We start from the raw sequence: 282412 nt of genomic DNA on the forward strand, positions 1-282412 counted from the left end.
CCACCATATAAGGCAGCAAGAGCTCCTTTGAGTGACCTTCAGGTTTGGCCAGCTACAGGGCCCCTTATCTACTATTTGGGCAGCAATCATAAATCTTAGTCTGCCATGATGAGGCCCCTGGCCCTCACATCCACACCAGGGTCTACCTCCTAGCCCCTTCTAGCCCCTCCTAGACCTCTTAGGTTATATAGGTCACCTCAGAAAATAGCTGGCACTTCTTCTCACTTCTCCCTTGTGAGAGGGAGTCTTGCCGACTCCTTTCCTGGCAATAAACCTTTTCTTCGTTCTTTGTGCCTGGATGTCTGTGTGGTTTTCTGGCAAAGTCTGAAATACTGTATCAGGTACTCTACAATATGAGTCACACCTTCAGCCCCACTCCACTATATCTATTAATAAAAGATGAATATTCTTTCGTTACCAGACTCACTTGCTGTATTCTACCCTGCCACATTCCTGCTCTTGCTGACTGACCACTTTGCCTAAGGTCTGTCCATCCTGTGAGGCTTAGCTAAGGTGCTCATAGCTCTGTCACCTTGCACTTTAGGGCATTTCTGGCTGCTCTTGAGCTCCCCCCAGTGGTCTGGAGGTCTATATAATCATCTGCAGATTATCTGCACGCCCTATGACTGTTTTCCTTTTAAATAAAAAAGTTCTATATATTATTCAAGATAACATTATCTCTGCTGGGTGATGCTAAGGAGATAAGGATTTGAATTATTCATTTATACCTTTTGCTTTTGCCTAAATCTGGTTATGTCAGTTTCTTGCTTACAAAGCAAAGCATAGTTCGAATGACTTCTCAGGGACTTTTTTTTTCTTTTTCTTTTTGTGATAGCTTAGTCTAACCCAGAATTTAGTCTAACCTCTCAATCCTCCTGCCTCAGTCTTCTGTGTGTTTGGGATTAAAGGCACACAGTACCATGCTCAGCCCTCATAAATTGTTCATTTATTTGCCAGTCAGTTCGGAGGTTTGAACTCAGGCCTAAGAGCTGTCCCTGAGTTTTTGCTCTAGGTTAGTGATCGAGGATTGTGCTCTACCACTTGAGCCATAGTTCCACTTCTGGCTTTTTAAAAATAGCTTATTGGAGAGAAGAGTCTCATGGACTTTAATGCCCAGGCTGGCTTTGAACCAGCCTCCTGAGTAACTAGTATTACAAGTATGAGCCACTGTACCTGACCCTCATAAGAGTTTTATGTTAGTTAGCTTTCCATTGTTGTAACAAAATAGCTGAGAAAATTAAATCTAATGGAAAAGGTCCACTAAGATGATCACTCTGGGGGTTATTGTCCAAGATTGAGTGGACCTATTGCTTTGGGCATCTGGCTAGACGTGAAAGATGGCAGTGGCTGTGAAGACATGGTAGAAACAACTGCACCTCATTCCAGGAAGCAAAAGAGGCAACCTGCATGTGCCGAGGTCCCACGATCTACACAATGACCCAAGGGCCTTCCATAAAACCCTGCTTCCTCTAGGTCCTACCACCTACCTTTCTATAGTGTTGTGCTGAGGCCCAAACTTTGAACACATGGGCCTTTTGGGGAGCTGAGGCAGTCTTTCGGGAATCTGTTCCCAACCTACTATCATTGCCCAGCTGTCTCTGCCCATCGTATACCACTGAATCCTTCCCATGGTTGAATAAAACCCACAGCACTTGTTTCTTTCCATTAGGACCTAAGCTTAGGCAGGCTCCTCTTCCCAGAATGCCTTGGCCTGTCTTGCTTGTTTAGAACCATCCCTAAATGAACACTGCTGAGTGCTGACTTCGTTTCAACACTTAGTCCTGTGTTTCAGATGGTTCCTGCCATGCATCTGATCCTGAGCTTGACCAGAGGTAAATGATGCTTTGCCAGCTCAAGGTCCAGATGGGTAGCATGCTGATGGGTAAATAGAGTCACAATACAGTGTAATAAATAATTGGATGCAAGAGGTCTGTGGAAGCCAGCAGCCAAGTCTGAGGACTCAGGAAGGTGTTCCTAGATGAGTGACATCCAGCCTGAATGGTACAGGATGTCCAGGAGCTAGCTCTCCTTACTGTCTTGAATGAATGTGAAGGGTACTGCCTCTACTTTGTAGAGGGGCAGAGAAATCCATGATTCTATAATTACACACCCACACAAGCCCCTATACCAGAGGCACCAGAAACCAAACAGTGGGCCCCACACAAAGTGGGATGCCACTGGAGGCTCTGATGAGGGGCACAGGATGGGCTGGTTACCACAGTCCTTGGATTATAGGAGCTGAAGGAATGTCAAAACTGGAAAATCCCAGCAAGCACTATTTTTAGAGACTTGGGAAGCATTTTTTTTCTGCCTGAAGGAACAAGTTATTGCAGAAGCAGCAGTTGATGCTAACCCTGCAACCAGTCCAGCCTGGAATTTGCCCTACCCTGGCACTGCCCCTAGGCACGTGGGAATAGTGCTGGAGGAGTCTAACACTGGCACAGAACCCAGAGACATGGACATTGGCTCCTTTCAAACAGAAAGGAAGGGGTTGTTTATGCTTACATCTCTGAGTTTAATCTGTCAGACACAAGGATGTTACACTCGTACCATTCTTTAAAAAGAAGTCTTCTGGAAGCAGACTCATTTCCAGCCAACTTGTTAATCTTGAAATGTTAAATATCAATTTCCCTGCGTGTCTGGTTCATGCTTTATGTTGATGACTGTTCATGACAAACTTAATCAGTCTTCCTATTATGTACTGTATGCTTGAAACCTCTTGTCACCACTGTATTTTTTTGTTGTTGTTGGAGACAGAAGTCTCTCAGGGTCCTTGCTCATTACTGAGTTTATTTATTTTGGCAGCAGTGGTACATGAACTCTGGGCCTTGAGCATGGTAGGAGGCACTTTACCACTTCAGCCACACTTCAGTCCATTTTTTGGCTTTAGGTTATTTTCAAATAGAGTCTCAAATTTCTCGTCCAGGTTGGACCATAATCTTTCTCTCTCACACCTGGCTTGTTTGTTGATATAGGGTTTGCTCTTTGCTTGGATTGGCTTTGAACTTCAATTCTCCCAATCTTTGCCTCCCATGAAGTTGGTATTACAATACAAAAGGGTGCCACTCTAGTTTGTTTATTACTAAGTCTCAATGTATTTTTCAGTTCTGATGTTCCATTATTATTATTATTATTTGCATGTGTACATGCTTGCACGCATATGTGTGTGTGTGTGTGTGTGTGTGTGTGTGTGTGCATGCTGGTACTAGGGCTTGAACTCCAGGACTGGGCACTGTCCTTTAGCTTTTTCTGCTCAAGGTTGGTGCTCTACCATTTGAACCACAGCCCTACTTTGAGCTTTTCATGGTTAATTGGAAATAAGAGTCTTACACTTTCCTGCCCCAGCTATGTCTGAACTACAATTCTCAAATCTTAGTCTCTGAGAAAGACAGGGGTCCTGAGAGTGATCCTGGTGGGCAAGCCTGTCTGCAGGCTCCAAATATCCTTCCACACCATCTGACTGAGCTGAACAACACATTCATCCAGTATATGTCCAGGGTTCCAGATAAGATGGTTCCTTCTAGCCATCTCTCCTTTGGCCATGGTGAATCAAGTTGCATCTGGCTTTTACATCAGTATGCTAGGAGTCAGTCCTGGACATGAGGACCAGATCCTGGAATGGGGCCTGTCTAAGCACTGCCTTCTTCTCTATCACTTATTGGCTTTGCTTTGTTTTTAGCATTCAGACACCTGGAGGTACAGTTATCATCAGAGATGTATTACAATTCAATGCCAAGGAAGGGACCATGATGCCAGGTTTTGTCTATTTAAGGATCTATGTGGGATCCCCAACAACACTTTTTGGAAGTCTGTGAACTTCCGTTAAAATGCAGAAGAGAAAAATTTGAGTCTGTCTCTGGACCTAAAAATAAATGTAGGCAAGTGGCCAGGAAGAGAGAGAACAGTTAATAAGTACTAGAGGGGAGCTTCCAATCTGGCTTCTGCTCCATCCATCGCCTGCACAGAAGCCAGGGGGAGCGGCTCACAAGGCAGGCCTCCCGGGGCTGATCTAGTGCTAAACCCTCTTCCGTTTGGAACTCACAACCCAAGAGTCAGCCCAACATGGCCCGGGCTGACTTTCAGCCCAGAATTCTGCACTTGAGTCTCTTCAGTGGGTTTTGCTGTGTTTGCCTTTGGGCTTCTGCACATCATTCCCTCTGTCCAGAATATATGTCCAACATTCCACAACTCTCACCATCCTGCCATTCATATTTCAGATCTCATCTGGAATTCTTATCCATAGATTCAATTAAATCTTTTAGTGGCAATTCATATATCATCACGAACATCCTCCTTCATCCAGCAGCATTCAGTACCTTCTCTGCACTCATTGCTAAAGCAGTTTCAAGGAGTTTCCATACTTGCTTTCTGTGCTGTCTCTGCTGACAGAGATTGTGTCTGCCTTGCTTACCACTGACTCCTGAGATTCTGTGTGTGTGTATGTGAGAGAGAGAGAGACAGAGACAGACAGAGAGACAGAGACATAGAGAGAGACAGAGACAGAAAGAGACAGACAGAGACAGAGCGAGAGAGCGCGAGCGAGAGAAAGAGAGAGAGAGAGAGAGAGAGCGCACAGGTGCTTGCCAGTTCCCAGTCTTGAACTTAGGTCTTAAACTTTTTTTGGGGGGGTCCTGCCCAGGCCCAGAGTTCAGGCTCCACGACTGGACCCTCCCCCCTCAAAAAAAAACAAAACTTTGGGCTGGGAAAGTGGCTCAGTGGTAGAGTGCTTGCCTTGCATGCATGAGGCCCTGGGTTCGATTCCTAGCACCACATAAGCAAAAAGAAAAAAGCCGGAAGTGGTGCTGTGGCTCAAGTGGTAGAGCGCTAGCCTTGAGTTGAAGAGCTGAGGGACAGCGTCCAGACCCAGAGTTCAGGCCCCACAACCGGACCAAAAAAAAAAAAGAAAAGAAAAGAAAAAAAAAAAAAAAGAAAAAAAAACTTTTTGTACTGGTGCTGAGGCTTGAACTCAGGGCCTGGGCTCTGTCACTTTGTTTTCTCCCCTCAAGGCTAGCACTCTTCCACCTGAGCCACAGCTCCACTTCTGGCTTTTTGCTGGGTAATTGTAAATAAGAGTCTCATGGACTATTTCCTGCGTGGGCTGGCTTCCAACTGTGATCCTCCGGGTCTCAAGCCTCCTGAGTATTAGGATTACAGGCATGAGCCACTAGTACCATGGGGTGCCACCCATTTCTTTCTTTCTTTCTTCCTTTTCCTCCCTCCCCCCTCCCTCCCTCCCTCTCTCTTCCCCCCCCTCTGTCTCTCTCTCTCTCTTTCTCTCTTTCTTTTTTCTTTCTTTTTGCCAGTCTGGGGCTTGAACTCAGAGCCTTGGCACTATCCTTGAGCTTCTTTTGCTCAGGGTTAGCACTCTGCCACTTGAGCCGCAGCACCACTTCTGGCATTTTTTGTTTATATGGTACTGGGGAATTGAACCCAGGGATTCATGCATGTTAAGCAAGCACTCTACCACTAAGCCACATTCCCCACCCATCTGTCACCCATTTCTGAGCCTTTTGTTCTGAGATACAAACAGAGTACATTTCAGCCTTTTTCATTGCCAGTTTAAGGTTTAGCTTTCTTGGATATATTACATGAATTACCCAGTGCTTCCCAGCTTCTAATATTTTGTTGTGATTGTCTCCTTTCCCATTCTTTGTCTCTGTTGTTTTATATCTTAAAAAAAAAAATCCCTAAAGGGAGTGGAGCTGTAGCTCAAAATGGAGCACTAGCCTTGAGCAAAAGAGCACAGGGACAGTGCCCAGATCCTGAGTTCAAGCCCCACAACCACCCCACCCCCCAATCCCTATAGCTGTCATTTCACTGGAATTTTTGGAGAAAACAGAAATCAGAGCTTATGTCCAACCATTCAACCTGTCACCTTAAAGTGACATTCTTCAATTCTTAGCATATTTCCTGACTTATGGTAGAAGCCCAATAAATATGTAGTTGATCAAATAAAGTCACTGCTCTTCCATCTTTGAAAAATAGTTTGTGTGTGTGTGTGTGTGTGTGTGTGTGTGTGTGTCTGGACAAGCCACTTTCCTGTGGGGGCTGTAGGGTCCTCTCATGCAAAACAGCAGCAATAATGCCCCGCTGTCAGAGCGGGGTACCATAGAGAATGAGGTTGTCTATATTTCTGGTGTGGAACAGTTTGAAATCAAAGCAACAATTCTTAGAAAGTTAGTGTTTTATTTAAGCTTAAAATTAGCCTTCACACTTGAATTGCAAATTTGTCCCTAATTAATGCCTTCAGGGCAAAATCCAAGTTTCACCGGGCTTGATGCTTAGGCAGAGGCAGAGGTACTAAAACCCTTTGCAACAGGGAGCAGACACTGGCTTTAGTCTGAGCTCGAATCCCTGCTTGAACAGGCCAAGGGGTCCAGAGCTTCCCCAGATACTTGTGTGGATCCTGCAGACTGGGAGCCTGGGCTTCTCTGCTGGCCGCTGCTCTCTGGGCCGCAGAACCAACTTACCGCAGAAGAGGAGTCACACACGCCCAGGCTGGGCTCTGCACGGGGGTGGCCCAGGCGACCTGGATCCACCCCATCCTACCAAAGAGAAACTGAGGCAGAGCCATCGGGGAGGGGGAGAGCAACGCCATGCCTCCCCAGACCCCTTCAACATTTCCTCAAGCCTCTGTCTTCGGGTCTGAAGGTGTTCAGACTTTCCGGACCTTGCCTTTTCCAGCCCGGACCGCTGACGCCCACCAGTAGCGCAGCCAGGCGCAGGTGAAGGCGAGTAGAGGGCGGGACTTAAGCAAGGGCGGGGCGGGGCGCGGCGCGCGTAACCACGCCCAGACCACGCCCCTCCCCTCGCGGGGCCGCGGAGCGCCGCCGAGCGGCCGGCTGGCGGTTCTCGCTCCGCCCCCTCCGGGCCGGCGCGCGGCTCCCGCCTCCTTCCCTCGGCGCCCGCTCCCGCCCCCCTTCCTTTCCGCTGCCGAGGCGGCGGGAGCCGAGCCCGGGCGGACCGAGCCGGGGCCGCTGTGCAGAGGGCGCTGAGGCAGCGGCGGGGCGGGCCGCGGCGGGCAGTCAGGCGGCGGCGGCGATGCGGCGGCCCCGCTGAGCCCGCCCGCTCCTGGCGCCGGGGGGGCCGGGCGTGAGCGCGCGAGGCGGCCCGGGCCGGGCGGCAGCATGCGGAGCGGCGAGGAGCTGGACGGCTTCGAGGGCGAGGCCTCGAGCACCTCCATGATCTCGGGCGCCAGCAGCCCGTACCAGCCCACCACCGAGCCGGTGAACCAGCGCCGAGGGCTGGCCGGCCTGCGCTGCGACCCCGACTACCTGCGCGGCGCGCTCGGCCGCCTCAAGGTCGCCCAAGTGGTAGGTGCCGGAAGGGGGGGCCCAGGTGCGGGCGGGCGGGCGGCCTAGCCCGCGCCCTCCCGCCGCGCACCCGCGCCCTCTCGCCCCGGGGCGCGGGCCCCGCCGGCCTCCGCATCCCTCCCCCCCCCCCCCCCCGTGCCCGTCCCCCTCTCCTCCCGGGTCTCCGGCCTTTCTCGCGTCTCTGGGGACCCCACCCTTTCCCGCTCTGCCGCCTCAGGTGTGCCCCCGACCTGCACACCTGCCCCCGGGCCTACCTGCCCTCTCCCGCGTTCTTCACCTGGCTTGGCGGGCGTGCGCAGCGGACACAGGCAGGGCTCGGACACAGGCAGGGGTCGTGCTGTTTCCGGGGCCGCTCCTGGGCTCAGCAACTTGTGGCTGCTTCACTGGAGCCCGCTCCACCCCGCAGATGGCCCTTGTCTGTCTTTGCAGAGGCTGGGGGGGCTGTGGCTTGGTTTCCCTCCCTGGAAGCTTAGCAGGGTGCCCGGGCATATGGTGGACTTTGAATAAGTATGCGTTGGATGGAGGCGTGTAACTCAGATGCTCTGGGAGAATCCAGATTGCCCACAAAGGGTCCAGCTTATTCTGCCGAGTCCACCAGCATCCCAAAGTCCTTCACCCCAGCGCGGTGGCTGGCTGGCACTGCCCGATTGGTACTCAGAGTTAAGTCACTCCGGGAGGGTGGCCAGTTTTGGAGGTACCAGAAATAGGAAACCCTCTGTGGGGCTTGTCTATAATAAAGCTCAGTTCTCAGAGGAGTTTTTGGCCTCAGGGATGTTGAAGGCCGGAGTCCTATCAGTCCTTATTTCCTCTTGGAGCCGTAGCTTAGCACTGTTGTGGACAAGGCATGCCCCAGGTCAGAAAAACCTGAGTGTTTCCAACATTTCCAATTGCAGGTAGGCCTTTCTCCCAGGCCCAGCCTGAAAACTTTATAGACTTCTTCAGCAGCCAGGGAAGCCATTTGCAGGGACCTGCAATCAGATATGTGCATTCTATCTCGTGAAGCGTTCTCCCATTGTGCTTATTTGAGTGCCTATATAACCATTTTCTTGGGAATAATACTGTGCATGGCCACCCTTTAAATAAAGGTCCCAATGTTTGTACATCGTGGAAGCACTGTGTTTTTATCTTTTGGATGGAAAGCTTGTTCTGCTGGTTGGTGGAGGGTATTTTTTGAAGGGCTTTAAGTAATGATAAATGGAACAGGTTACCTGTCTTTAGAATCTTGAACTGACCATAATCCAGTAAAATGGAACGTTCTCAAAGATGTGTTAGTTCTTTGGTTAGGCATTGCTGTTAGCAAGAATGGAGGAGGTGTGTATGGGAAATGGAGTTTGTAATCACATTTTAAGGGAGATAGCTAGGCAGTATACAGATAATCAGAAATGAATAAGGGCAGGACTGAACTTGGACCTAAGTGGAGTGTAAGGACTTGTCAGACACATGTCTTGCTTTACTCTGTGGGCTTTGGAAAGGGAATAGAACTGCTGGTGAACTCAGACTTGCCATTCAAAAGATCAGGTAAAAGAATTGAAATCCAAAGCATAGGCTAATTCAAAAAGTAAAATAAAAAATGAAAAAATTGAAATCTGGTAATTTGTACAAAATGTTGTCAGCTCATTGCTAGAACTTTTTTTCACCAGTGTGTGGTCAGGGCTGGAGGCAGTGGTATTATTTACCTTTTGCAAAGCTACTACTATGTTTAGAGCTTCACTTTTCATGTGGGAGAAAAGGCCAGTCTATAAAATCTCTCCTAACTGCTTTTGAGGCCAGCCTATTAAATCTTTCTTACCTGCTATTTATCTAATCTCTAGATTAATATTGAGAGATTATACACCCTTGGGCAAGTGAGGTAAAGGACTCAACTGAAGGGTGTGGCAACCTTGATTTAAAAAAAAAAATCAAGGTTTTCAGGAGGAATGCTCTCTACCTCCAAATATAAAAATTTGAAGAAAGTGGACTCTAAACTTAAACTGGGAAATATGTCATCAAGAAGATAGTTCTAGGGGGTTACAAAGCTCAAAAACACATCAAACAACTTATTTTTCCATTAAAGTTGACTTTTGAAAGGTTAATCTTGGACTGGATGTGTGGCTTAGTGATAGAGTGCTTGCCTAGCATGCAGGAAGCCCTGGGTTCTATTCCTCAGTACCACATAAACAGAAAAAGACAGAAGTGACACTGTGGTTCAGGCGGTAGAGTGCCAACCTTGAGCAAAAGAATCTAGGGACAGTGCCTAGATTCTGAGTTCAGGCTCCAGGACTGGCCAAAAAAAAAAAGGTTCTGTCTGTCTGTCTGTCTTTCTCCAGCTCTAGGGCTTGAACTCAGCTCCAGAATGCTGTCCCTGAGCCTCTTCGTGCTCAAGGCTAGGGCTCTACCACTTGAGCCATAGAACTACTTCTGACTTTTTCTGAGTAGCTTATTGGAGATGAGATCTAATGGACTTTTCTTCCTGGGCTGGCTTCAAACTGTGATTCTCAGATCTCAGCTTCCTGAGTAGCTAGGATTACAGACATGAGCCACACCAATGCTTGGCTATATTTTTTGGTGGTATTGCATTTGAAGTCAGGGCCTTGAACTTGTTTGGAGCTCTTCTGCTTGAGTGACACACCCAGCCATTTTTGCTTTATTTTTCAGATAGGGTCTTACTTTTTACTGGAGTTGGGCTGGACTTTGATTGTCCTATTTATACTTTCAGTATAGCTGAGGTGACAGGTGCATACAACTACACCTAGTTGTTTTTTTTTAATTGTTTGAAATGGGGCCTTTTTGCTGAGGCTGCCCTTGAATCCTGATTCTCCTAAGTAGCCAAGTGTCCCAAGGTTTAGTTTTATAGACATTTGTTTTGGTAGTGTGTGGCCTATTGCAACCTGTACATGTTTGTTGTCCCTGCTGCATCCAATATACCAGCAGCTATTGCCCTGTCTGAGAGAGCTTCAGTGGCTTCAGTCCAGGATCTTTGGGACATAATTTGGATTTTAACAAGATTCTCCAGATGATCCACATGCATAGTAAAATTTAAGACTTATCTGTCTATATTGTTTTAGTGTTTAAAAAAAAAACAAATCCACACTGGTGCTAACAATAAATCATCTATCTGAACCATTCATAATAGTCAACCTCAAAGCTGAGAATTTTCTCTGAAAGGATCTATTTTTCCCTTCCTTCCTTCCTTCCTTCCTTCCTTCCTTCCTTCCTTCCTTCCTTCCTTCCTTTCTTTCTTTCTTTCTTTCTTTCTTTCTTTCTTTCTTGTCTTCGTGGGCCTTGAACTCTGGGCTTGGTCACTGTCCCTGGGCTCTTCAGCTCAAGGCAAGTGCTCTACTGCTTGAGCCACAGCACCAGTTCTGGTTTTCTGAGTGGTTTATTGGAAATAAGAGTCTCATGGACTTTCCTGCCGGGGCTGGCTTTAAACCAAGATCCTCAGATCTCAGCCTGCATAGTAGCTAGGATTATAGGCATGAGCACCAGCTCCAGGCTGAAAGGATCTATTATCTCCCTCAAAAGATTGAGAATATGATAATTATAAATAGTAGCACCTCAGTCTTTGAGCACTGCCTAACCACTGTCTCTAATCTGTAATCCTAGCTATTCTGGAGGCTGAGATCTGAGATCCCAGTTTAAATCCTGCAGCCAAGTCTTATCTACAATTAACTACCAAAAAAACAGAAGTAGATCTGTGGCTCAAATGTTAGAGTAGCCTGCCTTGAGGGAAAAAGCTAAGATACAGCACTTAGACCCTCAGTTCACGCTCTGGTACTGGCTAAAAAATAAAAAAAATTTAAAAAAATGTTAGCTCTCATAATTGCTGATTAACAGAAGTATAGTAGAACTGTCACCTCAAACTATAATTACATATATATGAGTTACATATAGTTTACATTTTAGAATGGATTGTTTTTTAGTAGTAAAACTGATCTGAAATATTATAACAAATTGTTAAGTGATATTGCATAGTTTATGTCTTTACCAAATGATACCTAGACCTATCTCTTAGTTGGGGAGAATGTCCACAATTGTTTATATCAAACAATAAATGTGTGTGTACTTTTTGTGGAAAAAGAGTTGCTTTTGACAACTGATTTAAGTAACCTTTCTTCTTATGACTATGAATCCTGTGAGAGCATTTGGTTTTTAAGTTCTTAGACACCATTGGCCTTTTGCTTATTGTTATTATATATGTGTATAATCAACTTGATTGAAGCAGTTTGCTCTTGGTGAGTGGGCAAACTATCCTGTACACCATGATTTGGAAGCATGCTTTGGATGGACAAGAGTCTTTAAAACAGTAGCCACAGTAGCATCATGTAGTAAGTGGCTGTTCTGCTCTTGTCATCCCAGTTGTGGATGATGAGACTTAGGCATGAAGATTGTTGAGGTGTTCAGGACCTGAACCCTGGCTGCTGGAGTTGGGACTTGCTTTCAGTTGTTCTTTCCTGCCTCCTGACACCTAGATTTGAGTACAGACATGCTGACCAGAGGCAGCTTGGTTTCTTATGGGTAAATACTTAGAAGGAAGAGTTTTTGCTTCTGTGTAGGCAGTGTGCTTGTTCCTAGGCCTGTGGTACTGCCACTTCACCTGGTGGGCCCGCTCCCCTTCTCAAAGGCATTCCAGTCCCTAGAAGACCTCTCATGAAGCTCTGGTTGCTTCACCTCTTTTTACTGAGCCTCTCCCATGCCCAGCTGACCTTCTAACAAGGCCTTTGTTTAGTACCTTTTATGACATGAGTAATAGGAGATGCTTCAATTAAAATTTTAGCTGTACGAACTTTGATATCTCTTTAACCCCTTAAGTTCTAGCATCCTCAGTAGTGAAATGTGGCACTGGTGGCTCACACTTATAATCTTACTATGTATGCAGGAGGCTGAGGTCTGAGGACTGAGGTTTGAAGCTATCCTGCGTAGAAAGGTCTATGAGACTCTTATCTTTAAATAACCACCCAAAAGCCAGAAATGGAGTTATAGCTCAAATGGTAGTATGCCAGCCTTGAGCAGAAAAGCTCAGAGACAGTGTACCCAGATCTCGAGTTCAAAGCCCTAGCATTGGCATGCATGCGCATGCCACACAGTCTAATGTGGGTGGTAGTGACTAAATGATCATTTTAGGAATTGTAAGAATTAAGGTGTTAAAGTAACCTGAGGTAACATGACAAATTTGAGTGTATGTATGTGTGTGTGTGTGTGTGTGTCTGTCTGTCTGTCTGTCTGTCTGTCTGTGTCTGTGTCTGTCTGTCTGTCTGTCTGTCTGTGTTTTCAGTTTTGGAGTTTAAACCTCAGAGCCTTGCGCTACCTTGGCTAGCTTGCTCAGTTGGCACTTTACCACTTGAGCCATATTCCCAACCCTGCTTCTTTTTGGTTATTTTGGAGATGTAATCTTTTAGACTTTTCTGTCCATGCTGGCTTTCAACCAAGATCCTCCAGATCTTAACCTCCTAGGTATCTAGGAGCTACCAGCATTCAGCTGAGTATTTCCATTTTTAGAGGTGGATAGTGGGTTTCTGTTCTTTCATGGAACCTTGTCAGTTTTATATCTCAAATCAGCCCACACAATCCCTGACCATTTTATTGCCCTCTGGAGGATGTGCTGGGAGATGACAGTAAAAAACAAAAATAAAAGCAAAAACACCCCACTTGAATTTTGCTAAAGTCTAGTGTGAGCTTAAAATTAAAAAAAAATGATATACCACATAAAAATAGCCATATTTCCAAAGTAACAGCTTTGATAAATGAGTAGCAGGAGACAGAGCTGGAGGCTTATCAGTCCCATAGCCTCTCAACTGTGCTGAGGAGGGGCTGGGGCAGCGCAGGTTCACTTGAGTCAGACTTGACTTCCTGCTTCTGAAGCACCGGTGAAAAAACTAGGCACACCTTTGTCCCAGGCAAACAGAATGACTCCGTTAAAGCATGGGGTGTTTGTGTTGAAGATTCCCTTGTATTCCTGGCTCTGCCTGTCCCTGGTGTTCAGGACACATGGTGGGAGGGAAGCAGAGGGCTGCACTGCATTGGCTTCTCTGGTCTGCCGACAGTGTGGCTTCTTCTAAAGCTAGAAGATTGTGGACTTCTGAATCAAGGCTTGGAATTGAATGATTTCTAGCTGGAAAGCAAAGTTAGAACTACTTCTGAATTTTTTTTTTTTTTTTTTTGGAGGGTCCGGTTGTGGGGCCTGAACTCTGGGCCTGGGCGCTGTCCCTCAGCTCTTCAGCTCAAGGCTAGCACTCTACCACTTGAGCCACAGCGCCACTTCCGGCTTTTTTCTTTTTTCTTATGTGGTGCTGAGGAATTGAACCCAGGGCCTCATGCATGCAAGGCAAGTGCTCTACAACTGAGCCACCTTCCCAGCCCCTAAAATCTTTTTTTTTTTTTTTTGGTTGGTCGGTTGTGGGGCTTGAACTCGGTTTGGGTGCTGTCCCTGCGGCTCTTCAGCTCAAAGCGAGCACTCTATCGCTTGAGCCACAGCACCACTTCCTACTTCTGAATTTTTTTTTTTAATTTTTTATTGTAAAGATACTATACAGAGGGTTACAGTTACATGAGTAAGGTAATGAGTACACTTCCTATTGAGCATTGTTACCCCTTCCATTGTTTTCCCCCTACCATCCCTTCCCTCCCTACCTTCCCCGAGGTTCTTTTACTTCTGAATTTTTATGGTAATTAAAAATAATAAGATTAAACCAGGTGCTGGTAGCTCATGCCTATACTCCTAGCTTCTTAGGAGGTTGATCAGAGGATTGCTATATGAAGCCAGCTTGGGCAGGGAAATCTGTGACACTCTACCTCCAATTAACCCCAGCCCCCAAGCCCCCACAAAACACAAAAACCCGAAGTTGAGCTGTGAGTCAAGTGTTAGAGCACTAGTCTTCTGCAAAAAAATGCTCAGGGACAGTGTCTAGTCCCTGAGTTTAAACCCTAGGTCTGGCACCAAAAAAAAAAAAAGTTGTTATCCAAGATTTTAGGATGAGTGTAGATTACATGTCTGTCTTACAAGACCTAGTAAAGACTGGTCAAGAAAACATAATAGACTGTATAGTTTTCTTCCTGAACACAGACACCGAAATCCTCAGCAAAATAATAGTAAACCAAACCCAGCAGTTGTATAATGAGAATATCCCAGGAACAAAAAACTCATGGTATTTAAAAAAATCAATAGATGTACTCCACTTTATTAACTGATGGAAGGAGAGAAAATGTGATTGATATAGGGAGACATGCTGGACAGGATTTACTCATTGCTGTTCACAGACTTGGAAGGGAAGAGACCTTATTTAACTTGGAAAAATACCATTACCAAATCCTACAGCTCTCATTCTCCTGGTTGGGAAAGAATGAATGGGAATGGTGGTGATAGTGATGGTCACCACTGACCACCAAAATCAACATCATAGCTGGCACTGGTGGCTCACGCCTGTAATACTAGCTACTCAGAGGCTGGGATCTGAGAGTCACAGTTTATAGCCAGCCCGGGCAGGAAAGTACATGAGACTCTTATCCCCAGAAAATGGAAGTGGTGCTCTCTCAAGTGGTAGAGCACTAGCCTTAAGCAAAAAGAAACTCAGGGACAGTGCCCAGGCTGAGTTCAAGCCCCAGGACCAGGGGAAAAGATCAACATCATACTGAAAGCTCTAGCTGGTACAAGAAAAAAAGTAGAAGTGTACATACCTGAAAGGAAGAGACCGAACTGTTCTTATTTGGAAGTTGCATGGGTATCTGTATACATAATCCCATGGTAATCTTTAAGAAGCTAGAATTAATAAGCATTGGTGTCTCACACCTAATCCTAGCTACTCAAGAGGCTGAGATCTGAGGGTTGAGGTATCAAGCTAGCACAGGGAAGTCCATGAAGCTCTTATCTCTAATGAATCAGGAAAAAGCGGGAAGTAGAGTTGTGGCTCAAGTGTTAGAACACCAGCCTTGAGTAAAAAAGCTAAAGAACAGCACCCAGGACCTGTACAAAAAAAAGTTAGAGCTAATAAATGACTTAGCACAGTTGTATTATATAAGATCAACACAGAAAGGCAGCCATATTTCTAGGTGGCTCAGTGGTAGAGTGCTTGCCTTGCATGCATGAGGCCCTGGGTTTGATTCCTCAGCACCACATAAGCAGAAAAAGTTGGAAGTGGCGCTGTGGCTTAAGTGGTAGAATGCTAGCCTTGAGCTGAAATGCTGAGGGATAGCACCCCAGGCCCAGAATTCAGGCCCCATAACTGACCCCCCCCAAAAAAAAATCTGTATTCTACCAGAAGACCACTGGGAGCATTAAAAAACAATGTTGATTTTGGTACTGGGGATTTAACTCAGAACCTTATGGCTTACTAGCAAATGCTATACCACTTGAACCATGCCCTAGTCTAAAACAATTGAAATAACCCAATAAGAGCTGGAATAGCTCTGAAAATAATGAAATACATATACATTGTGTTCATGGATAGGACAGCTCAGTGTAGTTAAATCATCAATTCTCTACATAGGATATATAGTTAACACAATCCCCAAATCTTGACCAGATTAAAGTTAAGAATGGTCCTCCAGGCAGAGGCAGCAACATGACTGCCTATAGGTGTGTGTGTGTGTGTGTGTGTGTGTGTGTGTGTGTGTGTGTGTGTGTGTGTGTGTGTGTATTTTGGGTGGGGTAGTAGAGGTAGCAACATGACTGCCTATAGAGGGGTGTGTGTGTGTGTGTGTGTGTGTGTGTGTGTGTGTGTGTGTGTGTGTGTATTTTGGGTGGGGTAGTGGGAGGTGTTTCCAGAGAAAGTGGACTTTGTGTCTCTTATCAGCCATGAGATTGGCAGGTCATTTATTCACCTGAGGCCACCCTAGATCTCCTTCAATTTGTGCCAGTGAGCCTCCTACAAAGTCCTCAGCTCAGAGTCACTCACATTCCACATCATCAAAACAGTTTTTGTTCTTGCTGTGATCTGGATGCTGTTCTCTCAATTTATAAACTAGAATCTAATAATAGTTAGTGAAATAATGTAAGAGGTGGGAGTCCCAGCCAACATGGTGGCACACAATGGTAGTCCAGCACTTGGGAAGTGAAAGCAGGAAGATTTCAAATGTGAGGCTATCCATACGAGACCTGGGCTACACAAGAACTGTCTCCAAAAAAAAAAAAAACAAGGCATGGTGGTTCTTGCCTATAATTCCAACTACTTGGGAGGCAGAGATAAGAGGATCATGATTAAAGACCATTCTGGGCAAAGCTGGGTGTAGTGAGGAATACTTGAGCAGTAGAAATAGAAGGACTGCATCCTGAGGCTGGTGGATAAAAGCAAGAAACCCTATCTGAAAAAACAACTAGAAAAGGATGAGGGCATTTCATTTAATACCCTGAGTTAACTCCAGTATTGCTGAATAAAAACAGTAAGAAACAAAAAGAAGTGAAACATTTTGTAAAATATATAACATTAAATTGAATAGAAGTGCCTTCTATTTAAAAGTTCCTAAAACATGCTGGGCGCCGATGGCTCACGCCTGTAATCCTAGCTACTCAGGAGGTTGAGATCTGAGGATCATGGTTCAAAGCCAGCCCTGGCAGGAAAGTCCATGATACTTATCTCCAATAAACCACTAGTAAACTGGAAGTGGCACTGTTGCTCAAGCGGTAGAGCACTTGCCTTGAGCTGAAGAGCGCAGTGATAGCACCCAAGCCTAGAGTTCAAGCCCCACGACTGACCAAAAAATATATATAAATAAATAAAAAATAAAAGTTCCTAAAACATTACCTGTTACTAGTTCTACCTTAGTGTGGATTAGTCTTGAAGCAGATATACTAACCATAATCTTTAATTCACCTTTTGCTATGTTCCATACTTATATTTTGCTATGTTCCTTCTTTATATTTTGGAGCATGATTTAGATAATACAGACCACTTAGCAAACCTGAAGCTTAAGCTTCCTTTCAGAACATTTTCCTGTAATAAATCAGCATCCAGCATAGTAGCTGGTATTTCGTAAGTGTGGATGCCAGTGGGAAACACCTTCTATTTCAAGGGGTTTTTAATTTATTAATTAAAAACTTTTGAGTGCTGTCTTTGCAGTGGCTGTCAGAGTTGCCCTGGTGGCAGGACCCCACATCCAGGCTCCAGGATCTGCTGTTAGCAAGGCTTCAGTGGTGAAGTCCTCCTGAACAGAACTTGGAGTAGCGCTGGATACGCCTGGGCTGCACCACACCTTGGCCTCCCCATTGGGACAAGGCAATCTCAGGGTGTAATGGGGTTGAGTGTTTTCCACTTCCCGCTTTCTGTTGGCTAATTGGAGATAAGAGTCTCAGGGACTTTGCTGCCTGGGATGAGGCAATTTAATGGCAGCTGGGACTGAGTGTTTTTCATTTCTGGCTTTTTGCTGGTTAATTGGATATGAGAATCCCACTTATATAACTGCCCAGTTGGCTTCAAACTGTGATCCTCAGATCTCAGCTTCCCGAGTAGAGTAGCAAGATTAAGGCATGAGCCATCCGAGCCTGAAATATTTACCATTTTAGGGTTAGGAAACTATCTTGCTTTTAGGCAGTTTAACTTCTTGCTGGGAGATTGTTGTGTGAGGACTTTGTCTTCTGAAGGGGTTAGCCTTCATCCCAGAGCCCCCTTGTATGTGGCCTTGTCTCCTGACCTGCAATGTAGTCGGTCACATGTTCAGAGTGGAGTCCCCTCGTTTCCTATATTTCAGCAAGGATGTGATGGGGAACTGAGAGTTGGAATGAGAGATTGAGTACTAATTATATTTCAAAAGGTCTAATATAAATCATGTTAGGTAGAACAAAGCAAATTTCCTTCCTTTGGGATTTTCTAGTATTATTTCATGTTCATTAGAAGCCTTGTTTAACTTTTTTGGAGGGGATGGGGATTCTGGGGATCAAACCCAGGGCCTCATACATGGTAGTCAAGCACAGTATTATTTGAATCACACTTCATTTTTTTTTTTAATGCTGACTGCTTATATTGGTGAAATTTTATCTCACAATTAAAAATCACTACCAGCCTATAAAACATATCTATCTAGTCGCTGTTAGTGAGATATTTCACCCAGTATTTTCTCACTGAAAGAATGTTTGAGCTGGTCGCCAGTGGCTCATGCCAGTAATCCTAGCTACTAAGGAGGCAGAGATATAGGGATTGTGGTTCAAAGCCAGCCTGGGGTAGAGAAGGTCTGTGAGACTCTTATCTCCAATTAACCATCAGAAAACCAGAAGTGGCGCTGTGGCTCAAGTGGTAGAGTGCTTGACTTGAGCTGAAGAGCTCAGAGACAGCACCCAGGCTCAGAGTTCAAGCCCCACAACAACCAAAAAAAAAAAAAAAGAATGTCCAAATGTGAGCTGCTGTCGTCAGCTTCTTGATAACACTGTTACGTGAATCTTTCTGTGTTTCCATGGTATAATTAAAGAGTTTTGGACATATGCTCTCTGTTTGCATATTTAATGAAGTATCTGAGAAAGCTACTGAGTTCTACTGAGTTCTTACATCTTTTCTGTCTGGAGGTTTGTATTGAGGCTGAGACAGCAAGGTTGTTTTTTGTTTTTTTGGTTTTGTTTTTTGGTGCCAGTCCTGGGGATTGAAGTCAGGGCCTGGACTCTGTCCCTGAGCTTTTTAACTCAAAGCTAGCACTCTACCACTTAAGAATCACAGCTCTGCTTCTGGCTTTTTGGTAGTTAATTGGAAATAAGAGACTCATGGACTTTCTTGCCTGCACTGGCTTTGAACTGCAATCTGAAGATCTCAGTCTCCTGAGTAGCTAGGATTACAGGCTTGAGCCATTGGTACCTGGCTGAGACATTGTTTTGCTGCTCTTATACATTCTGTTTCTGAATATGTTTCTGTGAAAAAGCTAAAAACAGTATCCCAATTCAAGTATTTTCCTCATTTGGAATCTGAATGTCTAACCACTGAACTCTTTTAGTATCCTAGATCAGGCATTCACATTTCTCTATTTTTGCCCTTTGTTCCAGAGTTCTATCATGTTCTAGATGCTGGCAACAAATGAACAGGTGGTTCAGGATTTCAGAGCACATATCCTTCTGTCTTCCTGCTTCCAGTTCAAATACAGATTCTCCTCTATCCTTTTGCTTTTACTTTCTTTTTTCGGATACTGTCTCCTGTGGTTTTACCTGGACCAGCTTTGGTTAAATTGTTATCTTCCCACATTCATTTTGGGAAGGTCTTGTTAACTTTTGCTCTAGCTGGCCTTGAATCACAGTCTTCTTGTCTCTGCTTCCCAATTGGTTGAGAGTATAGATATATTTGTTATGTGCCACCACACCTGGCCCCTTGGTTAACATTGTCCTAATGAATATATATTCTTATCTCATTTGTGGCCCTGGGGTTATTCTTGCATCCGGTACTTCCATCCTAGTGATGACCATTTGGCTCTGCAGTTCAGATCTATGCTTGAGGCCTTCTCTGACAACCATGTCTGGTAGAATATGCCTCAAACTCTATTTTTCCCACACTGCTTTATTATCTTTTTGGTCAAGCAGAGATTGTACTGAATCTCTTTGCTATATACTGATTCTCTTTGTTATGTCCACAGTGTCTAAAACAGTGTCTGGCACATTACAAGGCTCTGAGGAACCTGCAGAATAAACATAGTTACGTGAGAAAGAGAAATCATGGGTTATCAGCATAGTTTGTAAGGCCCAGTGATTTGCAAACAGGGGAATCAGAGAAAATAATACTCCTAAATAAACTACTGGTCTCAGTTTTAAGTGGAAAATGTTGGGGAGAAAGTATGGAGATGAAATGCCATTGTGATGACTTTTTCTTTTTAAACTTTTTACAAAAGTGTGTGTTGCTACTGGGAAACAGAAGCTTTTGCTTAGGAGACAGATTTTTGCAAAAGTGGGGAAAACCATAAGGAGTTTTGCCAAGCATTTTGCTTCGAAAAGTGTAAAATGAAAACCAGGGATCCTGTAATTATTATCGAGGTTGTCTGTTTTCTGATGAACATGTTCAGGGAGGGCTTGCTTCTGTCTTCCAAGCAGGAATCTTTTGAGACTCCCCTCAGAGTAATCATGTACATGGGAAGACAAACTCCAGCTGGCACTGGGGCTGAGGGTCCCAGAGCCCACTGACTACAAGAACGGGAGCTGCGTTCCATGGGGCCTGGTAAGGGGGCAGCTTCCATCTTCAGTGAGGGTTGCAGAGGGACTACATCAGGAATACTGTGGTCCAAAATCTAGTCTCTTGGGGTTGAGGCGTAGCTCTGTGGTAGAGCACGTACCTGGCATGCGCAAGGCCTAGAGTTCACAGATTTTCAAATGAGTGGTTTTGAGAATTGAATGAGTTATCCAACACTTAAATGTTGCAAGTTTAATGGAATCTGGATAGTTGGCTGATTTCTTGATTGCCCTGCAATTTGATGACGGTGCCCGGAAGCCTTCATTTTTGTGGTTTGCCATTTATTCCAGCACAGCTATGAAAAACAGCTTGAGCCTCAAAGATTTTTTGTGCCAGCATAAAAAAGAAAAAGAATACAACACCTCAGGAACAATGGCTGACCAGAGCTGGTGCTCCTTTAGCCTCTCCTTTGTTTTATAGGAAAGGACTCTGACCCCTGGAGAAGTTGTGACTTTCCAGTATGAGGCTAGTTGGTTGGTGGCCCTGAGGCCTGAGCCTTGGGGGCTGGTGTTCCTTCCCTTAGTTTGGGGTAAAGGTTTGATCCTTTCTGTAAAGCTGAATAAGGGACAGTTGTACGAGTTTTGATAATTGTTTGTGTGTTTTTGGTGCTTGGGATGGAAGCCAGAGCCCTGTGCTAGCTGGCCACATGCTCTACCCCTGAGCCACAACACCTGGCGTTTTAATCCTTCTTATCCATTGTAGAGTTATGGGGAGACCATCACATATGAAGAAACTGAGGCATTTTTAGGATAGCAGCTCAGGAGATACCGTGCGGGCTGAGTGGGCAGGATAATTCCCCATCTCACTTATCAATAGTCCTAGTAGAATATGGTTTGGGGGCCGAGAGTGGGAAAACAGCCCTCTCTGGTACTGGTGAGCCGCTGCATGTCTGTGTGTAGTCCTGAAGTGTGGTGATGGTAGGGTGGCACCTGGGATGTGGTTGGCACCAGACAGAGGCTGCACACCCATGCCTCCTCCTTGCCACCTCTGCTAGATGTTTGGGAAACTGCAGCTGCTGGAGATTCAGGGTTGCCATGCTCTTTACAAGCTAAGTCCCCCAGGAATGACTGGTTGCCAGGTTGAAGGAAGCCCAGGGGAGGCCCAACTGTGCTTGTGGAATAGATCCTTTGTGTCCGCCTCCGTGGAGTTCTGTAGGTGATTTGTGATTATCATTAAAAATAAATAAACTATAAATAGATTGATGTTTCTTTGTCCAGATCAGGATAAGTGAAAACAAAGTTTAAAAAATTCTGTTTACAACAGGAAAATGTTTTAATACCTAACATACAGATCAAGACCTACCAAATAGAGAAAATTGCCACATTGCTTCTGAATTATTGTCAGAGAAAGTCCCCAATGTCCTTTTTTTTCCCCCCCAACGTCCTTTTATATGTCACTCCTACCAAGGCCACTTTGTAGAATTGGGAAGGTTGTGCACTGTGCACTTGGTTCATTTGAGAGGATGAGGTCCAGCTTGCATGGAGAGGTTGCCTGTTTGCAATTCATCAGCCTAGAGGGGATGTTTTTTTTTAAGATGGGTTTCACTATGTTTATAGCCCAGGCTGGCTTCACACTCAGTCCTCCTGCCTTAACCTCCAGAATGTTGAGATTATAGGTATGTGCCACCATGTTCAGGATCTATTTCTAATTGACACAAGGTGCTGGATTGGAATTTTACATATGTGTTACATATATATATATATATATATATATATATAAATATGTATATGTGTGTTTCCGTCTACTCCCTCCCTTGCACCCACCCTCCTTCCCTCCTTCCTTCTTTCCCTCCCTCCCTCCCCTTCCTTCCTTCCTTCCTTCCTTCCTTCTTTTCCTTCTTCCCTTCCCATTTCCCTTCCCCCTTCCCCCTCCCTTTCTCCCACCCTTTCCCTCTTTCCCTCCCCTCTCCTTCCCCTTCCCCTTCCTTCTCTCCTCTTCTCTCCCCTCCCCTCCCCTCTCCTTCATTTTTGGGTCTTTCATTATGTTGCCCAGCCTGGCCTTGAACCCCTGAGTTGAATTGATCTCCCCATCCCAGCCTCCCAAGCATCATCACTATGTCTGCAAATTTGTGAACAGTGAGGCTGCTTCAAGGCTAGCCTGATGCTGTCCAGCTCTGTGTCACCAAGCGCAGACAGGTCTGGGGGTTCCTTTTTACTGCAGAGCCTGCAGATAGTTCAGCCTTTTAGGGAACCCTGGAAGGGTCCAGCAAGTGAGCCTCTAAGAGCTTGGTGTTGAGTCAGTGCTTTACTCAGCAGGACACAATTTTTCTTTCTGGTGCCTGGTTAAGGGCCACATGTGTTTGAGCCCCCAAAGGGCATGTGCGCCCTCTTCACAGAGCAGACCGTGACCTGACTGTGTCCAAAAGATTTTCTCCTTTCTGACCCAGCTGTAGTCCGAAGTCAGCCAAGTGCCTCATCCTTTGTGGGTCTGGCCAGCTCATGGAGGGCATCCACCCAGTAGGCTAGCCAGGCAGGGGCTCCTGAGCATTAGCTGCCTTGATCTGAGAACTTGAGAGCAATGACTGGCAGGTAGGGGCAGGGCCCCCAGCTGCATGGAGGGCAGATAGTATGGTCTCAGGTAGTTGTTGACTGGCCTCATCGGCTACAAGAATCTTAGGAGTGTCAAAGAGGGAGGGCTGGTGCAGAACACTGCCAAAGCAGGCAGTATTCTCAGTGGATCTTGTATGGTTGCTGCCACACTGAGAGAATGGACTGGCTGGGAGAATCTGTGTCTGAGAGTGAGCAGTCTGCAGGAGTGTGTATAGCCAAGAAGCCTATAGAACAAGCTACTGTGCAGTTAGATAGCTGTACACAAGTGCTGTGTCGTGATCAGAGTTGAGGGTTGTGCACTGCCCTCTAATTTATAATAACATGACCCAGAAAACTCTGAAATAGAGTTTTAAAGAATGTTTTAAGTATAATTGTGAATATGCCCTCCCCCCAGCTTTTTGGTCAGTACTTGGCTTGAACTTAGGAACTTGGACTTAGTCTGGAGCTCTACCACTCTACCATGCCTCCAGCCTTGAGTTTTGCTGGTTATTTTTGAGATAGGGTCCCACTTCCCACTCAGGAATGTTCCTGAGCTGTGATCCATTGACTTTTAGCTTCCTGTAACTGCTGGGATCACAGGCTGTGCCACTCTGTCAAGCTTCCCTTGGTGGAGACAGTTCCATATACTTTTCTGTCCAGGCTGACCTAGAACCTTGATCTACCCAGTCTCAGCCTGCCAGGTCTCACCTAGCTAGGCTTATAGGCATGAGCTACTGGCTCTGGCTTCATACTTTTTATTTTTCTGAACTATATGAATATCTGTTGTTTTCCATGTGAGGATTGAACCCAGTACATGCTAAGCAAATGCTATACCACTTAGCCACATCCCTAACTGATATAATCTATACTGGTAGTCATGTTTTTCCCTAACCCACTTGCCTGCTCTGATGTTGACTTAATCAGTGGTTAAATCTCAGCACTCATGTGCTGTCTCTGTTTGAGTGGTGCTTTCTCAGGCCAAGATCAGAGTCCTGGCCATCTTTGGGATGATGCTCTTGGGTCTGGTACCTGCCTCCTTTGCATGTCGGAGAATGACATCCTGTGCAAAGAGCAGCCTGAGTCACTGGTGTGAGCATGGTAGGCTTCCTGGAATCAGCTGTCCCTTTCTCCCTCTAAGCTTTGTTTCTGCTCTGCTCCCTCCTGCACCCTCTTCCAGATTTCCTCTCGCTCTCCCCCTCCCAGCCATTGTCTCCTCCCAGACTAATCTGCCTCTTCCCCATTACTCAGAGTTCCTTTTTCTTCCATTCATGCTGCTTGTCTGATCCTTCCCCTTTTCATTCTGAGACTCCCCACCTTACCCCTGCTCCCAAGAAGCCACCCCTGTTTCTGCTCTGCCTGCTCCAGCCACACATCTGGCAAAGTTCCTTTGGGGAATCCAGTGCTGGACGAGGCTTACAAAGCCCCTTTATTTCAGGGAGCTCATGGTTCCAGTCACACACACATTTGTCTATATTATGAATAGCACATTTTTAACTTGAATGTGATTTTTCCAGAATGGGGGGAGAAAAAGCCTGTTTTCTGATTACAGAATTTGTTTTCTGATGATAAAACCATTTATGCCTATTTTTTTTTAAAAAGAAGCAGACTACTATAGAAAGATGAAGAAGAAAGTGAAAAATTCATCAGCCAGAGGACAGTCACCGCTATCAGTTAGGTTTATGTGGTTCTAGCCTTGTGTCTACATGTACAGACTTGCAGCGATGGGATATTGTAAATTCTATTTTATAACCCACCTTTGGAAGTATGACCCAGATTGGCTTATGGAGTTATAAATATAGATTTACATTATTGCTTTCAGGAACTTTTTTTTTTTTTTTTTTTTTGCCAGTCCTGGGCTCGAACTCAGAGCCTCGGCTCTGTCCTTGAGCCTCTCTGAGTTCTACCACTTGACCCCACAGCACCACTTCTGGCTTTTTCTGAGCAGTTTAATGGAGATAAGAGTATCACAAACTTTCCTGTCCTGGCTGGTTTTTAACTATGATCTTAAGATCTCAGCCTCCTGAGTAGCTAGGAATACAGGTGTGAGCCACCAGCACTTGTCTTGTTTTCAGGAATGTTTAATGGGCATATTAAACACATTCAGGAGAGAACACAAGTCATGAATATCTAACAAACTTCTGAATGGTATGTGTTAGCCTCTCTGCTTGGCCAAGCCGACTAGACTCTGCCTTGTTTTTGCTTTGGTTGCTGTTTTGGAAATTGGCCTTTCTTTCACGATGGAGTGGTAAAGTTGGAGTTTTGTTCTCTCTTGAGTCTAGGATAACTAAAGATATTTAGCATTTGTCACATCACAATTTGGAATTAAGAAAATCAAATTGGGGCATACGTGCCATTTACTTTCTGAGAGCATAAAAAGCCTGGCAGAAATGTTCACTTTGGAGGTTTGAGTTTGTGCCAGTGATGTTGGTGGTCTCCATTGTTCTGTTTTTTTTTTTTATTTTTAATTAATATATAGTAAATTGACTTTTTGGTATACACTTTTATAAGTTTATGTACATATCCATGCACACATGTGTGCACGTATAAACATTCAATTAGCCACTACCACAGTTGGGCTACAGAAAAGTTTCAGCAGACCACAACTCTCCCTCCTTCTCCTTTCTAGTCTTTCTTAACATTTGGCAGCTGCTCCTGTTTTGTGTTACTATGGTGGTCTTTTCCAGAATGTCATAGAAATGGAATCATAGGGCATGTGCTTTTGAGACTTTCACTGGTATAATGCAATTAAAATCCATTCATGTTGCTGCATTGTATCAATAGTTCGTTTTTTATTAGCATATAATAATTATAACAGGATGATTTCACTGTGACATTTCCATACATGTTTATAGTATGTCTCAGTCAGTCTCATCCCTCTATCATTCTTCCTTCCTCCTTCTTAAAACAATTTAAACAGGTTTAATTGTTCTGTTTTCTTTTCTTTCTTTTTTTTTTTGGGGGGGGGGGTCTGGTCCTGGGGCCTGAACTCTGGGCCTGGGCACTGTCCCTCAGCTCTTCAGCTCAAGGCTAGTCCTCTACCACTTGAGCCACAGTGCCACTTCTGGCTTTTTTCTTTTTGCTTATGTGGTGCTGAGGAATCGAACCCAGGGCCTCAGGCATCCAAGGCAAGCACTCTACCACTGAGCCACCTTCCCAGCCCCAAATTGTTCTGTTTTCATACATGCAGACAATCTACTTTTACCCTGTTCATCCTCTTTCACCCAATAGTTCACTTTTATTGCTGAATAGTTTTAGTATTCCATAGCCTTCTGAGTAGCTGGGACTATAGGCCCCCAGGTATAGCTTAGTTTCTTTATTCATTCACCTGTTTGTGGGCATGTGCACAATGATTGAGAGACCTCCTGGTAGGCATCTCTTACAGATGCTACCACTTTCCAATAGTGCCACCTGGGAACTGAGTCTCATAGTACATGGACTTTTGCGGGGGGTGGGGGGGGTGGTATTCAAGATAAAAACTATAGCAATATGTTTTGATTTATGTCTACCATAGTAGTATTTGTTTCCTGTTCATTCCCTCTATTCGGTACCTGTTTTCCCTTCCTCTCTTTCTCTCTTTGGATTCTTTAGTATATAATAATATATAATATTTACTATTATATTGCAACTCATCTGTTGAATTTGGCATGGTAGCACACATCTGTAATCCCATTACTTGGGAGGCTAAGACAGAGGATCATCAGTTTGGATGAGGCCAAGGTGTGCTGGCTATATAAGTGAGACCCTGTCTCAAACTAAAAACCACAAAACCAACAAAAAAAATCCTTGGGCTGGGAATGTGGCTTGGTGGTAGAGTGCTTGCCTAGCATGCATGAAGCCCTGGGTTCCTCAGTATCACATACATAGAAAAAGCCAGAAGTGGTGCTGTGGCTCAAGTGGTAGAGTGCTAGCCTTGAGCAAAAAGAAGCTCAGGGACAGTCCTGAGTTCAGTCCCAGGACTGGCAAAAAATAAATAAAAAAGAAAGAAAGAAAGAAAGGAAAGAAAGAACCTCATCAGTGTTAGAACTTAGGAGAAAAGGGGTCTGAAGCCCCTCTTTGGTATCATTTCTATTCCATGTGAAGAGCTATGGCATTTCTTGTAGATCAGGTTTGCTGGCTTTGAGTTCTCTTGGGTCGTTTTTATCTGAGGATATCATTATTTCACCTTTGTTCCTAAAGGATGCTCTAACTGGATATAGAATTCGGGGCTGCCAGTTTATTCCTCAGGACTCTAAACATTAGCTCACTTCTTTCTGGCACCTGTCACTCCTAGTGGATGACAGATCTACATCATTGTTCAAATCATTCAAACCATTGTTTCCTGATGTGAAAACATCTTTCTCCTCTGTCTGCTTTCAGGACTTTTTCTTTCTTAGTTTCCTGTGTTTGATTATGATGTATCTGGACATAGGTTTGACTTTTTTCTATTTAGGGTTTGCTAGGTACTTGATGTCTTCTGCAAATCTAGCAAAGTTGCTGGTCATTGTTATTTCAATTCCTTCTTTTGTTTGTCTCACACTCTAGTCTGTGAGCTCCACTTACACAAAATAGTAGGCTTTTTGATACTGTCCTTATGCTGTAAGAGGCTTTCTTATACAGAATGTTGAGTGCTATCGCTGAGCTTCTTTGTGCTCAAGGCTAGTGCTCTACCACTTGAGCCACATCGCCACTTCTAGCCTTTTTGGTGCTTAATTGGAGACTTTCCTGCCTGGGCTGGTTTCAAACTGTGATCCTCAGATCTCAGCCTCCTGAATTGCTAGGATTACAAGCATGAGCTACTGGCATTGGGCTCAGAATGTTGAGTTTTGTTAACATCCTTGTAGGGTTCAGGTGTCACGTTCTGCCCAGCAGCCTTCATTTATATTGCCAACGCTTTGCAGGGCTGTACTGTTCTTTCCTTCCTATGGGGCACCCAGTGACCTGTCCAGCACCTGGTGGTTACCTATCCGATTGTAGTTAAATTCCAAAAATCTAGTTAGAGTCAGATCCATACATGAACAACCTGGGGTGAGCTCAGAGTTTATAAATTAACTTTATGGGTTGACTTTTCCCTTAATGCTTCTCCTGAGTATTTTCTAGTTCCTTTTAGGCCTATGTGCCCAAAGCTGGCCCTTTAGTCCCCCTGCTCTGTTGTAAATGCCCCACCACTTTGTTCATCCACATTCTGGGTCATGTAGTAGAAGACAGAGAAATAAAAAGCAATGCGAGCTCACCTACCCTTATTGTCCTAGTTCTCTGGCCATGTAGAGGAGGCCTGTCTTCAGATCTGTAGGTATCCCAGCTACCTTTGCCATTCCAGGATTGCCTGGGGTTTGAAATTAAGAGAGGATGGAGAAAAAGGTTTAGGGCTCCCCCACCTCCAAGACCTAAGATCTCCTCATGTCTACAAGTGTTAGAAATCCCCTTGCCCATGTCCTCAATTAGAGGGATTGGCCTGGACTCTGTGTTTAATTTGCTTTCCTATGTTAGAGGCTGCCTTCGGTCCATGCCGGGGATATGGATTGCTGACCTGAGGTTCCTGATTTTCATTGTCTTCTTCAAGCTGCTTACTACAATTTATTTTTTAGTCGTGCTCTGAAAACCTACCCCAGGCTTGTTTCCAGGGATAGTAGTAGCAGTCAGTGGGAAAGAAGCAGACTTGGAACTACTTCATTAACTGAACTGGAATTCTAAAATTGTAATATTTACAAGCTCTCTAATTTGTTTTTATTGTCAGTAGCCAATAGGCTATTGGCTTGCAGACTAGTTTGCTTACTAAAGACAAATCACAGTGCTGTAATGTTTTGATTTGTTTGTTGTACTTTGTTTTTGTAGTGAGGGAATGTTTTAAATATCACGCTAGGATATTCTTGGCATGTGGTAGAAATCAAAGAAAAGTATTCATTTGAGTAAGATTTGGACTTCATGTTAATGATTTTTCATATTAATGAACAGACTTGCTGTCTGTGTAAAAATGGAACATTCTAGAAAAGATTAATGACCCTTAGTCAACCCTTTACCCCCTCCTGCGCCCCCCACCCTCCAATGAAGTATGAAGAGTTTTTTGCTCCATTCTTAATTGGCAGACATTCAGCTCCACATGACCAGTTTCACCTAAGGCACCAGTCTGTTTCCATTGACCGCTCTGTCCCTCTGTCTGTCCCTTTGTAGATCCTGTCACTGCATCTTTGAACATGAGTGCACAAAGCTAGTCCTTTAATTCCCCTGCTCTGTTGTACACAGGCTAGGGTCCCTGCAGCACCAGGCTGCCTGATGTTGGGGTAGCTTAGAAGCTTGTCCTGAATAACAGTCTCAAGCTTTTCATCTACAAATAGGGCAGGTGATAAGCTACTTTTGTAATGTTTTCTACTAGTTTCTAGAAACCCATGTAGCCCTTCACTTGAGCCTGTTCTAGGCTATCTACCACAGGACATTAATATCACCCTTTTGATGTGTCCAGTCACCTGTGGACATTTTATGTTGTTGTTGGTCGTGATTTTTGTTTTTGTTGTCTTGGTCATGGGGTTTGAACTCAGGGCTGGGTGCTGTCCCTGAGCTCTTTTGCTCAGGGCTAGCACCCTACCACTTTGAGACACAGCTCTATTTTTATGATCCTCAGATCTCAGCCTCTTGAGTAGCTAGGATTGCAGCTGTGAGCCGGCACTCCGCTGTTTTTGCTTGTTTGTTTGTTTGTTTTGGTCAAACTTGGGAACTTGTGCTTATTAGGTAGATGTTGTGTCACATAAGCCATGACCTATCCCTAGGACACAGGTATGGTTGTCTAGTAGATACCATTCCCAGTTGCTGGGTCAGTCATTGTCCAGTCATGTTATGGCACATTCCGGGGGGGGGGGGGGGGGATCAAGCAGGGACCAGCTGGACATGATTGCTGAGATAAACACACCTTGCACTAAACCAGTGGGAACAGTGTGCCTCATTCAGCATAGGGAGCATGTGCTGAGTGCTTCGAGGGGATACAGAGAGAGTTGGGAAGGAGTCAAAAGGCTTTCCAAAGGAGCTTTTCCTCACGATCTTATCTGCTTGTTCTTAAGTTACTTTTTAGGGAAATCACACAATACAATTTAAGGAAAAATAATCAGAAACCACCAGTAAGCTAAAAGAAGAAAATGATTTCTGGAGTCTTACTAATCAGAGACTGTTCACATTGTGTGTAACACTTGTGTGTGTGTGTGTGTGTGTGTGTGTGTGTGCGTGCGTGCGTGCGTGCGTGCGCGCGTGCCTGCATTTTACCACAGCTACATCCCCAGCCCTTGCCCTCTACTCCACCCTTGGAAACCAGTGATCTTGGTTCCATCCCTACAGTTTTCCTTTAACCAGATTGTCACATAAATAGAGTCATAGTATATGGAATTTTGTTTTTGTTCATTTAACATAGTTCCTTTGAGATTCATCCTTGCTATGGGTGCCAGTAATCCAGTTGCCGTCGTCGTCACCATCTTCTTCCTCCTCCTCCTCCTCCTCTTCCTCTTCTTCTTCCTCCTCCTCCTCCTCTTTCTCCTCTTCCCCCTCCTCCTCCTCCCCCTTCTTCTTCTTCTTCTTCCTCCTCCTTCTTCCTGCTGCTGCTTCTTCTTGTTCTTCTTGTTCTTCTTGTTCTTCTTGTTCTTGTTGTTCTTGTTGTTCTTGTTGTTGTTCTTCTTGTTGTTGTTCTTGTTGTTGTTCTTCTTCCTCTTCCTCCTCCTCCTCCTCCCCTTCCTCCTCCTCCTCTTTTTCTTCTTCTTCTTCTTCTGTATAGTATTCCATTTAGAGAGACTGGTAGGTATCTGATCTCCATTTATTTAAAATTCCTCAATCCTTTACCTAAGGCCATGAAAAATCATGGCCCAGCCAAATTTCTTAGGGATGAGAGGAGATTGAGCATCTCATCTGCAGAGGATGTTTGGCATGTTTGGCTGTTACCTCTAGGGTTGAGGATGGGTACTGACACCTTGTGGATAGAGGCCAGTGATACTGCTAGGCATTTTGTGGTACACAGGGCAGCTCTTTTGGCAAAGAATGACTCTGTCAAAATGTCAGTAGGACTAAGTTTGAGATACTTCTGGAGTATAGTATACTCTGAGTACTAGTATTTTTTAAAAGATCTGATGGCCAAGTATATGGCATACTTTTTGTGTGCGTGTGTGCCAGTCCTGGGACCTGAACTTTGGGCCTAGGCTTTTTTGTCTCCTAGCTTTTTTGCTCAAGGTTAATGCTCTACCACTTGAGTCACAGCTCTACTTCTGGCTTGTTTTGGTTGATTAATTGGAGATAAAGAGTCCCAAGGACTTTTCCTATCCACACTGGCTTTAAACTGCAATCCTCAAATCTCAGCTTCTTGAGTAGCTAGTACTACAGGTGTGAGCCACTAGTGCGTGGCTTATGACACACTTTTATAGAGCATAGGCTACAGGGAATCAGAGAAAACTGGTTTGGCTGAAGACAGAGCCAGAGAACCCTTTAGTGGGGGAGGGATCATTTGAATGGGGTTAGGAGGACAACCCTGGTAAGTGAACAGACACAAAAGAATAGATATAATTAGAGATCTAGAGCTATCTATCTGTCTAGCGGTCTGTCTGTCTGTGTCTGTCTGTCTGTCTGTCTGTCTGTCTGCCTATCTATCTGAGGCCAGCAAAGTTAATGTCTTCTAGTTTTCGTATGGATTGAGAGACATGGGCTTAGATTCTTCCTGGGTTCATCAAAAGTTCTATAAGGAATATTTCTCATCCAGTTGATTTGATTATCCTAAAACAAGCTTTGTACAGGAAGGGAAAGGTAGATGTGTCACTATTTTCCTTTATTTTTCAGTTTTTCTAATAACAAGCTAATACTCTTAGTAACTTTTTACTAAAAGGCTGAAAATGAATTTTAAGAAGTAATGAGGTATTCCCTTTTATAATGTCATATCTATACAAACCTGTAGAATTTTATGCACTTAATATATTTTAATATTTAGTGGTCACCTAATACTATCTAAATGTGGTGCTGTAACTCAGATATGGGACTTAAGATTTTTTAATTTTGAAAAAAATTATGAATTAAGGTAGTAAAAGTAGTAGAAAATAAAATCTAGATTTTCCATGTTATTCTATCACTGTATGTATGTCTATATGTGCACATGTATATGGATGTTTGAATCATGTTTTAAATCTCTTGGGCAGTTTATGGCAGACCCAATATCTCTTTATCTTTCTTCTTTCTTTTTTCTTGTTCTTGAGACAGGGTCTCACAATATAGTCTAGACTGGTCTTGAACTCAAGATCTTGCTGTCTCAGCCCCAAGTGCTGAGTTGTTTTTTTTTTAATCTCTGAAACTTCAGTCTTCTGAAAACAAAACTACTTTCTTTTATAACTATGTATAATAATATACCTAGATCAGGAAATTAACGATTGAGTAGCATTAGCAAATCTATAACTCTCATTGCTATACATATTTTCCCCCTTCTCAAAATTGTTTTTTAAATCTTATTTATTTATTTATGGTAATGCACTTATTTTGGCACTTGTTCAGGTTGCTTGCTCCCAAGTTTTCATATTCCCAGCCCTGGTTTTTGCTGGTTATTTTGGAGATGGAGTCTCACAGACTTCTTTACTAGGCTGCTTTGAATCTAGATCCTCTAGGTTTCAGTCTCCTGAGTAGCTGGTTACAAGAGTAAGCCATTGGTGCTCCTTCCTTCCTTCCTTCCTTCCTTCCTTCCTTCCTTCCTTCCTTCCTTCCTTCCTTCATCCCTTCCTTCCTTCCTTCATCCCTCCCTTCCCCTCCCCTCCCCTCCCCTCCCCTCCCCTCCCCTCCCCTCCCCTCCCCTCCCCTCCCTCCCTTCCCCTTCCCTCCCCTCCCTCCCTCCCTGGCTCTCTTTCTCTCTCTTTCTTTCTTTCTTTTTCTTTTCTTTTTTTTCTTTTTCTTTTCTTTCCCATGTTGTGGGTCCTGTGTTACATTTAGTCACCATGCCTGTTGAATCTCCTTGAGTCCAGAATAGCTCTTCGGCTCTGTGTTTCATGGCATTGACATTTTGAAAGGACACAGGCCAGTTGTTTTGTAGAATGTCCTTCAATTTGGGTTTGTCTGACGTTTTCTGCTGTTTAGATTCTGGTTGCTGTGGTATTGTTGGGAATACTGTAAAAATGATGATGCATTCCTTTCAGTGCATAACACAGGGCAAATGATGTGAATTTGGTCCATTACTGGCCATCTTAAGCTGGTTAAAGTGATGCCTGCCAAGCTTCTCCACCATCAAGTTACTGTTCTTATGTGATTAAAATGTATTCCTCCTCTCCACCTCCTCCTCCTTTCCTCTTTCTCCTCCTCCTCTCCCTCTTCTCTCCTCCTTTCACTTCCTCCTCTGATAGTGGGGCCTCATGTTCCTTACAAGTAAGATGGGGTTTAAGACTATACTTCTAGGGTGGGAATGTAGCCCAGTGGTAGAGTTCTTGCCTAGGATGTTCAAGGCTCTGGGTCTGATTCCATGCACTGCAAAAAAGAAATAAAAACAATAACAAAACAACAAAAATCCCATGTTCCTCTTGGAGTGACAAAAATGTTTTGATGCTGTAGCTGCACAGCTGTGTGTGTGTGTGTGTGTGTGTGTGTGTGTGTGTGTGTGTGTGTGTGTGTGCATGCCAGTACTGGATCTTGAAATTAGGACCTGTGCATTTTCCCTTAGTTTTTTTATTTTTGCTCAAGGCTGGCACTCTTACCACTTGAGCCACAGCTACATATCTGGCTTTTTGGTGGTTAATTGGACATAAAAGTCTTACAGACTTCTGGGCTGGCCTTGAACTTCAATCCTCAGATCTCCTCTTGAGTAGCTAGAATTCAGGCGTGAGCTGTGGATAGGCAACTTTCAATATGCTAAAAGCCATTAAGCTGAATTATATTTTAATGGAAAAACAACCAACCCATCCAGGATGGGGGAAAAATTAAACTAGAGGATGCTAATGGCTTTACCCCTTCCTGCACAGCTTTTGATGCACAGTAGGAGGCCTCAACAGAGGAGTCTTTTTTTACGAAGACTCCATGAGCCACTGTTGTCATTACTTCTGGGACTAGGGTCATCATTTGTAAATACTATGCTGGTCAGTAACCTGGAATCTGTGGTGTGTGCACAGAGGCTCTTGGGGTCATGGCTTTGGGTGCTTAGGGAGGCTACCTTCTACTAGCTGCTACCTTCTCCACAGAGGCCAGGCTGGACCCTCCTCAGAGGGATGGTACAGAAGTAGGTATGTGTCAGTGAGCTGGGTTTTTCTGGCCTCAGAATATGCAGTTCACCCTCATGTCCTAAGTCAGTGTTTAGCAAAACCTGCTACAGCCTGCTGGTTTCTCAATCAATGAGAAAAGCAGTGTTCTGTTTTCATTCCATTAAGGGACCTTGTCATGTTGGCATGGGGAGGTTCCTGAGAAAGCAGGAAGAAGAGGGAAAGGAGACCACTTTGTTTTTAATCATGTGAGGTTGTATATGCTGCCTTTGGGGGTCTCAGGGAGACAGGAAAGAAAATCCTAATGCCAGCAGCAGCGTTAAATGTCTTCAGATGCATATGGTTTGCAGGCAGTTGCTTCCCATGTTCTCATCATGTGCATTGTTTTTGCTCCATTACTAATCTAAATGGTCTGGAAATAGAGCTTTTTGGGTAGGATGGCATTTGCTGTAAAATTCTGTGGAGATTCTCTTGGCAAGAAAGATGCTGACCGTCCTGTGGTTTTCTGCAACCATGTGCAGTTGTATCATCAAGCCACATAAGATTTTCTAGACTTTTTAAAAAATAGGAAATTGTTTTATACTTCAATGGACAACATTGAATAGTTGGATATCCAAAAATAAATCTGCTGTAATTCTCCTGAGACTGTGCTATCCTGTGGCTAGCTCTCACTGACAGGTCACCTGTGGGTTTAATGTGTGCCCTGATGCCCACTCATGCTATAAGAACTGAAAAAAAATGAGTGTTGTGCCCCAAAACAGAACTGGAATGCATGCTCTAAAGTTCAGCTCTTATTTATGGCTTTAGGATTCCAAAACAGAAAAATTATTTACAAGGTAGAACTCAGCTTGGAAAATTTGTCAGTACTGGCTTGAGAAAGTGTTTGTGACCATGGCCAACCTCAGACTAAACTAATTGACAGCTTCCCCGGACATTAATAGCCTGGGCCCTTCTGTCTTGGGTGGAAACAAAGCCTTTGGGATGCAGGCAGCTCTGCTTGGAGTATGGCTGCCTGCCACCTGTGCACACCTTGTAGCACTCTGATAGACCCTGGCTGCCTGCCCTCCTCACTTTCTTCTGACCACCCTAAGCCCTTGGCATCCTTTCCCTTTGCTCCTCATTTCTTCCATAGCAATAAGGAACATATTTATCTCTACCTCTTAACTCTTTTGTTCAACTAATTGCTACTGATTAATTATTAGTTCTCCCTGCCTCTGTGTGTGTGTGTGTGTGTGTGTGTGTGTGTGTGTGTGTGTGTGTGTGTGTGTGTGTGTGTGTGTGTGTGTGTGTGTGTGTGTATGCATACATACATGGGTTGGGGTCTGTGGTCTCCGCCCTTGGTGGTTTGGTTTATACCCTTTGTAACTGTTAAATACGTAGCTTGGCAACTGTCCATTTAGATGGAGAAAAACAATGAAACCAAAGATCACATCAGATGGTGGTTGCAAGTTAAATAGTTTACACCTATAATTAGCACCTTTGTCAGGACTAAAAAATATTTACTCATTTCCCTATTGTATCAAAGGGGGAAGAGGGTATTAAATTCATTTTCCTCATGGGATGGCATCTCTAGAAGAGGGCCCCATGGATGATTCTTTTTTTTTTTTTTTTTGGTCGGTTGTAGGCTTTGAACTTTGGGCCTGGACATTGTCTCTGAGCTCCTTTCGCTTAAGGCTAGTGCTCTGTGACTTGAGCCACAGCACCACTTCCTGCTTTTTCTGTGATTAATTGGAGATAAGAGTCTCATGGACTTTCCTGCCCAGACTGGCTTCAAACCGTGATTCTCAGATCTTAGCCTCCTGAGTAGCCAGGATTACATGTATGAGCCACTGGTGACTGGCAGATAATTTTTCTTAGAAAACTAAAGATGCTCCTATAGTAAGATCCCTTTGAGTATGAGTAATCACGTTGGTGGGTTTCAGGGACCTTCTTGGCATTGGTCACCCAGCTTTCATGCTGTGTTCCTAAAAGAAAAGCTATACACTGATCGGTTTCCTTTGGTCAAAGTGTGGGAAGACTCCAGCTAAGTCATATGTTGGGCATCTTGTAAAAGATTGTGGCATGAGGAGGTAGCACCCTTGGAGCCCTGGACAAACTGAGCCTTACAATGGTGGTATGCTCCACTTCTTGAATGGGTGTGGGATCGAAGACAAGGTTTGTCCTAGGATCTAATGGCCCTATATGTTTAGGAAGCATCTACCTTATGGATAGTCCTAATATGCAAGCCATTGTTACACTTAGGTTCCAAGCACAACTATTTCAGTCCCTTGGCACACATGTGACATAGCTTCTGGTTTAGAAACTTAAGTTTGAAGATGATCTGCCATTTAACAAGCCTATACAGATACAGTGCATCTTTGAAGCCTTGAGCTCAGGACTTGAAGAAATGGAAAGGCCTCCTCAGTCCTCTAGCTCCAGGATCCCATGTTAACATGCCCTACGAGTGCTGGGCACAGAGATGAGTTCTGAAGAGGAATTGCTGTGTGGACTTCCTCCCCCTCCCTGCCTTCTCTGTCCAGCATGTCCCAAGGGCTTCTAGCAGGAGTTGGATGGTAAAGACTTTCCCTTGTGGTGTGGCTGAATACAAGCCATGTGTTTATTTCTCCTCAAATATGTTTTCAGTGTTGGTGGGAAGAGATGTTTTCATTTTGAATGTGCTAGAGCTGGTCAGAGTATGGCCTGATATGGGATGCTGCTCTGTGGTGCGTGGTGACCACTCAGTTCACCGGGGCCTATTGCTGAGGGAACCTACTGGGTCACTGGGTTTCTATGTTCTTACTCTGTGAATTATGCATGACCTGACCAAGTTGAGAATGGATTGTCTGTTTCCCAAACTGGTTTTGCTCCAAACATTTCTGTGCAAACTTTAAGGTTGTAATAGCTGTGCAAGGACAGGGGGAATTCTGTGTTCTTGTAGCATAATTCAGGAATCAAATAAAGGCAATTGGGTTTAACTGCACTTTTCAGGGATGTGCCATACATACGGATGTCCCATGCTGATGTGCCATGAGCACCCTGAGACCAGAGATGTAGTGAAGGCAGAAATGACATGGGGCTTAGCATAAGAAACCCCAAAGCTATGTGGTGTGGTAGTATGGACATGCGCAGCTATGTGAATATAGGGCTCCTATTCCATAACCCAGAGGGTCTGGTGGCATTGGTACTTGAGAGACAACAGTAATGGTCCCTCACATATAGACTGGTTTCAAATAGTAGTCATTTTAGCATGTGACAGTTTTTAAGGCTTCTCATATAGATCAGGGTATTAAAAAATTGTTATAAATGCTATATTTTGTAGGTATATTTTAATCTGTGCCTCATTAGATCCTTCGATAAGCTGATAATCAAGGAAGATTTGGAATCTGATGACCTTTAAAGATGTCTTGGAAGGCATGCAGGCAGTGTTCCTTCCTGGGGCCTTTGCTGTTAGGTTTAGAGTGGGTGACACTAGCCTTAGACAGTGGCTCAGATAGAGTAGAGGAGATTGGCTGGCTTGCTGCCACTAGGCAGCTCTGCTGAGGATGAACTCGTGATAAAGCAATGGAATGAACATAAACTTGTAGACTCTGCTTGCATTTCCGATTCAAGCTTTTAATTTCATTTTAAAATAGTCATGAATGATTTCAAAGCAGATTTGTTCTTAGAGGTCACTAACATTTAACTCAAGAAAACCTTGATTTAGGGGCTGGGAAGGTGGCTCAGTGGTAGAGTGTTTGCCTTGCATGCATGAGGCCCTGGGTTCAATTCCTCAGCACCACATAAGCAAAAAGAAAAAAGCCGGAAGTGGCACTGTGGCTCAAGTGGTAGAGCTCTAGCCTTGAGCTGAAGAGCTGAGCGACAGCGCCCAGGCCCAGAGTTCAGGCCCCACAACCGGACCCCCCCCCACCAAAAAAAAAAAAAAAAAGAAAACCTGGATTAAAAAAAAATTCAATGCATGAAACTTAAAAAAAAATAACTAAAACTCAAATGAGGAGGCAACAATGCTTGACAAGAAATGTACTCATTATCTTGCCCATGTAATTGTAACCCCCTCTGTACAGTATTTTCACAATAAAAAAAAACAACTAAAACCATGTATGCTTATTGTAGACATTTTGGAAAATAACAGATACCTAAAACAACACCACTGCATGTCTGCCATGTAGATGGATTCACTGTTAATATTTTGCTGTAGGTTCTTCCTGAACTTGTATAAATATGATATATTTATATTTATGCATAGTTGTATATATACATTTATGTTTCTAACATATACATATATTGTGTAATATATGCATGCATTTAAATATATACTCATGAATTCTGAAGATACATCATATTTAGATATTTACACTCTACAAGAGTATTTAAAACCAAAAAGAACAATCTCCTCTATTCCATGGTACTCTAGTTAGTTCTAAGCATACAGCTTTCCCTTTGTTAATTGTTTAATATAAGTATTTCAATACATGTAGTATGTTTGTGAACACAAATGGCCTTTTTTTTGTGCCTCACCCCAAATTAGATCACTTTATGCCTTACATCTTTGCTTTGTTCTTTTTTATTTTGCGCCAGTTCTGGGACTTGAACTCAGAGTCTGAGTGCTTTCCCTGTGTTTTTTTGCACAAGGCTAGCTTTCTATCACTTGAGCCACAGCTCCACTTTCTTTTTGTTTTTGTTTGTTTTTTGTAGATAGAATGTCACAGACTTACCTGCCTTGGCTGGCTTTGAGCTGCAGTTCTCAGATCTGGTCCTCCTGAATAGCTAGGGTTACAATTGTGAGCCACCAGTGCCTGGCTGTTTTTTGTTTTTGTTTTTATTTTTGGTCTCAGCAAGACAAAATTCACTTCTGTGTTGAAGGGTGCTCCACTGGCAACCAAGCAAGCATCTCAGTTCTTCTAAGCAACACCTAGCCATCCTTCCCCATCAGTACATATATTCTGCCCATTACTTGGCCTTTGGTTCCTTACTGTATATAGATGTGTAGTAGTATGTTTAACCATGGCTCTTCTGCTAGGTGCTAACAGTTATGACAAGGATTGTGCAGGGGCTGTCAGTAATCTCACCATCAGCATGGGGGTGCCTATATACAGGATAGCACTGTAATTGTTAAGAATCTGGTAAGTTGTCTAGGTACTGGTGGGTCAGGTCTGTAATTCTAGCTACTCAGAAGGCTGAGGTCTGAGGATCATAGTTTGGCACCAGCTGAAGGAGGAAAGTCTCTGAGACTTTTAATTCCAATTAACCATCAAAAAAAAATCAGAAGTGGAACTGGGGCTCAAGTAATAGAGCACTAGCCTTGAGCAAAACAGCTCACAGATAGCTCTTAGGCCCTGAGTTCAAAACTCAGGACTGGTACACCAAATAAATGAATAAGTAACTAAATAAAGCCTGTTAGGTGAAAATGATTTTGCTTTTTCTTAGTGGAAGTCCAGTGGGTATGTTTATGTGTTTATTTGTCATGCATCCCCATTCCCCACGCCCAATCTGGAGCTTTGCTGGCTGTTGCGGCTGGGGCAAGAACATGGTGAGATTGCTTGTAGTCCCTAAAGACTGCTGCCACAGTATCGGGCACTTCACCTGCTCACATTTCATTGCCCAAACCCAGAGGCATGTCAGGTTTGGGGGGGGGGGGGGGTGGTCTTGAGACTCACAAGATTTTGGAGGCCTACTTTAGGAATAAAATATATATAATTAAGAATAAAGGGCTGGTAAAGATTGACCTCCCTTATGACCCAGTCATACCACTTCTAGGCATCTACCTGAACAACAGGAACCAATATACAAGGACACGTGCACCTCCATGTTTATTGCAGCACTGTTCACAATAGCTAGGATATGGAAACAACCCAGATGTCCCACCACAGATGAATGGATCCAAAAATTGTGGTATCTATACACAATGGAATATTATGCAGCCATTAGAAATGACAAAATAATGGCATTTGCAGGGAAATGGACGGAGCTAGAAGGAATCATGTTGAGCGAGGTAAGCCAAGAGCAAAGAGACAAACGGTACATGGTCTCCCTGATAAGTGGATGCTAAATCCAAAATGTTAGGTGATACGACAAAATTAACAGGACTTAAGAAACAAAGAACTTCCACTCATCTGGTCGAACCACTACTAAATATCCCCATGCTGCTGATCACATGTATGGTGTATATGTGTACACTGTTATATGTTATAGACCATGATAGACAATTTGCTCCAGGAAAGTTAGAATGAACTTGTGACTTTAAATGAGGATCATTATTCCACAATACTGTGAAATTTGGGAAATTATGTAATTACTTAATCACAATTAAAAAAAACAAACAAACCTCGGGGAAGGTAGGGAGGGAAGGGATAGTAGGAGGAAAACAATGGAGGGGGTAACAATGCTCAATAGGAAGTGTACTCATTACCTTACTCATGTAACTGTAACCCTCTGTATAGTATCTTTACAATAAAAAATTTAAAAAAAAAGAATAAAAGGCTGGGAATGTGGCTTAGCAGTAGAGTGCTTGCCTAGTATGTATGAAGCCCTGGGTTAGATTCCTCGGTATCACATAAGCAGAGAAAACCGGAAGTGGTGCTGTAGCTCAAGTGGTAGAGCGCTAGCCTTGAGCACAGAGAGACTCTAGGACAGTGCCCAGGACTTGAGGTCAAGCCCCAGGACCAGCAAAAAAACAAAAAACAAAAAGCCCGAACCTCTTCCATAGTGAATGATTATTTAAAATGAGAAGCACCTAGATTATGGGCTTAAAACTTATTTTCTTTCTGTTTTTTGTTTTGGGCTCCACTAAAAACTTGTTGTTTTTCAACTTCATTGTGATCAATAATTCTGAAAAAGTATACAAAATTTAAGTTTATTACATAAGATTTTTAGATTGCTACTACATTATGTCAAGAGCTTTGCTATATATAATATCCATATGCTCTTCTAAGAGCTAGGGTATAGATCAGTGGCAAGGCACTTGGCCTAGCATGAACAAAGTCCTGAGCTTGACTAGCTCTGTATGCGTGCGTGTGTGCATGCGTGAGTGCGTGCGTGCCTGCGTGCGTGCGTGCGTGTGTGTGTGTGTGTGGTGGAGAGGGGCTCTTCTACTAGGTACAGGTTTATTGGTAAGTCTGTGTAGGAGTCTGTCACTGGAATGCTTTTTCAGACTGTTCCAGTAAGTTGGAAGCAGGTTTTGGTGCCTTTTTATCTGGGATTATCAATCTTTTTTCAAAATCTAACAAGAATACCAAAGTGTGATCTAAAACACTTTGAAACACAAAACTGCAGCCTCCTATATAGGACTTGCTATTTGTAGTACTGCTATTGTGTTGTGCCTTACAAACCCTAGAGTGAGTTCTTTTCACATGATTCCCACCAAGAAGGAGGAAGTGTAGAGTGATTCATAGTTCCACATGCTGCATTAGACAGAGTGTCCATTTGGGTGTTGATGACAGCGTGATCTCCGCTGCCACTTGTGCACCTGCCAGGCTGAAGAATGACCCAGTCAAGGTCTGGCTTCACATACTTCACTCCCTATTTCTCCTTCACTACCTATATACTTCTAGTTGAATTTAGGGCCCTATCCCTCTATCATAATATCAGCTCAGTCATTGCAGTGTGTGTTGGAACATTTCCCACACTGAGAAAGCTACAGGAACTTGACCATATGTGGAAGTGACAACTGACCCCAAATTTAAGGTGCCCCTCCCTCAACTTCCAATTAGCCAATGCCCCATTTTGTCTTTGCTGCTCCATCATCACCTGGCACAGGGATCTGTGACAAAGTTGGAGTGGGAAGAGGTGGTGGTCTTAACTGATTGCAGTTATAACAGCTTGCTTTTGAAGTTTTACAAAAAACATGAAATATGATCATCTTGCTATCTAGAGGCCCTTCTAGGTAGGGTCTTGCAAGGAGCAGATGTAAGACAGGGCTCTGAAGCATTAGCTTCATCCTCTAGAATAAATCCACCTCTGGATAATCTCACAATAAGTTTCCAGCCCCATCCTCTGCCTGTTCAGAGGAGAACTGGGAATCTAGGTGAATGGTACTGTTCTCCAGAAAGCTCTTAACAGTTTATACTCGGGTCAGTGGTAACATAGGGATTTATGAACATTTAACCAGTGTTATAATAGCCAGCCTGTTCTCTTTTTTCTCTCCCTTCCTCCTTTTTGATGTTGCCAATCATAATTAGCCACAGTTCTGGAATTTCCACAGTTTGTGGAAATCTGACAACCTCATAATATCAATTTACTTGTCAACTATGAAAAATGCCTATTCTAGGTCAGCTGGTAGGTATTACATGGAAAGGGCTCTCCAAGGGTACTCATGCCCTCCTGATTAGCACCCCCATAGCTTTTCCTTACTTACATCTTCTCAGACATCTCTGCAATTTTTCACATGTGGCCCTTGCCCTCAGCAAAGGTGCTGTAAGTTCAGTTACTTTTAACTCCTTGGTTGCCTCAAAGTTGTCAGTTGTTCAGTGTAATTTTTTTTTGTTCTTATTTTTTATTTTCTTGTAAGTAAGTGTGCTACAGCAGTGATCATTAGATTTCACTTTACTAGGAATCTTGTGTCTGTCCCTTGATACCTGTTGATATCATCTCTTTCCTTATGTAAAATAGAGTTATATTGGGGGATTGTATAGTAAAGAATGAGAAATGCCTTGTGTTTTTTTTCTGTGTGCCGGTTCTGGGGCTTGATCACAGGACCTGGGTGCTCTCCCTAATTTTTTCTGCTTAAGGCTAGTGCTTGACTTCTTGAGCCACATACAGCTCCACTTCTATCTGTATAGTGCTTGATTTGTCCCCAGGTAATGACTAGTAGGTACTTATTACTATTAGTAACTATATGAACAAAGCTCCCTAACATCTTATCTATTGCTGCATAATTACTCCCAGTGGCTTGAAATAATAATCTATATTATTATTATTATTATCTTTTGTGCCAGTCTGAGAGCTTAAACTCAGGGCTTCGGCGCTGTCCCTGAGCCTTTTTGCCTAAAGCTAGCACTCTACCACTTGAGCCCCAGCTATACTCTTAGTTTTCTTGTGGTCAGTTGGAGATAAGAGTCTCACAGACTTTCCTTCTGGGGCTGGCTTTGAGCTAAGATCCTCAGCTTTCAGCCTCCTCAGTAGCTAGGATTATAGGTGTGAGACATTAGGGCCTGGCTATTATTATTATTATTATTATTATTGTGTACCAGTACTAGGGATTGAACTCATGCCCTTGTGTATTATTCACTTGGATTTTTTGCTTAAGTCTGATAGTCTACCACTTGAATCACAGCTCTACTTCCAGCTTTTTGCTAGTTAATTGGAAATAGAGCCTCACATATACTTCTTCCAGGGCTGGCTTCAAAGAATGATCCTCAGACTTCATCTTTCTGAATAGCAACGTTTACAGGTTTGGGCCACTAGCTAGCTCCAAGCTAAAATCCTTCATTATTATTTTGCTTTTAGGGTTTTGAAATTCTAGGGTGGCTTTGCTCTAGCCCTCATGTGGTCACGGTAAGGGTGTCAGCTGGGGCAGTGTCAACTGAAGGCAGGTTGACCTGCTCCTGAGAAGGCTCACTCACTTGGCTGTTGGTAGGAGGCTTTACTTCTTTGGCACTTGGTCTCTGCACAGGCCTATTGAATGTCTTTGAGACTGAAAAATGCCTTTTCCCCAAAGTAAGTGATCCCACAGAGGCAAAGAGCAAAGCAGAAATCACATAGACTTTCCTGACCTAGCAAGTTAAATCAGGTAATAATAGGTGAGCCATATCTATTGTGTCACAGGATGCAAATACCAGGGAGGCCCACATGGGTAAGGCCATCCTAGAAGCTGACACACCCACTTGGTAGCTGAAAATGTGATTGATTAAGAAGGGTCTTCCTGTATAGCTCAGGCTGGCCTTGAACTCTCCATCCTTCTACTTCATCCTTAGCCATGTTCTAAACTGAGAATCTGAGATCCTCTCTCCTGCAAACCAGATCCCCTGCAGGCTTCCTTATCTCAAGATGGCAATACCATTCTTCCCATTGCTTGGCAGGGAAGACCTAGACTTGCACTTACTTCTCTTCCTCTCACATCTAGTTATCTGGCAGCAAGAGCTATGGGCTCTTCAACATAGGCCAAGAGTTTAACCCTGTCGTCATCTGTACTGCACCCACCTAGTCCATGTTCCATTCACCCCTCTTCAGGGTTTTGTAGAAGCCTGCAACAGACCAGTCTCCTGTGGTCCTTCTCTCTGCAATAGCTGGTGGCTATTTATTTATTTACTTAAGTAATATATAATTGTACAATGTGGTTACAAGACTCAAATCTCTTTGTACCTCTCTCTAAGTGCTTCCTTAATGCTTCCTTTGATTCCAGACCTGTCTGGCCTTGAGCATATGTATTTAGCCTCCCTTCCTGAAAGCCTCCTTCCAGAAAGCCCCTGCTCAGGCCCTAGCTGAGTGATCTCCTGCCTTTCACCTGCCCTTCCTCCTGAGAGCTTCCTCTGCTTCCCACAGCACTATTCCAGCCTGTTCTAGGGCTTCTGCATCCTGCCTGCTTCTGCTTCATTCGTCTGCCCTGCCTTTAGTCTTCCTCCTTAGTCCCCTATTCTAGCCTTTATTTAATTAAAACAAACAAAAATCTATGAGCTAGCAAACAGGGTTTTAAAAACCTTGTTAAGGGCTGTAAGTGGACTTTCATATTAGTATATTCTTGAAGCTGTTTTCATTTTAACTTTTAAAAATGTAGGTGTTACCTTTCCTCACAAATATGGTTGAAGTTAACATACCAGAAACATTTGTAACTCATCAGTATAGTGTGTTATTTCTTGCCCAAGATTAGTAGATCCGATTACAGGGATGAAAAAAGAAAAAGTAGTTTAGGAGTTTCCCTTATATGAACTGTTTCTTTTGTGAATAGATTGCAAGTTAGGCATGTAATTTAGAGAGTGAATTAAGGTCTAAGGTCCTATGGAGAATTATAAGGAGAGTCATTAGGAAAAGTACAAACTATGTATTCAGAGACTATGTCTTTTATTTTCTAATGGACAGATAAAAGCTGTATATGTTTACTGGGTGCTACGTGATGTTTTAAAATATGTATATATTGTGGAATGGCTCCAGCTTGCACATTACCTCATTTATTTTTTGTTTTAGTAAAAAGAATTAAGCTCTGCTTCTTACCCATTTTTAAAATCTGATACACTGTTACAAAAATTATAGCCATCATATTGCACAATAGAGCTCTTGAACTAATTCTTCTTGCCTAATTGAAACTTTGCATCCTTTGACCAACCTGAATTGTATATTATATGTTGACTTAAGAATGAAAAGGTGAGCATACCAGGGATGGTTAGGAAAGATGTGTTGCCTACAACTATGGACAGTGGGAAAGCAGACCCACCCCTCTGTTGGCAGACAATTTGACAAATTTGTCAAGAATGGTAGATGTGGGGGCTGTAGTAGCCCACTTGAGCCCAGTTTGCCAACTCTATGCATGATATTGTGCATTATGTCTTAGGAGTCAAGGGAGCTGGCCTGACCCTGCTCTCACATGCCCAGGAGGCAGAGAGATGGACTGTGAAAGCAGAGGGAGGACAGGGCCCTGGGGGAGGGTGGAATAGAATGACTGCCCCTTGAGGTGGTGCATTGAGAGGAACAGTGAAAGTGTTAGTGGGATTTCAGGAGGGAGGTGGAGGAAGGAAGGAGGGGAGGGCCCCAGGGCAGCCTGTGCCTTGGCTGCTTCTCCACATTAGTCATCTGGGGCCTTGTTCAGAAAGCAGATTCCAGATCTGCTGGGCAAGCTGGAGGCAAAGCTGCTTCTGCATTTCACACCCCACATCCCCTGTGTGGGGCTCCCTGCCTCTGCTTCCTTAACCTGTGGGGTTAGGGCCACTCCCTGAGTGGCTCATGGAAGGGAGCCAAGCAGAGGCCAGGAAACCAAGGGACCAATGGCTCCAAACCACTTGACCTTCCCTTGGTCCTAGGTCTGTTACCACAGCCTTGGGCTGTCTCCTTCCTCTACAAGTTTCCTTGGTAACTTCTGCTTAGAATGTTACTTTTGTCTTTCAGAAAGGAATTGATTCTATCATTGGTTGATTTTTAATTTTTTTAAATAAATTGCCAGTCTGTCTTCCTGTGATGAAATCCAGTGATACACTTTGAAAAGCATATGGGGGAAGAAGGGGTTGTCAGTCATTCTTTTTTTTTTTTTGGGGTCCAGTTGTGGGGCCTGAACTCTGGGCCTGGGTGCTGTCCCTCAGCTCTTCAGCTCAAGGCTAGCGCTCTACCACTTGAGCCACAGCGCTACTTCCGGCTTTTTTCTTTTTGCTTATGTGGTGCTGGGGAATTGAACCCAGGGCCTCAGGCATGCAAGGCAAGCGCTCTACCACTGAGCCACCTTCCCAGCCCTGTGTCAGTCATTCTTTTCAAGCCATTGTGATCCCATTTAGCTGGGGTCAGCCTAGCATGAACCTCCCAGCTAGCATTAGATAGCACAGGATTCCCCCCTTTTGGCGTGTGGCAGAACTGGGCTAGAGATGATTAACAGGGATAGGCAGCTTAGAAAGTATGGTGGCAAAAGAAAAACCTGAACATCACAGAAGTGTTTTTCTTCTTCTCCCTAAGGGCCAGCTGTTCCCTCCCAGGGCTACCCCATACTAGGCTGATTTCAATACAGTGGTGGGGCCTTCCATGTTTACATTAGGAATTTGATCCTTTTGGCTGTGTGTGTGTGTGTGTGTGTGTGTGTGTGTGTGTGTGTGTGTGTGTGTGCATACATGCATGTGTGCTGGGTACTAGCACTTAACTCAGGGCTTTGTATTCTCATTTGACTTTCTTACCCAGGGCTAGCATTCTTTCACTTGAGACACACCTCCAATCCAGCATTTTGTTGATTAATTGGAGATGGAATCTCACAGATATTCTGCCTGGGCTGGCTTTGAACTGCTATCCTTCAGTTCTCAGCCTTCTGAGTAGCTAGGATTACAGATGAGCCACTGGCGCCTAGCTAAGGAATTTGATCCTTTTATTTAGGCCTCTCTCTACCTTTCCTACCTAAGAATTGAAACAGGTCATATTTCTTAGTTACATTGTAATCCCTAGAGAACTCTATGGCTGTTGTTGTTTTGCTTTAACACGATAGGCATGTATGTCCACAAATATGTACTAAATATACACATGCATGTACGTTTCCAATTTTCTTCCTAGATTTTGTCCCTAATTGCGTTCATCTGCATTGAAACCATCATGGAATGCTCCCCGTGCGAAGGCCTCTACTTTTTCGAGTTTGTAAGCTGCAGTGCATTTGTGGTGACTGGAGTCTTGCTGGTTCTGTTCAGTTTCAACCTCCACATGAGGATTCCCCAGATCAACTGGAACCTGACAGTGAGTATAGGCCATACGACTACCTGAGGATTGGGGCTGCTTGGAGACTTGGAACCTCTCTAGTCAAGGGAGACTTGGAACCTCTCTAGATCATGTTTGGTTCTAGTTTATTTTAACATTTAAATATCTCATCATAGTTGATCTGTGAAATTTTAAAATTTCTTTACCTATTTGTCTAAAACTACAATATGAATTAAATCTTAACCCATCATAGGAACACCATAGCAAAATTGTCTAGGCTCTTTTAAAGATGTCATTTTTACTTGATGATCATCTGAGAAGATTCATTGTGTTGGTATTCTCAAAATATGGGAAAGTGGCATTAATACATTTGCATATTTTTTAGACTAGACACAAAAGCTAGTTACAAAAATATTGATTTTGGAGGAATTGAAAGTATGAATATAAATGTTCATGGCTTGTGAAGTTTAGAAGTAATTATTAATCTGGAGCATCTGGGAAAGGCTTGAGTGCTTTGCTCAAAACATCTTTGATAGAAACGTATGCTTGGGGCTGGGAAGGTGATCAGTGGTAGAGTGCTTGCCTTGCATGCATGAGGCCCTGGGTTTGATTCCTCAGCACCACATAAGCAGAAAAAAGCCAGAAGTGGCACTGTGACTTAAGTGGTAGAGCCTTAGCCTTGAGCTGAAGAGTTAAGGGACAGCACCCAGGCCCAGAGTTCAGGCCCCCGACTGCAGAGAAAAAGAAAAGAAAGGTATGCTTTCTGCTGGGACAGGTGGCTCCCACCTTTAATCCTAGCAACTCAGAAGGATGAGCTCTGAGGATCGCAGTTCAAAGCCAGCCTAGACAGAAAAGTCCACGAGACTCCTAGCTCCATTTAACTACCAGAAAACTGGAAGTAGCAATGTGACTAAAAGTGATAGAGCACAGGGACAGTACCCAGGCCTGAGTTCAAGCACCATGACTAACCAAAAAAAAAAAAAAAAGGCATGCTTCTTTTTCTCTGTGGTTTGAGTTCTTAGCCCGGTTTGGACATGTGGTCAGTTGCCATGGGAAGCTCAGAGTCAGTCAGTCTCAGGCCCCTTTCCTGCAGAGTTACATTCACTCTTCAACTCCTCAGCCCAGTACTTTCCTCGGCTAGTGTTTATTGAGAGGGCCTTAGTAACTTCAGGCAACTGGGATACCAGTGAATAAGACGACCTCGGCCTTGCTCCCAGAATGTTTATTATTTTCCTGAGTACTTGGGATTGAACCTAGGGCCTCATACTTGCTAGACAAGAACGCTATTATTTGAGTTCTGCCCTTAGATTGTTTGAGCTATACTTGAGATTTATTTATATTCATCTTATTTTAATTTTTGCCAGTACTGGAGTTTGAACTCAGGACCTTATGCTTGTAAGGCAAGCAGGCAGGTACTATACTGCTCAACCAGTGCTTCCAGCTCTCAGAGATTCTAATGTTAACAAATCTCCATTTGAGGGATTTATTCTGTGGTGTTTTTCTCTGTATACTAGGAGCTCACACACTTATGTTCCACCCTTTTTATCTCCATTAGTGTCCAGGCTACGTGCTCATCCCGTTCCTCCCTTCTTCCAGCATTTGCTCACCTGGCCCATCTGCTTGTGGATGTCTGACCCACTACCCCAAACCTGTCAGTGGCTTCTATCTTCTTAGTTGCCACCAGAGCCAAGGCCTGCGCATCCAAACTTCCCTAAAGAGATTTGAACCTGCCTGCCTTCACTACTTCCATATAGCCTGGTTGCTTTTCTAATTATTAACTGTTAAGAAAATCCTGGCAGTTCATGTATATTATAATGAAGAATTACAGTGATTATGTAGCTACCACCTAAGGCAAGAATTTGGATATTCTCCTCTGTGTTATTTCCAAAGACAAGTTCCCCTTCTCCAACTCACCATCCTAACCTGGCCAATCTGGCTTCTGTCCCCACACCACCATTAAAAGCCCTCATATTCTGGATCCTCCATCTGCTCAGGGCCTCACCCCACTGGTAGTGACTTCTTTGGGATTCTCCATCCCTCTGGCCATGCTTTCTGTGCTTTCCCATATGTCACCTGTTCCTGGCTTCCTTCTTCCTTGGCTGTTCCTGCTTAATGGCCACTAGTTCTGGCTCTTTGCCCAGATTCTTCCTATCTATGAACCTAGACTAGTGTCATGGTGGATTCAGAAAGGTTTAGAGTCATTCAGAGCGGCTGTTTTGGAGCCCTGAGCCCTTAATCATGACTCGTCCTCCCCTTCATACACATCAAGTATCTATGCCATGCTAAGCAATCCTTAACTCTTCAACAGCAATTAGGTGTTCAGTACTTCATTCATCTTTGATACCAGCTCCCACAGTTAGCACAGACAGATCCACAGGTTCATGGCTCAGCTCTAGATTGTCTTGCTTCAGATAACAGTTTCAGCTGGAGTGTGCAGCTACTTCGGCCTGGCTCACTACAGATTTGGGTTTCCACAAGCCCTTCTCAGGCTCCATAATTTTCTACCATGGCTCACAAAACTCAGGAAAATAATTTCCTTGCAATTCTGGTTTGTTAAAAGCATAAAGCTTGTGGGCAGCCAAATGAAAGAGATGCACAGGATGAGGTTTGTAAGGGCCAAGTGTGCAGGAGCTTTTGTCCCTGTGTGGTCCCAGTATTTGAGTGTACCTGCCAATGAAGGAGCTCCTGGGCCCCACAGTTTGGGGTATTTTTGAAAGTGAGATTTCCTTAGGGAGGCATGATTATTGGTCAAATCATTGGTCACTGGGTAATTGAACTCAGCGTTCAGGGCAAGAACTAAAAGTTTTTACCCTTTATTCCTGCAGTTACTTTTTCTGGCTACCACCCTGGCCCCCACCCCCACCCTGTGCTGAAATTATCACCTCTTCCCTACCAAGAGTGACTTCATTAGCTTGAACTGAAGCCTAATTAGCCAGCCATAGTAACATACATATATTGGTAATTCTAGCTACTTGAGAGATGATGGTAGAAGGATTTCTTGAGGTCAGGAGTTTGAGACCAATCTGGGCAACTTAAGCCCTGTCTCAAAAAAAAGAGCAAACTTCAAAGCTTTCTGTAAATAAGCAAAAATGCTTTTTGACTCAAGAAATTTCAATAATTTGATCAAATCTATAGCTCTGTGTGTATGTGTGTGTGTGTGCGCGTGCGTGTGCACATGCACACACACGTGTGTGTGCTGGTATCAGGGCTTGAACTCAATACTTCACACATTCTCACTTGGCTTTCTTGCTTGTGGCTAGTTCTCTATCATCTGAATGAGGCCTACAGACTGGTATTTGAGCCACTAATGTGCATCGGTCTGTGATGACTTAGGGTGGATCCAGTGCATAAGAGTCTCATTCCAGATCATTTAGAAAACATTGACACCTGCTTCATGCCAGGTTTTGGGACTAGAAGTAGAGTTCAGGCTGCAAACTGCTCTTCAGTGAGATGAGTGCTCACCAGGATCTGGTGGTATGTGAGGTTAGGACCACTGGTGAGCAGGTGAGTGTCTCAGTAGCAGATATGGGCTGGGCAGGACACTCAGAGGAAATGCCAGGCTCCAAATGGGCCTCAAGGTATAAGAAGTGATTTCTTGGAGCTGGGAATGTGGCTTAGTGGTAGAGTGCTTGCCTAGTATGCATGAAGCCTTGGGTTCAATTCCTCAGTACCACATAAATAGAAAAAAAAAAAAAAGTGATTTCTTGGCACAGAGTATGGAACGGGGTCAGGACTCACCAGGGATGGGCATATGGCACAAACAGGTAAGAAAGGAGATGGAGGGCTAGGAGTCTGGGACAGAGAGGGTGGTCCCCTGCTTAGTGCTAGCTGATTTGTGATGCTTTATAGAACTGCTAGTACAATTTTTCAAGAATAGTTAGTGTTGTCCAGGCCAGATGGTATTGATCTTTTATTGGGTTGCCTAGGTATACACCTGTGCTTACAGGGGTATGTTATTGAAAGCAAGAGCAAAAGCATTTGTTTACATATGGCATTCTTCCTCATCTCTTAGCATAAGGAGGGGCAGTAACCTTTCAGGAACCAGACAGATGACATAAAGTGGTTGTGTGAGACCGCAGGGAGTGGGGAGGACTGTGGCAAACCAAAGAGAACCTGTCTCATCAAAGGCATTAAAACATTTAGACACCTATTTTGACGTTTAATCCCATCTTCCTTTGATGACACACCGAGGGATGCCCTTAATATAAAGGACAAGTCAACAGCTTGATTCTGTCACACAGCACAGGAACTCACATTAATTGAGCGTGCTAAATAACTTTGATAATATCCCAGTCTTGAGCCTTTTATTAATTGAGCAAGTAATAAATGTTTGTTGTAGAAAAATTAGAGGATAAGTATTTTTAAAAATCTGTGATGAAACTGGGTGCCAGTGGCTCATGCCTGTAATCTGAGCTACTCAGGAGGCTGAGATCTGAGGATCACAGATCAAAGCCAGCCCAGGCGGGACTCTTATCTCCAATAAACCACCAGAAAACCAGAAGTGGTGCTGTGGCTCAAGCAGTAGAGTGCTCGCCTTGAGCTGAAGAGCCCAAGGACAGAGTTCAAGCCCCACAACCGACCAAAAAAAAAAAAACTTTGATGACTCAAGAGAAAGGCAAGCATTAATTCAAATAAAATCTTATAAGCTCATAACTATTCATAATAAACAAAAAGTAGGATAATTCTTAGAATCATTATGCTAAACAGAATAAGCCATGTACAGACCACATATAGTATGTCAGTCTGTTTCTATGAGATATACAAATATAGGCAAATTAGAGACCCGAGTACAGGTTAATGATTGCCTAGGATTGGGATATGAATGAGGAATGACTGCTAGTGAGTGTGATATGTATGTGTGTGTGTGTGCTGAAAATGTTGTGCTTCTGATTGCAAACCTGTAGTACTAGCTATTTGGAGGCAGAGATAAGGACTTGAGGTACAAGGTCAGCCAGGGCATAAAAGTTTATGAGACTCTGTCTCAACCAATGGCTTGATAAGGTGATGTGCACCTTTTATCTCAGCTATGGGGGGAAGCACAATGGCTGGGTGCACTGGTGCGAGCCTGTCATCCCAGTGACACAGGGAAGCACAAGTAGAATGATTGCAGCCCGAGCACAAAGTGAGACTCAGCCTGAGACCAGTGTATCAAAAGAGAAGGCTGGCTGGGTGCTAGGTAGCTCACACCTATCACACCTAGCTACTGAGGAGACTGAGATCTGAGGATCATGGTTCAGAGCCAGCTGGGACAGACAAGTCCAAGAGATTCTTAACTCTAATTTACCAGTAAAAAGCTGGAACTTGAGGTATTTCTTAAATGTAGAGTGTCAGCCATGAGTGAAAAACCCAAGGGAGAATGTGAGGTCCTGAGTTTGAGCCTCAGTACCTCAGTACCTAGAAAAACAAAAAGTATCTGTGAATGTGTAAAATACCCCAACTGGGCCAGGTGCTGTGTGGGGCTTGTTACCTATGTGGTTCTATTTAATCCCCAGAGCAACTCTGGGAGGAAGGGGTTTGAAAACAGAAAAAGTATGTTCTTGGAAAATAGTATATACTGTAAGTGTCCCGCATGATGGTGAGGAAGGCAGAGGGACTCCCCTGTTTTGGTTCATTTGGATTCGTGGAGAGCTTGTTCCACATCCGGATGTCAGTGTTGTCTCCTCCTTTGGTTTTTGGTGGTGTTGGGCTTTGAACCTCTGGCTTTGTGTTTGTAGGAGGTATTCCACCATTTGATCCACACCTCCAGTTCTTTGCTTTATTATTTTATTTTATTGTGTTTTTCTGCACAGGGTCTTAGGTTTTTGGCAAGGATGGGCCTTGAACCAAGATTCTCCTACCTATAGCTTCCTGCATAGCCAGGATTCCTGTCATACACCACTACCCTCATATTGATGAAGATACAATGTCAATAACTTTTTGTCTGGGATGTCCTTCTGATCTCTGGTTTGCTTCCTGAGGAGTTAGGATTACAGGAGTGAGCTTCTGTGCCTGGCTTATTTTCTTTGTTAAATTTTGAGTATCTAGGGGCTGGGAAGGTGGCTCAGTGGTAGAGCACTTGCCTTGCATGCATGAGGCCCTGGGTTCGATTCCTCAGCACCACATAAGCAAAAAAGAAAAAAGCCGGAAGTGACCCTGTGGCTCAAGTGGTAGAGCGCTAGCCTTGAGCTGAAGAGCTGAGGGACGGCGCCCAGGCCCAGAGTTCAGGCCCCACGACCGGACCCAAAAAAAGAAAAAAAAATTTTTGAGTATCTATTTGAAATGATGAAACTAGAGGCTTGGGGGTACAGCTTAGCAGTAGAGTGCTGGCCTAGCATGCATGAAGCCCTGGGATTCATCACCAGCACTGTAACTAACAAACTAAGTAAATAAATCAGAACTCTATAAATGGTAACAACTTTAAACGTTAATTAATGTTACTAGGTTTGGTGGTCATTTAGGTCAATGACTGGAGATGTAGTAGGGGGGAAATATGGATTTGGCTGTGGCAGTTTGCCCAGCAACGGCATAAACTGTTACTTTGTGTGACTAAAGTCTGTGTGATGTGGAGACCGAGGTTCAGAACTATCTGAAGTTAGTTGTGGACCTTTGTGTGGAAGTTCTTTGGTTGCTTTTAGGCAGACTTTTTTCAAGTGGTTTTATTTGATCTTTTTCCTTAGGATTTGGTCAACACTGGACTCAGCACTTTCTTTTTCTTTATTGCCTCCATCGTACTGGCTGCTTTAAACCACAAGACCGGAGCAGAGATTGCCGCTGTGGTAAGCAACTGGAAGGGTTAAAGGGCAAGCTAATTTCACACTTCTGGGCTCTTTGTTCCCGTGCTCTTGCCTGTCCCCTGACATGTGTCTGGCCATGGAGTTAAGATGTGGGAGCTTGCGACCAGATAGAAGGCACTCATACCTTGTGCTCTATGTTTTTATATACTTTCCACTTGTAAGGGTCATGTATTCCTCCGTCTCTAGTGGGAGGATTTAAAGGTTTTTAAAACTCATTTATCTGACTGTTCTATAAATACCACTTAGTAGCTTATTTAAGCCTGCCTGGATAATGCAAGCCCTACTGCTTGTCACCTGGAGCTGCTGACTGGGGTGGCCCAGATGAGTAGGCAGCAGGTGGTTGGGGGGGCTGCGAGCTGTCAGCCTTTTAGCTTGATGTGAGACTCTGAAATTCTTTTTTTTTTTTTTGTCAGTCATGGGGCTTGAACTCTGGGCATGGCCACTCTCCCTGAGCTCTTCAGCTCAAGGATATTACTCTACTACTTGAGCCACAGTGCTACTTCCAGTTTTCTGGTGGTTTATTGGAGATAAGAGTCTCACAGGGGCTGGGAAGGTGGCTCAGTGGTAGAGCGCTTGCCTTGCATGCCTGAGGCCCTGGGTTGGATTCCTCAAAACCACATAAGCAAAAAGAAAAAAGCCGGAAGTGGTGCTTTGGCTCAAGTGGTAGAGTGTAGGCTTGAGCTGAAGAGCTGAGGGACAGCGCCCAGGCCCAGAGTTCAGGCCCCACGACTGGACCCAAAAAAAAAAAAAAAAAGAGTCTCACGGACTTTCCTGCCTCAGCTGGCTTTGAACTGTAATCTTCAGATCTCAGCCTCCTGAATAGTTAGGATTATAGGTGTGAGCCACCAGCTCCTGGCTAAAATTCTTTCTATATCATATTTCATATACCTTTTCACATTTGGAGCTGAGCCTATGAATTACATGCGATAAAAGATGTACTTTAGTGATTTTTTATTTTGAAGGTCCAAAGTGTATCAAAAACTCCTTAGGCTCTTCAGGTCAGTAGCATTATCTGTGGGTCACATGACTAGAGACTCAAGACAACTGTAATAACTATTCATTGAGCAGAGCAGAGGATGGGAACAGCTGGATGGAGTTCATGCAGATCAGGTCCCCATGAAGCCATCAGGTCCAAGGCTAATGGTGTCTGTGTACTTTAGATATTTGGCTTCTTGGCAACAGCAGCTTATGCAGCGAGCACTTTCCTGGCTGTGCAGAAATGGAGAGTCAGCATCCGCCAGCAGAGCGCCAATGACTACATTCGAGCCCGCACCGAGTCTAGAGATGTGGACAGTCGCCCGGAGATCCAGCGTCTGGACACGTGAGGACCCCCAGAGTCCTGCTTCTACCACATGCCCACCTGTCCTTCAATCAAGTTTTCTTTCTCTGAGCACATTAGATCATCATGTGATTCCATTGAATTGTGTCCCCTTTGGTAAAAATTCACTTTGGGAAAGGCTTTCTAAAGTGGCCCAGTGGTCAGCTTTGTGTGGCTGGAGAGGCCTGTATCCTCTGGCCCTGGGTGGCTGTGGGGGCAGCACCCCTGCTGACCACCCATGTCCACTCTAGGTCTCAGCTGTCCCAGAGCATTGGCTCTCATCCCAGAGCCACTTTGTCATATGTATTTCTGATGAGTCAGAACTTGGGGTTAAATGGGGCTGCTAAGTGTCAGGACACGAAGGTCTAGGGTTGCAACAGTCAGCCTTGATTTCTGGGCAGCCCCTGTAGTGGGCTCTTGGTGGATGTTAAGTCTGTCTGCCAGGATCCACCCTCCTCATCGTCTTCCATACCTGGGGTGCCCGAAGGCCACGTGGGATTCTGAGGATCTTGGTGATGGATGTGTTGGTGGATCTCTTTGCTGTGTCTGTGTGTTGCAGGGACAGGAAAAGCTGGTGTTCTGTGGGGACAGCTCCATGGGACACTGACTTATGGGAAGGTCACCATTTTTCTCCCACCTTGCTGAGAAATCATTTGATTCTTCCTCAAAAGGACCACCTTCCTAAGTCCCAGACTCATCCAGTGATATGGGGACCATGTTGTTTGCCAGTTTCCTGCCTACCCTAAATACCTGGAGGCTGAATTGCAGAGTTCCTGCAGTTTCATCTTCTTAGGTAAAAGCCACGAAGATAACATAGCCCATTCCACCAGCCAAAGCACTTGCCAGCCTGCTGGCCTCCTGGACAACATATGGGAAGTTTTTGTGTGTGTGTGTTTGTGTATGTGTGTGCACTCACACATGTACACACACACACACACACCTCTGTTTTATGGATATGAACTAACTTTCTAAATACCTGAGAAGAGTTCTAAAGTCATTCTGGGTAGACTTGTTTAGGATTCAAGCATACTTGAATTTTTACCAGGGCATGTCCTTCCACGGATGTTCCAAGGCACTAATTGTTGCTTTGGATGTTATCATTATGAACATCATTCTTGGAAGCTGTTGGGGGAAAAATTCTAGTTTTTTGATTGGTTCTTGATAAAGTGAGGATTATTTTTGTGGTGAATGAGTTAAATAAGCCCCTAGGATGCTGTAGTTTTTGTGTTGTTAGAGAGTAATTTTATCTTTTATGGAAAAACTATCTTAATTTGTCAGGTTTTTCACTCTAAACCATTGTAATGTTTACAGACCTCACTCTAGCTCTAGTATTTTGGAATTAGCCCTACTGAGGAAAAGACATTGTTGGCAGGAAGGTCTTGCAGTAGTGTGGAGAGCCCCCAGGATCTTGTACCAAGGATGGCTCATAGCCCCACAGTGTGCTAAGAACTAAACAGCCGAGAAGGGGGTGGTACACATGTTTAGCTTGGGGAGGAGAACACGTGATACGTCTCTCTAAGCCTGTGTGGCACTGCAGTCTTCAGGAAAGAACAGTATCTGAGTTAACAGTGAAGAGGGCCTGCTGGTCAGTAGATGGCAGTCTGGTGGTCAGGGCCCAAGGTCCGCTCCTTAAACCCAGTGTCCATCACAGTCCACTTCTGCTGTGGTTCCTGTCTGGGGCATGGCCCAGGTCGCATGGCCCAGGTCACATGGCCAAGCTTGTGTCTGGTTTCAGGGGCTGACCCAGCTAGTCTTAGTGGTAACTCCTACCCCTCCCTGCGTCTCCCACAGAGGGTAGGCTGGGTCTGGCCCCATGCCTGGTGAGTCCGGTGGAGCCTACTTCACATGTCTGTCTGAGTCAGATCACCTCATGCTTCCCCAGCTTTGAATTTATTAGATGGGGTGATATGGGGGGATGATGGCATCTGGATTTTATCTGTTCATTTTACATGTTTATTTGAGTGTGTCTGCATGATCAAAAATGGGCTTATCTTCCTCTGAGAATTCCATTCAAAATCAGTTCACAAAGACCCAGCCATGCATCAGCTGGGGCCCACTTGGAAGGACCACCCTGAGCTTTATCAGGAATCTGCCAGGAGTCATATTACTTGGCCTTGGTAGAAGGCCACTTTTGAAGTGAGTTTGAAAAAAAACAATTTAGGCGGGATTGTTGCCTGAGTTTCCCCTGGTCAGCTCAGTAAAAACAGTTTCTCATCTGGTGAAAAGGTACAATGCCTGGCCTCCTGAGGATGTACTTTCAGCTGAAAGGAAGAGGTCTGAGGCCCAAGAAGACAGTAAGTACCCAGGGAGGCTAGGAAGCCATGCTGTCTTGTGCCCAGACAGGCTTGGGAGTTAATTTGCATCTTAGAGATAGAAATCTTTGGCATTATTTATGTCTCAGTAACTATTTAATTCCTTTGTGATATGAGGCTTCCCAAGGGTTTTGTAAATGTATTTCCTTGTTCTATTTAATTAGTTCTCATCAAATCAGAAGTGGCCTGTATACGTTCTGAGTGAGCAGAGTGCACTGAGTGTACTGAGGGTGTGGCCTGAGGAACAGTAAAGAAGGATGATGGTCATCTGCAGTGCTGTCAAGACACCTGTATTTTTCTTAGTTGTCTCTAAGTTTTGGGGTCTTAAATTGATCTCTGCAAATTGAAGGAAACATGTTGTGTGTGTGTGTGTGTGTGTGTGTTGTGTGTGTGTGTTGTGTGTGTGTGTATGGGCATGTGCACATGCACACACACCAGTCCTGGGACTTGAACTAGGGCCTGGACACTGTCCCTGAGCTTTTTTTGCTCAAGACTAGCACTCTGCCACTTGAACTACAGATCCACTTCTGGCTTTTTGGTAGTTAATTGACTTTCCTGCCCTAGCTGGTTTTGAACCATGATTTTTAGATCTCAGTCTCCTGAATAGCTAGGATTGTAGCACCCAGTGTTTTTACACTTAAGTCATTCCAGTATGGACTGGTGCCACTTAAGTTTGGGGTATTTCAAGGCTGAGGTAAGCTTAGTTTTCTCCATTTTCTGGTGGAATAAATTGACTTGGAGGGTCCAGAGTGTTTCTGCAGATGAAGGGATGAAGTCCTCTAGCACTGGTAGACCCTCTAATGGTTTGGATGGGTACAAACACTGTCATGTTCAGAGGAAGTTTGTTTTGGCACTAGTTTGGTCTATTGGATGTTTTCTTTCTGATTCTACTTCACAAAGCCAAGGCATGGGGAGGGAGAAGTACCTTTTCCTGTTCGTAGAGAGCGGCTATAGTCATTAAGATCTCCTCAGAGAAGCTCAATTTAAAGCAAACAACTATCCAAAGAAAATTGCTTTTGTCTACAAAGAAAGCAAGAATACAGCAGTGCTCACATCTTCCTTAGGAACATGAACAGATTGGGCAGAGTGCAGCCACTGTGCAATCCCCAGGAAATCAGTGAGGACCAGTAAGTAAGGCTCTGAGGTCTTGGTCCTGGAGCCCCTTTTGTTACCGTGCCATGTCTGGTATGCTTGGTCTCTACCTCATCCTGGGTGCTGCTGGCAAGAGCTTTATGGCTCGTGGCTTGGTTGGAAATATTCTTGTTCTTTTCAAGTTGTCAGTGTCCTTGGCCCTCTCTGAAGCTTTCCTGGCCATGCAGGCCTGGGTTAAACACAGGCAGTTATGATGAAGGCTTCTCATCCGTGGATATATGTAAGTCTTGCTTGGATAATCCTTTGTGAGGCCCAAGCTCACCCCTTCTATAAAGAAACCCCTGACCTCTTCACATGATCTCAAAGGTGGGTCAAGGTTTCATCCCTTTCCACACCGGATTTTCTGTGGGTTGATGACTTGTTACTCTTAGTGCCAACAGAGAGTGGAGTGTGTTCTCGTGGCCAGGTTTTGATAATGTAGGTGGTTCCTGCTCTGTGTTCAAAGCAAAGCAGTCCTGTAGTCACTGTGCCATTGCTGGCTGCTGTTTTCTCCTAGATCTAGTCCACAGAGCAGTAGTCACATTGATGAGGTAGCAGGAAGGAGAACACACTGTAGACCAAGAGCTCTAGTCAGTTCTTGTGAGTAAGAGAAGGCTGCTTCTGACTCTGAGTGCTGCTGCTGTCTCTGAAGGTCTCCAGAGGCCTTTCTAACCCCTAATGATGTTGTAGGATTCAGAGTTTCTCTCTTTGCTATCTGGCTATCTGACCAAGGCCAGCTAGGCAAGGGCTGAGTGCCCAGTTAATGTCTGCCCAAGGACAGAAGGGGAGAGAGGAAGAAGAAAAAGAGGAGGAGAGACTGCTGCTGGTAGCACTAGACTTGTTTACAATCCCAGACTGCCCTGGAAATGTGTACCTGGCTAACTACTTTCCTGTGCCTTTGTCTTGTTTTCATGAATGAGCTGGAGGGAGAGTTGACATGGGGACCACTCTTCCCTGGTGCTGAGGGGCCTCTTGGTATGGAGTCTGGGTACAAGCAGGTGACTGATCCGGCTTAAGTGCACCCCAGGCAGGACACAGACCTAACAGGACCACCACCTTCTTGCTTTGTAAATTTTCTTCACTCTATAAAATGTATTTTTTTCCTCTTCCCAAAGACATCTTCAAAATCATAATATCATTCTGGGCTCAGAAAGCAATTTGAAATATTTGACCTTTTGTGTTTCCTTTATTTAGAAATTGTCTCTGAAAGAAAATGCCTTTGGTGTGTTAGAGCTAGAAGAATTTTCTTCTGAGAAGGGAGTGTTCTGTGGGGCAACTTCATGCCAGTAAATAGCACTTGCACACTTCAGCCTGAAACACTATTGTCTTTGCAGGAATATGTTCTTTTCCATTTGGGCATAATTTCTCAGCCTTTAGGATATTTTTCTTTCTAGTTTTTCTTACTCCATAAACAACAGTAAAGAAAAGGCAAGGAAAAAAAGATGATCTATAAGCCTACTGAGCTTGAAGCCCTAGCAACTTAGGTCCTGGACTAGCATGGCTGTGTTGTCAGGTTAGTTTATCATCTACTTTCTTTTTATGCTGAGATTCTGGTTCAGAGTTAATTGCTTGTTAATATTGTGCCTGGTGGGAAACAAGATTCTTAGCATTATTCGTGTCAGATTCTGTGATAGTCAGAAGCTACCAACCCTGAGTTGTCTTTGGACACTGCTGCTGGCACCCATTGGGAAGTGCCCCCTCCCCCCTTTAAAAATCAGGAATGGCCAGGAGTTGAGGGCAGTGAACCGGGTGCCCAGAAGGCGGGGCCAGACCTGATAGCCACAGCCGCTCTTCAAGCCCTGCTTTGCATCCCTGACTATCAGAATTTTGCCTTAGCAAGTTTAAAGACTTTCCTTCCCTCTGGAAGTGAAGAAGACCAGTGTTCAGGGATGAAGGGAGAATCTAAGGTTCAGCAGCTGGGGAGGAATGAGGGCAAGGGCAGGAGGTCTGGGGTGGCCCCTACCTTGGCTTACACCCAGAGGGTCCACTAATGTCTGACTTTCACTCTAACTCATTTCAGAAAGGTTTCAAGTCATGATGAAATTAACCTAGTTGCCTAAAAACAGTGCTTTTTATAACCTGGTTTTGTCTGACATAGCCCCCTCTAGGAGAATGCTAGGGACTGAAGATATTTGTATATGTTGAGTTTGTAGGGGTTCTAGAACCCATGGCAGAAACACTACACTATTTATTACAGGTATGACTGTATTTTTTTTTCAAAGTAGGCAATTCTGTCTTTGTATATTTTAAGACAAACAATCACTTCACCTTTGGTGCCTTCATGTGTCACGTAAGCACTCCTGTCAACCATGGAATTGGAAAAAAAGATGTACATTTAGTTTAAAAAAGATAACACTATTTTTGTAGCATGATTCAGATTGTGTCCTTTTAATGTTGCTTTCAACAGGCTGGTCTTGAGGGTTGGATTGTTTTCCTTTTAAACTTCATATGTATTTAAAAAACAACAACAAATGAACAAAAGCCCCTGGCCACTCGTGCATTCTCTCCACTGCATTTGTGTTTCTGCTTACTTAAGGTATCTTAGGGTCAGAGTATATTTCTGTGAAATTATCACAAGTCAGCCAGCATAACTGCATTTGGCATTGTTCAACCATTTGCTCAGTTTGAAGAGCCCAACAGTAAAAGGAAGGTGGTTTCTTAGTAAAAAGAAAAGGACAGAAGGGTGGAAAAAAGAAAGGAAGGAACGAAGGAGGGAAGGAACCATTATCTGACTTTCCCTCTGGGTCTGAAGTAGTGGGCAAGCCTGTATCTTGCTCCTTGCCCTGTTACCCTGGTGACCCCCAGGGTCACCACTCCTTTGGTATCTTCCAAGGTTAGCTCCAGGTAGCCTACTTCTTAGGAACCCCCTAATCTGCTCCAGGCCTCATCTTCCTCCATTTCAGACTGGGTTGTAGACGCCCCAGTGGGCTCATGGCCAGCTCTGGATCGTGGGCCTGAACATGGTAAGGTGCTTGCTATGAGGAGCTGAATGAAACCAAGGTACAGGCACTCTTGCAGCTCCTTCCTTCCCAGTCCTGCAGCACGAGTTGTGTTTGCTCCAGGAAAATCCTAAGTAACTGAGCCATTGCTGCATGAAGGTACAGACTTACCAAAACATGAAACTGTAGCTGTTTATTTTTGTCCTGAAGTCAGAAGTGTAATTCAGTGACATCGGAGGAATCCAGCTAAGTGATAACTCTCCACTAAGATCACTCATTGATACTTGCCCACGGGGCACTTTTGGGTGGCAAACTATCACTTTGGTCTAGAAAGTCTTAGGGGCGTTTTGAGGTGCTAACCATTGGGAAAATTGATTTCTGTGGTTGGCAGGGCAGGGTTCCACTTCTGGCCTCTTAACTTCTGTGGATGCCATGGGGTGAGGGTCTCCCAGCTCCAGCCTGGTTCTTGGGTCTGACCCTATACTTAGGAGTGATTGGGGGGGGTGGCAGGGGACAACGTGTTCGTTTCTATTGAGTACTGCTGTCTTCCCTGACAGCACACAAGGCTGCATACTGCCCTCAATCTTCCTCTTTTCTTTTGAAGGACCAACTTTTCATGGTACTTGTCTTGACTTCATAGTGTTCAAATCTGTATTTTTGTATGTAGAGGGAAATAATTTTCTCAACACTAATCGCTAATAAATATTGTATTAAATTGTCATGAAGGAGTTCTTGTTTAATAAATGGACATGTGAAAATGCCCTTGTGTCTTCTGTCTGTCTGTCCTCCCCCCACACAAGGGCTGTGGCCCCAGCTCCCGTGGCCTCCTCCATTGAGAGTGCCATGGACTCAAGGCACACAGTATCACGCCACCAGGCTCCACTGCCGTGCGGGCATGGAACACGAGTTAAACACTGCGGGCTTCTCTCAGCCTCTGCACATCCCACTTTCATACATTTTCAGGCTGTGCTGTGTTATGATTGAAGGTTAATGCCCCAGCTTGACCACAGTACTCACCAGGGTCCTCCCTGTTAAACCAGTTAACAAACCAAGAGAGCCCTCACTTCTGGCTGACATGGATATGTCCTGGTGTGCAAGTGAGGGAGCTGGTCACTTAGCTATTGTATGTTCTTGGCTGTAGGGTAGCTCATGCTGGTGAGATGCTGGCTACAGCACCTGTACTGCTCTAGGTGACAGAAGGGTTTTCAGACACACACACATTTCATGCACGTAGTCAGTCTGCTTTAATCTATTATGGCATTTCCCCCCACCCTGGTCAAGGCATTCACATGCAAGATAATAGTAAGGCCACAGATGCCCAAAACTTGGACCTAGTCTCTGGCTCATTCACAAGGCCTTGGGAGTCACAGAAAACACCACTCATTAAAAGCTCATTTTGTATAAAAATATAAAAAAGGTACAAAATCCCATGAAGATACATACACAGTGTAAGTTCCTTATTGAACACAGGAGGACGGATTGTCTCATCTTTTCTGAGGGGGTCAGTGGACCTGCCCCGGGGTCCAGAGGAAGCACACTGTCCTCAGGGTTCCAAGGGCTCTTGTCCCCAGGAAGAGGGCTTTGCTGGGCCTGCCTAGCCGCCCATGCCAGTCACTGCCCTGTTCTGGTTGGCTCCCTCCGCTGACTCTGGCAGGGGAGTCTATATAAGCTGGTTTCTGAGCTGGTCTTAGACCCAGAATGGAAGACATGGTTTCCAGGGGTGAGCTGTCAAGATGAGACAAGACCCTCTCCTAGACAGGGAGGCCAAGGTCCTTTTCTCCCTCCATGATGAGGAAGGAACTTGTGCTCCTTGAATAAGGATTCCTGGAGGGGTTGTTCTCAAGTGCCAGCATGAGCAGGGGTACCCCATGAACAGGCCACCAGGGCCTACCGAGTGGGCCCCGCCGTGCGGTCTCAGTCTGTTCCCATTAGTGAAACACAGCCTCCACCCTACAGCACATGCTATGACCTGAGATGGCCATGTCTGCTGTATCACCTGCCTCTTTTGGCAGCGAGATGAATGGGTGGAAGAACTGTGGGACAGGAGTGGGAAGTGGGGTATTTATGGTGCCCAAGCATAGTGGTTCAACGTTGAATCCGAGAGGCACATGTCCATGGGGCTCCTGAGTGTAACCTGGAGCCTGGGGGGGAGGCCTGTGGAGCCAGCCTCCCTCCCACACCAGCGGCCCCTGGGCACACTCAGCAGCCCCGGTAGGAAGGCAGAGGTGTGAGGCACGAGCTGGCCTTCAGTCGGAGTCCGAATCTGAATTAGAATTGTCTTCTGGAAGGAAAGCAGAGAAGGTTGGCTGAAGGCCTGCTCTCCCAGGCTTGCAACTGGTAACGTATGCTAGCTCCAGTGGGGGCAGGTGGTGCAAGTGTGTGTGTAGAGGGGAGTCTCCACCCAGGCCAAGGTTGCATCCCAACCTTGCTGGGACTCCCAATTCAGCAGGACAGGGTAAGGACAGCTACTGCTTGTCCCCAAACTAAATATACTCACACATCAGCAACACGGTTGGTTTTGTCAGTTGTGGAGCTTGAGCTCTGGGCCTGGGCGCTGTCCCTCAGCTCTTCCAGCTCAAGGCTAGCGCTCTACCACTTGAGCCACAGTGCCACTTCTGCTTTTCTGAGCGGTTTATTGGAGATAAGAGTCTCATGGACTTTCCTGCCTGAGCTGGCTTTGAACTGTGATCCTCAGATCTCAGCTTCCTGAGTAGCTAGGATTACAGGCGTGAGCCACCAGTGCCCAGCTTAGCAACCCTGTTAAAAAAAAAATCTGCTTTCATTGTTTCAGTCCCTCACTCATCCTGTTTTCTACTACTGCGATGATCACTAAAAACTGTATGATGTTCAGAGCCTGTTGGTGAGGTGTGACCCGCAGGCTCCTTCAAATCTTGCTACTAAGGAAGTGGTGCTGTGGCTCAAGTGGTAGAGCTCTAGCCTTGAGCTGAAGAGCTCAGGGGCAGCGCCCAGGCCTGGCGTTCAAGCCCCACGACCAACAATGAAAAACAAAAACAAAAATCTCGCTACTAAGGTTATTCTGTAGAGCCTTCAGGAGACCTCCTATACCACGAAGAAAAAAGTACCCCTGTCCTACCTCAGTCCCCTAGCTGCTTTGGTGTCTCTCTTGACACCCTCTCTTCTTCCTCTTTCCCTCTCTTCTGCGATAGTAGAATTTGAACTCTGGACCCCAAGCTTGCTTGGCTTGCTTGCTCATTCATCTCTAGAACTTCCCATCCTTATCTTTTGCTGCTGCTTTTGATGATGAAGTCTGGTGGATTTTTCTACTTTGAAATAGGATCCTCCCAATCTCAGCCTCGTGAGTAAGTAGGATTATATATGTGAGCCACCTATGCTCAGCTGGTTGCTATGTATCAATAACCCCCTTCTGGCCAGCCTGACTCTTAGAGCCCTAGGTGTCTTTAGGCTCATAGACAGGCTAGGGACAGGGCCAGTGGGGCAGCTGAGGCTGTGTGAGAACCTCCTTAATCCCCAACTCTTCCCCCAACTCCCATGCTCAAGATCTCAGTAAGATCTGGTGGATTTTGTTATGTTCATGTCTAACATATAAGCATCTAGCATGTACTTTACTGTAAAAACGTATGTGTAACTTGGGGCTCTGTCCCCTGCAAAGTTCTCCAAATAGGAGTGTTCCCTGGATGACAGATGCTGCAGCTGGCAGTTGTCAGGGGACATGGTCTGGGTTTTGCTTGTTGCAGTATGGGGGAAGGGCCTGGGCATGAGTCACTTTAGCACAGTGGCAATGTCTGGGGTTCACTCCTTCCTTGGGCCCTAGAAGCAGAACTGTTGCACCTGCCTAAACTGAACCAACTGAGTCCCGCCTCAGATTCTAGGTGCTTGGTGGGAAGGGCTGAGGCCATGCCTGAGGGCCCCACAGCTCCATGGTCCACCTGCCCAGCCACAGTTCAGGTGGCTGACTTCAGAGACATGTCTGGCATGGATGGAAGCCCCTGCTCATAGACTCTTACCTTCTTCCTCCACCTGCTCCCTTTATTCTTGTCTGCACATGCCTACCCACACAGCTAGGGTCACCTCTAGGACTCTTCAGCCTCGCTAGCACACAGGGGCCACCCTCAAGCTGCTTTATATTCATACATGCTAAGTCCTTATTTTGTTTTAAGGTTGTCCCATCCAGAGCGTTCCCTGATATCTACTGTTCCTGTCCCCTGGTACAGTACCCACCCTATTGCGTCTGATGCCAGTCTACTTTGGGAACTAATTCCTGCTCCCCTGGGGCAGGTCTGGGTCTCCTGCACTTTCCAGGGCCCGGCATGTGGTAGCCTCAGTGGGGTGACACAAAGGCCTGAGAAAAGTCTGGAGGGCAGACAACACCTCCAGACCAGCTATAGTGTCTGACAAACCTCTGCCACAGGCCCTGCCCTGCACAGGCAACACAGCCCCAAAGATGAGACATCTGATAGGCTGTGTTGTCACAGACAGGAAAACCAGCTTCCTTCTACCTTTCAGTCTTTTTTTTTTTTTTTAAATCAGTTAACATGGGAGCCAGCCTGTCTGGGCTGGCATGAAGGCTTCAGGGGTTATAATGCCTGTTGTATTTCCTTGTAAATGACACCAAGCCGAGCCTGAGCTTGCCTGGGTGTGCCTGGGGGCTGTGGATGAGGATAAGCGCTCTGGGTACTGACTTACTGGCAGGCAAGAGAGGAGAGGAAACCGATCCAGATTGGCAGCCACTCTGGATCGCAGGTAAACAGGTGTCTAGACACCATCTACCCTAGAGCCTGGCACAAGGAAGGGTCCTTGTGGAGGGACAGAGGTACGGGAAAGCCTGTCCCTTCCGGATAGCCTGAGGCCTAGGGAGGGCTGGCTTTGACACCAGGTTATAAACATACTTCCTGTTTCCTCACCACAGCCTTAAACCAGTCAGGGGACAGGATAGCTCAGGGACCCTGCAGCTAACCTAGGGCTGACCAGCTAGGTTCCTCAGTGGAATCCTCCAGAATGGCCACTCACCTTCTGTCCTGTGGGCTGTGGTATCATCTGTAGAGTCTCCTTGCTTCAGGAATTTGGCCACATCATTAAAGATCAAGTAGAAGTCAATGGCAAACACGATGGTGGCAAGGAAGCCAAAAACCTATGGGTCATGAACATGTGGCAGAGAACACTAAGCAGGGTCATAGGATAGTCACCAGAAGCCTGGGGTCCCTAGGAGGGAGGGGGACAGGGACATGGGGAGGCAGCCAGAAGATCCACCCCTCTCAGGACCAACTGGCAGAACGATGGGAACTAGGGAGATGAACTGTGAACCCAGCTAGACAACTAGCTTTTTAACACTCAGAGCAGAATGAATTTCTGGAAAGAGGCCTCTGGAAGAGTTGAGATCTGCATGGGAGCCCAAGGGATCCAATCTGGGAGAGGAGGTCCCCAGGTCCAAGCCTAAATGGGTGCCCAGACAAGTGTCTCAGGCTTCAGGAAAGGACATTGCCGATCACCTTCTCCTAGGGTAAGAGAGCTGCTCACCCCGGCAGCTTTGTAAGCCCCATCTGGGTATTTCGCAACAGCTGTGATGGAGATGACGAAGTAGATGAGGGCAGCAGTGACGCAACGCAGAAAGTCCTGGGGAGAGAGGGACATGGCCAACATTGCCTGAGCTCCTGGAGACAGCAGCCTGGTCACACACTTGCCCGAGGCCCAGCTCCTGGGAGACCTGCCCATCTCCCTGCCCCACCTTGGCCCTGGCCCCAGTGCCCATGTTCCTCCTTTTGTCCTGCAAGCTGCCACTGGCTAACACTGGCCTGTCCCTGCTCCAACTATCCTCAGCCTTAAGGGCAACAAATAGGGTGTGGATCGGCCTGCAGCTCACTCAGTGGCTTAGCCCATTTGGGAGCAGTGGGAGTTTTGGAAACTTGTCTCCTGGCTACCCAACAGACAGACCTGGCCCTGGGCCTTGCTTTGCCACACACTTGTGGCTAGTCCATTTATGGATCATAGTCTCTGCTTACTCATCCCCAAAATGGGCAGATGCAAGGATGTTAGAGATAAAAGCCAGGCCATGGGGTTCAGAGCCCATCCCTTACTGCCTCTTCTCTGTGGTGTATTTAGGTCAGTAAAGGCCATTGGCTGGGTCTGGGGCCCCCATGTGATCCAAGAGGACCAGGGTTGCCAGGTGTCTGTGGTCTGAGTAAGCTTGCAGGTCCTGAGTTAAGTTGCCCTGATCCTGGAAATGGTTTGAATTCCTGTGGCTGACCAGTGTCTCTTCAATGCCCCTTGAGAGCGACAGCGCCACCTGGTGGTCAGAGGTGTTTTGGGCTCCCTGTTTCATAGACCTCATCTCAAGTCCCTCTAACCTGCTCCAGGTCCCACTCCTGGCTAGATAGAATAATCTGACATCTGCCAGGTGCTATTTGCTCTTTGTAGCTTTGAAGGCAGGGTAGGACCCCAGAATAGGACCTCAGATTCCTCATCCAGTCTCTGTGTGAATATCTTATAGTCAGCCCCGTGCTCTTGATCCCCTGGGACTCACCATCATGGGCCAACACAAGCCCTGCCACTTGTCATTCAGCTGCATGGCATCAGCAAAGAGGAAGTAGAGGGCCAGGAGGAACTCCAGCAGAGGCACTGTGAGGAAGGCTGATGCTGAGGACACCACATAGCAGATGAAGGTGATGAATGAGAGACCCTGCAGGGAAAACAGCAGAGTCTGGCCTTATTCCTTTGCCCTGGGCCAAGGTCTAGTGGAGGCTCCAAGCAGGAAGGCCACCTGCTCAGTCTTGCAGCTGGAAAGTGGCAGAACCAGGATTAAAAGCTGTCATGAGGCACCAGGTGGGTGTGGTGGCTCACACTTGTAATCCTATTTGGGAGGTGGAAATCAGGAAGATGGCAAAGATGAGGCCAGTCTTGGCTGTGAGACCCTCGAGTATGAAGCATAAACAGAAGTCCAGGCTGGCTCGGGCATAAACGTAAGACTCTATTAAAAAACAAACAACAAAAACTAAACCAGCCAGGCATCAGCTGCTTATGACTGTAATCCTAGCTACTTAAGAGGTTGAGATCCAAGGATTATGGTTCAAAGCCAGCCTGATCAGGAAAGTCCATGAGACTCTTTTTTTTTTTTTTGGTGGGGGAGGTCCAGTCGTGGGGCCTGAACTCTGGGCCTGGGCGCTGTCCCTCAGCTCTTCAGCTCAAGGCTAGCACTCTACCACTTGGGCCACAGCGCCACTTCTGGCTTTTTTCATGTGGTGCTGAGGAATTGAACCCAGGGCCTCAGGCATATAAGGCAAGCGCTCTACCACTGAGCCACCTTCCCAGCCCCTCCATGAGACTCTTCACTCCAATTAACCACAGAAAAAGCCAGAAGTGGTGGTGTGGCTCATATGGTAGAGTGCTAGATTTGGGCAAAAGGAGCTCAGGGGCAGTACAAGTCCAGAGTTCAAGTCCTAGGATGAGCAAACAAAACAAAAATCAAAAAGGCCTAGGGTCATGACTCAAGTAGTAGAGTCTGCCTGGCAAGCATTAGACCCTGAGTTCAAACCCCAGTACCACCAAAAACCAACAACAACAATGTAAGGCCCAGCCCCATATCCATGCTTTTCCCAATCCTCCTGGGCCCAGCTCAGAGTCCTGACCCCATGCTAACTCCCTGCCACACCCCATCTTGAAGGCCCAACATTCTTATAATGTGTCCCCCCCCAACCAGGTGCCCACATCCTGAAGCCGTTCTACCTTCCCCTTCCTGTTCTATGACAGAGTCCCTTCAACTCCAACACTACCCACCAAATGCAAACCAGTTAAACCACAGCCAAGCCTCAAGAAAGTAGTATGTACATCTAAGATCTGTGCTTTTCACTGGATGTAATTTTACCAAAATGTTGGATTTCAGTTAATGATATACATGTTGAAATATGGCCAGGCTGGAAATGTAGTTCAAGTATCACAGCTCTTGTCTAGCTAAACACAAAGCCCTGAGTGCAAGCCCTACTACTGCTTTTCTTTTTTTTTTTTTTTTTGGTCGGTCGTGGGGTTTGACCTCTGGGCCTGGGCACTGTCCCTCAGCTCTTCAGCTGTAGACTAGTGCTCTACCCCTCAGTCCCACTTCCTGCTTTTTCTGCTTATATGGTGCTAAGGAACTGAACGAGGGCCTCATGCATACAAGGCAAGCACTCTACCACTGAGCACCTTCCCAGCCCCTGCATTTTTTTTTAAATCACTTGGTTGTCTAGAGTTGAAATGTATTAATATGTACTAAATAGTACTAAAATGTGCTGATAATGGTATTTGTGTTCACAAATGTTCGTAAGAAGCAAAAACTAGAAGACATAGGCAATGGAGCCCTGGGGCCCTGCTGGAATCAAAATGCTGTAGGATGTGGGCAATACTGAGGCTAGAGGCTAGAAGACTTTGTGCAACATTGGGACAATCAAAAGGAGAAGACTCTTGGATGGGTCAGGGGTTCCTCTAAGCCCAGCATCCACTGAGGGTTCTGGGTATTCTAAAATGAATAGACTCTGTTGTATGGCCACTAAGGAAGGGTACCAGCATTAACCCAGGGTTGGCTGGCCTGTAAGCACTGGAGACTTTCATCTTCCTCCCTTGACTTCTGTCACTGTGGCTGGCTTTGACTACATTCATGGCTGAGTAGTTTGAAGTGGGGCTCAGGGGTTGGCTATAGGGGACCCAAGGGGCCACTCAGATGTCCCACAGGAAGCACTGTGGCTTCTTCAAAGGGGCTACAGAGTCCCCAGGGCACTGCTGTCTTGAACACAGCCGTAGGGGTAGCTGAGCCCCTTTTGGACAGACAGGCAGCAAAGACATAAGCCTTCCAGGAGATGGCTGCCAGATTATGATCATCCGGGTCCACAGAGTTCAGTTCCTCTGTCCAAGGCTGTCCCTCCCCTCCCTGTCCCTATCACCTCCTACCCCCAAAGCTTGACTCTGGGAATCCCCCCGCTTCCTCCTGCTGGGGTCCTGCTTTCCCATTTGTCAGTTCTTGGGAGCCAACTTCCTCCTCTTTCCTGCTCATGTCAGCCTCCCCACTTCCCAGAGCCTGGGGCGGGAGGAAGGCCAGGGGCAGGAGTGACGGCCCGCCCCCTTTCCTTCCTCATCCTCCTCGGCCTGGAATCCTGGCACCCAGCTAGGCAATGCCTCCTCTGAGTTCTGGCTGGCATTCGGTCCCCTGCCCTGAGTGTGTGTGTGTGGGGGGCTGGAGCCTCCTCTGTGAGCGGTGGAGTCAAGGTGTCTCCCCAAAAGTGGCTCCCAGGGGTGGCCAAGCCTGGAGGCCGTCCCTGGAAGTGTGGACTCCAGGTGCCTGTAGCTGCCAAGCCCGACCTGACCATAAAGCAAGAGAGGCTGTGGGATGCCCCTGCCACCGGCCCTGGAGGGACAAGAGTGGGGACAGGAATCTTCCTCTCGCAGCCCTTCTACCCTCCCACTGGGTCCCTCCAACGAGCCAGCTGCCCTAGACATCTCTTCTGGAACGTTCTCCCAATTGCCACCTCTAAGCAGGACCAGGACAGGTAGGGTCAAGCTGCTGAGGATCTAAGCACCAAGTGGCTGAGGAGGCTCCCTCCTCCGGCTCCGGCCTGGCCCCTGGCTCCCCACCCCGGGCGGCCCCACACCACAGTCCCCGCCCCACACGCGACAGTGCGGGAGGGAGGGAGTGTCGGGAGGACAAAGGAGCCCTGCGCTGGGGTGGGGAAGGAGGAAGGCGCCCAGAGGGGGCGGGCAGAGGGAATGAAGTCACCCCGGGCCTCCGGGCCCACGCCCCTGTTGTACCGAGGGCCGCCTGCACCCCCACTGCGTGGCCGGGCCTCACCCACTCCCGGGGGACCCCAGCCCCGCGCCCCTCTCCCCACCAGCACCCCAGCTCCCGCCTCCGCTCTTGGATCCTCCGGGGCGCAGCGCGATGGAGGCCAGAAAAAGCGGAGGCACAGCCGTCCCGCGGGCCCAGAGAGGGTGGACGCGCCAAGGTCACACAGCGCCCGGGGGGGGGGGGGGAAGGAGGGCGTGTGACCCTCACCAGCGCCCCCTCATCCCGCGTCCTACGCCCCCCAACTTGGACCCCCGAGGGTTGGAGATTCGCGCTCGGGCGTTGTGCAGCTTTGCAACACTTGGGGCGTCGGGCCGATTCCGCGGGGTTCGTCCGCCCGCGGAGGCCGAGATGCGGGTCGGAGCGCAGCACCCCCCTCCCTTCCCCGACGCCGGGGTCGCGGGCCTCGAACCCGCGGCCCCGCACTCACCGACTCGGCCAGCAGGAGGCGGCCTTTGGTGGAGCAGAGGAAGGCGCGCGCCGGCAGCAGCGCGCGGAGCCCGGGGGCCGCCGCGCCGGCCCGGGAGCCGCCCGGGGACTCGGGGTCCGCCTCGGAGTCCGGTCCTGGGGGCCACATGGCGGAGGCGCAGGGCTGAGGCTCGGCCTCCGGGCCTCTCAGCCCGCGCCCGGGAGGGAAGCGGAAACCCGGACGGTGCGGAAGGAGGAAAAGGCGAGACCCCGCGGCGCGGGGCGCATCCCGCCGCCCCGCCCCCGGCCCGCCCGCCGCCCCGCCCCGCCAGCCCCCTCCCTGTCGGCCGGCGGCGGACTCGCTGCCCGGCCGTCCCGACGGGCCTCCCGCGCCCCCCGCACCGGCGCGGCGCCCGGGCGGCTTCCCCGGCCCCCCGGGCCTCTCCATCGCGGCTCTTTGTTGGCTGTCCCCGGCCGGGGTCCTGCGATCCCCCCCCCCGCCACTGCAGGACCCCCGGGTGCGCGCGGACCCCGCGCCCCCCGCGGCTGGCTGTGTGCCCGCCCGGGCCTCCCCCCACCCCCGCGAGGCTTCCCGGGGGTCGAGGTCTGCAGGCCGCCGTCCTGGTGCTCCCTGACCCCCGAGACCTGAGGGTCACCAAAGCCCGCTTCTCACCGACCTCGAACCCACGCCGGGGCGGTTGTGCGAGGTCTTTAGCTTCCCCCTTCATCCTCAGGAGGAATGAATGCTTACTCACCCGTCAGGGGCTCTTCCACGGGAGCTTCCCGTCCAGCTCCAGGGTGCAAGGCCTTACCATCTTCTCCTTCCTTGTCCCTCCCAACCTTCCTACAGCTTCTTGAACCATGCTCCCTTCTGCCAGAGGACTTTTGTACAGGCTGACTCTTTCCCCAGGAGTGGCCTCTGCTGCTTTTCTTTTTTTTGGGGGGGGGGGCGGTCATGGGACTTGACCTTTGGGCCTAGATGCAGGGCCTGAGCTCAAGGTTAGCCACAGCACCACTTCTGGTCCCCCCCCCCCCCAACAGCAGATAAGAATCTCACAGATTCTTGTCCAGCCTGGCTTTGAACCCTGATCCTCAGATCTCAGCCTCTTGAGTAGCTAGGATTACAGGCGTGAGCCACCAGTGACTGGCTCTCATCAGCTTTCTTATCTGACGAAGTCCACCGTCCAGCTGTTCAACAGCAACATTAGAAAGCCAGATTTCCCCGAGTCCCCAGCTGCGTTAGGGGGCCAGAGCACTGAAGATGATCATCCCTGGCTGGCTCGGAGGACAGCCCGATAAGTTGTATCAAAGGACAGGGAAGGGGGGAGGATGGATCTGAGGGAGGAGAGGTCCAGACCTGGGCTTTGGAACTTACTCAAATCCCAAGGAGGAGGTCAGGCGGGGGTTCTAAGAGAAGAGGACTCAGTTTATTAAAAACATGGCTCTAAACTGTATTTCCCTTTCTGAGAATGACTGCTTATATCTCTGTATATAATTTTTTATTAGTTGGTTGTTATAAAGATGCATAAAAACACGTTGGGGAAAATCCTTTTTCCTGAATGGGAATAATGAATATTTTCTCCTGGCTTGTCACTTTTCTTTTTTCCTTTTTGCCATACAGATTTGTGTTTTAGAACCTGCTGTTTTTCTTCTTGGATCTGTAAATTTAGTTGTATTAATTGGCTGTCAGCATAATGAAATGTTATGGTAAGGAAATAAGTAGTTGTTGAGACAGCTAATATAAAAAGTTTAGTTTTGGCACATAGTTTGGCGGGTCCATCCGCGATGAGGCAGATACTGCTTTGGGCTTCTGGTGATGATGCCAGAGATGAATGAAAGGAAGTATGTAGGAGTGTAAACCCACTTTTATCATGAACTCAGGAGTAAACTAGAGGAAACATGAGAGGAGCTATAGCCCCACAATCCCTTTTGAGAAAGCAGTAGCAATTCCTATTCTCAGTTCCTGGATGTTCTGGTAGTTGCTTGCTCTGCTCCAAGGCAAGTGCTGATGATGCAGCCAGTGCCAGTGGGTCTAACAGCTGTCATGAACCAGTTGAACGACTCCTTTCTGACAGTTTTGGCTATTTATTTCCGTCATGGGGCTTGAACTCAGAACCTAGACACTGACCCTGAGCTTTTGTGCTCAAGGCTAGTGCACTATCACTCTGACTCACAGCTCCACTTCTAGATTTTGGGTGGATAATTGTAGTGTCTCATGGACTTTCCTGCCTGGGCTGGCTTTGAACCGAGATCCTCAGATCTCTGCCTCCTGAGCAGCTAGAATTATAGGCATGGGGCACTAGCGCCTGACTAGCTTTGGTAGTTTAAAGTGTGATGGGGAATTAAACAGTGCTTGCAACAAAGATCTAAAATTAGCATTCTTTTTCCAGCAAACTTGATCTAACAAAGCTTGACTTCAGCCACCCTTAGGGTTGGGATCCTCCTTAGTCTGGAGTATGCCCCCAAAAGTCTACATGTTAAAGTCTTGGGTTCCGTTTGGTGCTATCGGGTGGTGGTAGAAACTTGGAGAATGGGGCCCAGCTGGAAGTCTTCAGGTTATTGGGGGAATGCCTTTGAAGAGGATTGTGGGACTCTGGCCCCTTCTGTCATTTCTTGTTTATAAAATAAACAGCAACAAAGACAAATAGACTTATGTAAAACAAGATATGAATTTTCAATTGTGTGTGTGTGTGTGTGTGTGTGCGCGCGCGCGTGCGTGCCTTTCTGGGGGATGCATCAGGCTGTGGGAATTATGTGCTTCCGGTCTTGGTGGGAGAGTTCTGACCCACTCAACAGTCAATACATGGAGCCAGCAACAGGTCCTAGACAGCATTTTCCAGCCTCCGGCTCAACGCTTCATTTGCTTCCGTGGCCTCAGGTGATGAGTGTCTCCTGGCCTGGGAAAGTGACGCCACTGATACCATGTCCAAGCCTTCAGCTTCCCAGCTGCCTCTAAGGGCATTTGAATCATAGTTGTTTTCCTGTATGGATGACTACAGTGACTTCCAGGAGCAGCTGACATACCTAGGCCTCTGCTGCATGACTTGCCAGGGAGTCCTAAGCCTCTTTCACTACCAGGTGTCTTTTGCAGCTGCCTCTGGTGTCTCAGCTGCTTCTAATGGCACCTCTGCCAGGTAATTTGAGCTGCAGCTGCATACCTCCACAGACTGCAGCAACCATACCACCGATACTTCTGCCGTGTGCTTGGCAGGGAATCCTAAGCCTCCATTTCTAGGACTGCCAGGCACCCCAGGCAGCCTTCTATAGCTTCATACTGGGCCTGGGCACTGTCCCTCAGCTCTTTAGCATAAGGCTAGCACTCTACCACTTGAGCCACAGCACCACTTCCAGCCTTTTCTGCTTATGTAGTGCTGAGGAATCAAACCCAGGGCCTCATGCATGCAGAGCAAGCACTCTACCAGTGAGCCACCTTCCCAGCCCCCTGACTTTCTCTTATGATCAACTTATACAAAATTTACAGGTCCAAGGAGTCCTGAGACTCCTTGTGCTATGATTTATTTCTTATTACCAGGTTCCCAGAATAGGAGACCATCTCAAGATGGTGTCTCCATGTCACCCTCTAAGGGGAATCACCGAATACTTTTCTTCACCCAGGCTAGCCTTCCATACTAAAGCAACAGTGGTGTCACAAATCCCGGTACTGTGGGCCTTTCCTACAGCTAGAGTTGGCAATCTGTTGCTAAGATTGTGTGCTTTATCTTGTAATGGCATCTTCTACTTCCCTCCCCCAATCAGGGTGTTGGGAATGGGCTCAGAACTCCTCACTGCTTTTCTTCTGCTGGGTTCTCTGCTACTTTCTGCCTCCCTACCACCTCTTTATGGTCTCTGCATCTCTTTTTCTGTTCAGAATCCATCTCTTCTGTATCAACACATTCTTCTCATTCATGGAGTGAAAATGGTAAATGCCTCTAATCTCCCTGCCTTATTGGTTCTTTCCATAACTTTTTTGTGTGTGGCAGTACTAGGGTTTAAGCTCAGGGCCTTGTGCTTTAGCATTTGACCTCTTTTTTCCAGTTATTTAACTGACAGTTTTAGCTAACATTTAATCATGTGAAAATGCATAGGCCTTCTAGTTGAATGTGTAACCAGCTATTCCAATGAAGATAGGAAATATTTCTAGTTCCCCATCATGTCCCCATCTTCCACTCCTCAGGCAATGGAAGCTACTCTTTCCATTTCTTTCACTCTATATTTGACAGTCCTTGAACCTCTTAGAAACAGAAATGTATGCCCTTTTCCTCCTGGCTTCTTTTGCTCAATGTGATAGGATCATCCACGTTTTTGTGTTAGCAGTTTATTTTTTATACTGCTGAGCAATATATTCCATTTTGTGAATATAGCACAGTTCACCTCCTTTTGAATGCTTGATTCTTTCTATGTTTTTGGTTATTGTAGTTTACCAGTCCTTTTGGTAAAATACCTGGAATTCTGAGATCAACTCCCTCTAGTTGCTCTTACACTCTTCCTGGCCTGCAGGGGTGGTGTGGAGCACAGAGAGGGCAGTAGATCTGCAAGGTGGAGAGCTCAACTAGACCTCCCTAGGTCCAGATCTTCACAGTCCACGTTGCCCTGGTTACCAGATACTCCTCCTGCCGCCCTCCCCGCCCCCCATCACAAGTAATGGCCTCTTTCCAATTCATACCTTTTGCAGTAACAGTCAAGTGTGTGGTCTTCTGGGAAGGGGAGGGGAAGGAGGGAAAGGAGAAAACAAACTCTCCTAATTCCTCACCTTCTAGGATTCCCACACCACTTAGGATAAAGGCTCACGTCACTATTGTGGCCCCCAAGTCCCAGCCTACTCTCCCTGCTCTGCTCCCATGTTATTCCTGGCTAGAAGCAGGGCTCGAGGCTTTCTCCTAAAGATCTCCTCATGCTTCCGTTGGTGGCCTCCTGTGCCCCTTGTGAGGTTCATCCATGTTCCTTGGAGGGAGACATCTGAGTTCCAGAGGGTCAGCTGGACAGCTCTGAGAAGCCAACCTCAGGGTCCTCTGCGTCCAGCCTGACTTCTCACTGAGGCCTGAGGTTATGCTATCCCATCCTGGCCTTCTCTCAGTGAATGTTGAGTGAGCATCACTACAAAATACAAACGAGAAAAGCAAGCCTAACAGCTTGGATACTTAAAAAAATTCATAGCCAGGTACCAGTGGCTCACACCTGTAATCAATCCTAGCTACTGAGAAGGCTGAGCTCTAAGGATCACGGTTCAAAACCAGCACAAGCAGAAAAGCCTGTGGGACTTTTATCTCCAATTAACTACCCAAATGCCAGAAATGGAGCTGAAGCTCAAGGGGTAGAGCATTAGCCTTGAGAAAAAAGCCAAGTGAGGATGCAAAGCTCTGAGTTCAAACCCCAGTACTGGGTCACATGTGTGTATACATGTGCATGTGTGCACGCACGCACACACACACACACAATCTATGTAAACAAAACATCCTCTTTTTGATTTTCAGTTTCTCATTTTCCTGTGCCCTCTTTGGTTAGTCAGCGTTGACAACCACATGTCACCTGTATTTCTGCTCCCCCAAATTGTCTGTGCCTTGAGTACTTAGAGAACCCTGTGTCCTAGGCCCAGCTCTGGACTGGCCCTTTGCAACCACACCTGTCCAGTAGTTTCTGTAGAATGGGCCAAATAATGTTGACATCAACTTTACGTGGTAAATTCCCTTAAAAGGGAATTGTCTTTTCCAAGAAAGGTGGTTAGTAACGTGGAAAAAGAAACCATTCTGGAAAGGGGACAAGAAAGACAGTGGGAATATCTTCCTATGAAAGCTGCTGCCCTTGTTCATCCTGAGAGCCGCTCTCAAAAGTTATTTCTTTCTCTTCCCTTTGTCCTTCCTTTCGTCCCCTGGCTTTTAAGCTTTGCCTTTTTTCGCCTCTTTTGCTTTCTTGGGAGCCTTAGGTTTTTTGGGTTTCTCCTCTTGGCCTGGGAAGCTTCTTCTCTGAAGACACATATCAACAAAAGCGAAAAATGCAGCCAGACCCATAAGGACCTAGAAAACAGAAGGGTTCTTATTACTTTGCCCTTTCATTCCCAAAGGGGCACATTTCCTTCCGGCTCTATGATTAGTCAGTAGATGCTGTGAAAAGCATCCCCTCAAACTGGCAGGCTCCAGGGCCTCTTTCATTCCCCGCCCTCCTCATCTCCACATCCTCCATTCCCCCTCCTCCAGCATCATGAGTCTCTTTAAGGCTCAAGCCTCAAGTTATGAGAAGGAAGCCGTTAACCTGGGGTGGGCTCCCTGGAGACGTGCTTTTATTTTTGGTCGGTTGTGGGGCTTGAACTCTGGGCCTGGGTGCTGTTCATCAGCTCTTCAGCTCAAAGCTAGCACTCTATCACTTGAGCCATAGTGCCACGTTCAGTTTTCTGAATGGTTTATTGGAGATAAGAGTTTCACAGACTTTCCTGTCCAGGCTGGCTTTGAACCTCGATCCTTAGATCTCAGCCTCCTGAGTAGCTAGGATTATAGGCATGAGCCACTGGCACCTGGTCTAACCTGCTTTTTTTTAAGTGGCATCTCTACAGAGAACATTTACCAACTTCACTTTTTTTTCAGTTTTGCTTGGAGTTCAAGATTTTTGTAAAAAGTGGCACTTGGATTAAACAGAAGAAGAAACATCCCTACCCCCCCCCCCCCAAAAAAAACTGCAAAAACAAAAAACAAACAAACAAAAAAAACCAGAGCTCTTAGTTCTTCCAAAGAGGTGAATTCAGAAGGAACCATAGTCTGGAATAGTCTTACCATAGCAATAAAGTAGTTTACTGGCATGGTGGTGCGACTTTCCAAAGCAAAGTATACGCCTCCCACAAGGAACAAACAACAGAACAGGTCATTGAGGAAGTCCTGAGAAATGAAAGCAAGGATGAGCTAGTCCTAGCTAGAGTGCTCCATCAGCCCCTCAAACAGCCATTTTGTCCAGAGAAACCATCATACATACATACATACACACGTCTGTAAATATTCATTGGCCCACATGGGCATGCTAGTGGTCCTCACTAGGAGATCTTCTTTGAAGATCCAAAGCTCTCCAGGCTGGAGCCTGAAAGAGCCAAGATGTCATTCCTAACATTCACACATCTGTTCATTTAAATAAATACACAACCATTCAACCTTTTTTTTTTTTTTTTTGGGTCATTTGTGGGGCTTGAACTCTGGGTTTGGGCACTGTCCCTGAACTCTTTGACTCAAGGCTAGCGCCTCTACCATTTTAAGCCACAGCACCACTGCTGGTTTTCTGGTGGTTCAGTGGAAGTAAGAGTCTCACAGACTTTCCTTGTCTGGGCTGGCTTTGAACTGTGATCCTTGCACCTAAGCCTAAAGAATAGCTAGGGTTGCCGGGCGCTGGTGACTCACGCCTGTAATCCTAGCTACTCAGGAGGCTGAGATCTGAGGATCGCGGTTCAAAGCCAGCCCGGGCAGGAGAGACCATGAGACTCCTATTTCCAATAAACCACCAGAAAACCGGAAGTGGCGCTGTAGCTCAAGTGGTAGAGCGCTCGCCTTGAGCTGAAGAGCTGAGGGACAGTGCCCAAGGCCCAGAGTTCAAGCCCCACGACCGACAAAAAAAAAAAGAATAGCTAGGGTTACAAGCATGAGCCACCATTGCCCGGCTCATGATGTCCCTTTTGAGTACCTTCCCACATCTACTTTCTGCTCTCAGAGCTCAGCTCCTGTCTGGAGTCCTGGAGGTGGCATTGCTGGCAGGAGGTAATCTTTGGGTCTGTAGCAGGTCCCTGTTTACCCCAGCTCTTGCCTTATTTCCTGGACCCCCTACCTTCTTTGCAAGGCAGTGTTTTTCAACTTTTTTTCTCCAGTCCTTAGGACTTCATGCTTGTCTTTTCCCACTACTTCTTTCCCTGGCAGCACTGGGAAAATGAACAGCCAGACTTCTCAGAGTTGGCCAAATAATGGCCACGACAAGCCAGCTTCCTCTGCTCTTATTTAACGAGCACAGCATGGGACACATTCCCTCTTCAGAAAGATGGCCAGCGTTGGCCTACAGTGTTTGGTCACCCCGTTCCCCCCTTGGTTCCCATGATGCCATTTTTCTCTGAGTTGTCCTTTCAGGGGCCTAGTCTTTTTTCTCTTGCTTTCTGAGTTTGGATATGCTTCAAACTTGCCAAAAATGATAGAATAGCATCCCTCTCCAGGTTTCCAACCACTGAAATTTAACAGATGTTCAGGACTTCGGATCTCAAGTGAAACTTTCTGGAATGAACTCGTCTTACCTCGCTATCCCTTTTCCTGTCCCTCTGTCTCAGTCTCCTTTTCTGGCCTTCCCACAGGCCACATGGTAGAAGTTGAGATATACTTTTCCCAAGTGTGTAATTTTCTACATTTTATATGTGTATATAATATGTAGAAATGTATACTTCTCTAGGTTTCAAAAATTTAAATGCAAAACAGCATACCTTCTAACACTCGCTTTATGGGGGGGGGTCCCGATTGTGGAACTTGAACTCAAGAGTCTCACACTCACACTTAACCTTTACACCCCTGGCTGGTACTCTACCACTTGGATCATGCTTAATCATTCCAGCTTTTTGCTACTTAATTGGAGATAAAACTCTTGGAATGGTTAGCGTGGTTCACTTTGGAACTTAATTTTCGGACTTCTAAAGAACTAGCATCAGAGGTGTAAGCCACCAGTGCACTGCCTATGGACTTATTTAATTTTGTTTTTTTTAATGTGTCCTTTTGTAAAGTTCTAATTTTAATCCCTCTGTTTCTGTCTCTGGTCCCTTGTCCCATTCTACCCATCCCTAACATTTTTACGAACCCCTTCCATCCAGTTATAATACTATCTGTAATATACCAAGTTGCTGGATGACTGTAGGTCTGAGTTCTTTTTTTTTTTTTTTCTATTTCTGGAGGCTACATGTTGATAAATAAGGTACCAGCACATTAGCTTTCTAGTGAGAGTTTTCTCCCTGGCTGGAGACAGCTACCTTTCAGTCTTTATATGGCCTTTCTTTGGTGTGTGTGTGTGTGTGTGTGTGTGTGTGTGTGTGTGTGTGTGTGTGTGTGAGAGAGAGAGAGAGAGAGAGAGAGAGAGAGAATGTAATTTTAAAATGCAAGCCCTATTAGTACAATTTATTGTAGGGCCATTAAAAAAAAAGAGAGTGGAGCTGTGGCTCAAGTGTATAGTGCCAGTCTTGAGCACACACACACACACACACACACACACAAACCCAACGCCCCACAAAAAGAAACAACCCCCCTCAAAAAAAAAAACCCTTAAGGGACAGAGCCCAGGCCCTGAGTTCGAGCTGTAATACCAGCATGAAAAAAGAAAAAGAAGGAAAGAAAGACAGAATGAAAACCAGGTGCCATGGCTCATGTCTGCAATCCTAACTACTTAGGAGGCTGAGATCTGAGGATCATGGTTTGAAGCCAGCTTGGGCAGCTAAGTCAGTGAAACTCTTGTCTCAAATTAATCATGAGGAAAGTGAAGTGGAGCTGTGGTTCAAAGTGGTGGAGTGCTAACCTTGAGCAAAAAAGCTCAGGGTCAGCGCCGAAGCCCTGAGTTCAAGCAAGCAAGCAAGCAAGAAAAAGAAAATTAAGGCAGATGTGGTGGCTCACCTCTCTAATTCTGTTTGCCTGGAAGGTCTTCGAAATTGGGAGGATCTTAGTTTGAGGCTAGCTAGAGCCAGAAAAGGTTCTGAGTTCCCATCTCAACCAATAAAAGCTAGGCTTGGTGATACACACCTGTCATCCCAGCTAAGGGACAACAGTAATACAACCGTAATCCAAATCTGCCAGATATAAACTGAAGACTCTGCACAAAACTATAAGGGACATGGAGCTGGGTGCTGGTGGCAATTTTCTTCTTTGAATTCTGGAATGAGCTCCCCAAATCCATGTGTGACTGGCAGATGGAGAAGAGCAATCCTTACGTCTTTGTTCTCTGAGAGCAAGGTCCCAGGCCCTCTTCCTTCCAGTAAGAGTTTCCACTCTAACACAAGACACACTCAACTAAGTGTGGAGAGCATTTTCTGCTTAGCTGTCCCCGTCCCCACCCCGCTCCCCACAGCAGATCCTGAGCACAAGCTTTAGAGGTGAGTTTCTGTCTGTTGGTTTTCTAAGTGCCAAGCCATGTTCGTGGTGAGCAGCCCAGAGCTCCCTTCCCGACCCCTCCCTCACTTACAGAAATAGGCCAAATGATGAAGGACAGGTATCTGTTAATGGCACAGATGTAGAGGATGAGAAAGAAGACAGCGATGAACAGTTCCATATAGAGGATCAGCGTCAAAATGGGGTGTGCGGTGGTCGTGGCGAATATCTTTATACTAGCTATCAGGCAGATCTGCACGGAAACATGCTCCTGAGTCCCTGGAACCCTCTCCCCACCCCCCAACCTGATCTTAGAACACCCGTTCAGGGAGAGAGCTCTAACTTACCAAACCCAGGAGCTTGACTATGCCATGCCCGTTGATCCAGAATGGTTTATTGCTTTCTTTGACTTCGTTCTGGTGGTACTCAACTCCCTTCTTTGTTTGATCCCAAACCTCCTTTGCGCGGGCGCCAAAAGTCTTGGGTTGCTGCGACTTAGCATCCATGGCTGGTTGGAATTTTCAGCTTTGTACAGCCTGGCTGACCTTGAGACTGGGCTTATGATTTCGGTCTCTTCTGTTGTCCCTGGACAGGCCCCGCCCAGGAACAAAGCCTAGTGTCTACCGATCGGCTCAGGGGCCACGCTCAGATAACTGCCAGGCTCAGCGCATGCCAACGCCTGTCCCCGCTCCGCGCGCCCGCCTCGCCTCCAGAATGCGCTCGGGACGGGTTTGCCCACAGCGACCAGATCCGAAGCCTCCTTCGCGCCCCGCCTCCGGGCAGAGGTTTCCTGCTGGTTCTAGCCGGGTCTAGCCAGGTGGCTTCGGGTTGAATCTGCCACGGGCTGGCTAGGCAGCATCCTGGGTTGGGGTCCCCCCCCACCATAGTTGGTGCGCGCAGCCCCGCCGAGAAGCCCAGTGCGACTTGTGGAGAGCAGGCAACACGCGGAAGCAGAAGTGTTCCCAACTAAGCAGCCCTGATTTTATATGGTCACACGGGAGGCCGGAATGGGTGACAGGGAGAGCTCAGTGGTGCGTGGGTTACAAGCGCTGGGGGGGCCGTGGGGGGCCGGGGAGACCCGCCCTGCTTCAGTTCGTCTTGAGCAAGGTCTCCGAGCTTGCCTTTGTCTGAGGCTCTTTCATCTGCCTCATCCTCCTGATGACCCCCAACGCATCCAAGCAACACAGGATGGCCGCTATGAGACACAGGTTCTGTCAGACGCAGGGGCATGCGCGGGAAAGAAAGGCTGGGTTATGTCAGGCGGGGTCTGGGCCTGCGCACACAATGTCTCCTGTGCAGCTCTGAACTTCCATTACCATCCTGGGTGCTGCAGGCCTGTTCCGCCTTTTCCAGAGAAAGGAATTTGGGAAATGGGGTGGTTGGGGCTGGGGGAGGTTTTGGAGACTCCTGGCAGTGGTGGTGGTGGTGGTGGTGGAGAAGGGCTCTTGGGCTGTATTAGAAAGAGGAGGATGGGAGGCCCAAAGGATGCTGGAAACGTCAGCCTCCATCTTTCTCTCTTTATGAACGCTTAATTCCTATCTTTTCCTAAGTAGTTCTTGCCTCAGCTAATTTGTGAGCTCTCCAAGCTGGAAGGGGCTCTGTGCCCAAATACTGAGCGTAGCTTGGCATAGTCCAGGAGAACTGACAAATATTCACCCATGATAGGATTAATTCCAAAAACTTCAACTCTGCCGCGTGCTGGTGGCTCATGCCTGTAATCCTAGCTACTCGGGAGGCTGAGATCTGAAGATTGTGATTCAAAGCCAGCCTGGACAGGAAAGTCTGTGACTCTTTATCTCCAATTAACTGCCAAAAAAATGCTGAAAATGGAACTGTGGCTCAAGTGGTAGGGCACTGGCATTGAGCAAAAAGCTCAATGAGAGCACCCAGGCCCTGAGTTCTAGCTCCGGGCTGACACAAAAAGAAGCAAAACTCTTCATTTTTTTTTTCCTGATGAATTTCTGTCAGCATTATTTAACTTTTGGAACCAAAGTTCCATCTTTCCACTCCTCTCATCTTCCAAGCACTCAATCTTCCTGTTATTCCGTTCTTCCATGTGAGATGGGGTTGAATCTCAGCCCATGATTCAGGACAGGTATTAAACCTCAGTTTCTACATCAGTAAAACCAGAGATAGTGCACTCTGTTTTCTCTCTCCTGGAGTCTAAACTCAGGGGCTTCTGGTTGTTAGTCAGGTGCTTTACTTTAGACATGTCTCCAACCCTTTTATGAATTTTAGTTAGTTTTCAGGTAATGTCTCACATTTTGTCTGGGTTAACCTCAGGTTGTAATCTTCTACCTACAGCCTCTTAATAGTTGGTAATCACAGGCTTGTATTACCACATCTGGCTTATTGAGATATGGGTGCTATGGGTTTTCCTTAAACTTTTGTCCTAGCTAGCCTCAATTCTTCCAATCTCCACCTCCCAAATAGTGGGTATTACAGGCATGAGCCACCATGCCCAGCCCTTCACTGTCTTTAAAATACCACCTTTTAGTCCAGAAATGTCAAAGTCCCATTTGTAGGCATAAAATAGCTTGCTGCAATATTTTTTTTTGGTTGGTTGTGGGACTTGAACTCTGGGCCTGGGCACTGTCCCTCAGCTCTTCAGCTCAAGGCTAGTGCACTACCACTTGAGCCACAGTGCCACTTCTGGTTTCCTAGTGGTTAATTGGAGATAAGAGTCTCACAGACTTTGCTGCCCAGGCTGGCTTTGAACTGTGATCCTCAGATCTCAGCTTCCTGGTTAGCTAGAATTAAATGTGTGAGCCACTGGTGCCTGGTTTTGCCGCAATATTTTAAATATAGCGTATACCATTCTCAAAAGAGGTTACACAGACTCCTGTTTGTTTGCCTTTTTTTTTTGTACTTCAGAGAATACGTATTAGGGTTGTGACTTTTCATGAGCTTAAAGTCTTTGTGGCTTCACATCATTTGACATCGCTACAAAAACAAGGGGAGAGGGGAGTGGGGATTTTGTTTATTTAGTTTTGTTAGTGATGTAATGATGGTCTGCAGTTTCCTTTGTTAGAGTCTTGATCTGAGATGGTGTTACTAAGGTCTATACTTACCCCTCCAACATAGAACAAATGCCTCCTTCCCTTTTCTTGGATTGTCATCATGGCAACCACTAAAAGGAATACAGTTGAAATGAAACTGTTCATAACATCCTGTAACACAAGAGTTGAAAATGGTAAGGTTTGCATGGAAATGTAATATTCGTATCATATTTTAATTTCCCAGGTTATTAAGGATGGATACCTTTTAAACACTTTCCTTCTTAGCATGGGAGGGGCACAGTTTCTACATTTTTCCAGAGATATGAGTTTTTTGATTTTAAGGTCTTGGAATGTATTGTCTATAAAAATAGCCTTACTTTCATTTTAAAAAATTTGACTTTTCCTCTGCTTTTTTTTTTTTAAATAAAAGGGCACAAGAAGAAATTGAATGGTCTAAAGGTTTTATTTTTCTATGTGGTACTGGGGTTTGAATTAAAGGCTTCACACCTGCTAGGCAGGTGTTTCTCTATGTGAACCAAACCTCGAACACCTTTTTGCATTTGTGTGTGTTTTGTGGGTGAGTGGGTATGTGTGCCTGTACAGGAGCTTGAACTCAATGCCTTCTTGCTCTCCCTTAGCTTTTTTGTTTTGTTTTATTTTGTTTTGTTTTATTTTGTTTTGTTTTCTGTTTTGGCCAGTCCTGGGGCTTGAACTCAGGGCCTGGGCACTGTCCCTGAGCCACTCTACCACTTGAGCCACAGCACTATTTCTGACTTCATCTGTGTATGTGGGTCTGAGGATTTGAACCCAGGGCTTTGTGCATGCTGGGCAAGCACTCTATCACTGAGCCACATTCCCAGCCCCAGCCCTTAGTTTTTTTGCACAAGGTCGGCACTTTACCACTTCCATTTCTGGTTTTTTGGTAGTTAACTGAAGATGAGAGTCTTCTGGACTTTCCTGTCTGGGTTGTCTTTGAACTGTGATCCTTAGATCCAGCCTCCTGAGTTGCTAGGATTGCTGGTGTGAGCCACTGAGGCCCAGTTCACATTTGTTTTAATGTAAAACTTCCTTCGAGGGAAGGAAGTAAAATTTTAGATTGGCACCTTACAGATTTAATTCTATTCTTATATTCTGAGTTCACATCCCCCAAGAAACACACATCCATCTGAAAAGCAGGCCTGATTTTTCAAGAGTGGATTTTTTTTCTGTGGTTAACTTTTGATGTTTTCTGAGACAACCAGAATTGGGTCTGCCCTACTATCTGCAGGTGTTCCTCCTGTTTAGGTCAGCAAGTGAGGAGTCCTAGTATGGAGTGTGACATGCCTCTTGAAAAGGCTGTAATGTCTTATGTTTTGGTACATGGTAGAAAATACTAGCATGGGCACGTGGAGCAGGGTTGGTGCGGATCAGAGTTGAGCTCTGCAGGCTCAGAGAGAGGTATGCTTATAGCAGCTTTGTGAGAAACTTCAGACCTTAGGATTATGTAAAACAAGATACTCAGATGTGAATGAAGTCAGGGGACAGGGGCCACTTGAACCACAGCTCCACTTCTGGTTTTGGGGGGTTATTTGGAAATAAGAGCGGACTTTTCTGTCCAGAATTGACTTCAAACTAGGATCCTCAGATCTCAGCCTCCTGAGTAATTAGGATTATAGGTGTGAGCCATTCTTGAATACACACAAAAGGGAAGATACTTGCAATCGATTAGGGTTCTCCCAAAAGATTTCCTACAACTCTATTATGTCAATGTTTGCATTTGGGAAGATGTCTGTCATTGTCAGAGTGCTATTTGAAAAGTAAAAAGCCTGAACTGTTTGATGACCACTAGCTGAGAAAATGTGTTCACTCATTGAGTATGAGGATTCAAATTTTTACCAGAAGATGTTAAAAAGTAGCCTGTGATTAATGACACAATGAGTTGGGCTTCATATTGAGCCCAGAACAGGTGTGTGTGTGTGTGTGTGTGTGTGTGTCTGTGTCTGTGTGTCTGTGCATGTATGTTGGCTTTGCTGTAGACAGAGAGGTTCAAGTGACCTTTCCCAGATACTGGGTTCTCCCCTAGAACTGGGGCAGCTCTCCATCGTAGCTCTGTTGTGTCCTTATCTAGAGAGAAACTCTGGTGAATTATAAAAATGAACACTTACAAGTAAAGGCCAGTTTAAACAGATGAGCAAGTGTTGAAGAGTTACCAGATATACTAAAATAAAGAAAATGACGATGCACACTTCCTGAACTGTGATTGCTATGAATGCTTGGTGGGCCTGGCCGATGATGAAGCAAACAACCGCTCCCACCACAAGTACCTGCAACAGAAGAAACAGGGTTTAATGCACAGGGATACTCGAAAAATAAATGCTGGATGCTGATGGCTTATCCTTGTAATCCTGGCTACTTACAAGGTTGAGATTTTGACTTGAGATCGGTCTAGGTTTAAAAAAAATGTTTGAGAGAACTCTCCTCAACCCATAGCTGGATGATACCTGTTATCCTAGCTATGTGGGAGTCTAAGATTGAGAGTACCAAGATTCCAAGCCAGCCTGGGCAGAAAAGCCCACAAGACTCCATCTCAATGGAAGAGGCTGGTCGGTTGGTACACACCTGCCATTTCAGCTCTAATGGGAATTCTAAAGTAGGAAGACCATAGTCCAGGTACATACCAGTCCAAATACATGCCTGGACAAGAAGATAGACTCATCTCAAAACTAAACAGCATGCAAAAGGGCAAGAGGTGGGGCTCAGTGGAAGAGAGCCTGCTGAGCAAACATGAGGCCGTGAGTTCAAACCCAGTATTGCCAAAACATAAGAAAATGAGTAAATAAATAAGTTGTCAAGCCAGGCACTGGTGACTCATGCCTGTAATCCTAGCTATTCAGGAAGCTGAGACTTGGGGATTGTGGTTTGAAGTCAGACAGGGCAGAAAAGTCTAAGACTCTTAAGTCCAATTAATTACCAAAAAGCTAAGGAAACAGCACCTATGCCTTGAGTTCAAGCCCCAAAATTGATACCAAAAAGAAACAGTCAAAATGTAAATTTGCTTATATAATGTAATTGCCCATTTTATTTTGCACCTAGAGTTTAATTTTAAAATTTATGATTTTAAGCAAGTAAATAATGTATGCAAGTGATAAAATGTTACACAATATAGAAATGTTAAAAAATTCTGTGTTTTTCTTTTCCCCTAGTTTGTCTCCTGGGAGGAAATTGCTATCAACAGTTTCTTTTTCTTTTTCTTTTTGTTGGTCATGGGGCTTGAACTCTGGGCCTGGGTTCTGTCCCTGAGCTCTTCAGCTCGAAGTGAGTACTCTACCACTTGAGCCACAGCACCACTTCCATTTTTCTGGTGGTTAATTGGAGTTAAGAGTCTCACAGATTTTCCTTCCTGGGCTGGCTTTGAACTGTGATCCTCCAATCTCAGTCTCTTGAGTAGCTAAGATTACAGGTGTGAGCCACCAGTGCCCAGCTAACAGTTTATTTTTCTCGAAAGAAGTCTATACACATACACAGCACAGCACAGCACAGCCTTGTAACTGAAATTCAGCCACTATTTATACTACATTCTTTGATGTATTTGGAGAGATGATTCTTTCTTATTGAGTTGTCAGTTCCTTCTCTAGTGCTTTTATTTTTGTGCCTGGGGCTTGAACTCCGGGCCTAGGCACTGTCCCTTAGCTTTCTTGCTCAATCTGGTGCCATAACTCCACTTCCAGCTTTTTGCTGTTGAACTGAAGATAGGAATCACATAGAATTTCCTACCTAGGCTGGCTTTGAAGTTCTATAGGAAATCGTTTCATTTATTTATGAACTCAGTAGTTTAAATTGTCTGCTTCCTAGTTGTTTACCTTCGATATTTTTGATTTATAATCACATCAGTTGAAAGAAATGATACATTTTTACATTTTTTAATTTTATTTATTTTGAGGTAGACTCTTCCTATTTTGCATAGGCTGGCCTTGAATTCAAGATCTTCCTACCTCAGCCTCTTGACTGCTGGGATTACAGGTACATGCTACTTAGCCTGGCTTCTATTTCCTAGTTGTGATGATTTGGGATTCCACAAAAGCTACTGAATAATAAGTTTTGTGGGCATCTTTCTTCTCCCTCATTTTCATGGGAATACTTCTGATGTTTATTTAAAGATGATAAGGACTTTTAGTTTGAGAGGTTAATTTCTCTCTTTTTTCCTTTGGTGGTTGGAGGGTGGTTCTGGAGCTTGAACTTTGGTCCTAGGTGCTGTCCCTGAGCTCAGCTTTTGTGCCCAAGGCTAGCTCTCTACCACTTGAGCCACAGCTCCATTTCTGGTTTTCTGATGGCTAATTGGAGATAAGAGTCTCATAGGCTTTCCTGCCTGGCCTGGCTTTGAACCTCAATCCTCAGATCTCAGCCTCCTGAGTAGCTAGGATTAAGGGCCAGAGCCACTGGCCTGTATATAAATGAAATATCTATATATTCCCCTTTTCTTCCTCTTTCTTTTTGATATGAACTATATGCTGAATTTTATCACTTTTTTAAACTCCATTAGATCTTACCTCATAATTTTCCTCCTTTTATAATATGGTCATTATTTTAATAGAGTCCTAATGCTAACTCATTCTTATTTCCTCCTGGTGATATTTTTAAAAAACATATTGGTAAAATTTTCTGATGTTAATTTTTTTCCATACTAGGGATCTGACTTAGGATCTCAGCCATGCTAAGCACCTGCTCTACCACTGAACTCTGAGCTCCATTTCTAGTAAGTGTGTTTGGTACAAGTAAGATATAGATTTGGCCAGGCATCAGTGGCTCAAGCCTGTAATTCTAGCTACTCAGGAGGCTGAGATCTGAGGATCTCGATTCAAAGCCAGCCTGGGCATGAGTGTGTGACTCTTCTTTCCAATAAACCACCAGAACACCAGAAGTGGTGCTGTGGCTCAAGTGGTAGAGTGCTTGCTTAAGCTGAAGAGCTGAGGGACAGTGCCCAGGTCCAGAGTTCAAACCCCACCACCACCTGCTTTTTTTTTTTTTGGTTTGTGTGTGTGTGTGTGTGTGTGTGCATGTGCATGTTTTGGTTTTGAGGCTTGAACTCAGGGCCTGAGTACTGTCCCTGCATGCTTTTTTTGCTCAAGGCTAGTACTCTACCATTTGAGCCACAGCTTCACTTTTGGCTTTTTCTTTTTTTTTTGGGGGGGGGGGGTGAGTTAATTTGAGCGCTCTACCACTTGAGCCACCACTTGGGGGTGAGTTAATTTGAGATAAGACTCATGGACTTTTCTGCCTGGACATGTTTTGAACTCTGATCCTCACATCTCAGTCTCCTGAGATTATGGGTGTGAGCCACTGGCACCTGGCATGATCAGATTTTGATACCAGCGTTTGACTGACTTTATAAAAAACAAATTCAAAAATGTTTTTCCTTATGTTCTCTGAAAAAAAAATTGAGTAGTGTCAGGTTTGAATAGTAGTATCATGAAGGTTTGAATTTTTAAGCTGTGAGAAACTCTGGGCCAGATTCACTTTTGAAAAATACTCCATGCCTAATGTTCATCTTTTTTTCTATGCTTATATATTGATATGTTCAGATCTGTTGCTATTCTAAGATCAGTTTTGGTCATGTATATTTCCCTAGAGAGTCGGCTGTTATTCAGACTGAGATCTTTGCCTTGTTGCCTGTGTCTGTCATTATATCCCATTCTGTTTTTTAACTTCAAACATGTCCTCTCTCCCCTTTTCCCCTGTATTATATTGGCCAGTAATGTATCAATTCAAGAGCAGAAGAGCCTGACAGGCAATCAGGGGAAAGGCCCCCTCCCAGAGGATATGCATCCCTCACCATGGCCTCGAGCAGTCAAGTATGCAGGCCTCTAGACACCAATTACCATTGCCTTGCATCAATCATCACGGCCCATTGCCCCTGGAACACTTGCATGTGCCCCAGAGGTGTGCAGGGGAGCAGGCATCCTGTCAGAGGCTAAAGAATGCATGGAGAGCTCTTGCAGGCTGCCCAGAGCCTCTGAGTTGATCTGGAGATGGATAGGCAGGCTGTCCAATGATTGTCATATAGTTCTCTCCTAGAGACATCTTATTAACCCTTGTACCCCAGAAGGTGCCACCCTTGGGATCTCTGGTCTAGCAGGAGTTCTGCTTATCTTTTTCTTCAGTAAGTCTCTGCCATTTTACTTCTCCCCTCTGTGTCCATGGACCCGTTATTTGAGATGATAAAGATGAGAGCTCTCATCTAGGGGCTATAGTTTTTCAGTTTCAATTAGGCTTTTCAACTTTATTTTCCTGTATGGCATTACTTGGTCCTCAACTCAGAGCCTCATGCTTGCTAGGCAGATGCTCTGCCACTTGAGTCATACCTCCAAGCCCCCTTAATAAATGTCTTTGAAATGGCAGCTCTTGTATTGAACAAGCCCACCCTTTGTTTTTAAATTTACACATTTCTGCTACAAGCGTCATTGATTCCCTAATTTCCTAGAAGAGGAAAACTTGAGAAATATAAGAGACAGATATTTGCCAATCACCAGTGGCTCATGCCTGTAATCCTAGCTACTCAGGTGGCTGAGATCTGAGGATCATAGTTAAAAGCCAGCCGGGGCAGAAAAGTTCATGAGACTCTTGTCTCCAACTCCCAGCAAAAAGCCAGGAGTGGAATTGTGGCTCTTAAGTGGTAGAGCGCTAGTGTGAGCCAGAGGCTCTGAGTTCAAGTCCCAGTACTGTCATGCACATGCGCACACACACGCACACACACACGCATGCGCACACACACACACACAAAGACCTGGGAAAAAGGGAGGGCAAGTAATGGAGGCTGAAGAACCGTGAGTGAGTCATAGAATTATTTCCTGAGCTAGGCCTCTGGACCAAAGTGGTTGAGGCCAGGCGACCCTCCACCGCCCAGCCACCATCCTCACCATCCTCAAAATCTTCAGGATTCCATGGAGAGAGAATAAAAACGCCTTGCAGCTGTCAGTGTATTTTTCCGGAACCTTGGTGCGATGCTTAGCCCGATTCATGGCGGCTTCCTCCTCTGCTGTTTCCTGGGACTCCCTAAATTCTTCATGCTCTGGCTTCAAAGAATGAATGGACTGCGGGGAGTGCCGGGAGGGCGCCTCGGGCCGGCTGTGCAGCGAGGGCGCACTGTGGATGGTGCTCCCCGAGCGCTGAGAGTCCGCAGGAGCCGATGTGGCTGGGAACGCAGGGGGCTCCAATGGGTCCAAGTATCCGGAAGGGACCCTTTCCGGATTCATGGTGGGGCCGGGGGTCCGGGGGGGCCTGGCGTGGGCAGGCTGGCTCTGTGACTTCCAGCTGGCGCCCAGGCGGTGGCTCTCGCCTGGGAAGGGGAACTAGCGCCGCGCCCCAACGGCTGCTGGCCACCCATCCCGCGTGCGCCCTGGTTCTGGACGAGGGCCCCCCCCCCCAGGACAAGACCACGTTCCCCGCCCCCCCTTGTCCCCCCTCCCCTGCTCGCCCCCTCCACCAGGGGAGCTCAAAATCCCTGCATCCCCACCACTCGGGCTGAGGAAGCAGTTCTGAGTCACTGAGGGCCGTCTTGGGCGCTTCTACCCTGCCACAGGCTCGGGGAGCAGATACCCGACCCCCCTTTTCCCCACCCGCCCCCCCTTTTCCCCCCTCCGTCCCCCATTCCCAAGCTCCAAGGAAGTTTGTGCCCAGGGTTCACAGAGCTCTGCCTCCAGCTCCCACACTGAGATTCAAATGAGAATGGCAGAAAATGTAGAGAAGAATAAAGAAATTATATTTAATCCTTAGCACCAACTAAAAAGGAATATAAAAAAAAAATCACAAAGCCTTGTTTTGGTCAAGTGTTCATGTCTTTTTCTGATAAGGACCACCGGGATTAAATAGAAGTTTCCGGTAAATGAGGGCACTGTCGGCCAGACAGCACACCACCGTCAGCAGACCAAACACCTAGAAAGGAAGACACACTGGTCACCGGCTTCTGTCATTCATGCAGTTTAAAGTGGTCTACCCACCCGATTGCTACCTGCTGGGGTCCTGCCACCCTACGTTAAAAGGGGAAGAGACTTTGCAGGTCCTGGCCACTTTTCCCCAAAGCTGCCTACACAAAAGGAAAGGCAGGAAAAACACTGAAGTGGTATGGGCTCTGAAATACTTTGTCTGTCTCTCATTGGCTTGAACTTTGGGCTTCAGCACTCTAGCATTTGAGCCACAGCCTTTTGGTAGTTAGCTGGAGATCAGAGTCTTGTAGACTTTCTTGCTCAGGCTGGCTTTGAACTGTAATCCTCAGATCTCAGCTTCCTGAACAGCAAGGATTACAGGCTTGAGTTGTGAATATATTCTGAATATATTCTTTTACGGCCCACTGACCACATTTGGTTATCAACATTTCTCTTCCTAGTGTTTAAATGTTTGATTTCCCTATTGCCAATCAGGTGAAAGGGCCAAAGCTAATGTCAGCTGGGTGTGATGGTACACGCTTTGTGCTGTAATGTCTGGGTATTGCAAAACAAAACAAAACAGGGCCAACAGCAGCTCCAGATGAAATCATGGAGACTACAGCTGTGGTCAAAGCTCTGGAGAACAGGAGTGACAAAATGATCCAAAGCAAACTTCAAAGGTCTTAGGACAATAAAACTGGGGTAAGAGGAACAAGCTATATTTATGTTCAGGGCCTTTAGGAATTCTGATGGTTGAGCGCTGATAGGAGCTAGGTTGGAGAAGGGCATTCCTGGCATGCCATTCAGTTTGACAGGGTACCACTACACAGTGCTGGACGCTGTGGGCAGCTCTGTTGGCCTGCGCTGTGCAGTCAGAGCAGCCATCAATCTACAAGGCCATGTGTGTTGGAGGCAGCAAGTGGGGGAGATGGACTCCTATTGTTCCAGCTTCAGTGAGTTTTCAACATTTCTGGCTTCCTGGCTCCCACATCCGCCCTTTCCACCCACTCTCAAGCCATCTCCTCCTGGGTTCTGACTGATCCTTCTAGGTCTTTGGCATTTCTGCCCATTGCTAATTCTGTTTCTGGGAGCTTTGCCCCTCCTCCCCCTTGTGTTGTCGGCTGTGGGCCAACTCTGGGCCTGGGCGCTGTCCCTTAGCTCTTTAGCTCAAGGCTAGCACTCTACCACTTGAGCTACAGTGCCACTTCTGGTTTTCTGGTGGTTTATTGGCGATAAGAGTCTCATAGACTTTCCTGCTGGGCTAGCTTTGAACTGCGATCCTCAGATCCTCCTGAGGAGCTAGGATTATAGGTGTGAGCCCTTGGTACCCAGCAGCTTTCCTCTTTTCTTCTTGTTTTTGGCAACATATTAATTCCACTGACAGAGAAAGGTAGTGGGACAAAGACAGTTCTGCAAAGGGCAGAATTGTCAGTTACGCATCTATAACTCCTGTTAGGCTCTAAGCAACTTGAGGACAGACAGGGCTCATGACTCCTCTCAGGATTGTCTGAAATGAATATGGGAGTCACCAGTGTGAGCCAAGTGATGGAAGACTTTCCAAGAGTCATATGAAAAAAAAGAGCAAAATTGATTTTATTAATCCATCTTAGTAGCTCAATATATCCAAAATATTGTCGCTTAGTATGTCATTTAGGATAATAAAGTTAATAATGAAGTGGTTTTACGTTCTTTTGTGGGGAAAGGGAGACAGCAAATTTTTGGGATTCAATGTGTATTTTATACTGAAAGCTTATTTCAATTTAGACTAACCACACCTTACATTTCAAATACTCAGTAGCCACATATGACTGGTGTTTATTCCTATCAGATAGCATAACTCTACTTTCCCAGGACTTAATTTGAACAAAAAGTTCTATGGCCCTTCTTTCTTCATAGCAGACAAGAATAAGATTTTTAAAAACAAGTGGAACAAAAAAGGAAAAAGAAAAACAACAGCTGGGTGCTAGTGGCTCATGCCTGTAATCCTAGTTACTCAGGAGCATGAGATCTCAGGATCACAGTTTTAAGACAGCCTGGGCAGGAAGGTCTGTGAGACTATTATTGCTAATTAATCAGCAAAAAGCTGGAAGTGGAGCTGTGGGGCTCAAGTGGTACAGGGCCAGCCTTGAGTTTTCTGAAAAACTAAAGGACAGTGAGTATAGGAATACAACAACAAAAAGTCCAAAACAACAACAACAACAACAACAGAAACAGAAACAAATAAAACAAAACAAAAATTAAAAAAAAACAAAAACAAAAACAGGAGGTTGCCAGGTGCCGGTGGCTCACCTCTGTAATCCTAGCTATGATCTGAGGATCACCGTTCAAAGCTAGCCTGGGCAGGACAGTCTGGGAGACTCTTATTTCCAATAAACTGGAAGTGGCACTGTGGCTTAAGTGGTAGAGAGCTTGCCTTGAGCTGAAGAGCACAGGGACAGTGCTCAAGCCCAGAGTTCAAGCCCCATAACCGACAAAAACAAAACAGTAGGAGGTGATAGGAAATGTTTTATTTCAATCCTTCACATCAGAACCTTAAAAAGGCAAACAATTCTGAATTGCAGAAGAATCAGGTCTGAGGAAGTTGATGTGCTTCTTTTCTAGAACTCTCCTGAACAATCCTCTAGTTACCACGCTTCCTATTACACTTCCTTACCGTAAGGACATCTCTTAGATTCCACCTGAAGAACTACTAGGTGGTTTGTCTCACCTGAATAAGGAATCCTCAAGTTCTAGTATGAAATCATGTCCTTTCCTGTTAATTAGGGCATGAATTCATTCAAACAAAACATTCAGCTGAGCCGGGCGCCAGTGGCTAAGCCTGTAATCCTAGCTACTCAGGAGGCTGAGATCTGAGGATCGAGGTTCAAAGCCAGCCTGGGCAGGAAAGTCCATGAAACTCTTAACTCCAATAAACCACTTGAAAACCAGAAGTGGCGCTGTGGCTCAAGTGGTAGAGTGCTTGCCTTGAGCTGAAGAGCTGAGGGACAGCACTCAGGCCCAGAGTTCAAGCCTCACGACCGACCAAAAAAAAAAAATCAGCTGGTCAGTACTTTATTCTGATACCCCTCCCAGTCCCCCCTCCCTATCACCCCCCGCCGCCCAGTGAAGAATAGAGGAAGTTTTTCTGCACTTGTATCTGTGTTTCAAATAAGTTGCATTCTGAGCAAACCCAAAGAAAGAAACTAGGAAGATTTTGACTTACTCCTCCAAGGATGGTCAAGGTTGTAGTTTCTGGCAGCAGAGCCAACACAGATATGATGACCATGAACAAAGTTGTTACCAATGAGTTGATAATATCCTAGAAACACAGAAGAGGAAGGTCAGCTTTACACAAAGGCTGCCCGCTTTCCAAGGGCTGGGCATGGAGCTCAGTGATACAGCGCTATCACAGTGTGTGCAAGACTTTGTTTTTTTTTTTTTTTTTGGGTCTGGTTGTGGGGCCTGAACTCTGGGCCTGGGCGCTGTCCCTCAGTTCTTCAGCTCAAGGCTAGTGCTCTACCACTTGAGCCACAGCACCACTTCCGGCTTTTTTCTTTTTGCTTATGTGATGCTGAGGAATCGAACCCAGGGCTTCAGGCATGCAAGGCAAGTGCTCCACCACTGAGCCACCTTCCCAGCCCCTGTGCAAGACTTTTGATTTCTAGCAAGAAGAAGAAGGAGACAGAGATGGATGGGAAGAAGGAAGGAGGAGAAGGGGAGGACGTGGAGGAAATAAGATGAACAAGCCAACAGGCCATGTTTAAAAAACCCCAAAATTAAGTGTTAGTTTTCTTAAGACTTTGAAAGTTCTATTTTCTTTTTCTTTTCTTTTTTTTTTTGTTTTCAGTCCTGGGTCTTGAACTCTGGGCCTGCATTGTCTCTGAGCTCTTCAGCTCAAGGCTAGTGCTCTTCCATTTGAGCCACAGCACCACTTCTGGTTTTCTGGTGGTTAACTGGAGATCAGAGTCTCATGGACTTTCCTGCCTGGGCTGGCTTTGAACCGAGATTCTCAGATCTTAGCCTCCTGAGCAGCTAGGATTACAGGCATGAGCCACGGGTGCTCGGCTGTAGCTAGAGGGAGAAACTCATGTGCTTAGGAAAAAAGGTTTAGGGTACAATGGGTACTCTGGGAAGTCAGAATGCTTTTTAGTAATGTAACAGAAAATATGAGGTAGTCTGCATTGCATGTCAAACAACTTTAAAGTGCAATTAATAAAACAAAATACTATACCCTTAAAAGGAAAAAAATAGTAATTTCAGGATAAACCTCTGCCAGTTATGTTATTTTTTATTAATGAATTATTATTTTGGTGGTATTGGAGTTTGAATGTAGGGCTTTGCGTTTGATACCCAGGTGCTCTACTGCAAGCCACACTTTGACTTTAGTCTCCTTTCTGCACTGGCTGAGGTAAGGCCTAGCTTCCTGCCTGGGTGTGTACCTGAACTACAATCCTCCTATTTTACACTTCTTGCCATAGCTGGGATGACAGGTGCACATGACCATGCCCAGCTTCTTTATTGAGGTGGGTTCTCAAAAGATTTCTCTGCCTGGGTTGTCCTGCAATAATGACCCTCCTTATCTCACTCTCCCATGTGGCTAGAATGACAAGCAAAAGCCACTACTCCCAGCTATTGGTTGAGAAGGCAGCTCACAAGCTTTTTTTAAAATTCCAGACTGGCCTCAAACCACAATCTACCTTCTCTCAGTCTCCCAAGTAGTTAGGATTACAGGCATAAGCCACTGGTGTCCCATCTCAGCCCGATTATTTCTAATTATCTAGCTCATTCATTTAATATTTTCTCCAAATGAAGCAATTTTTCACTCTGAACTGTGGTTTTATGAGGTGCAATTGACATTTTTATTTCATGTCATATATGTTTGCAGATAAATAGGCAAAAAGGAATTAAAGCTAGAAGACTAAACTTCTAACTTCTGAAATGTTAGAAAAGCAGTTATTAAAAAGGAAGTAGAGGGCTAGGAAGGTGGCTCAGTGGTAGAGTGCTTGCCTTCCATGCATGAGGCCCTGGGTTTGATTTCTCAGCACCACATAAGCAGAAAAAGAAGTGGGACTATGGCTCAAGTGGTAGAGCGAAAGAGCTGAGGGATAGTGCTCAGGCCCAGACTTCAGGCCCCATGACTGACACACACAAAATAAACAGCAAGTAGAGTGGGGCACTGGTGTTTCATGCCCATAATCCCAGCTACTCAGGAAGCTGAGATCTGAGGATCACAGTTTGAAGCCAGCCTGGGCAGAAAAGTCAGTGAGAATCTTATTTCCATTTAACCACCAAAAAGCTAGACGTGGAACTATGGTTCAACTGGTAGAATGTGCTAGCCTTGAACCAAAAAGTCAAGGACAGTGCCCAGGTCCTGAGTTCAAGCCCTGGGACTGGCAGCAAAAAACCAAAACAGGGCATATTAGTAGTGAGTACAGTTTGTAAGCCAATCAGAGACCACCTAAAAGGTTTAAGGAAACCAAAAAATAGAGTTTATTACAATGACTCAGCAGGAAAAAGTAATTTAATCTTAAGGATGAAACAGAATACTTACAAGCAAAGGCCAGAATAACCAATTCATCAACCGATCAAGTCTGAATACATATAAAATTATGAAAAAGGAAACAACAGTGACTTCAAATCCAGTGACCACGATATATGGTTCAGGGGCCTTTGCGATGATAAAGAAAGCCATCGATGTCACAGTTACTCCCTGGGGGGAAGGAAAAATGTGATTTATTCAATGACTACTAAATACAAGCTTAAGTGTGTCAATGATCATTATTTATTTGTCTAGTTATTTATTTTGTGGCATTGGAGATTGAATCCAGGGCCTTGTGCATGCTAAGTAAGTATTGTACTGAGCAACACAATGCCCAGACAAAAACAATCACTCCTAAAGCAACTAAATTGGTGTCCCATCTGCATACACATATAAGAAAACATGATTAATCAGATGGATCCTGACTTCTCTTTAGAGAACAAGGTATGTGTTTTAAGTGACACTATTCCCATGTCTGGTCTCTTTCTTTTTTTTTGGGGTCCGGTTGTGGGGCCTGAACTCTGGGCCTGGGCACTGTCCCTCAGTTCTTCAGCTCAAGGCTAGCACTCTACCACTTGAGCCACAGCGCCACTTCCGACTTTTTTTTTCTTTTTGCTTACGTGGTGCTGAGGAATAGAACCCAGGGCCTCATGCATGCAATGCAAGCACTCTACCACTGAGCCACCTTCCCAGCCCCCCATGTCTGGTCTCTTGACCCCTCTCCCCCCACCCTTTTCTTTTGCCAGTACTGGGGCTTGAACTCAGGGACTTCATATCTTGCTTGGCTTTTTTTGTTTAAGGCTAGTTTTTGTTTAAGGCTCTACCACTTAAGCCATATTTTCACTTCAAGCTCTTTGCTGGTTAACTGGAGATAAGAACCTCATAGAATTTCCTGCCAATGCTGGCTTTGAAACCCTTAGATCTCAGCCTCCTGAATAGTAGGATTACAGATGTGAACCACTAGCATCTGGCAGGAGTCATCTTGACTCTTCTTGTCTGCTTCATCAGTAAATCTTGTTAGTGTTCCTTCCAAATTACAAGTTGAATATCGCTCTACTATGAAATTCTGGAATGTTCCAAAAATCTAAAGTGTTTTTTTTTTTTTTTTGGAACTCCGGGCCTGGGCACTGTTCCTGAGCTTCTTTTGTTCAGGTCTCTACCACTTGAGCCACAGTGCCACTTCTGGATTTTTCTGATAAGAGTCTCACATTTTTTCTTCCCTGGGCTGACTTTGAACCATGATTCTCAGATCTCAGCCTCCTGAGGAGGCTAGGATTATAGGCATTAGCGACCAGCACCTGGACAAAATCTAAAGTTTTCTAAATGCTGAAATGACACTATAAAACTCCACACCTGACCTCGATTTGAGCACAAACTGTGTCATGCACGCACAGAATTATTAAGAACACTATTACTTTTTAGCTATATGTTCAATGCTATAAAGGAATTTTGTGTTTAGATTTGGGTCTTATAACTGAGAAATCTCATTAGTTATATGCAAATGTTATAAAAATCTAAAATACTTACCTCAAGCTTTTTGGATAAGGGGTTTTCAACCCATATATCCCAAATGTAACCACTTGCTATGCTACTAGTAGCCACTAGGTGGCTGTTCCCAGTCACAATCATCTCTTGCTAAGAGTCCTGCTAAAGCTCTAACTGGATTGAGTCTAACTTTGTTCTAATCTCCTGTCCCTCAGCAGTGATCTACTTACTGATAACATAACTTCAGGTATACATTTTTCTTCTTCTTCAGGTGAGTCAGATTATAAAATCCTACACTGCTTTATCTCCACTTGCCTCTTGCTCCTCTTTCCTAGTTCTGCTTTGACGCTTGTAGGCTTATTCATTCCCACCTCACTACATTACTGTTTTCCTCTGCTGTAAACACACTTCCTCCAGATTCTCATTGCTAACCCCACATCCCACTCAGCCCTCTGTTCAGTTCAGATACTACCTTCACAAGACCCAGCCTGATCACCTATTCCTGCCACAGGCAGTCTTCCCCTCCAGCTCTCTCCTCCTTTATCCTCTCTTACCTGGCCTTCTGGAATACTTCATATTTATTGTTTCTCCCCTTCCCTCCCCTCCCAATACACAAACTCCACCAGGGAACTGCTGCATTGTTCATTGGTATCTCTCTTGAGCCTGGAATAGACCTAAGAATTGACAGGCACTTACGAAATATTTCTGAATAAATGAAACTGTCCAATTTTTTTTGCCATTCACTGTAGAAATGGGCTGGCATTTGCCTCCAGGCCTTTTGTTCAGGAAAATTTAAAACTCATTTTTTTTCTCCAACTTTGTTCCTAACTCTTCTTTATGTTACTTGGACATATTTCCTTGTAACATTATCTACTTCAACTTCCTCTTTCACAAGTCAACTCTTCAAAACACAAAACAAACTTATTTTTTCCTTCCTTTTGAGTTTTCTTCAGTTATTTTAAACTATGCTAGTTTCTACCTCTCTAACAAGACTAGCTTTTGTCTCCCTCCCCTCCCCCACCAATAATGGCACACTTTCTCCTAACCTCTGTTCAGAACTGACTGCACTGATGCTGGTGAGTGTGAACCCTTAAAAATAGGCAGTTCTCCTTTTTTGTGTGCTTGTTCTGGGCTGTACCCGCCTTGAACTCTGTCATACCAAACGTTCGACTTAAAAGTTTTCTTTGTTGCTTTGTTTGTCCCTCCCTCATGGTATAACCCCTGTTTTCACTGTATTTGATGTTGGTATAATTTGTGGAGGAGAAGGGGAAAAAACAAATCGTTTAAATAGGAGGACCCATTGCAACAATGAGATGTACAAGACGCTATGTCGAAAAACAAACTTTACAACTTTGGGGGGATGGAAGGGCGGGAATGGGAAGGGGAAACAAAGGAGGAGACAACAATGCTTGATAAGAAATGCACCCATTACCTTGCTCATGTAATTGTAACCCCTCTGTACAGTATTTTCACAATAAAAAAATTAAGAAAAAAAGAAAGTATGGGACCACAGCATCATCACAGCTCCTGGGAGCTTTCTTTCTTATCTAGTTGGCTTCTGATGGCCCGAGGGCAGCTTGCCTTCCTTGCCTGGGAGATACCTGGACACTGGATTTGTGGGTCCCAGAGAAAGCCCTTCAGAGTGCGTTTGATGAGTAGTACCCCGCAAACTCTCTGAAGGGGGGACGGTGCCCAATGGCTTATCTTCATTCTCCCATCCCTGGGGTGGGGGTGGGGGGCAGGTGGGACCCCTCGGAAGACGTGGATAAAAAACCCAGGTTGACAGCACTAGAGATCTTGGGCTCTGCCCGGCCCTGGGTCCCAGCCCTGGGTCTTACCAGCCGCAGCAACTTTACGTGGCCTTTCACGCTGCAGCAGAAGGGGCGGTACCTTCCTTTCACCCGGCTGGTCTCCGTTGTGCCCATCATCAGCCGTACTCCTCCACACTAGGCTGCGGGTTCGAGACTCGTGCGGAGATCGCAACCGTCAGAGCCACGCCCAGCAGCTGCTCTGAGTTTCAGGGTCTAAGACGCGCGCGCTGGGGGGCGCATGCGCTGCCGGGCGCTCCGTGTGCTCCACTCCCGCGCACGCGCCCCGCCGTCTCTGGCAGGCAGGGCGGGGCCCGTTGCAAGTTCGGCTGCGGTGGAGCGCCCCAGCCGCACGCAGCCTTCGGTATTAGTGATTGCTCAGCTCTGCGGTTGGGAAATGGTGGCAGGTTTGGGGGAGGGGATGGCGATAGGTTAGGGAGGGAGGTGCAGGGAAAGTTGGCCCACACCTTGAATATCTCTTACCTGCTTAGTTAGGATTTCCCTGGGTCTCCCGTCCGCTGTGCAGGAGTGGCAGGCGCCCCCGGGCACCCTCTGTCACAGTGTCCAGGGTGGCAACAGCTGGGTTTTTATGTCCCGGGTGGTTGAATTTAGACTACTTATCTACTCCAACCCTGGCTGGATTTTTTTTTTTTTCAATTCGGCTCTTATTTTAATTAGAACACAATGAAATCAAGATACAGATCTAATTTGGTATCTAGTCAATAAAGAAGGGACAGTGGGACCACATCGAGGAAGGGAAGGTGCAGCAATGATCAACAAGTAATGTACTCATTTCTTTACTCAACTGTCACCCCTCTGTACAGCATCTTTACAATAAAATTTAAAAAATAATTTATTCACTAATGTGTAGTATAATTTTACATGAATTAGTTCATGTGAATGGCAAAAACTCAATTAAAAGCTTCGCGGATACTTTTTAGATACTTCACTGGCTAAATGGTATTTATTTTCATAATACTGTCCCTTAAATTTTGGTCTTCTGTTTCAACTAGACATCCAAAGAATTGCGAAATCTCCCCAGCTCTGGGAATTTCCTGGGTGGATTTTTTTTCCCTCCCTGATTATAGGTGTGACTTACAAGCGTCCCCTCATTTTTTTTGGGGGGGGGGAGTCGGTCGTGGGGCTTGAACTCTGGGCCTGGGCGCTGTCCCTCAGCTCTTCAGCTCAAGTCAAGCTCTCTCTACCACTTGATCCTCAGCGCCACTTCCGGTTTTCTGGTGGTTTATTGGAGATCAGAGTCTCACGGATTTTCCTGCCCGGGCTGGCTTTGAACCGTGATCCTCAGATCTCAGCCTCCCTAGTAGCTAGGATTACAGGCGTGAGCCACGGGCGATCGGCTTCCAAGAGAATCTTGTTTCCGATTAACCACCAGAAACACGGCATCGGCTCAAAGTGGTAGAGCACTAGCCTTTAGCGAAGAAGCTCAGGGACAGTGCTCAGGCCCTGAGTTCGAGCCCCACGACTGGACTGACAAAAAAAAAATGGCTTTAACTCCAGGTGACCCCGGCCGCCCCCCCCCCCCCCCCCCCCCCCCCCCCCCCCCCGTCGCAGTGACCAGCTCAGGGAAAAGGAGTGAAGACAGAGAGCCACTTTCAGGGTTGTTGAGACGCGACTAGGCACGTGCCAGCCAGGAGACGGAAGGAGTCTGAGATCACTCAAATGATCCGCAGAGTCGCCTATCAGTCCCAGAAACTAGCCATCCTCATTCCCAGTGTTCTCAACTCACAGCCGGGGGCGCCTCGCTCCGCCCTGCCCGGGATCCCTTCTATCCCAGCGAGTGGGAGAAATGCGCCGAGGTCCCTTTAAGGCGGCGGCGGGGGGCGTGGCGATGGGCGTGTCGGGGGCGGTGCCTGGGAGGGGGTGGGAGCGGGGCGGGCTCCGCCCCGGCACCGGAAGGAAGCGCGGGTTGCGGTCCGCGCCCGGCCATGCTGCTGCTGCGGTCGCTACGGGGCTGGGCCGCCGGGGCGCTGCGGGGCAGCCGGCCGAGGACCTCCGGGAGCCCCGCCTCGGGCTCCGGGCCTCGGTACCGCGCTTGGCTTCCGGGTAACTCGTGCCTGGCGCCCACCGCGCTGGCGTCGCGCTGTCTCCCTGCGCCCCAACCCCTGGATTGGCGCCAGGGCCAGCTGGTCTCCCGCCCGCTGCCGGGGGCGGGGGGGGGGCGTGGGATGGGGTGCGGCTAGATTCCGGGTGCCTCGCTGGCGGTGGGACCCTTCCCTGCAGAAAGGAGACTCACTGCCCTCCTGGCCTCAGGGTGGCCTTCGCTGTGCTGAGGCTGCTGAGAGGTGTCCCACACCACCTTCCAGGTTCATGGGGAGCCATGCCCACCCTGGGTGGCCCTAATGGGCAGCCAGGGGCCCAGCCCTAAACTATCCTGGGCACTGGCTGTCCACCCTAATCGCTGACTGCAGGCCCCCGGCCGCCCTCCATCCCAGCCAGAAAGGCGTGGGGAATTGGAAAGGTTTAATATGCCCAGTGAAAGAATTGAGCACCCGGGACAACGTGCCCACAGCACCCAGGCCCGCTACACAGAGTCCCAGGGAGGTAGTCAGTGTCAAGCTCTCTTGCTCCACCACCAGCCCCTACACTCACACTGAGGGTCTCAGGGATGGAAAACATCTTTAGGTATGGGAGTGACTTATAACTATTATTGTTTAATGTGACAGTTTAGCAAATGAAGGCCTAGAAGAATGAGTTATTTAAAACAAACATTGATTTGCCTTTTCTGTTTTGTAGATAGAGAAAATGAAAAAGAGAAAAAGTCAGTGGTAAGTTCCGCTTGTGTGCACTCTCCACTGTAGGCTGAGTTTTTATTTCATTTCTTTGCGAGGAGGGGAGTGAAGGAGTATGCCCTTATAGTAAAAAACAGAACCACAATGGGGGGGGGGGGGGAGCTGGGAAGGTGGCTCAGTGGTAGAGCGCTTGCCTTGCATGCATGAGGCCCTGGGTTCGATTCCTCAGCACCACATAAGCAAAAAGAAAAAAGCCAGAAGTGGCACTGTGACTCAAGTGGTAGAGCGCTAGCCTTGAGCTGAAGAGCTAAGGGACGGTGCCCAGGCCCAGAGTTCAGGCCCCATGACCAGACCCCCCCCCCAAAAAAAAAAAAAACCACAAGAGGATCTCCAGGGTTATGAAAATCGATTACCATCCCCCAGCCTCAGACTCCCACCCCCAGTATGTCTGCACACATGTGTTCCTGTTCTCTAGATAGAGGGTGACTGCTGAAGCTGGATAGGGTGACTAGGAAAACACTGGAAAATTCTTGCCCTGAGTAGGAAATGCTGCTTTCATTGGGTTGGGTTGTCTACTTGTGAGGGAAGGTCAGGGAACCACCATCTCCTACCACACAGTGCTGAGGCTGATGGATGGGAAAGGGATCAGAGAGAATCTATGAGGGTCTCCAGGTGTACGTTCATCATGAAGTGTTTTGGAGATGCTGGCTTTTAGGCCCTCTGGGTTGTTGGGCCTTCAACTGGAGACACCGTCACTTCCCTGGGTTTTCAATTTGGATGTGGACCGAGCCATCGGGTCTCCAGCATCAGATGACCTGTCATGGGATGGGCAACCTTTATAATCACATGAGTGTATTTCCCTAGTTAATTCTCTCTCATGTATTAAGCTCAGAGGCCGTTGACATTGGATTTGAATACAAGGATGCTCTAGCTGACTAGAACTGAGGCAATACTTTGGTCATCATTCCAGAAGCTCAGTTCCTCAAGGGAACTGGAAATGAGTAGCTCCACTGGCTGGGGATGGGGTAGCATGAGCAAAGGTTTCCTGAGGAGGAGAGTTTGATTTACCTGTCCAAGTCTTGCACTGAGTCATTCTGCTGTTCACCTGAGCCCTTCCCTGTGCTGTGTTCCCCATGCTGCACTTGAAGCTCTAATGTGTATTTGTATCTTGCTAGATTTGTGTTGAGGGCAATATTGCAAGTGGAAAGACAACATGCCTGGAGTTCTTCTCCAACACGACAGACATTGAGGTATGGAGTTTGAGCTACTGGGTTTGAGAGAATCAGAAGAAGCTTGATGAAATAATTTATTCAGGGCATAGACCACTCCTGTCCAATAGAAGACTGTTGGGACCCGCCAGTGCAAGCCACATATGTGACTGAACGCTTCTTGAAAAAAAACAAAACATTTAATACACGACATCCCAAATGTGATATCACATTAACATATTGTCAACATGAAAATCATCAGTGAACTATTTTTTTTTTTTTACAATATGTCTTTGGGATCTGGTGTCATCTTGACTAGATTAAGGAATATGGTAATTCTTTCTAATCTGTGTTTGCATATGAGGTCAATCATGGTGACCTCATTATTTAACATTTAATCATGCTAAGTAAAAAATCCCAGAGTAAACAATTCCTATGGCTTAAATTTGTCCACTGTAGCAGGATGTACTTGATGAAAGTTCATTCCATCCCACACTTTCTCACTCAAGACATGAATCATCGCTTTGCCCACTTTACCTGTATCGTTTGTGCTACCCTCCTGTAAGTTACACAGTAGTTATGTATCGTCAGATCAGCTACAGTGGTTCCAAAGCTCAAGAATAGCATTGCTGGCAATTTTATTACAGTATGTTGTTACTATTGTTCTGTTTTGATTGTTCCTTGTGAATCCATTTGTGTCTAATATATAAAGTAAGCTTAATTATAGTATGTGTGCATAGGACAAAACAGTAAATAGTGTTTGGTAAAATCTTTCATTCTGGGAAACATCTGCTTTGAATATGGAGAGACTTCTGTACCTAGAGAACTGGTCACGTGTGTTTCTATGTGTCTGAATGGTATTTCCAGAGGAGATTGGGATGTGAGTCAGGTGACTGAGTGGGGAAGATCCACCATCAGTGGGGTGAGGAGGAGAGGGAAGACAACATTTCAATTGGCTAGAGACCTGGATAGAACAAAACGGAGAGAAGTTCTCCCTATCCTAGCATTAGAACTCTTTCTCCTGTTCTTAGAGGTTGGAACTCTAGACTCTCTGGTCTTGGGATGTCAGAACTTGGGTCTGAGGCCCCTGGGTTCCTGGGCCTTCAGCTGGAGACCTAGTTGCTTCCCTGGCTTTCAGATTTGGACGTGGACTGAGCCATGCTTCCAGCATCCTCAGGTCCCCAGCTTCACATGACCTGTCATTGTACCGAGTTCTCAGCCTCTGTAACTTCTTATTTCCCTTTCATGGATCTATCTCTGCAGTCATATTGTGGATTCTGTTTCATATTGCCCCCTGACTAATATTCATGGCTAGTGTGTTCTGGGGCCAGATCCTAGTTCCGGTGCCTGGTTCCAGGGGCCTTGTTGTATTCTGTGGTGTGAAAACCTCCGTTAGCTTTGGTCGGACACGGAGCCTTTAGACCTGGCCAAGGTTCAGTGGTTCTCAGGCTCTTTCAGGAGGTTGCACAGGGAGGCCCCATCTAGATGGAGTTGTGGCCTCACAGAGAGGTTGCTTGGCTGTTTGGCCCACTCTGAGCACCTGAACTTTGACACGCACACGAACACAGAGGTCAGAGCATGCAGCTCTCAGCAGCTCTCTCACCTTTTCTTCCTTTCCAGGTGTTGATGGAGCCTGTGCCCAAGTGGAGAAATGTCCGTGGCCACAATCCTCTGGTGAGTGGTTGTTTCCTGCCCAAAGCCTTCAATACCTAGGAGTGGTGGTACTAGAACCTGAGCAAATCCTGCCTGGGCATTGTCCTCACTGTTTCCTGAGATATGTAGTTAGACAACAGGAGGGACAATCAAAAAATGGTGGATGGTAGTGTTCTGAAACCAAGGATCTCTGCAGCCTGTGTGGGTATATACAGAACTGAGGTACTTCATTTTGTCTGTCTCAGCCTATCTCAAGTGGCTATCAGAACCTGTCTTTGGGCCTACTCTCCAGGAGTTAGTCTGGAGCAGAGTAGCCAGATTCCTGTGAACTCGTGCTTTGGATGTGTGCTTAGCAATACCCAGGGACCAGTGCTGCCTCTGCCCACCCTGAAGCCACTTGTCTGCTTTCCCACGATGCACTTAGAAAGTAGAGTTCATAGTGTGCATGTGACCCTTCTTCATTTAGAATACTCTGCTTGGCTTGCTTGAAAGAGCTAGATAGGGCTGAGCTGGTGAGGCATGCCTGTAAGCCTAGCTATGTGGGAGGCAAAGATAGAAAGATCACGGTCTGATGCTAGCTGCACAAAAAGCACAAGACCCTATCTAGACAAAAAGGTGACGTATGAGTAGAGACCCAAACATGAGGAAGGGAGACTTCTGAGGAAGAATGTTCTGGTAGGTGTGGCAAGTTGCAAAGGCCCTGAGGAGGGTTCTGATCACTGTGGATATGCTGTTGGAAGCTAGGTCAGCAAGAGGAGAGAGGATTTTAGTAATTCTCTAGCGTCCTGTGGGCCATACTGAGGATCTGGATTTCCTTCTGAATGCAATGCAAAGCCCCTAGAAGGCTCAGAGAAAGGAGTGACAGGAACGGATTTAGGCTTAACAGGGTCACTGGGTGCAAAATAGCTGTCAGAAACTCAAAGAACATTTACTGAATGACTGAGTGCTTCTTCTCCAGGAGACACCTCTTGCTTGCTCGACCTGCCACTTGGCATCCTGTAACCACCTTGCTGTCTGTGTCTGTCTGCCCTATTCAGAGGGCCCCGTGGCTGTGCTAGGCCCGTCCTTCTGGGCCCGCCCTGTGTCATGTAGGTTCTTGAAGTAGTTTTTTCAGTGACTAGCGTCCTGAGGTGCCACTTGAGTGCCAGGTGCTGCGTTCTCCTTCTGCAGAGTCTGATGTACGGTGACGCCCGCCGATGGGGCCTTACGCTGCAGACGTACGTGCAGCTCACCATGCTGGACCAGCACACTCGTCCGCAGGTATGCGATGCCCCATTTCAACCTTCCCAAATGAGATTTCTTTCAAATTAGGGGGATGAGTGCCAGGGAGGGAGGTCTGACAGGAAGCCCAGCTAGGCCTGCAGTGCTGTGCAGCCTTCTCTGTCTATGGCAGGCTCCCTGAGGACCCACCTCCAGCGTCCCCCATCCACCCATCTCAGCCACCCAGGGGGTCACCCTGAGCTCACGTCTCCAGGACCTAGGAACTTGTTGGAAATGCACAGCCCTTACCACCCCCCCCAGCTCCCTGCTGCCTGACCTACTGAGTTAGAAATTTCAGCCCAGCATCTCTGCTCTATCCAGCTGTCCAGACACCACCCATGCTGTTGTGTCGAGTATCTCCATGCTCCAGAACCACTGATGTCTGGTTTTGAATTCATATTCTTAAAAGAAAGCATCTGATTGGTTCAGCTTGAGTCACATGGCTGGCTCTGGTTCCATGTGGTGCTGGTGTAGAGACATAGGGTACCTGGTCACTGTGGATGGAAGAGACCGGGAACATACTGTGTCTGGCTGCAAAGACTCCAATTGGTACCTGTAGGAAGAAGCTACAAGCACATCTGAGAGACCAGTGAGAGAGCTTCTTCTCCACACAGGGAGAAGCATTTAAGATAACTATGTTACTTGATAAGATCTGGCCAGTGTTAATCTGCAAACACCTACGTAATCTGTTAATGCTGGCACAGCCATGGGGCCGAGCAGTTTGATTCAAGTGTGTGTGGGCACCTACCTGTAGCTCTCCTATCCTTCTATTGACATAGTCTGTAGCTTTTAAAATCAGAAGATGGGAGTGGAGTCTGAATTTCTCTCCCCCAATATTTCCCTATAATTGGTATCGATCAGAACATCTGCAGTTAGCCCGTTTCCCCTGTCTGGCCCCGTATTTCCCCAGTGGACACGCAGTTGGAAACCTAAATTGTATCTAGTGATATCTGAGTAGAGTAGGACTTGGGTGGAAATCTATTGCTAAGAAGGAAAACAGCAAGGGAGCTGGGCTGAAGAAGAAGCAGAAGGAGGTGACTGGATTGGGAGTCAGGGAAAGATGGGCTCCGGAGCCCATGTAGCACAGTGATTTCCACTGGGTGTGGAGGACATGTCCCCCTCCTGCTTCTCCAAGGGACACTAGACAAGAGAAAGTTCTGTGGAGGGCCTGAGCACCTGGCAGAGAGGGGTGATGTTCAGTCATCTTCCTTTGGGGTGCAGTCCTTCTGGTTTTCACAGGCAGAGCCCCCCCCCCCCAGAAGGTAGCCCTGACCCCAGCTGGCTCTGGTGAGCCCCTTGTAAGCACATTCATCCTGTTCAGGGCTGACCTCTCTGCACCGGGTCTTCAGTGCATGGCATGTGGCAGTTTCTAGGCTTCCCACATTCCAGGTGAGCCTAGAAGATAGGGCAGCTGCTGGCATCCCTCAACCTTGTGTGTTCCTGTGCTATCTTCTCTGTTCAGAGTGGGGACAGGTCAGGGTGGTGGGTGGAGCAGAGTAGAGCCTTAGGGAAGACTGGGCTCTTCCTTGGGTCCTGATCCTGGGTCCTGTGGACTCTGGCCTCTCTGTATTCTGCAGAATGTGGGCACAAGCCTGATAGGGCCAGATGTATTTTTCAGGGTATCCTGACTCCTCTTTTTCACTGAATTGCTAGATCACTTTTTTATTTTCCTTTAGATGTCACCTGTTCGGTTGATGGAGAGGTCGATTCACAGTGCAAGATACATTTTTGTAGAGAACCTGTATAGAAGGTACATTAGTTTGCATGGTTGATAATTTATTGAATCACTCTTTGTTTATTTGTTTTTGTCGGTTGTGAAACTTGAACTCTGGCTGTGGGAGCTGTCTCTGAGCTCTTTTGCTCAAGGCTAGTGCTTTTTCACTTTGAGCCACAGCACCACTTCCCATTATCTGGTGGTTAATTGGAGATAAGACTTTCCTGCCTGGGCTGGCTTTGAACCTAGAGTTTCAGATCTCAGCCTCCTGAGTAATTAAGATTACAGCCTGAAGCACTGGTGTCTTTTAAAAAAAAATACTAGAATTTGAACGTAGTCTTGTGCTTACTAGAGAAGAGCTATAAGGCTCCTTGAGCGATGCCCTCAGCCCAAATGAATGCTTTCCTTTTTTTTTTTTTTTTTTGCCAGTCGTGGGGCCTGAACTCTGGGCCTGGGCACTGTCCCTCAGATGTTCAGCTCAAGGCTAGTGCTCTACCACTTGAGCCACAGTGCCACTTCTGGCTCTTTTTCTGCTTATGTGGTGCTGAGGAATTGAACCCAGGGCCTCATGCATGCAAAGCAAGCACTCTACCACTGAGCCGCCTTCCCAGCCCCCAAAAGGAATGAATTTTTGAAATGACATTGTTCATTCATTCAATTATGGAGTGCTGACTGTTGGGTCAGTTATTTGTTGCCTTAGCAATGCTGTGTAACAAGCAATCACAGGTCAGTGAGGGTGGTTGTCTAGAGCTAGTGAGATGGCTGGGGGTGGGCTGAGCTAGGACTTGGCTAAGGCTGACCAGGGCAGCTCATCTCTCTTCTTGCTTGCCATCCTTTTGGGACCAGAAGGAAGCCTGGGTGTTCACATCTTCTGGGGATGCCAGGATCTCCTGGTAGACAAAATACTATGACCAAGATGGCTGTACTCATGTCAAGCTGGATCCCCGTGGTGGTTTTGGGTCTGCATCACATGGAGCATAGAACTGCATTTGGCTAGATCATTCGCCCTTACCTGGAATGGGTACAAGAGCTCAGCTAGGTTATGGCTGAGGTACCAGCCCTGCCCCAGACTTGTGTTTCTAGGAAATACAAGGGACATTTCCTAGGGGAGTCAGTTGTGATCCCTTCAGGCCTGTACTTGGTATTTTTCTCAGGAGCCCTAGCAGCTTTGGATAGGGACCTGTGTGGACCTGGAGGAAGGGGGCATGGCAGACACAGCCTTGCTGTCGGCAGTTGCAGGCTTGGGTTCCCAGAATAATCTGGAATTCTGCATCTCAATAAAAGCAAAATTTCTCTAAGGGTATCCTTGCGCTTGTGAAGAAATCACCTGGGGGAGAGCCCCAAGTTTTCTACCTGCCCCATTCCTCAGCCAGGTTAGGGAGGGTAGAAGGAGGCAATTATGTCCTTGTGAGGGGGTTGTGTTAATTGCTGAAGAGGAAGATCTGGTTACAGGGTGTCTTGAAAGATGGGAACTTGGGAGGTGTGGGCACCAGGCAATGGAAAGCCGCAGGTGGTGAACAAGCGTCAAGAGGCCACACAGGCCATTGTGTTGCCAACCCTGTGGGCTGAATAATTGCATGCGGAGGTTTTACAGGGTTGCTGCCTGGGTCTCCTTTCCTCAGAACAGAAGTGAAGGAATTGAGTGGGGCCCAGCTGGGGACAGGGCCGTGGCTGACTCACCTGGCATGTTGGGACAATGAGTAAGTCCTCCCACCTCCCCTGCTGGCCCTGTGGTGTGGACCCTCCTCTGCTCTGGTCCCCACCAAGGACTCAGGGCCTGTCTCACTGGCCTGAGACTGCAGCTTTCAGTTTGCAGACCCGATGGGTTTTGGGGCCAAGCAGGGCTTGCCCAGACAGCATTGGGCCTAACTTTCCTTAGCCTCAGTTTTCCTCCTCTCTGAGTTGGAACTAAACCTGGCCTTATAAAGAAGAAATAATTTATACAAACTAGTGTTTGACTAGGAGATTATTTTCTTGCTTGTTTGCTTGGGGTGGAGGAGACACAAAATCTTACTACCTGGTGCAGGCTGGCTGACCAAGAAGTAGTGATCTTGATGTAACTGGATTCAGGTCCCTAGGTTTTGTGGCCAGAAAGTCCTTGATCTCATTGAAGAAAAATTCATGGAGCTACTCAGAGGAGGCTTTAAGTGGGCTTATGAAGGCAAAGCAGAGTGAAAAAGCCAAAATATCCCCTCCAGATAGGCAGGTAATCATGCTAAAGAGGGAGCACTGGGGGGTCCCAAGACCTCAAAGTTTGTATTGGGGTTTGTTGTCATGGGGGCGGTCCATCCTGGAACACTGGGTTAATGTATCACCAACTTCCAAAGACTGGATGGTCTAACCATGACTGACACTTTCTACAGGCTGTGATATCAACAGTCAAGCCAGTCTTCTCAGCCCCCTTTCCTAATGCACGGTCTAACTCCTGTATCACTCCTGCGTCAGCCTCCAGAGCTGGGATCACAGGCTTGACCCACCACACCTGGCCTTAATGTGGTTTCTTAAACATCACATCCTCTTGGCTGAACTAACTGGAACCTGACAAAGTCGCCAGAACCATGAGGCGCTCCCTGGCTCAGTTAATGGACTAGTTAATTTGGTGCCTCTGGCTCCATTTTCCTGTTCCATGTCTTGTTCCTGACCTTGGTATGATTCCTTTGTGGTGACAGGATCGTTGTGGCATAGCATGCTTCTGATTGGCTGACAGGAAAGAGCAGGTGTCATGCCAGCTGTGTGCCCCTCAGCCCTTTAGCCCATGCTCCCCCTTCACTGGTCCAGTTTGTGCTCCACACTTCCCAAAGCTTGAGGTGGGACTGGGTCTCTGGCAGCAAGGCCATGTCCTGAAGAGGAAATGGGTGAGAAGACAGGTGGGCAGGGAGGCAGCCTCCGGTCCTTGCCTTGGTGGTGCCTGCATGTCATCGTGCTTGAGCCCCCTCTGCACTTCCTCCCACTCCTGCTCCCCTCCCCTCCATGGTTTCTACTTCTTCTGCTCCTAACCAGGTCATTGCGGATCATATTAATTGCTTTCCCATCAGGCTCAGTTCTGCCCTGCAGAGAGCATCTGATGGCCCCAGAGTCCAGAGAGAATGTCCTTCTCCAGTGTGTACCAGACCTTGTATTTGGATCCCATTGGAAGGCTGCTTGTGTCCTTGGTCTCCCAGAACACCTCCCTCCCACCTTTTCATCTTCTCACGTATTCCCATCTCCCACCCCTCCCAATGGGGCTGGAGTTGGTCCACACAAGGGCAAAGACTAGTCACTTCTCCCACCCATCAGAAGCCCTGGCTTGTTTGCTCTCCCCATGTCTAGCCTGGCCACAACCAGAGCCGAAAGGATTTCCCACAGGGAGGATTCCTCTCCAGGCCCTGTGGTGGCTCCTCCTGCTTCTGAGCCTGTGCCCTGTGGCTACTGCCATCCCTGTCTTTCCCTGTCCAGTCCATGTCCTCTCAGGGCAGAGGATGCTCAGGATGCCAGGACTAGTCCTCTTCCTTTCTTACTAAGCTAACATTTAAAACATGTAATAATGCCCCTCCCTTCCCACTCTTGACTTGAGAAGGAACATGTTATTAAAATGTAGAAAATACAAAAAGATACAAAGAAAAAAAAAAACCCACCAAGTGTCTTATAGTTCTTGAGTGCAGAGAAAAGCTGTTAATGCTCTGGCGTTTGGCTTTCTAGCTGTTTCAAATCAAGTGGATGAATATTTTTGAAACTCTGGCCGGGGTCATACTGTGTACACAGTTTTATGTCCTGCTGTGTTCACTGAGCATTGGATTTGGAGCATTTCCCATGTTATTAAGTATTGCTCACCATCTTCCCCCAGTTGCTGCATGGTTTTTCTGGTATATAGATAGATCAAGATTTTCTTTGTCATTTATTTTAATTGTGCTCTAGTGAACACCCATGATTCTTTCCACAAAAGAAGTTTCAATGAGGGAAATTGATTTGCTGCTCTATCTCCCAACTTGAATGCTGTCTCCATTCTCAGGGGACAAACTTCCAAGTGCCCTTCTGTGCTTGGAGTTCAGATTCCAGGTGCATTCTTCAGTGCCATGGCTCTCGCTGGCATTGTGCTGCACACCATCCCCTGCAGTGAAGATCAGAATCGCCCAGGGTCCTGGCTTACCACACATCCAGCATTGTGCCAGGTGCACTTGGTGATGCCCTTCTACAAAAGGCACCCCGTGGCTGTTTTTTAGAGTCTGGCACAGCCCAGAAACTTCCTCACAGGTACTAAAGCCCTTACAATTCTCACTGCAGTGGGAAGATGGCGGAAGTGGATTATGTGGTTCTCTCAGAATGGTTTGACTGGATCGTGAGGAACATAAACGTGTCTGTGGATCTGATCGGTAAGACGGTCATCCCCTGCCCCTGCCTGCCAGCGCCCCTGGACGCTCAGGATCCGGCCCTGCAGGGGTGTGATGAATCCCACCTTCTCCCTACGGGCAGACAGAAGTCAGGGGTTTCTGCCCATCCCACAGAAGGGCTTTGGCCTTGACCCCTAAGCTGCCCTCTCCTGGTCCCACTCCTCCCAGGCTGGGTTTTCTGGATTGTGGAGGTAGAGGACAGAAACTGGACATGTATACTGAGGGCTCTGCCCCGTCCACGGGTGGAATTGCTTTCATTCTCACAGTGATCCTGTGGAGCTGGAATATCAGATGGGAATGGAAATGTGGGGATGAGGCCAGTGGCAGTCAGGAGCCGGCCCCCTGGGCTGAGGCCCCAGCTCAGCCACTTGGCTCCTCTCCATGCTGAGCCCATGCGCCTTCCTTGGCTTTTACGCAAGTCATGTGTAGAGTAACAAAAGCCTTTTTTTTTTTAAACCTCAGTTTATCTCCGGACCACTCCTGAGATCTGTTACCAGAGATTAAAGATGAGGTGCAGGGAAGAGGAGAAGGTCATTCCCCTGGTAAGAGGTCAGAGACAACCGGAAACCACCTCCAACCCCACCAGCTTCCCCTCCCCCTACTATGACGTCACCATGCTGCTGACCCAGGAAGGGTTGCGGGAGGGCAAACTCGGACTTCCTCTATGGTTGGCAGGGCTTGCCTGGGTAGTGCCAGGCCCTGGAGACTGCCAGGCCTGTGTGCTCCTCTGGATCCTTACTAGAGTGTGAGTTCTGGGAGGGTAGAACCCAGCCTCTCACTCCCTGCTGTGGTTTGTGTTTAGTTAGCAAAGTGCCGCATGTGCAAGGTGCTCAGTCCTGTTACTTTGAACCCAGAGCAGGGCAGCCTTGCCTGTTGGGTAGGGTTCTGGCTTAAGGTCACATCGAGTCTCACTGAGGCTTGGTTCTGTTCCCCCTGCCATGGTCCCTCAGTCTCCAAATCTCCCTCCGAAATCCAGCCTCCAGCAACAGGTGTAATCCCAGTGCAGAATGACACTCAGGTAATTGCCCAGCTCAGGACCCTCAGGGCCTCACACTCTCTACAAGTCCATGTAGCAGGACCCCGTATGACCTGTCCCAGCTGTCTGTGGCATTGTCTCTCAGCTCCCTTGCCTTCCATGCTGTGGCCATAAGGAACCAGTTGTGGGTCATACACACAGGTGACACCATGGAATTATGAAAATGTGCTTTTGTGCAATGCTTTCCTCCGCCTTCAAAGACCAGCTCAGATGTCACTTCCTCCAGGAAGTCTTCCCTGACCTTTTCTCCTCCGTTGTGTCTCCCTGCCCCTTGGGCTTGCTTAGGACTGTGTACTGATGGTGTTGGTTTATGTCTTTGCTCCTCAACCCTCGTTAAGTCCTGAGTTTTTACAGAGCTGATCTCACTCTGTGTCCTCAGTATGTGAGCTGGTACTTGGTAGCTGCTCAGTTAATACTGAACTGAATGTGACCCTGGGCTCAGGATAAGCTGGACTGAAAGGCCTGCTTCACCCTGAGTCCCTGCCCAGCCAGGTTTTACCCTGGACCAGTGAGATACATTCTGGCCACGAAGACTTCAATCTGGGCAGCTCCTTTGAAGTCCCAGAGACAGGAGTGATGGGGAACGGTGTGTCATGGGCTAGGCTCTCATGTGGGCACCACAGCATGTGATGACCCGGATGTTCCCAAGAAGTTCCACATGAGGAGTCCTTAACGATTCTGACAAGGTCTGTGTACAGACGTGGTCAAGGGAAAGCTTGGTGATAGGCTGCTGCAGGCTGGGGGCTGGGGGTGGGGGTTGTTCCCCTTGTTACTCCTGACAGCCTTAGAGCCTTCATTTCCCTGGCAGGAGTACCTGGAAGCCATTCACCGGCTGTATGAGGAGTGGCTCATCACTGGAAGTCTCTTCCCCATAGAGGCCCCTGTCCTGGTAAGTCAGGACTTCCCCAGGGAGGGCGAAGGGGTGTCAGCTATCCTGTAGATGGGGGTGGTCCTTAGAGGAGGGAGGAAAGGACTTCTTAGTCCCCATTTTTCTTTAGCTGAGTCTCAGAGTGACTCCGACGCACCTGAGGGAAGGCCACCTGTCCCAGTCCATGACACCTGCTGCTTTAGCAGTCTGTCACCCAGTGTCAGCTGCAAACGGAGCCTCTGTGCCTGGGTTTGGACCTTTGGGGGTGGTGGTCCCTCTGCTGTGACCTTCCTTCTTCAGTGAATGACACAGCCTCAGTTTACCTTTGTTGGTGACTCTAGGTCATCAGAAGGCATATCAGTGGCTATGCTGGGCTGTGGCATGGTGGTGCCCTTGGGAGGTGCCGAAGTGTGCAGGGATGTTTGCCTGACCTTTGCTGCCTTTCAGTTCCGGTGCTGGCCTTCCTTTCCTCCGTGGCCTTGCTTTCTCTTTGCAGCCATGCATTATTATTTCTAAGGGCACGGGCGCATCTGCCTCATCATTTCCTGCTGCCTATCCCCTACGCTCTGGCTTGCTCTACCCTATTTTTTTCAGGCGAGCTGTCAGAATCTGAGGCTGTTTCATGAAAAATAGGAGGATCAAGAACTTTTTGTGCATGGCCTTGGAATGTACACTCTTTTGGATGTTACAGTCTTGGTGCTGTTGGCAAGGGACATATGGGGGGAGGGGAGGATTTTAAAAGCCTTTTATTAGAAAAAAAATAAAGGTTGTAAAATGATGAGAGAGGCTGGGATGTAGCTCAGTGGTAGAGTGCTGGCCTAGCCTATGGGAGGCTCTTCACTCCATCCCCAAGATCGTAGGGAAACAAATTATCAAAAAATACCAGAGGAGAAACAGCATTCACGAGCCCCCTGCAAGGAAAGCCTAGTTCAGGGCAGACCGCCTTAGAGCTGGGGCCATTTCACTTCAGCCTTCCCTGCCTTTCTGCCTGCATCCTTGGTTTCTGTACCTTTCCTGCCTCCCCCGGGAAGACGGTGTGGAGGTCCATACAGCTTGTGACCTGTGTTGTTTGATTTCCAGGTGATGGAGGCCGACCACGACATGGAGAAAATGTTAGAGCTCTTTGAACAAAACCGGGCCCGGATATTCGCTCCGGAGAACTGGAAGCATGGCCCATAGGGTGGGAAAGATCTGTAGGATCATGGCAGGAAGTTGCCTGCAGCTGCCAAGGTAGCTGTTAGGAACAATTAGAAAAAAAAAAAAAAATCTCTTAGGATAGCCTCTTACCTGGCCAGATTTATTTTCCTAACGGCCTTTTCTCTTTGGCCAATGTCTTTATCGTGGGACCAATGGACTTATCTGTCATGCCCTTTGGGATTTGCAGCTGCTCATCCATAACCTCTCATGGCTTCCCACTGCCTGGTCCCGTCTCTGAAGCCCTTAGGCAGAACACCTGTTGTAAACCAGTGTCATACTGTTTTCAGACTACCCAGCCGGGTGAGGAAGCAATCTTACATATCCTAGGTACGGATTTGCAGTTTAGAGAGGTCCAGGGACTCCCCTAAGCCACACAGCCAGTGCACAAAAAAGCCAGCACCATTGGTCTGGGCTGCCTCATCTTGAGCTCTGTTCCCTACCATCTTGCCGCTGCCTGCTGTAACCTCTCACATCTTTGTGGGGGAGAGCTGACAGTACATGGAGCTGATCTCACCCTCCCAATTTTGACCAGCTCTCAAGGACACAATCAGAATTTCTAGACCTTCATAAAACTGTGCTGTTTGGTTCTGGCCCAGTGATGCGTGATTTCTTGGCTCAGAGTTGCTGTAGCCTCAACCCCCTGCTCATCTGGAAGTGGACAGCCACGGAACAGGCAAGAAAATAGTCAGGGCCTGGCTGTTCAGCCCACTGCCAAGTTGGGGTCAGCCCAGCTTGTGGCGCTCCCTTATTTTCTTATGTTCCAGGGGCTTTGTTCTTGGAATTACTGTCAAGTCTTTTGAAATGTTTTTCCATCCCAGGGGACATCTCAGGGCATAGAGCATGATGCCATCTTTACTGGACCAGAAGATAGTTTAGTTTTACTCAGCTGTAGCAGCACTGAGGGCTCAGCTATATCTTGAAATGGATGGGAAGCAAGAGGAAGGAAGAACATCTCCTTTGGGAGGTAGTTAACAGGAAAAGGATCTTGAAGTGTTGCTGCTCCTGGCTTTCTGGAACAGGGTGGAGAGCCCCCTAAGACAGCACAGCACTGGGAACGGTTACTGTGTGGCTAGTTGCAAATGAGGATTCCCTCCAACCCTCCCCCCAAATGTGGACATCTTCCCAAAGGGTACCAAGGCACACCTTGTGGTCCAGCCCCAGAGAATGCTAATAGGTCAAGGATTCTAGTTCTGGGTCCTGTCTGGACCAGTTCTTGAATCTCATCAACAGAAACTCAAATGCTGCTAATTAGCTAGAAAAGGGAGGAAGGCAGGAACCTTAGTACCAGAAACCCTCACATATTGGGACCATCTTTGGGAGTTGACAAACAGTCCAGTACATTTCCCCCTTGGCTCAATTTGAGCATTTGTTTTGGGAGAAATGTGATTTTCTTCTTGCTTATGGTAGCCAATAAATCCATCACCTAAACCCTGATGTTCATTTTTGAGCACTTCCTAAGCCAGGGACTTCAGCTCCCTTTGCCATTCTTATTTTTAAAAACCATGTTTCTTATTTATCTCTTTTTTTGGTGTGTGTGTGTGTGTGTGTGTGTGTTTGGGGTGTATGTTGCTGGGAATTGATCCTGGTGTGTGTGTGTGTGTGTGTGTGTGTTTGGGGTGTATGTTGCTGGGAATTGATCCTGGTGTGTGTGTGTGTGTGTGTTTGGGGTGTATGTTGCTGGGAATTGATCCTGGTGTGTGTGTGTGTGTGTGTTTGGGGTGTATGTTGCTGGGAATTGATCCTGGTGTGTGTGTGTGTGTGTGTGTGTGTGTGTGGCTGGGAATTGATCCTGGGCCCTCATCTGTGCTAGGCAAGCACTCTACTGCTGAGCTATATCTGCAACCTTCCCATGCCTTGACACCTGTGCTTGTCACCATGTGGTCACTGTCTGCCTCTGGCCTTGGAGTTGATAGGTAGTACCTGTACCTATTAGGGAACATGGCAGAGCCTGCTGTTCTGTGAGTGGCCAGTTCTCCTAGCTTCCTCCTATTGTCAATGTTTGGCTCCTTCTCTCCAGAGTGAGCATGTGGCTCAGGTCCACCCAATCAGCTACAGCCAATCAGAGACTCTCCAGGAAGTCATTCTGTGACCCCAGTCACAGCCAAGGATACTATTCTCCGTCACAGGCATTCAGAGACTATCCCTTGCTGAGTTGTGGGCCTGTGGGCCTGGCGCGACCACCAGAGCAGCAGAGATGAGGCAGTCCCAGCCCCTTAGAAGGCGGTCAGTTGTGCGACAGAGGCTGTGACAATGGCCTGAACAACACAGCCCTAGGGTTCCTTGCAGACCAGTTGGGTGGGCGCAACTGTGTTGCACCCCTGAGGTAGACACACCCAGGCCCTAAATTCACACATACCAGCCAGCCTGGGCAGGTCCTGGGCTTGTGAGGATCAATGTGAGGCCCAGCAGAGCACAGCTGGGGACTGAAGATTCATCACCGGTGGCAATGGGGGCAATGGGGGCAGGTGTGGGTAGGAAATGGGAACAGCTGAGCGGGAGCACGGGCGATTGCATGCATGTGGGGCACTGGGTGATGACGTCACGCGGGAGGGTATCCTGGGGTCTCGAGGAGGCTGGGAGGCAGGTTATACCTGAAAATGGAATGCTTCCAATGGATTCAACCTCACAGAACACCCAAGGGTAGAAGACAAGCCCAGGATGAAAATGACAAGTTTGGTCCACAGCTAGGAGTATCCATGGGCAGGGGATTTCTTTTTTCTTTTTTTAAATTTTATTTTCCTGGGTCAGGTTGTGGGGCCTGAACGCTGTCCCTCAGCTCTTCAGCCCAAGGATAACACTCTACCACTTGAGCAGCAGCACCACTTCAGGCTTTTTTCTTTATGTGGTGCGGAGGAATCAAACCCAGGGCCTCATGCATACAAGGCAAGCGCTCTACCACTGAGCCATCTTCCCAGCCCCCTGAGCAGAAGATTTCAAAGTGGGCAAGTTTCCTTACTCTTAATAGTAGCCTTGTTTTACCCGAGCAGTGGCAACAAGCAGCCAGCAGGTGGCAGTGCTAGCTCAGAGTATGAGTAGTGGGTTGGGACCTCTTGCTTCCATTCCCCAGAAGTCTACTCTTTAGGACTGAACCCCAGTGTCAGGCACTTGAGGGTCTAGGGCATAAGATGGAGTGGGAAGGACGTCTGATAGAGGATGGGAACCAGTGATCAATGGCCAGAGCCACGGTTTTATTTATTTTTGGTACATCAGAGTCTGGCCTTGAGGGTTTATGCTCAAGGCTAGTACTCTACTACTTTGAACCACAGCTCCACTTTCAGCCTTTTGTGGTTAATTGGAGATAAAGGTCTTTCCTACCCAGGTTGGCTTTGAACCACGATCCACAGATCTCAGCTTCCTGAGTAGCTAGGATTGTACGTGTGAGCACCCATCTCAGGGACATGGTTTTTAAAGAAAGCACAGAAAGGAAGGAGAATGAGGGGGAAAAGCCAAGTGAGAATGTTGAGTCCCTGACTTCAAGCCCCACTACTAGCACCAAAACAACAGCAGCAGCAACGCCACCACCAAAGCAACAACAAAGCAAAAGAAACAAGAATTCCTGTGACTTTCCCTGTACAGGAGCACTGAGCTTAGCAGGCGAAAGGCGGGAGGAGGGCTTCAGTGTCTCAGACCTGTCAGATCACAGGAAGCTTTCCTGCTGGGAGACAGATTTACAGATCACTGCTGCTTAGGGGATTCTTTCCCTTTCAATCTGTTTTGGACATATGACCCTTCATTGCTCTTTTCAAGCAGTTACATCTTGCTACATTTTAGATAGGATATATTTATTTTAGACACAGAAAAGATACATCATTGCTTATTCAGCTTCCAGTAGTCCAGGAACAAGAAAAGCTGTTGGGTTCTGACACTGATGTAGACAGGGAGTCCTCAAAACAGGCTGTTTCTTAAGAGTCTCATTTGAAAGGCTATCTACTACAGTGTAACAGACGGGTATTTTTGCCTGGAAAGCAGTAGACCATAAAGGTGGGCAGAGCTGCTTGTAAACAAGGTCCAGGATGCTTCACACAGGATGCTACAGAACCTCTGGGTTCAGCTCTGTACTGGAAGAAGGGCTATTTCTTCAGAAAAGAATACTGAAGCTCTCCTTCCTCACCACCCCTTTTCTTAAGAAAGGGATTACAGAATTAATTATCTTAGCCCTTCATTAGAGGAATTGTAGTGAGGGAGGAAGATGGATGGGGCCGGGGCATCTACTGCTTAAGAAGGGGTGGAGGGAAGCCAGACACCCTGCTCCCTGCTGGGGGCAGATGCTGGCTGGGGGCGTTCTAAAGATGCTCAGCCACCACCATCGGCAGGCAGGCCAGGTCCTCAGGGATCACCCCTGATCCCTATGTGGTTTTGGATGTTGATTGCTGGAGTTCAGAGGTCAAATCTGAACCTTTCCAGAACCAGGCTGGCCTTGTAAATCCTCTAGCGAGACCCGGCAGCAAGGTTGAGACACTGGTCCTCTGGTGGTGCCAAGGTGGTTTTTTGTTTTTGTTGGGCCTGGGGCTTGAACTCAGAGCCTGGACACTGTCACAGTGCTCAAGGCTAGCGCTTTACCACTTTGAGCCACAGCACCACTTCTGGTTTTCTGTTGGTTAACTGGAGATAAGAGTCTCATAGACTTCCCTGCCCAGGCTGGCTTTGAACCGTGATCCTCAGATCTCAGCCTCCTGAGTAGCTAGGATGACAGGCACCCGGGTGGCTATTAAGATGGTTTTGATGAAGCTGTTGACCCCTGTATTTCGACTGAGTTCACATCAATGAGCTGCTACCCAGCCATTCGTGCTCAGGCCCTCTGGCTTGGGGAGGCGTTGATGGAGTGACAGGCCCTTATTTGGCATGGGCACTCCTGGGCAGCACTGTGGCCAGGCTACCCAGACAGAGATGGTGGTTTTACCTTCTTTGAAGCCATCAGTCCTGGGGCAATGGTTGAATGAATAGAGAACCATATACCTCCACCCCTGTACACCCAGGGCCTGCTCCAGCCTCTCTAGCTCGGGGTGGGTTGCTGAGATCATCCCCTAGCACCTCCACACTGAGGGTGTTGAGTTGGGGTGGGTTGTGAGGGACCTCCACATCATGCCTGAGCCCCCAGATCTGTGCCCTGCCCCCCCCCCCCCCCTGGAAGTGGCAGAGTGGAGTGGCGAAGAGTGTCTCTTCTGCCCTAGAGGTGAGAAATAGGCACGGCACACGGCAGAGGACAAAGTCTGGGGTAAGGCCGGGAACAGGCAGCTGGCCAGGGCTGGCCAAGAAGTGTCTGGAGGAGAAAGAGAACTGGGGTGCAGTCCACCTAGTGAAGCCTGCAAAACGAAGAAAAAGCTGGGTTTTCAGCTTCGATGCGCCCCTTCTTCTCCCATGGATGGAGTCACAGCCACCAGGCTGGGAACAGGAGGTGGGGACTGCTTCATCTGAATGCATTTGAACCCTTGGCAGGTAGTTTTGTGGGTGGGTGGCCTACGTGCACACACAACCACACGTGTGGGGCTGGTCAGGGTGTGCCCGTGTAGCATCGTGTGTCTGTGTGTGCTGGAGGAGGTGGCTCATTCACACAGCCCTCTCTGGGCTGGAAGCTGGGGTCCAGCGTGGGGTGGGCCACCCCGGTGAGTTCCTTGGCCCTGGTTCTGATCCTGGCAGCGGCAGCAGGTCCGATGGGGAGCGGGTTCCACACACAACCTCATAAGGTGGCAGTGTGTCCATGGAGACAGCGTAGAGGCCGGCCTGGCCCCGGGTCCTCTGCTCCTGCTGGTGTTGGCTGTGGCTGTGGCCGCTGCCTGAGTCGGGGGCACCATTGAGTGTAGGGCAGGAGTCGGTCAGCGAGTAGGGTGGGGGTGCATCCGTGGGAACATAGAGCTGAGTGGCCCCCGGCCCCACACACTCCTCGTAGCTACAAAAGAAGAGGAGTCCACGCTCTTAGTGGTGGGAATGTCGCTCCCCTAGCCACAGGGATGTGCTGCCCACCCGCCATAGGCCTCCTGAGAGCTCCAGGGAGACCCCACTCCCTGGAGGAGGGTACTTGGAGGGTATCTGGGCTCTAGGTTCTGGGCCTGACTCTGCTCCTTGGGGCCCTAAGCAGATCTCTACACCTGTCTGGGAGGTTATCATGTAAGGCGATGCCCAGCTGTGGGTGGGAGTCATGGGTACAGCTGTTGCTGAGATTCAGGAAGGGGTCTCAGGGCCTCAGGCCCCACTGAGCCCATGGGTATGGGTTAAGAAGCGCCGCGGCCTCTTCTGCAGCTGCCCCTGGTGGGGGAGGGGGAGGACAGGGAGGGGGAGGGGGAGACACTTGTCCAGGTGAAGAAGTGGTGATGGGCAGTATACCTGGGAGTGATGGGAGCAGAGGGCTCACGGGCTCCCTGAGAAAAGTCCCTCACTCTTGAACAGGGCCTAATGGCCCCAAGTGCAAGCTGGACACAGTGACTTCTGTCCCAAAGGTGGTGGTTTGAGATTCTTCCAGACTAAGGAGCTGGGACTTGGGTGCTCCACCCCCAGAGCAAGGACCTAGTTTCCAGAAAGCCTCCTGTCCATCCTCCCTTCCCCCTGCCCCATCCACAGGAGCAGTTCACGTAGCTCCTCCTTCAGGTTCAGGACCCACTTCCTTGGCTGGAAACTTGGGGTGATTTCCTCTCCCGGGCACTGGATTTCTTGGGAAGAAGGTATTGATGATATGGGGGTGTGGCTCAGAGCAAAGCCTGGAGGATCTGAGCACCCTCTGTCTCCGAGGGAGCTCAGCTACCTTGGCCTGTGTGTGTGTGTGTGTGTGTGTGTGTGTGTGTGTGTGTGTGTGTGTGTGTGTGTGTGTGTGTGTGTGTGTGTGTGTAGGACCAGCTAGGAGGCAGGGACCAGGAACCGGGCCTCACAGAGCCCCCTAAGCCCTGTAAAACTCTATTCCAGGACAGGGCCCACAGGAGCTGCTTCCATCAAAAGTTAAGGTGGGTAGGAAGTGGGGCTGGCTGGAGGGTGGGGAGGATGGAGTTCTGGCTGAGAACTTGGTTCATCTCAAATAGAGGGCCAGGCTGGGGGGTTTCATCTTGCTTTGGGCTAACTGGAGACACATCACCTCCTTCACTGCCACCATGAGGCCTGCCAGGCCATAGGGGCTTGTGACACCTGCAGCTCTGAGGTGGCCTGGCCTTGGGGACGGAGACGGGCTCCTGATGTTGCACACACAAGCATGGCAGACTTTTCTCCTGAAGCAGGCATTGAACTGTTCTACCCCTTACCCCCTACCCCAGAGGCCCACGAAGCTGCCGTGGGATCACCCTCCAAACTGCAAGGCTTTCTGATCCTTCTCCAACAGCCTGAAGGAGCTCGGCTTGCCTCTGTTGGTGGGTTCTGGTGACACCCACTAAATCTCATCCAGTTTCAGGAGGACCTGCTTTGTCAGGAGGGCTGAGTTGATGGCCATGCTCACTGAGGCCTTTTAATTTTTGCAGGGACGGAGGGGGGGAGGGGGAGAGTGTTGGAGGGGTAGGGACTGTTGCTATTCCCAAGAGGTGCTTTGGTGTCCAGAGCCCCGCCCCTCACAGCCCCGCCCCTCACAGCCCCCTTACCCTGGAGGAGAGTCTGGGTACAGCTCTCTGAGCACCGTGGCATCCACATCCCCATCTGAGCTGATGTCCAAGGGTGGGGGCCAGTCTTCGGCAGGGCTGCAGGTATAGTGCATCCTTCGGCTGGAGCGGCTGTGCGTGTGTCCAGTATGTCCGTCTGACACTGCAGGGAACAGAGCAGCAGCCACAGGGCCTCAGTCCGGGGCTGAATGTCTCTCCTCCTGGGTCTATCTGAGACCACCAGGACTCTGATGTCCCCAGCTGGCCATCCCCTTTGCATGCACAGCTGTCTATGTCCCTAGCCAAGTCCCCAGAGTTGGAGCACCTTTGTTGTGCTGGGGGTAGGGTGTGGGTGATAGGGAGGAAGCAGGGATGGCTCTGGCTTGGGGGCTCCCCTGGTGGAGGGCAGTCTGTTCGGGGGCAGCCCTGTACTGAGTGGTGGAGCTGGGGTCTGGGGAGAAGAGACAGGCTTGAAGAAAGGGCAGGCTTCCTGGAGGAGGTGCTGCTGGAGTTGAGTCCATGGAGGATTAGCTGGGGAAGAAGGGAAGGAGGGAACAGGACACTGGAGTCAGAGAAGGAGAGGAGAAAGAAAAAAAAATGAAGATGTGGGAGAACCTAAGGAGCCTTAAGCTGTGCCATTAGCTCTGGAAGTGAAAGTCAGGGAGATGCTGCTTAGGGCAGAGCCTCTGGAGTCTCTAGGATCAAGTTTCCCCATTGCTGTTCCAACCACACACCATTCCCATTGGGTATACTGGGGGCAGGTGGCTGCTGGTGACTCCATGTACTACTCTTTCTTATGTTGTTGGTGAGTACACACACACACACACACACACACACACACACACACACGTACACCAGCATACATCAGCAGACTAACGCTCTGAAAAGTTCACTAAGAAATATAGGGAACTGCCAGGTGCTGCTGGCTCATGCCTGTAATCCTAGCAACTCAGAAGGCTGAGATCTGAGGATCACGGTTCAAAGCCAGCTTGAGCAACAATGTCTGTGAGACTCCAATAAACTACCAGAAAATCAGAAGTGGCACTGTGGCTCAGGCAGTAAGAGTGCTAGACTTGAGCTGAAGAGTTGAGGGACAGCAACACCCAGGCCCAGAGTTCAAGCCCCACAACTGACCAAAAAGAAAAAAAAAAACATAGGGAACTGTGCTTATCCAGCATCTGACCACACAATATTATTTTTCTTTCTCTCTTTCTTTTCTTCCTGGTGCTTGAATTCAGGGCTTTGTGCTCTTGATTCTGCTCTACTACTTGAGCCACACCTCTATTTCTGGCTTTTAGATGGTTCATTGGTACCCAGGCTAGCTTTTGAACCACTACCCTGAGATCTCAAACTCTTGTATAGCTGAAATTACAGGTATAACCTCCGCTGCCTGGTCTTCTAAGCAACTCTACCTCCCGGTTTATGATAGGTATTCCTGAGGGTTGCGAAGATGGCTGAGGCCTGAGACCTCCCCAACTCCTCAATAGTTCAGATGTGACTCCTCCCCTTTGGGGTGGAGCTTGGCATTGAGCCCATTCTATAGGCTAAGAAGCTAGGGCTCAATGTCACATGCCAAGTAAAGTGTCGAGGTGGAATTCCTGCAGCCTGTACAACTCCAGAGACTTCCTGTCTCCTTAGTCTCCTTTTCTCCCCCTCTTGGGAATGGAAAAATCCAAACAGGAAGCCTCATCTGCAGATCTAATTCTAGTGTTATATATGGTGACATGGAGAAAACTCTCAAAGGAAAGTATTCCAAACATGCACGTTATTTGTGAGTGGCTCTGCTTGGACAGCATGGCTCATGCCCCTTATTTACTCCTTTATATTGTCTGTACGTTCAAGGTTCCCCACAATGCATTCAGATCACTTGTCTAACAGGATAAACGAACCCTATCACATATGCTGTGTGGAAGGAGTGGACGTGAGGGTTCTTTTTTGTAGATGTGCCGGCCGAACCATGGACTTTTTGGAAGGACTTTGAGAAGAACCCTGGAAAGCAGCACAAAACAGTGGGGTCAGGGCTGAGTCGGAGGCTTCTGGGCTCCTGTGCCGATCCTGGGCGCTGCTAGCACAGCTGGATCATGGTGGTACCTAGTCTCCAGGAGGAAGGTGTGAATGTTCCGGGCGAGAGACCTGCCTCAAACTCAGGCCAAAGCAGGACAGGAAGCCTGGTCCAGGCAAGGCTCTCGGCTTCTGGGGAGCTCTAGGTGTGTGTGTAGGGGGACTATGCTGGCTGAGCTGCTCACATGTGTTCCATCCACACACACTGACCTTTCTTATTACCTTTCCTTTTAATTTTATTTTCTTTTGCAGTAGAGGGGTTTGAACTCAGGATCTAGTGCTTGCTAGGCACATGCTTTCCCATCTGAGCCACTTGGCCAGCCTTTTTTTTGCTCGTTATACCTGGGACTCCTATTTGTGTTTCCCCATGTAGCTGGAAAGATAGTCATGCACCACCACATCCAGCCATTGGTTGAGAAAGGGTCTTTTGAACTTTTTGCCTGGGTTGGCTTCAAAGTGTGATATTTCCAATCTTTGCCTCTCAACTAGTTAGGATTACAGGTTTGAGCCACCATATCTGGTTTCCCTCCCTCCCTCCCTCTCTTCCTTCCTTCCTTTCTTCCTTCCTTCCTTCCTTCTTTCCTTTCTCCTCTCTCCCTCTCCCTTTTGAGACAGGGTTTGACTAGCTTCAAATGCCTGATTCTCTTGCCTTACCCTCCCAAGTGCTGGGATTACAGATGTGCACTACATGCTTTTCTTTCTAATCCTCATCATTAATGAACAGGACAGATCATTAATTGCCATTCTCCCATCGTAGCTATGTGTCCCAGTGATTTGAGATGTCTACTAGGTCCTGCCCTGTGTCCAAGGAGCCCACTAGCCTCTTCCCCAGTGCCAGCCCCCTCAAGGCTGAGCCCTCGCAGCCCCTCAGTCAGTACTGCACAGTGTTCAGCTTGAGGTATTCAGTGGGGCTACCAGGGCTCACACGTTTCCCACCCACCACCTGTAAGCTGGAGTGGCACTCATTAGGAGCCACCCTAGGAGGCCCACAATGAGGACTTCCTACAATGAGATGATACACAAGAGGTCCAGGAGCCAGTGAACACCTCACCATCTGCATCACCGCCAGGCCTCTGATTGTCCACTAGCTCCAATGGCCGAAAGATGGCTCCTGCCTAACCACTGAGCTCCATGGAAGCAGAGAGCCTTTCTCAGGCCTGCTGATCATCAGGGTTCTCTAGGGGAGGGAAAGGAGGCCTACTGGTGGTCAGGTCAATCTATTTAAGTGACCCTTGACTCCTTCCTTTCCCCAGCCTCCTCCTGCACTGGAGGGCTCCCTGGGGCTCCTTTCATCTGCAGCATGCACCCTCCTCGGGCTGACTCTCAGCGGCGCTTTCTTCTCCATATCTGGAAGATGGCTGGGCTTCTGGACCCCAGCACCCCCAGTGAAGGCTGTGTGGGGAGGGGCCTGGTTTCCTCCAGCTTGTGAAATTGTCTGACTTCCTTCCTGCTGCTTTTAGACAATGGGTCTCTGCTGGGAATGAGACAGAATTGGGAGGCCAGATACTGCTAAAAAATGCATTTGGGGGACATGTAAACATGCCTGGGACTGATCCCCAGATGACTTTGACTCGCTTAATGATGTCTCAAAACCAAGAGACTCTGACGTCAGTCATGTTACACGTAGCAGGCTCTCAGGGGTGGATTTATTCACTGCGCATTCATGCCATCGTTCATGTACTCACTCATCTGGGTTCTTACCCGTTTGTTCCTCTCACTGGACCTCTAACTTCCTGTCTGTCCCTCTTTCTGTTCTCCACCCACCCCAGTAATCCTACCCACTTAACCATCCATCCATCCATCCATCCATCCATCCATCCATCCATCCATCCATCCATCCAAAAATCCATCTATCCCTCTGTCCATCCACCCATCTATCCATCTGTCTGCCATCCATCCACTTAATCATCCATCCATCCCTCTATCCATCCATCCAACTATTATCCACCCAGCCATCCATTTGACTGTTCATCCATCCCTCTGTCCATCATCCATTCATCCATCCATTCATTCCTCCAACTATCCATCCATCCTTCTGTCTCTCATCCATCCCTTCCCTCCCTCCCTCCCTCCCTTCCTCCCTCCCTCCCTCTCTCCCTCCACGTACCAGTTGGGACAGCATTGGTGCAGCCTGGACCAATAGCTTGGGTGTACAACTCAGGAGTAAGCTACACTCTTCCTCTGGCCTTAGCCTCTTTCTGTGTCCCTCTCTTGGCGGACCACAGGAACTGCATCGCCTTGAAGGACATTGTGGTGGGCACCTGTGAGCTCTTCCAGAACCATAGACCTCTAGGACGTCTTTCCTCACACATCCTTCCCTTCCCGCTCTACCTACATCCGGGGCTGCCGCCTCCTTGATGCCACCTGGGTCTAGAGAGTGTATGGTGGGAGTCTGGGGCTCAGCTCACCGTAGCCGGGCTCGTATTCCTGGTGTCGACGCCGGCGGTGGCGGTGATGGTGGTGGCGGCGCCGATGGTGGTGGTGGTGGTGGTGCTGGAGCCGGGCCTGCCTGTCCCTACGGATGCTGCCCACGATGATGGTGATGCAGGAGAGCGTAATGACCACACCGATGACAGCACTCGCCACGAGCACCGGGGACACGAGCAGATGGCTGTGCTCCGAGCTGTCTGAGAACGTGGGGTAGAAATAGCTGGTGTGGTTGTATCGTGCTACTGTGAACAGAGAGAGGGAGAGAGACAGGACACTGAGCTGGGCCTGCCTCGTTTCTTCCTCCTCCCCTCCCTCCCCTCACTGATCTGTGAATACATGGAGGATGGCCTGGAGCCTGGCCCATGGGTTCTATCCTGGCTGTACCTGCAGGGTCCAGGAGAACAGGCCCCTGCTCCCTGCATCGGGTGCTTTTGGAAGTGCGAGCGGACTGGCCTTCCTCTCCCCTGAAGCCTCTGCCCGAGGGGCCCAGCTGCCTCCCAGACAGGAGGAGGGAGAACAGAGAAGATCACGGGGTTGGCCAAGGTCACACAACACATTAATGGCAGAGCTGTAGCCTGAAGACTCTTCACATTAGACAAGGACTCAACTTCACCAAGACATCAGGTTGAAAGGTCAACATGATTTTACCAAGGTGTTGGGAAGGGGCAAAAGGTTCACAGAAGGGCAAGTGTATAAGGACCAATCCTGTTGGCTACACAAATGACCGAGATATGTTAGAGGGTTAGGACCCCATCTTAACAAACCAGCCTGGCTGAATGCTCTCTGTCTGTGTTCCCAGCTACATGGGAGGCATAGGGAAGAAGATCATGATCTGAGGGTGGCTAGGCAAAGACACAAAGTCCATTTGAACAGCAACCTGAAGGAACAAGGAACTGTGGTACAAGCAGTAGAGCACTTGCCTACTAAGTGCAAGGCTCTGAGTTCAAACCCCTGTACCGCTGAAAAACAAACACAGCAAAGTTAATAGTCTCAGGCATCTCACCATAGTAATGCAAAGCTAATGGAGAGAAGTGGTCCTTGTTGATCTTACGCCATTATACATCGTGGCAAACCATGTGCTTTCTTCAAACGGCATCTCTTACCATTTCTGAACATCTGCCTCTTTACTTGTGCATTGTGTCATATTATTATTATTTTTTGCAAGGCTCTCTGTCCACCTCACTAGATTTTTAGCTCTTTGCAAACAGGTGTCTTACCTGCCCTGACTTGCTCACCTCTGGGCAAGTGCTAGGCTAAATAATAAGTATTTATTAAATGTGTGTTGCATGACTGGATTTCAGTGGACTGGGTTGGCTCTGTGGTTGTTTTACTGTTAGGCAGGAATACGGTATCTGGTTTCTCTCTCTCTCTCTCTCTCTCTCTCTCTCTCTCTCTCTGGCTATGACAGCTTGAGTTTTGTTTTGTTTTATTTTGGGTCCGGTCGTGGGCCTGCACTCTGAGCCTGGGCGCTGTCCCTCAGCTCTTCAGCTCAAGGCTAGCGCTCTACCACTTGAGCCACAGTGCCATTTCTGGCTTTTTTTTTTTTTTTGCTTATGGGTGCTAAGGAATTGAACCCAGGACCTCAAGCATGCAAGGCAAGCGCTTTAGCACTGAGCCACCTTCCCAGCCCTGACAGCTTGAGTTTTGGATGAAGTACCAGCTTCTCATTTTTATTTCATTGGCTGTTAGCTACTGTAAGCAAGAGTGTTTTCCATTTTTAAGATTCAGATGAAAGGTAAGCTTCCCCTCCATCTCTTTGTTCTAGGGGAGAGAATCAGCTTTGTTTGACCTCAATTTAGGGACAATCTAGTTCTTGGCTAGTGAATCTATAGTGTATCTCCCACCATTTCCTATCTGTGCTAGCAGCAGACATTACTAATCAACCATGATCCTCTTTCCTGTTTGGCCCAGAAGGCAGCTTTAACATCCTTTCTAACAGGGCAGTGACTTTACCTGCTTGAAGCTGGCCCTGAAATGGAGCCTTTGGCCACATTCATCCAGTGTGACACAATCTACCATGCTGTCACTACTGAGACATGCTCAGAGCCAAGGGCAAGAATCAGAGTGTGTGTGGCCCATGCTACTGAGAGACAATGGGCCAGGTCCAGATACTGTGCTGTCACTGGGGCTCCAGACTGCCTTTCTTATGGCCCCAGATGCTGAAGTGTTTTATGGATATACTGGCCACTCACATCCTGGTCAAAAGATTTGTGCTACTGGAGATCCATTATCAGTAGATGATGACTGCAAACCTAGGTGTGTGTGTGTGTGTGTGTGTGTGTGTGTGTGTGTGTGTGTTGTATGTCTGCTCTTCGTAGCATGCCAGCCTGCGGGGTCACCTTGAGCATGAGGTGGGAGATGAGAGCCTTGCTCTTCCAGCCTAGATTGCAGCTTCATTGCTTCTTGGTAAGAAGTGGCATCGGTGCCTGTAGTTGCAGACAGGTGGTGGTGGCCTTCACCCGCATTGCTCCTAGGAAGTTAACCTTCCCATCACCACAATGGGTAGAAGGAGGTACTGGTTTAAATGGGGAGGGAAACACTTCCAGTTTCCAAATTCAGGCTCCATTTTCTCAGCAAGATAAATATGACTGCTGAGAAATAACTTGATGAAAGTCCCCTTTTCCTACTGCCAAGACAGAGGAGATTTGTCCTTATACAGGACTTCCCTGCTATGAGCTTCTCCAAAGCCACCCCTGGTTCAGTGGAAACTTCACCATGTCTGCTCTCCTCTGATAAGTTGCACCCAACAGCATATGGTAGCAAGAGGTCCAGTCTCCAGAGTCCTGTGCTTGGCACAGATGCACTTATTCTATGTCATTTAATCCTTGGATTGCCTGGGATGGGATCCCCAGGTAACAGGTAAGGAAGGAGCCTCATGGAAGCACTTGGTGTGCTCAGCTCGCCCCATGTCTGCACTCAGATGCTAGCTGTGGATGCTAGACAGTGGGCTCAAGGTGTTTGGATCCGTGCAAGTACACCTCCAGACCACACTTTGCATCCTTTTGTAGGCAGTTAGAGCTAGCCATGACCTGGGGGCTTATTCAAGATGGACGAGCTGACCATTGCTGGGGAGCTGGAATACCATGCTTGAGATTGTCCTCCTAGCTTATGGCAGATCTTGGATTTGAACTCAAGGCTCATCTGAGAATTCCTGCGGCTGCACAGCACAGTGTGTGGTGAAGTTCTGGTTTGGACAAGATTTATATGCTAGAAGCCTGAATCCCAATGTAACAGTATTAAGAAGTGATGGATCTTTTATGAGGTGAGCTCTAATGGAAGGTAACTGGGTCCTGGAAACACTAATTACCTGGAAGGGATTAGTGCAGGACTCAGAGTGAATTAGGTCTCATGGGGATGGATTGGTTCCTAAAGAGTTGGTTGCTACAGAAGAGCAAATATAGCCCCTCCCCAGACTCTTAATCCCTCCTTTGCCATGTAACTCCCCCAAGATGCTTTCGCTATGCAATGCCATCCGCCAAGGCTGGTATTTTTTGTGCATAAACGAGCCAGCTTCAAGAATTTTGTTATAGTAACATAAAGACAACTGGGAAAGAGTGCAAGGTAGGGAGTTCTATTTCTGGTTCTGCTCCTCACTCAACTTGGTGACCTTGGACATGTCTTTACTCTCCCTGGACTCACCTGAAAAAGGGGCTTTTGTTCTTGAACCGTTCTCACTCCAGGATGGTGGATGGTTCTGGGATGGGTAGGGGCAGGGGTGGAAACCTCGAAGAGAGGCCAGGGGACTGAGGTCAGCACTGGCCTCAACCTAGGGAACATAGGGGAAAGTCAGGGCAGGGAAATGGAGGCAGCTTCTTGCTAGCCAGGCCTTGCTGAGTGCAGTGTGAAGATGGCTTCCTGAGCACTCAGTCTGGGCGCAGAGCAGTTTCTCTGCAGCCCCGAGCTATGATTATACGGGGAAGGTGCAGAGACCTCGGGGTGCTGAGTCGACATCTTTTGACTGTCATCTTGCCCACTCTCCCAGAGATGCTGAGGACAGGGAGAAGGGGGAGGGCCAGGGACTCAGATCTGATGGATGGTTCCTGTCACAAAAATTCCAAAAACATTTATCACAGGTCCACTTTCCCGGCGAGCCTGGGCTCGGCAGGGTGGCTCTGTCTCTACTGCAGAAGCTGGCAGGGTGGGGCCATGCAGGCAGGGGAGAGAACGTGACTCAGACACCATCTTCCCCTCAGCCATCCATGGGGTGGATGTCACCAGGAGACTGATGGGAGGAGGCCAGAGGGCTGGGTGGGCCAGGAGTGGTTCAGAGAGGAGGACCTGGAAAGGCTGGGTCTGAAGGATGAATTCACAGAACAAGATCAGAAGAGAGAGGGGGAGGAGCAGGGGCAGACACACAGGGCAGAGAGGCCTCAGAAGAATTCAGGAAAGGGGGGCACACTGCGGGGTGTCACCTTGAGGGAAGCGGTATGTTTGGATCACAGGGCAAGGACAAGGTATTTTCTTAGTGTTTAGATTTCTTCCTGATGTGGGAATGCATCACCAGAGGACGTCAACCCATGTCATTCAAAGCCCATTTGTGATGTTAGGTGGGGAACAGACTATGGTGGAAAGGAGGAGTGGAATGCAAAGTCACGCACTATTGGTCAACCCACCACGAATGCACTCAGCTAACCCACTCATCCATTCAACCAATCACCCATCATTAGCCATCCATCCATCCACTTACCCACACACCCACCCACCATCCATTCATCTATCCAACAATGCACCCATCTGTCCAAATACACACCATCCATTAATTTATCTGCCCACTGTCCATCCATCTATCTACCCACTCTTCATCCATCCATTCATTTATCCACCCATCCTACTATCATTCCTCAATTCAGATATGGGCCATCCAGCCAGCTATTTGCGCACTACCTAACATACCTACATTCACCCATCATCTATCCATCCAACAAACCATCCACCTATCATCTATCCATCTGTCCATCCATCCAACCATCCACCCATCTATTACTTGCTGATACTCCCTAAATGCTTACTCCATGCACATAAATAGAAACACAACGATTAATCCAATTGAGATAATTCTCTAAAATTGAAAATCAAGAGGTTCACATGGGTGCCCTGAAGAGAGAGAGAGAGATAGAGAGAGAGAGCGCCATCACAGGGTTCTCTGGTTCCAGTTCAGCAGAGCAATTTTGCTTCCAGTGGTTTTTTACATGTCATAGTTAGCAGGAGATCATTCCACTGCCATATAGAAAGTTTCCAACCACTGTGTTAAAATAGAACTGGAAAAAGTTACGTGACCATCCACAGGTCCTTCATAATTCTAAAGAAATAAGACATCATCAAGAAATCTAAAGAAATAGACCTCTAAAGAAACAAGACATCATTCATCTACATCCTACCACACCACTCAAATAAACTCAGTACAATTAACTTGTGCATCCCTCTGATGTCCACATCCCTTGGCTTTACCACCTCCATCCTTATTCACTAAGATTTTATCTCTGGTGTGATTAAAAACTTTGTGTATTGGTTGTAAAAACGCATGCATTGGAATAGCTGCTTTCCCTCATTCTGCAGGGGGAGTGGTGAGTCAGTCTGCTGACATTGCAGAAACCATCAGTGATGAAATTAGACACAGAGCTCATACCAAATTCACTTACTTTTCCTTCATCCCTCTCTCCTCCCTCCACTCCTACCCGCCCTTCTCCCCCTTCCTTCTTCTTTTGTGGTAACAGAAACAGAGTTTGAACTCATGGCCTTGAGCTTGCTAAGCAGGCATGCGTACCAGTTAAGTAGTAGATTACCACTTGCTGTCGATTATTTTTCAGATATAGCCGTATGCTTTTTTTTTTTTTGCCTGTCATGGCGCTTGAATTCTGGGCCTGGGCGCTGTTCCTCAGCTCTTCAGCTCAAGACTAGCGCTCTACCACTTGAACCACAGCACCACTGCTGTTTTTTTCTGCTTATGTGGTACTGAGGAATCGAACCCAGGGCCTCATGCATGCAAGGCAAGCGCTCTACCACTGAGCCACCTTCCCAGCCCCTAGCCTTATGCTTTTTACCCAGGCTACTATAGACTATGATCTTCCTATCTGTGCTTCCTGCATAAACTGGGACTACAGGCATGAGCTACCATACTTAGCCCTTGAATTCTTAGAATCACCATTGGCTTGACCTCTTTTACATGCTCTTCTTGATCACCTCCTAGAGTTGCCTCTTGGGTCATCTTCACAGAGAACTCAGGGTTCTGTAACACCAGTCTGTGTCATAAAGAGGAGGGGTCGCTGGGAGGAGAAGCAGTTGCTGGGGAATGGGAGAAGGGTTGGCTGGCCCCATCGATAAGTCAGAAGGGTCTTAGCTCCTACCCCAGCTTGCATTAGAAGCCTCAAAGTCATGGTGCAGAAAACTAACCATTAACTCTAATGTGAACTTTCCAGGAAGCTCCTGAATAATTGATGTGGAAAATGTTAAAATTCCTGAGTGCTGCAAACGATCCTTGGCTATTCCTCCTGAGGGACTGGGTGAGGGCCATGCTGTCCACGTGCTGTCCATGTACACAGGTCTCAGTCCCCAGAACAAGCTGTTCCAGCTGAGAACTGTGTTCTCTGGCGACCATGGCTGGGGCAGTGTCCATAGTGTTGTTTTCCAGTGGTTCTGTGCTTCAGAACCCACACCAAGGGGACCAATTTAAGAAGCAGCAACATTGTTTTTGTCTGAGATTGGGACTCCATGTTAACTATTTCCCCAAAGAACTCCTTTCTCTGTATAGACCATGAGAATCATACCATTGATCTTCTTTGCTTTGGTCCCCAGGATGCTTAGAGATGTCTTTCCTCGACAATTTGGTGTTAGCATCATCCAACATAGACAACTCACAGATTACCTGTGTGAATGAAATCTGAAGGATTAAACCTGACTCAAACTCCTACATTAGGGATTTGTGCAGATTGCCATGACATTATTTGCTCTTGGAGTTGCATGACTGTTCCAAAGGATGCCTTTGAAGGTGGTAAATGCTTAGTGCCTGGCTCAGAGACATTGGCTAGGATCACTAACATTTGTGTACCTAAGTTTCCTCATCTCAACAATAGAGGAGTAGTCTCTCAGAGTGTTTCTGTGGGTTAAGTGAGATAGTTTATATGTTACACAGGCACTCCATAAACTTAATTCTAAAATCTGGATAAAGCTATTAAATCACCATCACAGTTCAAGCAAACAAATCAACAATAAAAATCAAAGCCCCATCTGTATTTAAGATTCCTGACCTTCAATTCCTTAAGCAGGATTCAAAAGGTTCTCACTAAAAAAAAAAATGGTGCCAGGTGCCAGTGGCTCACAGCTGCAATTCTAGGTATTCAGGAGGCTGAGATCTGAGGATCACAGTTCAAAACCAGGAAAATCCATGAGATTCATCTCTAATAAACTACTACAAAACCGGAAGTGGTTGCTGTGGCTCAAGTGGTAGAGTACTTGCCTTGAGCTGAAGAGCTGAGGACAGTGCCCAGGCCCAGAGTTCAAACACCACAACCAGAAAAAAAAAAAGGCTAAGTTGGACTACACTGAAATGAAGAACTTTGGTGAGAGTTTGGATGAGATGTGGGAGCAGGTGGTGTGGGTAAGTGGGGAGCTGCTGGACTGCCCAGAGACTGAGTTGTGAGCAGGGTCAAGGTCATAGCTAGAGAGAGCAAAATGCTTTTGAAAGACGACTTTCTAGATATACTGAGATTTGGCAATCTGGAGAATGTGGAGGTGTTTGTTGATGTAGGTGCTTGGAACTGGCTAATAGATCCAGAGACACAAACAAGGCCTTCTTTCCACTACCATGGAGGCGTCCACCTCTTTATTTTCTCTCTAGGTTTGTTCTTTGCTGGATTCCTTTGCAGTTAGAGAGATGCAAATCTTAGAAGCAGCTGGCAGGAAACGTGCACTATTTGCCCAACTCCTCTGTGTGTGTGTGTGTGTGTGTGTGTGTGTGTGTGTGTGCATGTGTGTGCCCATACAGTGGCTTCATCTCAGAGGGTTCCTCAGGGGTCTCACACTTATTCGGCTTTCTTGCTCAAACGGGACTCTATCATTTGAGCCATGTCTCCAACCTTGATTTTTTATTTTGCTAATTCATTGGAGACAGAGTCTTGTGGACTTTTCTGGCTGGTCTGGTTTCAAACCACAGTTCTCAGGATCTGAGGATCTGAGCCTCCTGAGTAACTAGGATTACAGTCATGAGCCTCTTATGCCTGACTCAAAATGTCCCTGATGACCACGTACACTATCAGTGCCTGTTTAGGACCTCTGTTGCAGTTTTACTGTCATGTGTAGCCATTCATGCAGTTGAAGTATCAAATTCTTGGTGACAGGATTAAACTGAAGTGCCAGCCCTCCTTCCGTCTGTGTGGTATGCTTCTGCATTCTCCTCTGTACCAAAGCCAGTGTCAGAGGGAAATGACAGCTGGGAGCTGATGGTTCGTGCCTATAATTCTAGCTATTCAGAGGCTGAGATCTGACTGTTGAGATTTAAAGTAGCCTGGGCAGGAAACAGAGCTGTGGCTCAAGTGGTAGAGTACTAGCCTTGAGCAGAAAAGCTCAGAGACAATGGCCAGGCCCTGAGTTCAAGCCCCAGGACTGGCACGCATGCACGCACGCACACACACACACACACACACACACACACACACACACACACACACACACACACACAGCGCAAGCATTTCTTCACCAGATGAAAACTTTCATCTGTCTCATGCTTATACTATTTAGGCCACTGTTTTTAGGCTCGATATAATTGATATCTTAAATGAAGGCAAAGAACACACTACAGGTTTCTCAATATACACATTCAGCTGTAAATGACACCCTGTCTGGGCAGTTGAGAGTCTTGTTGTTTCAGATAATTAGATTTTCTGCTTGGTAGCTGTGCCAGTGGATTAGTATAGCAGATACCACTGACCATCCCACTCGCTCACAAGAATAATAGGCCAGGCACTGGTGGCTCACACCTGTAATCCTAGCTACTCAGGAGACTGAGATCTGGAAGAAAAAGTTCATGAAACTTCTTGCTCTCACTCCCCAAGTCTGCACAGATAGCTTACACAGGGAGCGAGCAGGTAACAATAGGATCTAGCCTGCGATAGTTTGTTTGATGAATGTTTCCTAAAGGCCCATGTGTTGGGCTCCTAACCTAGAACACATCGGGAGGTGGTGAAACCTTTAATAGGTGGAGGCTTGGGGTAGCACTTTAGGTCATGGGGGGGGGGAGGGTTGTCCTTGAAGGGTATATTGAGACTCCAGCAGCTTCTTCTCTTTCAGTTCATGGCTGCCATGAATAGGTCTTTCTCCACCAGGCTTCCTACCATGATGTTCTACCTTGCCATAGGCCTACAGAGGGAGAGGCTAAAGCTTCTGAAACAGCGAGCTGAGACTTAAACAAACTTTTCCTCCAGATAAGCTGATTCTCCAGGTCTTTAGTCACAGTCCCCGTCCTCTCTGTTTTCTTCTCCTAATCATGAAAGACTTGGGTAATTCTGAGCTGTGTAGACAGTGGCCATGAGGGCAGTGTTTCAAGTCTCTGGAGTATGTTTGCAGAGCCGGGTTAGACAACTCCCTGTGGCCTGTGAAATCCGAGCACTCAACCAGAGGGTGGTATTACCGTTTCCAAGTTGTAAGTGGGGCAATTGGGATTTCTACTAGCAGCTTGTTCCAGATCACGCAGCTGGCAGGTGTCTGTGCCAGGCATTGCATACCACATCACACCAACTCTGAGGGAGCCTCAGGGCACCCAGGGGCTCTGCCAGGCGGTAGTACCCACTTGTCTGTGAGGCTCTATCTGACTTCTCTGAGAATCACAGGATGTCACCTTCCCCTTCTCTGTTTCAATCTGCTACAGGTTCCATCTCCCCCGGGACCTCAATCTCCTCCTCCCCCATCTGTCCCCAGAGGCCAGAGGAAGGGAAGCCACCCTCCCCTCCTCCCCACCTCATAGGGAGCTCCATGGAGCTGTCGTCTGTTGGGTGACAGAGACAACGTTGTGAAGCATCTGTTTTTGGAGCCCGGGTCTCCAGGGAGTCCCAGGCTGTCCTTCCCAGCAGGGGCCAGATGGAGATGGCTCCCTGCCGTCAGTTTTCCCCCCAAGAAACCAGGCAGCCTTCTTCTGAAGGCTGGAAAACCGCTCACAGACCTTGCAAGCCGAGCACCCTCTTTCTTCTTGCAGTAGCTTGGCCCCAAAGCCCTCTGGCTTTCCTGAATCAAGGCCTTCCTCTGCCTCCTTCCTCTGCCCCAGTCTTCCCCTCTGCCCCATGTGGGGACAATATGAGGGACGCTGGGGTTTTCTTTATGATGGACAGGGATGAGCTGAAATGTCTGGAGGAGAGATGTGGCTGGGGTTGGCCGGTGCGGGACCAGCCTGCCTTGACTCATGATGTCTGCCCAAATCCTGAGAGGCCAGTGGGTGATTCCACTCCCCGCGTTGTCCACAGGAAATGACAGATCTGCTTCCAGTAATGGATGGTGGCCCCACTTTCCCTACCACCCTCCCATGGCTCCTAATGCTGTGACTCATTCACTTTCCAGATCTTGTGAGCTCTGGCTCCTAGCAGTGAGGTCTTGTGTGGGGAGCCTTAGGGGGCTGCTTTTTCCTGCAGGGGACTTGTCTGGCTGCTCTTCTAAACTGGCAGGGGTTAGGGCTGTGGAAACCCCAAATGGAATGCCCACCAGGCACCTGCTTTACCTACGTTCCTCATCCAGGCAACATTTCCCGAGTACCCACTAGGTGCCACGTACCAAGCAGGGCCTGGGACTCCCCGGGAACAGGATGGGCATGGTCCCTGCTTCCTGGAAGCGTATCCCCTCATCAGACACCTGGCTCTCCTCCAGCCATTCCCACAACCCCTTCCCCAGGCTGGGCTGCAGGTGGGCTGGAGAGGTAGATGGATGAGGAAGAGACTTACAGGGGCAAGAGCGTTTGAAGGACATGTAATCCTTAGAGCAGAACAGCGGAGCCAGCCTGCCCACGGGCACAGCTCTGACTTCTCCCGGGGAAGGCCCCTCCACTCACCTGCAGAGATGCAAACAAGCAGGTAGGTGATGGGCACCACTGGCTCTGCAGGCTGGGCCTTTAGGTCCTAGGCCTCCAACTATGGGAGTGGGGGAAGGGAAGGAGACCTGGAAGCCTGGACCCTGGGACTCCTGGACTACAGAGTTCAGAGGTGTGGGTACAATGTAGCAGAGTGGGTGCTGGGATCCCAGTGGTGGGCAGAGGGGTTAGGACATCTCTTATGGATGGACCTGAATCCTGAACAAGAGATTCCAGGAGTCTCTTTTCTCGCAGACCTGAGGGGGTCCCACTGCCTTGCTAGCTTCAGTGACTCCCAATTCCTCCCACAGCTGCCTGATGTATTCATTCCACAGCTGAACACTGCAACCTGAAGGGTAGGGTGGGGGCTAGGTGGTCACACAGCTGATTTTGGTAAGGTGATCTCTAACACCTAGCTTCTGTGGCATTGTGCTTATTAAGTAACAAATTGAAGAGGAGGGGGGGTAACAATGCTTGATAGGAAATGTACTCATTACCTTGCTCATGTCACTGTAACCCCTCTGCATGGTATCTTTTTTTAAAATTTTTTATTGTAAAGATACTATACAGTTACATGAGCAAGGTAATGAGTACACTTCCTATTGAGCATTGTTACCCCCTCCATTGTTTTCCCCCTACCATCCCTTCCCTCCCTACCTTCCCCGAGGTTCTTTTTTTTAAATTGTGATTAAGTGATTACATAATTTCCCAAATTTCACAGTATTGTGGAATAATGATCCTCATTTAAAGTCACAAGTTCATTCTAACTTTCCTGGAGCAAATTGTCTATCACAGTCTATAACATATAACAGTGTACACATATACACCATACATGTGATCAGCAGCATGGGGATATTTAGTAGTGATTCGCCCAGATGAGTGGGAGTTCTTTGTTTCTTAAGTCCTGTTAATTTTGTCGTATCACCTAATATTTTGGATTTAGCATCCACTTATCAGGGAGACCATGTACTGTTTGTCTCTTTGCTCTTGGCTTACCTCGCTCAACATGATTTCTTCTAGCTCCATCCATTTCCCTGCAAATGCCATTATTCTGTCATTTCTAATGGCTGCATAATATTCCATTGTGTATAGATAACACAATTTTTGGATCCATTCGTCTGTGGTGGGGCATCTGGGTTGTTTCCATATCCTAGCTATTGCGAACAGTGCCTGCATGTTATCTTTACAATAAAAAAATATATATATTAAAAAAAGTTGAAGAGGAGGATGCTCAGAGAGATCATGTTGTTTGCCCAGGGTCACACAGCAAAGGACTAGAGTCTAGGTCTATTTGACTCCAGAACTCACACAGTCAGCCAGCACACCCTTTAGAAGGCACTTAACAAGTTAAGTCACCCACTGAGAAACAGAGATCTGTGGAAGGGAGATGCCTCTTTCCTCTCTCCCCTCTCCCCACCTGCATTTCCTCCAGATACCTGGGTAGCTAGGGCAGCCAGGAACTGCCAGATTGCTTCAACACGCATTTGCAATGGAGAAAATATTTTCACGAAGTACAGCTCAGAAGCTGGTTGGTCTTGTGTGTCCCTGGGAGACACGAGGCTGAAAGAGTAGAAGGGTGATGTGTTCTTACTTCTTAGGGAGAGGCACATGGTTCTCAGAAACCATGCTACACTTTGGGGAGGAGAGGTGGCTGCACAGGATCTGGGATGAAGGGCAGACACAGAGATCGCAGGGCAGCAGCACGGCCTCTCTGCCTGGATCTCAGGAGACCGCTGGCTTCTCTGATCGTGAGATAATACTGTGGACAGAACATGTCTGTAAGAGGCAGGTGCCCAGGCCCCCATCTTGGTTTCTCTCAGGGACTCTTTTTAGTATGTGTGTGCTGGTCATGGGGCTTGAACTTGGGATGTAAGCACTTTTTTTTTCCACTCAAGACTTAAGCTACTACTTAAGGTTTTTTTGTTTTTTTGTTTGTTTTTGGTGGTTAATTGGAAAACTTTCCTGACTGAGCTGGCTTTGAACCATGATCCTCAAGTCTTAGCCTCCTGAGTAGCTAGGATTACAGCCCTGAGCCACCAGAGTGCCTGGCTTAGAGGCTTTTTATTTAGATCTATTTTTCTCCACCATGCAGATCCTGTGTTTTGATGGAGCCCATCGGCCAAGCAAACAGCATTGACTAATTGGCTTTTCTACTGAACAAATGAATCAGAGAGGCCTCTCTTTGGGGAGTCTTGCTTAGAAGTCTGATTTCTGAGCGCTAATGTCAACTCAGCCACTTCCTGGCAGGGACTGTGGGCCAAGCAATTTACCTCTCAGAGCCAGGCATCTGGTACAGAAAGCAGGGCAAGAGCACACAGTGTGCTTGGGGAGCACGGGGTCTGATAACAAGCCCCTGGCCAGCAGAAGGGAGCTTCAGAGATGCCTGCTCTGCCCCCCCCCCTCCGAGTAGGAGGCAGGCATCAGGCCTGAGACCCTTCTCTAGGTGGCTCCTTGCAGCTACCTCAGCCTTCCCTAAGCCAGGGAACCCCTGTGGCTGGCCTGCCATCCATTCTCAGTCTCCATGGAAACAGAGGGGCAATCTCTGACCTGGGATCTAAGGGTAACAGGTGGATCTTGCAGGAGCCACTGGGGAACTGTGACTTCCCAACCAGGCAGTCCAAGAAGAACCCCAACGCCAGGATTCTTACGTTCTGAAAATACACACAGGCATGTATGTATTTGTGTGGATGTGCTGGTGTGTGCTGCGTGTGCATATGCACACATGTGTGTCTAGGCATGGGGGACACAGGTGGGCTGAAAATTCACCTCTCCTGTTGCTTCCACAGATCTCTCTCTCTCTCTCTCTCTCTCTCTCTCTCTCTCTCTCTGTGGTTAGTCGTGGGGCTTGAATTCTGGGCCTGGGTGCTGACCCTGAGCTCTTCAGCTCAAGGCCAGTGCTTTACCACTTGAGCCACAGTGGCACTTCTGGTTTTCTAGTGGTTAATTGGAGATAAAAGTCTCACAGACTCTCTGCCTGGCCTGGCTTCGAACCATGATCCACAGATCTCAGCTTCTTGGGTAGCTAGGGTTGGAGGTATGAGCCACTGGCACCTAGCAAGTTCTTCCTTTTCAAGGCAAAATGGATGACATGACATCGCTCTCTTGTTGAAGCCTTCTGTAGCTCCCCAGTACCCTCAGGAAAATGGACCTGGTTTCTTACCCCAACCTCCACCATCCTGAGGTTTTCCCTACTTCTCTAGTAAATGGGCACAGCAGATGTCTAGTAGGTGCGTGCTGGATAGATGTCTAGCCAGACACCTGATGCCAGCCAGTGATGGGCAGATCATCCACTGCGACTGCAGGGGCTGCCCTCAAGTCCTGCCCTCCCACACCTCCCCTGTCCCCCACCCCCTTTCCTTTCAATGGTCCCAGGATGAAGGTTGATACTCCGAAAGGCATGTTAACCCAACACTTCCAACGTGCTAGATAAGCCACTGCAATGGGCCCTTTGGGGAGGGGGGAGATCATTTCTGCTTTGCAAATAGGGAATACAGGTGATAACGTGTTCAAGGTCACAGAGAAGAGATGAAGGAAGAGCTGAGTCGGAGGGTCTCTGTTACCCACAATGCCCCTCCATTCCTGCGAGGAACATGCCACAGAGATCTGCTGTCCCTGGTGTTCTGGCTGAACCACTTTCTGGATACAGTGGACCTCTCATACATACTTCCAGGCCTTGCCCTTAGTATACCATTCCTTCCTCTATCTGGTAAACTCCTATACAGCCATCAACACCTAACTCAAGCGATGGCTTCATGAGAATTACCTTGAGCCATGGAGAGAAGGATCCTACTGAGGATTCTTCCACAACATAAAGCCACTTCCAGACCAGCCCTGGTCCTAAATTATTCTAAATGAGGACTCCTGGCGGGATACAGAGGGAGCTAGTACTCAGGAATGTGGGACTGTGGGACTCAGTCAGTCTTGGCCTGATTCTAATATATGAGGATGAGCAGAAGATGCTTGTGAATGATGTTAAGGAGATCCTGTGAAGAGCCAAGCATCTCCCCAGACATCTTATCACCATAGTGACAATGGGACCTACAATACTCTGCTCCTTGCCTCATGCACCATAGTCAGTCCTTTACACATCCTCTGGCTGCCGTCTCCCAGAAGCTCCCCTGCCCCCCCCAACATCCCCTGATTCATTTACCAAGACCCTGTAACACCTATCCCTGAGGAGACATGAGACCCCTAAAACAGAAGTGGATTGTCAAGTTCAAGGTCCACTTCCTCCTCTCCCTGCCCACTTGAAGATGGAGCTCAGCCCACAGGAAAATCATGGCTTGGTGGCCTCTTTGCTTGCAGGGGGAGCTGGGGGAGGGAGGGAGCATGCCATGAGATAAAGGAGCTGGAGGTAGTTATCTAAGAGGACACGTTCCCCCCCCCCACACCACCACCATGGGACCATAGGCGAGCCAATAAGAAGGCCTGGCACAGGGACCCAGAGCAGGCTGCCTGGGAATGGGGAGGGCCCACACGGAGGTCGCTGCTCCCAGCTGCTTGCTCTGAGGCTTGTGACTCATCTCTGACTGGATTGTCTGGCTGGGAGTATGAGGGAGGGTGGGCGGCCGGCACTCCAGGTTTGAAGTAGCTGAATGGTGTACCCCGCAAGTCCTTGTTACCTCCATTCCCCTCCCTTCCTGGCTCCCGGAATACCTCCACTCCGGCAGAGATCAGACCCACAGAATGAGACCTGGGAGATTCCTGCTCTGGTTGGAGAACAACAGACAGAAGAGGGGAGGGGCTTGGCCGTGTGAAGAGACTCAGTCATGTTCACTCACGTTCACTCACGTACGCAATCCCTGCTTGACTTCTGTCACGTGCTGTCAGCTCCCTGGGTCTTCTAATGAAACCCTCATTTTACAGACAGCACCACAGAAGAATGAAGGGACCTGGTGAGGTAGTGAGCTTCCTTCCCCAGGTGGGCTTTGGGGACCATTGGAGCAGGATGGCCATGTGGCAAGCTTTTATCCCTTCTGGAAGGTCTCCTGGGGCTCAGGGTGGAGCCACATAGGTCTGGGTCAAAGGAAGCAGGAAGGCACAGAGGCTGAACCAGAGATGGAGAGAGAAACTAAAGGATCAGAAGGACGTTAGGGGTGGGAGTAGATAAACTATGCTTCTAGGTGTCAAAAGTCCCTTATATACTAGGCCTTGACTGCTGGGGCTAGAACAGTCAGGTGAACTTGGACGGTGGCATACAATGTATCATACCATGGCAGTGGGAGAGTTCTTTAAGGAACATTGCAGGGGCAGGTGTGCAGGTGAGGAATGCATTAGGTACACAGAGTGACTGTGGAAAACCTTGGTGGGAAGGTAGCAGGTAAGCCAGGCAGAAGCATCAGACAGGGCAAAGGTCCTGGGCAACAAAGTGCACGGGTCATACTGAGGGACAGATGGATTGGGGGGGGGGAAGAAGGGGGGGAGTGAGGATGAGTGTGTCTGCTCAGGTGACTGGGACATGGTAGAGATTGGAGAAGTGTAGGCTGCAGGTGTAGAAGGTTCTAGCAGCACCATGCCTGCCATGTAGGATGTGCGCAGGGACTATATGCATCTCACAGGGTTTGGTCCCTAGACTATCTTGAAAGGGTCTTATTCACCTTCCCCAGGCAAAGGCTAACCCTGAAGGGCTACAGGTGGGGTCCCAAGCAATGGAAACCTTTCTCTGGTCGCAGGGTGCTCTATATTCGAGGCTGAGACCCCGCTGGGGACACCCTCCATTCCTTAGATACACGGTACCAGGTTTGTCGTGTGGTTCAGTGTAGGATGTAGGGAGCCCAGAGCATAGAAGGGGAAGGACCAGCAAACAGTCGCACAGAGGTGGGCAGGAGGCCTTGAGGTTTGCCAACGGGTGACGGGGTCACCCGCTAGAGGTGTTAGAATGGGGATCTCAGCAGCAAGGAGGCCTTCTGTCTCTATGCAACCTCTGGCCCCATGTGTAGTATGCTGGGATGGACAAGGTGGGCCTAGAGATTACCTTAATTTCCCTGCAGTAGCTCCTTATGGGATCAGCCTTCCGCCCCACCACTATAGCCTGAATAAACTATGAAGCTTCATTTCCTATCCACCAGTCTGTCTGCAAGCAAGGAGGCAGGTTTTGACCAGGTGTGGAGAGAAGCCTGGTTTGGGGTTCAGAGAATCCACAGAGACACAGACATTTCTGCCTCAGAGCCATGGAATAGGAGAGGTGATCGCAGTGAAAGAGAGAGAGGCCCAGGTAATTAATGAACGGGAGATTGCCCTTTTAAATCAATTTGACTAAATAAGTTTGTTGTTTGGACAGGGAAAAAAATGACTGGGGGGTAGAACATGGCCCAAGTGGTAGACTATGTGCCTATCAAGTACAAGGTCCTGAGTTCAAGTCCCAATACTGCCAGCCTACCCCTCTCCCCCACCAAAGAAAAACAACTGGAAGTGTAAAACTTCTATGGCTCACAGAAAATGAATATACTCTTTTACTCTACTCAGACGTAAATGGATTGAAGATTTCCACGGAAAAAATCATCTTGATAGTGAATTACATGTCACCCAAGTTACAATGTGCAAATGACAATTTCACAAACTCATATTCCTATGGGTCACAGAGATATTTAAGTAGTCTATGCCTAATGCACTCAACCTTTCTAAGCCTGAGTCTTCCCACAGACACAGTGGGAGCAATTCTAGGATCCTGGGACTCTCATAGCTCCCACCCTATTCCAGGTACATCAGACAGCTGTCGCCAGAAGTCAAAGAGAAAATGTTGCCCAGTGTATGGTCATAATGCAGACAGAGCAGGGCCTACGGGCTGTGTCCCAAATACCAAGTGCGCCACTAGACACGTAGTGAATTACTATCTGATGAATTCCTTGGAGAAGATGAGGGGTGGGAATTGAGGGAGGTGTAGGGAGCAAACCCTACTGGGTGAGTGGGTGAGGGTTATGGGGGACGGAGGAGAGGGAGATTTTGTGTAGGTGTGGAGGGCGCAGACATTCTATTTGCTGTACCAGGACCCACTTGACAACCAATACACATGGTTTTAGATTTCATCTCCTGCTCTTGGCAGCTAGGCCACAGGTGGCCAGGGACTCCATGGGTGTCTTCTGCTTTCTTTCCAGCTGTGGGATCCTGTGTACCACCTTGAGCTGGGGTTCTATCTGAGACACCAGCCACAAAGACTAAAGCAGATCCATTCCCGGGGACAAGCCAGTTCTGAAGCTGTGACCTCTAGCCAGCTTCCTTTCCTTAGGTTCATCACAGAGGGTGGGTAATGACCTAATCGCCTAGATGGATACATCGTATCAGCAAGTTGCCATGGCTGGGCCCTCAGCATGCTGGGCAGCTCTCTAGCCTTGGTGGCTGCTCTCACTGTTGTTTTTCTGTTACCAGTGGCATGGCCAAGCCACCTGACAGCCTGATTGCTCTCCAGGGAAAGCGATCCTCCTTCTACCTCCATGGCACAAAGTGGAGGGAGGTATGAGAATTGCTTTGTAGCCAGTGCACAATACACGGGGGCTGCCTCTGCCTGGGGGCAGCAGCCATCAGTCAAGGACACAGTCAATGAGCACCCCTTTTGGTCAAGTACCCTAACCTAGGAGGAGAGGCTGGTATAGGCAAAGAACTCCTAGGAAGTGCCTGAGAATGGGTGCTCCTGAGGAGAAAATTTGGCTTTACAGCTAGACTTTAATCCTAGGAGAGGATGGGGGAGCTTCGTGCCTTCTGCCCCTCACTTCAGGAAAACTCAGCATCTACCCACAGTGGATACCCCCAAAGTGACACTTGTGCCCAAATGTAGGTGAGTACTGGCTGGGGTCTCCAGGAGAATCATGCTGTTCAATCCTCCTGATTCACCTTTCTTGTTTCCAGTGGGGAAACTGAGGCTCAGAGAGATGAAGTGTCTTAACCGCTAACTAGGAAGTCAGTCAAGATTGTTCAAAGCCCCTGAACCTCCTAACAGAACCCTGATAACTACTTCAGAGAGGGAAACAGAGGCATGGTAGGGCCGTCTGGATGTCGGAGGTGACAGTACAAGGGACATCCTTTCCGCAGGTGCCAATGGGCCAGTGTGGATTGAAACCAAGAACCACACTCTTGGAACCCACTTCTCACACCTGTCATTTGTGACCACCCGCTCTGCTCCCAGCATGGGGCCTGGCTACCTATGCTGGCACTGGATGGTGGGCAGCCTTAGGTTGCCACTGTACACCGTCCTCAGGATCACACAGCTGGAAAGAGAGAGAGGAAGAGCCGTGTGGGGCCGGGAGGACCCTGTCCACTTTGGCCAGGCGTCTGGGAGCCGCCGCAGTTCTGCCAGCGGTGCAGCCCTGTGGGACTCAGCCTCAAGTCCTTAGAGTGCACAAGAAAGTCTCCCCAAAGGGGGAGAAGGCCAGGGGGGAAATTCCCTCCCTCTCTCCTTGGTACTGAGGCAGGACAGCGGGGCAGGGCTATCGCCCCGGGTGGCCCCTCTTGTCAACAGCTCAAACTTCCTGGTTCAAGGGGATGGGAGGAAGGTCCAAGTTTAAAATTCACACAACCCCCAGTCTCCTTTCTCTCCCACCTCGGTCAAAAGTGCGCTCTAGTTTGACCCAGTTGTGTGGATTGCTCAGGCGTCCCCCAAACTCGACAGCACAGCCCCCCCCCCACCCCCGCAGCGGGTCCATGCTGGTCATCCAGTGAGACCCTCCCTTCCTTGCGGCCCGGGCGTGGTCAGGGGTCAGCCTGAGTGCCGGCTAGGGGGGCCTGACCTGGGGTGCGGCGGTCTGCAGCATTCTTGGGGGTCCCTCTCCACACCAAGCGTTGGCCCACTCAGCGCGCCCCCGGCGGAGACCTCCTCCACCCGCTCCCCAGCGCGACCCCGGAGGGGACCTCCTCCACCCGCTCCCCAGCGCGACCCCGGAGGGGACCCCCTCAACGCCCTCCCCAGCACGACCCCGGAGGGGACCCCCTCCACGCCCTCCCCAGCGCGACCCCGGCAGGGACCCCCTCCACGCCCTCCCCAGGACGCCAAGGCAGGGACCCCCTCCATGATCTCCCCAGCGCGCCCCCGGCAGGGACCCCCTCCACGCCCTCCCCAGGACGCCAAGGCAGGGACCTCCTCCATGATCTCCCCAGCGCGCCCCCGGCAGGGACCCCCTCCACGCCCTCCCCAGGACGCCAAGGCAGGGACCTCCTCCATGATCTCCCCAGCGCGCCCGGCAGGGACCCCTCCACCCGCTCCCCAGCGCCGCCCCCTTACTCGGCTTGGCTGCCGCGCTCCGCCCCGTGCGCTGCAATGCTGGCTCCAGCTTCGGCTCCAGCTCCGGTTCCCGCTCCGGCTCCGGCTCCCGCTCCCGCTCCGGGTCCCGCTCGGATGCCACGGCGCTGGGGCTCCGCTCGCGCCGGCGTCGCGGGGGGCGCAAGAGGCGGGGCGGGGCGGGCCGGCGAGGCGGGGCCCGGCGGAGCCCAGCTGACCTGTCACCCGCGATCCTGGCCGGGGAGGCCACGGCGGCTTCCCGGGACCCAGCCTCGGCCCTGCCCTGCCCTGCCGCAGCCCCGCCCGGGCGCCCGCGTCCCTGCGCCTCCGCTTACGCCACCGTCACCCGCTCTCGGGGAGGGGAGGCCCGGGGGGGGGGAGGGAGGCAGTGGCGGGGGCTCCGGGGCCTCAGCACCGCTGCGCCGTGGCCCAGGTCATTCCTGCGGGGCGGGGGACGCGGGGGACGCGGGGGCGGGGGGCGGGGGGCGGGCCGAGCCGCGCCCCTCTGCGCACCGACACCCACACAGCGGCAGGCAGGCGGGGCAGGGCGGCGAGAGATGCCCGGGGAGGCCGGCCCTCCAGCCGGACAGACACACGGACACGTGCGGAGAAAGGTGGAGCAACCACGTGTTATGGAAGGACTGACAGACTGGTCGGACAGAGGCGAGGCTGGGCTTTGGGGCCGGCGCACCTGGCACAGGGTGACAGAGTTGCCCTATGTGGCTGGGCCATTGGCCATTGCTGCCATCCGCTGCCCCTAGTTGCCCCTGATGACTTCTGGGATGGAGGACATCACCTAGGCCTGGCTGTTACCTTCCCTCTGAGCCATCAGCAGATCCTTCACTGAGCCCCTTGGGGTCCCCTTCCCGCCCACCCAACCCCTCCCCGTCCTGAAGCTCAGCCCCAGCAGGTGCAAACCTGGGTGTGAGGGACTGGCTCAGAGGAAGAACCAGCTTCCAGCGCCTGCTCCTGGCCCCCACCCTACTTTGGGGCCTTGTCTGCTTCAGTATCCAGTAGAGCCTCTGATTATTGTACCCTTACTAAGCTGCTGGGGGGGCTCCCTAAGTTCCCCGTGGAATGATTTCTAGATATTGACTTGCCTGGGAATCGCACAGAAGGCAGTTTGGGAGAGGGGGCTGCCGCGGTCTACGCAGCGGGCCCACTTGGGTGCATTTCATGAATTCATCCATGAACTATGGGGCTGCCCACGGTGGTCATCTCCAAGTCCCCGTTTGATCGAGGGACCTGGAGCTTAAGGAAACAGGGACATTCAAAACCGGCTGTTTCAAAACCCCAGAGACCTGCCTCTCATTGGAAATTGGTCCTCAAAAATAAAACATGATGACAAAGAAGTTTGCCTGTTGTTGATTCACCTTGGGGAGGGAAGCAGAGGAGAGTCTGGGGTCAGGGTACAAGGAAGAGAGTCAGCCACATGCTCTGCAGGAATGGTGTGTGTGTGTGTGTGTGTGTGTGTGTGTGTGTGTGTGGAGACAGACAGGCTCCAAAGGCGGGTGGTATAAGGGCCAGGCAAGGAGGCTGTTGGAAGGCAGGGAGGGGGAACCCTCTCCACTCCCAGCTTCCCTTGGCAGCCATTCATCTTGCTTCTCTACTGTGTGGTTTACCCCTACCAGGACCCAGGCCCCCATCCCAGCTGTTGTGGGGGTATGGCTGTGCTGTGGGTCACAGGCCCAGAATGAAGAGGAATCTGAGTCCTGAGAAAAGGGCCTTTTTGAGAAGCCCTTTGTCCAGCCCCGTGTGTTTCCTTTGTGACTGGCCAAAGGAAAGAGCAGAGCAAAGAGGGTCAAACAGGACCAGAGGGCTAGGACTGGAGTTTATAGGTGTCCAAGCCAGGTTTATGTCTTCTGCACAAGGGGTGACCTTGATCTTCCTGAGCAGACACTAGTGAGTCTGTAGAGAATGGACATCCTTGTCGATGAGTGGATTCATCTATAAGCCATGCTCTTTGGCAAGACAGTCTGTGTATGTTTTGGGGTGGTGGAGGGTGTGTGTGTGGGGTGACTCACTCTGAGACCTTGCAGAGGGATCTAGTCCTAAACAGTACACTTCCTTCCACTACCTCCTCCCACATGAGCATTGATCATCTGGGAAATCCAATGGGCTGCATAATGTTGGCTCTAGCTTCAGGGAGTTGGATTATGATTCTTTGCTACTTAATTATCTCTATCTACCTATCTATCTGTCTGTCTGTCTGTCTGTCTATCATCTGTCATCCATTTATCTACTTATCACACATCATTGATTTATCATTTCTCTATCAATCATCTATTGTTAGTCTATTACCTATCATCTATCTATATATTTATCATCTACCATCTGTATCTAGCATCTGTTTATCATCTGTCATTTGTGTACCCATCTACCCATATCTATTATCTACATTTATGTATTATCTATTATCTATCATCTATTTATCATGTGTCATTTGTGTATCAATCATCTATCAATGATCATTTGTCTATTATCTATCATCTGTCATCTATTTATCATCTATCATTTACCTAGCTATCATATTTGTCTATCGGTTATCTATCTACCTATCTCTTGGTAAGCTGTCTGTCATCTCTCTGTCTTTGTCTGTCTATCTATCTACAAAAATGTGTATTGGTATGACTCACTTGAAAAACAGAACTGGAAGTGGAGCTGTGGTTCAAAGTGGTGGAGTGCTAGCCTTTATCGAAGGAGCTCAGGGACAGCACCCAGACCCTGAGTTCAGAAAACAGAAGAACATAAAAACTATTCACTATCAGTATTGAGCTTTCCTTTGACCTCTTTCTCTTTAGTTGGGTATCTCTCTAAGTATCCTTAAATGGGGAGAGCTTGCTGACTAGCCATCCCCCATGCCACACTTTGAATGGTTGCCCAGCATTGTACAGATGGGAGCAGGGTTTTTATTTAACCAGCCCCCTACTACTGGGCACTTAGATAGCTTCTGTTTTCCACATGTCTAGACAACCCTGCAATGGACCTCCTGAGTGAGTTTGTGTATGTATTTATGGTTATCCTTCACGTCAGTGGGTAGGTCTGTTTGTTTTTGGGGTGTTCTGAATGGGTTTAGATGTATAGGAAGGGCATGGTCTGGCCCTCAGAAAAGTACAGTGGTATCTGGTCTCTGCCCCTTGAGGGTGAGGGTTAGGAAGGCAGGAAAACCATTGCCGCCATTTTTGTGAGGATATATGTTTCCTGTGAGTTTTGCTGTCAGTGTTCTGGAGCATCTCATGGTGGGGCTAAGGGAAGGAAAAGACATGGGCTCCTGCGGAGTTGGGCAGGGAACACATCCCCTAAGGCCACAAGCTCAGAGCTGTCTCAGAGCTGACTCAGAGGAAGGAAACTCATAATGCTGGAGTAGCGCTTCTCTGCAGAGACCTTGGAGGGTATTGTGTTTTTCCCTCCCATTTTACAGATGGAGAGAGGCTGGTGGTCCATGCCTGAGACCCAGGATGCTGAGATCTGAGGATTCAAGTGGTTTGAAGCTGGCCTACGCAAACCTGTGATACTCTTAATCTCCAATTAAGTGGAAAAGAGCCAGAAGTGCAGAGGAGATGTAGCTCAAGTGGCAGAGTACCAGCCTTGAGTGGAAAAGCCAAGCAAGAGCGCAACACCCTGAGTTCAAGCCCTTGTACTTGGCACCTACAAAGGCGTTTACTGAACCAGTAGTAAGCTTGCTCTTTCATTCCAATGTGCCTGCCTGCCTGCCTACCTGCCTTCCTGCCTTCCTTCCTTCCTTCCTTCCTTCCTTCCTTCCTTCCTTCCTTCCTTCCTTCCTTCCTTCTTTCCTTCCTTCCTTTCCTCTTCCTCCTCCTCCTCCTCCTCCTCTTCCTCTTCATTTTAAATAGTTGTTGAAAGAGGTTTCAACTCAAAAGTCAGCATGAGTACAAGGCATCTTGATCAATATTATCCCTTCTAATGTTCTCTTCCAGAGGGGGTTTCTTATGATGAGCTTTGTCTTTTTTTAAATTTTACTTTTAATTTTAAGTATAGCCTTGGGCTCTAGAAGGGAGAGCAATGGATGTGGGCTGGGTTGGTTCTACATGGTTTCCTGGAAGAGGGCATAGAGCAGAACCCAAGGATGAAGAATAATTGGGTAACATTAAACAAGAGAAATAAAAGTGACATTATTTCTATGGTTAAGATCAAATGCAACATCACACGCCAAGTGGTTAGTATGGTTTCTGACACGTAGCAAAGTCTCAATAAATGTTGCTTCTAAACATTCAATGTCTGTTTGTAAGAGAGCAAAGAAAAACATTGTTCTTAGGTTTCCTATTTGCTTTTTTGTTCCCCTGGTCACAGGACTGAGCTATCTTTGGTTATGAAAATAGATTTCAGTGTTCAGAAGAATGTCAGCTGCCAGACTGACAGTTTTTAGAAGCACATTTGAGTCTAATTTGAAAGTTGCTTTTAAAATTATATTGACCAAGAAGTAGTGTATTCTTTTTAAAAAATTTATTTTATTATAAAGATGCTGTACAGGGGCGGTTACAGTTACCTGAGTGAGGCAATGAGTACATTTCTTGTCGATCATTGTTACCCCTTCCCTCGTTGTTCTCCCACTATCCCTTCCCTCCCCCATCTCCCTCATTCCCTCCACCCTAAGTTGTAAAGTTCATTTCCAATATACTGTCTGGTGGGTATCATTGTTGCAATGGGTCATCCTGTGTCCTTGTTGCAGTGGGTTTTTTTTTTTTTTGGGTCCGGTCGTGGGGCCTGAACTCTGGGCCTGGGCGCTGTCCCTCAGCTCTTCAGCTCAAGGCGAGCGCTCTACCACTTGAGCCACAGCGCCACTTCCGGCTTTTTTTCTTTTTGCTTATGTGGTGCTGAGGAATCGAACCCAGGGCCTCAGGCATGCAAGGCAAGTGCTCTACCACTGAGCCACCTTCCCAGCCCCGCAGCGTTTTGTTATTCCCCTTCCCCTCCCCAAATTAGACAAATGTATATACAAGATGCAGGATACCAAAATCAAGAATGGATCAAGAAAATGTGATATATAATATGTATGTGTATATATATATATGTAAATTCTATGCTTCCATCAGAAAGAATGACACCAAGCCGGGCGCCGGTGGCTCAAGCCTGTAATCCTAGCTACTCAGGAGGCTGAGATCTGAGGATCGAGGTTCAAAGCCAGCCCGGGCAGGAAACTCCATGAAACTCTTATCTCCAATAAACCACCAGAAAACGGGAAGTGGTGCTGTAGCTCAAGTGGTAGAGTGGTAGCCTTGAGCTGAAGAGCACAGGGACAGCCCTCAGGCCCAGAGTTCAAGCCCCATGACCGAGAAAAAAAAAAAAAAGAAAAGAAAAGAATGACACCACCCTATTTGTTAGGAATTGGACTTGGAAGAATTATATTAAGTGAAGTAAGCCAGACCCATATAGGTCCCATGGCTTCCCTTATTTGCAATAATTAGTATATATTTAGGATAATTTTACCAACTGAGCAGAAAAGCTCAAAAGCTATGTACATATGATCATTTAAGATGATGCTGAGTGAAATAAACGCTGAGATATGGACACAAGAGGTCTTTGTTGTTGTTTTTAATGTACTATGTGATTTTTTTTGTTTCCTCTGTATGTTCACCCCTTATAGTATATCCCCAGAAGTATTGTATTCTTTTAGTATTGCAGTTTCTTTGTGTAACTACTTAATAATAACAACAATAATAAAAGATATTGGCACCCCCTGAACTCAAGCTCTGAAATGAATCGTCAAGAAGGAACACAGATAAAAATCTCATGGGCAACTCCCATGATCCTCTTGGGTTCCCTGTCCACACTAGGACACACCTGGTCATCTCCATCCACAGGACAGAAATTCATAGCAGAGTCACATGACAGAACAGAACAAGGAGAATGAACATATTATAACTATGGCAGTGATAGGACCAACACATAAACACAGGATCAAGTGACAGTAAGCAGACGATGTATGACTCATTGATCTACAGTTTCAAAGCAGGGAAGACCAGGAAGTGTTTATGGTGGCGGAGGGGAATATGGTGAGTGGATGTGGGCTCCTGGTGTATGGGCAACGCTGTTTGTTGATGTAGGTTCTGGGTACTGAAGTGTATTTTCTTTTTTCTTTTGCCTCAAATTCTCTGGGCAGTATACTTTATACTCCTGTGAAATTTAATGTATGGCTGTTATACTTCAATAATCAGAAAACAGGGTGGTCTGTCTGTATGCATGTAACAGCAGAGGCAAGAGAGTTTGACCATGGAGGATAAAGAGGAACACAGAATTGTAAGCAGGAGAGGCAGAGAAAAAAATGAATTCTGTTCCTAGAAGAGCTTTCTTTCTAGACTCAGTAACAAAAATAGTTTTTTTTCCCCTTGATCTTTTTTTTCCTTTAATTTATTTTGAGATAGCTCTCAAACATTGGAGATCTCCCAACCCTGATTTTCTCTGCAGCACAGATACTAAAGTCAAGTTAAGTCAGCCTTTTTAATTTTAATAATTTTAGACTTACAGGAAAATTATCTAAATGATCCCAGAAGGAGAGTCTTCATTGTCAGTAGGCAGGGCACAGATCTGAAAAGACCTCTGCTTGGCCTCTTCTTTTAATTTAAATTTTTTAATTTTGGGGTAATACAGTGGTATGAACTTATAACTTTGGGCTAGCTAGGCAGACCCTCTACCACTTGAACCACACTTCTAGCCCTATTTTTTTTAAGTTACCTTTAAAAAATAGGGTCTTGTGTTTTTGCCCAGGCCAACATGAAGTTTGATTCTTTTATTTATATCTATATTTCCTGAGTAGGTTGGCTGACAGGCATGTATCACTGTGTCCAGCTTTTCTTTCCTTCGACTTGGTTGAAATGAGGTCTTGTTATGTGTTGGGGCTGGCCTCAAAGCTTGGCCCTCTCAATCTCTGCTTTCCAAGTAGCTAGGATTATCAGTGCTAGCCACAAATTCCAGCTGGCTCCCCCTAATGTTAGCAGTAGGAATAACCATGAACATAACCATAACATTAACATTGTACTACGTGTGACTACACCAAACTATCTCTAGTCGTTCTTTTCGACTCCAGGATCCAGTTCAGGACCCCATATCCCTCCCCCATCATGGCCTTGAGTCCTATAGGTATAGGTTTTGTAGAAGCTTTTTTACTTACTTCTGATTTCTGATGGTTGAAGTTTCTGGACGTTTGCCCTTAAGGCAAGCTCTGATGGACAACATGCAGCCTCTCCCTCACCCCTCAACTTTTACTTTGGTTGGTCGTGGGTTTTGAACTCATAGTCTTGTGCTTACTAAGCAGGTATTCTATCACTTGAGCCACTCCACTAGCTCCTGTTTGCATTGTCTGTTTGGGAAGTAGAGTCTTGCTTTGAGCTTGAGCTGGCCTGGACTGCAATCCTCCTATTAGCGCTTCTCTGAGTAGCTGGGATGACAGGTGTGTGGTATCATGCCCAGCCATTGGTGAAGATGTAGTCTCTTTAACTTTCTTGTTTTGGCCTGGGCTGACCTCAGACCACCAATCCTGTATCTCCACCTCCCAAGTAGGTAGGATGTCAAGCTTGAGCCACCATAGCTAGCTGGATAAAGATTCCTTTCTGTCTGCCTTTCCATGTATCTTTCTTCTGGTTCTTCCTTCTACCTGGCTGTCTTTTTAGGTAAGAGAGTGATGGGGGGGGGGGGGAATCCACATATGACAGGCCAGGTACAAACACTGCCCAGGAGTTGTGCATGCTGAGTCCCCTGCCTGTACTGAGGAGGTGGGGGGTAGATTCAGGAAGTAGATCATGTATGCACACACAGTGGGGTCATGTGACCCACAGGGCAAGGGACAGGAGCTGGAGGAGCAGCCATCGATGGTGACAAAGGACCAACCCTCTCTCATTAAGAAAGTTACCCTCGGCGGGAGGTATAGCTCAGGGGTATCATACCTCCTTAGCAAATCTGAGTTTTTATGTTCAAACCCCAGTACTGCCAGAAGAAAAAAAATCCATCCTTTTCTGCTGAAGGATGATGGAAGAAGGGACTAGAATATGTTTCCTTGAATTCATCCACTCATTTTCTTATATATCTGAGCAAAGTAAAGCCTGGGTTACTTGGTGAGCTTAGTGGTACTGGGGTTTTGAACTTGGAGCCTGGTGATTGCTAGACAGGTGCTCTACTGCTGAGCCATGCCTCCAGATAGCTTTTTTAAAATTGCTGCTTTAATGAAGTCTGCCAAAAGAATGGGATGATTCTCATGCATGTCCTACCCTCAGGGTGGTCATGGAGGGAGACATACTCAGGAGATCCTAATGCCATATATAAAGGCTCAGGGAACAGGGAGAGAGAACCATTTGTGTGTGGCAGGGTATACAGCAGACCACAGCAGGTGATGCTCGAGGATTTAGAAGTTAGGCAGCAAAGAAGGAATAACCACTGTTCCAAGCAGGGGAGTAGCATGCACTAAGGCCTGGAAGCTCCCCCATGCTCTCTCTCCTTCATTTATCCACTCATCCCTTTGCTTGGGGCCAGCAGTGTGCTAGGCACAGGCCTATCTAAGGAGAAGCAAACCTGGTGTTGCCCAAGAGTCTTAAAGCCAGGGTGGTGAGATGGGCAATTGTTATGAGAGCACACTGCCTTGGGGGTGGGGTGAGGATGTGAAGGATAGTCAGGGAAGGCTTCCTTCCTGGAGGAGTCTTAGAGGTGGAGCTCAGCAAGTGAAGGATTAAGTACATAGAAGACATGTGCAGAGACATAGGAGAGCATGTGCAGAGGCCCAGAGATGAGCTGTTTCTTCATTTACTTACTATATGTATGCATTTGACAAAGCTGTATTGAACTGTAGCTGGCTGTTGGTATTATGCTCAGAGGTTATGAAGTGAGTAATTATAGTGATGCTCACAGTCCAATGGAAGTTTTCTTTGTTAACTTGAAAGTTTCCTGCTTGCTCACTGTTGGACTGTCAAATTGCTCTGTTGACCAATATTGTGGTTTGTTTAAAGGGGAAAAAAATTAAAGAGTTATTTACAATAAAGGCTTATCATGAACAGGATTTAACAGTGCTTTCAAAATACATAACTCAGCTAGGGTGGCTCATGTCTGTAACCATAGCTACTCAAGAAGCTCAGATTTGAGGATAGTGGTTCACAATCAGTCTGGGCAGAAAAGTCCATGGGACTCTTATCTCTAATTAATCACCAAAAAGTAGGAAGTGGAGCTATGACTCAAGTAGTTGAGCACCAGCTATGAGCAAAAAAGCTAAACAAGATCTAGAGGCCCTGAGTTCAAGCCTCACAAAAACGAAATCTCTTATACATAAATACGTAATACATAATACATACACATACATACACATACATACATACATACATACATACATACAACTCCTGCCAGAGTGCCCTAGAGAAAGGAGGGTCCCTCTAGTTTAGCTCACCCAGAACTGGTAGAAAAAGAAAGCCCAGGTGAATTGTGGCAAACAAGATGCTTTAAGAAAGAATACTTTCTGTATCCACGGATTTTGAGAAGGTTTTGGACAAACTAATAGGCCTAGAATATTGTGTCAGATTCACTGTGCTCATAAACTGCTTGGGTGAATGTCTGCTCCTTTGTACAACGACTTCAAGATAATCAAATTAATATATCTATAAAAATCAATCAAATGCAAAAATAAAAAGGGGTATTTCTTGTGTCTGCATATGCTTTCAAGTATTTTTCAGACTTTTGGAGGCTCTGTCAAATGCCGGCTGTATTATCTGTTCTCAATCAGAAGTGTTCCCTGAGCTCAGAGGAAGGGTTTTGTTTACTTCCTTAATGTGAGACTCACTTCCTGCCCAGAGCCTCATATGAAACAGAAAACCCCTGGCTTTAGCTTCCTGTGTAACATCATTAAACATCCCCCCAGCAACCATTACTCAGAAACATCTTAACTTGCACCTCTTGTAACTTTAGGTCGTAAAAGGCCTGAGAAGCCAACTCCTGAATATGGATGTACATACAGATAACCTCTGGATTGGCTGAAAGAAACTGGTCCCAGCTGTTTCTTCTGTCCTAGAAAAAGAGACCCTGGGTATATCCACGCATTGCAGAATTTTATGTAGGTCATTTTCCTTCATCTTCTAGATCTGGAAAGTTGCTAGAAATTTGGGTGTGAAGAAGTCCAGAGTCTAAGATATTTAGGTCTCACAGATCAAACTAAAGAAACATTTTCTGAAATAGAGAAATAAAATGAATTAACGCGTCAGTAACACTTTTTTTCTGACTTCTAAAGCAGCTTAATTAACTTAAATAAAAACCATCAGAAACAATGAGAAGTGCAAGACACTATGTTGAAAACGAAGTTTACAACTTGGGAGGAGAGGAGGGAAGAGTTGGGGCTGTGGGGAGGGAAAGGATGGTAGGGAAAAACAAAGGAGGAGGTAACAATTCTTGATAGGAAATGTACTCGTTACCTTACTCATATAATGTAACCCCTCTGTACAGTAGTTTTACAATAAAAAACATAAAAAAAACCCATCAAAGCCTCTGTTGCATTAAATCTTTCAGTGTTCAAAATTTGATGTTTAAGAACAAACTTTGCTGGAAGTGAAGTTGTTGCTCAAAGTGGTACAGCACTAACCTTGAGCCAAAGAGCTCAGGGACAATGCCTAGGCTCCGAGTTCAAGACCCGCCACTGACAAAAAAGAAAAAAAAAAAGAAAAAGAACTTTGCCAATCAATTCACCATGTTTTCAGTAACCAAGAAGCGGCTCACAAATTAGCATTAAAATAACTTTTTTCCTGATTCTAAAAATACTCACTGATCATAAAGACTACAGAAAAAATTCATAATTTTGTAACCTGAAGGTGGAGGTATAGTAGGAAAAATTGGGATCTGACTGTAACTCATGCTCTGGGGTTCTGTGTATGTGTTGGTGTGTATGAGTGTATGTTTTCTTTTTCCTCTCCAATTCACTCAGTCTAAGATGACTGCAGAGCACCGTGACATTTTAATGGCCACTAGGAACTGTCTTAAGGCTCCATTATGTTTACCTAACCTGTCTCCTATTGTTGGTCCTTTATATCGTTTTTCTTTCTTTCTTTGTGAATAGCACTGAACTTAAAACATCAGGGTAGATGTACTCCGTGCCCATTCTCAGGCTAGCCTTTAGAAGAGAGGCTGCTGGGTATCTGGGCGGTCTCTGGTTGTGACAACAGAGGCTCAACATGTCACCTCCAGGAAACTAGGGTGAGTCTAGAGAGTTCTTTGCGAGGGAGCCTGAGGCACAGGAATTGTGGCTGTTTCGGGCCTGGACTCACTCCTCAGGGCTTGCCTGGGGAAGCAGGAGGTGGTGAGCTGTAGATACTGAGGCAGATGCTCCCTCCCTGCCCCCCCCCCCCTGCAAGGTAGGGAGGGGTGGTGAGGTGCACTGGGTTTCCTGCTCACAAACCCAAGCACCAGTGGCCAGGTGCAATTGCTTTTGTGGGTTGAGATTTTCAGTGCTCACGGGGCGGCTGGGGGCTGCAGGTAACTCTTATCCTGGGAGGGGTGGGCAAGGACACAGCACCAGTTTGTGTCCAGGACCCCAGGACCACCTCTGGTACTCAACCAGGGCTTTGGTAAAGGTCAGAAATTTGTTGACCGAATGTGCCCCCTAGTGGCCACCAAGTGTAGCCATCTTCCAACCACAATTTCAATCCCAACTTTACCTCTGAATTACAATGTGGCTCTCACGCCCTACTTTGGGTCTCAACTGGATTATCTGTGAAATAAAGTCATACCTTGCTTAGCGAGGAGGGAAGAGCTCAGGGATGATGCATCTCTTGCTACTTTTCTTTAGGTCAAGCTGGGAAACCAAAGACAGGGATGTTCTGATTCGTCTGGAGGTGACTTTTGGGCTTCTTAAAGAAGGAGCGATCTCATGGGCTCCAAGGCTGGTTTCATGTGGGTTCCAAGAGCAGCCCCCATAGACAGGTGGAAAAAAGATCAGCTAGTGAATTGAACTCTGGAAATGAACTTACAACCATCAGGGAGTGTGTCCAAGAAAAGCGGCTAAATGTTGATAAGAATAGCAAGCTTTGTGGGATTCTAACATGCCCTCTACCCAAGCACTCAGTCACAGTGAACACCAGTAGCCACTGGAAGGGCAGAATGGAGGTGGTGCTTTCCCAATAACTGATAACAGTCAGCATCCCAGCATCCGACAGGCCTGGCAATTCCCTGAAAGACCTCACTACAAGACTGTGTTTATGTGACCTGATTTGGACACAATCAGTGATAAAGGTTTAACCCAGGAGGTTTCTAGACTTTGCTGGCATCCAGGGCATATTAGAAGATGTCCAAACATTTGAAAAGGAAAAGTTGAAGAATAGGCTGTCCACAGAGGCTTCTGGAAAGCTCTGGAATGTTCTTAGGAATCTAGAAGTCCCACCTGTGTAGAGCTGTGCATATGTTCAGGAAAGACTTTGGTTCAAATTGCAAGTGGTGCTGTAGCACTAAGTATGGAGGACCTCATGTGCTGTGAGTGAGAGGGAGTGGCGGGATTCGAAACAGGGACTGGGAGGGGGCTGGGAGGAGAAGAGGCTGGCTGGAGTGTTCTTTGTTGTCTCTTACCATCTGTTTTCTTGGTGACTCAAATGTCTCCTTTCCCTCTGGATTCCTCTCATGATGGAGTCAGCAGGTGTATGCCTGTTTGCACAAGCATGTATCAATGTGCATGCACAAGCATGTAAAGGCATGCATCAATGCATGCATGTGCATGCACACATATGAATATGCCCATGTGAACACATATCCATATGAATATGTATAGAAAACACATGTCCTTGCATGTTGTCCACACATGCTTCACACATGCACACATTTTTATGTGTGCATGCCTATGTGTATCAGTGCATGTGCATGCGTGTGCACACATGTGTGTATGTAAGGCACATGAGTGCAGGTGGTTGGATGTGTATGGAAATATACATGCATGAATATGTATGTGTAAACTACGTGGAAATGTGTGCGCATGCATATGTGTTTCCCCAGAGCTGTCTTTGCTCCAGAAATGGAAGAATTTTGAGATTTTCCTTTATTTAAGTATAAAAAAATTACAGTACGTCTCATGCACCAGTGCGATCAATATATAATCATTACCTATAGAGCCATTACCACGAGGATAGGAAATAGGAGGTTATAGGAATTGTTTCCCTAACTCAAAAACCTGAACTAAAAGTGTTAATCTAAATAGAAACCTGCTTAGTATGCACGAAACCCTTATTCTCTATGTCCAAGAGAGTGTGAAGCTGGTAAGTATCGTTAGTAAAAAGATAATCATGGAAAACTAATGATTGGTTAAGCACATGTCAGTGTTATTTACAGTTGCGTGGGGGGTGGAGGGGCCTTGCCTGGCTTGTGGGGGGTGTGTGTGGAGGGTGAGGGGAGGGAGGTCCAGGTGTCTCCTTCCCCGCCCTTCTGGGTCCATAAGGCCTGTTTGCAGAGCTTGGAGCGGGGAGGTGGATGGGAGTGGAGGGCATGGCGGGGGGCACTGCCTTCCACAGGAAGTGCTTGAGGGTCGGTTCCCTGAGATGTGGCAACAGTGAGCTGGAAAGGCAGACGGATGGCTCAGCAGTCATGGAGTCTGGCCAGACTTGCTGAGGGCAACATCTTGGAGGTTTCCAAGCCAGAGGTGCGTAGGGAGAGAAAAAGCAAAAAGGAGAGAGCATGAGTCACCAGGTGAGGCAGAGGGTGGGGAGGGGCAGGCTCTGTTTCAGTCTGCCTCCCTCCCGGTGAACCTGGTTGATGATGGGTGGCTGTCAGATTGTGGGATTGGGGGGGGGGGAAATCACAGCCCCTTCTAGGCCCTTCTCCAGAGAGGGTGGGTGAGGAGGTGGTCCCCAGTCTCCACTGTCCCTCCAGGATGAATTCACAGTTGCTTCAAGTTCAACAAGCCAGTTTCCCTGAACGGATCAACACTCAGCGGATCAACACTCAGCGGGTCACAGTTCCTGCAGCCATGGCCGGGGCGGGGCAGTGGCTGGGTCCACGCAGGATCCCAGGTCAGAAGCTGGCACAGGACCCCTTCCTCCCTGTCGCCAGGCCTGGGGAGGGGCTGGGTAGAGGCCTGTGTGTGTGTGTGTGTGTGTGTGTGTGTGTGTTACAGCAGGGTTGGGACTCTTGAGAGCAGGTACGATGGTGTCTCCCTTGGGGACTAGGCTTCAGAGAGTCTCTTGTCCTCCAGGTCATGGGTCTAGCCTTCTGTCTCCTGGCTGGCAGGCACCAGGCCTTCCCAGAGAGGGGAGGGGGATGATCCTCAGGGAAAGCACCCCCTGCCCTGCCCTCTTTCCACAAGCATTTGAACAGTCTACTTTGCTTGACAGCTTTTCAGTCAGGAAAAAGTCTTTGAGCTACATCTGTGATCTGGGGGACACAGCAGTGGGGGGGGGGGGGGGGGAGAATGTGTCTGTCCAAGCAGAGACAGAACACAGAGCCCTCAAGAATGGTCACTTCCCAGCCTTTTTAGGGGTGCCGGGATAGATCCCCCTGATGTATGGAGGACCTGGAGTTTGCTCCCTGGAGATTCTAAGATCTTTGGCACCTACAAGGCAGGGGTGAGGGGCTGGGGGGGGGGGGACGGTTATCTCCCTGGAAGACTTGGTGAGTAGAGTGGAACTGGCCAAGGCTGCAGTGGGGCTTTAGGGGGGACCCTTAGTACATCAGCTCCTCCCTGGGGTCGGATCCGTACAGCCCGGCTAGCGTCTTGAACCTGGGCCCCCAGTCGTTGAGAAAATCGTAATCGACGTCGGAGTCATCGGAGCCGGTGCCCAGGGAGCTGAGCGATTCGGCGACGGACTCGGAGCCCTCGAAGTCGTAGATGTGCAGCGTGTCGTAGGGCGGGCCCTCGGCGTCCTGGTCGGCCTCGTCCTTCTTCACCTGGATCATCACGGCCATCTCCCCCGGCGCGCCCTGCGCCCCGGGGGCCACCCGCGGCTGCTTCTGCACCTGGCTGTAGACGGGTGGCCGGGCGTCCAGGGCCAGCCGCTGGGGCTTGGCCCGGCCGTGCCGCACCGAGTTGAGCACCGACACGTCGTAGCTGGTCGTGTCCATCTCCCCTCCGCCCTCCTCGTCGTAGGTGACCAGCTGCTCGTGGATCTCCGGCACGTTCTTGCCGCTCGCCTTGGCCTGTTTCCGGAGCCGTCTCCGCAGGAAGATGAGCAGGGTGATCACTGCCAGCCAACAAGAGCCGCACACGGTCAGGACGGGGTCTGCTGGGCACCCGTCCCTCCCACGTCCCCTCCTGGGGCGCTGTGGATGGGCCATCCGCGGTGGGTGCAGCCCAGATGCCTCAAGGGGCCCACTTCACCCATGGGACAGAGTCCCCACGCGCCCCCATCCTGTGCTTTTTGGCTTCCACGGGTGGTGGTGGGTTTCCTGGGGGACGTGGGGTGCACATGTGAGAGCCAGCCACCAACTTTATCAAGGTCAGCGTGAGCATGAGACTCGGTGCCAACTGCACTGAATGAGATGCTCAGCCAATCTCACCCCACGCCGTGGGTTTCTGCCCCCTTGGACAGCGGATGCCGACTGAGCTCAAAGAGGCCTCACAAGCCAGGGTCAGTGGCATAGTGGAGATCAGCTTGAAGCTCTGGGGGGGTATGGCTGGGAGAGGGTCTGAGAATCCCAGGAAAGGGTGAATCAAGTGGTACCGAGCTCAAGCCATGCCTTCCACTCTTCTAGCCTTGTAAAACAGGGGAGTCCTGAGCCTCAGTTTCCTGATCTGTAAGATGCTTGCTTGTACATGGCTTCTCTGTTTTGGCAAAGATGGTATATTAGCTCTCTCTCTCTCTCTCTCTCTCTCTCTCTCTCTCTCCTGGAGACCTTGTGTTCTCACTTTTGTTTTTCTTAAGGCTGGTGCTCTACCACCTGAGCCACACCTTCTCATCCAGAATTTTGCTGGTTAGTTGGAGATAAGAGTGTTGGGATTTTTTTTTTTCCTGCTCAGGCTGGCTTAGAACCCTGATCCTCAGTTCTCAGCCTCCGGAAAAGCCGGGATGTCAGGCGTGAGCCACTGCTGCATGGTTGAAATGCAGTTCTAGGGATGGGGGCAACTCATTGTTCAGATCGGGGTCTGGACTCTCACGGAAGGGACGCGCCCAGCAGAGCCACTGGTAGGGAAGCTGGGCCCAGTCACTGTGGTGCGAGGGTGAGCCTCATCACCCAAGGGTTTCCTTGGAGTGTGTGTGGATTTACACCCCTGGAAGGGGTTCCCCAAACATCAGCTGATGGATCAGCACCAGTGGGGTACCCTTCCCTCAGGAGGGCTCTGAGGCAGGGCCCCAGGCTGCCTTCAAGCCATGGCCGGAGGAAGGTTATTTCTTGAAGCGTAGGGGGAATGGCTTTGCACCCTGGCCCCTCCCCCCTCTCCCCCCCCCCCCTCCCCTGGCATCCCATTGTGCCTCCTCCCTGCCCCACCGGCACTGACCTGTGATGGTGAGGATGCAGAGGAAGATGGCTACCAGAGCCTGGATGCTAATGCCCACCTGGGCGGCCACCTCCTCACAGAAGGTGAACTCGCCTTGCGCGTTGCATTTGCACACAGCCACGGCCAGCGTGTTCGTGCTTGTCAGGCTGGGCATCCCATTGTCCGAGATGAGCACGGGCAAGTAGTAGACCTTAGCATAATCCCGATCAAATGGCCCATACTTCACGGTGAGATTCGCTGTGTTATCTGCAAAGACCCAAGGCCACACAGTGAGGTTCTGTCAGCAGCATGCCCCCCCCCCCACCTTTGCAGGGGAAGAAAGCTGCCCCTTTCTCCAGGAAGCCCTCCTTGATTGCATGTCAGTCCATCCACGGCCTTGGACTGCGTCTCTACCCTTATGCATCCGTGTGGTCCTAGATCAGCCACCTGAGCCTGTTTTCTTTCACAGTGACTCAGTTTGAGAAAGTGCTTTGAGCCAGCCTGAAAGAATGGCTCAGCCAGAATGTAAAATTCCTGCTCTGTTTTTGTGGGCCACAGGTGGCCCCTGTCTCCTAATTTCCCCCCAACACACACTGATCACACAGGCCTTGTTCCTTTGGCTCAACTAATTATCCTGCAGTTTCACGTTCCCACGAGCAAGTGGGAGGTGGGGGAGGGGGTGGGGAAGGAAGTGAACTTGTGAAATGTCTTTGAGCATGGGACTAACTTGGAGGACTGTTTCTGCTCTCTCTGAAAAGGCATCATAATAAAGGATGTCGACAATTGTAAAAACAATTCCTGGGTCCCCTCAGTCACCAAAAGAATGGTTACATTTGCCACGGTCTGTTTCCAGAACAGCCTGACGCCAGGAAGAAACTTCCGTTCAAATAGTGACTCCCTCTCCCCACTCCTGCCATTGTTTTCCTCTCTAAATCTGGGAATGGTGGCACAACCTTATAATTTCAGCTATTCAGGAGGCAGAAATCGGAGGATCACAGTTGGAGACCAGCTTGGGCAAAAGTGAGATGCCTTGTGTAGAAAAACAACCTAAAAACAAAAGGACGGGGAAGCCTTTCTCAAGGGGTAGTGCACCCGTCTAGCAAGGGCAAGGTCAAAGTACCTCCAGGAAAATACCACCACTACCAAAGAACTTCTCCAGGGATTTTTCTTGTTTTTGGTTTTGGGCTTGAACTCTGGGCCTGGGTGCTGTATCTGTACTCTTCAGCTCAAGGCTAGTGCTCTTCCATTTGAGCTACAGCACCACTTCCGGTTTTCTGGTGGTTTTATTGGAGATAAGAGTCTCACGGAGTTTCCTGCCTGGGCTGGCTTTGAACCTCAATCCTCAGATCTCAGCCTCCTGAGTAGCTAGGATTACAGGCATGAGCCACTAGCGCCTGGCTTTAGGGATCATTTTAAACCATCCTAATTTTCAGACTCCTGACTTCTCCCACCTCTTCCTTCTTCCCTTCCCCCTGGTTCAGTCTCTGTGGACAAAGGACAGACACTCTGCCTTCTTGAGAACTTGCAAACAACAGAGGCTCTAAAAGCCATTCGCTGGATTTCAATCAGACCCAGTTGCATCTCATGATTTCTGCAGACTTGCAGGACTTGCAAAGGGGACCTAAGACCAATCTCTTGGCTTGGTCCTTGATTTTGGTGCTTCAAGGCTCAAATAATTCCCCTCCCCCCTGCATACCCCCACTCCCCATCCTGCTAAGAGCCAGCCCCCCGTTCTGATGCGCACCATGATTATCCGTGAGGGTGAAGTTGCTGTTGTCTGTGTTCAGGGTGAACTTGAACTTGACATTTTTTGGTGTTATGTCCTCATCGATTGCGGAGATCTGCATGACCAGCTGGAGATGGGAGAGACAGTCAGTGTGGTTTGGGGGTGGCCAGGGGTTCAGTGGTGGTGTCCAGGGCTGCCTCTTCTGCAGTTCTAACCTAAATACTCTCCCAAATCCATTTTTCTACCTCCGCCCTGTTCCCATATGTCTAATCTTCTCTTTAGCCATTCTCCTGGAGCCTCAGTCTGCCCATCTGTCAAATGATCGCCTATTTAGCGTTAGTCTCAGGGGAACAAGTGTGTCCCCTGGACTCGGCCAGACTCACTTTGCCCGGCGGCGCATTCTCACACACTTTGGGCTCGTAGGGCTGCGCGAACTTCGGGGCATTGTCATTCTCATCCAAAACTTCAATGTGGACCTGCACGATGGACTCTTTGCCTGTGGAGAGTCCTGTGGGGAGAAGAAGACAGATTGTCACCACCATGGGCTCCACGGCTGCCCGCCTTTGTTTGTGGCAAGGCGTTCTGAAGGACTTTCCACATTCTGCCAGCAGAGGGTGCTGTTGATCTCCAGAAGAGAGGCCTGCAGGATGGAAGAAGGGCATGTGGAGACCCGGAAACCTCAGGTGAGGCGGGTTATTACTCAGGGACAGGTGCACGGGGCCAGCAAGGCACCGGTGGCTCACACCTGTAATCCTAGCTACTCAGGAGGCTGAGATCTGAGCATCATGGTTTGAAGCCAGCCCAGGTAGGAAAATCCATTAAACTCATCTAATTAACCATCAAAAAGCTGGAGGTGGAGCTGTGGCTCACATGATAGAGCAGTAGTCTTGAGCAAAAAAAGCTCAAGGACAGCACCCACGCTAAACCAAAGCCTGGAACCAGCATGCGCACACGTAGGCACACACACACACACACACACACACACACACACAACTCTATCATATTGGAAAAGGTTTAAATTAATAAAATTAACAATTAAGTCACTAAATCAACCAAATCAGTAGACTTGATTAATATGTATTAATAAATAATTATGTAATTATTGAAATAATGTAACCCTTCCCTGGGTCTCTGTGGGATCTTGATACAGTGGCCTGTGAATTTTGCTTTGGGAGGGTGGTTGTGATTCTTTCTCCCCTTTTCCTTCTCCTTTTCCTTTTCCTTTTCCTTTCCCATCCCTTTCCCTTCCCTTTCTCTTTCTCTTTCTCTTTCTTTCCCTCCCTCCCTCCCTCCCTCCCTCCCTCCCTCCCTCCCTCCCTTCCTTCCTTCCTTCCTTCCTTCCTTCCTTCCTTCCTTCCTTCCTTCCTTCCTTCTGTTTATACTCTATTTGGGTTTAAAACTGGCTTTTTATTATCTTTAAGTAGTTACTCAAAGGAGTTTCAATTCAGCATACCCATTTATGAGGACATTGTGTCTTGTACTCAATATCAGTCTTTCACCATTCTCCCCCATCTCTCCCAAACCCACCAATCCCCTCGAGTTACCCGATCGATCGTGACTCTGATACAGGTCAAGCATGCGCCCCACCTCCTCCCTCCAGCTTCCACCCCTGCTTCAGTTAGAATTTACACTCTTCAGTTGAAAGCGGCCTCACCGTTTGAACTCCGCCTGTGAGCTGGTGCATCCCTCCCTTCCACAAAGGACCCTTTCCTAGCCATCGCTGCTATTAATCACTTGATACTCACACAGCTCTTCCCATGAGACTCGCAGGGAGATGTCTGAGAAGCTGTGTTTAGTAAGTACCTTGGGTAGTTTTCATCCTACATGAAAATACTTACCTGTGCAGCCTGCTTCCTACCAATGCTTTTCCAGTGATGATGCAAGTGAAATCCCAGGCTTGGGGCCAGAGATTCTGCATTTCTAACAAGACCTCAGGTTGCCCCCATGCTGGATCACACTTGAGGATGCTTCAGCAGGTGCTAAAATACCTCTAGAGGGCCCCAAATGCCAGATTACACCAGATGTGAAAGAATAAGGCCAAAGGAAAAACACCCAGGTCCCCTGGCACACAGGAACCACACTCACCATTAGAATCCAGTTCTCTGGCCTCGACAGTCAGGTTATACCAGGGGTAGACTTCTCTGTCCAGTTCTTTCTCGTTGTTAATAGCTCCATATTTGTTTATGCGGAAGAATTGGCCTTTGTCACTGGTCTTGCGGATAGAGTATCTGCCCGGGGAAGAAAGAATTCCGTGACTTCTTATTGTCTGCTGAGTTCATCCTCCTCAGTATGGTGGTTCAGGTCGTTCAAGTCTCTCTCTGGCCTCTTCCATCCCCCCCTTCTTACCACTCACCACATGCTGCCACTCAATGCAGTGAGCATGGACGGGCACAGCGACACAGAGGGAGTGAGGGGATTGAGACAGTGGACTGAACCGGGTATCTGAGACTCCATCAACAGCACGTTCAGAGGCGACTGAGTGACACTACAATCAACTACACCACAGCTGGGACTTTTTCCCCTTGGTATGTGTGATTGCTGAGCTGACAGGTGAGCAAGAGCCAGGGAGAAATAAAAAGGGAGCCAGAAATGGTGACTCCAGCTGGTAATCCTAGCTACTGGACATGGGCAATGGCAGTGTGAGGCATACAGATTCGTTAGATTCTGTCTTCACGAATGGCTGGATGCATTGATGTGTAGCTGGCATCCTAAGTGATTGGAAAAAACGCAAATAAGAGGATTGCAGTGCAGGCTGGCCTAGGCATAAAAAAATGAGGCCTTGCTTAGAAATAATCAACATGACAAGGAACTGCTGGGAAGGATGATATTGATACATGTTGGTAGCATACGTAGTGATCCATGGGAATCAAGTTGACCGGAAGGAACACACACTCACTCTTTTTTTTTTGTTGGTCGTGGGGCTTGAACTCTGGGCTTGGGTGCTGCACACTTTAGCTCAAGGTGAGTGCTCTACCGCTTAGTGCCACTTCCGGTTTTCTAATGGTTTATTGGAGATAAGAGTTTCACGGACTTTCCTGCCTGGGCTGGCTTTGAACCTCGATCCTCAGATCTCAGCCTCCTGAGTAGCTAGTATTACAGACGTGAGCCACCAACACCCAGTTCACACTCACTCTTAATGTCACCATGCTTCTGGGAGAATGTGACACAAGTGTCCCCTTGGTGGCTGAGGTTGGAGGAGAGGCGTCTGAGACAGGGGAGTGAGTGTTATGGTCTACAGGTGTTCCTCACAAGCGCATGTGTTGGAAATGGAATCCCTAGTTGTGTGGAGATTGGGCCTTTGGAAGAATTGGGTGGGGTCCTAAGGATGGGGACTCCCAGGATGACATTAGTGGCTTTATAAGAAGCAGAAGAGACACTTGAACTGGCCAGTTTGCTCTCCTCATGTGATGGTTTCTGTTGTGTTATAATAGTGCTGGAACTGTACTCCTGGACTTCCCTTTAGTCCAAACTATATAAGCTTACTATAGTTCTCTCTCTCTCTGTCTCTCTCTCTCTTTCTCTTTCTCTCTCTCTCTGTGTCTCTTTCTTGAACCACAGCACCACTTCTGGCTCTTTCTGTGTATGTGGTACTTGAGGAATTTTTGGAACCCAGGACTTCATGCATGCTAGGCAAGCACTGTACCACCGAGTCACCTTCCCAGCCCGAAGCGCACCGGAGTTCTACTCTTTAGAAAGAACCCTGCTTTTGGGAGGGCCTTATAGTGATAGAAAATCAATTAAGACAGCACTGATGAAAAGAGCACAATGTGATCCAACAATGAAAAACAATCAATGTAAAGCCAGCCCCACAAAGAAATGACAACAAATCCAGCATACAGCACTCTGTGTGCCCATGTGGCCTGGGAAGGAAGATTAGACTGGGCCCACATCAAACCCCTCCCCTGAGTATGTGGGTCATTAACATTTCCTTTACAGACCTGTGTGTTGTTTCTCTGTATGGTGTAGACCCTGAAATTCTTCGTGTGTGTGTGTGTGTGTGTGTGTGTGTGTGTAACAAAGGGGCTTCAAGATGTCATCTGGTTGGTTGCTTTCTGCACTGTCAAGTCTGATTGTATGGTGATCATGGTAACTGTGGTCCAAAGAAAAGGTCCCCTGCCCCCTTACCCAATGGCGTGCCGAGCTTCGTCCGGGTCTTTGGCCACCACAGTGCCGATCAGAGGTTTCTTCTGGTTCTCCCGCAGCTGGAACTGGTAGAAGTGTTGCTGGAAGACGGGCGGCTCGTCCACGTCGCTGATGTTGATGATGACGCGGGCTTTGCTCCTGCTGGAGATGCTGCCTAGGTACTGCAGGTTGATGGTGGGGTCTGTGGCTTCAATGGTGAACGTATATTGTCGGATGTGTTCATAATCCAGCCGCTGAGAGAGAGAGAGAGAGAGAGGGAGAGGGAGAGACAGAAACGTGGTGATATTTGCTGTGAGCCAGGTGGGATCTGTGTGGCCTCCACACGCACAGTGGCCTGGCCCAGGGAGATTTCCAAGGCGATCAGGGAGCTGTCTTCAGCTCATTTCAATTCACTCCCTTGGATGCTATCCAATCCTAATGCTCTGAGTCCGGCCCTGATCCAAGCATCTACTGTGGACACACAGTGGATCAACCTTGGTGCTGCTGTCAAGGAAATCACAGATCAGGTCCTCCCGGGAGCATGTCTTTGCTCAAGAAGCTTCTTCAGGGCTTCTTGCTTAATTCAAATGCCCATTCATCCTTCATGAAGCCAGTGAAGGAAGACTACCAGTGGGCCCCCTCCCCCTGCCCATTACCCATCTGCTTATTAATGAGCTCAGTTTTAGTCCTGTACACGGTTCCTGGAGCTTTCTGGAATCATCTCCCCAGTAAGCAAATGACACCAAATAAATCTCTGCCCGAGGCTCAGGATCCCCAGTGCTCTGTCTGGCTTGGAGCATTCTCCTTTGACAGCCTCTGGGCCTCCGGCATGATAGCACTGTGGCTGGCCTCCATACCTTCATGGGCTTGATGATCCCCTTGTTGTGGTCCGCATCTGTCTCGATGGTGAAGGTGTCTCTGTACTCGCCTTGCATGATGCTGTACTTGGTCATCCGGTTTTCAGGCTCATCTGGGTCCTCAACCAACAGGAAGCCCACGGAGCTTCCCACACGCACGTCTTCAGGCACCGTGAATACGTACAGGTCTGATGCAAATAGGGCACCCCAAGGGGTCCTGGGTTAATGATGTTAATATGGTATTACCCCTTCCTATGATCTTGCTCATGTATGTGTATGTGTGTGTGTAAGGCATGTATACTTCAGTATACATATACATGTATATTATAATACTGGGGATTGAACCCAGGGCTTTGCATGTGCTAGTCCAATGCTCTATCACTGATCAACATCTCCAGCCTTTTTAAAAGATGGAGTGGGTCTCACTATGATTCTCCTGAGCCCTAGATTACAAGCATGCATGACTGCACCCTTCTATCTTCCCATATATACATATATATTTTCATATAGATATGCACATTTTTTTTGGTTGGTCATGAGATTGAACTCAGGGCCTGGGTGCTGTCCCTGACCTCTTTTGCTCAAGGCTAGTGCTCTACTACTTTGACTCACAGCTCCATCTCCAGGTTTTTAGGTTGTTGATTGAGGTAAGAGTCTCAGGGATTTTCCTTCCCCGGCTGGCTTTGAACTGTGATCCTCAGATCTCAGCTTCCTGAACAGCCACCAGCACCTGTCTATTTTCCCATGTTTTGACACAGGACATTGTCATGATAAACTATTGATAACAGCAATTATATTGATGCCCCTTGGGATTCTGGGCCCTAAGGCCAAAAGGCCTGCCTTATCTATTGGTCCATCCACCCAACAAGTAGTCATTGCTAAAGGACTTATTAATTGACAAATCTTGTCTTCAGGGAGCTTACAATACACACCAGGCCACTTCAGGAGGACTGGTGTCTTTGGGGTGACCAGGCCTCTGAATGGCACCTGCAGTTGTGGTTGTAGTGAAGAGAGCCCCTTGACCTTTCTTCCCACCCACCCAGGGCATGGAGAAAGCTCTTGGTGAGCACTTTTGGAAGAGAGTCAGTGTGTGGGTGCAGCCAGGTCCCATCCCTGGCTGTCTCCCAGTTCACTGTGTCACAGGGATTTTTGTGGGTGGGGCTGCGTCTTGCTATATGGGAGAACTGGCTTCTGATTGCATAGTGTCTGGGTGAAACCGCCGTGTTTCGCACAGTAGGGCTTAGGCACAGTACCAGTACCATGAGGAGCTTGAGTCCTCTTTGTCCTATAGGAAAACCTGTGCTGGGGCCAGCTGGATGGCCTCTCAAGTGAAGCACAGGCATGGAGGCAGGGCCTCTCCTGAATCTGAATGACTCAGGACCTCAGGTCAACCCTGAGGAGTGGGGAGAGAAAGAGGGATTTGGAGCATTTTCCCCGGAGTCCCAAACTCAGTGAATCTGAATGATCCCAACCAACCCCCTACCCAGCCAGGGTGCCAGGGATGGGGCTCACCCTGAGTGAAGATGGGGAAATTATCGTTGACATCTTTCAGAGTGATCAGCACGGTGGCAGTTCCAGATTCTCCATGGAGACCCTGGGCATCTCGTGCCTCCACCACCACCTCGTACTTAGATTGCCTCTCACGGTCCAAGTTTTTGTTTGTTGTGATAATGAGTCCTGCAAAAGTGTTCCAGGGAGAACCATATTACCCAAAGAGCTTTGAGGCAAATAAAAATGCCCCTGCCTGGCCTAGAAAGAGCCAGAGCTGTCTACAACTCCACTGGCCAAACCGTGTGCTCTGATATTGGTACTACCCACTCAGAACTCTGTGTTTAGAAAGATCATGAGGCCATATCCAGGCTCAGAGTGGGAGAGTGCAGTGATGGATTAGTGATGTCTGCCTTGGTGCACCACAGAATAGTAGTGGCAGCTACCCTCTGTGTTCATTATTCTTCTGAAAGACATGGTGCTCTTGCCTTGCTTCTGGCACTCAGTCCTGGCAGTTTTATTTTTCCTTCTATTTTGCTAAATCAAACTAAATTTGACCTGAGAAAACCTCTGTACTTAGATCCTTCAGTCCTGTAATGAACGGCAACTAAAAACTTAGAGGAGGTAGGCCCAGCCAACCACAGCTAGCCAGTTGTTCTATTTAAATAAGGCAACCATGTATCAGCTGTTTCTGGGCCTCCTTTCTGTGTTCTCTACATTAGTTCCTTTTCCTGTCCGTATGTGCTATCATGATCACCATATCATCATCCTTATCACTTGCAGTTTCTCTGAACCTGCTTTGGTTCTGGGCCACGCAATTTGTAAATTAAGTTCTATTGAATTCAATTTGTCTCAAGCCTTTCTTGTAGCAGGTCCCACGGGTGTCAGTGTGGCCCTGCTGTGTTCAGGCAGCCTTACCCCAGGTCTCTAGAGGGTGAGTAGCAGTGCTGGGTTTGGCAATCCGAGCTGTCTAAATAAAGAACGGCTACTCAGCAGTCCCTGCTGTCTTATGGTTATGGTTTTGGGGAACAAGTTCCTGATTTTGGTACTGGACTTGAGATACGTCTCAGGCTACCATTGGTTATTTCCTTCTTCCCTGTCTCACCCCTGTCTCAAATCCCAGGCATACTGGGGTTTGAACTCAGGACTTTGCACTTGCCAGGTAGTCTCTCTATTACTTGAGCCAGTCTCTACCTTGTTTTTTTGTTTTTTGGGTCCGGTTGTGGGGCTTGAACTCTGGGCCTGGGTGCTGTCCCTCAGCTCTTCAGCTCAAGGCTAGCGCTCTACCACTATGAGCCACAGCACCACTTCCGGCTTTTTTCTTTTTGCTTATGTGGTGCTGAGGAATCGAACCCAGGGCCTCATGCATGCAAGGCAAGCGCTCTACCACTGAACCACCTTCCCAGCCCCTCTACCTTGTTTTTATGTGAAATGTCCATCATTCCATGGGCCAGTGTGGTTCCATGGCTAGTGATACATGTCAGGCTGGCTTGTCCTCAGCATCGGTGCCTGGAAACTTTCCCCCCTTGCCCTAACCCTTGAGGGTTAGCCACACTGACCAGAATTGTCGATGGCAAAATTCTCATTTCCTTTCAGGATTTGGTACATGACAGAGGCATGGTCGGCCACGGTAGGGTCGTCTGCATCCACGGCGGTGACACGGACGACGGGGGTCCCTGGGGAGAGGAGAGTCCTGGGGTTGCTGCCTGTGATTCTGGTCCCCGTTAGCCCATTTCCAGATGGGGTACTGCTGTCCCCTCATCCCCAGCCCCTGGTTTGAAGGACAAGACTTGTGTTTACATCCCCCGAGAGCCCTAGTAAGGGCAAAGGTGTAGTGGCAGTGGGGGGCAGGGTGTGGCGGTCCAGGCAGGTGAACTGTGAACAGGTAGTGTGTGCATGGGTGGGAAAAGGAGGAGAGGATGGCCGATGTGAGGAGTAGAAATTCAAGAAAGCAAGGAGGTGTTTTTCCCTGTCCTGCAAGGGTGCATACAAAGGGCTGGGAAGTAAAGGAATACCCTCAGAGGGGGACCTTCATCTTCTGGGGTTCTAGGGTTTTGTTTTGTTTTTTGTTTTTTTTTTTTGCCAGCATTAGGGCTCAAACTCAGGGCCTGGGCTGCTATCCTCTTAGCTTTCTGTTTCCTTTTTTCCTTTTTTTTGCTCTAGGCTGATGCTCTGCTGGAGCATCAGCCTGGAGATAAGAGTTTCTTGGACTTTCCCACCTGGGCTGGCTTTGAACCTTGGTCCTCAGATCTCAGCCTTCTGAGTAGTTAGGATTACAGGCGTGAGCCCCTAGCACCCAGTCATCACCTTCAGTTTTCATAGGGAGGTCTGACCCTAGGGCCCTAGTCAGGGATTGTGCACAGGGATAGAGGGGGACTTTCTTTTCTAGTGCCTCTGGAAATAGGACAGAGGAAGGAATAACTTGCTAAGTTTGGGTCTAGACTGATGACACTTCAGGCCCAGGGCTCAGACCCAGCCTCTACTATACGGTCCCTAGACAGGAATGTGTATATATATATGTGTGTATATTATATATTATATACACACATATATGTGTGTATATATCACACATAATATATACAAATATATATAATATATACAATATATATACAAATATATAATATATACAATAATATATACACATATATACACATATATGTGTATATATTATATATTACATATTATATATGTGTGTATATTATATATATCATATACATATTACCTGGTGGCATGGCTTGTACTAATTCATATGCAAATGGCACCTTCTTGGCGTGTCAGGCCTGGGAGTTAAGGGCAATGGGGTGGGGTGAGGTGGCTCCAAAGATTAATGAGGTAGATATCTCTGATGGTCAATGCTCAAACTATGATCAGGATCAAAGTTAGAGCTTAGTTTTAGGGACCTATATTTTTCAAGAGAATTGCAGCAGCCATGGCCCTGAACGCCCTGACCCTTGACCCCCGGCAGTGAGGTGGCTGATGTGAGAGCAGAGGCTGGAGATGAAGGAGGGGGGAGGGGCAGGGACAGGTCCGGGACGTACCCACGGGTGACATCTCGCGTACGGACGCGTTGTACAACCGGTGTGTGAACACGGGCCAGTTGTCGTTGATGTCGTGGACTTTGATGGTGAAGTTGGAAGGAGGCTCGAGGTTCTTGTTGGTGTCCTTGTCCACGATGAGGGCGGTGAGGTGGTACTCTGGAATCTTCTCCCGGTCCAGCCTCTCAAAGGCCTGCACGTCCCCTGTTTCTGAGTTCACCTGGAACACCTTGCCGACAGAGTCTCCTTGGAGCACGTACTTGGCATTCTTCCGGTTCACATTGGAATTGATCTGGGGGAGGGGAGGGAGAGGCACCATGCTGGGAACAGGCAGAGTAGTGGTGCATATGTGCAAGGTGTGTGTGTGTGTGTGTGTGTGTGTGTGTGTGTGTGTGTGTGTGTGTGTGTGTGCATAAGCCTGCATGTAAATGTGCATGTTCTATCCTAGGGATCGAACTCATGCACACTAAACAGGCACATCCCAATTTGAGCTATTCTGCCAGTCTCCTGGTGCACTGCTTATTTCCGAGAGTTGCTTTCTTCTTGGGTGGAGCCTGGACCTTGATCTTCCTATTTGTGCTTTCCCAAGTTGCTGGGATGATGAGCTAGGAGAAGTCTTTGATTGAGATGGAGTCTCATGAACTTTTTTTTTTCTGGACCAGCCTTCAACTGAGATTCTTCCACTCTCTGCCTCCCAAGTAGCTAGGATTACAGGCATGAGCTACCTTGCCAGGCTGGTACTGAAGTTTTTATTTTTTATTTTTAAACTTGACAAGTTTCTCCAATTGATCACCAGTGAGCAGTTCTTTGCCAAGTCAAGGCACACACCACAGTGCTATTGGTCCCCTAGCATTGCTTAAGGCCTAGAACAGTGCCTGGAACGTAACAGGTGCTCCAAAAAACTTTGTGGTATAAAGAGTTTGAACTTAGAGCTTTGTTCTTGGTAGGCAGGTGCTCTACCACCTAAGCCATACCTCCAATCTTTGGGGTTTTTTGCTTTCTAGTTGTTTTTTCAGATGAGTTTTCATGTTTTTCTCTGAATCTTGCCTTGGATCATGTTCATCCAACCTATGCCTCCTGTCTAGCTGGGATTACAAGCATTTAGTACCATACCTGGCTTAGATACATTTTTTTTTTTTTTTGGTTGGTCATGGGGCTTGAACTATGGGCCTGGGCACTGTCTCTTAGCTCTTCAGGTCAAGGCAAGTGCTCTACTACCTGAGCCACAGCGCCTTTTCCGGTTTTCTGGTGGTTTATTGGAGAGTAGAGTCTCACAGAGTTTCCTGTCTGGGCTAGCTTTGAACCGAGATCCTCAGATCTCAGCCTCCTGAGTAGCTAGGATTATAGGCATGAGACATGGGTACCCGGCTGAGATTTTGTTTTTGAGCGGAAGAATACATTTGGTGTTATTGGAAGGCAAGGGGGATTCTATCTCTCTCTCTCTCTCTCTCTCTCTCTCTCTCTCTCTCTCTCTCTCTCTTCCAAAGTACCTAATCTGTTTGACTTGTTTCCTCATCTGTGAAATGGAGCTATGACAGTTTCTGAGGTTCTGAGGTTGAGTTGCTCTAAGGCATGGAGCTGTACTTTTCAAAATGAGCCCAGGAAATCTTGATCTTTTCTGTTGTTCCAGGAACCAGGAAGTTCCAGCAGGTTGTGTGCTGGGGCCAGTTTTATACTGGCATGTGGCTCTTGAGATTCAACTGAAAAGTTCAGTATTTTCTCCGAGTTGGCTGTTAAACACAGCTGTTACGTTAAAAATTGAACCACATACACTTAGGAGCCAATAAAGCCTTAAACACAAAGGTCAACAAATATTAAGAATTTATCACTGGCTAACGATCCTTGCATTCCACCACAGTCTTGAGATGTTCGCCGCCTTCAGCGTGAGTATACTGGCGGTGGTGGCGGTACTAAGTTGGGGATGTGTCTTGTCCCAACTCTGCCCTCAGGGAGGCCCTTCGGCAGCTTAAAACAGCTGCAAAGACAGCGTTTACACTGTGGAAACCGCCAGATGCTGTGCAGCAGGCTGGCTTCTCCTGCGGGCCTGTTGTCAAATATTTATCAGCATTTCTGCTGCTGGTCAATTTACTTTGGGGATGGTCATAAAATGTCTTCTTTTTGGAGATTTACTGTGCCCAGTCTTACAGAAAAGAACTCCCATGAGCCTCATTTAACCCAGAATTTTCCACCATTCTTATAATACCGAGACATTTTTTTTCCCTTTGTAACAAATACTATTAGTGTTCCAAAGAATAAAATGTAGAGAATAATGTGTCAAGACCCTTCCATTGAACACATCTTTTTTCTTTTTTCTTTTGCTGGTCCTGGGGCTTGAGCCTCTGCTCTGGGCTCAAGGCTAGCACTCTATCACTTGAGCCACAGTACCATTTCTGGCTTTTTCTGTGTATGTGGTACTGAGGAATTGAACCTAGGACTTGATGTATGCTAGGCAAGCACTCTACCACTGAGCCAACATTCCCAGCCCACTGAACACATCTCTCAGTAAATGCTGGCTATTATTAATGATAAAATCACAAGTTAAAGGCCATTAGAAGGTCAGGACTGTTGAACATTCTGTTCATAAAAGAATTCTTAGATAATATCAAGACCATAAGATGATGAATGGTATCTCAGTCACACAATCTGGTACTCTTCTAGAAGGTAGGAATGAGTAGATGTTAATAGAAAAAAAATATATAAATTTGAGGTGACCCCCCATGGTGGGGACACAGAGACATGCAGACACTCTCCTGACTCTGAGGACTGAGCTTGGACTCCTAGGGATGGCAGAATGTGGGGTTCAGATGCAGTAAGGGTTCATGGACAAGCCGGGGGTAGGGGGGGAGAACCAAGAGAGACTGCAGTTTCAGGGAGAAAGTGGGAGGTTCCAGAAGGCTACGATCCAATCCCATGAGGTCTAGAAAGTGTTCTTAGGACTTTAGCAGTTATTGGAACCCCTGGGGCAAGAAATGGCAGCCAGGGCATGGGGCTGAGAAGCAGGGGAAGGTGAAGGCAGTGGACCAGAAGGGAGGACACTATGCCTGGAGGAGGAAGAGGGGAGGGACGGGGTCCATGGCTGGTTACTGCGAGCACCCTGGGGGCGCAGCTTGAGGCTCCTGAGGAGGATTCAATGCCCTGTGGCCAGGATGCAACAGCTAGGTGGGGCCAGAAGCGATTTCTTACTTCTTCAGGGACCATGGGAAGCAGGAGGAGGCCTAGCTTGGGGCCCTGTGGGACTCGTCCAGATTGCAGTGAGATACTTGTCTTTACTGGGTTTTGGGGTGTGTGATGGGACCATCAGGCAGTGATGCTAGGAGGTGTTGAATCAGCGGGTGGCGGGAACTGGAGCAGTAAAGAGTTGGTGGGTATCTAACTTTCTATTTGCTTCCCCCAATTTTCCTTCAATAGATGATTGACTGACGGATTGATTTTGGTGCCAGCACTAGGGCTTGAATTCAGTGCTTGGGTGCTGCCCCTTAGCTTTTTCTCTTGAGGCTGGTGCTGTACCATTTGCATGTCAATCCCCCTTCCGGTTGGTTACTGGTTAATTGGAGATAAGAGTTCTCACGGATTTTACCGTTCAGGCTAGCTCTGAACTGTGATCCTCAGATCTCAGTTTCCTGAGTAGTTAGGATTACAGACATGAACTATTGGTGTCTGGCTCGACTTTATGTTATTTATTTAATTTGTTTTTTGCTGGTCCTGGGGTTTGAACTCAGGGCCTGGGCACTGTGCTTGAGCCTCTTTGTATTCAAGGCGAGCACTCTACCACTTGAGTCACAGTACTACTTCCAGTTTGGAGTAGTTAATTGGAGATAAGAGTCTCATGGGCACTTTCCTGACTGGGCTAGCTTTGAACTGTGATCCTCAGATCTCAGCCTCCTGAGTAGCTAGGATTACAATGCTCAGTCAAAGTTTCTTTTTTAAAAAAAGATTTGCATTATTGGAGTTTGAACTCAAGGCTTTCAGTTCAATTGCTAAGCAAATGCTTTACTATTTGCGCCATGCCTCAAGTCTCTCTTTTTTCTTTTTAGATAGGTTCTCCAGTTTTTGCCGAAGTCATTCTTGAACAATGATCCTCCCTGTTCCTGACTCCCTTGTAGCTGAGATGACAGATGTGAGCCACCGCACTCTGCTTCACATCTCATTTAATCTTGTTTCTGTTTCTTGAGATTGTGATCCTCATGTTCTCAGTCTCCTGCGTGTCTAGGATTACAGGCATGACACATAGGCATCCAGATAACATGTGGACCAAATGTGGTTCCTCTTGCCTGGGACCCCATTCCAGAACCCAGGTGGGGTGGCATTGTTGGCCACAAAGCCTTGGACATGTCCTCCAGACACAGTCTGGTGAGTTGCTGGCTTGATTGTCTTAAGTTTTTCTAACTTGGGACAAATCTCAACCCACAGATTGTCCCCGGGGCCTGCCTTTTTCCTCCGAAGGTGACTCATGGGAATCTACTGGGAATGATGTAGGTGAGTGATGACATTTTCCTCTCTGACATAGGACTCACATGTGCATCGGCCGTCTGGAGCCCTGGGTTCTCCTGGGGTTCACACGTGACCCTGACTGGTGTTTTCCTCTCTGGCTGGCCAGCCAGAAGAGTCCCTGGACACAGGCCCGTGTGGGTGGGGCTGGGAGAGGTCATTCTCAATTGGTCCCATTCACTTCCTTTGGCTCTGGGGGCATTTCCGTTGGCAAGGCAAGTTCCTCCCACCCAAGGGTCCTTGCCTGCCTGCTTCTCTGTCACCAAGGGGTGCTCATCATTGCCATTATATGGGGGTTCTTTTCCCAGTGATGGCCAGGATGCCAGATGAGCAGGCAAACACTGTTAAGATCAGGTAAACACTGTCACTAGCTAGAGAGTCAATATTTTTGGCTTGGTGGCCACATCCACGTTGTCACAGCTATTCATCCCTGACATTCTACCAGGAAAGCAGCCACGGACAATTTGCTAATGAATGGAGGTGACTGTGTTCCAATAAAGCTTCAGTGACAAATCCAGGGAGGGGGCCAGATTTGGCTTCAATTACAGATCACTGCTTAGACCCCTGACTCCATGAGGATGGGGACTACACCTGTCTTTGCCTGATGCTGTTTTCACAGTACCCAGTCTAGGCTTATAGCTGTCCATCCTTCCTCCTATGTGTTTGATCTGCTCTTTCTTCCTTCCTTCCTTCCTTCCTTCCTTCCTTCCTTCCTTCCTTCCTTCCTTCCTTCCTTCCTTCCTTCCTTTCTTTCTTTCTTTCTTTCTTTCTTTCTTTCTTTCTTTCTTTCTTTCTTTTCTTTCCTTTCTTTCCCTCCCTCCCTTCCTCCCTCCTTCCCTCCCTCCCTCCCTCCCTCTCTTTCTTTCTTTCTTTTTTTGTCTGGTCGTGGGGCCTGAACTCTGGGCCTGAGTGCTGTCCCTCAGCTCAAGGCTAGCACTCTACCACTTGAGCCACAGCGCCACTTCCGGCTTTTTTCTTTTTACTTATGTGGTGCTGAGGAATTGAACCCAGGGCCTCATGCATGCAAGGCAAGCACTCTACCACTGAGCCACCTTCCCAGCCCCTCTTTCTTTTTTGTTTTATTTTTTTTAGGGCTGGTCCTAGGGCATGAACTCAGGGCCTGAGCACTGTCCCTAAGTTTTTTGCTCAAGGCAGGTAGTGTTCTACCACTTGAGCCACAGCTCTACTTCTGGCTTTTCTTTTTGGTAGTTAACTGTCTCATAGACTTTCCTGCCTGGGCTGGCTTTGAATTGTGGTCCTTAGACCTCAGCCTCCTGAGTAGCTAGGGTGATAGGCATGGTACTCAGCTTGGTCTAGTATTTCTCACAGTGGAAGTTTAAGTTCCAAGAAGCTGACATGGTGATATTTTAATATACTCAGAACTTCTTTCCTTATATCAGAATTTCAAAACTACCTGCTTCATTTATCTGTTACCATGTGTGAAATTCCATCACAAGAACCATTTCAATGAATTAGAGTGGATGGTTTTGATACCCATGGCCAGTCTTCAGGGTGGAAAAATGTAACACTCAGTTTCAAGCTCTTAGAAGATGGCTTTGGGCTGGTCACATTAAAGGGGGATAAAGTGTGGATCAGAGTCCTTGGCAGTGCCCCGCACAACATTTAGACACTTTAGGACAAGCGTCCTGGAATTTAGAGTTGTGTGAGGTCACAGGGAAAGCGTTGTTATTGTTTGATACAGGGCCTCTCTCTGCAGTTCAGACTGGCCTGAACTTCCTAGGATCTTGCCTCAGCCTCCTGAGTTCTGGAATTACAGGCATGGGTCATCATGCCCTGCTGAAAAGAGTTTTTGAGGAGGTTTAAAGCCTACTTCAAGAATAGTGAACTATGGCCTGGATGATCAATCGTGTCACCAGCACAATTTGGTAGAAGGCGACTGAGTCCTTTTTCTTGATCTCTCAGGAGGAAACTTTGAATGGAAGTCTTAGCTCATTTGGACCTATGTCCTAACTAGCCAGATTGGCCCCTTGGCTTGAGCATGGCCTGGCCCTGGCAGTGGTCCCTAGTCATAGAGCAAGGTCTGGGAGAACACGGACCATACTATTCTCTCTCCCTTCTACCATCATGATCTCCATCATCATCACCACCATAATTTCCTCTGTCCTTCATCCCTACAACTGTCACCATCACTACACCATCGCCTTCACGACCACCACTGTTACTACCTTCTCTATCACTGTCACTCTCATTACCACCTTGCTAGTCAGCTTTCTGTTGTTGTAACAAAATACCTGAGATAATGAACTGAAAAGGAGGAAAGGTTTGTTTTGGTTTATGGTTGACTGGACCCCACTGCTTGGGGTCTGTAGCAATGTAGAACATTACATGTGGCGGAGGAAGTGAGTTCATTTCATCATAGCCAGGAAGAAAAGGGAGGGCGCTGGTGTAGGGCTTGGACCCCTAGATTCTCTTGCAGGGTATGTTATCAATTATCTAATTTCCTTCCACGAGGCCCCACTTCCTAAGGCTTCTGCTACCTCCCATTAGCACTCCAGGCTGGCAATAAAGTCTTTAACCCATGGCCTTTGTGAGGACATGCAGGATCCAAACCGTAACATTCTGTTTCTGGCCCCCCCAAAGCTCATCTCCATCTCACAAGGTGACATGCATTTAATTTCTCTCTGGATCAAGAATCCAAGTCTAAAATCTCCTCCGAGACTCATCTGTGAGCCTCTGTAAAAATCAAAATCAAGTCATGTGCTTCCAAGATATAACAGCACAGGGCAAACATTCTCATTCCAAGAATAAGGACTAGAAAGCAAGGATGGACCAAAAGCAAGGTGGAAATCCAACAGGGAAAACATTGGCTTCTGTAGCTCTATGTCCTGTATCTGGGCACTAGGAGATGTGACATGAGCTCCAAAGGGCCTGGGTAGCCATGTCCTATAGCCTGCCTCTTTCTTGGGCTGGTTCTGCTCACTCCCTGTGGCTTTCTTCATTAGGCTTTCTATGTTCCTGGCATCTTTAACTTCCTGGGGTCCCCAATATAGCATCAGCCTCACAGCTTTCTATCCCTACCCTGTGAGGGACTGACAGCAATTCCTAGGTGATAGACTGGGTGCTGAGCTGCCTGGAACTTTCTTTGCCAGAGAAAACCTTAAACCCAGCCTCTTACAATGTCTGAGGGCACGAACAAAATGTAGACAAGTTCTTTGCTAGAAGGTAGCTTTGAGTCCAGTTCTCTGTAGAGTTCTCCTCTTCACCTGAAACTGCATGAGGCAGTGTGTGTTGACTCTCTTCTTTTTTACCAGCATCCTGGTCTTTTGAGTTCCCACCAGAATTACCACCCATCAATCCCCACTGACGGCATGCTAAGCCTTTTCCAGCCCATGTCTTCAAACGTTTCCAATTTCTTCATGTGAACAAACCTTCCCACTACTCAGAACCAACGATCTGTGTTAGTTTTCCCTTGCAATGGCAAAATACCCGAGGTAATCGACAGACAAGAAGGAAGGATTTATTTTAGCTCACGGTTTTAGAGGTTTTAGTTAATGATGGAGTAGCCCCATGGTCTGGGCCTGGGGAAGGCAGAATGTCACGGTGGCATGTGTGTGGTGGAGCAAAGCGGTTCACCTCATGTTATCAGTAAGCAGGTGCATAACTGGGACCTCTTTCCAGGAGGCCTCGCGTCCTGAGCGCCCTACCATTCTTCACCACTCCACAGGCTCCACAAAGCCTTTCACACATAGGGCACTTAAACCTAGACTGTAACACTCTGTCACTCTCTTCTTTACTATCACTGCCACCATCATCATCACCACCATGATCACCGCCCTTCCCATCGCCATTACCACCATCTACTCTTTTCCTCCCTTTACTATCACTATCCCCACCATCATCACCACGCTTATTGTCACCTCTCCTGGCTTTCTCTTCCCCGTCGCCACCACCTTCACCTCTACCCCCATCCTCACCTGCCTCAGTTTCCCCTTCACCACGACCACCACCACCATCAACACTCTCACTTTTTCCTTCCCTTCTCCTTCTCCATCGCCCTTACCACCCTGATTATTCCCTCCCTCCCCTCCTTCCCTCCCCCGTCACTCCCATTGTCACCATCTCCACCCCATCATCACCATCACGCCCTTCCCGTTTCCCTTCTCTCCCATCACTGTCACCAGTGCCACCCCCACACCTCCACCGTGCCTGCCACCTCCACCACCTCCTCCTCTTCCGCCATCACCCCTGCCTCTTGGAGCACCCATCTCCACCCCTGCCCCCCTCCCCTGGTCTATCACCAGGAGGCTCTTGGCCCCCCCTCTTGGGGCCCAAACCTTACCTTGCCCACGTGGTGGGGCAGTGAGCTGTTCTTCTCTTCTTCGATGTGCATCTGATTCCAAATCCAGTCTCTCTTCTGGCGCCGATGGGCGGGCAGCAAGCTGAGGCCATCCCCATGGGGAGGGTTTGGGTCTGCCATGGCTGCTGCCACCAGCAGGCCCAGGTAGGTACTCATAGTAGCCACCAGCATGGTGGACCTCGGTGTCCTCCTAGGAAGCACAGATCTGAGAATGAGGAGACACTTATCAGGGCATGGTGACCACTGCCCTCAGGGTGAGCTACTCCCCAGGAGGATGGAACACTCTTCATCTTTCCCTTCCTCCACTGTTATCCTACTGACACCCCATTCCTGACCCAGTGAGCCCCCTCCACACCCTGGTCTAGGGCAGGGAGGCAGGCCATAGACGGTTCACATTACATAAAAGTGGGCTGGGATGGGCGCCAGTACACAGAGGCCAGAGCCCCAGGAAGTGGGGTGTGTAGAAGAGGGGGCAGTGCCAGTGCTGATGGCCTCTCACAGAGTACCCCGCAGGGAGCAGCCTGGTTACTGACATCTTTACAGGTGGGGAAACTGAGACCCTGAAGGGTTCAGTCCAGCCTAGAGTTAAGTGTGTATGTGTGGGGTGGGGTGGGGTGTCTGACTTAACTGCTAACCCCCTGGAGGACTTCCTAACTTTCTGACTCTATCTATCTATCTATCTATCTATCTATCTATCTATCTATCTATCTATCTATCTATCTATCTATCTATCTATCTATCTATCTATCTATCTCTGTCTCTGTCTCTATCTCTTTGTCTCTCTGTCTCTGTCTCTGCCTCTCTCTCTCTTTCTCTCTCTCTCATCATTCAGTCTTTCAAGGAGCCCTCAAGGTGGATGCTGCAACCACAGCTCTGGTGTACAAATGGGCTGAGAAAGGGAGGCTCAGCCACATTCCTGAGGTCCCTGATAGTCAGGAGCAGAGGAAAGACTTGAACTAAGTCTGTTCTGAATCAAATGTTCTTTCTGACTGCCTTCCCTGGTCCCAGTGGCTGCTAGGATAAGATATTAAGGCTCCTTTAAGTTCATAGAAGGCTCCCCTTGTTGGCTCAAACACCTCTTTGCAGTTTTTGGGCCTTGCAGTCTTCAGGAAGAACACCCCCACAATATCTTAACCCAGTGGATGGGGTCCATAAGAAGGGGTGAAAAGCTGGGTTCATAAGACGGGCTTCCTAATTTTTAATGCAAATGTAGAAATGAGCTAGCCATCATTTGCATGCTAGGCAAGGGCTATATGACTGAGCTACAGCACCCTCAAACCTTCTCAAGCCTCCAAGAGAATATTAAATCAAGCGTGGGGCCCTATGGAAGTGCTGGCAATGTGCCCACACAGGTTTCACACTCTCAAAGGCAACTAACTCTAGAGGTTAGTAACATGGATTGCCCATAGATTGAAGTCTGGTTTCATCCCTGAACCCCAGGAACAAGGATTTCCTTGTCCACACCACGCCTCCTCAGGCCTTGTCCCATCTGTGCGGGGCACCCCCCCCCCCCCCCCACTGCCCCATCCTCATGTTACTGACCTGCAGCTTCTCGAAAGGTACAAGGGATGGAGTGGGAAGCAGTGATGGACTGGAGAGACTCACAAGGTCTCCTGGAGACTGGGAGGGAGTGGCCACCTCCCCCTCTGTCCCTTGCCCCACCCAAGGGAGGGCTGGCCTGTGTACATCACAGGAAATTTCTAAACTCTAGTAACATTTCCTCTGGTGCCCTGGCGCCAGGGTGTTCGGGGCGAGGGGGACCAGCTAACCTCGGAGTCTGCTGACTTTAGCAGTCAGTGCTCCTGCCCTTGGGCTCTGTCTTAGACCCTGAAGGAAGTAGCCTCCTCAAGTCTAGAAACAAGTCTGGATGGGCCCAGAAGGCAGGTGTAGGTTGTCTGCCCCAGGCCCCTACTTCCTCAGCCTTTGACCAGAGAAGGTCCTGATGGAAGAAATCTGGGGGCCCTTGAAATGGGAGGGGGCGGTGCTCCAGGCAGGAGGAAGGAGAGAACAAAAGAAAAAGGAGGGAGGGGGAGGCTGGAAGTCCTGGCCAGGAAGTCTATCCTGACTCAGGGAGGCGTCTGGAGTCACCCCTGACCCCACCTGGCCAGCCACAGGCACAGTGGCTCATTTCCTTCTTTTCCTTCTTGGCTCAGAGAGAAATCACAGGTTTTGGGTCTTTGGATCTCCCTCCAGTAAGAGACAAGTGGGAAAGGGGAAAGCAGAACAAGTGGAAGGGAAATGGAGAAGCCCCAAGGAGGGCAGAGCTCCCAGGTCTGGCGTCTGGCTAGGATCTGGTGAGAGCTGCGCTGAGGCGCTGAGGCGTGCGGTATAGCTATGTCTGGGCTCCACTGGGGTGCGGGGGGGGGGGGGGGAGGGGGGAGGGGGGAGGGGGAGACAGAGAGAGACAGAGACAGAGGGACAGAGAGACAGAGACAGACAGAGACAGAGACAGAGAGACAGAGACAGAGACAGAGAGACGGAGGGAGATGGAGGGAGAGGGAGAGGGAGAGGGAGAGAGACAGAGATAGAGAGACAGAGAGACAGAGAGAGACAGAGAGACAGACAGACAGAGACAGACAGAGACAGGGACAGACAGAGAGAGACAGAGACACAGACAGAGACAGAGAGGGGGAGAGAGACAGAGAGACAGAGACAGACAGAGAGACAGAGAGAGACAGAGGGAGACAGAGGGAGAGGGAGGGAGAGGGAGGGAGAGGGAGACAGACAGAGAGACAGAGACAGAGACAGAGAGACAGAGAGAGACAGAGAGACAGAGACAGAGAGATAGAGAGAGAGACAGACAGACAGAGACAGAGAGACAGAGACAGAGAGACAGAGAGAGACAGAGAGACAGAGACAGAGAGATAGAGAGAGAGACAGACAGACAGAGACAGAGAGACAGAGACAGAGAGACAGAGACAAAGAGGAAGGGGGGACAGAGAGAGAGAGAGAGGGACAGAGAAAGACAAAGACAGAGACAAGAGAGACAGAGAAAGGCAGAGAGCCAGAGCCAGAGAGAGGCAGAGAGGGAGAGACAAACAGACAAGGACTGAGAGACCGAGAAGGAGGGAGAGATGAAGAACTGCCCTGGAGCAGTGTGTACAGCTCACCTAAACAAGTGGGAATTCAAAGGAGTCACAGCAGCTGGGTGCTGCCTATAATCCCAGCTACTTAGGAGGCCGAGACTTGAGGACTCTTATCTCCAATGAACTACTAAAACAACAACAACAGATCTGGAAATGTTGCTGTGGCTCAACGTGGTAGAGCAGTAGCTTTCAACACCAAGCTCAGGATCAGTGCCTAGGATCTGAGTTGAAGCCCTGGGACTGGCACCAAAAAGAAAAAAAGGGTCACAGCTGAGAGTGAGGGTGAATGGTTGAGACACGGAGACACCCTAGGGGAATCTTGGTGTTGTTGACACAGACGACAGAAGCCAGTCTGTGGGGCCAGTGCCCTCTGGGTGCCAGTTCACTCAGAGCTGTTCAAGCCGACAGCTGGGCATCATCTGTAAGGCCCATAGGGAAGGGAGGAGTTTCCAGGCTGCTACCCCAAGAAGTCACCTAGGAAGCAGCAGAGGGCTGCGAAGGGTTTCCCAGGGCTGGCAGCAGCCATTAGCACAAAGAATAAGGCATGAGCAGTGTCAGTTCATAGATCTCAGGCTACGGCCATGGGGCTCACGGTGTGTGTGTGTGTGTGTGTGTGTCTGTGTGTGTGTCTGTGTGTGTCTGTCTGTCTGTACTAGGGATTGAACTCAGAGCCTTGTACTCTTTCACTTCCACTTCCATCCTTTCGCTGGTTAATTGGAGATAAGGATCTCACAGACATCTCTCTGCTGGAGTCTGAATCCTCAGGAGGATGGGATGGGGGTAGATTGAAGGTGGGGATGGACCTGGGGCTGAACAGCCCTGAGCCCCTCCCCGGCACATCTCATTCAATCCTTGCAACAGCCCTGTCAAGGTGGTAGCCCCGCTGTACAGGTCAGGAAATGGAGGCTCAGGCAGGTGAAGTGAGCCATCCCAGGCCACACAATAGCTAGAGCTGGGGGATTCCCACCCCCAAATAGTGCTTCCTGCATCACCTCTGTCTCTGCGATGATGGATCCTTACAGGTAACAGTCATCAACTCTTCCCAAGGCTTGGTTTTCTGAGATTAGCCCCTCCCTTTTCATGTTGTTCCCAGAATCCTCCAGGACCAGGGAAGGATCATGCCAGACCCATAGAGGAAGGGGATGGAGACTCAGAGACTCAGCTCCTAAGTGATAGATGTGGGCTGTGACTGACGTCTCCTCAGTCCTGAGGCCTTACTATACACATCCTTGGGCTGGAATCTGGGGACTGAAAAGGGGGACTCTAAAGGCAGTCAGTCCCTGGTTGCTGGAAGAGGTGGCTCTTTTTTTCCTGCTGTTCTTTGGTACTGGGCTGAGTCACCAGGTGCTTGATGCAGATTTCCCTCATGGGATCTTAATTCCAGGGAGCCCCTACACCCACAGACCTGTGACATAGTCTTTCCCCTTTTCCTGGATTCAAATGATGCATCATCGCTTTTCTGAGGCCCTCTTGGGAGCCTTAAAAAAGTCACTTGAATGAATGCTCATGACTCGCTAGTCCCTTACAGAAAGCAAACCCTGTCTCCAGTGACCCCCTAGGGAGTCATATAGAGCTCAGAGGATGAAAACGACCCTGGACGCTGGGCTGTCTGTGGGGGGCCAGGAGGACGCAGGATGCGGAGTGTGTGGCGGCTTGGCTGGGGTGGGCTGTAGTGCCTGGACAGGGCCCTGCTGCTCTCGCTCATCTGCCCCAGGATCCCAGGCAAAGCCCTCTTTGTCCCTTTTTCTGTCTGGCCCATCTGATTTGGGGGTGCCTCCTCGAAGAGGTTTGTGCGGTGGACTCAGCTTTGCACTTCCTAGATTACCCTCTGAAGGGGGAACATGGAGAAGGATGGATGATAGGGGGTGAGGAGGAGGGGTTGGGGCTTTTCTGGGGACCTGCAACAACCCCTGACTTTATAGCTAACCAGATGTGGGGAGCTAGAGCCCCTCAGCGGGACCCAGGCCAGTGGCGTGGGCTGGCCCTCCCCTGAGCATGGGCATTTGACCGCGCTAAGGGTCAAGGCCCCTGTGTCTCTTTACTCTTCCTAGTACATGACCTACTAGCCAGATGTGGCAGCTGAATGCAGCCCCAGGGAAATCCTCTACCTCCCAGGCTGGCCTGAATGCTCCCTGCAGGCTCTGGACTCCAGCCTAGAGGCTCTGGGTTGGGTATGAGGGGCAGGGCAGTGGGCAGAGATGGCCCTGAACATGCAGGGGGTTTGACTTCCCCAGATCCTGCTCTATGTGTGGCCCAAGACAGCTCCCCTCCACCCTTCAGCTTTAGTCTCACTTAGGACAAGAGGTAGGACTCCAAGATCCCCTGATTCTTCCAGGGACCCTCAAATTGTCCACTTGAGCTCCGGTGTTTACCCCTGGGCCTTGTCAGTTCCAGACACTAGGAGGTAAAGGGTAAAGTCTGGGGATGTCAGGGAAGGGGTGAGGCTAAGCAGCTAGGAGCTGTGGGCCTTTGGGGGCTTTGTCTGGGTTTGTAGCTCAGTTCAGTTGGGGTACCTTCTCTTGGGGGAGGTGGGACTGCCGCTTCCTGAAGGGCTGTGTGAATGGCTCATTGTCTCCATTCCCTGACTGCTATTCCTCACAATGCTAACTCTTCCCTCCTCACCCCTGTCCTTACAGTCACGAGGAAAGCCAGAAGTTTGTGGAATGCATCGTGCTCTTCCTCTTACCACAGGCTTTTTGCACAGGCTCCTCCTCACCCGGCTCTGTGGGTGAAGGCCTTAAACTTTTTGCAGCTCCAAATCACCTCCTCCATGCACTAGCCTGATTATGACTTGCTTCTTGCATAGTCTCTGCTTCCTGGCTCAAGCAAACATCTCAGCCCAGATAAGTTCTGGGTTCAAGTCTCCATGTTACCTCAGATGTCCAGGTCTGAGGACTTAGGTTCTGGCTTAGTCTCCACGTATAGTCTTGCTCTTGGTAGTATTTCCACATGGAGGACTCCCAAACAAGACTGCATACTTTCAGACAACACTTAGGGTGATCAGAGAAAGTGAAATGGCAGTCTAACTCAAACAAGCTCTTGCCTGTCCCTAGATAGCTCCTTGCAGTCATCACATGGCCAGATATACTACTATTAGTTTTTTCTTTTTCGTGTGTGTGTGTGTGTGTGTGTGTGTGTGTATGTGTGTGTGTGTGTGTGTGTGTGTGTATGTGTGTGTGTGTATGTGTGTGTGTGTGTGTGTGTGTGTGTGTGTGTGTGTGTACTGGGCTTAAACTAAGGGTCTGGTGCTGTCCCTGAGCTCTTTTGCTCAAGGCTGGTGCTCTACCACATGAACCATAAGTCCACTTTTGGCTTTTTTGGTGGTTAATTGGAGATGAGAGTTTCATGGACTTTCTTTCCCAGGCTCTGATCTCAGCCTTCTGAGTAGCTGGGATTCCAAGTGTAAGCCACTAGTGTCTGGCCACTATAAGGATTTTGATTCTTTAGAGGTAATAAAATTATCCTTCATAACAGTTTATAGTGAAAATGCAGATCCACCCAAGAAAGGGCCTGTAAAGGCAGGGCTGGCAAAGCAGGATTCATAAGCTCTTCACTCATTCCCTTCCTGCAACCTTGGCAGGCATCGCCAATCAATCATAACGTTCATTCCCGGTGGATTCAAGCCCATTTACTGAATTCTCAATGCATTCTTTCAGGTAGAAATACCAATAGACCAGACCCAGTTTAGAATTAATTTATGCTGGGTCTCTGGGCTCCAGTCTATCTCTATCTCCTATGTAGCAACTTCAGACTTCAGTCAGAGGACACACACCCTGGGGGGGGGGGGCTTTCCAGTCTCTCTGGGCTCCGTGGCCTTGATTGCAATGGTGGGGACAGTCAGGGGAACAGTGAGCCCTTCCCGTCTGTCTGTTTGAACTTGCCTGTCTGCTTCTGAGCTGTGTGGCCTTGGACCCATCCCTTGCCCTCTCTGAGCCTCAGCTTCATCTGTCATAGAGGTGATGGTGGCTGCCTACCCGAATGGGAGGATTGGATAGGATCATGGGTCCAAACCTAGCACACAGCAGGTGCACAGCAATTGGGCAGGGTCCTGACCCCCATGTACATTTGGTGGCTGTGGCCCTAACTGACCAACTCATGTCTGGCCTCATTTCCTGGCTCTGCCCCAGAGGGAAACCTCGCTCACTGCTGGGCCCCTGGCCCCCGCTTCCTCCTGCTGGTCTGTATACCTGCCAGGATCTGATAGCTTGGAGGTGCCTAGTGAAGGGTCTAGAGACTAGGGCCTTTGCCTTACAGAGATGTGGGGATATGGGGGCTTAGGTCGTGGAGGGGCTATCCAGTGCCTCCTAGAATCCCCGGATCTGCGCTTCCTCCAGGAAGCCACCTGTGATTTCTCCACCCAACACCAGCTCGGACCTGGATCAGGAGGGACTTTTTGTTTCTCTGTCAGACGCAAGCTCTTAGGTTCAGGGCATGTCTCTTGGACGCATCTCTCTCTAAGATCACAGAGCTCTAGACTGGTCCTTGAGCTGCCTTCTGTGGCTGAACTATCTGATTTTCTTCTCTCTGAGCTGGACCATGGATTGTGGTCTAGGCTATGGGGTTAGGAGGGCGGTCCCCACGCATATCTTGCTTCTACTTTGTTTTGGCTGTGTGACTTAGCTCCATCTCTCCAATAGGAGCCTTCTGGTAGCTTCAGCTCAACGGAGGGGTACAGAGAAATGGTTGCGATAAGAGAAATGGGTCCACGAAGACAGGGGCTTGAGACCTTTCTTGGGACGATGGCCACAGTGTCCACTGTGTGTCTCCAAGGAGGCCTCAGAGCTGTGACTCATCCAGTGAATGAGTTGTGGCCCTGCTGGCTTCCTGCCCCCATGTCCGGCCCTTGTTTCTCTGCACAATGGTCGGCTGAAGCTACAGAGTGGGCAGTTTAACCCCTTCCAGGCAAAAGTCACCCGTCCTGGTGCTCAGCGTAGAAAGCTGGCCTCCGTGCGGCTCCAAAGCTTCTAGGGGCCCTTCCCTCTGGAGTGGGGTCTGCAGATGGCGAGGCGCAGCCCAGTCAAGACAGAGGCCACCTGAGGCTGCGCCAAGGCTTTTGGGCCTGTGCCTTGGCCTTTTCCAGCCTCGTCAGCCCTCTGAGCTGCCCATGTGACCTTCCTGTCTGGACCAGCCTTCACCTGCCGGCATCCTGCCCGGGCACCGCGTGTGTGCACTGAGCAAGGAGCCGGGTGTTCAGCATGGAACAGGAGTCAGGTCAGGCTTGCTGTAGGAGTGGCCAGGTGAGTGTCCACCTCTCACCTGCTGGGCAGCCAGCCCCTCTCTGATGGGAAGGTGGGTGAGATGGGTGGCCCGTGACCCTGCCTCAGCAGAGAAAAACCCTAGTGACATCCATAGCCATCATCCGCTCCACCACATTTCCTCGGTGATCTCCGGCTACAGCCATTCCCAGGGAGGAGATGTCTGAGACCCCGAGAAACTGTAGGTGCCAGAAACAGCCTGAGCTCTGGAGGACAGGTTCTGGGTTCAAATCTCCACCCCAGTTCTTCTCCAAATCTCAGCTGTCTTCACTGAGACAGGAAGAGTCTACCTCTGAGGAGTGCAGATAGCCAAATAAGGAGGCTCTTTGTTCCAGAATCTTCTACATGCCTCACCCCTTGCTCTCATAACAAATAACAAACAGTTGCCATCCCCAGTGTTCAGATAAGGATGCCAAGGCTTGGGGACTTGGAGACAAGGGGACAGGGTGGTGGTTTGTGCCCAGGGCCACCGTCTGCCAGCCAGGCTCCTTCATCATGGCCTTGGAAGACAGGAAAGGGAGGGGATTTCATAGACTGCGCCCCTACTGCCCAGAACCAGCCTCAAGTTGCCGATCCTGAGATGGCGGGCACCAACAGAAGATTGAGGCTGGGAGCTTTCATATTGGGGCTCCCCCACCCTAAATCCCAACCCTATGACTTGAGGGGTTGTGGGCGGGGGGGGGGGGGAAGGGGTGCTGTCAGGCCTTTGTAAATCCTCTCCCATCGGGGACCCAGAAGCCAAGACCTGGAGTCCATCCTCCACCCTGGCATGCTGGGCAACAGGGAGCAGAATCCGAAATTTTCCCTCTCTGAACTTGGCTCCGATGGATACCAGTAGGCGTGGCCCACCCATCCTACTTACGAGAGAGCCAAGCCCTGCTTGCCCCTCAGCCCCGAGATGCCCATTCGTGCCCGTGGCACCCCCGCTGGGGACACCTTTCCCAGCTCTGTTCTGACTCCAGAGAAAATCCAGCCTGCCCAGGAGGATCTTCTGTCTCTTGAGAGCCACCCCCATCCCCTCCAGGGCCAGATGGGGGAGTCAAGACCCTCTAATCCTAGACCCATGCCCATGACAAGCGTAGAGAGGAAGGCGGGAGGCCCTACTCACCGGTGGAGGCGTCTCTCTGCTCTGTCCAGCAATCTGTCCAGGGCCGAGTGTGGTAAGCGAGCGAGCATGGAGCTCTACTCTAGTGGGGGGACACACCCAGCCAGGGAAGGGGCCTGGCCACCTCCCCTTCAGGTTTTCCAGTTGGCCCTGGCCTACTTCCCCGGGGATGGTTTCCTGTTATTGTTCCTTTGTGAGGGCCCGGCTGTTGGCAGATAGGCCGCCCCACGGTGGGCGGCCCAAAGGCCCAGCGAGGCTGTCCCTGCAGAGGCCTAGCCTCCGACTTCCCAGGAACAGACCCCAATTCCAGGCCTCAGCTCTACGGCTTTGAGCTCAGATCCCACTGAGAGCATGTGCCTATATATTTAACCCTCCTTAGAACCCCCAAGGCAGATGCTATCACCCCTATTTTATAGCTTAGGGATCTGGAGCTCAAGGGGTCTAAGATACTTGTTCACCAGCTGGGGTGTAGCGAGGTCAGAAATCCAGCCTCGAGCTCTAGCTTGAGCATTGTCCAAGGTGACCCCATGGTGGGCTGGCCTGGGGGGGCATTAGACCTCTCATGGGTGAGATGGTGGGGGTTGTGAACAGACACAAGCAATCAGTGCCCGAGTGGCCCAGGTCAGCTTGAGTGTGGATGTGTGTTCCAATCTCAAGCTTCCGGCCTGGCTCTGTAGGGCCATTTGGGTTTCAGAACATTGGATGAGGTCAAGTGATCTGCTTGTCACATGACCTGGGCCTGTCAGGTCTGTGTTGCCCAGCTATAACTTCATGTCCTTGAGATAAACAAGAGCCAAGAAGGGGCTTGGTAGATAATGACACTGAAGTGTGCCAGAGCCACCGGGAACCTAGAGACCTAAGTGGGGAGAGGCCACAGTTCTGCTCCTCTCCAGAACCAGCCACAAGATCTTTGCAAAACTACAGATGCCAGGGCCCCGCCCTGGACCAGTCTCTGGGCAGGCCTGGGAATCTGGCCTTGGATGAGTTGCCTTGTTTTCCTGTGGGCGAATGCTTGGGAAGTCCCGAACTTGTTCTGTCGTTCAGCTGGGCACACCAGGCCTTGCTCAGGAGTATGGGGGAGAGGGGGGAAGGGTGGAGCTGGCAGGCATGAGACTCCCCCTGAGTGAGAGGTGGGGTTGGTTAGTGGAGCGTGGCAGGGTCCGGCCTGGTGTGGAGGTTGGGAAGTCAGGAGTTTACAGCTGGTGTCCGAGGTCAGGGGCGTGGATCAGCCTCGGGGAGGAGGGGGAGGAGTCCTGGCAGAAGGTACAGTAATAAACTGGCCCAGGAAGCCAGGCAGGGGACAGTGGGTGGGTCAGCTGGGTAAGTCTGGGTACACAGATAGTTCAGATTGAACCCCTGGATTTGGAAAATGAGATCATAGCATGTTAAGGCAACCAGAGGGGCTGATGGTGGGGATAGGGGACAAGGAATGGCCCCAGAGTCCTGGAAGCAAGGCCATCGGTGGGCAGGCTCCGGATGAGATCTGAACCTTCCATCACAGTCTGCGGAATGCACCAACAGCGCAGCACTTTCCCATCCCCAAAGGATCAGCCGTGCCTTCTGCCTCCGGCGTGGGCAGCCCACGGAAGAGCCCCGCTGGGCCAGCTGCCTCTCAGACTTGGCACTGGTGGCAGACAGGGACAGAGCCTGTCCTGGCTCCCTCTGCCAACTCCCTTTGTCCTCCTAGACCCTGTGGAAGTTGATTTCATCCTGCCAGTGGCTCTTCCTGTCATGGGTAAACAAGGAATGGTCAGGCAGGCACGTGCCCTGGGCCCGGGGGGGTCTAGGGTTGGAGGCGCCAGGGGTAGGGTCGCTCAGACCCCAGAAGGGTGGCAGATGTCCCCCACAATACCCCTGAGGAGATCGTGCCTCATTTCTGGCACTGTCCAGTCTCTGCTTTCATCCCTCTGGAAGCTAAGCACTTCACAGGGGGGCATGGGACAGGAAGAGTCAGAGAGAGAAGGAGGGAGCTCTGGGCAGGCAGGAAACAAGGGGATGGTCTGCTAGGCTAGATTAGCCCTGGGCTGGGGGAGAACGCAACAATGGGGATGTGGGGGGAGGGGAATGCTGGAACCAGGTAGGGGGTGAGGCAGGAGAAAGCCCATAGGGAGAAAAGGGGGATTGTAGGCTAGGGGTTTGGCAGACCCAGGCCAGAATCCCACCTGTGCCTGTGTGTCCTGGGGCTGCTGATGTGCTACTCGGAGCCTCTTCTCCGCGCTGTGAAATGGTCTTTGAAGAGCTGTTGGGGAGGATGGGGGACAACAGAAATAAATGACCGACCCAAGGCCCACGATGTGTGATCTTGTAGCTACCCAGGTTGGAATCATTTGGGCGAGTGTAGGGACTGACGCTGTAGATCCCAGTTCTCCACCCCTGCCCTGGTCAGTGGAGACAGATTGGTTGGTGGGACCCCAGGATCTACATAGTTGCAGTCCATTCGGTGATAGGTTTCTGGGTTCCTGTTGGAGAACCATGGCCTCTCTGGGCACTTGGGGATACCAAGAGCTTTTACTGGGCCTCCTTATTTAGTTCCTCGGGACGACCCCCAAGCAGCCATGGTTAGTTCCACGACACAGGTGGGGAAACTGAGGCAGGGATCCACGTTTCCTGAGATCTCAGAGATAGAGTGAAATGTCCCATCTGGGCCTCGGTCTCCAAGAGAGGGCAGCTCCTTACCCCGGCCTTCTCCCCGCTCCCCAGCTCCCCCTCCTCAGCCTTCTCCTTTCGGATCTCACCTCCTCTGCACCTTTGATCACTTCTGGATCCATCGCTCATCTGCCCCTGTCCTTTCTCCCACCCAGATGTGCCTCACCTGTGTGCTTGTCACAGCAGAGAATCTTCCTCCCTCCCTCCCTCCTTCCTTCTCTCCCTGCCTCCTTCTGTTTCCTTTCTTCCTTTCATTCCTCCTTCTTTGTCAAATAGTTGCTCTCCATACTGAATGCAGCTCCATCTCAGGCCTTACTGAGCTCCCTCCTAGGTGCTGTCCCTGCCCCAGGCTCTGAGCTTATCACCCACGTGGCTGTATTGGAGGAGGACATCGATTTGCCCATTTGCAGCATGCGTAATTGGCCCAGTGTGGCCCTGCCCAGTTCAGACCAGGCTCTCATGAGTCTGCTGAGACCTACAGAACACTCTGTTCCAGCCCCGAGGCTGAACCGCTCCGCCTTCCTGACCAGGGCGCTCCGCTTCCTCCTCTCTGCCAGCCCAAGTCCTTAGCCCTTCCGTGCCTGGTTCAGATCACCACCCCACCTCTCCCTGCAGCCTCCATCTCCAGAGCCCTTCAGATGATTCCATCATACTCTGTTCATCCCATCTGCACCCGAGGTCTTCAGTGTCCAAGCCTGCTGCTCTCTCACAGCCTTGCAAGCTGGAGGTGCTCTTCTTCTTAGGAGGTTGCTGAGGCTCAGAGAGGCAGAGTTACTTGTCCAAGGGCATGCAGCTGGAGTAGTGGAGCCAATATTCCAACCCCCCATCTTCCTGTTCTGAGTTCAACATAGAACCATCGGCTTCCTGATGACCTGTTATTGTTTGGCCATGTTTTATGCTCATTTATTTTTCAGGAAGCAAGCTCACTTAACGATGCCCAGGCATTGCCTAGCTAGTTCTGAGCAGACCCTGGGATTACTCGGAGATGGACCCGCTTTGACCTGTCCCTCTGTGTCGGATGAGCGTAAGCCACACGAAGCGGGTTAGGCTGGTGGTGTTCTGAGGAGGGGGGCCTGGGGTCTGTGAACTGCTTTGAAATAGTGGAGCTTACCCGGCACAGACAGGGAAGGGCTCACAGGCAGAGGGAGCAGCAGGGTGGGAGGCCTCGAGGCTGATCTGGGAAGAAGGCATCTGGTGAGGAACACTGAGCTTCCGGGATGGGCTACAGGGCCAGGCTGGAGATGCAGCAGGGAGAGGGGGCTTCGCAGATCTCCCTGAGAGGGCAGAGGGGGTGGCTGAGGGCTGCATGCCTCGTAGGAGTGCAAGAAGCCCTGGTTTTAGGAGAGTGATCCTGTCTAGCCTATCACATCCTCATGGGGTCGCCTGGGGGACTGAGCTGCCTCGTGTGGGCCTTGGGGTTAGGCAGAGGCAGGAGCTGAGGATACAGTCCTGGGAGTGAACCAGGAGGCGGAAGGGGAGCAGGGGTGCAAAGCCAGGAAAGGAGCGGTGAGTTGGGCCTGAGTTCTCAGGACAGGAGAACAATGCCTGTCCTGTCTCCAGCCTCTGGGAGGGAGGAGGACAGAGCACTTTCCCAGATGTGGCTCACTTTCCCCTCCAATGTGGTCACCACCAACGCAACACCACATCTACAGGGCAGGGGAGCGGAGCTCTGAGGATGGAGGAGGCCACGCGGCAAGGGTTCAGCCTGGCACCCTGGGGGACCCTGCTGGGAGCATCTGCCTCTTCCACTTACCCACCAGCCGGTGCTGGAATAGCCACAAAGCCTTGCTGCCTCAGTTTCCCCCTTCTTGTCAAAAGGAGATGGCTGCGTGCTTTCCCCACTGGTTGCCGGAAGGAGAAGATTCAAGGCAAGTGCATGCAACAGTCTCTGGTATCCGGTAGGCGCTCCATAGAGGTGGAGCGTGATGGTGATGCAGTAGCGGAAGCCGTGGCAGGGGCGTCTGCAAGTGTGTATGCACTGTCTGTGCTGTTTGTGTGAACGTCAGGGGAATGTTTGAGAATGGATGGAATATGTGAGGGGCCTGTGTGGACTGGCCCTGTGCTGAGTGGTATGTGAATGAGGCTTCTGGCTCCTCCATTGTCAAGGCCTTGCTTGGAGCAGGCAGCACAGGGCCAAGGATCTGCCTCTTGGTCCATCTGCAGGCGGGCCTGAGTCTGGCAGTCCCAGACCCACGGAAGCAGAAACTTCCTGTCTCCAGGCGGCACAATCCACCCAGCCTCCCCATAAGACAGGAAGGAGGGTCGGGCTGGATGTCTGGATGGGACAAACAGACATGGAACCAACACTAGCCTTGTAGGCCCAGCACCAGGCAAATCCCAGGACGCCAGCCTTCTGCTTCTCCAGGCCTTCTCCAGCCATCTCCAGACCCCTGAGCACACACATCCCCGTTGCCTCAGGCAAGCTTTCTGGGAGGGACTGAACTAACTCTGAGACTGCCAGATTGATGGAACTGAGTTATCAGGCTAGAGTTTGGGGCTCCCAGCCTCCCATCCTTCAGGTTACAGAGGGGAACACAAGAAGCTCTGAAATCCAAGGAGATTCCCAGCCTGCACTAATGCTGGGTGCTTACAGGGTGGGCGCTCCCAAACCTGGGATATTAGTCTACAAACAAACAACCCCCCCCCTCCTCCCCCCCCCCCCCTGTACTGATATCAAGAAAGAGTAGGGCAGGACCTCTGGGGGAGAGGCAGCCAGGTCACTGGGAGGGAATGTGGGGGGAGAAATCTGTGGGCTGGTCTTACAGATTTCTCCCAGGCTGGAGTTGTTTCTGTACCTCTCCCTGGCTCCTGCCACGCGGGGGCTCTTCTGCCTGGGTGCCTAAGGCATCATCTCCAAGAACAACCTTGGATGAGAGACCTCCCAACAAGCCCCCAGCCCTTTTGTGTTTGTTTTGGTCTTTGAGCTCTATAGCTTGAGCCACACTCCCTCTGCTGGCTACTCTCTGGTTAAGTTTTGCTTTTATCTAGGCCAGCCTGGACTGTAGTCCTACTTTTTTTTGGGGTCCGGTTGTGGGGCCTGAACTCTGGGCCTGGGCGCTGTCCCTCAGCTCTTCAGCTCAAGGCTAGCGCTCTACCACTTGAGCCACAGCGCCACTTCCGGCTTTTTTTCTTTTTGCTTATGTGGTGCTGAGGAATCGAACCCAGGGCCTCAGGCATGCAAGGCAAGCGCTCTATCACTGAGCCACCTTCCCAGCCCTGTAGTCCTACTTTTTATGCTTCCCTTATAATAGGGATGGTGGGTGCATCCAGAGATTCTGATCTCAGTGGCCTGGATGGAGGCTGGACATCATGATTTTCGGAAGCTCCCAAGAGGTCTCCAGGGCCACCCTGGACTTGGGTGTTAGCTTAGGAGGTAAAGGCTACTGTTAGACCCTTGTGAAGGTGTCACACCAAGAGATTAAAGGAGGTACCTGGTGACATCACTGGGATGAGAGAGGAGTACCTGCCTTTATAGTTCCCTTTCTCCTGTTTGTACTTTTATTTTTTGCCATGATCAGCTTTTATTATTTATTTATTTAGTGATTCATTCATGTATATTATCTTTCAGTAGCTTTACAAAGGGGGCTTCCATTTAACATGTCACTTCAGGCGCACAATGCATCTTACTCAATGCTTGATTCCCAGCCCAGTACTTTTGAGAAGATGGTTCCTGACATCGCCATCTAGTGGCTACTAATTAGAACTGACCAGGATCTTTAGAAATTCTGCTTCCAAGGGATTGGGGATGTGTGTGTGTGGGGGTGGGGGGTGGGGGGGGTGGGCTGGAGGCTTGAGAGGTTGTGGTAACAACTACAGCCATTCACAGTTATCTGGACAGACTTGCCTGGAAGCCCAAGCTCTGTTGTTGCTTTTTTTTTTTTTTTTTTTTTAATACAAAAGTGTCCTTTGAGAGAGAATGGAATGTTGAATGGGTTCACGTTTAAGGCAAGGTGATAGGCATTTTCTCCTGACCCTCAGTAGAAGCACAGAGAGGTTGGGTACGTGGCAGGGACAGAGGGGAGCGATGGGAAATGATGCAGACTAGCCCAGGCAGTACAGCTAGGCCCATCCTCAGGGGCTGCTAGGCCTTTGTTTGGGCCTGATTTGTTCAACCAACAGTCTGAGGGAAGTCGGGATGAGGGGAATGGGACTGCAGGCACCGAGCAGGCTTGTCCTTGATAAAAAACTGCTGGAAGCTGGTTGGCTGGAGGAGGAGGGGTTCCAGTCCAGGGAGGAGCGGAGGTGGCTGTAGGAGGGGCAGTATCTTGGAGCCAGGTACCCCACAGAGATGTGGTACCACAATTGTGGCCCATCTAGCTGGTTCTCTGGAGCCACACAGGAGCTCAGAAAGGATCTCGGGACTGGTTTGATCTGAGGGCATGGAAGAAAAGAAGGCTGTAGGAGAAAAGAAGGGAAGCTGCCTCTTAGCTCAGGGCACATCCCAGGCTGGAGTTCTTTTGTCAAAGTCACTTGGGTGCACAGAATCCATTTGAGGACTCGTACCTTGGGGAGCTCAGTATTGAGGCTGTGTCTTTGTTTTCTTCTGTGATCACAGGCTTCTTCCTTCCCAAACACATTAGGTGTCTCATGGGAGACAAAGGTTCTCAGGGAGCACAGTTTGGGAAACGCTGACTGGGAGGGAGTGGTATGCCACAGGCCTCTGTTCTAGGCCCTCCTGGATCAACCCCTTGTCAATGACTTAGAAGATGACATCCATTGTCTCCTGATGGAATCAATGGGCTAGGCAGACCCTGTGTGTGTGTGTGTGTGTGTGTGTGTGTGTGTGTGTGTGTGTGTGTGCTGGTCCTGGGGCTTGAACTCAGGACCTGGGCCCTGTCTCTGAGCTCCTTTTACTCAAGGCTAGTGTTCTATCACTTGATCTAGAGCTCTGTTTTCAGCATTTTTTTTTTGTGCATGTGAGGGGTAGTTTATTGGAGAGAAGAGTCATGGACTTTCCTACCTGAGTTGGCTTTGAACTCTGATTCTCAGATCTCAGCCTCCTGAGTAGCTAGGATTACAAACATGAGCCACGGGCTTCTGGTACTATTTAGAGCATCTTCTTTAGAGCATCTTCTATGACAGAGATGAGCACTGCACTTATTTCCAAGTCCTACGAGCTGTGATGAATTCCTTAGGTTCCTTTAGGGTTTGTGTTTTAGCACAAAGGTTATGAAGTTTACAGTTGTTGTACGTTTTTCTATATCACACAGCACAGGTCTCATTCATGGGCTGAATGAATGATATCACTCGTGGGAAGATGGGTCCTGATGCACGGCCAACAAATTTACTTGTGGGGGACTCTTTCTCCAGTCTCTAGATTCAGGAAAGTGTAATCTACTCAAGAGTGAGCTACCTGGTTTGGGGGAGCCTCAATCCTCCTGTGCCTCAGTTTCCTCATTTAGGAAGATGAGGTCGATAGAGGAAGGAGACCATAGACCTCCTCTCTGGTACTCCTCTGTGTGGACACTACTACCTTGGGGGCCCCCAAGCCTTGAAGATCAAGGTTCATCCCCTTGAGTGGCTCTGGCTTCCCAGAAAGCCTCTCTGCAAGCAGCATGTTTTCAGCCGATGTTCGAATTTCACCCTAGGCCTCCAAAGCTTGTTTCAGCTTCAATAAATCAGTGCTGGCAGCTGAGCTATGGCTGTGGCATTGCTGTGGCATAAATTTTTGGACAGCTTGGATAATAAATAAGTGTGAAAGCAATACACATTAGAGAGAATTGGAGCAGGCAGCCGCCGGGTGGGGTGGTGGGGTAGGGGTTGTGGATTCCCTGCTCCTACTTTGTAGCTTTCTTTCTTTCTTTCTTTCTTTCTTTCTTTCTTTCTTTCTTTCTTTCTTTCTTTCTTTTTTTTCTTTCTTTCTTTCTTTCTTTCTTTCTTTCTTTCTTTCTTTCTTTCTTTCTTTCTTTCTTTCTCTTTCTTTCTTTCTTTCTTTCTTTCTTTCTTTCTTTCTTTCTTTCTTTCTTTCTTTCTTTCTTTCTTTCTTTCTTTCTTTTTCCTTCCTTCCTCCCTTCCTCCCTCCCTCCCTCCCTCCCTCCCTCTCTCCCTCCCTCCCTCCCTCCCTCCCTCCCTCTCTCTTTCTGTCTTGGAGCTTGAGCTCAGGGCCTGGGCACTATCCCTGAGCATCTTTTGCTCAAGGCTAGCACTCTACTACTTGAGCCACAGCGTCACTTCTGACTTTTTCTGTGTATGTGTTACTGAGGAATAGAGCCCAGGGCTTCATGCATGCTAGGCAAGCACTCTACCACTGAGCCACAGTCCTCCTCCTTTTTTCTTTTTGCATTTGTGAGACCCTTTGTTAGCTGTGGATAGCAGCAGCAGTACACAATGGCTGCCCGGTACACAGTAGATGTGGAATAATGGAGATTCTTTGGGGTTCCCATAGGCCTCTTGGTTGTGGAGACCAGACTGGAAGAACAAAGGGAGGTCAGCTCCAAGTCAGTTATTTGTGACATCACTGTGTGATTATGATCAGGTAAATTGACCTTTCTGTGCCCGAGTTTCCTCACTTGAGAAACAGGAAGTACTTCCGGTAAGCATTGGGTCAAATGCAAGGGCCAGTGTCCCCAGCCACCATACTAGTACAAGCAAGCCTTGGCCTTCACACTGGAGGGAACTTTCACAGCAGATGCTGTATATATGCTGTATAAATGGCGAGTGGTGTTATCCTGGGGGTGCACGAACGAACTCTGGCTCCCCCTGAAAACCCAAAACCTGACCTTGCTACCTGGTATCCGGTCCTATGTCCTGCCACTGGCCCTAGGCAGCAGCAGTCCTAGGAAGAGTCAATACCTTGGAACCCTTGAGCTGGCCCCTCTTCCCTGCTCCGTCTCAGAGTTCAGGGTCCTTGACTTCTGCTGGCCAAGCCCCTCCCATCACCACTGCTGGCCTCTCTGGCCTCTGCTGTATGAAGCAAGCCTGGCTCCCCCCCCCCCCCCCCCCCCCCCGCACCACTGCATTTATCCTAGACCATGAGCAACGTCATCATGGTTACTAGGAATCTCATATAAAACGTCTATTCTCTGCACCTGCTTCTTGGTAGGTGATCAGAGACACATGCAAATTTGCACAGCAGTGTCATTCTCCCATGTGATGTCTGTTTCCGGTCATAAATGTTGCAAACGCATCTGTTTTGTTAAGATCGGCACACTGATGCTGAGAGGCGTCTATTGGGTTGTGAAACCTAGAGTCTCAGCTCCCTCTACCCTCTGTACCTTCAGAGCCTGCAAGCGCTGCTTTCTTGCTTGGGCATTAAGGCCACTGCTGTCCAATACTCCTTCCTTTCCTGCCAAATCCAGGCCCTTCCAGAGGCTGTGCTGATTGGCACAGCACCCCAGTGTGACCTTCCTCAGGGCCCTACATGCAGCTGCCTGCCACTCATTTTCAGCTTTAGAATCAGGCATGCCTGAGCCCACCCCTTGGCTTTATGCTGCCTGACCATATAACCCAAAGGGAACCGGCTCTACTCCGGCAGCCTCAATTTTCTCAGTTCTACAGTGGGAACACAAATGCCCAGTGCCTCTTTACCCATTGGACATAGCGGTCACAACATCCCTGTTACAAGCCTGCTGGTTGGGGTTCTTTTGAGCTATCTGGATAGGACTCATGAGTAGGTTTATGTTGGGCCGTGGGTGGGGTGTTTGTAAATCACTGTGGCAGTGGATGATGCTATTCCTGACACCAGTTCCTTCCACACACGTGTACCAGGATTTTTCTGGATTTTGAAAATGCTGTGGGTAGATCCAAGGACCTTGTGCAAGTGAGACAAGGCTTTACTATTGAGCTACATTCCTATTCTTGCTCCTCTTATTTCCTTGTGTTAACAGCCTTGTTGCTCTCCTAATGATGAAGATAAAAAGTAGGCAACTGGTGGTGCAGTTCTTGTGTGGGCCCTGTGGGCCAGGACGCTTGGTCCCATAGGAAAAAGTGTTACCATTCTTATGTCATAGGTGTTGATAGCTGCAAGGTTTAACCGCCAGAGGCAAGTATTACAGCTCCCGTGTCCCAGGAGGTGTAGGCAGGGCTCCTGAAGCCTAGAGTGCTTCCCAGAATTGTTGATAGCAATAGTTCCTGCGCTTCTGGGGTTAAGGTCCTGCACGTCCATCGCCCCATCGCCATTGATGTTCTTTGCTCCACTTGCTTTAGCTGGTCCTGATTGGCTGCTGTTGACTCTGATGCTATTCCTGACACCAGTTCCTTCCACACACGTGTACCAGGATTTTTCTGGATTTTGAAAATGCTGTGGGTAGATCCAAGGACCTTGTGCAAGTGAGGCAAGACTTTACTATTGAGCTACATCCCTATTCTTGCTCCTCTTATTTCCTTGTGTTAACAGCCTTGTTGCTCTCCTAATGATGAAGATAAAAAGTAGGCAAGAAAGACCACTTGAGAGGAGTCTTTATTGGACTTGCTGTTGTAACACCTGCACAGGAGGGGTGACTCTCAGTTACTCACAATGTGAACTGATCAAACAGCTTATACAGCTAGAAATGGGGTCAGTTATGGGGCTTGAATGCAGCATCTAGGATCAAGGCTAGGGCTCTACTACTTTGGACCACAGCATCATTTCTGGTTTTCTGGGGGTTAATTATGGATATGAGTCTCATGGACTTTCTGCCTGGGCTGGGTTTAACCACAATCCTGAGATCTCAGCCTCCTTAGTAGCTAGGATTGCAGGCATGAGCCACAGGCGTCGTCTGGCTTTTGAAGTAAGAAGGCTTCCAACAGGGCACAAGACCCTTCTCACGTATGAGCTTGGGCTACCTGAGCAGCAGCACCTTTGTGTACTTCAAAGGCCAGAAATCTCAACGTAGAGAGCTGGGAGCTTGCCTAGGGGCTGCAGTGTGAGTCAGAGCTTTTTTTTTTTTTTAATCTGGGCTAACCCCAAATAGCATCCCTTTGGCCTGTCTTCAGAACGTATCTTTTTCACTGAGGGACATGTCAGGAACCGGATGATGAAGTATTTCAGGGATGTGGGCATGGAAAAGCTGCCTGTGACCTTGGAACTAAATCTGAATTTGCCCTGAGTGCAAGCAATGGTGGCTGAATGGGTCCTGGATCAAAAGTGTCCTACAACCTGGGCCACCAGGAAATGATGATGAAGAGAGTCCCCATTTGAGTTGCCTGTTCCTCTTCCTCTTGGGATCTTGGGCCATGTCTAGGAAGAGGAGAGCAGGGGTGAACTCAGACAGCCAACTTCTAGGGGTCAGCTAGCAGCCAGCACCAGGCCCGATCTGTCCTGTTCACCCAGAGGGTCTTTGCTACACAGAGGTCCACAGTCTGACCTTAAGGCTGCTACACAGAGAACAGCCTGGATGGCCGAGTCACCAAAGGGAGGGAATTGAGTTTACTTGGCCAGACTACTGCACTGGTTTGGTAAACATAAGCCACAATCTCATCAAGTTATTGAGATTAGGGAACTAGGTGTTATCGCAGCTGATGCTACTTATCCTAGCTAACTAGCTTCAGAACCCTTCTGAAGATTCACTGCCAGTCAGGGTTGGCATAGGAGATAAAATGCATTTGCCTCCTCTCCTCTCTCTCTCTCTCTCACTCTCTCTCTCTCTCTCTCACTCTCTCTCTCTCTCTTTTGCCGGTCATGGGGCCTGAACTCTGGGGCTGGGCGCTGTCCCTCAGCTCTTCAGCTCAAGGCTAGCGCTCTACCACTTGAGCCACAGCGCCACTTCTGGCTTTCTTCTTTTTTGCTTATGTGGTGCTGAGGAATCGAACCCAGGGCCTCAGGCATGCAAGGCAAGCGCTCCACCACTGAGCCACCTTCCCAGGTCCTCTCCCATGTTTTAACTGATGCTTACACTTCTCACTGCTATCAGACTGCTCTGAATTTCAGCTCTGTCTACCAAATTTTGAGCACCCAAATGAGACATTCTCTCTTATCCAAACCTGCTTTTTGGCTCATGTTCTCAGAAGTAGCACACAGGATAGCTCTGTCATTCAACTTCTCTCTTTTCTTCCCTCCCCATCCTACATAACTAATGAATGGTAGTTTCTCTTAACTATGTTATGAGCCTTCTCCCTTGTTTAGGGCCTCTCTATGGTAGGGGCCAGTCTGAGGCCAAACTTAGTTGCCCCTTAACTCTTCTAGACTCTCACCTGGTTGTCATGGTGATGCATCCCCTCTATGTAAATCTGGTCTCCCAGCTTGCAGACCTAATACCCTTTCATCTGTGGACTTTTTTTTGTCTTTCCTTCTTATCCTTCAGGACCAAGGAGCTCCGTAGGAGCCCAGCACCTGGAGACAGTGTATTAGGACTTGTGGAATGAGGTGTGCTCAGATCTCCGGGGCTCTTCCTTGCATAGAGCTCATCTGTTTGCAGCTGTCTCTAATAAGAATCAACTGAGTTGGCTCTGCAAATCTTTCTCTCACTTCCTGCATCCAAGAATGACAAGATGATGTGGAAGGAAGCCAGTGCACTGATTTCACAGAGTACACAATTAAAAGGCCCAGAGAAAGGGGGTGGCTGGCCCAAGTCAGGAGGCATCAGGAGACCAGGTTCCAATCCTGGCTTTAGTACCAATTAGCTGTGTGACTGCAGGGGGCCAAATCACTGTCCATTCTGGCCTCAGCCTTCACATCTATAAAATGGATCAGTTGGGCTTTGTCATGTCTTTTCTTCAGCTCTTAGTCTGAGGTTTGGTGGCCACAGGGACAGTTTTCACCTCTGAGCATGTTTTTCCTCTATTATGGATGTCCAGGATTAAGTCACGGTCTAGTCTCAGGCTGAGATGCTCTTCAGAGGGGTGCGATGTTTTCAGCTGACTTCCCCAGCTGGAGGAGCATCCAGAAAGATCAGTAGAAGCACCTAGCTCCACCTGCCTCTCCTCCACTGTCAGGGCTGGGCTAAGGTAGAATGTGAGCCGGAGAGCTCCCTCCTAGCTGGGTGGGGCCTGTCTGGCTGGGAATGTGTCCTAATGGCGTTCTCTGAAGCCCCCCTACTGGACTTTTGTTACTGTTCCAAAGAGGGCTGAGCAGGAGCAAGTGGGCAAGAAGAGCACCCCCTGCAGGGAAAGCCCTGTAGGTGCAACCCAGCTCTCACCTGCAAAGTCTCTTGGTTGTGATAAACTTACCTGTTGGATTGCTGAAGTGCCTTTCTCCCCTCCCACTCTCCCTCCTTTCCTCTCTCCCTCCCTCTCTCTCTCCCTCCCTCTCTTCCTCCCTCCCGCCCTCCCTCCTTCCCTTCCTTTCTTCCTTCTTTCCTTCTTTTTCTTTTTCTTCTTTCTTTCTTTGGGGGTTGAACTCAGGTCTTTGTGCTCAATAAACCATTCATTCTACTACTTGAACTATGCTCCTGCAATTTTTTTCTTCTTTTGAGACAGTTTTGTTAAGTTTGTCAGAGTTAGCCTTAGACTTGTAATCTTCCTAACTTTGCCTCCTGAGTAGCTGGGATTACAGGTTTAGACTACTATGCTCAGTGGGTTTCCTTCTCTTAAAAATATTGAAGATTGCCAGGTGCCAGTGGCTCATGCTGTAATCTTAGCTACTCAGGAGGCTGAGATCTGAGGATCCTGGTTCAAAGCCAGCCCGGGCAAGAAAGTCCGTGAGACCCTGATGGGCTCAAGTGGTAGAGTGCTAGCCTTGAGCTGAAGAGGTCAGGGATAGCACCCAGGCCCAGAGCTGAAGCCCCACGACTGAAAAAAAAATTGAAGACTAATGTATGCATACCCACATCCTAAACATACATAGTAAACAATAAGGAAATTATTTCCAGCCATCCAGAAACTCGATCATATGCCTTCCAAGTCCAAACCAACTTAGTCCAAATCCAAACACAGATTGCTCTTACCAATCACTGGATTTTATATGACAGTCACACAATCCCACAGGTTCCTGTATCTAGACTCTTTTGCCTGTGAGATTCATTTGTCTGTATGGTGTTAGTTGGTTTTGGAATTGCTGAGTACCTACAATGATGTACAGTACACTCTCCATTCTTACTGGGGCTCTTTCCTGTTTGGGGCTATTACAGCAAGCCAGAGTGTTTCCTTTGTCTGGGCTCTCACAAACATTCTTGAGATTCTACTTTGCATTTGACTCTCTGCATCCTACTGTGGTCCTGTCCTGACTGTCTTTCTCAGTGGGAGTCTGTCTGCTTGTTATAGTTTAGGGCTTGATCTGGACCATGGGTGGTGCTATGCTGTGGAGTCTTGAACTTCACCTGGGGAAGTCCACAGGTGGCTCTGAAATCTCCCTTGTCTGGCCAGAGTACTGGCTCTGTGTGTATGTCTGTATGTTTTCCTCACCGTTGGGCCACTTTTTAACTCCGTTGAGCAGCCTTTGTGCTTAGACCTGAAGCTGGGAGATTGATTAGAGATAATTCTGGAAAGTTACCACCTTCAGAGACAGTTCTGTGGTAAGATGGCTGTCTTCCTGGAATATTTTAGACATGGGCATTGTAGGTCTGTATTAACAAATACGTGTCCTTACATGTGTGTGTTTGTTATAGTCAACACGTGTTTTGCATGTGAACACATCTTACACATGAATGCTGATGTCAACAGATTTCTCCTGAGCTGTGTATTTTAGTGTGTGTGTGTGTTTTTCTGGTTGTGGGGCTTGAATTCAGGGGTCTGGGTGCTGTCCCTGAGCTCTTTTTTTGTTTGTTTGTTTTGGTTCCGATCATGGGACCTGAACTCTGGGCCTGGGCGCTGTCCCTCAGCTCTTCAGCTTAAGGCTAGCGCTCTACCATTTGAGCCACAGCGCCACTTCTGGCTTTCTTCTTTTTGCTTATGTGGTGCTGAGGAATTGAACCCAGGGCCTTGAGCATGCAAGCCAAGTGCTCTACCACTGTGAGCTCTTTTGTTCAAAGCTAGGGCTCTATCACTTTGAGCCACAGTGCCACTTCCAGTTTTCTGGTGGTTAATTGGAGGTAAGAGTCTCACAGACTTTCTTGCCCAGCCTGGCTTTGAATTATGATCCTCAGATCTCAGCCTCCTGAGTAGCTAGGATTACAGGCATGAGCCACCTGCACCTGTTTATACTTAGTTGTTTAAGATAATCTGTTCTGTTCCCTTCTCTGTACATTCTTGGATTCACCATGAACAAGAGCCAGCAGCTCAGGGAATCCCCCTTCTGTGGATGGAAGTGAAGAGCCTAGCTGTACCTTTAGTATTTATTCTGCCTTAGACTTTGGCACAGCCATGTGGCACTGGGCTGCAGCAGGGTTGAGCTGTGCTTGGGAAGAGCAGGAGGAGATGTAGAACGACAATTTGAAAGAGGAGACAAATGTTTGCAGGCCAGACCTGGATTCATATCTGAGTTTTCACATCTTTAAGCTGTGATAATTTGAGGTAGACCAGAGGTAGAGAGCGGCTCAAGATGACACTGGAGAGGAAGGTTGGTAGACCACGATGGATTGGTACACATATATTATCCCAATGTAGCAATGAGAAGCCGCTGGCGTAGCCAGTACCACCCACTAGAAATACTTCCAGTAATGATGGAAATGTTCTATGTCTGTGCTGGACAAGATGGTGGCCATTGCTAATGAGTACTTGGAATGTAGCTAGTACAACTGAGAAACAAACTGTAATTTTATTGATGATTATGGTGGTGGTGGTGATTTGTGGTATTATGATTTAAACTCAGGACTTTGTGTGCTTGACTCAAGCCACCTTCCCATTCTTTTTTGCTTTGGCTGTTGTTGTTGTTATTTGTGATGGTACTGGGGCTTGAACTCAGGACTGGCACAGTCCATTGGCTTTTTCACTCAAGGCTAGTACTCAACACTTGAGTCACTCCTGTTCTTCTGTTTTTTTTTTTTTGGTGGTTAATTGGAGATTAGAGACTCTCAGACTTTCCTGCCCGAGCTGGCTTTGAACTGTGATTCTCATATCTCAGCCTCCTGAGTAGCTAGGATTACTAGCTTAAGCCACCAGTGCTGGTTTGCTTTGCTATTTCTGAGATAGAGTCTTGGCCTTTTTTTCCTAGACTGGCTAGATCATAGCATTCTATTTACAATTCTCCAGTAGCTGGAGCCACAGGCAAACCCAACATTTTACTGGTTGAAATGGAGCGTTGTGAAATTTTTGCCAGAGTTGGCCTTGAATTGTGATCTCTGCCTCCAGAGTTGCTGGAATTATAGGTGAAAGCCATTGCATCATCATTTTACTTTTACTTTTATTTATTTAAAATTTGCATTCAAATTGCTCTGTCACTAATGGCCACTGTACCAGTTCCACCATTAGAGGGCAGTACTGGAGGATCTTAAGCAATGAAGGAGGCTCAATTCAGTGTAGTGGAAAAACTAAAATCTGTGTTTTGTTTCTTTTAGAGCCTGAATGGCAAGACTGAGATTATTAGCTTTCTTCCTGGGAACACTTAAGGGCATCAGTGGACATTTCCCAAATGGCCAAATGCATAGGTTTCCCCAGTCCCCTGGCAGTGTTTTGCTCCTGGCTGATGGCCAGCTAGCCTCAGTGGGAATGGCCAGAAAGCTGTGTTCGCTGATCTTAGTCTTCTCTCCCCGAGCTTTGGGGAGGTGGAGGTAGGAATGCTCTATGGATAGGTCCAGATCTCATTGGTTGGTCTCTGTAAGAAAAAATAAAGGGGCTCTAGGCTGTTCAAGTCTGTTTTGATTGGAAACTCAGTTCAGAAAGAAGAGAGGAAGGGGAGAACAGAGCTGATCTCAAAGCCAGAAGACCTGATTCTAAGACCAGCTCAGCTGCCTGCCTGCCATGGAACACTGAGCAAGTCACACGATCTCACTTGCATCATCAGCAAACAATGATGTAGCAAACAAAGCTGTCTCTTCTGACTCAATGCAAGGGTGTATAGCCACACTGCCTCAACTTCTCATCAGGGATGTTCAGTGGAGCCAAGTTAGCAAGTTTCCCAGGACTGTAACAAAACATCTGAAGCAATCATCTTTGCGGGGGAGGTGTTGGTTGTGGGGCTTGAACTCTGGGCCTGAGTGCTGTCTCTCAGCTCTTCAGCTCAAGGCGAGCTCTCTGCCACTTGAGCCACAGCCCCACTTCCGGTTTTCTGAGTGGTTTATTGGAGATAAGAATCTCACGGACTTTTCCTGCCTGGGCTGGCTTTGAACTTCAATCCTTAGATCTCAGCCTCCTGATTAGCTAGGATTACAGGTGAGAGCCACCGAAGCCTGTCTCTGAAGTAATCATCTTATAAGAGAAAAGGTTTAGTTTGGCTCATCATGCTGTAGCTTCTAGTTCAAGATCAATTGATTGGTTCCATTGCTTTGGGCCTGTGTCGAGGCCTTACATCATGGCAGGAGTGTGTGGTGGAGTAAAATCCACTCACTTCATCAGCCAGAAAGCAAAAGAGAAGAGGAAAGCACCAGGAACCCGCAGTCCTCTTCAGGGGCCTAAAATCTTCTCACTAAACCCTGCCTCTTGGGGTTCCACCAGCTTCAGGAAAGAATGTCTCCCAGCCGGGCGCTGGTGGCTCACGCCTGTAATCCTAGCTACTCAGGAGGCTGAGATCTGAGGATCACGGTCCAAAGCCAGCCCGGGCAGGAGAGACCGTGAGACTCCTATCTCCAATAAACCACCAGAAAACCGGAAGTGGCGCTGTAGCTCAAGTGGTAGAGCGCTCGCCTTGAGCTGAAGAGCTGAGGGACAGCGCCCAGGCCCAGAGTTCAAGCCCCACGACCGACAAAAAAAAGAAAAAAGAATGTCTCCTGCCGGCAAGTTACACCGGATTGTGTTAGTGTCAGTCTCCAACTCCTAGACATGGAGAAGAAAACAATCTTCTTGTGTATCCATAATGGAAATACTGGAAGTCTGGAGAGGAGTAAGAATCTAATAAGTGTCACATGTCCAAAATGTTCCAGGTAGGCATGTTAAAAAAAAAAAAAGACACGGGCTGGGAATGTGGCTCAGTGGTAGAGCGCTTGCCTTGCATGCTCAAGGCCCTGGGTTCGATTCCTCAGCACCACATAAGCAAAAAGAAGAAAGCCAGAAGTGGTGCTGTGGCTCAAGTGGTAGAGTGCTAGCCTTGAGCTGAAGAGCTGAGGGACAGTGCCCAGGCCCAGAGTTCAGGCCCCACAACCGGACCCAAAAAAAAAAAAGACACAAATTACTACTCAGGAGGCAGAGACCAGGAGGATCATGGTTTGAGGCTAGCCTGGAACAAGAAGTTAGTGAGACCCTATTTCAACCAACAAGCTGGGTGTTGCGGTATGCCTTTGTGATCCCAGCTACACAAGAGGCATAGGTTAAAATATCAAGGTCCAAAGTTGGCCCTGGGCCCAAATGAAAGATCCTATTCCCAAAATAATGAAAGAAAAAAAAAAGGCCGGGGATGTGGCTCAAGTGGTAGATGGCCTGCCTAGCAAATACAAGGCTTGAGGAGTTCCAACTCAAGTACTTCCTCCTCCCCCCCCCAAAAAAAAAGATAAAAAGAAATAGGCAGAACTAACGCTGGGAGGAGGTCTCAGATTTCCTCGCCTTGTCAACGAATGTCTCCTATAAGATGAGAGTGTCCCAGGCTCAATTTGGAGCCTCCTCAGCTTCTGTAGAACTGCCTGGGACCTCAGAGGCTTCGCCCTCCCCTACCTGGCAGGTGTCTCTCCCAGGAACACTGCCTGGTGAATCTTTGCATGGCAATAATCCACCTGTTTCGAAGGAAGCCACTCCAAGATCTTCATCGTCTTAGCAGCTCTTTCCTAAGACCTGGCTGCTTTTCAGCACCCAGAAAAACGAAAAATCCACGTAGAACATCTGGAGCCCTTGGATGGCTGAGAATCCACAGCACAGCCCGCTTCCCAGCTGTGGCTCATGGCTGAACGTCTGCTGTTTGGGCACGTAGCTGGCTGGATAGTTTGGCTACTGCGGTGGCCATCCCAAGTGTTGATACACAAACAAGGGAAGGCAGTGAGAAGCACATTGCCTGGGAACAACCAAACCGAATCCCGACGCCATTCCCCACAGCTGTGCGGGCAGGAAGAAAGCTTGCATCTCGTTGGCTTCCTCCAACCTGGAGCCTTCTTTTTCTGAACTGGCATATGTCTCCTGGCTCACACTTAGAGAGGTCCGTGGTCTCCCCAACTTCCTCTCGAGTCAGTGCTCATGCACCACCCCAAGCCCCAGCTTCAGCTTGAACACTCTGCTCGAATCCGCTTGCCCTTGGTGTAATGGGAGAGCTTCTAGTCATCTGTCAAAGCCTTCTTTCAGCATTACCCATTTGGAGATGCTTATCCTCCTTACTCCAGACAGAATTAATCTATAGCCACTCTGGGATCCCATCTCATCTCAAGCCCTTACTTTCTCCTCACCCTCCCTTTTCTTTTGGTCAGTCATGGGGCTTGAACTCTGGGCCTGGGCGCTGTCCCTCAGCTCTTCAGCTCAAGGCGAGCACTCTACCACTTGAGCCTCAGCGTCACTTCCGGTTTTCTGGTGGTTAATTGGAGATAAGACTCTCATGGATTTTCCTGCCCAGGCTGGCTTTGAACCGTGATCCTCAGATCTTAGCCTCCTGAGTAGCTAGGATTATAGGTGTGAGCCACCGGCACCTGGCTCAAGCCCTTTCTTAGCACAATGCCAGTCTTATATTTTTGGCTTGCCCTTCCCTCCTTTCTTACCTCCCTCCCTTCCTCCTTTTCTCCCTCCATTTCTCCCTCCCTTCTTCCCTCCCTCTTTCTCCCTCCCTCCTTCCTCCCCCTCTCCCTTTCTCCCTCCCTTCCATGCCTTGTCTGAGGTGGACCTGGATCACAGCAGAGAAGTCTTGCACTTGGAATTGTCAATGGAAAACTTGCATCTGGCCCCAGGCTAGTGTTCCCCCCCTCCCCGCCCCCCATCTGCTCTGCGCTCCTGCTCTTGTGATTGTTTGTGCTCTGAGACACCAGTGAGCTCCCGTGGTAGAAACCATCAGCACTTCCAGTGATGAAGAGGGTGAAGCTTCCCGTTTCCTACCTTTCCATCTGCTTCTGGGCAGGGAGGAACTGCACTCCTCCCCCACCATCCTTCCTTTCCTTCTTCCTCTCCTTCCCAGGAGGCTGGAGGAAGGCTCCCCTGGCCTGGAAGCAGGCCATCTGATTATGTTTTCTTCATTCTAGAAGTTTCTACCCATGAGACCAATTTAGATGGAGATACTGCTTGCCTCTCCTGTGCCCATTACCTCTACTTTCAATGTATCCGACACTTAAATCGCTCATGCTCTGTGCATATGCTCCTAATACTTCTACGTCTTACCAGGAAAGCAGGCTTCTGTCAGTTTAGAGGGCAGGGTGTGTGTGAAGAGGTGGTGGGGGTAAGTAAGGCAGGGGGAAGGCAGGAAGGAAGCAGTGTCCAGCAGAGGGAGCAGTTGAGCTCTGTCTTGTCCCACCAAAGAGCCCACCCAGCCAGCTTTAAAGAACTCCCATGGTCCTCAGGACTTGCCTGTGTTGGGACAACCCAAGGAACTACCCGCTCCATCACCAATGCCAGATATTCCCAGAAGGAGGCCCAACTTGGATCAGGAAGCTTTCTGCAATGGACACAATCCCCAGAGATGACCAGAGAGCTGGCCAGCAGCTGGGTAGAGCAAGAGGGATTTTGTTTCTGAAATACTACTACCCCCATCTATCATCTCATTTAAATCTCACAACAATCTAATGATGTTGTTGTTGTTTTTTTTTTTGTCTCTACTGGACAGGTGAGGAAATGGGAAGTCAAGGTCATGAGGCTAGACTAGTCCAAGTGGACCACACCTGAATCTGTGCTCCAAAGCAGCCTCACCTTTACCTGAGTTGCCCCAAGAGCTCCAACAAGGTCACAGCTTCTTAGAAAGAGACCCTGGCAGTGTTTCCTAACAGCTACATAGAACTGAAAATACTGAACTCTAAGGACTGGGGAGGCGGCTCAGTGGTAGAGCACTTGTGTACCATGCGCAAGGACCTGGGTTCAATCCTCAGCATTGGAAAACAAAAAGAGATAAACTCCAGAGACCTTTAAATCAGATTTGATTAAAAGTTGAGAGCAGAGGCTTCTAGTTCCATCCACAGCTACCTTGAGAGAAGCCAAACACTCTGAGAATGTAAAACCCTGGATTCGCCATTAGCCTTTATTTAGATAAATGAGAGGAGCAAGACAAATATTTACATACCAGTTACGATGAAACACAAGTTAAATCTGTATTTATTCTGTATCTTGTCATCATAAAGTTGATTTTCTGTTCAAGTCTATTTCCTAAGGGGACAAGGAACTTTTCCTGAAATATTGAAAGGTTTATTTTAATCGTTGCAAGGACTGTAGACTTTTACATTGGAGACTGTGAATATTTGTTATAGGAAAGGAAATTTATTAGGATGTGGGTAGAAAACTGTGTCTGTTCACTTCAAGTTGTAAACTCTGATTTTTCCTAAGAGGTTGTCTGTGCTCACCGTGTCTGTGGAAACGAGCCCGCACGGACCGCACTCTAATGAGCCCAGTGAACACCAAACACGCTGCTGGTTCTCAATTAGGGACACAAATGAAGCTATTCATCTTTGTAAGGAAGATTATTTTTGCAAGAAAAAGTAATGAGCAATTCCAATGCAGAACTTGGAAACACAGTGCAGAGCCTGGATCTTTTTGTTAGGGCTGGCTAGGGTCAGACCCTCTGACTTGTTATACTCCACTAGTGCTAAGTTCAACCCTCGGATCTTGTCCAGTGTTCTTGTTAAAGCTGTTTGGTCTGTGGGTAGGGGCTGGCTCTTTGTCCCTCTCAAGCTATGTTGATGTCCTAATTCACAGAATCCCAAGATGTAATGTGACTTGAAGACAGGATCTTTCCAGAAGTAACCAAGTTAAAATGAGGTCATTTTGACGGGACCCAACCCAATGTGACTGGCATCCTTATAAAAAAGAGCAATCTGAGCCAGGAGCCAGTCTCTCAGGCATGAAATCCTAGCTACTGAGGAGGCTGAGACCTGAGGATTGCAGTTAGAACTCAGCTCAGTCATGAGATTCCACAAGACTCTTATTTCCAATTAACCACCAAAAACTTGGAAGTGGAACAGTGGCTCAAGTGGTAGAATGCCAGCCTTGAGCATAAAAGCTCAGAGATAGAGACTAAGCCTTGAGTTCAAGGCCCAGGACTGGGGTGCCGCCCCTCCCCTGCCCCCTGCCCAATTTGACAGTTTGGTTACAGACACTCACAGAAGGAAAATAACGGGAAGAGACACAGGGAGATGGCTGCTGACAAACCAAGGAGGGAAGTTTGGGATATACCCTCTCCTCCTAGCTCTCCAAAGGGGACAGCTGGATGGAGACAATAAATTCCAGTGTTAAAGATGCCCTATGGTGGAACTTGGCTTAACAGCTCTAACATACAGTGGACATCCTCACATCACATTCACACATGAACACAGAGCCTCCCTCTCCGGATCACTCTCTGAGACGTGGCAAAGTACCCAATCTTGACTCTATGCCCACCAAAGGGCAGATGTAACTTCCTGACAAAGTACTAGGGTCCTTGATAATTCTCTATCTTGTTCTCTTGAGCTCTAGAGGGCGCCACATCTGTAGCAATGTTCATGATCACACTGGGTGCTCCATGTCTGTTAATGAACTCCACTGCCACCTCCTGACCCTCTCTACTGCTTCCCCTCTCCTTACCTGCCTTGAGTCTGCTTCCTATGGGCCATACCCCCTCACCCCTCACCCCTGTCATTTCTCCTGCTGATTGATTGCAGCTCTAGTCCAACACACCTATTTGAATGTCTTCTTCTGCCCATGACCTTGCATCCTAGCTACAAGACAAGGCCATTTTGTAATCAGGCATCGGGGAGGCCCTGGCTCCGGTCCATTCGGAGGGACTGAGATTCATTTTCTTTCTAGCTCCTTGCTCTTTCTTGGGTATCATTTTTTCAAAATGGAAATTGCCACCGGGTTGATGATAGCAAATCTGGAAAGTGAGAAACAAAATTTATTTTTCACTAGTGAGCTAGGAAAATGCTTTAAATATAAGCCACGGGTGCAATTGGGAAGTCGGGCATTGTGAGTGAGCGCTCTCGGTGTGTGTTTAAATCTGTGAATTCTAGTCCAGGTTTTTTTCCCCCCTGATATACAGGACTGGCATGCACAAAGCATATATGTGCCTGTGTGCAAGATTTGTATCTATGTGCATATGGTTGGGTGTGCAAGCGGGTGTAACTGAGTGCATGAGTGTGCACCGTGTGTGTACATGTACGCACATGTGTGAGCATGCAGACATGATGACTCTGGGTCTGAAGCAGGCAAGGGAAGGCCTGGCTGGGATGGGAGACCCCAAGGAGATCCACAGAGAAGGACAGCCACCACCTCCTGCCCAGTGCTGCCAGAGTTAGATGCCAGGCCTATATAAATAGCCAGATATTGCCAGCTTCCTCCCTCCGGTGAGCTAGGTCTGTCCTGCTGACCTGGGCCCAAGCAGTCTGCTGAAAGCAAGGAAGCACAAATGAAGTCTCTACCGGGATCTGGGCTGGGAAGAGCTCCCTACTTTGCATATTCCAGGGGGCGGGGCAGAGAGAGTTCCCTCCACCAATCCTCTGACCTGAGGACCAGGCCACACCTGCAGAATGTCCTTGGCCATGCTGATAATGGGCCTCAAGTAGGAGAGAGCAAAGTACTAGATGGGCACCCTTGCTCAGACCCTGTACTCTCTCCCTGTACTCTCTAGCCTCCTGTTTGGAGAGAAGGTGTGTGAACAAGCTTCCTGGAGCTTTGTGCTTTGTGGCAACTTCTCCACCAGGTGACAGGCCCTGCTGAGGGAGATGGAGACGTGGTGCTACCTTCAGTCTTTGTTCAGGAACTTTGGCTCTACTCTCTTTCTGGCATTAGTGTCAGTTTCTTGCCAGATGAGATACTCCAACCTCCAAATCTAGAGCAGCCTGCAGATGGGTTAGAGCAGAGGTATCTTGGTCTGTTTGAGGCCAGGGTAGTCAGGGCTGTGGGATCTGAGAGACCAGGTTAGGGGAGACTTGCTGGATGTCAGAGGAGGAGTGTGTGTGTGTGTGTGTGTGTGTGTGTGTGTGTGTGTGTGTGTGTGTGTGTGTGTGTGTGTGTAGGTCCTGAGACTTGAACTCAGGGCCTGGGCACAGTCCCTGAGCTTTTGTGCTCAAGGCTAGTGCTCTACCACTTGAGCCACAGTTCTATTTCTGGCGTTTTAGTGGTTAGCTGGAGATAAGGGTCTCACAAACTTTCCTGCCCCAGCTGGCTTTGAATCACCACCCTCAGATCTCAATCCTGAGTAGTTTAGGATTACAGGCAGGCCTGACTGAGCTGGTAAAGTGAGAGTGTCACAACTCTAGCCGGGCTTGAATTTTTAACCCAGCAGAGAGTTGCTCTGAGGGTTGGCGCTCCTGGGACAGGTGGAGTGTCTCAGGCAGGAAGGGCAAGTGCTACCCCTCCCTGGCTCGTTTCCCCTCCCCTAGGGTCCAGCATACAAGCCAAGTACCAGGCTAACCCCCCCTCCCCCCCCACGGTCCCCATCGGTGTCACCCCAGCTCTCCCCTGACAGCGTCTCCTCTACTCCACTGGGGCCTCTGCCAGGCCCTGAGATGTATGGAGATTAGATGCCAAAGGTTTCAGGCCAAGCAGATTTTCCATGCCCAGGAAAGAGCTGGGAGCTGTGGGGGAACAGCTGTGCCACGAGATCACGCGTGCCTCGGCCGCCCCCCCCCCCCCCCCAGGCTGTAGGATGATTGGGCTTGACACATGCATTTGCTGCCTGTTAAAAGTCCATTTTCCGGGCTGGATCAGGCTCCGCGCGGGCGGTAGGGTTTGTGCGCCTGGCTGTGGACCAGCTGCCGCAGCTACTTAACATGCAGAATAAATATTAGTCTCTCCCAGAAAGAGGCTCGGCCGCAATTGTCTTTGGCCCCCGTGGACACGGCTGGGCGGTTTGCCCACATTCTATTCGGCCCTGCCTGGCCCTGGAGACCCTTCCAGAATCCCCGGAGCTTGAGGGTTGGGGTGACCTGGGTCCACCTGGGGCTTTAGCCTTCAGGGTGCAGATGAGGGAAGAAGAATTCCTTCCCAGGGCAGAGGGAGGTGGAGACTGTGCGGGTACAACATTCATTTGGGATTCATCAGCTCACCTTTTGGGTGACTCAGCCTCCTCAGCTCACCAAATGGGGAATTGTGGCTCTACCTGGTTTTGTGTCTAAACCAGCTCCTCCATCAGGCAGTGCTACCAACATCTAGCACAGAGTAGGACCTCTCTCTGGCCACGGACTGCCTGAATCAATGGCAATGTGGCCACTTCCCAGGTTCTCAGATCCAGGCTTTTCAAACCAATATAGGAATTAAAAAATGATCTGAGGGGCTGGGGAGGTGGCTCAGTGGTAGAATGCTTGCTTTGTATGTGTGAGGTCCCGGGTTCGATTCCTCAGCACCACATAAGCAGAAAAAAGCTGGAAGGGGTGCTGTGGCTCAAGTGGTAGAGCGCTAGCCTTGAGCTGAAGAGCTGAGGGACAGCGCCCAGACCCAGAGTTCAGCCCCCACAACTGACAAAAGTAAATCATCTGAGACACTTGTTAAAGATGCAGGTTCCTTGAGCTGGCTGTGGAGTCCCCTTGAGTGCATGAGTTCGAGACCAGTCTGGGAAGCATAGGAAGATCCAGCCTCAACAATGTCTCAGACTCACTTCCCTCCCCACGGTGATTCAGCAGGGCCATGGCAGGGCCGTGGACTCTGCACTGTGTGTGTGTGTGTGCGCGCGCGCCTGTGTGCGCACGTGCCCAAACTGGAGCCTGAACTCAGGGCCTGGGCACTGACTCTAAGCTTTTTCACTCTAGGCTAGAACCTGAACCATGGCTCTACTTCTGTCTTTTTAGCAGTTAATTGGAGATAAGAGTCGCAAGGACTTTCCTGCCCAGTCTGGTTTTGAACTGCAATTCTCAGGTTTTGGCCTACCTGAGTAGCTAGGCATGAGCCATCAGTGCTCAGCTGAAATCTGGCTTTTCAGATACTACAAGGAGCATGGCTAGCATGTGGAACACACTTTTGAGAATCATGGCTTAGATACCCCTGAGGAAGACCCTCCCCCAAGACTTTACTCTTTAAAGGGTAAGCAGCTGGGAGACCTGAGCTCCTCTCTGCTCTCAGTGTTGGACTGGGCTGGCCTGCTGGACCCTGCAAAATTCTGCTTTGCAATCACCAGCTGCTCAGAACCTCCAAGTATCCTGAATTTATGAACACATCTTCCTAATGAGATCCCGGTGGGGAAAATTAAAGATGGCGGCTGCCCTGGAATGGCGCTTAGAGGGGAAGAGGATGAGGGGCCACGGCTCCTGCCAGGAGAGGGAAATCAGTCTCTCTTGGGGAGTGTCAGGTGGGCTGTGGGATGTCTTGGGTGGGGCTTTGGCCACGCAGAGGTCCAGAGGCTCAGCCAGGGGTCGGCTACCTCCACTCCATCTTTCCTGTGCCTTGCTGATATGCCCAGGCTGAAGTTCGGGTGTAAGTCATCCAAGTTCTTTCTGAGTTAATGGCATCTAATCAGCATGTATCACACACACTAATGTAATAACAGCTGCTAATTATACATCCCCGCTCTCACTCGGCCTCCAGTTGTGGGAATTAAAGCAGGAGGATCCGGGGCCGGGAGAGCCACCCTTCTCTGCCCTCATATGATATTTTATTCATTGGGCAACAGCTTTGTCTTTTCTTTCTCTTTTTAATTGCAGAATTCAGTCCTGTCTGACATTTGCTTTTACTTCCTGCCTCAGCTGGGCACCCCCTGGTTCCACATACTCTCCATTCCCCTCTGCCGCTTTCTAAGACCTCTGGGCCTCAGTTTCCCCATTTACATGAGTGGAGAACACTGGCATTACCCATCTTAAAGGACCTTGGGGGAGAATTAATAGTGCTTTTTCAGACCTGATGATTTATTTAAGGGTGATTAAAACCAATATCAGTGCCTGGTCCATCCTGAGTCCTAAGAGTTTCAATTTCAGCAGAATGTCTATGGAGATAAGTCTGGATGTCAGCCCTTGAAAACACCTCCCAGGCCCAGCTGAGAATGAGGACCACTCTGGGTGGAAGTTTCTAGTTGCATGGCTTGGTATACCACAACGTCTCTGACAAATGAGAGTCTTTGCTTCACTATGGTTTATTGTATTAAAAGTATTAAATGGCATTACACGTTAAGCTACTCATTTGTTGATGCCAATGGACTAAGAAGAGCGTCATTAATTAAAAAATGGGACGGATCAACGGAGAGAGGAAGGGTGGGTGAATGCAGTCGTAATATCCCATGTATACATGTGAAAATGGATAACCAGTGGGTCAGGATGTAGCTCAGAGGCAAAGCACTTGCCTAACAAGTGCACCTCCCTAAGTTCTATCCCCAGTACTAAAAAAGACCCATACATGCACACATGCACGCATGCACACGCATGTGTGCACATATGCACACACACACACACATACATTTAAAATAAAACAGAAAAGAAAATGAACCAGATACATTGAAGGGATGGATGGGGCTGGGCGAGATGGGGAGACCAATGGATGAAAGAGGTGGTATTGATCAGGATGCATTGTACTCACAAACTGAATGCCTTTGTACAACGACTTAAAGGTCATAAGCCAGGTGCTGGTGGCTCATGCCTGTAATCCTAGTGACTCAGGAGGCTGAAATCTGAGGATTGAGGTTCAAAGCCAGCATAGGCAAGAAAGTTCATTAGACTCTAATCTCCAATTAACTACCAGAAAACAGGAAGGAGCTCTGTGGCTCAAGTGATAGAGTGCTAACTTTGAGCAAAACATGCTCAGGGACAGCGCCCAGGCCCAGAGTTCAAGCCTCAGGACTGGCAAAAATCAATCAGTCAATCAATCATGACACAGTAAGGGATAGAAGAAATGTAAGTATGCCCATGTACAGGGTGATTTAGCAAGACTAGGTAGATCAATTTTAGTGTCTCCTTTCCCCACTCCATGTCCAGGAAAGAGGAAGAGGGTCTGGAAGTACGCATGCTCAGGAAGGGGAGCAGTGGAGAAGGTAGAAGGTAGACACCAGGACAGGCCCAGGGGAGCGGCCTTTGTGGGGCCTCGGAAGGTCCTGACTTTGGGGATCCTTAAGGTCCTGACTCAGCCTTTCCAAGAGGGAAAGAAAGTTCGGGAAGAGTGGGCTATGAAGTCAAGGTAATCAGAGCACCCTCTAGACCAGAGCTATTACCACTCAGACTGCCCCAAAGCACACCTCACCCATCCCAAGAAATTGAGACTAAGTTTCTTACTGCTGTGGGATGTAGGGTCTAGAGATGGATATAATTGGCTATTAAAAAATGTAATAAGGTATTTCTGGCTCTGCAATAAGGTGGTATAAAATTCCTACCGATTACTCCCCAAACACACAACTAACCAGAAATAACAAGAGTTGGGCCAGGGAGCTGGGATGCCCAGCTGGGGCTCCTGCCTATGGGGCAGGTTGATTTGGAAGGGGGAATGGGGCTTGGGGGGGGGTCTCATCTGCAGAGGGACTATCGGAATAAGGGAGAGAGAAGTAGTCTGATTAGAAAAGAAGGGCTGGGTGTGTGGGTTGTTTAGGAGAATTTGTTAGTCTACGTCTCAGATTTGGATACAATTGGCCCGGGGCCTGGGGATCTTCTGGTCATGGCACAATGCGATGTGGGGGCAGGGGAAGGCCTGGTGCCGGGGCTGTACCATGGAACAATGTGGATAATTTTAGCTTCCCCACACCCGGCCTGCCTCTCTCACGCCCATCTTGTTCTCGAGGGGAGCAGGGGCTATAAGCTTGTCCTAGTTTTCCTAGGAGAACCTTACAAATCCTTCTGTTATGCTCTCTTTGTGGGCTTCTCTTTCCTAGGCTGGACCTGGTTTGCCCTGGAGAAAGCCAGGCTCTGCAGAGAGAGAGAGAGAGAGGAAGAGAGAGAGAGAGAGAGAGAGAGAGAGAGAGAGAGAGAGCATACACTGATACCCTATTTACTTGAGACAAGATTTTTCTTTTTGAGTCCAGTTTCTTCTACTAATGCTCAAATATGCCGCTGTGCCATTCTGCTTGCAGATTGCTTTTCTCTCTGATGAGCACTCTGTCAAAGACACCGAGGACATGGACGGAGGAAAACAAAGGCCATAACTAACAGAAATTAGGAAGGGAAGATTTCATACCTGGTCCTGGCTGGCCTTGAGGTGGTAATTCAGGCCTCCATCGGTGTGAGTCAGTTTCCTGTCTCCATAATGAACTAGATGAGATGGTTAACGCTGAAAACCAAGGGTTTATTTTAGCTCTCAGTTTGGGAGGTTCCAGACCATGGTAGGTTCCCTCATTGTTTAGGTGAGGTAGCATATCATGGTGGGTGGGTGTGGCTCAGCAAAATTGCTTACATCAAAAGACAAGAGGGAACTGACCAGAGTTCCAGTAGGCCCTTTAAAGACCCATCCCCAATGACCTAAATACCTCCCACTAGGCCCCACCCCTTAAAAAGCTCCCTCCCCACCCCCAACAGCATCATTCCAGGGTCAAAGCCTTTAACATGGAGACCTTTAAGGTACACTAAAAAAACCCAGACTTTAGTACCAGAGATGCCCAAAGGCATCTAGTTCAGTCTCACGGGCTGTAAGGCTGTGGCTGAGGATCAACAGCATCCTCACCAACCTTCCTGCAGCTTCTTAACCACCTGGGTGTTCTGTGTATACCACCTGGGTATTCCCATCCCCTGCTCAGTCCCTTCCATGCAGGCCCCATCCTTATAAGCCTTGACACCACCTGGCATGGGTGGCCTTGGAGAACTGTGCGGCCACTGCCCCCTCCACCCCCCAGATGCTTTCCAGATGTTCCATGTATTGATTGCCAAGCCTCTGAGTGACACACATTCAGACTTGCCCTGCCTACACCCATCTTCTCAGCACCCTTGCTCCTGCCAGTGCCTCAGCCTGAGTGCCTCTTCAGTATCCAACCTTGTCAGCTCGCCAACGTCCAGCTGAAAACCTCTTCCTGTTCCAGGCCTGCTTGGTGGCCATCAGCCTCCAGGATGGAGATATCTCCATCTTACTCCTGTGATTCCATTGCAGCCTATCTGGAATCCTGGGTGCCCTTTTCAGTAACCCTGTCCTCATTGCTCTTCTCTGAGTCTGTTTTCTCTTTACTGTTCCTTGATCTGTGCTCAGTGTGGTTCCCGGCATGCAGTAGGCACACACATGGTGATCTGCACCCCAGAGACACGCATCTAGTACTCCGGGTGTGCTCAGGTCTTCTCAGAGGCCATAGTGGGGAAGGGCCTGGCTCTGGAGATCTTAGGGAAGACCTGGAATTTGCCTGAAGGATCCAGGTCTCTTGGGCTTTGTTTCCTCTTCTCCTTGATGCCCAATTCCAGCCTCTTTCCCTATGAGGCTGATCCTTGCTGACTGGGGCCCAACTAGCCAAGGGCCTGGATGAGAGACTGGACTGTTTTACTGGAACCTGGGCTGAAGAACCAGGCTTCACATTACCTAGTCTTGGGGTGACTAAGAGTCCCCCACAGTAGGACAAGAATCCTCTCAGGAGGCGGGTTGTATTGTCAGCACATGAGCTTTGGAGGAAGACGTCTTTCTTTTCCTATCTCAGGCCTGTTAGTAACTGGCTGTGTGACCTCAGACAGATCCCTTACTTTCTCTGAACCTTAGGCTCCTGGTTTGGGAAATGATGCTTACGGTTGTAACTGTGGAGGGTAACTTCTGTGAGTGCCTGGCACCTCACAGGAGCTCCATAAACACTGGCTGGCATGATCATTGTTATCATCATTAGCAGCCCTGAGGTTTTCTTTTTTTCTTTTTTGGTAGTCATTCCCTCCAGCTGTTGGTACCTGTGCTGGGATCACCTGGAGCTGTAAGGCAGCCTGGAAGAGCGATTTCATAATTAGCTTGGCAGATGCAGGATGTGTGGGACCCCCTGCCAGGGATCACAAATTAATTAGTGTCGTCTGTGGAGGAGGAAGGCCTTCAGCAGGTTTGATGGGGATGAACAAGATGCAGGCGTCTGACCTGGGTCCTGGAGACTCAGTAGAGAGGTGATTCCGGTCAGTGCCGGCAGGAGGCAGAGCCTTGGAGGGAACCCTGCATGTTTGGCAGGGTGGGGCTGGGGCCCACTCACTCTCAGGACATCCCAGAGTTCCAAAGAGGGTGTGCAGAGGCTGTCCTAGGAAGCCTCTGTTCTGATGTTTGGCATGGACCACATGCTTGTTTTCCCAAATAGCCCTCTACCTGGTTTTCACAGCTGTCTGTCTGTCCATCCATCCATCCATCCATCCATCCATCCCCTGGCTGAGCCAGGGCTGCACCGTGTACTCTTTGGCCTCAATCACTGGACTGCCCTCCTGTGTCTTCTCCATCGTCCAGCAAGGTGCCTGGCTAGGGTCCTCTGCTTCTGTCTGTGCCAGGCCATTGGAGGGTTTTTTTTTTTTTTGGTTTGCTTTTTGTCCTTGCCACTACTGATCACCACTGGATCAAGACTTTCCCAAGTCCTGTGGTGAGTAGACTCTTCACACCCATGAGTTATTATACCTCTGTAGCCTTGATATACCAGGTAAGAGCCACTATTATTCCCATTTGTAGACAAGGAGGCTGTGTAGAGCTGCCTGCAGGAAAACTTTATTTTCTTTTCCTTTTTTTTTTTTTAAATTTGGTTCACAGGACTCAAGCTTGCTCAGTTTGCTTGCTTGCTTGTTTGGCCAGTGACCTAACACTTGAGCTTACACCTCCATCCCTGAGTTTTGAAGGCTACACTGGACAGGAACTCCAGTGAACTTTTCTGCCCAACTTCTCTAACTTGAATAGAGAGCCTCTGGATCTCAGCCTCCTGAGTAGCTAGGATTACAGGTGTGAGCCATACCAGCCCGGCTTCTTCTCAATTTCGGTCCCCTATGTGGAAGGACCTACTGTTCTGCTGATAACATACATGAATTTTGTTCTTGGATTTGGTAGAACTGTTGTAATATTTCTTTCATTCAGAATAGTGTTTGGGAGATGGATCCATGCTGTCACACAGATCAATAGGTTATTGCTTTTAGTGTTAAGTTGGATTCCATTATATCAATAGATCACAGACCACAATTTGCTTCTCCCTTCCCTTAATGGTGGGTGTTTGAGATGCCCGTGGTGGTAGGCCTCAGATCACGGCTCCTCGCTCACTCTTGTCCTGAAGCAGCCCAGACCCAGAGCTGTTTCCCTGGATTCCCCATTGCTGGTCCTTTCTCTGTGATGCCCAGTAGCAACAGGGCCCAGGCAGGGTTTTGGCAAAAATTCTTTTGCCTCTTTCAAATCAGTCTTTCCTGTGGCAGCTCTAGTTAAATGAACATCACCCTCTAGTAGGTTTTCCAAGCTGAGGCTCCAAGGTAACTTGTCCCTAAGGAGCGCCCAACCTCTACCACAGCGATGTCCGCATCTACTCTGCACATGCTGTGAGACTCCGCCTCCTGCCTCCCTGGGAGACACCTTGAACTACAGAGAATGGAGCATCTTGGCTTCGAGGTCAGAGATGGATGGAGATGGGGTTGGGACTGTATTTCCCTCCCTGACTATAGGCCTGTGGTTGGCTCAGGCCGGTGAATAACACCAGGATTGCCAACAATCATTGTGGTTACTGAAAACCCAGAAAACCCTCCCTTCTCTCCAAGGCAAAATGAGGCAAAAAACAAAACAAAACAAAAAAACCAAAAAACAAACCTCTGCTAAGTACCTTAATAAGAGGCTGCCATTGCTCAACAATAGCCATTAAAAATGACCCATTATTTAGACATGGGAAACTGGGGGGAAAAAGCTTTTAAGGGCACTTTTAAGGCCCCATATAATGTCAATAGCAATGTTATTAATTTCCAGCTCCAAGATTGTATTTAAGCCTGGTTACCAAAGTCTTTAGGGGTTAAAGAAATTTGATAAACATTCAGATTCTGAGCTAATGAAATTAGCGGTGCAGACTCTGCTGCTAGCACTGCCTGTTGTTAGATGCTCAGCCCGGACATCTAACAACATCTAACCCCAGAGCAGTGCCCAGGCTGTCCTGGCTGGATGCCCTTGACCTTCCTCTGGCCGGCGACCTCCCTTCGGCTTGGAAGGTGCTGCTAACCATCATGGCCACTAGGGGGAGCTAGGGTTCCCTGCAAAAGGCTTCTCTCCGAGCATGTAAAGCACAGGGAGATTGTTCCTTATCTGTGGCTTTGCTGAGCAGGTTCTTTTTTCTCTTTTTCCTCTTTTATTTCCCCTTTTCCTCCTCTATTTCCTCCCATTCCTCTTCCTCCCCCTCCCCTCCTCCTGCTTCCCTTTTCTTTCTTCTTTCTTCACTATGATTCCCAGGCTAGCCTTGAACTCTTGATCCTCCTGCTTCAGCCTGCCAAGGGCTAGAATTACAGTTGTCAACAATGGTGCAATGATCCATGACCCTGGTAAAAATGCCTGCTGGAGAGGTGTTGCAAGTGCAGCCTTTGGCCATCCTGGCTTTGTCTCTCGCAGGGGTGTGACCTCTGAACCTCAGTCTTCCCCTCCTCTAAATGGTCCTAATAACCATTTCTCTGGGAACTATAGCTAGTAAGAGCTATGGAGACCACCGACATCACACATGCAAAGGGCTGAGCACTGCGGCCGGCATACGGTAGATGCTTGATGATTACACATCATTAAAAGGGTTGGTTTGAGTTTGCAGCAGTGGGGGATGGGGGCTCTGGATTTCTGAAAGCTTAAGGGGGCAGGGTATCCAGGGGGTAAGACTTATGGGTGGAGGCAGAAAAGCCCCGCCCATCCACAGCCTGGCTCAGCCATCTTCTAAGCTCTACTGCAGGATTATAAATGTTCATACCAAAAGCTTGGCCACAGAACCTTACAGGTCCTCGGTTCACATTGTCTACAGAAGCTCGGTACTGCCAGGTGCACCAGATCCTACCCTTGCAGGCTTCGCTCAAGGAGTTTCTCTGTCTCTGACACAGGTCTAATGTCGGCGTCAGTTCCTTAAACCTGCACAAAAGGCAGAAATTTCAGGGTTCTTGTCACTGGGCTTTATCCAAAAATTTTCTGGTTCATTTGCTTCAAGTATCTGTATAACATTCTGGGGACACACACACACACACACACACACACACACACACACACACACACACACACACACACACTGTTCTGAGTTACCTGCCTGTAGATTAACCAGAGTGACCGCATTGGTCTGCTTGCTTCGTTTGTGATCTTCAGGCAGGAGAGAGCAAACACTCAGAGCTCCTGACCCTTCGCTGGGCGCTGTGATGCCACCGGGAGCAGGTCCACAAGTGGGCCTGCAGCCAGCGGTCAGCTCATCTGTCCCTTGCAGCCCTCCTCGCCCCATGCACTTCCATCTCCACGCCAGCTAGCATAGGCTCCCCTTCCTGTATGCTGTTCCTCCTTTCAAGAAAGCTGTCTTTCATCCTCTTACAGAAGAGGATGCAAATTCTTCCTTCTTGGTGACACTCTTCTGAGAGTTTCCAACTTCCTTCTCTCTGGGGTGCCCAGGTTCCCGAGTCTGGATCACATCACAGGGCTGATGGCCTTGGACCAGGAGTCACTTCTCATTCTTAGTCCTGCCCCTGTTGAGGGGGACAACTCCTGAGGTCTAGTCTTCTGACTGCTACTTGCAGAGAACTCATGAATCAAGCCCACCGCTGTCCACTCCACGACCCAAACCTGTCTGTCCAGGCAGTGCAGTGCCAGTCTCCTATCAGCTTCAAGATATTAAGGGTCGTATCCAGGGTGCCACAGCAGAAAGACATAGGAAGATTTGAATAGTTCTGCCTCTCTCCACAGCAATCCTCTCCTGCCTTCTCTACGGCACAGAGTCGGGCTCAGGGGAGGTGCGGAAGATTCTGGTCCCTGTGAGCCTAGGTGCTAAGTGATAGATAAACCTGGGGACCTTTCTCCGTCTGTCTCTCTCAGCAGTACTCGTTTTCTGAACTCAGGTTCTCACACTTTCTAGGCAGGTGCCTTATCTCTGGAGCCACTCCCCCAACCCTTTTGTGCTTTAGTCATTTTTCAGATTGGGTTTTGTGTTTGCCAGGAGGCTGGCCTAGAGTGTGATCCTCCTGTTTACATTTCTGGTATGGCTGGGACGGCAGGTGCACACCACTGCCATCACTTTACTGAGACTCTTATGGACTTGTTGCCTGCATTGGTCTTGAACCTTGATCCTCCTGATCCCTTCGGACTACTAGAACACTCCCATCTGTCACTGGATGCAATCCCCCAAGTGCTTTAATTCAAAGTATTTATTTATTTTGCTTTGCAGTATCCCCCAAAGGACTGAGGTGATCTACAAGAAAACATCTAACAGAGACATAATAAACTATGAATATGGTTCTCCAGCTGGCACGCTGTCCCCATTCAGCCCAAGCGTTTTCCCTCTGCAGCCTGTCTGGTTCCATCCACCAGGCTTTCAGCACCAAGGGCAGAGGCCGGTCTGTCTGATTTCCTCCTTACACCTTGATGGCTGGTGGTGCCCAGGCATTAGTAAGTAGGAGCTCCTTCATCTTTTCTGCATGAATAAATGATCGAGACCTACCTTTTATTTCTACCTGCAACCGGCATATGCTCCAGACCTCAGGCCTTGTGCACCTCCTTTTCTTCATGGGCAGCTTTAGAGACCTTGGAACTAAGATTTTTTTTTTTTTAACTGTGTGGATTTTCAGCATGTGTTTTTGTTCTGTGTGGTCCTGTTTCTCCCTTCTCTGTTCTACTGCCGACTTACACAAAGCACTCAGCTTTTCCCCATCCCTGAGCCCACCCACTCTGTTTCTGTTGCTGAGACCCTTGGATTCTTCAATAGGAGGACTTTTCATCTTCCTGGGTACCTTCATCTGAGAAATGCCTTTCAAAGCCTCTTGAAAGTCAGAAGCTGCTTCTTTGATGTCTCTCTTAGCTTCTCTGCAGGGGACAGGCATGCTGACTCAGGTCACCCAGGGCCTCAGCACTGGTAGGCAGTGTTCCTGTGCCATCCCAGGGTGGTGTGTGTGTGTGTGTGTGTGTGTGTGTGTGTATGAGAGGGGGAGGGCCCTAAGGACCAGCCAATTGGAACTGAGAGTGACAAGGAGACCCTGCCCTCTCTATCAGGTCCGATGTCCTGGACTCTGCACAGACTCCACCTTCAGGACCTCACACCTGATCACAGGTGTTGGAATAGCTCCCAGCTACATCCTGCCCTGGAACTTGCCAGGAAGCTACCTGCCCCAAGATTGAGCCTGTTCCTATCCCTGAAGTCCGGTTGATTGCAGAGTGGAGGGGAGACGGTCATAAAGATCTGCCCTCCGATCCTGCCTCAGTTTAGGATAACTCAGAAGGGTCACCCCAGCTCCAGAGCTCCCTGAGGTTCCCTACTGGTGTCAGCTCTGTCCTAGCTTCCCCTCCCCATGCCCACTCAGGAAGCAGGTGCAGTAAATGTTCTGCAGGAGACTCTCCAGCTCAGGGTCATTTCCAGGGAACCTACTAAAGTACTCTCTCATTGGTTAGGTAAAACTAGGCTCCTTGACCCCTTCTCCCAGCAAGAGGGGATGGTTGGGAGGGTGCTGGAGAGCAGGCAGCCATGAGCATCACCTGAGTCCTCGCTCCATCTCCTTTCCCGGGCCTGCTTCTTGTAATGCCTTTCTTATAGCCTCGGGTAAGGCAACCCCTGGCCCTGCCATGTGTCACCGGTGTGAGCAAGTTGATTCATCTCTCTGGGCCTTCATGTTATCATTCAGAGAATGTAGAAGCCTTGACTATGAAGCAATGCCTAGAGGAGGATTTAGAGCAGTGTCCAGAATACTGTAAGCCCCCAGCCCTGGGCTTCCTGTCCTCTTTACACTCTGCTGTGTTGTGGGCTCCAGGGACTCCTAGGGGACAGAAGCTGTAACCGACAGCAGGGAATCTGAGTAGCCATCTCTCTCCACTCAGGCTGTGCTAAGTCTGGGTTGGGTTTGTGCCACTTTCCAGAGGCTCCTGAAGCCAGCGGCATCTGATTTCTACGAAGGTGACACATTTCTTCAGACTTAGTGACCTACAAGATCAGTTTACTATCTAAGGTCAAAAGTCTGGAGCATCCAGGCCCTGGTGGCTCACGCCTATAATCCTAGCTACTCAGGAGGCTGAGAGCTGAGGATTGCAGTCTGAAGCCAGCCTGGGCAGGAAAGTCCCTGAAACCCTTATCGTCTATTAACCACCAGAAGTGAAGTTGTGGCTCAAAGTGGTAGAGTGTAAGCCTTGAGCAAAAAAGAGCTCAGGGACAGTGCCCAGGCCCTGAGTTCAAGCCCTATGACTGACCAAAAAAAAAAAAAAAAAAAGAAAACAGAAAAGAGGGCTTGAGCAGGTGCTGCCGAGTCCAGATGGATCAGTTGTCAAGGTCTTCTGGGAGACTGCTTCTCTGCCATTTCCAGCTCTCAGGGGTGGCCAGCTTTTCCTGGCTTGTGGCTCCCCCTTCCATCTCCAAAGCCAGCCATGGCCAGCTGATTCTTCACACATCTCATCACTCCCATTTCTCTATTCCCTAGTAATCATTTTGGACCTACATGCACACTCCAGAATATTCTGTATCTCAAGGTCAACTGATTAGCAACTGTAATGACCCATGTAATTTTAATTCCCCTCTACCGCATCACACGCAATGATCATAGGTTCCAGATGTGGCTTAGATCACAGGCGAACATGTAGCTCACTTTGTGTTATGCGTTCTGCCTGCCGCATCACCCCTGTGCTGGCTGCGTTAACAACACACCTTTTGTGTCTGGTCCCTCTTCCTGGTCCTTCTTCACTTGCCACTTGCCCTTGAACCCTTCCTTGTCTCAGGGCCTTCCTCTTGGGGAGTTCAGGAGGGTGCAGTTGGGGACAGGGGTAGGAGACCAAACCAATATGCTCAACAAAAAATTAAAGACCCAGTGCAGAATCTTAATAAACCCAGCACTCCCATTGGACTGGGCTCTCCATTGGACCCTGCACTGCCAGTCCTGGCCCTGGTTGGGTTATACGCAGTCTCTCCTCCCATTGAGGAAATGACCAGCTCCACCCACATCTCTCTCCACCTCCCGACTTCCTCTCCCTGCCAGGTAATGCTCACCCTTGCTAATAAATGTTTCATTTTCCTCACTTAGCAGATTCCAATTTGAAGCAATTGCTTGAATCCAAGTTATTAATTGGGTCCTTAATACACTTCAGATTTGAAGCTGGGTTTGATTAGTCTCTCTCATTATGAAGATGGAAAAATATCCCATTTCCATTGGCCGGTGATTTTCCTCTGCAGTGGCCTGGTTGCTAATGCACACAATGGTAGCCATGGAGGAACACAGAGTCCACGCCGCACCCTCACACAGCGCCTTTCCTGTTCTCAAAGGAGGTTTACATAATCACTGCTCACACTTTGATGAGGCCTCCGGTGAACACTCAGTAACTGATGGAACAATTCCACGGGCCATTGAAAAAGAGAAAATACACAGAAGAGGGCCCAGTCAATAATAACCCTCCTCACATTCCCGGGTATCTGAGTTGCATTGTGTGACCACAGTGCTCCACAGCCAATGAAAAATGACGGAATGCAGCAGATCAATCTCAAATCTCCCTCTCTCTAAGTCCTCCTCTCCTCTCCTCCTCCCAGCAGTATCCTCTATAATGAGCTTGATATATTCAGTCCTAGAAAGAAGGGAAGCCTTTCCTCCAAACTCTGTATCCATAGGAAATAAGAATAGCCTGCATATATTACTGTTCCTAATGGACATGATGATATCCGCGCCATTGTGGCATTTGCTTTATTTCACTGGACAACGTGGTTTGTAGGCTTATTTCCAAACTGGAAGTTCAAGTTCATTTCTTTAAACTTCTATGTTCTACTTCAACAAAGATAAATCATGAGGCAGTGAAGGGTCATGCCTATAATCCTCAGGAGGCTGAGATTTGAGGATGGAGGTGTGAAGCCAGCCTGGGCAGATAAGACACTTACCTGCAATTAACTACCAAAAAGCCAGAAGTGGAGCTGTGGCTCAAATGACAGAGTGCCAGCCTTGAGTGGGAAAGCCCACCCCAGACTGGGGGTCTATGACCAAGTCTCCAGCCTCTGGTTCAGGGTGGGGTGAGGCCTGAGCTCAGGTGGAGCTTTGAAAGTCAAGGCATCTGGCTGGCTTCTTGCTCCCAAATGATTCTTGAGTCATTCTATCAAGAAGGATTATTACTGCTATCTTTTTCCTACTGCAGGTTGTTGGAGTATTTTGAAAGGAACAAACATCACTAAGGCATAGTATCTCATTTTAGGGATATCTGCCTCTGAGATATTATTTGCCATCACTAGACACACCAGTGCTTGTCTTAGAGGAGACAGGTTACAAGCAGGTCCCTCGGTGGTCAGTATCCAGTGGAATCTTGCTGTAGCTTTGGGGCAGCCTCCGATGGTGTGATCTCTTGGATGGGTGGCAGTGGGAAGATCTGATCTGATCTCTTCTGTAAGCAGGGCCCAATGAGAACTGTCTTTATCTTCTCAGTGAGATCAGAGATCAGAGACAACCTTGCTGTATAGTTCAGACTGTCCTCAAACTCTTGATCCTTCTGCTTCAGTTTTCCCAGCGTTGGAATGACAGGCATGTGCCACCAGACCTGGCACAGAGGCCATTTTAATTTGTAGTTTTGTTTTCAAAACATATCATAGAGTCATCCTGGAGAAGAGCTTTCTGTTTAACACGAGTCCGGGGAAATGGTTCTTGTTTATTAAAACATACACATAACAAAACCTGCTTGACATTATTACCAGAATCAGCCTGAAGCTATTTATTTATTAATTAAAGGAAACAGGCTTTCCAACTGCTTCTCTTGGCCAGAGGTGCAACTGCTCCAAAGAATCACGGAACCCCAGGGGTAGAGAACACATCAGGAGGGAGGGAAGGGAACAAAAGGAGATCGGGTTGTCCAGCTCCTCTTCCTGACCCTCTATTGTTTCTGTTCCCCAAGCCCTGGTCCACTGGCAAACAGATGAATGAAAGATCTCATTCAATCCCCAGCAACCTTGTCGGTAGGTAAATGTTCTTTGTTAATTTTCTTTTTAAAAAACCTTGCCACCCGCCTCCTGTGAGCATTGGCGTGTGCATGTCACCAGGTTTGTGTCTTTCCTCCATCTTGGGCTTTTTGGCTCTATCTGCCATGGACCTTCTGTTCTCACCTGAGCCCTTGGTCCTTTCTCCATCTTCCTGTTCCAACTCCTCTTGGTGTTGACGCATTGTAAGGTCCTTGGGGACCATTCAGGAATGTGGCAGCTGGGTCTGGAGTTCCCATCTCTCTCTTAGGACTCTTTCCCCGGCTGCCCACCCTCCAGAGCCCCATTTCCCGAGTCCTACACATGCCAGAGGAAGAAATCTGCAGAGCGTCTCTCTCCCATGTGGTGAATTTGGCTCTTGGGCGTCCTCCAGACTCCGCTGTACCCCTTGAGCTTAGAGTGCTCCCTGTGGAGACGCTCCTGCAGGAAGGAAGCTCTGTTCGGTTGCTGGGTGTGTCCCAGGGGCACCCCTGCAAATGTTCATTTCTCTTCTCCCAGCTGGAAGGCACTCTGGAAGCTGGGGCCCTCAGGGTGAGCCTGGGGAGCCTCAGGCCAGGCCAATCCTCAGAGGGGAGAGTAGCTCAACCTGCAAGGGGAGGACATGGGACTCTTCCCTGGAGACAGGGCAGATGCCAGTAGAGTTCCCATGGACTTTGCAGGTTACCTGGCATGTCCAGTCTCTTCCTCCGAAACCCGAAGAGCAGGCTGTGACAAAAGATGAGCTTGTCACAGGCAGCAAGGGGAGAAAGGAGCCAGACACTCACTGGTGGCTCCCATATTTGTGCTCCAGTTCCCAGCTTGGGGGCAGTCTCCTCTGCTGTGGCCTCTAAGCCTCTGTCTGTGACTTGGGGTTTGGGTCATGAGTTGTGCCTACCCCATTGCCAGCTCTCAGATACTTCAGTGTGCTTCCTGATCTTTTGTGCCCAGGAAAAGTGGGTTACAGCTGGGTGGGACATTAGTGTGTTCTGTTTTGTTCTTGTCTGTCCTCCTAGTCAGTAGCTCTGTCCTACAGTCTTTCTTCTGGATGTTTCTAGGGATCTCGTAGAATTGTGTCCTGTAGACACTTTTTAGTTTTCTTCGTTTTTCCCCTTCTCCTTGGATGGAGTGATTTTAAATGAACTGTCTTTAGCTGCCTCTTCTGCCTGATCAATTCTGCTCTTGAACTTTAGTGAGGTTTTCCAATTGCACTTGCTGTGTTTTTTTTTTTTTTTTTTAAGCTCCAGAGTTTCAGTTTGTTTCTTTCCTTTGGTTTACTTTTGTTGATAGTCTCCTTTTGTTTATCTACATTTTCCCGATTTAACACAGTGGTCTATATTCTCTTTTCATGTTTTGAGAATCTTTAGTATGGTGATTTTGAAATCTGTCAGCAAGTTCAGCAAACCTGTACTGCTTTAAGGCTGGTTTCTGGAGTTTTGTTTTGTTTTGTTTTTTGGGTCTGGTCGTGGGGCCTGAACTCTGGGCCTGGGTGCTGTCCTACAGCTCTTCAGCTCAAGGCTAGCGCTCTACCACTGAGCCACAGTGCCACTTCTGGCTTTTTTCTTTTTGTTTATGTGGTGCTGAGGAATCGAACCCAGGGCCTCATGCATGCAAGGCAAGCACTCTACCACTGAGCCACCTTCCCAGCCCATGGTTTCTGGAGTTTTGTTCATTTGATTGGCCCATATTTGCCTGTTTATTTGTATGTCTGTGAGCGTTGTTTGTGTTTGTGTATTAAAACACAACCATCTCATCTTATATTTTTGGTCTACTTGTGTGAAGAGGAAAGCTTTTGCCACGCTCTGGGACCCCCCAAGCCTCTCCTGGGGTTGTACTTTCCCTGGGTGTGTACTTGTACTTTTAGCTTTGTCAAATCCTGGAAGCAGCTAGCTGTTTCTTCTAAGGAGTCACGTCTCTTTCTCCCCCTAGTGTCTGTCTGTGGAACTGCACAACTTTTGTACTTGGAAGTGCAGGTCTGCAATGGCTTCCTATCCTGCCTCTTCCCTTGGCCTTTGAGTCAGGGGGGACAGGAAACTCATTCTCAGGCAGCCCCTAGAGAAGCCAGAGTGTTGGAACCTCTTTAACCTAAGCAGAGATGATTTTTCTCCAGGCTGTGTTACATTGTACTGGGCCCAGGAATTTCTTACTGAATCTTGGACTACCTTGTGGCATTACGAGAGTATTGTATCATTTTCTTTACCTAGTTGAAAATGAACATAACATCTATAGACTGTGTTCTGTCATAGCCACTGGGCTGTGCATTCTACAATGTCAAGGAAGGAAGAGGAGACAGCAGTCTCTCTCCTGACTGCAGCTCTTTGGTCTAGTCTGTCTGTGCTCCGGGCACTTCACCCACACAACCTTTCTGATTCCTACAAACATTTCATAAAGTCGATGATGTTCTCCTCATTGTAAAGCAGAAGAAGCTGAGGCCTGGGGGAGATGGATACCACTTGTTATATTCTCAGCAGTAGAAACTGTGTTCTAGCCCGGGTCTTCTGACCTGCAAAGTTGCCCTTCCTTCCATGTGACACTAGACGAAAGGGCTTAATCTTTAGCATGTGTATCTTCTACTCATTTGCTGTAGCCAGCAGAGTTTAGCAAGTTCTCATTGCATGCTTGAGGTTGGACACTTGGGGTTAGCAGCCTTGCTGGCCACCTGCCTGACTCCATGTCCAAGTCATGTGTCTGCTGACTTTTGCTTCCCCTTTTTATGATTCAGATGTGGTGGTAGTTTCTCTCCCCATTCTTGCTCTCTTGCTGCCTCACGCTTTTTCTCTTTTTCTGCATGCATTGGTACGATAGCTTGAATTCAGAGCCTTGCACTCTTGCTTAGCTTTTTTCTCCTCAAGAATGATGCTCTACCACTTCAGCGACACCTCTGCTTCCAGCATTTTGCTGGATAATTGAAGAGTCTTTTGTATTTGTCTACCTGGGCTGGCTTCAAACAGAAATCCTCCGATTTCAGCCTCCTGAGTAACTAGGATTACTGACATGAGCTATTGGTGCTTGACTTAGGCTGCTGGGGGCTTCTGAGCTTAGAAAAAAACGAATGAGGAAGGGATAAACTGCTCCAAACACACCATACAGCCCATTTCAACACATTAGTCAGGGACCTTACCTTTCTCAAGACATTTACCTCCACCCATGGGGAACTTGGCCTAGTATCCTGGTTTTGTTAGCATGATTCTCTTTACTGCCATCTGCTGGAAATCTATTGAAAGGCATCCATTTCTTTTTTTTTTTTTTTTAAATTTTATTTTATTTTATTTGAGAACATACTGTACAGAGGGGTTACAATTACATGGGCAGGATAATGCATACATTTCTTACCAAGCATTGCAGCCTCCTCCTTTGTTTACCCTTCACCTCCCTTCCCAGCCTCCCCCCTCCCCCCCAATCATACCCCCCCTCCCCCCCACACCGACATTGTAAAGCTGGTTTTGACATGACATTTTGTACTTCTCATTGTTGCAACAGGTCCACCTGAATCCTTAAACGACTTGTTTGTCCCCGTCTCCTCCACATGTTATACTGACATCAAATATAGTGAAAGCGGGGGTTACACTGTGGGGGAGGGATATACAAAGCAACAAAGAAATAATCTTATAAATGCGTTAGAAACACGTGCATGAAAGAAACAAAAACATTAAAATACATATTTGAGGGTTCGTTTTCCTAACATCACATTCTCTGACTTTTTCCGCTTGACTCATACCTATACTAGATATTGCAAATAAGGGAAACCATGGGACCTATGTTTCTTTGGGCCTGGCTTACTTCACTTAATATAATTTTTTCCAAGCCTTTCCATTTCCTAACAAATGGGGCAATGTCATTCTTTCTGATGGGGGCATAGAATTCCATTGTGTATATATACCACATTTTCTTGATCCATTCATCTACTGAGGGGCATCTGGGTTGGTTCCATATCTTAGCTATGGTAAATAATGCTGCAATAAACATAGTTGTGCTGGTAGCTTTAGTGTGGTCTTTTTTGTAAACATTAGGGTAAATGCCCAAAAGTGGGATTGCTGGGTCATAGGGGAGTTCTATGTGAAGTCTTTTGAGGAACCTCCATACTGCTTTCCAAAGTGGTTGAACAAGTTTACATTCCCACCAACAATGAAGTAAGGTTCCTTTCTGTCCACATCTCCTCCAGCATCTGTTGTTGTTAGAGTTCTTGATTTTTGCTGTTCTAACTGGAGTGAGGTGATATCTCAATGTTGTTTTGATTTGCATTTCTTTTATGGCTAGGGATGTTGAACATTTCTTCATGTGTCTATTGGCCATCCTTCTTTCTTCTTCAGAGAAGCTTCTCTTTAAGTCTTTTGCCCACTTACTTATTGGGCAGTTGTTTCTTTGAGGATTTATTGTTGGGTGGTTTAATTTTTTGAGTTCCAAGTATATTTTAGATATGAGACCCTTGTCCGTTGTATGGCTAGTAAAGATCTTCTCCCAATCCGTGGGCTTTCTATTGATCTTGCTAGCTATGTCATTTGCCCTGCAGAAGCTCTGCAACCTTATGCAATCCCATTTGTCCAACCTTTCTTTGATTTGTTGTGTTTCCGGGTCTCTATTCAGAAAATTTCGGCCTGAGGAGACCCAGGGTTTCTCCTATTCCATCCTGTAATGTTTTCAGAGTGTCTGCTTTGAGTTCAAGGTCTTTGATCCATTTGGAGTTGATTCTGGTGCAGGGTGATATATAAGGATCTAGCTTTAGTTTTCTACATGTAGTTAACCAGTTTTGCCAGCACCATTTACTGAAGAGGCTGTCTGTCTTCCATTCTATTGTTTTAGCTCCCTTATCGAAGATTAGATGGCTATAGGTCTGTAGGTTCATTTCTGGGTTTTCAATTCTATTCCATTGGTCCTGAGGTCTGTTCTTATGCCAATACCAAGCTGTTTTGATTACTATGGCTTTATAGTAGAGTTTGAAATTTGGTATTGATATTCCTCCAGCAGTGTTCTTTCCGTTGAGGAGCGTTTTTGCTATTTGGGGTCTTTTATTGTTCCATATGAATTTTTGGATTGCCTCTTCTATTTCCTTGAAGAATGAGGGTGGGATTTTGTTAGGTATTGCGTTGAATTTGTAGATAGCCTTGGGAAGTATTGCCATTTTCACGATGTTAATCTTTCCAATCCAGGAGCATGGGAGGTTTTGCCATTTTTTAAGTTCTGTATTGATTTCCTTTTTCAAGATTTTAAAGTTTTCATCATAGAGGTCCTTCACTTCTTTAGTTAAGTTAATTCCTAGGTATTTTATTTTTTGTGGGGCTATTACAAATGGAGTTGCTTTCCTAATTTCAGCCACACTTTTCTCATTGTTGGCATACAGAAAAGCCATTGATTTTTGGGGGTTAATTTTATAACCTGCTACTTTGCCAAAGTTTTGAATCAGCTGGAGTAATTTGGGAGTGGAGTCTATGGGATTCTTTAAATACAAGATCATGTCATCTGCAAAGAGGGAGAGTTTTATTTCTTCTTTCCCTATTTGGATCCCCTTTATGTCTGCATCTTGTCTTATTGCTGTAGCTAGGCATTCTAATACTAGATTGAAGAGAAGTGGAGAGAGTGGGCATCCTTGTCTTGTTCCTGAGTTAAGAGGAAATGGCTTTAGTTTTTCACCATTGAGTATAATGCTGGCTGTAGGATTGTGAAAGGCATCCATTTCTGATCAGATACTTTCTTGTGTGTGACAGCTACCCTGATGTCTCTTAGTGGTGGGTGGCCATTCTGGAAGAGAGAATTCTGAAGCATAGGAGAGGTTGATAGATATTCATTGCTGTTTGGCTTTGTTATTCTGTTCCCATCCAATGTAGGGCCCCAGACTCCTTGGTGTTCAACATAGAGGCTTGTTTGAATGCATTGAAGGGAAGAGACCGCATCCTATTAACTCTTTTGGCCTGCTGCCTCAGTTTCCTCAGGGTGGACAGCTCTGCTCACTGATCCAGTTCTTGCCAGTCTTGGCGCTTTGGTGACTGTGCTGTGGGAGCCTTAGCTATTGGCTGGATTTGCACTGGGGACACACCTGATGGATGAGGGCCCTTTGCACGTCTTACATTCATTCAGCAGGTAATTACTAAGTCCCTCCAGTATGCCAGCCCTAAGCTGGACACTGGGGATCAACAAGGAGGAACACAGGCAAACACAATCCGTTTATTCCAGGCTGCAGCCTGAGCCCACATGCCAGGCAGTCTCCACGAGGGACACACACACACACACACACACACACACACACACACACCCTTGCCCCCAGCTGTTCCAGCGTTGCTTTGTCATAGTGAATTTTGCTCTTTTCTCTCCATCCTCTTTACGCATTTTTCTCCTTTGAATCTGGACCAGGGTTAAAATCCCAATTCCCCTCTCTGTGAGTTCCTTCATCACCCTGTGCCTCTTACCCATTGCACGTTAGGAATGTCACTAGGTATGACCTGAGGATCACACTTGGGCAGAGCTGGGCACGGTCCTGGCACAGAGGAAGGACATTTCGGTGGGTTTTAAGATGCAACTTGGGGTCGCATCACACGTTGGGGTTAGGGTAATGGGGATCCTGTCTGTCTGTTGGCAGCGGTCACCCTGCCGTGTGTCCCGTTAAGTGTGTCCCGTGTGTGTGTGTGTGTGTGTGTGTGTGTGTGTGTGGGCACCTTGTTTGCTAGGCCCATGCCAGGTGGCTTGTGGCAGGGTGGGGCTTCTGGGAAGCTCCAGGCTCAGCGGCGACCCGAGGGGCGCGGGGAAGCCGACGGCCGCCAGGGGGCGCTGCGGCCCCGCGCGCGGCCGCCCGCCACGGGCCGCACGTCCCGCCGCGGTCCCCGCGAGTCCCGGCGCAGGCGGACACAGCCCGCCGAGTCCACCCGGGGCCCGAGTCCACGCGGGGCCCAGCCCGCCGCCCGGGGGCCCTGGGCCCCCGCAGGGCTTCTGCCCGCCAGGGATTCCGGGCCCGGCCCGGCCCCGGCGGCGCGCGGCCCTGCGATGCCTGGCTGGGGAGAGGGGCCGGGAGGGGCGGACCGGGAGCTGGGGGCCGCGATCCGAGAGCTCGGGGAAACCGAGGCCGGCAGAGGGGGCGCCTGCCGCGGGCGGGCACCGTCCTCCCCCCAGGCACGGGGTCCCCGGCTCCTCCCTCCCCTTCCCTCTTCCCCCTCCTTCCCCTCCACTCTCCTCCCCCTCCACTTTCCTCCCCCCCCTCCGCCTCCCCCACCCATCCCCTTCCTCTCCCCCCTCCCTCTTCCCCCTCCCTTCCTCCCTCCCCCTCCCTCTCCCCCCTCCTTCCTCTCCCACCCCCCTCCCTCTCACTGCTGGTTCTGGGCCCAGGAAGGAACTCAACCCCCGGGTCTTTTCTGACGGGGTGGGGTGGGGTGGTGGGTGGGAGGGTGGGATGGTGGGGGGGGGATGGAGTCTCTGTGTCGCACAGTCGGCTTGGACTGCATTCATCTTTGTAACTTGGAAGCATGATCCTTCCAGCCAGCCCGCCTCTCCTCTAGTCCATCCCAGGACAGGCACCCGCAGGAGGGTCGGGGTGGGTGGGTGGGTGCGGGGGGGGGGCGTTGTCCAGTGCGCGTGCGCAGGAGAGGTGGTGTGGACCTTGGAGGACCCAATCTGTGACAAGGGTGTGGACCTGCGGTGGAATGGGAAGAGGGAGAAGAGAGGGAGGAGGCAGGCAGAGGCTGGGTCTGCAGGGGTGTGGGGTGGGGCAGCTGGGGGGGGGGGGATCCAAAGCCAGGATCCAAAGCCAGAGGAGGCAGGCAGCCCCAACCAGGACTAGCCCCAACTTCTGCCTAGAGGAGGCAGTGGTGAGCTCCAGAAAGTTCTAAAGCATTCCTAAGGCTGAAGGAGCCTTCCTGAGCAGGGCGTGGCAGGTCTCCACACTGGGCTCTGCTGCCTGGGTCCCCAACGTGGTCGTGGAGGGGAGTGTGCTAGCTGCCGCCGCCTCCTTCCTGCCTAGCCTCAGCCCACAGCCTTCCTCAGCCAACACCACAAGCGCCATGCTTCTGTAAAGCCTGTAAAAGCAAGGACAGGGGGCTTCCCCAGGCCTGTGTTTAAAGGTATGATAGGGGAAAAAAAATGTAAAAAGTACCAAAGAGTGCCTCTCTCCCCTCCCTGACTCTGGCCTCCACTGCTCTTCCTGTAGGCCACAGTGAGTTGGAGCTTCCTGCTTGGCTTTCCCAATCCTCTGCAGCTCCAAACATGTGCCACCATATGTCTCTTCTTCAAAATAGAGCACATTCGGCAGGCGGTTCCACACCTTGCTTTTGACTTAAAATACATGTTAAAAATACAGCGTAGAGGCTGTTGAGTATTCACTCGGTGAGGGGGCTCTGTGTCTGGCAGAATAGTGAAGAGGCTTGTCCCTGACACATCACCCTCGAACCAGAGTGAACTACTGAACAACTTAATTCTAATGACATCTTATGGGATATGACCTGTAAGATTTGGCTGTGGTTGGCCTCCCAAGGGGTCATAGCTAGGCACCTTGGGCTTCAGTGCGGGAAGGGGATAGAAACTTTGTGGCCAGGCCACAAAGGGAGGTGTATGGGTTGTTGGGGGGAGCAAAATGACACGTGTGTGTGTGTGTGTGTGTGTGTGTGTGTGGCTCTATGGTTTCCTGATGGGAGAATCTCTCTTCATGCCTTCACTCTCCTACTTTTGTGACATTCTCTACCACGTGGCTCTGACCCTGGCCGACTTAAAATGGGTGAACCTCCAGAACAGCTAGCTGAATAGACTTCTTTTTCCTAGTAAGGTCAACCTGCCTCTCGGGTTCTGTGATAGTCACAAACATGGATGAACACAGGACTGTTGCAAGGTTGATAGAACAGAAGACATATGGGAACGTATGGGGCACAGCCCAGTGAGGCAGATGAGGAGCAGGATGCGGGGAATAGATGGAGGTACTACACCCCAGTGTTTGCCTGGTCCTCAGTCCACCTCGTGGCCATGCACACACTCGTATATCCCACAACACCCAGTCCCTGTGGCGGGCAACGTCTCCTGTGAGTGTGCCTGATACAGTAGAGGACTCCAGCTGTGGGCTTGAACTCAGGCCCCGGAATGCTGTCTCTGAGCTTTTGCACACAAGGCTAGCACTAAGCCACAGTCCCACTTCTGGTTTTCTGGTGGCTAATGGCAGATAAGAGTCTCATAGACTTTCCTGCCTGGGCTAGCTTGGGACCATGATCCTCAGATTTCAGACTCTTGAGTAGCTAGGATTATAGGTGTGAGCCACCAGCATCCAGCCTCCAGGGAATCTCTCTTTCTTTTCTCTCTCTCTCTCTCTCCCTCTCTCTCTCTTTCTGTTTCTGTTTTTTGTTTTTTAAATTTTTATTGTACAGGTGATACACAGAGGAGTTACAATTACGTAAGTCAGGTAATGAGTACATTTCTTCTTTTTTTTTTTTTTTGGTCGGCCCTGGGACTTGAACTCTGGGCCTGGGTGCTGTCCCTCAGCTCTTCAGCTCAAGGCGAGTGCTCTACCACTTGAGCTACAGCTCCACTTCCATGAGTACATTTCTTTTTTTTTTTTTTTTTGGTCCGGTCGTGGGGCCTGAACTCTGGGCCTGGGTGCTATCCTTCAGCTCTTCAGCTCAAGGCTAGCACTCTACCACTTGAGCCACAGTGCCACTTCCGGCTTTTTTCTTTTTGCTTATGTGGTGCTGAGGAATCGAACCCAGGGCCTCAGGCATGCAAGGCACGCGCTCTACCACTGAGCCACCTTCCCAGCCCCCATGAGTACATTTCTTATTGAACAGTGTGTCTCCTCTCCCTACATTTTCTCCCAGTTTTTCCCTCCTAATCCCCCCACCTCCACCCACAGCCCACATTCACTACGTTCATTTTCAACGTAGCGTGCAGTGTCACTGCTGCATTTGTTCACCCTTTGTCCCACCATTTCTGTGTTCCCCCTTACCCTCAACCCCAAACAGATAAACTTACATACAAGACAAAAGGTACAGAAATCAAAAAGAGTGACAAAGGAGAAAAACAGAACAAAAGAAAAACAAAAAGCAAACTGACAACCCCCCCCCCCCCAAACAAAACAATCCTCTTGTTTTCATTTCTTGGAGTCTGGAAAGTAGGGACAGGAGTGTGTACAGGGAGGTGGGTGGGGTGGGGCCTGGGAGCTTGCTGGATCCTACTGAGGTTTCTCCAGCCCTGGCTGCCTAGGTCCTTCCTGGCCAGCCCATTGCACGCACATCTGGATGCAATTGTCAGCCACTGCAGGGCGGGGCGCAGGCTGTGGTGGATCAGTCGGGACTGGAGGCCCACGCTGCCCAGACTTTGCTGGGACCCTGATTGTTCTGAGACCCAGACATCCACTCCGGCAGGGTAGGAAGGCTTGTGGGTGGGTGGTAGTGGGGATGGGCCCCAGAATGCCTTTTGGTTCTGAGACTGCTTTGACTTTTCCCGGCAAATGAACAAACGGGAGCCAGGAAGCTGGCGTCCCTCTGGTTGCACCCGGTTTAAATCAAGCAGACCCTCCACAAACAGGGTTTTGTTCCCAAACACATCAGAGAAACATCAGGCCTGTACAGAACTCTGGGCCTGTATCAGGGTCCTAAAAATACATCCTGAACACCTCTCGAGTTCCACCTTCTCCTCTGGTTTTGGTGTGTTTTCGTGATCGCAACACCACCACCAATGCGCCCTTCTTGCTCTGGCCTCAAACAGCAATGGGGCCTTTCTAAAAAATCTAGAGAGTCTGAATTAACTGGGGGGCGGTTGGGTGTGCTCTGGAGTAGGGGGAAGACAAGGGGCTCGTAGGTTGAAATGGGTTGTTCTCTGACACAGAGGCCCAGAACCATCTTGATCTACCCCTTTATCTTACAGCTGGAGAAAAGCAGCCCAGAGAGGAGGCTCAGCCCAGCATCTGGGCCTGGGTCTTCAGATTCCCTTTCCTGGGGTGTGTTTGGGTATAATTCCCCCGAACTCTTGGATTCCCCATTTGGTGCCAGTAACTTTAACCATGATGAAAACAACACTTGCCATTCAGAAGGACCTACCACGGGCCCTTTGCACAGTTCTCCCAATTGCCCTCACATTTTCAGGCAGGAAACTGTGACTTCTGCTCTCCAGAGCAGGCCACTGAGACTCAGGCAGGTTAAGGGACACGTCTCAGTCAAGAGGTCCGGGTTGGACCTTCTCGCTGCCCTTTGCCTCACAAGTCCAAGTGAAATTAGATGGGACAATGGTGGAAAGGCCCTGGCTCAGCAGTTCAGCAGCCGGGCCTTGGGAGCCATTGAAGCAGAGGATCCAGGGTAGGGACCCTGTCTCTTTGGGCCTCTTTCAGCTGTTTTCCCTTCTCCCTTGGAGTCCCATGGCCTCTGCAGCTGGGTCCTGGTACTTCCTGGGCCTCATGCCTCCCAGAATTCATTGCAACTGACTCTGAGCATGTGTGTGTAGAGGGAGAACCTTATTGTCCAATCAGGGCTGCTGTGACCCTGGGGGGTGGGACCTTGACCCTCGGATGCCGGCTCTGTGCTCTATCCCTGGGATGGCCTGGCCCACCCGCTGCTCAGCCCCTTGCCAAAGCAAAATGAAGATGGGAAGATCCTACAGAAAGAGCCTTAAGCTTTCCTCTGGCTAACTGCACAGACCTTCCAAGTGGCTGACAGGAGGCCAGGGAGTGAGGATTCAGAGCTGGAAGCTATGACAGACCAGGCAGGCCTTTTGGGAACCGCTGGGACAGAGTGCCCTGCCTCTGACTGAGCCAGGGACTTCTAGAACATTCTTCTGGAGGATAGCTCTGGCCAGTAATGGGTGCTGGTGCTATTTCTTACAGGTGACAGATGGCACTTCAATGGTTCGCTTTTACTAGATGTTAAAATTTTCTCCTCCTCAGGGCTGGGCATTTATCTGTTGTAGATCAGATAAGAGGGCTGAGGTTGGAGGAGGTTTTGTGACCATAATTGAAGGGCTGCATGGGTACTGTGAGGAGCAGCGGTGTGACTTCTGGGTCTATTGTGTGATTTCTGGGGTCCATTGTGTGGTGGCATCCGATTAGAGAGCATTCAAAGTGATTTTGAGGTTTGGTTTCTGAGTGGCCACACACCCCTTTGCCCAGTGGGCACCAGTTCTCTGGCTTCATGCCCTGGTTCCAGGATGTTGAGCAGGGCTGGGCTGGACACATGGTATCGATGGTGGGTTTGAAGCAGCCTGGACATGGTTCCAGGTTTCTTGCTTGCTTAGAATGTAAAGTGGAGCCAGGCTCGGGTGGCTCATGCCTGCAATCCTAGTTACTCAGGAGGCTGAGATCTGAGGTTCACGGTTCAAAGCCACCCGGGTCAGGGAAGTCCATGAGACTCTTATCTCCAATTAACCACTGAAAAGCCAGAAGTAAAGTTGTGGCTCAAAGTGATTAGAAACACTAGCCTTGAGCACAAAAGCTCTGGGACAAGACCCAGGCCTTGAGTTCAAGCCCCAGGACAGGCACACATTTAAAAAAAAAATAAAAGAATGGGAAACAAAGCGTCTGGTCCACCCTCGTCCAGGCCCAGAGCACAGGCTCTCCTGCTCCACTTCCCATGCTGCCCAGCCCCCTTTCTCTCCGGCATGGTGGAGGCGGCGGATGTCTGGCTGGGTCTCTGGTGCAGGCCATTGGCAAGAGGGGGGGGGGGCCCTGTCCTTGGCCCTTGAGCCTGAAGGTTCAACCTGAGAAACTGTGTGAAACAGCAGGAGGGAATTCTCTGCTTGACAGAAGGTTTTGTCTGTTTCTCTTAGGAAGTTGCATCTCACCATAGCTGTTGGCACCTGAAGACATTAAGCCAGAAATGGAGAGTATGCAGAATATTCACCTTTACTCTTCCAGATCATTGGACACCTTGCTGTGTATTTGGGGTGCAGCCTGTAGTACCCAGGCTCCCTCTGGCTTGGGTCCCCTGTGCTGTTTGCTTGGGGGAAGGAGATGCAGGTGGGGTAGGTATTTCACGCTCTCTTCCCAGGGGATTGTGCTGGATTCAGGGACAATCCCCTTCTCCCCTCCCCCCATCTCCCCCCCACCTCCCCCTCCCATCTCCCCCCCCCCAGGCTCACTGCTCTTGGCTGATGGAATTTTCAGTGCTCATGTGCTTTATTGGCTTATCTTAATTAAGCCTTTGGTAGAATAGTGGTTTCCAAAAAGATGTTCTCCTTCCTTCCTTCCTTCCTTCCTTCCTTCCCTCCTTCCTTCCTTCCTTCCTTCTTTCCTTCCTTCCTTCCTTCCTTCCTTCCTTCCTTCCTTCCTTCCTTCCTTCCTTCCTTCCTTCCTTCCTTCCTTCCTTCCTTCCCTCTCTCTTTCTCTCTTACTCTCTTTCTCTCTTCTTGTCTTTCTCCCTGTCTTCGCTTTGTCTTGCTCTCTGCCTCTTTCTCTTTCTGTCTCTCTCTGTCTGTGACTCTGTTCTGTCTCTCTGTCGACTTCACTCTCTCTGTTACAAGGTAGGCAACTTCCTTCTTTCGCCTGCTTCCTACCATGATATTCTGTTTTGCCACAGGTTCAAAAATGATGGGGCCAAGTGCCCACGCACTGAAACATCTGGAACCGTGAGTCCAAACAAATCTTACTTGGGACTGGGAAACCAATCCGCTTCTTCTCCTCCTTAAAACAAATAAGAAAACAATAGCAGCTGCCAATTTTGGGTTATTCATTGTCAGTTATGTGGCAAACATCATTCCATTTCTATTCTCACAGCTCTGTGAACCCATTTCAAAGTGAAAAAGACTTAAAGACTTAAAATGATGACACTGAGCTACTAAATTAGGTTTCTGAGACTCAAACCCTGATTTTTTTTTTGACAGTACTAGTGTTTGAACTCAGGGCCTCATGCTTGTCAGGCCAGTGCTTTTTCATAGAACAACACTTTCCACCCATTTTTGTGCTTGTCAGTTTTGAGATAGTCTTGAATTTTGATCAGGTTTGTACCTGCACTATGATTTGCCTATATTATACTTTCCAAAGTAGTGGGAATGATAGGTGTGAGCCGCTAATCCTAGATTCTTCTGTCGAGGGGGAGTCTCTTAGACTTTGCTAATTGGGCTGGCCTAGAACTGTGATTCCTTTGATCTCAGCCTCTCATGTAACTGAGATATGCCACCATGGCCAGTTATCAGTTGGGAAGGGGTCTCCAGTAGCCTGTGCAGGTTGGCCTTCACCTGCCATCTTCCTGATCTCAACCTTTCAAAAGTAGTTAGGATTATAAGTATGATTTTCTGGCACTGGATTCAAATTCAGATTCTTTTTTTTTTATTTTTTGCTTCTGAGAGCATGTTATTAACTTCAACTGCTGGTAAAGCAGCCTGAAGGTAGAGGCTATTCATTTTTGTTTTTAAGAATACTTAACTAACCAATTAATTAATTGACATTAGAAATTGAGCCAGGAGCTTCTAACAAGCTAGTTAAGCGCTATAACCACTTGGGCCATGCCCCCAATCCTCATTCAGTTTTTACTCCAGTGTCTCTGTGTATTCAGTAGAGCTCCTTGCCTATACCTGGCAGTGAAAACATATTGATTCTTGCATCCGTTAATGATCTCTTAAGTCTTGACAAGCGAGTTCAGTTCAATCAGAACTTTTGACAAATCCCTAACCAATTTTCTCTCCTATGTTGATTTATTTATTCTGTAAACATTTGCAAGAGAGCCCCTGTGTGCTTGGGACACGCTGTAGGTTATTTATTTATTTACTTTTGAATAGACAAATTATGCCTGTGGTTTTGAGAAGGCAATGACACCCAGGAGCTGGTGGCTCATGCTTATGATCCTAGCTATTGAAATGTGAGGACTGTGGTTTGAAGCCAGACCATGCAAGAAAGTCCTGGAGACTCTTAGCTCCAATTAATCACCAAAAGAGCCAGAACTAGAGCTGTGGCTCACATGGTAGAGCATTAGCCATGAGCACAAAAGCTCCCAGGCCCTGAGTTCAAGCCTCAGGACTCACACACACACACACATACACACACATACACACACACACACACACACACACACACACACACACACACACAGAGCAAAATGGAAGATCATTGATATTGGGATAGCACACCCAATGCCCAGTGGGTAATCTCCAGGGAGCTAGAGCAACAGTAGGAAATCTGCCTTCTTTTGGGGGACTCACATTTTAGTTTCCAGTTTACTTCTGGCCTTGGCGCTTCTGTTTCCACAGGGTTTTTTGGTCAGCTTGGATCTCTGGAGGTTTGCCAGCCTCTCTAGTGAACACAAGCATTTTGCTGGTCTCTAGGATGTGCCATTGCTATGTCTTCTAAATACAGAGCCATTTTTTTACCTTTGTTACTCTCGAGACCCTGTAGATGAAAGAAATTCAGGAGCCTTCAGGATGACCAGTCCTGGTGTCTTCAGTGATCCTAGGCTCCCAGGAGCAGCTATTTGTAAACATCTCAGTGGATGGCAGGAAACTTGATATTTGTGTCAAGCTGTATGGGAGAAAAGCCACCACCACCTGGTGGTGGTTGGGGAATACTGAAGGTAGCCAAAGGGAAAAACATGTCAACACAAAGAATGAGCTATCATTTCTTGTCCCTCTGCAGAATACCAACAATGACATTTCTTGCTGATACCCAAGTTGCAGGATCTCTCTGCAGAGCAGTGAAATGGAATTGTTGTAACTTCTCAAGAAGAGCGAGCAAGCTAGCATCCCTCATTGAACTTCTCCGCTTTGATCTAGCACTTGCTTCTCTAGGGTGGAAGTGGGTTAAGTCACAAATGCAAAAAAGACTCAGCTGTGAGATGGTTGATTGTTGAATAGTGGGCAACACTTTGGAAAGACTCTATGCACCTAACCATTAGGTGTTAAGTCAACAATTTACACTCCTCTATCTGCTCAATGGAATGGTATCTATCCATTTAAGATGATGGACTTGGGAAAGTTTTTGTCACCATGGCAACTCAATAATGGTGCAAGAGTCTCCAGCTGGTGCCAGACACTGCTTCAGAAGGGAAGTAACCTAGTGCCAGGCAAGGCTTCACAGGGGAACTAAGCTGGTGTGTATGTGTGTGTGTGTGTGTAAGCTGGTGTACTAGTAGAAAAATATTGTAGACTTAACTAGACCAGAGTGGTCTTGAACCTCAGTTGTTTCCTGGCTAGGCACTATTCTGCAAGTAATCATGACCACAGAAGTTGAAAACAAAAACCAGGGACACATGATTACAAGTCCAGGTTGAGACCTTAGTTTTATATTGAAAGAGGTCTTTCATGCATTGGGAAGACTAGAAAGAACTCATTTTTTTCTGGCTACTGTCATTTGTAATGGTGGTAATCTATTGAATGGTCAGATAAGGAGAAATCAGCTATTTTGTATTAAAAGTAAAATTTCTTTACAGTGATTGCTACAGCCATGATTATGGTCATCATTTTCTAGAAGAAAAGCTTCTCTGAGCACCTAGCCCTGGCTCATCTTTGAATCTAACAGCACAATTCTCATTTCATTCCTCCCCCTTTAAGATGGAGGAGAACCAACAGGTTACCAGCTTTCAGATTTCTTAGTCATCTCCTCCTGAAAGTAAAGAGAGCTTCAGGTCTGTGCTTGATCTTTCAGAACCCTCAGACAGGTGGGCTGCCATCTTCTCTGTCTCGTTGGTTTACCAAACAAATCCTCTTTCTTCCTTGCCCACAAACTTCTCCTGGGTATTTTGCCCTTTTCCAGTGCTAGTTAGTGGAGTTGGGTTTGGTAACACTGCTGGACTGTTGATGATAGAGGAAGTAAGAAGGAGGGGAATATCTAGCTGGGTGGCAGGCATCTGAGATGCCTTTCGCTTGGGGTGGGGGCTGTGTGGGAAATCCTGGGTGTTAAGCAGTCTCACTCCTGGTTGTTCCAGGACTCCTGGGAAGGAGATGGACAAATATCTGTGTCTGTAAAGATAGAAACAATGAACTCTGTCTTCTGACCCTGGCTGGCTGGGGCTGAGAGGTGGTGAATACTCTTTAGGGACCATCTTTTAGACATTTTTCCTGCTAAGACCTATTAGAAATGAACATCGGTGCCGGAAAGGGGGCTGAGGATTGTCCTGGACATTGATTTTTTTCCCCCTCATTTTTCTTAGTGGCAGACTACTTCAAATGATGCTTAACCTTGAAGCAGGGACAAAACATTATTTCTTTGGGAACAGGGACTGTCTGGCATTGTAGGCACCTTTGGGGTGCAGTGAATGGTAGAAGGACACTTTGGGGAAGGGAGTGGGGAGAAAAGCAAGACCGTGTATATGGAAGGAGCTGGAAAAGTACTCTGAAGAGCAGAGAGGTTCAGTGATTTGACTTCGAGGGCTTTGGGTATGTGACCTTAGGAGAGTCATTTCACCTCTCTGAACTGTGGTTAAGTGGTCATTGGGAACTACCTACTTTTCAGGGCGAGGATGAAGGATTAGATAGGGATTGTGTTGGTCCCAGGCCTGGGTGTGGTCAGATCAATTCTTTCTGGTCTCTGATCTGCGGATAGGGGCCTGGGATGACCCTACAGCTTCTATGTGAGCTGGTTCCGGGTTGGGATCCGCATGGGAGGCTTTCCCAGGAGATTGGAGGGGGAAGATGGGAGAGGCAAAGGCGTTTCTAGCCTTTAGTCTTCCCCTGAAAGGGGGCTTCTGGGACAGTGGTTGGGTCTCTGCTGAGGTTCCAGCTCCTCTAGGAGAGGCCTACTCAGCTTCCAGCACTGGGTCACTCAGGTGACCCAGCCCTGGGCCAGGGAGATAGGTGGTGTCCCGTTGTTTGTAGCACTGGGATATAGTATGGTCTCCTGGATGGCTTATCAGCTTTTCCATTGCCTTTTGAATTTGTTTTGGCTCTGATGACTGATAGGAAACATACATGCACACACATACACATGTACACGCACACATATACTCATAGATTCGGCTCACACAATTATGGACACCTGCAGTAGGCTGGAGACCCTGGAGAGCTGGTGATATGGTTCCAGTCTGAGTCCCAAGTTCAAGCTCAAAGGCAGAAGACCAACGTTCCAACTTGAAGATGATCAGGCAGACATGATGCATTCCTTCTTATCCATCTCTTAGTTCTATTTAGTTTGTTCTGTGGCAAGTGCAAAATCTGCTTTACTCAATCTATTGGCTCCTCTTAACTCATCCAGAGACAATGTTACAGACACACCCAGAACAATGAACAGCCAAAGATCCCAGCACTCACCTTGCCTTGAGTTTAATTAATCATCATGCTTACTCTTTGAATTAATTCTGTCCGAATGATTTTGTAAGAGACAACTTAAAAGATGCTCTCACTGGGCCCTGTGAATTAACTAAAAGTCCCTCAAATTTGTTTCTGTGCCCTTTGATCTGAGTTATTCTCTGCTGTAGTCCCCTTGCAAATAACCTTGGGTCCCAAGAAAGAGAAAATTCACCACACAAGGCAAACTGCTTCTCAGACAGGCATATTTGCTTCTTCTCATCTTAAAAGGAAACACCCAGACCAGACTCTGGCTCATACTTGTAATCCTAGCTACTCAAGAGGCTGAGATCTGAGGATTGTGGTTCAAAGCCAGCCTGGGCAAGAAAGTCTGGGAGATTCTTGTCTTCAATAAAAGCCAGAAGTAGTGCTTGAACAAAAGAAGCTCAGGGACAGTGCCCAGGCTCTTGAGTTCAAGCCCCTCGACTCATACAAAAAAAAAAAAAAAAGAAGACAACAGGCAATTTATCCCAACAGTAAAGTGACAACACAAAGACTGAGCCAATGGTCAACTCAAACAGGCTGCACCTGTGACTATGCAAACCGTTCTCAGCCCTACCCCTAATTCTGTCTACTTAATCTGAAGGCAGTTTCTACCCCAGAAGACAGTTGAAGATGTTCTCAAGTGCTATCTTCCCATGGCTGCCATGTGATAAATCTCCTTTCTCTGCTCTTCACCCTGTTGACTTGGCAATTAGTTGGACCTAACTTGGGACTCCTGGACTTTGGGCCTGGAGTCAAAAATTTGGTTTCAATGTCTGTTTCCCTGATTGGACTCTATCTGATGCTTTGATGTTGATATTTAACTTTGATTATATATATATATGTGTGTGTGTGTGTGTGTGTGTGTGTGTGTGTGTGTGTGTGTGTGTGCATGCATGCACACACACAGTGGTATGAATTCAGGATGTTGCATTTGCTAGTCTAGTGTTCTACCATTTGTGACATGCCTCCAATTCTTTTTACTTTAAGTTGGTTTCCAGACAGAGACTCTTGCTTTCTGTCTGAGGTAGCATTGTACCTCTTTTCTCCTATCTCTGCCTCCTAAGCAGCTTGGATTACAGGTATGAGCCATGATGTAAGTGGTATTCAATTTTGGATGGCTGAGGAGTTGAATGCCTAGTTGAGGGTTACTTCTATGATCTATGAAATTGTGTTACCAATGATTGAATGAGCATATAGGTTATTATCTGCCTCATTTACATCATACTAAGTAGTTATATGGAAATGCTGTAATTTTGGATTTTTTTTTGTGTTTGGAACTTTTTTTTATTGTGCTTCATTTGCAAATCAAGTCTGTCAATCAAAAGACAAATATATATATATATATATATATATATATATATGTGGAAAGTTCTTTGTTACAAAAGACTCAAAACTATTATATGTTCTTAGAAAATTAATGCCTAGATATCACCTTCCAACTACACATAAGCATTCTGGATGTATTATACAGAAAGTGTTTTCAGTTAATAATTTAAAATATTATCAATTGTTGGCAGCATGTTTATTAGAATAATATATTTCAAGTATTGGTTTTGGCTGTGAAAGTTAATTTTATTTACTAAATCATCCTAAAATACTTTCTATTGACAAATAAGTAGGTAGATAGAGTGAGAACACAAATATTGAGCATGTAAGCCAGCTAGCACTAAGGAAGAACATTATCTCCTTTTTTAACCAATGTGTATAATTTTTAAATAATAATAACAATACAGAACAGAATAATTGACATCAAATTGTAATATTTGTAAAACCTGCATTCGTAACATTAAACAGAATTAGCTTTGATAACTACATTTGAGTTTTAGTTGCTGAGTTCTGCCTGGGAATTGTATCTAGGCCATGAGAATTTCAAGAAAATATTTCAGATTTAAAAAAAATGGATATTCAGAGAAAATGATTTGAAAATGAAAGGCCACCTTTGCTACCTCCACAGAATATATGATGTTCACGATGAATCAGATCCAGCTGTAACAAAGAATGCAGAGTCTAAGGTTGGAGAAAGATGAGGCAGTGAGCCCCCCAATGTCATGCTTCTCCCCTTACCTCAGTGGAGGGGGAACATTTTGTCTAGTGTCAGTGTCACAGGTGTGAGCAAAGAGGTCACAGGGCCACAGAACCACTGAACGACCTGAGGGGGTCATTGTTCTTGCCTTGTGATGATGAACATTCAAAATAGGACTTCTCCAACATAAATGATAAAAACAGTAGTGAAGTTCTAAAGAACACTGAGAATGACCATTCCAGCTCAGAAGTGTGCTGTTCCTCAGTCACAGTTGTGCCTCTGTGGCAGTGATGTCCTTTCAGCCTGGAAATATCACCCGAGGGAAATGTCCCTATCCTTCTGCCCTGCCCGTATTGGGTGCAGTCCCCATATTATGCATCCCTTTGTCTGAGTTGCAGAGCAGCAGCTGGAAGGGATGTCAAGCCCCAGCATGGACCAAACCTTCTGAGATTTGGACTACTGTTTCCAAAGCAAACGGTAAAGTCTTTATTTATTAGATGATTTTATTTGGTGTTTACCAGGTGCCAAAGATTGCATGATGCATCTTTCTCTGATTATCTGATCTAACTGCCCCAACCACCTACTATGAGATCTGCCAGTCTGCATCTCATTTTCCAAATGAGAAACTAGGGCCAAGTAATTTGCCCTTTGCCCCAAGCTATAGGACTAGAAAATGGCAGAACTTGGACTTGAACTGTTGTCCTGCTGACTTCAATATACATCCACACATCCGCTGTGGTTGCACGCTGTCTCCTGGAATGTTCCAAGTCATACAACCCCGCTTGCTGATGGAGCAAGCTGGGGAGGGGGTGGTGGCGCACAGGTTCAGGGTTCTCACCCAGAAGGTCAGTGACATTGCTGGTGAAGTTCAGGTGTGAGCCTGGAGCATGACGATGAAAGCCAAATAAAGGCAAGACAGCATCTGTCTGTCCTTGAGTGCGTGTCTGGGATTGGTTGGGGAAAGCTCCTAAAGGCTTCACGAAGCTCTCTCCTCAAGGGACAAAGTCGCCAGAAAGCAATCCATGTGGAGCCAGTTGGAGAGGGAAAAATGTGGGTTGCTTTTTAATTTACCTTGTGAAATAGCTGCTGTTGGGTACTAGTGAACCACAGCTACTGGATCACAGGGACGAGAGCCAGGCACTTTGGCCCAGTCCCTACCCTGGATGTCTCCCGCTGACAGTACTTTGAAAAACTCTCTGAGTATCCTCAAGCACACACAGAGCTGGCTCCTCTGCTTCAGGCATTTTCATTACCCAGTGTACTGGCAGCCGGGGAGGCAGGGGTGGGACTGAGAGACATCAGCAGTTTGGCTGGAATGGAGGCGTCCAGATGTTGCTGCTTCTAGCGTCTCTCTGTCCGGATTCATGCAGCCAACGCACCAGGGAAGGCCTGCCCAGTAGAAACGTAACTGGGGTCACATAAGTGATTTAATATTTTCTAGTAGCTACATTAAAAAAAGAGAAGGAAGTCGGTAGGATTGATCTTAAAAATCTAGTTTATTTGACTCAATGTAGTTTCCTCTTGGAATTCATGGAGAATGGATTCCCAGATCCTCTTGGATACCAAAATCTGCCCCTTTCAATTACATTGGGCTCTGTATTATTGGCCTGAGGCTAGTTGTTCACATCTTTCATCTTAGCTACTCAGGAGGCAGAGTATCGGCCTTCAGTGAAAAATCCAAACGAAAGTGTGTTGCCCTGAATTCAAGCCCCAGTACCAGCATGCACGTGGGTGCATGCGTGTGCACACACAAACACACACAGACATACAGACACACACAGACACACACACAGACACACAGACACAGACACAGACACACAGACACAGACACACAGACACACGCACAGAGAGAAAGCCTGTGTTAAGTATATGGCCTCTCTTGGATTTTCCCTAGGATGAGCAATAGGCAGGCAGGTGGAAGCAGCAGAGAGGCTGGGTCGTCTCTTGACTCTCATGTCCTTGGGTATCAGAATGCAACAGCAGCTTGGGCTGGAGGAGTGCTGACCGTAGCCTCTTGGGGAGCTGGGTAGAGCAGAGCCAGTGCTTCTGGCAGCCAGGCAGCAAATTGGAAGCTCTTTTGCTCTCGATAAATGTCCACACGGTGCCCCCTCCGTACCCTGCATCAGGCTGATAACTGGAGCTCTGCCTCTCTGGCTCCATCAGACGCTGCTATTTATGTGATGCGTGATTCACACTCGTTTATGGCCAGAGTGTAGGATGCTTCAGCCTTGGTTCCTGATTGAGAGCACAATAAAAATAAAGATGAGCTGTTCATAAAATGTCAAAAGAAACTGTCAATTAGTATTACACACAAAAAATTGAAGCTGACATTGTGCATCTTCTCAGTGAATTCCCTCTAATTAGAAAAATAAATATGCAGGCCTCCCACTCGGGGTATGTGTGTGTTTGCTGTAAATGCAGTAACAATACCCCCTGCTTTGGAAAGTTCTGAGAACTGGGACCTCCACACCTGGGTGTTGGCTAAGAGCAAGTGAGCCAGCCTGTTTCCCTGGACTAAAACTCCCCACCTGAGGATAGTACGGAGACAGCGACCTCAAAGCAGGCCTACCTGCTCTTCCCTCACTCAAATGCTCTCTGTGGTTCCCTAGGGCTCCTGACCTCCACAACCCACTCGACTCTACATACTGGAAAGTAAACCCGGCAAAGATGCTAGAGTGAATTCTGAAAGTCTTGGAGCAAATGCCTGATGCCTGGGCTTCGTCTTTGATGAAAGGAGTCAAATGTGACTGCCTGCCTCAGCACCAAGAAAAACTCATTTCCACCGTCATTATCTCTTTCCGCCCTTCTAGTTTGTTGTCCTCATCTCCTTCCAGCAAGAAAACATGGCCACTCCAGTTTACACTTACTGTGTATCTATTTCTTCCATTCTTGGGCATGTTAGATTATGTATTGAGATATTGACATACACAGAGCTGCACTCTGAATGGGTACACATGAAGAAATACAGTAAGCCTACCTTTAGTTTGCAAATTTATGATGTGTGGCTTTGACTGGGACAAAAACAAACTAATAAAAGAAAAACAAAAGTAATTCCCAAAACAACAAAAAAAAGGAAGTTTTCTGCAGGAGCATTACACCTCTCAGTGGAGTGGCTCTCAGTCCCTCATCAGCCCAAGTTGGGTTAAAAATCATTGTGTGTTTGCTAAGCTTTTCTCTGCCCTTTAATCTTGTGAAAATCTGCCTCTCCAAAAGTAAATGGTGTCCCAAGCCCCCAAAGCAAGTTAGAAGTGAATGTACTTAATTTAAGTGATAAAGTACAAATCAGATTTGTGGAAATGTGGCTTGCCTCTAAGTGGAAGTTGTGTAGCACCATGGGGAAAAATGAATGCGTGGTACAGGACTGAAGGGTGTTTGTCCCCAGCATGCGCAGTACATGATTGAGGGCTGTGCGTCCTGAACATGCGCAGGTTTCCCCCCCTGAATGACAGTTTCCTTGGAGTCATAGACCCTTAAATATAGAAGGGTCTACTATATTCATACATAGGTTGCTAATGTCTCTTGACAAAACTCATTAATAAAAATTTTGTACGGTTGAAAAAAAAAAGTAGAGACAACTAGTTCAAGGAACATGATGGAATAAACTAGAAGGCCAGCTTGAGGATTCTCGTCTTTCCCTTTGCCAAAAGTTCCTGGTCTGGGCAAGATGGCTCTCCCTGGTTCTGAGATGGGAGAATTCAGTATAATAATGGGCTGTTTTAAAGGGAAATTATACTGAAGGCTGAGTGATACAATGCACGTGAAAAGCATTTGTCATCTACTTTGTGTACATAATATAGGGACAAAGTGATGGATTAAAAGCTCCACGAAGCTGGAATGATTTTTCACCAAGTAGCTCAGGGGACAGCTTTAGTGCAATTGGGATGCACAGCCAGAATGGGCTCATATCCAACTTTGCACCAGAAGTTCATAGTCTTCCCGCTTCACCACACTCCTCACTACGCAGCTAGAGCCTCATCTCCAGACTCACACTGCAGTCTGTGAGCCTGCTGGACAATTTTCTCTGTGTCTTGTTACCAGTCTAGGATAGATTTGCTCATTTAAAGATACACTGACCTTATCTAATACAAGGAATCAGGATCTAAGGAATCTATTTAATTCATTATTAAAGATCATTTCCTGTTATTATCTTCCCTGTAGCAAAATTAGCTGTTAACTCTCCTGTTAGCATAACCCAGCCAGTATTTCTAGGAAATTAGGGGGAAAAAATCAGTTCAGTGATACGTGAGTTGAGCCCAGGGAATTCCCCATCTTTGGTGCATATTAACATTATGCCTTAGAAGTCAAGGAAATGTTCTGTTAAGTAGAAAAAGAGTGAGAGAAATTTTACTTTTAAAAGTCAAGTAAAAAGTTACTTTTTTTTCCCAAGTCAAATTAATTTTTGTCTCAGGGCAAGAAAAAATAAATTAAAAATCACATGCTACCAGCTCCTCCCAGGCCCCATTTCCTCCTGGGTCTCGGTTCTTCCCTCTTGGCTGGAGTTCTGGGTTGCTCTGGCCCAGATTGGCTTCAGTCAGTGCCTGGCTTCAGGGGTTTTTGCTTCAGGAATCACAGGACATGGCAAGGTGATGAAGCATGTCTTTCTGTCTTCTCTATCCTTCTGATCTAGGAGTCAGGCAAGGTGTCATACTGAGAACCATGGCTTGGTTGTTGATATATTACAAAGACCATATTCTGGACCACTGGCATGAACAGGTCTACCATTGACATATGGTGAGTTTTGCTGACCCACAGCCTCAGCAGCCTTTGGGAAATGACAGCTCAGGTCTCTCCATCCAAGGCCAAGAACTCCCCTGTCTGCCCGACATGTGGGAGGGTTTGGTGATATACAATCCAATCTCCAGAAGTTAACGACACATGAACTTAGTTTCCCAGGACTGACCACATCCGTATCCACAGACCCTAACAGAAACCTGAGGTCTTGGGGTGCCCTCCCCCTTCCTTTAATCTCCAAGAGATGAAGTTTCTTTAGACTCATGTCACCTGTTGCTCTCTGACTTACAATTGTTCTCTGCTAACTCCATTAGCTTTAATTTGCAAAGATGCAGCCAACAGGAAACCTCTGGACACTTTCTCTTTAATGAAACACAATTTGATTACAAATCATCAGAGTCCCCTGGCAGACAGCCTTTTCTGGAGGGCTTCGCGGGCTGTAGCCATGTTAGCATAATTTCTGCCCTTCATGGAATCCAGTGGAGGCTGCTGAAGTCCTCCACGAGGAAAGGGGCCCCAGTGCCCAGGCAGCCCTGGTGCCAATGCCAGCGGTGGGAACACTTGCCTGTCCCTTTGGGATGAGGCATAATCTGTATTCCTTGTGGGTTCTTGCACACAGAATGCCAGCAATAACTCCTAGGTTCTCCATAGAATCTTGCTGATTGTTACAATAGTCATGACCACTGACCAGAAGACTGTATGGCCCTGGGTCAACCAGAACCATGAAGTCAAGGTCAGGACCATGAGGTTCAGGTCAGAACCGTGGAGTCAAGTTGCAAGAATCCCTCTTAGGGAGACTTGGCTGTGTGCAGTGTCAGCCCTCCTTCAAAAAACGGAGGCCCAGAGTTTCTAATGTGAACATGTGACAGATGTGGTGACACCAGGTCTGGGACCAAGTGGCCATACTGAGGATCCTTTGAAAACTTTTGTTCTTACCATATGTGTGCCAACTACATTTTTATCATGCAGTTCAATGGCTGCCACAAACTCTAGAAAGTTGATAACCATGATTCCTAAATCTTTATTTTCTTCTGCCAACTCCTGCTACTCAATCCCAAACCCACCTCCAGCCCTCAGCCATCCAAGTATGTACCCCCTCCATTCCAGTACAAGTAAACCGTGGCATTGGGAGACATTGGAATTGGCACATTTCTCAAGGCTTAGCGTGCCACCAGAGGACCTATCAAACCCAACTGGGGTTGATGTGAGCTTTCTATTCATTGGCAAAGCCTTTGCTTGCTCTGAGCTTACCTACCTTAGCTAGAATATGACATTAGCATGGGTGCTGTGGCACTGAATGTATGGATGGCAGAGGGGAGAGGACTGGGAATTTGCTAACAGCAGGTGGATATGGGTCTAGAAGCCATTTGGGCCAGGTGCTAATGGCTCACACCTATAATCCCAGCTACTCAGGAAGCTGAAATCTGATAGCCACTGTTTGAAGCTAGCCCAGGTAGGAAAGCCCATGAGGCTCCTATCTCCAATTAGCCAGTGAAAAAACTGGAAGTGGAGGTGTGGCTCAAGGGGTAGAGTGCTAGCCTTGAGCGACATAAAAAAGCTATGGGACAGTGCCTAGGCCCTGAGATCAAGTCCCAGTAAAAGCACCAAACAAAAAACCCCTTTGGCTTCCCTGGACCTGAGTTTCTCTAACTAGAATGGGGACAAGGGTGGCACTGACCTGATACTATTGTGATAAGGATGGAAGACTTGCAGTAGAAGCAGATGCCTGGTTCCATAGGCTGTGGACTGGGGGATTCAGTGCAGCTGGTAGGTGTCTTGGATCGGACAACGTGATGGTTCACTCTCTGCACACAATGGCTCTTGTACTACCAAACTCCTTGGTGCTCTGTAGCAGAACCAAAGGCTGTGAAGTGTGGAATAAGTAGTTTGGGATCTTAGGCATAGTGAAAGTCAAGGCTCTGGTGCTTCCTGATAGAAGGGCTAATCTGGGCCTGGAGGAGGTCATGGACACAAGAAGATGGATGAAATCTCCTTAGGTTCTTCCATTACCACAGAAGAGGCGGAGGGTAGCATCGGGAAAGCAGGAAGTGGGTCAGGAGGACAGGTTCAGTGTAGGCCTCCCTGTAGCACAAGCCAGCCATGCGGGCTTGGTCCTGTTGGAGAACTGGATTGACTTATCTCTGTGCTCTCACTGTCTTCCTGAATTCTGTGATTCCATTGGGGCCATTTCCGTATCCCTTCCCCTCTACTCTCTCCCTCCTCCCCTCCCTTGCTTTCTTCTCTCCCTTTTTCTCCCTTCCCCTTCTCTCATCTCCCCTTTCCTCTTTTCTCTCCCTTCCCCTCTTCTAGATAGTCCAGGCTCAAGTTTGGAATCTTTCTGCCTCAGTGTTGTGAGTGTTGCGATACTAGGTATATACCTCTGTGTTTGGCTTAAAAAGATTTTGTTCTTTTTTTCTCTCCCTTGCAGTGCTAGAGTCAGACTCCAGGGCCTTGTGCATGCTGAGTCCATGTTTTATTCCTGGGCAGCAGCCTCATCCTCACCCCCATTTTTCTCACCTCAGAGCTGATTCTTATTCTTCTCAATCACATGGTACTAAGACTTCCTGTGCTCCACTCAAGAAAACGGGTAGGTGAAGTTTCTTTTTTTTCCCCATATCACGGGGAACTTTTCTTTCAAGAAATTTCTAAAGGGCAAAGTGATGCATTGCATCTTCCATTTTTGGCAACTCTAAACAATAACGTTAACAGCCCCCTTGGCTTCCATCTCTAAGGGAGGGCAGTTCAAGTGTCTGTGGTCACAGAGTGCTTGTGGTTTAAAATGGTAATGCAGGACCCTTACCCCCATTTGTCTTGATTGGCTGGTGCCCTATTGCTGGCTTCGGGGCAGTCACTGAGCTCTGTAGACCCTCCTGCGTTGAGTAAGGCTGGCTCTCCTTGCTCCTGCGAGCCCCGATTCTATTATCATCACAGCTAACAGGCTCCACTGGGGCTTTCAAAGCTCACTGGCAATTTGGATGTCAGTAGCTGGGAAAAAAAATCAAGCTTAATATTTGATGACATTCCAAAGTCAACCTGTTCTCTTTTCATTCCAGACAGAATTACAAAGCAGAGTTCTTACCAGGAGATTTCCCCTACGGAAGTGGCAGACAGTTGGTCTGGGAGCCACAGCAGGTTGGTGACTAAGGCTGGGCAGAGAGTCAGCAAATGTGGGCTCTAGTTTGGGCTTGGCAGTCAACTAGCAGTTGACCTTGGGCGAGTGTCATCTTCTGTCTGAGCTTGAATGTCTTCCTGTACAAATAATCCATCTCTCAAGCTCTGTGTACTTGGATTTGAGAACTCCACTAGCTTGAACACAAGGTCCACTTGTGGCAGTTTCTATACCCGCACAAAACTTCAGGAATGGCCAGGGTTGTTCTTATTTAAAGGGAAGGGTTCAGAAGAGCAAGAAGGGGTCTTGGAGACCAGATGAAGAAGACAAGAGAAGGGCTGAGCCCTGTTTGTGAGGCCTGTACAAAGTTGAGGCTGCCAAGTCACTGTGCTTAAGGATCTGGGTTGGTGTGCAGAGGCTTTGGGGATGAGCAAGGAGAAGCTGGTGCTTGGATGTGGTCGTCAGGTTCCAGTTCCCGTGAGTCTCTGGTCTGATGCTCAAGGGAGGGTGGTTCCGTTGTCATCATTCGACTCACGCTTGTCTTGTCCCCTCTGTTTCTCCAGCATCCGCAGTTCCTTACTCAACCGCACATCCCCAGGTCCCAATTCCACATCTGTGGACCTTGGGCTTTGCTGTTTTGTCAGGATGAACACTGAACTCAGCGCTGGACTTGTTTCTTTTCATCCTTTGTGTAATACTGTGAGCTCGGGGTGACTCTTACCCCTAGTTTTACAGTGAAAGAAAGTGAGACCAGTGAAACCAAATGGCTTCCCCAAGATCACGCAACAGGGAAAGGGCAGACCCCTTCTCAGTCCCAAGCTCTCTCAGTCACAGGCCTATTTGTTTCTGCCAAATTCCCAAGCCTCTCCATTCTAGATCAGAATATCTGGATAGAATCCTAATCCAATATGGATGTCTCTTAATGTGCTGGAATGGCTTTTCTTTGACCCAGAGTTGGCTGGAAGGAAAAGACAGGACTGACAGGGAGGTGTCAGCAGGGACAGGTGAGGTATTATGTTACCAGTTGCCTGCAGGACAATTCTCTGGCTGGCTTTGGAGATTGACATATTTTCTCAGCTTTCTGAGTTGTAGTTTTCAAGAATAGCTGTAGAAGGAGCCAGGAAATCTTTGTTTTCTGAGAAGGAGGAGCTGGCTGGAGTAGCCTGGGTTCTGTTCTGCCTCTTCAAGTCCTATGGCTCTCAGGGCATAAACCTTAGATATGTGTGGCTGCTCTTTTCTGAAGTAATCAATTAGTAAGCCTGCTTTGCACTGCATGATGGGGCTTGGGGGAGACATTCATATTCATGACTAAATAGGAAACTGAGGCCAAAACTCTGCAGTAGGGACTGGATCAACATACTGGGTGGGTGAGGTAGGGTTAGGTGGATACAGAAGAACAATGCAATCTATAGAAACAGATGAGAACATTTGAACACCTATGAAAGAATTCTCCTTTCATCTCTGCAGGACTCCTGGCATGATATACCTTGACCTAGGATCTCACTTATTTCATAGTTTTTTACAAGATTGGAATTTTCTGGGAGACTCCAGCTGAGGTAGGAGCTGTTGGCTTCATAGGCAGAGATCACCACCCCCCAAAGTCTTAGGAGGATTTTTAGAATGGCTCAGAAATAAGCTGGGGCTCTAGATTATGATCCCTCAGGAGAAATAGTCATTTGCATGAAAACAGGGATCCATTTTCTCAGCTTTCTCTTAGGTTCTATGATCTTCAGATGCAGAAAGAGGGTTTCTTTGAGTATTTTTCATTTTTGTTGGTCATGGGACTTAAACTCAGGGCCTGGTTGCTGTCCTTGAGCTTTGTTGCTCAAGACAAGCACTCTATCTGTTTGAGCCACAGCTCCTCTTCTGGTTTTTAGGTGATTAACTGGAGATAAAAAGTCTCATGGATTTTCCTTCCCAGGCTTGTTTTCAATTATGATCCTCAGATCTCAGCCCCCTGAGTAGCTTGAGTATTTTTCTATGGAACTTTCTGTCCTGTTTCATCCCTTTATGATCTCACATGACAGAAATTCCAAAATACTGCATCTGTGAATGAAGATAGCAAAAGGAAATACACTGAAAACTATTAAATAATGGGGGATGGAGAAAGTGAGAGTAAGTCAGGGGTCAATCTGATCAGAATAGTATATGTGTGTGATGTTCCACACATTGAAGTGTATGTCTGAAAAATGAATGACCAGAGTATAAAACAAGTCCTGTCTATGGTATGGGTAATTAGTGGGAGGGGAAAAAGTGAACAGAGAGGGTCGAAGGAGGATGAATGTGGTTAAAATACTTGGTTTCCATGTTCGAAGATGAAACAAGGAATCTTGCTGAGACTGGCTTGGGATAGGGGAAGGGAGAGGAGGGAGATGGGCAGAGGGCTGAGTCTGAGCAAGGTACATTCTATGCATATATGGACATGTCAAAATGAAATCCCTTGGACAATTAATTGATGACCATAAATAAAATGTAGGGCCAAAAAGAAATGATATTTTTATAACATTTTCTCAAGTCTGAGACCAAACCTAGAAGCCACAAAATAACATATTAATAAATATAATTATATGAAAATAGACTTAGCTTGACATGTCACACACAAAACCAGAGACAAACATCAAACAGGAAAGGTGTTTGCATGTCATGTCACAGAAGAAGGGCTGGTTCTTTTGTTATGTAAAGAGCTTCTTCAAATCACTAAATAAAAAGGGAAATGGATAGAAACAAAGTCCATAGAGGAGGAGGTAAAAGCTGCCTCATAAGGATTTCTTACTAATAAGATATGAAAATTGAGACTCCGTGTAGATAATCCTTTCCATTTTTCACGTTGGCAAAGATCAAAAAGTTTAAAAATGCTAAGAGTAAGGTGTTTGCGTGTGTGTGTGTGTGTGTGTGTGTGTGTGTGTGTGTGTGTGTGTGTGTGTGTGTGAGAGAGAGAGAGAGAGAGAGAAAGAGAGAGAGAGAGAGAAAGAGAGAGAGAGACTGCTTGTGGTAGTGTGTATAATTTTAGCAGGGTGGGGTTCTGGGGAGGGCCAACAATATCTTTCTTATTTACTCATGAATCAAAAATCATGATTGTTAAATCCATACATAGCAAGGTTTTCTGACATATATTGAGGTTTCCTGGAGTGGGTTTTCCTAAGACATCCTTGGTAAGCTGTCAGAATGCATCTGGGAGCTGCCCACTCTCTCAGGTCTAGCAGGGTGATGTCGGCTGTCTTTCTTTAAACAGAGACCTCTCTCTCCTCTCTACCTCCACTTTCTGCCCTTGGAATTTTTCCCATCAGGAGTTAAATGCCAGAGCTGTGAGACAGACTGCCTGGTGAGCTGCCTGGGGACCGACCCTGCGCTCCGTGGCAGGGACAAGTTGATGGCAGGCTTTTCTCTTCCCAGGAACCTCCCTGGTGTGTGACAAGAGGCCAGAGACTTTTCCTTCTCAGCATTAATTAGGGAAGATACAGCATTTGGAGACAATCTGTTCATGAATCTCTGCCCAGGACACATTTTCACCCAGGGCTCTGGGGCTGATCTATGCCAACCACCCGACTTCACAAGCCTCGATGGAATTCACTGGCAGAACCTCACCAAGATGGTGTGGAAAAATTTGTCTCTCTGGGTTTCCCTTCTTTGCTTCAAGGTGAAACAGGCGGCTTCTCTGACTGCCCCTCTCTGGGAGCAGGATGATCACTAATTACCTGCTCACTGTCAAGCTGGCCCCCACACCAATGGCCATGGAATGGCCCCACCTTTTCTAGAGCAGGCCGAGCTGGGGGCACAACAGAAGGATGAATAGGCACAGAAGGCCGCCGGTAGGGACTGGGGATGGGGCAAGAGCTTCAGGCTGTCCTATTCTGCAGAGACAAATGGCTCAGGGCTAGTTGGAGGTGCATTTGCCACCTGCTGTTCCTTCTTCAGGCTCATCTTTGACTCCCAGGGGATGGAGTTAGTAGCCCATGATATTCCATCCCACAGAGGCCTTTCATAGTTATTCAACATTGACTGTGCATAAAATCACAGGGAAAGTTAACAACAGCAACAACTAACCAACACAATGACCAATGGCCAGGTGGTGGTGGCTTATCATCCTAGCTACTCAGAAGACTGAGTTCTGAGAATCACAGTTCAAATGTAGTCTGACAGAAAAGTCTGTGAGACTCTTAGGTCTAATTAACCGGCAAAAAGCTGGGAAGGGAGGTGTGGCTCAAATGATAGAGCAATAGCCTTGAGTGAAAAAGCTAAAGGATGCTGCTCAGGCCCTGAGTTCAAGACCTAATACTGGCACAAAAATAAAACAACAAAACAAAACAAAACTACCAATGGTTGGATCTCCCCTCCAGACATTGTGATTTAATCAAGATGTTTAAATGGCTACCTGGCAATTCTAATTTTTAGCAGTGGTATGGTTAGCAAATGATCTTGTATACTTGAATATTAAAAAAATATTTTTAGTTGTACAAAGAAGTTTCAGTTTAACGTGTCAGAGTACAGTCCATCATGATCCATGTCACCCTTTCAATTGTCCTCCTCCATGTCTCCCAAACCTACTCATCTGCTCAAGTTTATCAGAATACTTTTTAAAAGTGTGAGAGGGACAATTAACTATTATTTTAGGCAGTTTGTGTAAAGTGGTAATACACTAGGAAGTTGGAAGGTGGGCTCACTTGCTTTGACCACGAGAGGCTTCTGAGCACTCCCTCCCATGAGCTCATGGCCATGGTTCTTGTATTTTCCCTGATGAAGATACTGAAATACAGTGTTGGAGAGGGTTCCGGGTCTGTTTTTGAGTTCTATTTGAGTTCTGTTGAGTTCTTTTGAATTCTATTTTGAGTTCTATTTCTGATAGTCAGGCATGCCCCCTGCATGGTCCCCCCTTCTTCCCTCTGATAAATGCAAGAGGACACAGCTTCCAGTAATTCTGAGGTTTCACAATAATTCTTACAGCCCAGCCAATTGTACTCCTGGGGGACCCCTGAAGGGTCACCTGGCTCCTGCTTGTCCCCAGTGTAACTGTCCTGGAGCATGCTGGACAAGGGTGGCAGAGAGCACTGGATATGGACTGGAAAACCTTTCAGAGCCCCAGTTTCCCCATCATTCATTCTACATTTGATTCTACCTGACCCCAATGTTCAAATCCAGATTCTACCAGGGGTGGCTATGCCTTAAAGTTCCCGTGTATAGTATGGAAAGCTCCAGAAACATTGCTTTGCCTATACCTCTTTAGAATCCCATCCCAGAGAGAACTTCCAAGGTCACAGCATGGCCATAGTAGCACTTGGGAACAATGGCTTTGGAGGTGAAATCTACTGTGGCTCTTGCCTTCCGCCCATCACAGAATTTACTGGTTCTCAGAGATGGCTCAGTTCCTTGCCTTATACTGGGGTGACAGGGGTTGTCTGTGACCTGGGGCCTGCTCTCTAGCAGCTTCCAATCTAGCAGGAGAGGCCATTGGGAGGCAGAGACTCATTCTGCAAATCGAAGCCCAAGCTAAGCCAGGGTGGATGGAGCATAGCAATGTGGGGAGATAGAGGGATGGCACAGAGGAGGTGAATTTGAAATCTGAGTGGATGCCAGAAAGACAGCTCATATTCAGAAAGGATAAGACTAGTGGTGGAGAGACCGGAGGCAGCTAGGGTCAGCTCTCGAGCTTCAGATATTCCATTTGCTCTGGCTGTGATGGGATGCCACAGCACATGGCTCCTCCCGCTACGTACAGTTCACGCTTGGCATGCAAAGCTGGCCTAGCTCTCCCAGCCTCGTCTCTTCAAATTAGGCTACAAAGGGGAAACAACTTCATCACTGTTGTTTTCTAGTCTCAGGACCCCTCTAGCTGCATCTGTCTTGCTGGGTTACTCAGAGAGAATGGTGTTTGCTCCCACCATGAGGCCTTCTGGATCATTCCTCTGCCATGCATTAGTGACTTCCCTGTGCTTCATTCTTCTGGGGCCTTTACCACTGTCTAATAATATATATATATATATATATATATATATATATATATATATATATATATATATATATATATGTGTGTGTGTGTGTGTGTGTGTGTGTATGTATATGTATATATGTATATGGTCACACTCTCTACAAAGGCCAGCCTTGGAAATATATTCTGTGTATGTTTCTTTGGAATAATAGACCATATTTAAATCATAATGCTGTTGTTGCTCACTGAATTTTATTAGCATTTCACCTGTGGTTTGGTGACAGACACAAGCTGGCTAGAAAACTATCAAAAAGGGATTCTTTGTTGATTAATTTGTTTTTCTTTCTCCTGGCTCTGACACTTAAGAGATATGTAAATTGTGTTTTGCCACTTTGTGAAAAACCAGTCTGAGTGTTAAGAGAGCTGTATGGATAGAAATTGGATTCTTAAAAAAAATAACGCAATGGTGGAAGGCAAGTTTGAAATTCACAGAGTCAAACACGTCTGCAGGTGGAAGGCTGTCAGTGGCTTAGAGGTCTAGTGTCCTAGTTGACAGCTATTGGCTGTAAACTGTTGCCATTCCTGATATAGAGATGATAAACTTCTTCGATATCTCCTGTGATGGAGAACTCACGACCTTCATATCAGTTGTAAGTCACTGTTAGAGCTCATGCAGAATGAGATTGTCCAGGAAGTATCACAGTGCCTACCTGCTTCACTTTCATTTCTGAGGTTAAGATAGCAGAGCGTCTTGAATGTAGGAGAGATCAGACTCCAAGATGGAGCATGTGGCCTATCCCAAAGCCATCTGACAGCGACTTAGAGATCTCTGGAGTCTGCTCCAAGCAACAGATGAGTAAATATTCAGCATCTAGGGTCTCAGGAACAGGAAGCTGGCATTCTCAAGCAGGGTCTGCTCCAGGAACGATAAGATGGAGGCAGAAATAATGGGGCATGTCTTCTGCTGACCTGATTAAGGTCCTTAGCAGTCCTTACAATTGGGAAGCTGAGATCAGAAATCACCATGAGCCTGGCATCAGGCTTCCTATAAGTTCTAAAGAGTAAATGACAGCAAAGCATTCTTCTTACAGAATGGATTTGGCTTCCATCAAATCTTGGTCAGGAGTTTAAAGCCACTTTTAGGGAGGCATTACTGGTACATTCATGGACCAAAGGGCCTAGGAATTTGCTCAGTGTCTAGAGGTCTGGTGCAGGAAAGGGAAAGAGTTGTGTTCACATCAGGGACTCTGGAATCATGTAGGATGCTTGGTAATCAAGCAGTGACTTGGAAGGGTGCATCTGGTGGGGTGCGGGGAGGGGGAGGGAGAGGAGGTTGGCCTCTTTGGTTCTTACAGCACTCCTCCCCCCCAGGAAATGAGAAAAGTATTTGTGCTTCAGAGCTCTGCCTTCTAAGGCCCATTGCTCTGGGTATATGCTGCTTGACACAAGAGTGAAGTGAAAAATGATCCAATGTGTTGCCCAAATGTCATGAATGTAGAGGGCCCTGGGTGTGGTGTGGGTCATGGTGGCATTGCTTCATCTTATAATTGTGCTGCATCCCCCACCCTATTTCTTTTTCTGATCCATAGAGAACTGTGGCGTGTAAGAATACTTTTTGAAAGGGCTTGACACCCTCTCAGGAGACCCTGGACACACACACACACACACACACACACACACACACAGACACACAGACACACACACACATCCCTTCTTCACACCTTGGCCTGCTCCACATCAGGGGAAATTTCTTCTTTTAGTCACCTCTTCTGTCCTTGGGAATAGCTGAGACTATTCACTGCTCACATCTAGCCCAACCCAGCCATTTCTCTCTGATGCTCCTGGGCACTCACAGCTGTGAGCCCCAGTGCTGTAGATTGCTGCTGTCAGACAGAGCCTTGATTAGCAAAGAATGTGTTATGTCACCCTTGGTGCCCAGAGATACTGTGAGCTGGGCAGGCTCGGAAGATCCTGATGGTGAGATGTGGTTCTCACATTCGCTGTTCACAGGTCTTGCAGAGAACAGCACCACAGCCCCCAGCTGAGGTGGGAACCAAAGATCCCTCTGTGTTCTCAGATGCTCACTGCAGTGACACGTGGCCAATGTGATATCATCGGAATCTCACAGAGGCTCTGCACTTCCTACTTGTTCTCCTTTATGTTTCCCAGGCACAAGGTTCCTGGTAAACACGAAGACTCTGTTGACCTCTCTCCACTTGGGTCTTAACTCTGGCATTAGTTGGTGAACTTGAGCAAATGATTTCACCCTTCTGAACCTTTATGATAGGCGATGCTGTCTTCCAGAGCACTTGTGAAAGGCCATTCTACTCCCTTTCCCTGTCTCATCTGCATAGTGTACAGATATAATTTTTGTTTGGTGGGGGGCTGGTCCTGGAGCTTGAACTCAGGGCTTAGATGCTCTCCTTGAGCTGCTTTTGCTTAAGGTCAGTGGTCTACCACTTGGAGCCACAGCTCCACTTCTGGCTTTTCTTTTGGTAGTTTACTGGAGAGTTCCATGAACTAACCTGCCTAGGTTGGCTTGGAACAGCAATCTTCACATCTAAGCTTTGGAAATAGCTAGGATTATCGGTGTGAGCCATAGGCTCCCAGCTAGATCTTAGTTTTTGCCTATGAAGACAGAGCAGTATTTTAGCCTTACTTTGGACTCGTCATTGCATCTCACTCAGAGCTGGGTATTGTGGAAGACAGAAGCAACTGAGAGATCTCAAGCCTAGCATGACACATACTGAATAGACTCCTAGATGGGAAGAAGGATTGGGGTGAAGTTGGAGTTCTGGGATTGGGCTGTGTCAATATCTGTTTGAGTTGACTTATCCAGAATCAACCTGTTTTGCGTCAAAACAAACCATTTCCATTCACCTTCTGATCCACTTTAACCACCCCATCTCCTTATAATCTTGGAGTCTTGGGGCCCATTATCTACCTGCATTTGAGTCTGAAGGACATTTTCATTCTGAGGTCTTAGTTTCTCCCTTCCAATTTTGAACGAATACAATTAAAACCAACTGGGTAATAACATGCCAATGGAAAGAGCCTTCAAAGATATTTGGGGAACTGATCTGGTGTTTTAACCAATATTCTTATTTTGTTGTAATGAGTCCAACTTGCTGGTTAGATTAAAATGTTATTTTCTGATACTGCATAAATGCAGTATGTATGCAATTGAGCCCAAATAAAATTACTGTTTCGGTTTTCATCAAATGGGGAGCAAGCTGCTGAGGACAGTTGAAATGCAATTTATGATTATGCAAATGAAGCTAGCTTCAGGACACTAATATGTAGATAAACGAGACTTTCATTACTGCGAATCAAGATGCCATTAACCTTGAAAATTATATACAATTGTCACAAATATTCCTTAAAAAATGAAAAAAAGAGAGACCATCTCTTCTAATTTTGTGGTGCTGTCGTCCTGGGTCATAGACCAGGTTTTCTGAAGGTTCATCCTAAGGGCACAGAATTAAGGTTTTAATCATTCTTGGAGTCTCTACTGACTTGCTTGGGGCACTGAACCAAGCAAATGAGGTTGACACTTTCAGTGTGGGTCCCTTTCCATACTTATTTTCCTGCGGAGCAATGGTTTTTACACTTCCTCCCAACTGTCTGTTTTTGAGATTTGGACGATGCTATCAGCAAGTGAATGTGGAACCTTACATATTGCCATATTCCTTCTTGGCTCTTGATTCTCTCATCTGTACATTGGGTTATATTAGGTAGGATTCTTGGGCTATAAGCAACAGAATCTGGTCATAGCTAACTTAAGCTTACAGGGGATTTGTTGGGAGGAGATGGGTAGGGGAGCTTTCAGAAACAATGGACAAACTAAAGAACTTTCTTAAAAAGGCAGAAAGCCACGTAGATCCTGAGGACTTAACCAATGGGCCTTAGTCAAGAATGGGTGGAACAGTTTGGTTTCAATTCTGGGTCACACAACTTTAGGTGAGTCTAATGGACTTCCATTGTACCAGGTGTCCACATCCTGCCTGGGAGAAAGGGCTCATTGGCCTGCAGTTCTACCAAGTTCACATGTAGAGGATGAGGGGGAATGTAAGCTATGTAGGCAAAAGCAAAAGTTTCCTCATGTGGTGGTTTTATCCATTATGGTTGTCCATGGACTGGACTAGGATGCGGCAGTCAGGACTTGAACCCATGGCTTCTGCTCCATTCTCTCATCGCTTCCATCCACATCAGATGTCTCATCCAGAAGAAAGGGGACAGGGCAGGGGATCCAGTGACAAGATCCAAAGACAGGGCAGGGAGATAAGCAGAATCCCACTTGAGATCTGAGCAGGGATAGAAATAGAGCCAGCCTCTTCACACCCTCTCACTTATTTGAATCCTGGGAGGTTGGCCTTCTCAGTCCCAGTTTAATATACCAGGAAATTAAGGCTCACAGACTTGCAGAAAGCCCAACAAACCACCACTTCTTTGATCCTTTGCTTTCTAACTGATTGTATGTGATGGTTCAGACAGAGGTTGGGTGTATACTCCAGGGATCCATGGATGGGGCGCTTAGTCCCTAGTGGTAGAATCTTTAGGGGCTTTATGGATGGTGTTTAGCTCAACAGAGAAGCTGATCTCTAAAGGAATTAAGGTAGCTCTTATGGGAAGACCCCTAACTCTTCCAAAAGGGGATGGTTATGGGTGAACTTGACCCTGAGTTGCTCTCTGGTCTTCTGATTTCACAGTGTGATATCTTGTTCCCACACATCATACTCTTATGATGCTATTCATTGTGTGGGGGGGAACCAATGGGACTGTCTGGTCTTAGAATTTCAGCTTCCCAAATGGTAAGCTTCAGCTTTGTTTTATCAAGCTGTTCCACTTCAAGTATTTTGTCACTGTATCAGAAAATGGACTAACAGGGGCTGGAAAGGTGACTCCGTAGTAGAGTGCTTGCCTTGCATGCATGAGGCCCTGGGTTCGATTCCTCAGCACCACATCAGCAGAAGTGGTGCTGGGCTCAAATGGTAGAGTGTTAGCCTTGAGCTGAAGAGCTGAGGGACAGCGCTTAGGCCCCATGACTGACAAAAAAAAAAAAAAAGGAAAAAAGAAAATGGACTAACACACCTTATATACATGGAATAATTTGAGGGAAGAGGCAAACAACAAATAATGTGCATTTTCACATCCAAGAACACAATTTTTCATTGTAATTTTTTTGCCAGTCCTGGAGCTTGAACTTAGGGCCTGGGCACTGTCCCTGAACCTCTCTGTGTTCAAAGGCTAGCACTCTACCATGAGCCACAGAGCCACTTCTGGCTTTTTCTGTTTATGTGGTACTAAGGAATCAAAGTCAGGGCTTCATGCATGCTAGACAAGCACTCTACCAATAAGCCACATTCCCAGCCCTTAATACTTTTTAAATGTCTTATAGTATGTTTTTCATAGATAGTGTGTGTGTGTTTATTGTTAAATACATTTTTAGATAAGTTATAATGTGGTGCATATTTTGAATGTGATTCTGCTTTTCATGATGTCTTACTTTCCCCAGTATATTGTATAACTGACCTTTGCTTATGTAAAGTTGAAACTATAGCATTAAAAAATATTTACTCTTGTAATTTGGATCTGAAATGTCCAAGCAAATGCTTGGCCCCCAACTTGGTGCTACTGGGAAACAGTAGAAACTATAAGAAGTGGGGCCCAGTGGAAGCTTTGGATCACTGGAGACATGCCTTGATGTGGTGATAGTAGGATTTTCCTCTGCCTTGTCTCCCATGAAGTAAATGGTTTTGTTTTCCCGCAACCTCCCACTATGATGTGCTAGCACAGGCTCAAATCAGTGGGCCAAGTTCCCTCGGGTTAAACATTTTTATTGATTGATCATCTCAGGTATTGGTTGTAATAACAGAAAGCTAACTATCCCACTCTTGGAAGACTTGGGGGACGATCCATTTCTGTGGAGACCTTAGAGAAGAGGAGAGAGTAAAAGAGGGGTGAGCAAGTGAGTTGGGAGGGTCCCAAGCCCACATCTTAGGGCTGTCTCTCTGGCATGATGAGCTTCATTCTAGGGTGAGATTTTACTTTGCTTATGCTTTGGGTACAACTGAGTCAGTGTGTCAGTCCACCTAGGGAGCTTCTAGCATCTGCAGGCCTTGGTGAAAGCTATGTGAAAACATGTTACATCTCTCTTTCCCAAGCCTCTTTCAAGGCTCAGAGATGGGGGTCTCATGGTCCAGAGATGGAGTGTCTGTGGTTCAGACACGGGCAGTCATGGTTGAGAGAGGAAGTTTAATGGCTTAGTGATGGGGTTCCATAGCTCAGAGATGGGATTCCATGGGATTTGGGAGCTCTCAAGTCCCCTCTAGGGACCATCTCTGCCTTTGGACTGGGCTCCACATCCAGCACAACTGAAATCACATACCGAAGCTTTCACAATTAATATGGGAAACTGTCTAACAAGCTGCGCCATTTGGTTTAATGGGATGTCTGATGAGTGACACATGTTTGTCTGTCAACTAAAAATATCTTGAAGACCTTTGTGCAAACGGAGGGAGACCTCTGTTGTGTTGCATCTCACAAACAGCTGCGCCCTGCCCTGGGGGCACAGAATTGCTGAAACTGATTGGGAAGGGCTGGAAGTGTTGTTGCTGTCATATTAATTTGTTCCATAAATCAACACACGGACTTGACAGCCTTTTAAAAATCTTTATCATTGTGCATTTATTTCTTGTATTCTGAAAGGAGACTTATCTTCCTTGAATCCCAAACAACTCACATTCATTAAATGAAACAGGACTGTGTTACAGGGCTCAAGGAGTGAAGAAGGGAATTCAAGAAAGACTTCATAGGCCAAGTATTATTTGAGGCAAGTCTTGGGGCATGATAAGTGAGCAAAGTACATTCTAGGTGGTAGGAATTGTGTGTGCAAAGGCTCTAGGGTGGGTAGGTGAGACATATTGGTCATGATGAGGAAGCAGTACACTGTAGGACAGTGTAGGACAAAGCTATGATGACAGAATCAGGCCCGGGTGACATCATGATAGTCTTGAATGGCCAGCCAGGGACTCTATCATTGTCCCCAAAGCTCATCTACCTCTAGGTCTTTGTTTTCCATTTTTTTCAACTGCCTCCCTTTAGAAATACCAACCTTAATTGTTCACATACTAAAAAGCACAATACCAACACTCATGCTTGAGGCGAGAAAGCAAGCTTGATCAGCGAACTGAATAGAGAATCATGTCATTTATCCAAAGGACACTCCTTGCTCTCGGAAATGGAAAGTTCCATGGGGTAGACCAGTTGACTGTACTAGCAGACCTTTCCAGTTAAGTCCACCACTCTGGCAAAGAAGTGAGGAAATAGCATCCCCTAGAGACTTGCCTCTATCTACAAACTTAAAACTCTTGATCTACTAGAGTGGAGGGAGAAAGAATGGAGCTAGTTCTCACACTCAATCACAGTGAAGAACACAGCAGCCTCTCAAAGGAAATGATTCATTAACTTTATTTTTATGGTGAGAGTGCTGATATTTGGGTAAGCCCAGAAATAGGTTCCAGACTACTGCTACTAAAAGGGTTGTGTGTGGTCCACAGCTAGTACCAGCAGCATCTCATGGAAGCTTGTTGAAAATGCAGAGCCCCAGATCCCACCTCTTCTTAGACAGATGGAATCTGTACATTAACAAGTTTCTCAGCCCTGCCAGCCAGGACCATGCGGACCAATGGGAGAGAAACATTGTGACATCAGAACTTCTAAGTTCCTTTGCTTTCCAAGGCTGCATCTACCTCGACTTCCAGATATTGTGTTTATTCCTAATGACACACAGCACTTAATGTTGAGGAGCCCTAGAGAATGTGTATTTCTAACTTCTAGTATGTAATATGCTGATAATGCTTCGTGACTGATCTGAATGAAAAAAAATGCACAAATAAAAACATATGGAGTAGTCAAACTTGTAAAAGTATGAAAACCTTCTTCACGGACAACAGAATGGAAAATTCACATCTGACAGCTACCCAAATGGCATCTTGTTAAGAAAAATACAACAAAACTTAAATACCGAAAAAAAAGGCTGGAAGTGGTGGTTACTCCTATAATCCCAGCATTTAGGATACTGAGGCAGGAAGATGGAGGTTCTAAGCTAGCTTAGGTTACCTAGTGAGATTCTCTATCAAAAAACAAAAGTATGAACAAATCCCTTAAGCTCCTAAAACTCTATTTTACCAAGACCACTTGTTGGAGAATGTTTTATAGAATTGTAAAGTATTTTCTACTTTAATTACTGGATGTGTGTATTGGTTCATTAGTTCATTTATTTCACAGCCTTTGTTATTTGTACTCAGTGTTTTAGAGACTCAGAAGGTCACGACAGGATCACTCCTTTCAAAGAAGGTCTGGGAAAGAAGATGGATGAAACAATAATTATAATCTAATTAATAGGTGACAAATTACAGCCCTTCGGTGTCACAAACTTTTCTGTGCCTCCCAATTTCATGTATTCTGTTCAGTACATAGTGTTTCATGAAGCTCTCTTTCACCCTTTTATTAGAAGTATATTGTCACCTTAGTTATAGACCGGTTATAAACAAAGTGCTTGGGGAAAAGGGCATGGTTCAGAGGACAGGATGGCTCTTCTGGGCCCAGGAGTAGTCATGGAGGAAATGACCTCCACTCATTCATTGGGCAGACATTTATGTTTGTCTGATGTTTGTCTGCTGTAAGATTAGCTGGATTAGGGTGTTGGGAATTAGACATAAGCAGTCTTTCATTCTTGCCCTTGCTCTACCAAGAGAAGATGCTGTTGATAAAGTTTCATGACGATCCAACCAGTCATTTTTGGGGAAGTTAAAGATCCTCAGAGATACTGTGATGGAAGAGTTGACCCAACACCAAGACATAACTTTCTGGAGGCTAAGAATGACAAGCTAAAACTTGAAAGAAGAACAAGGTTCTATTAGCTGATCCAGCAAGAGAAAGACTCATGGGTACAAAGAAACATACTCTTTTGGAAAGTTCTTTTGAAAGTTCAAAGTTGCAAGGACATGGGCCATTCTGGATGGGCCATTAGAGATCCTCCTTCCCCAGCAATTGTTCAGATAATAACTTTTCTCTAGGATTTGTAAACAAACATAGAATGAGAACTGGTTCAAGAGATCTCTTATCCATCATTTAACCACAGGCACGGGCTTTAGTTTCTCCATTTGCCCAGTGGAATTCCTGTCTCCTTGTTCACTTCCAAGTCATGGTGGATTGGGAAAGTGCTCAGAAGAGTAGTAAAAAAAAAAGTGCTCCTTCATTGTTAGGAAGTTATCCCTACTCTTCACCTCCCGGAAACATCTGCAGGGTGAAGTGAGGTAAGTGGATTTGTGGGAGACTTCCATGTGGAGGGATGGAGGCTAATTAAAAGACTTAAGTTTTTCTTCTTACGCACACAATAGCTTTTAGGGGAAATGGCTGACTGTCCCCCAGCTGCATGTAAATACCCAACCGGAAGCGGCAGACAAAGAACTGATTATGACAGAGTGGCATTGGGCTGTGAAGCGAGGAACTGCCAGATGCTGTTAGCAAGTGGGGAATAGAAGTGAAATTGGCCATTTGCCTGGAGAGACGAGCCTCTTGGAAATCCAGCAGGCAGTGATACTGATGGGGCTTGGCTGGGGTGAAACTCAAGGCTGGGGTGGGAGGAATCCAGAAAACCTCCAGCATTGGAGACATGTGGCAACATAACCCTTCCCTCATCAGGGGTTAGTGGGAACCAGTGTCAGGCAGTAGATGCATTAAGGTTAAATTTTGAGGACCAGCAGTTGAAGTGTGTTATGGGTTAAATTTTGCTCCTTCCCAAAATACATGCTGAAAACCTCACTTTTGTTCTACAGGAAGTGAAGTTCTTTAAGACTAGGTTCTTTACAGGTTTATCCAGTTAAAATAGAGTCATTGGGTGGGTTCTGATCTACTGTGGCAGGTATTCCTATAAATCAAAGATGTGATAGACACAGATGGACACACACATAGACCAGGTTGCTGGGTAGTGCTTTATAAACCAGACCTTCAAGGATTACAGCCTTGGAAGCTAAGAGAGACACAGAAGGATTCTGCCCTACTGGTAACAGGAAGAGCAGGGTCCTGTTGATGCCTTGATTTGTATCTCCCAGGCTCCAGAACATAAAACAACACATTTCCGTTGTCTTAAGGAGACTTCTTTGTTATAGCAACTGCAGGCAACTAATACATCCTGCTCTCTTTTCAACCATAGCCTTCTGAGAAGACGAAGGGAAGATACTTTTGATATAGACTGGGGCAAGACAACTATCCTCTCGGGGATGCTTGTTACGCATTCAAATACTTACTGCAGGCTGATTATGCCAGTCTGCATGATTGTCTACTCTGGTTTGGTCCTATGGAAACAGAACTCACTCTTGGTGAGAAAAAACAAATGCTTTTCAGCCAAAAGCAGACCCAGACTAAATCTCAGGCTGCTGCAGTTCCTGAGCGGTGTGATTCAGGGGTGCCACATCTCCAAGCCTGTTTTCATATCTGTATCAGGAGGGCTATACCCTCTCCCTCCTGAGTTGTAGAGATTAGTAGAGAATAGACAAGTGAAGAAATGAGAACCTACCCATCAGAGGAGGGGCTAAATCTATGATTGATAACCACAGGTATTATCCTCTCTGACAGCTATTTCCTTCTGCTCTGAGCATTGTGTATAGAGAATGACAGGCTGTGGGAGATGTCTCCACATTTGAAGTTGTGTGTGTGTGTGTGTGTGTGTGTGTGTGTAGGCAAGGAAGGGCCATGCCATTGGTATGCTCCCCTCACATTCTTGCCTACACCAGGGTCTGAATTTGCCTTTTGCTGGCTCTAGACTTTTCCTAACGTTGACACCCTAAACTCTGACTGCTTCTTATTAAGGATCTCTTCCCCATAACTCCCTTCTGCTTGGATCCATTCAAACCTATGGTTTGTCATCATGACTAATCTAAAAGGAGATTCTAGATTAGGAAAGCAATCTGATTTAAAAAAAGGCTTAATTTGGTGATTGATTTAATCATTCTAAATTTCAATTTCCTCCTCTGTAAAACTGAGATAATAATTCTGAGCAATTCTGAATTGCAAGTGATCTTTGTAATGTTCTTGAATTGTAATAAAAGGTCTTCAAATAACGAAACAAAACATACTCAAAGGAATGAACAAATGAGAGTTCATAATACTTCCTGGGATTTTATCATTAAAAAAATAAAGTTTGTTAAGTTGAATATGGTAGTTTATGCCTATAGTCCTAACTATTCAGAAGGTAGAGATTGGAAGGATCATGGCTTAGGGACAGCCCAGGCAAAAAGTGCAAGAGATTCTATTTTTAAACAAAAAATTATTTTATTTATCTTTTTTGTCAGTCATGGGACTTGAACTCTGGGCCTGGGAGTACTCTACCCCTTGCGCTACAGTGCCACTTCCAGTTTTCTGGTGGTTTATTGGAGATTAGAGTCTCATGAACTTTCCTATCTGGGCTGGCTTTGAATCGCGATTATCTCAGCTTCCTGGGTAGCTGGGATTACAGGCATGAGCCACTGGCTTCTGGCAGGAGATTCTATTTTAACCAATAAAAACTAAGCTTGGTAGCATGTGCCTGCATCCTAGCTAGCATAAATAGGGGGATGGAGGTCTAGGCTGACCACAACTAGACAAGAGACCCTATTTGACAAACAACTAAAAGTAAGAAGAACTAAGAGTGTGGCTCTAGTAGTAAAGCACATTGTTTAGCAAGCACAAGGCCCTGAGTTAAAAAACTTTAGTACCATTCCCCAAAGAACAATCAGAAAGCCTTCTAAAAAATCAGAGTTTAATTCTAAAAAGATTCTACTTAATGATGAAAAATAGGAAATATTCATGATCTGCAGTGCTCTTTCCTTTCAAACTGACCCCAGTAAAAGGGTTAGTGTTGCAACATTTTTGTTGTCACTTTTTTGTG

General features: G+C 47.9%; 8 protein-coding genes across 12 annotated transcripts; 2 read left to right on the forward strand and 6 right to left on the reverse strand.

Moving 5' to 3' along the window:
• The first annotated feature begins 7053 nt into the window (after positions 1–7053).
• On the forward strand, positions 7054–73780 carry Cmtm4 (CKLF like MARVEL transmembrane domain containing 4). 3 transcript variants are annotated; one of them, XR_006150861.1, is made up of 5 exons: positions 7093–7313; positions 47250–47426; positions 54044–54142; positions 55321–57439; positions 73770–73780. XR_006150861.1 is itself a non-coding variant. In XM_042700703.1 (4 exons), the coding sequence occupies exons 1-4, from the start codon at positions 7128–7130 to the stop codon at positions 55483–55485; spliced, it is 627 nt and encodes a 208-aa protein (XP_042556637.1). In that variant the 5' UTR covers positions 7054–7127; the 3' UTR covers positions 55486–58206. The 3 variants fall into 3 exon arrangements, 1 of the variants encoding a protein (XP_042556637.1); XR_006150862.1 differs by lacking the exon at positions 73770–73780 and adding an exon at positions 63905–63916 and having other exon boundaries at positions 55321–55825; XM_042700703.1 differs by lacking the exon at positions 73770–73780 and having other exon boundaries at positions 7054–7313; positions 55321–58206.
• Cmtm3 (CKLF like MARVEL transmembrane domain containing 3) lies at positions 63132–72334 on the reverse strand. Of its 2 annotated transcripts, none has more exons than XM_042700705.1 (5): positions 72072–72334; positions 68360–68515; positions 67357–67452; positions 66850–66970; positions 63132–64138 (listed from the first exon to the last, which is right to left on the reverse strand). In XM_042700705.1, exons 1-5 carry the CDS (start codon positions 72216–72218, stop codon positions 64107–64109), a joined length of 552 nt encoding a protein of 183 aa, XP_042556639.1. In that variant the 5' UTR covers positions 72219–72334; the 3' UTR covers positions 63132–64106. The 2 variants fall into 2 exon arrangements, with proteins under 2 accessions (XP_042556639.1, XP_042556638.1); XM_042700704.1 differs by having other exon boundaries at positions 63132–64141.
• A 4142-nt stretch (positions 73781–77922) lies between the features above and the next one.
• Cmtm2 (CKLF like MARVEL transmembrane domain containing 2) lies at positions 77923–82628 on the reverse strand. The gene is made up of 4 exons (XM_042700617.1): positions 82470–82628; positions 82217–82375; positions 78811–78912; positions 77923–78060 (listed from the first exon to the last, which is right to left on the reverse strand). Exons 1-4 carry the CDS (start codon positions 82626–82628, stop codon positions 77923–77925), a joined length of 558 nt encoding a protein of 185 aa, XP_042556551.1.
• Positions 82629–83210: 582 nt separating this feature from the next.
• On the reverse strand, positions 83211–92350 carry LOC122126072 (chemokine-like factor). The gene is made up of 4 exons (XM_042700618.1): positions 92015–92350; positions 87266–87424; positions 85194–85292; positions 83211–83333 (listed from the first exon to the last, which is right to left on the reverse strand). The coding sequence occupies exons 1-4, from the start codon at positions 92348–92350 to the stop codon at positions 83211–83213; spliced, it is 717 nt and encodes a 238-aa protein (XP_042556552.1).
• Positions 92351–92833: 483 nt separating this feature from the next.
• On the reverse strand, positions 92834–102104 carry LOC122126167 (chemokine-like factor). Its single transcript, XM_042700791.1, has 4 exons — positions 101861–102104; positions 98550–98708; positions 96222–96317; positions 92834–93029 (listed from the first exon to the last, which is right to left on the reverse strand). Exons 1-4 carry the CDS (start codon positions 101948–101950, stop codon positions 92928–92930), a joined length of 447 nt encoding a protein of 148 aa, XP_042556725.1. The 5' UTR covers positions 101951–102104; the 3' UTR covers positions 92834–92927.
• Positions 102105–103756: 1652 nt separating this feature from the next.
• Positions 103757–117996, forward strand: Tk2 (thymidine kinase 2). Its single transcript, XM_042700931.1, has 10 exons — positions 103757–103894; positions 104585–104616; positions 105756–105830; positions 107409–107462; positions 108612–108701; positions 110378–110451; positions 114676–114764; positions 115245–115324; positions 116627–116707; positions 117767–117996. Exons 1-10 carry the CDS (start codon positions 103777–103779, stop codon positions 117863–117865), a joined length of 792 nt encoding a protein of 263 aa, XP_042556865.1. The 5' UTR covers positions 103757–103776; the 3' UTR covers positions 117866–117996.
• A 5434-nt stretch (positions 117997–123430) lies between these two features.
• Positions 123431–150908, reverse strand: Bean1 (brain expressed associated with NEDD4 1). The gene is made up of 6 exons (XM_042700619.1): positions 150868–150908; positions 150180–150409; positions 140844–140921; positions 129903–130166; positions 125437–125596; positions 123431–123770 (listed from the first exon to the last, which is right to left on the reverse strand). Exons 1-6 carry the CDS (start codon positions 150906–150908, stop codon positions 123431–123433), a joined length of 1113 nt encoding a protein of 370 aa, XP_042556553.1.
• A 12248-nt stretch (positions 150909–163156) lies between these two features.
• Cdh5 (cadherin 5) lies at positions 163157–196096 on the reverse strand. Of its 2 annotated transcripts, none has more exons than XM_042700886.1 (12): positions 196032–196096; positions 186565–186787; positions 177780–178068; positions 176301–176417; positions 174766–174930; positions 173254–173441; positions 172400–172650; positions 170360–170502; positions 168658–168782; positions 168293–168401; positions 166570–166815; positions 163157–165313 (listed from the first exon to the last, which is right to left on the reverse strand). In XM_042700886.1, exons 2-12 carry the CDS (start codon positions 186751–186753, stop codon positions 164796–164798), a joined length of 2340 nt encoding a protein of 779 aa, XP_042556820.1. In that variant the 5' UTR covers positions 186754–186787; positions 196032–196096; the 3' UTR covers positions 163157–164795. The 2 variants fall into 2 exon arrangements, with proteins under 2 accessions (XP_042556820.1, XP_042556821.1); XM_042700887.1 differs by lacking the exon at positions 196032–196096 and adding an exon at positions 188125–188164.
• Positions 196097–282412: the final 86316 nt, after the last annotated feature.

The sequence above is a fragment of the Dipodomys spectabilis genome, unplaced genomic scaffold, assembly GCF_019054845.1.
Source record: "Dipodomys spectabilis isolate Male_0828 unplaced genomic scaffold, ASM1905484v1 ptg000273l, whole genome shotgun sequence".
In the NCBI taxonomy this organism is placed as follows: Eukaryota; Metazoa; Chordata; class Mammalia; order Rodentia; family Heteromyidae; genus Dipodomys; species Dipodomys spectabilis.

What these genes read in the sequence shown, in the direction of transcription:
- Bean1 (XM_042700619.1), bottom strand. Translation starts at nt 150,908, where the DNA reads ATGGCCCAGCCACATAGGGCAACTCTGTCACCCTGTGCCAG. An exon ending in GAGCGCGGCAGCCAAGCCGA is followed by an intron (nt 140,922 to 150,179) that starts GTAAGGGGGCGG and finishes CCCCGGGAGAAG; the next exon opens with TCAGAGCTGTGCCCGTGGGC. An exon ending in TACCCAGACTCTCCTCCAGG is followed by an intron (nt 123,771 to 125,436) that starts GTAAGGGGGCTG and finishes CTTCTTTTGTAG; the next exon opens with CTACGAGGAGTGTGTGGGGC.
- Tk2 (XM_042700931.1), top strand. Translation starts at nt 103,777, where the DNA reads ATGCTGCTGCTGCGGTCGCTACGGGGCTGGGCCGCCGGGGCGCTGCGG. An exon ending in CGTGTCTGTGGATCTGATCG is followed by an intron (nt 114,765 to 115,244) that starts GTAAGACGGTCA and finishes TTTAAACCTCAG; the next exon opens with TTTATCTCCGGACCACTCCT. An exon ending in CCATAGAGGCCCCTGTCCTG is followed by an intron (nt 116,708 to 117,766) that starts GTAAGTCAGGAC and finishes TTTGATTTCCAG; the next exon opens with GTGATGGAGGCCGACCACGA.
- Cmtm4 (XM_042700703.1), top strand. Translation starts at nt 7,128, where the DNA reads ATGCGGAGCGGCGAGGAGCTGGACGGCTTCGAGGGCGAGGCCTCGAGC. An exon ending in GCCTCAAGGTCGCCCAAGTG is followed by an intron (nt 7,314 to 47,249) that starts GTAGGTGCCGGA and finishes TTTTCTTCCTAG; the next exon opens with ATTTTGTCCCTAATTGCGTT. An exon ending in AGATCAACTGGAACCTGACA is followed by an intron (nt 47,427 to 54,043) that starts GTGAGTATAGGC and finishes CTTTTTCCTTAG; the next exon opens with GATTTGGTCAACACTGGACT.
- LOC122126167 (XM_042700791.1), bottom strand. Translation starts at nt 101,950, where the DNA reads ATGATGGGCACAACGGAGACCAGCCGGGTGAAAGGAAGGTACCGCCCC. An exon ending in ACGTAAAGTTGCTGCGGCTG is followed by an intron (nt 98,709 to 101,860) that starts GTAAGACCCAGG and finishes CCTTCCCCCCAG; the next exon opens with GGAGTAACTGTGACATCGAT. An exon ending in CCTTGACCATCCTTGGAGGA is followed by an intron (nt 93,030 to 96,221) that starts GTAAGTCAAAAT and finishes CTTCCTTTCTAG; the next exon opens with GTGTTTGGTCTGCTGACGGT.
- Cmtm2 (XM_042700617.1), bottom strand. Translation starts at nt 82,628, where the DNA reads ATGGATGCTAAGTCGCAGCAACCCAAGACTTTTGGCGCCCGCGCAAAG. An exon ending in TAGTCAAGCTCCTGGGTTTG is followed by an intron (nt 82,376 to 82,469) that starts GTAAGTTAGAGC and finishes GTTTCCGTGCAG; the next exon opens with ATCTGCCTGATAGCTAGTAT. An exon ending in TAAACTACTTTATTGCTATG is followed by an intron (nt 78,061 to 78,810) that starts GTAAGACTATTC and finishes TCTGTTTTCTAG; the next exon opens with GTCCTTATGGGTCTGGCTGC.
- Cmtm3 (XM_042700704.1), bottom strand. Translation starts at nt 72,218, where the DNA reads ATGTGGCCCCCAGGACCGGACTCCGAGGCGGACCCCGAGTCCCCGGGC. An exon ending in GCTTGTGTTGGCCCATGATG is followed by an intron (nt 67,453 to 68,359) that starts GTGAGTCCCAGG and finishes CTCTCTCCCCAG; the next exon opens with GACTTTCTGCGTTGCGTCAC. An exon ending in GGGCTTACAAAGCTGCCGGG is followed by an intron (nt 66,971 to 67,356) that starts GTGAGCAGCTCT and finishes CATGACCCATAG; the next exon opens with GTTTTTGGCTTCCTTGCCAC.
- Cdh5 (XM_042700886.1), bottom strand. Translation starts at nt 186,753, where the DNA reads ATGCTGGTGGCTACTATGAGTACCTACCTGGGCCTGCTGGTGGCAGCA. An exon ending in ACGCGAGATGTCACCCGTGG is followed by an intron (nt 176,418 to 177,779) that starts GTACGTCCCGGA and finishes TCCTCTCCCCAG; the next exon opens with GGACCCCCGTCGTCCGTGTC. An exon ending in CACCCTCACGGATAATCATG is followed by an intron (nt 166,816 to 168,292) that starts GTGCGCATCAGA and finishes GGGTCTTTGCAG; the next exon opens with ATAACACAGCGAATCTCACC.
- LOC122126072 (XM_042700618.1), bottom strand. Translation starts at nt 92,350, where the DNA reads ATGAATCCGGAAAGGGTCCCTTCCGGATACTTGGACCCATTGGAGCCC. An exon ending in GTTTAAACTGGCCTTTACTT is followed by an intron (nt 85,293 to 87,265) that starts GTAAGTGTTCAT and finishes CTTGTGTTACAG; the next exon opens with GATGTTATGAACAGTTTCAT. An exon ending in ATTTGTTCTATGTTGGAGGG is followed by an intron (nt 83,334 to 85,193) that starts GTAAGTATAGAC and finishes TGCGTCTGACAG; the next exon opens with AACCTGTGTCTCATAGCGGC.